This window comes from Phlebotomus argentipes, unplaced genomic scaffold, assembly GCF_947086385.1.
Source record: "Phlebotomus argentipes unplaced genomic scaffold, Phlebotomus argentipes genome assembly contig_15, whole genome shotgun sequence".
Taxonomy (NCBI): Eukaryota; Metazoa; Arthropoda; class Insecta; order Diptera; family Psychodidae; genus Phlebotomus; species Phlebotomus argentipes.
Genome location: NW_026776181.1, coordinates 16230123 through 16508063, shown reverse-complemented (window position 1 = coordinate 16508063; position 277941 = coordinate 16230123). Strand labels below are relative to the sequence as shown.

The 277941-nt window shown below is 41.8% G+C and overlaps 29 protein-coding genes across 37 annotated transcripts in view; 16 read left to right on the top strand and 13 right to left on the bottom strand.

Annotated features, from left to right (window-relative positions):
• Positions 1 to 23919, bottom strand: part of LOC132262665 (uncharacterized) — a 27876-nt gene extending 3957 nt beyond the window's left edge. Inside the window, exons 1-9 of one of the 4 annotated variants that reach the window (XM_059762000.1) lie at positions 23638 to 23919; positions 18217 to 19008; positions 16824 to 16967; positions 10775 to 11549; positions 8626 to 8727; positions 8421 to 8547; positions 8251 to 8347; positions 5492 to 5624; positions 4687 to 4889 (exon numbers count right to left, since the gene is read on the bottom strand). In XM_059762000.1, the coding sequence (XP_059617983.1) occupies positions 4687 to 4889; positions 5492 to 5624; positions 8251 to 8347; positions 8421 to 8547; positions 8626 to 8727; positions 10775 to 11549; positions 16824 to 16967; positions 18217 to 18717 (2082 nt within the window). In that variant the 5' untranslated portion in view covers positions 18718 to 19008; positions 23638 to 23919. The other 3 variants (XM_059762002.1, XM_059762003.1, XM_059762004.1) reach the window with 3 other exon arrangements.
• Positions 23920 to 41990: 18071 nt separating this feature from the next.
• Positions 41991 to 43697, top strand: LOC132261925 (protein quiver-like). Of its 2 annotated transcripts, none has more exons than XM_059760976.1 (2): positions 41991 to 42165; positions 43283 to 43697. In XM_059760976.1, exons 1-2 carry the CDS (start codon positions 42099 to 42101, stop codon positions 43633 to 43635), a joined length of 420 nt encoding a protein of 139 aa, XP_059616959.1. In that variant the 5' UTR covers positions 41991 to 42098; the 3' UTR covers positions 43636 to 43697. The 2 variants fall into 2 exon arrangements, with proteins under 2 accessions (XP_059616959.1, XP_059616960.1); XM_059760977.1 differs by lacking the exon at positions 41991 to 42165 and adding an exon at positions 42185 to 42908.
• Positions 43698 to 89805: 46108 nt separating this feature from the next.
• On the top strand, positions 89806 to 91039 carry LOC132262511 (uncharacterized). Its single transcript, XM_059761790.1, has 2 exons — positions 89806 to 90540; positions 90620 to 91039. The coding sequence occupies exons 1-2, from the start codon at positions 89806 to 89808 to the stop codon at positions 91010 to 91012; spliced, it is 1128 nt and encodes a 375-aa protein (XP_059617773.1). The 3' UTR covers positions 91013 to 91039.
• An 8821-nt stretch (positions 91040 to 99860) lies between these two features.
• On the top strand, positions 99861 to 100602 carry LOC132262297 (uncharacterized). Its single transcript, XM_059761523.1, has 3 exons — positions 99861 to 99964; positions 100043 to 100171; positions 100229 to 100602. The coding sequence occupies exons 1-3, from the start codon at positions 99910 to 99912 to the stop codon at positions 100420 to 100422; spliced, it is 378 nt and encodes a 125-aa protein (XP_059617506.1). The 5' UTR covers positions 99861 to 99909; the 3' UTR covers positions 100423 to 100602.
• Positions 100603 to 100951: 349 nt separating this feature from the next.
• LOC132262211 (uncharacterized) lies at positions 100952 to 101701 on the top strand. The gene is made up of 3 exons (XM_059761394.1): positions 100952 to 101152; positions 101226 to 101546; positions 101610 to 101701. Exons 1-2 carry the CDS (start codon positions 101092 to 101094, stop codon positions 101543 to 101545), a joined length of 381 nt encoding a protein of 126 aa, XP_059617377.1. The 5' UTR covers positions 100952 to 101091; the 3' UTR covers position 101546; positions 101610 to 101701.
• Positions 101702 to 118444: 16743 nt separating this feature from the next.
• Positions 118445 to 133778, top strand: LOC132261456 (serine/threonine-protein kinase Smg1). 3 transcript variants are annotated; one of them, XM_059760285.1, is made up of 7 exons: positions 118445 to 118587; positions 118680 to 118766; positions 118823 to 124959; positions 129486 to 129688; positions 130556 to 131909; positions 131967 to 133606; positions 133672 to 133778. In XM_059760285.1, exons 1-6 carry the CDS (start codon positions 118554 to 118556, stop codon positions 133560 to 133562), a joined length of 9411 nt encoding a protein of 3136 aa, XP_059616268.1. In that variant the 5' UTR covers positions 118445 to 118553; the 3' UTR covers positions 133563 to 133606; positions 133672 to 133778. The 3 variants fall into 3 exon arrangements, with proteins under 3 accessions (XP_059616268.1, XP_059616266.1, XP_059616265.1); XM_059760283.1 differs by having other exon boundaries at positions 129486 to 129724; positions 131970 to 133606; XM_059760282.1 differs by having other exon boundaries at positions 129486 to 129724.
• On the bottom strand, positions 125544 to 127608 carry LOC132261457 (histamine H2 receptor-like). Its single transcript, XM_059760286.1, has 3 exons — positions 127162 to 127608; positions 126563 to 126860; positions 125544 to 126501 (listed from the first exon to the last, which is right to left on the bottom strand). Exons 1-3 carry the CDS (start codon positions 127563 to 127565, stop codon positions 126037 to 126039), a joined length of 1167 nt encoding a protein of 388 aa, XP_059616269.1. The 5' UTR covers positions 127566 to 127608; the 3' UTR covers positions 125544 to 126036.
• A 348-nt stretch (positions 133779 to 134126) lies between the features above and the next one.
• On the bottom strand, positions 134127 to 135430 carry LOC132261458 (uncharacterized). Its single transcript, XM_059760287.1, has 3 exons — positions 135314 to 135430; positions 134306 to 135134; positions 134127 to 134239 (listed from the first exon to the last, which is right to left on the bottom strand). The coding sequence occupies exons 2-3, from the start codon at positions 135125 to 135127 to the stop codon at positions 134150 to 134152; spliced, it is 912 nt and encodes a 303-aa protein (XP_059616270.1). The 5' UTR covers positions 135128 to 135134; positions 135314 to 135430; the 3' UTR covers positions 134127 to 134149.
• LOC132262510 (uncharacterized) lies at positions 135236 to 136551 on the top strand. The gene is made up of 4 exons (XM_059761789.1): positions 135236 to 135241; positions 135380 to 135565; positions 135629 to 136125; positions 136191 to 136551. Exons 1-4 carry the CDS (start codon positions 135236 to 135238, stop codon positions 136549 to 136551), a joined length of 1050 nt encoding a protein of 349 aa, XP_059617772.1.
• A 394-nt stretch (positions 136552 to 136945) lies between these two features.
• On the bottom strand, positions 136946 to 138526 carry LOC132262509 (kelch-like protein 5). Its single transcript, XM_059761788.1, has 5 exons — positions 138459 to 138526; positions 137827 to 138397; positions 137395 to 137762; positions 137072 to 137326; positions 136946 to 136955 (listed from the first exon to the last, which is right to left on the bottom strand). Exons 1-5 carry the CDS (start codon positions 138524 to 138526, stop codon positions 136946 to 136948), a joined length of 1272 nt encoding a protein of 423 aa, XP_059617771.1.
• Positions 138527 to 139040: 514 nt separating this feature from the next.
• On the top strand, positions 139041 to 140390 carry LOC132262719 (uncharacterized). Its single transcript, XM_059762068.1, has 3 exons — positions 139041 to 139073; positions 139137 to 139615; positions 139670 to 140390. Exons 2-3 carry the CDS (start codon positions 139137 to 139139, stop codon positions 140016 to 140018), a joined length of 828 nt encoding a protein of 275 aa, XP_059618051.1. The 5' UTR covers positions 139041 to 139073; the 3' UTR covers positions 140019 to 140390.
• Positions 140391 to 140526: 136 nt separating this feature from the next.
• LOC132262718 (fibroin heavy chain) lies at positions 140527 to 143635 on the top strand. Of its 2 annotated transcripts, XM_059762065.1 has the most exons (6): positions 140527 to 140654; positions 140951 to 141026; positions 142128 to 142566; positions 142660 to 142731; positions 143096 to 143297; positions 143383 to 143635. In XM_059762065.1, exons 2-6 carry the CDS (start codon positions 140972 to 140974, stop codon positions 143581 to 143583), a joined length of 969 nt encoding a protein of 322 aa, XP_059618048.1. In that variant the 5' UTR covers positions 140527 to 140654; positions 140951 to 140971; the 3' UTR covers positions 143584 to 143635. The 2 variants fall into 2 exon arrangements, with proteins under 2 accessions (XP_059618048.1, XP_059618050.1); XM_059762067.1 differs by lacking the exon at positions 142660 to 142731 and having other exon boundaries at positions 140531 to 140654.
• A 915-nt stretch (positions 143636 to 144550) lies between these two features.
• Positions 144551 to 147608, top strand: LOC132262940 (uncharacterized). The gene is made up of 6 exons (XM_059762448.1): positions 144551 to 144757; positions 144846 to 144906; positions 145045 to 145212; positions 145600 to 146410; positions 146484 to 147218; positions 147398 to 147608. The coding sequence occupies exons 1-6, from the start codon at positions 144715 to 144717 to the stop codon at positions 147551 to 147553; spliced, it is 1974 nt and encodes a 657-aa protein (XP_059618431.1). The 5' UTR covers positions 144551 to 144714; the 3' UTR covers positions 147554 to 147608.
• LOC132262947 (uncharacterized) lies at positions 147606 to 148485 on the bottom strand. The gene is made up of 2 exons (XM_059762456.1): positions 148406 to 148485; positions 147606 to 148337 (listed from the first exon to the last, which is right to left on the bottom strand). Exons 1-2 carry the CDS (start codon positions 148449 to 148451, stop codon positions 147658 to 147660), a joined length of 726 nt encoding a protein of 241 aa, XP_059618439.1. The 5' UTR covers positions 148452 to 148485; the 3' UTR covers positions 147606 to 147657.
• Positions 148486 to 148864: 379 nt separating this feature from the next.
• Positions 148865 to 152806, bottom strand: LOC132261905 (protein pigeon). The gene is made up of 4 exons (XM_059760935.1): positions 152675 to 152806; positions 150747 to 152614; positions 150462 to 150685; positions 148865 to 150399 (listed from the first exon to the last, which is right to left on the bottom strand). Exons 1-4 carry the CDS (start codon positions 152736 to 152738, stop codon positions 149841 to 149843), a joined length of 2715 nt encoding a protein of 904 aa, XP_059616918.1. The 5' UTR covers positions 152739 to 152806; the 3' UTR covers positions 148865 to 149840.
• A 344-nt stretch (positions 152807 to 153150) lies between these two features.
• On the top strand, positions 153151 to 173574 carry LOC132262507 (gamma-aminobutyric acid type B receptor subunit 1). Its single transcript, XM_059761787.1, has 16 exons — positions 153151 to 153272; positions 156821 to 157178; positions 159879 to 160013; positions 161551 to 161721; positions 161789 to 162005; positions 162940 to 163105; positions 164101 to 164344; positions 164527 to 164676; positions 166270 to 166412; positions 166932 to 167055; positions 167807 to 167923; positions 168112 to 168319; positions 168561 to 168817; positions 170625 to 170762; positions 170874 to 170985; positions 172738 to 173574. Exons 1-16 carry the CDS (start codon positions 153151 to 153153, stop codon positions 172758 to 172760), a joined length of 2685 nt encoding a protein of 894 aa, XP_059617770.1. The 3' UTR covers positions 172761 to 173574.
• Positions 173575 to 178504: 4930 nt separating this feature from the next.
• On the top strand, positions 178505 to 183139 carry LOC132262946 (L-dopachrome tautomerase yellow-f2). Its single transcript, XM_059762455.1, has 4 exons — positions 178505 to 178769; positions 179984 to 180123; positions 181868 to 182562; positions 182710 to 183139. Exons 1-4 carry the CDS (start codon positions 178570 to 178572, stop codon positions 182962 to 182964), a joined length of 1290 nt encoding a protein of 429 aa, XP_059618438.1. The 5' UTR covers positions 178505 to 178569; the 3' UTR covers positions 182965 to 183139.
• On the bottom strand, positions 183121 to 183965 carry LOC132262948 (uncharacterized). Its single transcript, XM_059762457.1, has 2 exons — positions 183831 to 183965; positions 183121 to 183769 (listed from the first exon to the last, which is right to left on the bottom strand). Coding segments are annotated over exons 1-2 (546 nt in total). The 5' UTR covers positions 183832 to 183965; the 3' UTR covers positions 183121 to 183224.
• Positions 183966 to 184168: 203 nt separating this feature from the next.
• On the top strand, positions 184169 to 186114 carry LOC132262945 (pyruvate dehydrogenase [acetyl-transferring]-phosphatase 1, mitochondrial). The gene is made up of 4 exons (XM_059762453.1): positions 184169 to 184434; positions 184503 to 184691; positions 184777 to 185657; positions 185759 to 186114. Exons 1-4 carry the CDS (start codon positions 184327 to 184329, stop codon positions 185964 to 185966), a joined length of 1386 nt encoding a protein of 461 aa, XP_059618436.1. The 5' UTR covers positions 184169 to 184326; the 3' UTR covers positions 185967 to 186114.
• LOC132262944 (methyltransferase-like protein 17, mitochondrial) lies at positions 186053 to 187657 on the bottom strand. Its single transcript, XM_059762452.1, has 2 exons — positions 187531 to 187657; positions 186053 to 187476 (listed from the first exon to the last, which is right to left on the bottom strand). The coding sequence occupies exons 1-2, from the start codon at positions 187573 to 187575 to the stop codon at positions 186115 to 186117; spliced, it is 1407 nt and encodes a 468-aa protein (XP_059618435.1). The 5' UTR covers positions 187576 to 187657; the 3' UTR covers positions 186053 to 186114.
• A 32-nt stretch (positions 187658 to 187689) lies between these two features.
• LOC132262941 (serine/arginine repetitive matrix protein 2-like) lies at positions 187690 to 191331 on the top strand. Its single transcript, XM_059762449.1, has 5 exons — positions 187690 to 187831; positions 187911 to 189468; positions 189525 to 189623; positions 189769 to 190001; positions 190843 to 191331. Exons 1-5 carry the CDS (start codon positions 187823 to 187825, stop codon positions 190846 to 190848), a joined length of 1905 nt encoding a protein of 634 aa, XP_059618432.1. The 5' UTR covers positions 187690 to 187822; the 3' UTR covers positions 190849 to 191331.
• A 117-nt stretch (positions 191332 to 191448) lies between these two features.
• On the bottom strand, positions 191449 to 201114 carry LOC132262943 (uncharacterized). Of its 2 annotated transcripts, XM_059762451.1 has the most exons (5): positions 200887 to 201114; positions 197000 to 197369; positions 192885 to 193516; positions 192233 to 192698; positions 191449 to 192169 (listed from the first exon to the last, which is right to left on the bottom strand). In XM_059762451.1, the coding sequence occupies exons 2-5, from the start codon at positions 197037 to 197039 to the stop codon at positions 191838 to 191840; spliced, it is 1470 nt and encodes a 489-aa protein (XP_059618434.1). In that variant the 5' UTR covers positions 197040 to 197369; positions 200887 to 201114; the 3' UTR covers positions 191449 to 191837. The 2 variants fall into 2 exon arrangements, with proteins under 2 accessions (XP_059618434.1, XP_059618433.1); XM_059762450.1 differs by lacking the exons at positions 197000 to 197369; positions 200887 to 201114 and adding an exon at positions 195195 to 195431.
• Positions 201115 to 202684: 1570 nt separating this feature from the next.
• On the top strand, positions 202685 to 206719 carry LOC132261528 (uncharacterized). Its single transcript, XM_059760375.1, has 7 exons — positions 202685 to 202954; positions 203575 to 203759; positions 203874 to 204000; positions 204063 to 204206; positions 204804 to 206147; positions 206204 to 206395; positions 206460 to 206719. The coding sequence occupies exons 2-7, from the start codon at positions 203631 to 203633 to the stop codon at positions 206606 to 206608; spliced, it is 2085 nt and encodes a 694-aa protein (XP_059616358.1). The 5' UTR covers positions 202685 to 202954; positions 203575 to 203630; the 3' UTR covers positions 206609 to 206719.
• Positions 206720 to 207107: 388 nt separating this feature from the next.
• LOC132262506 (uncharacterized) lies at positions 207108 to 210578 on the top strand. Its single transcript, XM_059761786.1, has 4 exons — positions 207108 to 207233; positions 207471 to 207741; positions 207804 to 209216; positions 209275 to 210578. The coding sequence occupies exons 1-4, from the start codon at positions 207108 to 207110 to the stop codon at positions 209439 to 209441; spliced, it is 1977 nt and encodes a 658-aa protein (XP_059617769.1). The 3' UTR covers positions 209442 to 210578.
• Positions 210579 to 210582: 4 nt separating this feature from the next.
• On the bottom strand, positions 210583 to 213931 carry LOC132262505 (uncharacterized). The gene is made up of 4 exons (XM_059761785.1): positions 213565 to 213931; positions 211770 to 213512; positions 211269 to 211381; positions 210583 to 211208 (listed from the first exon to the last, which is right to left on the bottom strand). Exons 1-4 carry the CDS (start codon positions 213929 to 213931, stop codon positions 211131 to 211133), a joined length of 2301 nt encoding a protein of 766 aa, XP_059617768.1. The 3' UTR covers positions 210583 to 211130.
• A 9534-nt stretch (positions 213932 to 223465) lies between these two features.
• Positions 223466 to 226975, bottom strand: LOC132261448 (fatty acid hydroxylase domain-containing protein 2). Its single transcript, XM_059760271.1, has 5 exons — positions 226804 to 226975; positions 226104 to 226273; positions 225171 to 225244; positions 223902 to 224532; positions 223466 to 223843 (listed from the first exon to the last, which is right to left on the bottom strand). Exons 2-5 carry the CDS (start codon positions 226235 to 226237, stop codon positions 223687 to 223689), a joined length of 996 nt encoding a protein of 331 aa, XP_059616254.1. The 5' UTR covers positions 226238 to 226273; positions 226804 to 226975; the 3' UTR covers positions 223466 to 223686.
• Positions 226976 to 227124: 149 nt separating this feature from the next.
• Positions 227125 to 228653, bottom strand: LOC132262504 (clusterin-associated protein 1). Its single transcript, XM_059761784.1, has 5 exons — positions 228632 to 228653; positions 228357 to 228568; positions 228133 to 228300; positions 227296 to 228076; positions 227125 to 227228 (listed from the first exon to the last, which is right to left on the bottom strand). Exons 1-5 carry the CDS (start codon positions 228651 to 228653, stop codon positions 227125 to 227127), a joined length of 1287 nt encoding a protein of 428 aa, XP_059617767.1.
• Positions 228654 to 229598: 945 nt separating this feature from the next.
• On the top strand, positions 229599 to 254366 carry LOC132262575 (adenylate cyclase type 9). The gene is made up of 7 exons (XM_059761874.1): positions 229599 to 229710; positions 231512 to 231639; positions 244330 to 244587; positions 248969 to 249057; positions 249120 to 250167; positions 250308 to 250408; positions 250470 to 254366. Exons 3-7 carry the CDS (start codon positions 244349 to 244351, stop codon positions 253199 to 253201), a joined length of 4209 nt encoding a protein of 1402 aa, XP_059617857.1. The 5' UTR covers positions 229599 to 229710; positions 231512 to 231639; positions 244330 to 244348; the 3' UTR covers positions 253202 to 254366.
• A 3534-nt stretch (positions 254367 to 257900) lies between these two features.
• Positions 257901 to 258599, bottom strand: LOC132262503 (uncharacterized). The gene is made up of 2 exons (XM_059761783.1): positions 258531 to 258599; positions 257901 to 258467 (listed from the first exon to the last, which is right to left on the bottom strand). Exons 1-2 carry the CDS (start codon positions 258597 to 258599, stop codon positions 257901 to 257903), a joined length of 636 nt encoding a protein of 211 aa, XP_059617766.1.
• Positions 258600 to 277941: the final 19342 nt, after the last annotated feature.

The window sequence follows — 277941 nt, the reverse complement described above, 5'->3', positions numbered from 1 at the left end:
ATTATTTCTATTTAACAAACATATCTTCCTGAACAGTTTGGCCAGCGAAATCTTTCAAGAACTTTCTTGGAAACAGGCTCAATATCAGAGATAATCGCGGATGAAGATATCTAACACTATTTTGCCTTGTTGAATTTTTTCTTCGTGTTGAAAATGCCTCTCAGTCACCGCCAAAAACTCCTGGAAAATCCAACGCGGAGGAAAGTGGCCAGAAATTGGACGCAAGTTGGAATATTCTGCCCTAAAAACACCCTCATAGAGCAAATCTCGCACAAAAATTCACTAAATTCGTATTAAATAAACTCTTCACTTTGCCTTGCAACGCCTTCTCGTTTGTATTTCATTCCACTAATGTAAACTGCGAAAATGTAAAGTTGCAACATCAAATTGGTAGTTTTTACTAACTGGAATACGAATTCCGTATTGTTGCAACGACCAATCAGTTTTCAAGTTTTTAAGGAAGCAATATTTTTCTGTTGAGCAATTTCACTGCGTAAAACTTTCACCCTTGATTTGTACATCACTTCCGACTCATAGTATCTCCCCCTTGATCTGCAACAAAGGTGGGTGTTGTAGTTGAAGCTAGAGTCGATAATTTTGGCAGAATGGCAAGTGTAAGAAAGTTGTTATAGTTTCTCCAAGATACGATGAAGTGTGCAAGATGCTTCCTTGTTGCCTTGTTGAGATGAAAACGTGTCTTATCTCGGTTGAGGGAAAATTTTCACGAGCTGTATGTTTTTCTTCCTTCTGGTTTGAATTCTTGTGCTTTTTTTCCCCGTGTTACACAGCGCTTTTCCTCCTCAATCGCCTGCGTTGGTATCGTGCTTGAGAAGTTCACACAAAGTACCCCCAGTGAGAAAGACACCCCCGCGTGGGAGGGGTGGGGAATATTTCTGAATCCTCTTCTCCATGTTCAATCTGATTTCCCACCCTCTTCGGGTGGGTGATCTTGACAAGACTCTCATCAGAGGCATTCCAATAGACTTGCACACACAGAAGAGAGAGTCTTGTGAAAAGACTGATTTCTCCTGTGCTCTCGCTTTCCATTTCAATCGTTGTCATCGACTTTTTGTGTTCCTCACCGATGCTTTTCGCCCAATTCATACCCAGCGAGACACATTTCCCGAGGTACAGCATCAGAGAATCTCGCAGCCCATTCCAGCAGACAATCCTGGCAAAACAGACTTTTTCCCTCTGTTGCGCCGATCGCAGTGGGAAAAGTGGGCGGTGGGTGGGTTTTTGCTGCTTGAATTCATTCAATAGAGCAGAATAAACATTTGTGAAACCATAAATTCCTCAAGTGTTGTGCTTCCTTCAGCAATCAATTGGATGGTACATCGGGCAAAAATCCACCCTCCTCACCTTCTCATTCATCGCACACTGTTTGACTTGAGATATTGTTCAAGTTTGCTAATAAAGCATTTGCCCTTAGAAATTTTGCAATCTCCGCACCGTTCGCGCGCGGAGATTAAGTGGGATAACTTAACGAGCATTTCCGCCAATTGGTGCGCTGAAAAAAATCCCTCACAATTTCTCCCGTGTAACTATTTCGCACAATCGCCTTTTGAGAATTTCCATTTTTTCCTCTGTCTATGGAAAATATTCGCTGAGATAATTGAGTGTTTAATTAAACTCCCCCGCAAGAGGAGCACTTTTATCTCCTCCCTTCTGTTGGGGCAGAGAAATAAATTGTAAAGCCATCGAATCGTCGAGAGTTTAATGAGTTTTCTCATTTGATTTTAATTACGGACTGTTATTCCTTTACATCTCCCAGCCATGAGATGCCACAGTTTTTCCCCAGCTGGATTTCATGAGAGACCCTTAAGCCGACTGGAGGTGAGAGAAAAGTCAATTTTCCGGTGACACCCACAGAATTCGGTGTTGATCTAGCCTGAGCTTTCATTTGAAAGTCAATGCTTTGTGTGGCGAAAAGGTCAAAATTGAGTTGGCGAGCGGAATGTTTGTGAGACGTTTTTCCTTGGGGGCGGCGGGAGAAAAGCGAAATATTGGACATTTAGTTGATATGGAATGCGTGAATGAGACCGTCCAGGGATGAGCCGTTTGACGTGGGTTCAAATAAACAGTCGAACAAATGTTTGATGGGCTCTTGAGGATTCTATCGAACTTCCTTGATTTATTCCACCAGTCCAAGAATGGCGAGAGAGAGAGAGAGAGTCGCACATTCCTGCACATTGTTTGAAAATTCCTCAGATTTTCTCTGCTCCTTCTATTGAATTGTTTGCTCGGCGATTTTTTCTCTCCTTCCCGGATCAGTTTGAATAGCTGTGTGGGAAAATAATTCATCTTACGCTGGTTAGAAGTGGGATTTCTCTTGCCACTGTTAAGAAACCTCACGAAGCCTTTGCCAGATAAGATTTCTCTCACTTTCTCCCGCTCGCTTTCTCGCTCTGTTCTGCTGAGATGCAGTTAAGTTTCAGCATTGATCCTCTTATGGAGTGTTCTATGTGTGGAGATTACCATGGCATGTCTTTATAAATGCTTGTTATGTGTAGTGCATGGAGAACATGTGCATAAATTCTCTGTATTAACATCACTTTGATCAATCTATCAGAACAGCCAGAATGGAAAGATTTCTGCTGAAATTGAAATGATGAAGTCAATAAATGATCCACGACTATATTTAGACATTCCATCTTATTCGACAAAGCTTTCAAGTGTGTGACTTTAAGTGGATTTCTCATCTGCCATTATATTCATCAAATAGAAGAGCGCATTTTGCCGTGAATCTTTTACAGCGGCTCAATTGGAGCAAATGAGAAGAGTGAATTATTGAAGAATATTCTTTTTCTTTCCTCATTTCCCTGCTGCTGCACATTAATCTTCCTTTTCTCGCTTGGCACCGTTGGAATTTCCAATGAAATGGCAACAAGAGTGAAACAGGAGTGTAAAAAAGGGAAGAAAGTGGATAGAAAAAAAGGATAATGGAAGCAAATTGCCTGAGTCATGAAGAAAGATGAATGCAGAAAGTGTCCGAGAGTGACTTTGCTAATTATTCCCGTCCAGAAAAGTGGGCGCGATGCAGGAGAAAACTCACTTTGGAAGGGAAAGTTAAGGGGCAGAAGATAGGAAAGTAATATGCAATTTACGACGATTTCTGATCTAAGCGACCAAGAGTAAGGTGTTGGGAGTTCTTCTAGACTTGCCGCGAGGAATTTTCTCACTCAAAAACTCCAGAAGAAAGTTTCCACGTCTCGTTTTTTGTGACCACTAACGACGAAACAATTCGGTAGAGCTTAAGTTTCATTTTTAATGACGCTCCCCATCTTTTAAATGTTTATTTAATTATCTTCCATCTCACCCTATTAGTTCTGCAAGCTTCATAGTAGTGGAATTGAGTCAAAGAGAACAAAAAGCATTTCTTCAGACGCATTTTGCAAAATGAAACTTCAATGGTTTTTCCCTCTCAATTACATTGCCGCACAATTATGTCATCGATTTTCTCTCTTCTGCCAAACGTCGAAGAAGATATTTTCCGAGGCGCGATTGCTGAGGTGAAATCCACCTTGGAGACAATTTAAGTCCACCCACACACCTTTCGTGTTGTGGCGAAGGGAATTGAAGTCATTAATCAAAAGACAATCCATTTTCCACCGCGACACGTTTGCTGGGATGATTTTCTCTAGGTGAAAATTGTGCATTCAACACCGCAATCTTCATTAATCTCCACACACACACACAAACAGACAGAAAATGGGATTTCTTCAACTAGATGAGATGCAAATTATAGCGGGGAAATTTAATTTTATTTATTTCATTGCTTGTCCCCCACCTTTTTGCACGCGATCCACTCATCTTGAGATTTCGCCTGAGCCCAAAATGAAAATTAATATTCTCAAGAGGGCAATAAAATGTTTCTTCTCCGCACTTTTCTTTTCTTCACTCGCCTTTTTGCGCACTTCTAATTCTCCCCCCTCCCCGCCCGCCCGCAGAAGGCAAGAAGCAGCAGCAAAAAGAAAGGAGAGAGATTTCTCTTTTATGCAGGACATTTTGGGGATGCTTTGGGTTCTTGGGCAAGTCAGCAAATCGATTAAATTTTATTCAATATCAATATCATTTCCATGAGACGCCCTTTCTCACCCCCCTTGAGGCTGGTGGGTGGAAATTCGGCGAGGGCGAGAGCTTTTGCTCAGCATTAAATAATTTGCCCGTTAAATAATTGACGCTCCCTTTTGGCTCTTCTGGGGGGTTTTCACGTGCTCTGCAGTGGATTGAAAATTATGAACTTCATTCTACTTTGCTGGGGAATTAATTTTAGTACATTCTCATTATTATTCACTCATAGTTTCAATAAAACATGCCGTGTGTTCTTGCAAATGGGCAAGAAGACGGTATAAAATATGGTATTAGACACGATTTATGCTGCCTCTTGGGTTTTCTCTTATCCACCCTAAATGGTCGTGCAAAGTGTGCGGTTTCTTGCACAATCAATTTTGATGGACAATGGCAGGTATGTTGCTTGACTTATTGCAACATCTTTGGCTCATGATTGCCGATGGGAGACAAATTGTATCGCAACATTGTCGTCTGCGGATAATTCTTCCCTCCATCTCATCTCATTAATCGCACTGGGTGGGCCCCTGAAGGGGCCGAGGACGATGGGGAATGTCGTGAAATCCAATTTCGTGGAAGTATCCTTCTTGGCGACGAGGAAAAAGACAAACTCACCTTGCCAAAGGCTGTGAGTCCGCCGTGCTTGATGTCATGGCTGGAGTCCGCCCACGGCGTGTGGCACGTGGAGGTGAGGGTCATGTAGCGCACACCGACTGTGTAGAGGGTCCGCAGGACGCCCAGGGAGCCCCCCAGAGAGTGGCCGCCCTCCACGCCGGTCAGGGAGCATAATTGATGGTTCTTGTGCGCCTCCAGGATGTCTGTGGATGCCGTACAATAACATTAGATTGGAGTGTGTGTGTATCCCTTTTTCAAAGGCCCCGCACCACTCGCCGCCTAGGCGCAAAGTAGGAGGAATAATAATAATATCAGGCGATCTGTGAGACTGTGTCGAGACAGTGTCTGGTCAATATATTACTCGCACACTTGTGCTCTCACTCTTCATAACTTCTGCTCTACATGCTGAGCAAGACGCTGAGCTTGTTCTGCGTGTGAGTAATTGATATTTAGGACGAACATCCATTAGAGAGCGTCCTTGTTGCTGTGTGAGATAATTCATTGACTAGCCACTGTCTTCTGTTTGCACAGTGGAAATGCAGAAGGGAAAAGGCCTCTCAACTATTGGGTGGTAAATTGAGGAAAGATTTCCTGGTAAATTCACCTTCATCATCATCACAAACCTGAATAAATACATATGTGGTTAATTAATGGATAAATAGAGCTGGAGAGGAGAGGAAATTGCGGGAATTCCGGACTTTGCGTGCACATGTTTCCACATCTTCCTTATCACTTTGAGGAGCATTTCTCAGCATCCCTCTTTCGCATAATAGCGTCAAAATGTGATTCTCTGCCCCTTGCATACCTGCCACAGAAGCACACGTTGTCAACTCAGGTGAGTATCTCTCTGTCAGTCTCTTGATCACATCAATTTGCTCCAGTGTCAGCTGCACTGCATCTCTGTACTGCGCCTCGCATGGCACATAAGCAGCCCAGAACTGCAAAGAGGCGAAGAGGAGGAGCAGCATTGAGTTGGGGGGAATGAAAAGAAAATGTCCATTTCATGCTATTCAGAAGAAGGAGTGGACTTGTCCGCAGAATGAGAATGACAGGAGGAAAAAGTCATGAATAATTCCACAAACACCCATTCTCCCAAGGATACACTTAAGGGATTGGAAGAGCGAAGCTGCGAACAGAAGAAGGTCGCTGGCTGTCGGTTCGATTGCATGCGAAACACGGGGTGTTTTTCCCTCTTCCAATACACAATCCTTCTCTCTCTCTCTCTCTCTGTCGCTTTTTCCGTTCGTCCTGGAACACTGAGAGGAAAAGACAACTTGGAGCAATTGTTGTGTGGAACAAGCAAAGCTCGAGGCATTGGCGAATCAACATCAAAAGCAAAACGAGCAAAACCCACGAAATGAGTGATGAAGAAATGGGAGCGACATTCAGCCTCCCGGAAAGTCATGTTTCCCTGCTCAATGGGGTGGAATGTGTAATTCCCCAGAAATATGTACAGACACACACACACACACACAGCTTCATATACGAAGCCACAAAGGGAGCTTTCCAGATCCTCTTTTTTGCGCTTCCGGGCGACAAAATGCAGACACTTGAACTCACACGAAGCCTCGTTCATCGCGAATGAAGAATGGAGAGCTTTTCGCGCCAGGAAAGGCAAAGAGAGACGGAGGAAATATTGATGGCAAACAAAAAAATATGGAAAAACTCTCGACAGTGAAACATTCATGGCAGATTCCTTCCAGAGAGAGAGTCTTCCCAGTCAATGAGAAGCTTTTGCATTCGATCCACATATATGTGGAATAATCGCAGTGTTTTTCACACGCGAGAGAGAGAGAGAGAGGAAATCAATTAGAAGCACTGAGCGAAGGTTTATGAAATATTTAATTCTTATCTCCCTTGCGACGCTCCTTATTTGCTCATCCATCGCATCTCGTGGAATGTTAATAATTTCTCAGACAGTCTTCATATTTAATCTGGGAATGTTTGAATGTTTCTACGGCTAAAATTGCTGTACTGAGAAAAACCACAGAGACATTTAACTTGATAGCGAACAATTATCTTACGCAAGGGGAAGATAATATGGCTGAAAAATCTGTACACCACTTTCTGTGAAAATCATCGAATAATTTGAATATAACTGGAATCTAACTAGAATCTAACTGAAATTTAACCAAAAACTAACTTAAATCTAACCGAAATTTAACTGAGAGTTTTCTAATCCTGATTTTTCTAACTGAATTAGCAGAAAAATATAGTGTTTTTACGAATTTCTAATTTTAGTTGCGCTTCAATTGATATTAATTCTTTATTGGAATCTTTCTGGCTCAAAATTTTGTATTATGAAGTGAAATATTTAGGTTATGTTTGATTTTAGTATTTTTTCTTAACGCAAAAATACGGAATTATAACAATTCAGTGAAAATACTTTCAATTTAAGCGTAAGAATTTCAGCTTTAGGATTTTTTTTAGTCTTAAATCAGTCAAATAACCTAGAAAAATGAGTCAAAATTAGGATTTGAATGAAAATTAATTTCTCAATCAAAGCTGTGAACGAAATATTGCAAAAATTGAATCACTTCTACTGATTTGTACGCCACGTCCGACCATATTATCTCCCCCTTGGTCGGGATGATCATTTACACTTATCGTATATCAGTGGAATTGAGTTGCACTTTGAAATCCTTTCTGCGCATCATTTATCTCAGTGCAGGCGCGAATGTTTTATTTTCCCTAAAAGACCGACTCAATTTTTGAAATTCCATCATTTTTGCCATTCCCAAATTGCTGAGCATCTGAAAATATTTGACATATTTCATCTCTTTTGTCGCTCCAAAACGGGGTGAAAAGAATGAATTTCTCCATGAATAACTTAACTTTGGCAAAAGTATGAAGAAAGTGAGAATGAATTTAAATTCCACTGATGACATTAATATTCAATGGATTCCTCATTTTTCCACCAAACTCTTGCACCTTCTGCGTGAAAGAGTGGTCTGTCATCTGCTCTTTGCACAGCATTTTTATGATCCTCACAAATTGTGTGGGTGAAATTGATGCTCTTGCGCGGTCTATCGAACACTCAACCATCAATAAAGTTTACATATTTTGACGAGAGTGAGTGAGTTGGAGAGAGTGAGAGAGAGAAGAGAAGCTTTCTCTCCACATTCCCAACGTGATATCATATTGTGTGTAATTTATTCTGCTCTTCTGCACCTTTTCAACAAAATTTCCTCGCACACATTTTCACTCATGCACAGGACAAATGAATTCCTCTTATCAGTGTGGAAAACATAATAATGCGACAGAGGATGAAGAGTAAAATTTCATTGTCAAGTCGATTTAGTGATGCGCAAAATCACCTGTTCGTGTATTTCTAAGAATCAAGAGAGCTTTGCAATGAAAATAATCCTTCTAATTAATCCCCTGTTGTAGTTGCAATTGTAAGCTTGTGTAGAGAATTCTCATTCGCATCCCCTAAACGAGATACACTTGTCGCTGGCGCTTCTCTTTGTGAAAAACAGTGAATATTGCACGCTGATTGTGTTTCTCTGTCGCATGATAAATTGATTCAATTGAGGGGGAAAATACAGTCAGAGATAAGCTCACCTGTGCAGAGACTCGTCCTTTTCGCAATCGAGGTAGATCCGTGTGACTCCAAGTGCTCTTGGCCCAAGGCATGACATTTCGCAAGTCTTCGTCGAAGCTGCAGGAGTGAAAAGGAGCATGAAAAGTGCAAAGAATGCATGCATTTAAAGGATCTCTGAGGAGTTACTCACTGAAAGTCATTGAGTTGATTGTGCAGGAACTTCCTGATGTTCCACGGAAGATCATTATGGCCATCAATGAGAGGAACAGCTTCGAGGAGTTGCGTTGCCGCCTCGACGCGCTCCTCCAGCGGTGCGCCTGGTGAAAAGTTTGTCAGTGAGCAAAGGATGAAGGAAGAGAGTTTGCACAAGTGGGGAAGGAAATCTATCATCTCACCTGCCGTGACACGGAGGGCAAGTGGAACGGCAACCCCGGCGGCTCCGGCAATTAGCAGAATGGATGTTACGGCCAGCCAATGTCTCGAGGGAACGTCCCAGCCTGGGCGAGGGTGTGAAGAAGAAGAAGTTTTGGTGGTGAGAAGACGGGCAAATGATGGATCAAATTGTGACGGGGATAAATCTATTCTGCTCGTGAAGACACCCACTCGCATTCACTGACATGTTGGTCATGGTTTTGCTCATCTTCTCTCTCTATCGACCAATATGTGTGGTCTCCACGCCTCGAATGCGATAAATTCCATCTTCAATTTCATTGAGACACGTTCGACACTCCCCGTAAAATACGCATGAATTGTTCATCTGCGTCGCTCTGGTCCGTGATGTTTCGGAGGACTTTGCCATTGTCCTTCTCATGGGAGAAATCAAACTTCGCACTGCAAACTTTTCCCCCCTCACATCGCCCAAAGTCTTCAAGCTCTCTGGGTGCTTTCAGTGAAAATTGATGGACTCCCATCCATTGGTGGGGGCGGATTATTCTGGCGCGCGCGAGAGGAATGGTGGCTTTTCGTGTATGTGAAAATAGCCCGGAAAATCCTTCTCATTTCCTCATGAAAAATCTCCATCTACTGTGCGCCACGATGCGGGGGAAATGCGAAGAGTGCGAGGAACTTTAAAGAAGGCAAACTTTCTTATCTTACATCTTCATATATTTGTCTCTCATTTTTCTTCGCCCAATTCCCGGCTCTGTGTGGCGGACTTTTTCCATCGCACTTTGCTGTTTCGGTTTGATGATTTGTCACACCACCACCCGGAGAAAAGCGCGCGCGAGGGGTGAAATACAAGGACAGTATTTTGCTAAATTGCCCGAGAGATTTGTAGGAATTTGCAGTTGTAGCTGAAAGTTATGATAGCGATCGATACATTTTGGGGAAATCGTACAGTTGAGATTGGAACCTTTTCGCCTATTCAATCAGACTCAGCAAGTGTATGAGAGAAAATTTTAATTGATCCCTGGACGAGCGGAGCGTCAAACGCTTTGCAGAATTTCCCCACAGACCCTCGTGCGGATGACAATAAATCACGTCCTGCCGGAATCGATATGGTCGATGGCTGTGCGCCCACACCGCCTCATTTCCATTATGTCACACCTTGGCTCCCGTTCTCCGATAAGACGCCCCCTCCCCCTCCCCCTCCCGCCGCCTTGTATGATTAGTGTAATTATGTTGCTTCCCGTGGCAGATGGAGTTATTGACAATATTTGCCATGGGGAGTCAGAGACAAGTTTACCGAAACTCCTGGCATATTGTGAAATTGAAAACGCTGAACAATGAGGAGAACACTTTGGGGAAGGGGGAGGGGGGAGGGGGGGGGGAAGTGTGATAGTTAATTGTAAAGTTTTTGACAGGACACTCTGGTTGCCGGAAGAAATGCGATAGCAAACAATGCTGTGGCAAGAAGATGATATATATACTCAAGTCTCTACCAAAGGGGAGATAATACAGTCAGAAGTGGTGTACAGTTCAGCGGAAGTACTTAAGAAGTGGAAGTGATTAAAAAACTCACAAGCTTCCTTTCCTGAATCTTGCTTTTACTGACAAAGCATCCAGAATCTTTGCATTTCTTTCGAATTGTCCGAAAAAATAAACATTTTCTAGGTTATGTAACGGATTTAGTGAATATTTCGCATTCTGGCACATTAATTCTTATGCTAAAGTCAATAAGATTGCTAATCATTAGCAGAATTTAGCATTTTCATGCGATAAAACATTACTAAACACTGCAAATTGTACTGATGTCGAACATAACCTCAAAAAGAGTATTTTTGGCTTGGAAAATGTGTATTTAGACCACTTTTTCCACGATTTTGCGTCTGAATCAGTGATTTTGAGTTGAATAGATCCGATCTTATCATCCACAAAACTTCCAATTGGGGTCTTTTAAGATCTCTTAGTGAGATTTTTGAGGTTATGGTCGGAAGACACGCTCAAAAAAGCCATTTTAAGTGGATTTTTTCAGAAATTTCGCATGGATTTGCGAATTACTGTGGAAACAGTCTAGAACTTTGAAACTCTGAACGATTGTACACCGCGCTTGTGACCAGTTCTTCCCCTTGTCCTGAGAAAGCAAGTCTACCTAGGAGAACTTACGGGTTGAGCTGGTTCCTGAGCTGCTGGACGCTCGACTGGAGCACTGCCTGTGGCGCCAGGGCATCGATCCGCTGTGCTGGTGCTTCGCGAGGGTGCCTGAGCTGAGGGTGGAGGTGTAGGAGCCGCCCAGGGTGTTGGAGGTGTCCAGGAAGTGGCTGTAGGGCCGATGGTGTCCGGGCGGCAGGAGGGTGAAGTTGGTCAGGGAGTTGGAGAAGTAGCAGCCGTCGTGCGGATGTCCGAACTGGCTCAAGTTGCAGCTGCTCGAGTGTCCCTTGAGCTTGTGGTAGTTCTCGCCACTGTGCGGCCCGATCGTGTTGAACTTCGCTGGATAGTCGAGGGTGTCGAAGTTGGGTCCGCTCGGGGGTGGCTCGTGGTGGTAGAAGAACACCGTGGCGTCGTCCTTCTGGAAGCCCGACGAGTGATCGACGGAGTTCTCGTGGAAGTGCTGGCAGCCCTTCTCGCTCTCCAGTCCGCCGGGCTCGAAGGCTGGATTGTCCATGAAGCTGAGTTGGTTCGTGGACACGGACTTGGTCACCGTGGGCGCGCCGAAGTTGCAGATGTCCGGCTTGGTGGTCTTCAGCTCGTACGTGATATTGGCAGTGGCGCAGTTGAGCAGCGACACGCTGCAATCCCCGGTCTGGATGTTCTCGCCAGTGCTCGACGGAGGACTGACTGTGGTCTTGAGTGTCGCCGGATAGTGACGACTGAGCGACGGGTTTCGCCTCAGCGGCGGCGGCGGCGGAGGAATGATGTCCACGTCCGCGAAGAGAGTGTTCTGGAAAGATTCCGTGATAAGCCAAAGATGTTCATTTAGGGCAAATGAGTGCGGAGCTCTTGGATTTAGTTTCATTGGGAATGTAGTGGGAAAATCGATGAATTCGATTCCCTTTCCTTCATCCCCTCACGTCTCCTTCGAGCCTCCGCAAGACGGCATCACACAATGGCTCTCGGCCACATTTTATAGAATGTCCATTTGCTCTTATTTACCGAATGAATAGAATTGTATTTGTGCGAGAAAGCCTTTCATATCCCCCCCTCGACTGGGGCATTTTTTCCTTTCCTGTGAGCGGCCTGAGGGAGAGCTTTTCCCCCTTCCTTCGCCGATGGTGGTGGCGCAAATGGGTGGAAAAATGCCCGAGGAATGGTGAAAAGGGTCTTCGCAGTGTGAATTATGTGCGTGTTCACATGCGTTTGGAATTATAGATTGAACGTGAAGCAATAAAATCGAACCCACATAACCAAGAATAAGTCTCTGTTTCCCACTCTGGCTGGGCATTTCTGTTTCTTTTCATATTTCACTTGATCCCCCATGACACAGTGTCCTTTTCTCTCTCTCTCACCTCTTGGCACCCTTATTGCCATACATTTCCCACTAATCCACTCGGTCTCGCCAATTTCGCTTCATTTAATTCCATGTGGACACACGAATCTCCTCGGCCGTGTGACAAAATTTAATTTACTTCCACTCCTCGCCAGGACTCTCTGCTCAGAGGGCGAGAGAGAGAGGGAGAAGGCCGTGTGCTAAATCTCTCTAGACAACCACCGCCCGAAATCCTCGGCAGGCGCGCGAGCGGGTGAGAAGGATATGATATGGCTGAGTGGAGGGTAGGAAAAAATTGAGAAAGGTCACGCTTGGCAATCAAAACACGAGCCAGAATTGCAATCCCGTCTCATTTTCCCTCGCCGTCCAGCAATGACAAACGACCGGGGAGAGCTCACAATTCCATAAGGGAGGCTCTTAATGGTTGAGTTTTTGCCACCTACACATCCGGTGATTGTGCTAAACAAAATGTAAAATTTCACAGGGCGTCAGTGTGTCGCGCAGGGATTTCAGCTTTCCCTATTGTATATATATATGGCATTGCCGAGCGCTTGACCTAGAAACGGCTTTTGTCGAAAATCACAGAAACGAAAATCCCAAAACTTTCCGCATCTCAACTGCCATTTCACTTTCATCCACACAGCGAGTGACTTGAGAAAGAGGGCAGAAGTTGGGGCCAGTTGCGATGATGGTTGTAAATTTGGTGAGTTTGTAGGTGTTGTGATTCCTAAGACATTTTCCCAAAATTCGACTGTACATTGAATTTTATGGGCGATGCTTTTTGTCAGAGAGCTTTATACTTAACAAGATCGCTTTACTGCGGGGTTAAACCAAACACAACCCTGGGCCAGTCGAAGGTACGATATTTTTGCGTAACTTTGTGGCAAAACAAGCCTCGGCAGACCTTCTATTTGCTCAAGAGATTACCATCTCTCTCCTCCCTCTCGGTCACAACTCACCCCGCTCTCAGCAATTCCTCCCGATTGAAGAGGGAGTTGGGCTTGAAAGCTGCCCGATTCAAAGCATGATTGAGGTTGAGGTATGGCTCTTGAGGAGTTCTAGAGAAAGATTTTGAATTCAATGGGCCGTTAACCCTCAAATTGTTGACTCTCTTGTGGTCTCTCTGTCTCAGTCTCGCAAAGAGCTTGTCAAGGGGTAGATATTATGGTCGAAAGTGGTGTACAGCTTGAAGGGAAGTGTTTAGAGGTGAAAGTGGCAAAATACATAGAATATTTGCACTGAAAAATCTTTCATTTCAACCAAATTGAGGCATTTTCCTAATTAAATTTGCTTAAAAATCAGTTGTATTCGTTTTATTTGAGGTTATGAGATAAAATACCTCCCAAAATCATCTAATTTGTGTTCAAGATGGGATTTTTTCACTTTTCTTGGCAAAATTAAGCATTTGCGTTCGAAAAAACGGTTCGGAAACAGCTTAAAAGTCAACCATAACCTCAAAAATATCTCAGAGAATTCTCTTTGTTTAGTTATTTTTGCAATTTGTGCTCTAAATTGGCAAATTTCACCTTATTTCTTAGTAGAAACATTGTGATATTCGCCATTTTTATTCATTTCCAGGCTTGAAGTATTTTTTTAAGCAAAATTCATAACCTCACAATTTTTTTAGAATTTTTTTCACGCATTTTCTGGAGATTAAACTAGAAAATGAAGACAAAAAATGTTTATGAACAAATTCTGGGCCCTTAAATCATTTTTTACAGTCTGAAATCTGAAGCATTTGAAGAGCTTAAACTACTTGAGATGCAAAAACCCGGATTTGCTTTGTGATAAGTCAGAATTGAGTGGGAGAAAGAGATGATGGAGTGGTAAAAGCGATGGAAAATGCATTTTAAGGGTTTTAAGAAGTGTCTGGAAGTGTTGAAGATTCTTCAGAGGAATTGTGGAAGTGTTTGGAAGCCGTATTATCTCCCCCTTGTTCAGAGGGAAAGCTGCGCTTGAAAGGACTTCACTTGATGAGGTTGGGAAACGTCATCTGCATGGGCGAGATTGCTTCTCTCTCTCTCTCTCTCTATGTTTCATGTGCCACCCAGTAAGCCTTTCTTTTGCTGGAAGAGGCACAGGACAAGGACTGTGAAAGTGGTGACATCAAATGCAGCGAAATAGCGGTCAGTTTGGGCCTGATAACATCGCGCATTATTGTCCTGGACAATTGGTGGCATTGTTTGGGCGAGTGATGTGCACAATCGAGGGCAGTTTGTGAGTGATAAAGAACTTCCTGACTTCAGCATTGCCTCTATCAATTCTCCTCTTCCATGGCGGAGTGGCAGACAATTAGACAGCCGCACGAGGAAAAGCGTGGATTGTGTGGGCGGCCTAGTTTGCTGTGCACTTGCGTATATAGACTCGCAAGGAGGAACTTAATTACACATCCTATTAACGGATTCTGGAGCGAGAATGGGAAAACCGCATTCAGTGTATAATTGTACAAGAATGTCTGCCTTGGATGTGACGCAAATATTCTCTCAGATGTGATTAATTGCAGAAATATCAGTCACTCGCTCTGTATATTAAATGCAATTGATTACGCGACACTGCCAACAGGAATTCATGAGATGTTTTGTGCATAATTTTCACATTCGCATCCTTTGGCGTGGCTTTGCAATTAATAAATGCTCGTGGAAATGGTGAGAAAATGCCGCAAGAATTCACCTGTGAAGATACCTAACAGTGTGCAAGCAGTTTTGTTTTCCAATTGAAGTGGGAAATATGGAATTCTTGAGGCGATAAGAATTTTTGTGCACTTAAAGCACATCTTGAAGCACATTTTGAAGTGCGGAAAGCAATTAGGGGATCGCATTACGCATTATATGCCATATGATTCCGAATGTCTAATGGTGATATTGAGAGGAGATTATGTACATTGATTATGCATCTTGTCCAATTAAGTCCTTCGCAAACAGACGTCTCAATTTTCCCTGGGAATCCTAATTACAATCATTGAATATATGATACATTCGCACATCTTGAGGACAATCAATTCATTCAATGGATTTTTCACACATTGCGCATGAATAACTTGCAATTAGGAGCAACAATATAACAACATATTTCCCACTCTTAACACGACATCCGTGCAAGGGGTTGATAATATTGGGGATGCAGTGTCACTCACACAAAAGAAACGTTTTCTTCTTTGTGAATCTATGGTTTATTTGAGAGAAATTGAGATTTTTTAATTTTTAAATAGTAAAAAGCGAATTTTGAAGGTGAAAAGCTTTGAATTTCACTCAAACACCGATGATTATACGTAATATTCCTTTAATACTTGATCTCTAATCGGATATTTACGGTTTTACGCAAGGTTTAACGATAAAATAAGAGTGAAACTGGAAAAATTTGCTAATTTGTGCACATAAGGAAATCTCTAATAGAAAGAGTCGAGAAAAACCGTAAAGTGTCCTTTAATCGTTAATTATTCTTCCATATTCTTTAAACATAACCTCAAATTCCTCGTAATGAATAAATGAATTCCTTTTAATGATCTCCAAACTGGTTACAATAATTTTTTCAACCCTTTGAAATCTATCTTCAGACGTAAAACTGCAATCGACGAAAAAATTTATTATTTATTACAAATTGAAATATATTTTTCTCTTCTTGAGCGAAGCTTTCTTTGTAACAACAAAACGAATCGCGAAGTCATTCAAAATTGCATATTAGCAACCCCTCGAGGTTGTGTAAGTCAGAGGAGTATTTGTATGTGCAGCGAAACACTCAATTTACATACAACTCCAATTGAGAAGCTCAATCTCTCTTGGCGAATCCTCCCTCAGCAATTAAACTCCCCCACCCCAAAGTTCTTCGCTCGGGTGCAGTGTGAAAATGAGCGGGGAAAGAAAAGAACATGTGCTGCGAAGGGAAATTTGTTGCATGGATAAGTGATGTCGATATCGTGAGGAGGAGTGAGAAGTTAAAAGTTGCAAAGTGCCTCAATGAGGGTGTGTTTGAACTCGTGGGAATTCCCATTGGAAATAGACAAAGTTTTCTCATTTCTAAATTGACTTGTTTTGTGGTTTTTCCACCGCTCTTTTTCCCCACATCCTCTAATGCTCACACCTCCGGCAAGAGAGACAGAGTGAAATAAAATTGGGATAGTCCTGCTGTGGCATTTTCCTCTGCATTGAGTGTTACATTGGCTTACGTGTGTTGGCGACAGAAGTTGCCGTGGTCATAGATTTGGGATGCGGAATGCAGGAGTGAAAACTGGGTGAAAATTGCATGGAAAGTCTGTCTTCAACTCTGATGTCACTGCATGCAAAAATTCCAGCAAAACACTCGCTCTCCCAGGAGAGTGAGCATGGCAAAATTGTGCCCTCTTCATTCATTTACAGGCATTTTGCATAATTTATTGTGCCACTCTGCAGTGGCAAAAGTGTTGTTTCATGGATTGTTAGGAGGTAAATTTCGTTGAGTGCCGAAATTGACCGCACACAAAAACGATTTTAGCAGACTTTTCTCCCCAAAACAGAGCGCACAAAATTGCCTTAGATGCAAATCAATTGATGAATTACTGACTGGGAGCTTGTGGGGCTGTGCATGGCGCTGGATGGGTGCCAAGAGGGCCGCCCTGCTTGTGGCTTTGGCCGCACCATTTCACCCCCTGAGATGCGGAAGGGGTTGGGCGTGCGATTCAAAATGTGCCAAACCACATGACAATTTCAAGCCCAAATTTAGCTGTAATCCATCGAGGGGGGGCGGGAAACTCACCATCTTCCCAGTGGAGCCCAATTTGGTCTGCCGCTCTCGCTCCAGCCTCATGAGGATTTGTGCATTTTGCTCACACGTGTACGTGTGACTTTTCTTCCCGTCAACACCGTACTGGCACATGGGGCGGTCTGGATCAGGAATAATCTGCAAAGAGGGCGAGAAGATGATGAGGATGGGATTAGAAGGTACTTTCTTCCAGTTAAGGGAAGTGATTGATGGTAAGATTCTCAGCACAATTCTGGGTCTGCAAATTATTTCATGTCAAGGCTTAAGCTACTTTTCACAATTGATTACATTACATTGCAGTTATCACAAATTTGATTAGGGCTTTGAAGGGGAAAGTAATGAGTCGTTGCAACATTACAGATTTCATATTTCAGTTCGTAAAAACTACCAATTTGATAAGAATTTGATCGCTCAGAATGTCTAGGAAAATATCTTTGGAATAAAAACAGCCTTTTATGTACTTGAAAATGCTTTGGAAAATCAATTAGTTCCGTCGGAAAGCCTCTAAGGATGTCCGGAAACACATAACCTAAATCTAGTGCATTGAAATATATACAAAATGTTTTCACATGAATTTTCTGGCTCTTTTTGTCTTTACGTGATGAAAAATATGAATTGACTTCAGTCGTCAACATTTGAAACGTTTCAAGTGTTGAAAAAGATAAATTTCCAACATTAGTAAATGTTATGAATCATAATCTTGCAACGACTTTTTACGAAATGATGTTTTTTACAGTTTATTTAAAATGTTGTGAATATAATGTTGCAACGACGCCTCAAATTGCCAAATACATCAGAATTTCGATTTTTGGCAAAATATTTAAATAATTCATAGTCTAAATATTTAATTAATTGTCGTTTTCACATACTTCAATTTTAACAATGAGCCAATTTGGGTGATTCGGAAATTTTATTTAATATGTTCAAATTTATTGCAAACAGTCCAAAAATAATTAAGAATTTCAAGGAATAATCAACTAAAAAATTGGAAATTTATCTAAAAACGCTCGTGACTTTCCCTTTAAGAGTTTTTTTTTATTCCAGTTATTTGTGAAAAATTTATTTTCACCTTTAAGCTTAAAATTAACCAATCATTTTGCTTTTTCCATCGTTTTTTTTTGAACGCGCGTATTAATTAATAATGATTGAAATTATTTTTGAATAATAATCGAAGTTTGTGTTGATTTTTTTCATCATGCAATTCCAATTAGATATGCAAATTGAACCATGCAATTTAAATGGAAATTATAGATTTATTACAATATTTTTCATCAACAAATACACGCCTTAATGAGTGAATTTACATTTAAATTATGCTGATTGATCAGAATAATTGGTTTAGGCAGTTTTTAGTGTCATTAAATGCGCATTTTTGGATCGCGATTACCTCAGTTTCGGCGTCGCAGCTGCAGAGGGACTGGCTGCTGCGTCCCTTGTTGCGCCTGAGGGATCCTTGCGCGTCGGCGGGCGCGTGGTTGGGGATGCGATGGGGTTCGCTGAACTGCGGCGTGCCGGAGCGGTTGGAGTCTGAGTAGTAGATGTCGTTGGCGGCGCTGGCGTTGTTCTGGATGTCCGTGGAGTGGCGGCGATGGGGCAGGGCGGCGTCCAGGCGGCTCTCGGCCACCGCGGCGCTGCGCGAGGGCGGCAGTACGCGCGGGAAGGTTGATTGTCTGAGGGAGAGCGTGGAGGAGTCCCGCTTGGACGCGGACTGGTCGCGTCGACGCCGCCTGGAGGGCGACAGGAAGTACACCTCGCGCTTTGACGCCTTCCCGCCAGCCTTGAGCGCCTCTCTGCCTCTCGCGGGCTTCTGCTCGCGTGCGCTGTTGGATCGACTCAATTTCCCATTGCTCACACTCCACTCAAGCATTCGACGCTCGAACTCTGTCATTGTGAGTCTTATTTGCAGGACTTCCACATACTTCACACGACACACGGGATTCTCTTCTACTTTACTTCTTACGGATTAACAACACTATTTATGCCTCAACTGGCAATGTGTAACTTAATTTAATTTAATTTAGAATTGCGCTTTTATCCTTGCATCTCGATGTTACGAGAATGTACAAAATTCCACAGATTATCTCTCGCGTTTCTCACTATTAATATTATTACTCGCAGAATTACACTACATTTACTCCTATACACAATTTCGGGGATGAATGCTTCGCTGCTCGAGAATCTGCCAACGAGTTGGTACAGAAGAGTACATTAAGGGGCCGTACAAAAGGGGGAAAACATTTTTCTCAGCCAGCAAAATGGTGAAAAAAAAAACAGAGAGAAAGAGATTCAGATGAATTTCCACTTTTGTACGTTATTTCGTGCTTGACTGAAAGGAAAATCCAAGATGCAGAAATGTTCGCCATAGTGATGAAAATTTTCTCATTCATGTCACAAGTCGCTCACATTTCCCCGTGTTGTTTTTTTTTCCCCCCCATTCTGGGATTGTATAGTTTGTTGAGTGCAGGAGAAAAAAAAGGACTTCTTCTTCCGGTGTGCACTCTATGTGAAAGGCGAATTATTTGCATTATTACCCCAGTTTCGAAGGCGTCCGTGCATTCTTCGCATTGAAAGCATTTTGTTTGCAAGAGTAATTTGAAGCGAGTCAAATAGACCTTTCAATGGTAATATCTCTTCTGTGAAGATGCTTTCATTTGAGAAATTCATGGAATTTTCGTTCTTGCCTCTCCCCAAGGATACCCCAAAAGGACGACAATCGTGAAGATATGGACAGATTTTCGAATTGAAATTGCAGCGAAAATATGTCCAGATTTTTCAGACGAACGTCTCTTATTCACTCCGCCTTTGCGGAATATGAGAGTCTTTTAACTCCTCTCACATGAATGCTGATGGCATTTTCTTCTGTATTATTGCTTTCCTCCCTTTTTCCACTGAAGCGAACATGTGTTGCTTTTAATGTGGCTGCGTGTGAGTGTTTAATTTCTTCGGTGGAAAACAAGGGAAAACGATTTAGAATTGTGATATGAAAATGACACAATGGCTTATATGGGAGTGGATTTCTATTTAGAATAATGCTGCGGAGTCTTGGTGTAACAGGAAAACGCAATTTTCCTCAATGACATTTTCCACCCTCGCTTCCCAATATTGCCTCTTCGCACGCTCATCCCCCATCCGCACCCCCTCGGAAGAAAGGTGTCAAAAAGTGTGAGGGAAGATATGCGCCTTCGAAAGGTGGGAAAGGAAAAAAAAGGAGCCCGAAAATTGAGGCAATTTACTCGGGAATGCCTTTTCATGTGCATCCACTCTCCCGTGAGGATGACTTGCTTTTCCACTTGAAGGTGTAAAATATAATCCTGTGTGTGACACTTTGGCCCTCAATGGTTTGGGAGAATGAAAGTGTAAAGGTGTTCCATCTGACATTCTCATGATCATCTCCTTATTGAGTCAAATCTCAAGAGATTTCCTTCCATTCGCGTGCTTTCACTCCCCCATGAATTTCCATTGGAGGCTTTCACCCCTCAAGCATTCTCTGATGCCCTCAAGAGTGCCAAAGCACACACACAAAAAAGTCATCCTGAGATCCTTCCCTCGGAAAACGTCCAGGGATTCCTAGTCTCATTTGCCCTGTCGTGTGTGTATTTCAATTTGATCCCACTTAAAGGGAGGCCAAATAAAATATTTATAGAAAATTCCTGCGGTGTGAGTGAAAAATTCAGGACATTCGACTGAGGCAGAATGCGGTAACAATGGGACAAATACAGCCTTGTTTGCCAATTAAATGTTTTCTCTGTCGAAATTACACTTTCGGCTCAAGCTCAAAGACGCGCACAATTTGTGCAAAACAACTCAAGTCATCACACAATGTGAGATTTTGTGACTTTCTTGTGAATGTTTAATGAAATAAAAACACGGGGAAGTTTTGCTTCCCCCAAAAGTTGACTGAACTACTTTTCCCGTGCAGAATTTGATCCTTTAACTAAATGTGTTCAGTAAATTCCAATGGGAAAGTTTTACACCTTGTCAGACTATTCAATTTGTAATTATTCAAGCAATTTCAACACATTTTTCGAGATTTTTTCTTTGAGGTCTTGATTGAGAGGTCCTTCTGGTTATTCCTCTGGTCGAAAAATCACCCTAAGATCCTTGAAAGTCTTGATATTCACTTAATCAAATTTATATAATCAAACAGTTCTAAAGTCAAGATAATGAATGAAAATCGACAGGACAATTATCCTGAAGACACTCAGGATACATTTAAGCTTCATTAAGATTTCAAGACATACTTAAATGGATAAAATGCAAGTGTTGCTCAAGTGGGTTTATTTAATCAGGAGAGTCGTTTATACATAGGTTCGGTTTTAGTGTCAAAAACGGATGAAGGATTAGGCCGAATATTTTCAAACTCGGCATGATAATTGCTCATTAATAAGGGAAGATTGGTGAAAAATTTCAGATCTCTAGCTTCAAAATATGTATATATTTCATATGGAAAATAAACATTTTTGAATATTTTTATTCAAATTTTGATAATTTGTTAGTAAAAATTGATATTAAAATATTAGATTGACACTATTACGATTTCTCAAAAGTCAGCTAGTGGCTTTCCCCTTACTAAATTCTTAGGGTAATTTTTTTTTCTTTGGAAGATTAATAAATAATTTATTATGCGTGACATGAGAAAATCTTCAGTCAGGATTGTACTTTTAATTTCTTGAGTAAATTTCTTGAATAAATTTTGTGGAAAACAATGAGCCTGCCATTATCAGGATGATTATCCTGCGAGATGGGAATCACATTGAGGCGTGGTGGTGTGGAAAAAATGAGGGTGACTTTGAGCTTTGAGCCACTCTCTCGTCGTGAAAATAGCGTCACGATGGGAAATCGTGGGCGGCTCAGTTCGCTCCGCGGAGTGATTAATTTTGAATGTAACTAATTAAAATGTTAAATAAAATCCCAATCTCAATCTTTCATCTTTCGGGGCGATGCGAAAACTTTCCTTCATTTTCGTTCTCTTATCCCCACACGTAGAGGCGAGAAAGGATCCTTCTTTGAAGTTTTAATTAAATATTGATTTTCATGTGGTTTTTGCAAAATTTTCTTCTTCTTTTGCGCGCACGAGTTTCTGCCTGTCTTTCGAGCCTCCTTTTTATCCCTGCGGTTTGTGTTTTGCCTTTTCCCCCCCCAAAAACGTGTATGCTCTTTGTCATGCACACACATTTTCAATTTGTCTAATTGCGAAATTTTTGAAATAATAGACATTGCGAGATGATGAGTGAGGGTCGCGCGAGTGTGTGAAAGCATAGCGTTGGGGTTTTGGTGAAAAGTCTGTGATTTATCATCTTTTTGTGAGTGGGTGAGTGTGTGTGTGTGTGTTTTGTGAGGACGAACGAGGGAGGATGGAACTGGAGATGTATGAAAAGAAAATGACCTAAATTTCTGTATGAGTTTTCTTTTGCAGTTTGTCCATTCATTTCCATCATAAATCACTGGGCAAATTGTCCCGCGAGCACTTTTTGAAGCTCTCTCACACAGTGAGATTTTCCGTTTCAGAGAGAAAAGACTATTGGGCATTTAGACATAATGAATTTTCACTTGTATCCAACAATTCGCTCTGATTCTCTGCAGTCACCATGACTTTGGGGAAAATACGCGCTGGCATGAAATTTTCATTGAATATCTTCGCCAGACTCCCTTTCCCGGCGAAGTGTATATATGAGGGGTTGTTGTGTGAGTGAAAAGTCTCTGAATTTGTTCCAAAATTATACACTCCACCCACTTTTAATCCACCCACATGTACCCTTTTGTTGCCAAAAATTACATCATGCCTCCCGTGGAAATCCTCGCCAGCCCGGAAAGGCGGCAAAGGAAGAGTGCGGAGTCGCTGAAGAAAATCCTCTGTGGGACGATTAGGGGGTGAATAACTGAAAAGAGCGAAATTTTCGTGGAATAAATTACGGATTCTTTTGCCATTTGCACAGAATGTCGAAGACACAATTCAAACAATTGTGAATTTATATTCAAGGATTATGTTAAGCATTTAAGCAGGTAGTTTGGTGGATTAGTTCACTCCTCCTCATGAGATTTTTTCTCTCTCTATTTCCCGGGGAGGGAGAATAATAGAAGCACGAGGTCAGTTTTCTCACAATGCACAAAAGCTCAAGATTATCCATTTTCATGAGCCGCCCAGTCGGAAAGAGCGAGCTTTTGTTGCATCGAATTAGAATATATATCTGGCGATATGTAAATTCCATTTGTGGACACTGCAGTGGAATTCGGAACTATCACGCACATAAATTTCCACCGCATTCCCATTGATATGAAATTGTGGAAACACCGCAGAGAGAAAAGGTGGACTTTTTCCCACAAACATACTTTTTCTCCCAATTTATCGTATGCAATTTGTGGCAAGGACATCGCGTTGGGAATGTGAGTGTGAGAAAAGCTCAATTTCACTGGGAATCTCGTCAGAATATCAACGGTATTTAATTCCGTGTTTAAGTTAGGTGAAGTTGTTATGCTGCTTTGTTGTATTATATGCGCTCTTGTGTGGCTTTGAGCCACTCGTTTTCTGGGTTAAAGAGATGCCTTCTCGTGGTGAGTAACGAGCATTTTGCATTCGCCGCACTCAGGACAAAAAAAAAACCCGCGAGAGGGAAGTTTGCACAAGAATATATATTTACTAAATCCACCCACACAATTAGGGGCGCTCTGATGGCTTCAGGTGGGTGGGATGGTATTAAATGAAGTTTTCACTGGGTGATTTTCACAGTGTCTCCGCAGATTAATTTACTTTCCCAGAGACTTGGGCATGCGAGAATAAATGCGAGAGCAGATAATATAACACACGCACACACACTTTTTTGCTGCCTTTGCCTTCGCGATAATCCACAAGTTTCTCCTTTTCACGTCAATTTCACACTGTAGTTAATCCCTCAGTCGCTGGATACCTTTTTTCCTCTCTCACACACTTTCACCTCTGTCTCACTTCCCGGCAAACCGAGTCAATTAGCTACACGTGAACCACTTGGGAAGTCACTTGAGGGTGGCTCAGAGTGGCTGCAGAGTACTCGATGGCATGGAACAGTGCCAACCGTGAGCTGCCCGCAAAAGCATTCCAATCATCCAAACGGCCGGAGCTGAACTGACACGGCAGAGGCGTCTCTCGCACTCGCGAGCTTCCACGGGAAAGCTCCATGTGGATGCTGTGACTTTCCCCTCCAATCTCCATCCTCGTCCCGGCGGCTCTGACCCACTCTCGCCTGCCAAGGTGAATCATGGGGAAATCCTCTCTCCTTTCCCGCAGAGAGAGAGAGCGTGAGCGAGAGAGCAGAGCGGGAAAGTCCATGCGCCGTGGCGGCGGGAAAAGCCCCTCGACGTTCGATTAAACAATTTTGAAATTTCTTCATGTAAACTCCAGACACTCTCGGGTTATCATTTTCCCATCGCCACAGAGACATTTATATTCCCTGTCGAATTCTCTGGTTGCTTTTTGGGTGGAAATTGTGTGTGGCGGAATGAGAATCACCCTTATCAATAAACATACACGAGATTTAGGAGATAATTTGAACACTTACGCAATTACCGAGGACAGATTTTCATCTCTGGAATGTATTGAGTGCTCAGGTGGTATTTTAGGGGAATTTTATTGATTGTGAGAGAAGCGATATTGCAGATTATTCCCCATATCAACTCTGTCATCCCCGAATTTAAGCCATTTTCACAAGGGCATTATAACAGAAAGCTTTACATAATACTTTTACCGCAGAATAAATGAAAAATTCTATATGAAAATTCATACATTTTTTCCCAGCTGACTTTTTGCAGTTACAGAAGAAAAAAAAACACTGAAAATTCCTTTCGCTGATTACGTTGACAAAGAAGATGAATTTGATGAAATGATATCATGCAAAGGTTTTTTCAGCAATAATTCGTGGAATTCACATGGCAGAGAGTTTGTGTGACATAAGAAAAGGGTTTTTGTCACGCCAATTTTCCACCTTATTTGTGGAATTTCCACCCATTTTTCCTTTTAATATCCACTCGCCACGAATGTCTCCACGTGCGAAATTTCGAGGAGTTGAAATAATTTTATTGGCACAGCAGAAAGTCGTGTGAGGAATATTATTCTCCACTTGTGTGTGTGTGTGTATAAATAGATTTTCCCACCCTTATTGATTTCCCTTCACCATATTGCGGGGCTTTCCGTCTGTGCAACGTGGGGGAAATTCCTTGCGTGAATCGCACAATTAAATCCATGTGATTCCATAAAGTTAATGGCGTGTCATCCATAGCAGATCAATAAATTTATTTTGTTATTACGTTTATTGCCCCACGATGCTCACGTTCGAGCTTTTGGCGTCACTCATGAGCGAGCGTGGATGGCGAGGAAGTCCGGGAAAACCCACATAGTTCTTCCCTAATTGACCACATCTTTTATAATTTAATTTCCCACCACGCCGGCTGAGGTGGGTAATTTTAATCATTCGCCCTCTGGGGTGAAATTCCCGTGTCTCACGGGGTGCTTTTCCCCCTCACGCGCCCCTTCTTGACCCAATCCCTCGGCGAAGAGGAACATCCGGTATCACCTCAACCGCTAAATGTTCTTCGCCAGGTTGTTGAATCTCCTGATGAGATCCTTGACTTCTGCCACCCACTGTCGCCGTGAGGCGTGACTGTGCGACGAGGGAAAAGGGTGGAATTCTCTACACGATCCCCGGGCGTAATTAAAGGGTAGAGAAAGAGTGAAACGTCTTCAATTTATCTCCATCAATATGCAATTTGGATTGAATGGGAAAGTTGTGCTCGTCGCTTTCTCTCTCTCTCTTCGGGATTACATGATTTTCTGCGATGCATTTTAGAGATTCATGATTTTGCAAGAAGCACAATTTATTTCCCATTCGCCGAAGAGCACGTTTTGAATAATACAATTTTATTATACATTACTTGAGACGGAGAATCATTATTTTTACTTCTAACAGTTTCTAATAGAAATATTATGAGTATCATTAAGGGATCTTAAGGGATGCAAATCGCGTTGATTGAAGTAATTATCAACAGGGAAATGTTGTGCTTCAATTACTTCATTGTTGTGCGTTCAAAGGTTGTTTTGAAAACAAATAATCGCAATGCTTAAGGGAAAAATTTGTTCTTTACAACTTTGTAGGTTATGTGATTGATTTAAGAAGAAACTTTGTCACAAAATAACCTCCGAAATCAATTAATCTGTGCGTCTAAGTTGGTGTAATTTGCATTTACTGACACAATAATATTGAAATCTGATGAAAATCAAAAGTTTTGTACTGTTATAATGTGTTAATTATGCTGAGATTGATCATAACCTCTGAAATATTGTTTCAATTGATACAAAATTGTCTATTTTATTACAAATTATTATTTCTCAAAAATTCTTTTAGATATCTCAAGATAATTTTTCAGTTATGTTTTAAAATGCATCCAAAAGAGTGATTTAAAATTGAATCACATCAAAATCTACACTGGAAACTTTCAATATTTCTTAAATACTGTTTTTTTCCGTAAGTTTTCAGTGTTACACAAGTGAAAAATTGCGTCTTTTTGTGACCAGAGACTCCTAAATTTGAGGTTACGATTACACGAAAACATATGTTTTAAGCACTGCTGAAGTTCTGGAAGTGTTTGTGATGGGTTAAGTCGTTTTATCTCCTCCTTGGTTACTGTATTTAATTGTGAAGATGTGTTGCCAATGGGAAAAGTTCTCTAAACAAGAGGCTTTGGACTTCGACTGAAGTTCTATGAGGGAAGTATATTAGTGCAATTTACTCCACACAATTCACTCTGTGGTGGAGTTGAGAGTGCAAATATTGTATATCTCAACTCCACAATGATGACGAGACCACTTTTCACCGCTCTCGCACACATCCAGGGAAGTATTATTGTGGTATTTAAATGGCGAATGCGTTGAGTTGAAATTTGTTTAACAATTATGCCAAAATGTTTCCCCAATTATGTATCTCATATGCAGAATTTATTGCGCTGCTCGAAATGGCTTGAGGAATTTATTTTGTTCTTGCATTCTCCCACCCTCTCGATGGCATGGAATGCCTGTGTTAATCCATGAAACAGATTGATGTTAAACAATGCGAAACATTTTGCCTCACATGCTCACCCACAAGATTTACAACACTTCTCTCCCGGAGACTTATGGAGGGCGGAGGAAGAAATGTGACTCAAGGGGCCTCTTTTTCCCGCGCGCGCTCTCAAGACGCTCCGTTTCTTTGCCTTCGCCGGCAGTGCGTCGGGATTGTATGTAAATACGACGTCACGACAGGGGGGGAAATTGCAGAAAATGTGATTTATTTGACCTCTCGAGTGACGCCCAGAGCTTTCTGCACGGCAAATGCGGAGAGATGAATTTTAATATCGCCGCTCGTGCAACAGATTGTCTCGTCAATTTGCTGCGGAAGGGATCAGCCAGATGCCATGGAGGAATCCGTGGAGGTTGTGGGAAAAAATGGGGCATAAGTTGCTTCCCTCGCCCACTCCAAGGGCGCCCAAACTTGAGCATCAGCAGGAGAAAGTTGATTAAATTCTCCCACACACACACACACACATGCTTTCGTGGAAGCAACATTAGTTGCAAAAGGAGTTATCTAAGAAACAGTGTAGGAGGAAATAATTTAATCAAGAACGCACACAAGTGATGAAATTCAATATGAAAATGCTGATTAAATTTTCATCTATTCACGTTCTTTTTTTCCTCTCGTAATGCGAAGCAACTTTCCCTCTCTCTTTCCCTCTCAGTGGATGTAAATGAAAGTTTTCACGGCAAATATTGACTCTGGCAACTCGCACTCATTGCCCAAAGTCCCCACCGAGAGAGAATTACTCGGAGAATGCAGCTTTTTAATCAATATTTGTGTATCTATGGAGAATTTACCACTGAAAACTATATCGTCAGAGTCAATAGAGTTGCGGCACGATTTTCTTTCCTCCCCCCCAACTTTTCCCATCCACACCGCAGCGTTTGTATTTTCCAGGGCAGAAAGAACTCCGCGCTTGGCCTCCGGGAATGTAAATTTGCTTTTGGGGTTGATCAATATGAGTGGAAAACATCCCCGGCGGCCCTTGTTAAAGGTGGAAAACTCCGCGTAGAAAATTAAAAGAGGAAAGCCAAAACAAACAAGCTCGTGAACCGTTTCATTCTTGTTTTGTTTGCTGTCTTTAGTGACTTATTAAAAAAGGTTAAATCCAAATTTAATTACATTTTACGACCAAATACCGTGGGCTGATGGCATAATTTCTGGGCCTCACATTTTGGCGGTGCTCCGATTTATGGCGACCAGGGCGTTCAGCTAGCTGGACGATTAATAGAGAGCGAAAGAGAGAGTGGAAAAAGTCAAGGGGGAGATAATCTAGTCGGAAGAGGTGTGAAGATCTGTAGAAGTTTCAAGAAATGCTTCAATTTTTGATTTTCCGTTGATTATTTTACTCTCAGATATTAATTTTAAACCAAATCTTAATTTTGACCTATTTTTCTAAGTTATTGAACTGATTTAAGACAAAATAAAATCTAAAAGAAGACATTCTTTCGCTTAAATTAAAAGTATTTTGTGTATTTTCACTTTAATAGTAAAATTGCGTATTTTTATTCTACAAAATTTGTGATTTTGGAAGCTAAATTTTGACATACGATTTGTTAGGTTATGTGGAATTATTAAGGATTAAAAAAGAATTAAAAATAGAATATCTTTCGTTGAAAATGCATTGATTTTTATTTAAAAATATGAATTTGTGTATTTGCAGTTAATAAAAGTCGCGATCGTGAAATCTAAAGAGGTTTAAATCGAATATAACCTCAAATTTTGAGCTTAAAGGATTCCAATAAGGGTTTAAATATCAAAAAGCGCAGTTAAAAGCAGGAAATCCTTATGAAAATCAAAGTTATAAATAGTCAGTTAGATTTTATGTTGAGTTTCAGTTGATTTCAGTGAAAGTGTCATTAAGTGGTGTACAGATTTCAGCCATATTATCCTCCCCTCGAAAAAAATGTTGCTTATACTAGAGTGAAAGCAAGTCTGTAAATAGAATCGCACCCTTCTGTTTAATCTATGCGACTATTAATGCCGAAATAAGCGAGTGAAAGGCCAAAATAGCTACAGAATGGACACGGCGTGTCCGGGTGAGGTTTATTTCATGGAAGTAATGGCATAATCCAGAATTTATAAACATTCTGCCAAAAGCCCATTTTCTCACCATAAACCAAATTATATATGGCGATAGAGGGTGTGAGATATTGTCCTGCTCACCCTCAATTTCGTCCTTCGATGTTTCATACAATTTTCCACCCGGTTTTTCCCGGCAAACAACCGCACATCTCTTTTATTTCCTCAATCTTCATGCGGGACGCTCAACGCCCAGAGAACTCTTGCTGGGGCGCCCTGAATTTTCCAACCATTTTAATTAAATTATTAATCTCACGGGGGTCAAAGGCACCCGCCAACCAACATGAGAATCAACAGGGTATTATTAGACGCCATATATCCTGTCGGTCCCAGAAGGGATGCAACTGAGGCTCTTCCGGGTGATTTCGAGAGCTTCCACGCGGCTGAAAAGCTCCACTCTGCAACCCCCTCAAGAGAGGGTTGCACACAGTCAATTTTATTGCGGCGCGGTAGATTGTCAAGGAGAAAAGGCTCTGAGATTTACACCCTTCGGGGATGTTGGCGGGCTGCAAAGTACCAAATAACATGGGCTAAAGACGAGCATTTAGATGCAGCGATAAAAAGCCCCTCTTTTGCCCCATTTGGCCGCTGCAAATTTGTCCCTTTTGTCGCGTGCTCTCGATCAGGAGCGACGACATGAATGGTATGTATGTTGGGAGCATAAATCCCGGGAACGGGGAGAATTCATAAGCGCAATAGTTACATCTCCGTCTCGGGACGAACAATGATGCGCAGAAGGGGTGCGGGAGGGGTTGTGTAAGACGATTTAAGCGGCGGAGGGATTGTCTCACTTTTCCTGCAACTGGGGAAATTTACGAGGCGAAGACAATCTATGTGGCTCATCAGGAGCAATTTCTCACACAACATTCGCCAATGTGACACGGCGATAATTCAAATGAGCTCCTGATAATAATATCAATGCGACACCCACGAAATCCCGGTCCGCATGTCCTTGGCAGTTTTTGTTTGGGGGGGGACGCATAGAAAAGGAAACAATTGTTGAGTGAGGGCGGATGGCGCGGGGGGGTGTTTGTCAAAAAAGAATGATATATCGATGCTGTGCTGAGGCCCATGGATATAAATTACCCTTCTTGCGGTGGCAAAGTGAAAAAGGCTCTCTTCGCATCTTGCTTTCTGGAGATCGGAAGGCGGAAGGACGCGCACAGAATGTGGGTGAAGTATAATAAATTTGTGCATAAAATACACTTTCTTTTTGCCGCCTCAACATGGAGATTAACACGATAAGGAGATGTGTGCGCAAGAGAGGGGAAGGAAAAAATTTATTAATGTTCAACTTTTTACACACTCTGATTCCTATCATTTATTATCCAACGCCTGTCAATTGATCTTCTTCACTCCTTTCACATCCAACACCAAATCTCCCTCGCCCGGCATCCGCAGAGACTCAATCGACCATCACTGAGTGGAAAATGTCCCGAAAATTTCCATTGCAATTGAAGAGGAGAATTATCATTGTTGTGTGCTTTAAAGCCTCTTTTCCTCATCATTGTGCATATTAACATGAGACACTCTTTGTAAGTGATCAGGCAAACATATGCACGAGCTTTCCTCTCAGTGTTGGGCCGGGCTCATCATCCCCCGTCGCTCTGTCGAATGGCATCACGGGGAGAGAAACACAGCAATCAATAGGGGGACATTTGTATGAATCGGAAGGGCTTTTTCTCCACCCCCTTCCCTCAAACGGAAAAGACAGGCAGAGAAACAGAGTCGATTTCGGGGGTGAGCAAACAATGTAACACCACTGAGAGAATTATATGAGAGCACAACATAAAATCACGAGATTTAACTTCTTAAGTCCTTATCACATCAACTTGGGGCTGTGCGCGTGTGTTTTTCTCCAAAGCAATGGAAAACAATGAAATTTGTCCATGTGGAAGAGAGGGAATCACATTCGGATGGCAAATCCCTCTTTCACCCCTTAACTCATCGCCGGGCACCGCACGCGGGGTGGGCAGAAAGTGTGGGGCTAATTCGTGTGTCGCTTCCCTTCTCCCGGCGCTCCGCACTTCGATCCACGCGCAGAGCCTGCGATCAAGGGGGAGATAATACAGTCAGAAGTGGTGTACAACTCAGCGGAAGTCCTGAGAAGTTGAAGAGTTCAGAAACTGCTTCTTTTATTGACAAATTGTCCAGTTTCTTTTGATTTCTTGTGATTTTTCACGTTGAAATGATCATAAGAATCTTTTTTTTAGGTTATGTAACGAATAAAGGAGAGATTTAGTGAATAATTTGCATTCTAGAACATCAATTCTCATCCTGAAGTCTGAAAGATCGTCAAAAATTGCTCTTCTGAATCTTTAATGCCAAGAAACACAGAAAATTGTATTAAGATCGAACATAACCTCAAAAAGAATAATACAGATTAGGAAAATGTTTATTTAGACCACTTTCTGGACAATTTTGACTCTGAATCAGCAATTTAAGATCGATTGATGAGTGATAAGAAACAGTTTTGTGATCTAGAAAGTATTGAAAAGGAGTTTTTGACGATTTCTTAGTGATATTTTGAGGTTATGATCGGAAAAGAGACCCAAAAAAGCGTTTTTTAGTGGATTTTTACAGAAATATCGGATGGGAACGTAGGAAAATCTCGAAAGTTGTACAGATTCAAGGCATATTTTCTTCCCCTTGACTGTGATATGGATTCCCAGCCCGAGGGTGCTCTTTCTTTCGGCAATTTAGCAGCAGCAACAGCATACAAGAATGAGACAATTGAGCGTGCCTCTGGGTGACGGGCAGGAAGGAATCACACCATTAGAAAGACATTTCCGAAAGCTCTGTGCCGGAGAATTCTTCGATTTCTTGCTCGTCACACGCTTTTCCGTCTGATACGCTCGAGAGCACAGATCAGGAAGTTTTTTTTCGATTGCCTCGAAATTCGCAAATCAATAAAGGAATTACCCCCATTCGGGGGTTTTGGGCATGTCCTTGGCGAGCGCTCTTCCTGCCGCAATTGCACAACCTGGCGATGGGACTGCGATTATGGCCAAGGGCGGTGTCCGAGTGGCCTAATTGTTATTTATGGGTCGATGTTGGTGGATTTGAGTCCATCCATGATGGTGTTTGTGTGTGTGGCGCCCATGACTGGATGGATTAATGTCCTCGAGATGGTCAATGTGGTGAATATTTTGCATATTCAGCACGCTTTGGCCACCGAGACTGCGTTGGTGGTGCGCTGCAGAGCATCATTTCACGTTGAACCTGGGCCCCAAATGAAATTTGTTAAATTCCCTCAAAGCACCCAGACACACATGCAATATATTTCAGGTTGTTCTGTGGGGGTGTTGATTGACTCTGCGGTGCCCGGGCTAATGTACTCCCACGTCGCCCATTCCAGGACAACTTCTGCCCATTCAGCTCGACAGAGCCATTGATTTCCATCATTGCAGAGCTTATGCGGGTCCTCTTGGGCTTCGTGACTGCGATCATTCGTCAATGATTGCGACAATATTCATGATTTCTCCAGCAGAATTCACTTACGGACGTATCAAAGTCAGCATTTCCCAGGTTAAATGCATCCTGGAGACCGGCTCGAAGTCACAGGCATTTTGTGCTGTTTATTTCAGCACAAAAACATCATTGCATATCTCTCTAGTCAATCTGAAGAGGCCCATAATGGGGGAAAAGGTCTACATCTTCTATCAGAGGAATAATAATTCAGTGTCATATGAGATGAAGATGGCTTCTTTTTCCTCTGGAGACAACTTATGAGGGAATTCTTCTGTATGCCAAACGATTTACAGAATGTGGCGTCTATTTTGAGTCACACACATGTTGCCTTTGTGATTGATATTTTGCCTAACACAGTAAATTGACTGAAAGTCAAGAAGACAATCTCACAACACGAACCGCGCGCGGTGTGTTTTTCCACTCATCCTGGGCGGAAAAATGGCTGAATAAATTTATTTTTATACGGAAAATTATTCACACTCAGGGGGTTGTTAATATAGATTTAGAGTGTCACTTGCGTCTTCGCTTCAAAAATTCAGAGAAATCTTAGAAAATATGCTCAAAATACAGGATTCGAGAAATCTGTGCGGGATTTAGAGAAAGAATAAGACAAGAAAACAGCCTAATTGTTTCCTCAGAAGCAGTTCCAGAGGGTAAAGATTGATTTTAGAGCTTTAAGAGAATATTTTGGACCAGGTTGGAGATCATTTACAGAAGATATAAGAAAGTGAAAAAGGATTTTAGAGAAGAAGACTCAGAAAAGTATCATATTCTGAGTGGTTTTTCTCTACTCTTAGGAAGTTTTTAACGTAAAACCTTGAGTAAAACCCGAAATATACGATTAAAGACCAAGTATTTGAGCAATAAAGTATATTCATTGGTGTTTGCAGAGTTTTTTGAGCTGAGAAATTCGTCTTCTACTCTTTAAAAATGGTGTACAATAATTTTATAAATAATTCTTGAATAGATAACAAGATAAAATATCTATTTCTTCTTCGAGAACAACAGTGTGAAGCGGCACTGCTTCCCCTTATTAGCAACCCCTTGTTCACACTTTTCCCCGCGCCATCCAGGCTTCTGGCAATTTGGTATTTTTCCTCCTTATCTGATGCAGGATATATTTGTTATTGACTTCGCCCACATTCACATCCTGGACACGCTCGCGACTTCCTGGCACGAATCCCGTCCGGAGTCGGTGCTGAAGTCGCAGTTGGATAATTCAAAGGAAAATAGAACACTGATGCTTAATGAGAGCGCACTTGATTTCCACATGGTAGAATGGGTCCTTTTGAAAAGTCATCAGTTATGATTTTTCTGAGAATCCCAAACTCTGCTGAAGGCGGGTTTCCATGCCAAGAAAAACAAATCAGGAGAGTTTTTTCTTCTTCTGTCAGACACAAAAATTCGGTGCGAACAGAAGAATTGCGGAGAAAATTCTGTTGACATGGTGAACAAGAAGGAATGTAAGAAGCGAGTGGAGAAGACATAAAGTTTAAGTAAATTACTGGGTGAATATCTTAGAGAACAAGCAAGAGTACAAAGTTGAAAATTGGCGTTAGCGTCAATTTATGTTCCGTCCCTTCTTGCCAAACGAAAAGGCATGGGAAATCGTGTGAAAGTGGCCCCCCAACAGAAGGGGTGTAGCATTGTTAACCAGGAGGCAATTGTTAGTCAATAAGAAAAGTTACACTTGCCACACCCACGCAAGGAAGTTATATTCAGAAGGGAAACTTGTGCTGCTTATTGCAAAGGCACACATACAATTTAGAGAGATTTTAACTTTCAATTTCATTTCCTAACTTCATTTTCTCGCCCATGGAAAATTGTCCCCAGTGAAAGATTTCGCAGCAGCATGGAAAGCAGCCAGTGAAATTGGTACAATTTAATTCCGGCGGCAGAGAAGTGGAGGAAAAGTGGGTCATCGATGGAGGAGCGAACAAGTGTTTTGATGGGAGGCGAAACCACACTGAACAATGGCCTTAGATTCACTTTTCCTGCCCAGCTGAAACTCCGCTTAATGCATTTACACGGTGCGGAAATGCAATCCAATATGCTATTAATTGCACTTCAGCCACGATATTTTGCTTCTCCTTTCGCTCGAAAATTGATTCCGAAACTCCAATTGTAATTAATCGTTCAATCAAATTGAATTCCATCAGAACTGCTTCAATCAAGCTACTTTGAAAGTAAATTAACGCAAAACTTGGAGATTTTTTCCACTTTTTGCACTCAAATTGGACTAATTTATACTTCTTAGTAAAGTTGAGTGTTTGTGATCAAATGTTAGAGTGTCTTAATTGCGCTAAAATTGATCATAACCTCTAAAAATGTTGTTTCAAGATACAAAAATGTCTATTTTAAGAGCTGTTTTATTGATTTTCTACTCCAAAATAGCAAATTTCAGCTCATTGTTGATTTAAAACGAATTAATATTGATGGAAATCAGTTGATTTTTTATTGTCACTTCTGATTTTATTACTCTGATAAGTTTCTTTCAAGGATTCTTTCAGATATCTCAAGGTAATTTTGAGTTTATATTTCTTAAAAACTGTCAAAATGACCTGAATTTGAGGTTATGAGACTCTAGGCGGTTGGAAAAATAAGGAAAATACATGTTTTAAGCTCTGCTGAGCTTTTGAAAGTGTCTGTGATTCTCATTAGCAAATCAAGTTTAAAATTCTTTGTGAAATGATTGTGCAATTAAACTCTAAACCCCGAATCAAATAATTATTCCGGGATTAAAAGCATTTGAAAGCAATTCAAAAGCATTCAATTGCTTTGAAATATTCCAAATATTTCACCATTTGTCGAAGCCACAGCGGTAATAATTTGCATTTTCAATACTCAATGGCGTAATTGAATTGTATTGCATCGCGTGCATTGTGGTCAATATGACGCTTTTCTGTCGCTCAATTATCCAATTAATTATTACACGCCGCCTGATGGATGCTGTAATGCGAGTTAACTCGAGTGATTAATGACTCCAACGCGTATCGCCACTTAATCCATTCACAATAACCCATCTCTTGTCCACCTTCTGCTTTTTTCCTTGCGCCACAACAGCAAATTAATGAGCTCCTCAGTGGGCGGCAAAAAGTCTCGTGTCACGAGCATTTTGGTACAAAGTTTTTCCTGCAATTTTCCCCCACTGTGGCAGACGAGATAAAATAAAATGTGTCCAAAGTCTCTCTGTGCAGCAACAGTGACTAAAGCGTACAAGTTTTGCAATGCTGGGTTTATATGTAAAAATGGGAGAGGATTTCCCTCACGAACGGCACTTCTTCGACATTTTCTCAATGCCTTTTCTCAGAAAATTGCATCACACGACGGAAAAATACATCCGCTTCCTCATGGCATTGAATGAATGGAGGGAAAAATGGCTCATTCCATGGTGCGCACCAAAGGGTGGATTTCACCACCCGACCACAAGCAAATATTCCATTTTCTCACCAAGAAGAAATTTCAATTTACAACTGTATGAATTGGAAAATATTTGTGAAGGGGAAAAATTCAATTTCCTGCCGGAATATTTCCTGCACTCGCTCCAAATACAATATTCCCCCCCGCGTAATGTCATCTTATTGGATTATGAGGTCATTATATGGAAAATTATGCAATTTCTCACCGTTGAATATTGATTTAACCAATGTCGCGCTGTGCGAGAAATCGAAACGGCAAATTGGCAGACGTTATTCGCCGTTTGTGTTACACCAAAGCCACTCTTCATGTCAATCAATTTAATCCACCAGTCAACTCAGTGTGAACGATACTAACTTTCCAGACACTGGCTAAACCACCGATCGAGTGGGGGTTTAAAAGGAAGACTAATTAAAATTGACAGCAAGCTCTGCATCTCTCCAGACGCAATTGGGTTTTTGCTGTCCTTTTTCCACTGATAAACAATTACTAATTCATTAAATTACCATTTGACTGACCGTCTGCATAATTTAATGGCTGAATAATGGAGTATTTTCACCGTCCACCCCAGCTGGATTAATTCCACCCCCTCCAAAAATGGTGAGATGCAAAAGTATCGCTTTGATTGCATAACTTGCCGTATCAAATCCGGCTTAAATTTAAGCTCCATCATCCGCAATTTTAAGCTGTAAATAAATTTGCATTCTTCATACTCACCAGGAATTTCAGGAGATCGATTTCCATCTCTCAGGAACTTTGCAAAGAGAGCGAGAGAGAAAAGAAGAAGGGAAGCTTAGTTCGCCTTTCATGAAGAATTTATGCATTTCGTCGATATATTTCTGCCGCATAATTCAAATTCATATACATTGAAATCTTCCCTTTCAGGAGGATCAAAACCTCGTTTTTTCTCAGTACACTTGACCAAATCGATAAAGAGTTCTTGTGTTGAATGCGATTATCATTCTTAAGAGATGTGGGAATAGGAGAAAAGTTCGCTAAAAGCCATTAAATCACCATTCAGTTCAACAATTCAGGAAAATTTTCTCCTTCAGCAAATAACTAATTAATTTGAATTTACAAAATGGGTACTTTTGTCTCATCTTCCTTCTTTCCTCCCCAACAAAACTTGACCGAAAACTTGCAACGAAGTTGAAATTCTCTCTTTGCTTTGTGCAAAAATGAAAAATAATTTTTCACAACCCAAAATTAAATTCAATTTCACATCTCACAACTTTTCTCCACGCAAAAGCCCGCAATATCAATACTTTATCTTGAGCGATAATACAAATTGTTTTTAATTGAAAAATTATATGCTTGACTTATTTTGAATTCTTTTTGGGAAAAACAACAACAACAGAGTGAATAAACTTTACAAAATACATGCAAATGAGGGAATGTTTCATTATTTTTATATATGCTGCTACACAAATTCTTCACGGTCCGCACTTCGTGGTGCTTTTCCACGATTTCCACCTACACATATACGTGCCTAATGGGCGTGAGAGTGGCGGGGGAAATTGAAAACATCCCCATGTATTGGAATGAATTCCCGCGCAAAACCGTTTCTGCAATTAAATGTCCCGAAAAGGGTTCAATACATTTCCCATCGATTTCTCTACAGCGGCTTTCAAAGTTGTTTGTTGCATTCTAAAGCCAAATACATCATCATAGTGATGGCAATTGACACCCCAACCCCACATTGGGCACCGCTGGAAAACCACCCTCTGACTGGCAGCGAAATGCCATACATTTGGCAATATTCCCAGCAGTTTTAACTATTCAATAAATCTTTACTGCAAATCGATTGGAATTTTGAAGCGTCATTTGAGTATTAAGTCGTATTAGTTGGTGTTTTTTTTTTATCAATCAGCCTCCCATTCATATTTCAAATGGGTTTTCTCTCTTGGCCAGCCCAAAAACACATTTGTTTATGAGTTAATAAAAAAAATTCAGAGAGAGAATTTGCGGCAGAGTTTCAGTCCAAGAGACATAAAAGCCTCAAATGGCTCATGTAAAACATTCCCTCTGTGGCATGGCGGAAATATTTAGTGATAAATGAAATTATTCCCTCTGTGGACGTCGTTAACAATTTTCAATAGTTTTGTGGGATTTCTGCACAAGTACCAACCATGGTGAACATTTCGCCCAAGTTTGTGTAACTCTGCAGAGAAGAGGGCGCAATAATATTTCATTTCACCACTCTTAGATGTAGTATTATAATTTGGAGTTTCATCCCGAAAAGGGGTTGAAATACAGTCAGCAGAATATTTACAATTACCCTCTTGAGAGTCTAATGAAGTGCCGTGAAATTGGGTCTTGTCTTGCGAATAAGGAAAGGAGTTTCGCAAAGTTGCGCTGCGGCGTTTTCTTGTCTAGGCAAACTTCGAAGTAATTCATACAAAAAAAAAACATACTTTTTTTTCGGAGAAAATTTCCTCCCAGTGAATTATTCTCCAATTTTCCACCCTACTTTTATGGCTGTGCTGCTTTCGTCGACATTTTGCCAGGAGATGGAAAATTCAATTGTAAGTTTGGATTATTGGTGGAAATAAAATTAAATGTGAATGCGAGAGACATTTCCGTGTGGTGCTGATAGTTATTCCAATGAGTGTACTTTTGCCAGCGACTCTTGTGCTCACAAACAACTTAAATATGAAATATTCTCGAGTCAGCAATTTGGGGTGAAATTTTCTCATGACCGTTTCCTTCTCCAAAGACACCGTCCTGAGAGAGTTGCGGAGTTTCCCAACAATGGACCAAAAGGGGCTCACAATGCGCGGAAGAAACATTCAACAGACTCCATATGCGGAAATTACTCAGTTTTTATTAGAAATTCTGGTGGTTTTTCCATGTAATTGCAAGAGTAACACAAATGGGCGTGGCATTTGAGAGGGCGGGGCTTCTCCGGTGTCTATTATTGAAGGCAAACATTGTTCTGACAGTAAAAAAATCGTTTTGGTCAGTAAAAAAATTAGTTTGGTCAGAAAATAATTCGGCTGCATTTAATTGGTCAATAAAAATGCAGTTTGATCAGTAAAAAAATTAATTTGGTGTGTAAAAAATCATTTTGGTCACTAAAACAATTAAAAAATCATTTGAAAGGTCATTAAATTCAAATTATATTTTGTCTAAACGTAATTGTCTCGAAAATTGAAAGAAATATCGAATTTTCAGCACCAAATTTGTGCTCTTTTTAACGCTTTAATGATCGTCCTTGGGCTTGAAACCTCCCTTAAGAACTACTTTTATTGTATAGCATGTATATTTGCGCTATCCTGGAATGTCCTGAACTCACCAGTTGTTCTCCCCTCGATTGGGACACTCAAAAATTCCTGCTTCCCCAATTCCTCCCGCAATACATGCCGCAGCCGCCCATTAGGCGGAAATTTCTTGTCGATTGTGAGGGCATTTTAAGTAGATTTATGATGAGGCGCGCCTGTGGGAGTGAAAATGGCAAACAGTGTGCGTGGAAATTGCTGGGAGTTTACAATTGAATTTGGACTGCAAAGTATGTTTCAGTTGCTAAACATGCACTTGCCGGACACTTTCAACAGAGATTGCTCAGGAGTTTGGGAATATATATTAAATTGCACCTCATTTGCAGCCACTTAGATTCTCCGTCCGATGGAATTTGCCATTCTCCGCTGGGAGAAATGACGAGTGGAGGGGTTTTTTGGGGGAGGGTGGGAAAAGCTGCGACGGTCCGGGGGAAAAATCAATGACCTCGTTGGACAATTGCCAATGCTGATACAGTCCGTGGTGTGGAGGAATCCCAGCAGAGAGCCTCAATAGCACCAATTTCTGGAACATGGGCGTCTTGCAGGGAAAGCTGCTCATAAACATTTTCCGCATCACTTCGGATGGTCCTCGATGGGTGTTTTGCTTGCAATCATGGGCGCGAAAATGACTTTTTTTTCCCCTCCTTCGCATGGCGGCAGAATCTATAATTGTGAAGCACAAAGTGAGACAATGTAAAATTGCGAGAGCGAAGTTGTGTGCAATGAATTGCGAAATAATTTCAACTGAATGTGGCATTTTCTCTGGTTCAATTTCCCCAAAAGCGGGGAATAGAGGAAGCGTGGCAGAATAAATGGTTTCTGGGGAGAAGTACTCTTGGAAATTGCAGTCGGAGTATTTCCAAACATACCTAAATTACTAATATTCCCAGCCGCAGAGGAGATTTTCCCGTGAATTATGCATTGAACCACGAAAATTGCCAAGCTTTTGAGCAAGAAGGAGCACAAGGAGTTGCACACACTCCTCCGAGTCATAATGTAAATTGGGGGAAGAATGCAAGCGTTAACACAGCAAAGAGATCATTTTCAAAAGTTTAACCTACTTTTTGGTGTGGAGAAAAGTGAAATTTTTCCCAGGTATAAATTTCACCCCTCACTTTATCTCTGCCTTCTTTTCGCCAGGTGAATTTTGCCAAGAAACATCATGACTTTCTTCACAATGTCGTTTTACTTTTCTGGGGCGGAAATTTTGCATTCTGACGGCAAACTTTATATCAACGTTTTAATCACAAAAAGCATACATTTCTACTCACAACAATAAATCATTCACCGCTCACGATTTCTCATCTCCACCAACGCTTTTCAAGTGACTCAACTCAACCTGCACGGAATTGTTTATTGTTATATTGCAATTGCAAAGTGCCGTGCGATAAGGCTTAAGCCTAATCGCTGCCATTTTCCACTTTCCATTGAAGTTTCATACAGAAAAATGCAGCAAAGTCGCGAATGAATTATGAGTAATTTAAATTGTTTTTCCTCATTTTTTATCTCTTTCTCTCTGTCTGTTATCCGATATGACTGAGAACAAAAAAAAACAGCCAGAAGGCAAATTTTGTACACTCAAAACCACGGGAAATAAAGGCTCAAAAGAAAAACTTTCCTGCAACCATAGGAGAACCATAAATAATCGCGGAGCTTTTTCTCACAGACGCGCAAAACATACACACAATTTTCCCATTCATACTTCTTGACAAGGGCCAAATAGTGTGCCCTAAATCTGTACACCACTTCTTGACACTTTCTTAGCCTTTGTGCGGAATCTTCAACACTTCGGGCACTTTTGAACGCCTTTGAAAAGCATTTTAAAGACTCTTTTGACTGTTTTTTACACTCATTTCAAACTTTTATCATAATTTAATCCAGATTTTACAATCTTAAGTGGTTAAAAGCTTTGTAAATACTTAGATTTCAGATTGTAAGAACTGATTTGAAGCGTTCCAAAATTTGTTCATGGAAAATTTCCGTCTTTAGTTTCTAGTTTTGTCTTCGAAAAGTGTTTAAAAGAATTCTAACCAAATTGTGAGGTTAGAAATTCGGCTCTCATCAATTTTTTCTAAAAATTAGGAAAATATGGCGAATCTAACAATGTTTCTACTAAAAATTGAGGATGATTTAACATTTTAACACTAAGCAAAGAGATATTTTTCTAAATTGAAATGATATTTTTGAGGTTATGATTGACTTTTAGGCTTTTGCTCAATTAATATGAAGTTATTTAATTTTTTTTAATGCTCAGCTCTGCTAAAAAGAGAAATATTTCAAGATTAGGCACAATTTTGGAGATTTCGAGAGTTTTTTGATCACCAGAATCAGTTTTACATCAATCAAATAACCTAGAAAAGCAATAAAAATGATTTTTATAGGCAAAATAATTGAGAAAATGCCTAAATTTGTTGAAACGGAAGCTTTTGCTAAGCAAATTCACTTTCTGACTCTTCCTCAAGAAGCTGTACACCACTTCCGACCATAATATTCGTCCCTTGCGTGTTGATGGCTCGGAACAAAACACACACAGAAACTTGTGAAGTTATCAAATGAGGAAAAATGTGCAGAGATTTGTGTGGAGAGACGATTTTTTCGATTTCTCGCGAAGTTGAATGAATCGCGTAAGCAAGTTTGGGTTAATAATTGTGAAAATACGACGCAAAAATAACACTGGCGCAGCGCGAGAACTTGTCGGTCTGAGTCGCATGGCAATGAAAGATTTTTCTAAAAATATATCACATTATCAGGCGGCGCATATGTACATATCCACAAGTGTAAATACAGTGATTGGGCTTATCACACAACCACACACCAGCGACTTCCGACTTTTGCGCCACACACAGAGCGAGATCAATCCCCGGAGTTGAGCCTCTTCAGTGTGACACTGGCTTTGGCAATTATTGCGGCGTGTGTGGACGAGGGCAGCTGAAGAGCCACCCGAAATGTCCGCTCTTGGCGGCAATTTGCTGGCCCAATCGCTCACCATCGCCCTGCTCCTCATCACCGCGGGTAATATTTTTCTCCCAACACTATCAAGTCTCAAGTGATTTCGAGTGTGAAGTGATAATCAATGCCGCAGCGGCGGGAATACAGTGATTTGTGACGCGAGAGGTGCAGAAATATCTGTGCTTTGACTGCTTGTTACACTCGCAAAAACCACGTCAAGGGGTCAAACATTCAACTGACATATTCTGTAACTGAAGTTAACAGAATACTTCACAGCAAAAACAGCAAATATTCCGCATGACTAATTCCCTTTGTCACTATCTGGGCATATTTCTCTTGCATGTATTTTTTTTCGGTGGGGAATAAATAACACTGAATATCAACAACAAAAAAACCACGTGGAATTTCCGTATCGTCCATCGTGACCGATAAACGAATGTGTTTGTGTCGTCCAGTCCAAGGGGGAGATAATACTCCTTAAATCCCAACCTACAGAATCTTAAGACACCTCAGATTCTTCGGAACATCTTCGAAGGCACTTTTCGGTGGTTTTTAGACTCCTTCAACTGTTATCATAATTTAATTTAGGTCATTTTAAGTCAAATCTTAGATTTTAAACCTAAAGAACTGATTTTAATGCCTCAGGATTTGTTCAAAAATAATTTTTGACTTGATTTTTCAGTTTTAAAAAATTCTAAACAAATTGTGAGGTTATGAAACCGTCTTAAAAAACCTTCTTGGACTAAATTTAATACCTTTAAACCTGAAAATGAGTAAATATGGCGAATTTCATGGCTTTTTTCTAGGTAATTAGCTGAAATTCGGTTCTTTACAGCACAAACCGTGGAAAAAATTGAGGTTTTTTGAGGTTATGTTTGACTTTAAAGCATTTTTTTAACCAATATGACGTTTTTCCGAACAAAAATCCTCGTCTCGGTTGAGAAAAAGAGAAATATTCTTAGCTTAAGCATAAATTTGATCATTTTGAAGGCTATTTAAATGCCAGAATCTATCTAAAAAGACTTAATCTAATCACATAACCTAAAAAAGACCAATCAAATTGATTTTTCTAGGCAAATTTGTTGAAATAGAAGCTTTTGCAGTGCAAATATTCTATTTATTTCGCCACTTTCGTGCAGTTGTACACCACTTCTGACCGTGATATCTCTCCCTTGGGCAGGTCCAGAGACGGGCGACGCTCTCAAGTGCTACTCCTGCTCGTCGCTCAACAATGCAGCGTGCGCAGACCCGCCAAACGTGACCCAGTTGGAGGTGACAGACTGCGGCGCGCTGGTGAAGAACGCCGTGTGCTCCAAGAGGATCACCAAGACGCCGCAATTGACATTCACGGGGCGCCGATGTCTCTCGCAGGACATCTGTGACTACGCCCTGGAGCTCTCCGGCCAGGTGACGGAGGAGTGCGCCACTTGCACCACGGATCTGTGCAACGCCTCGCCTCAGCTGACCACTTGCACTGTGATTCTCCTCGGGAGCGCCCTCAGCCGCCTCCGGGCGATGCTCCCCGGGGTGTGATGCTGCCGTTTTGTACCTCTAGAGATGTGAATTAGTAAAGCGGCCAATTCGCCTGCAATCAATTTCAATTTTTCCAACCCCCTTTCCAGCATGTGGAGCTCGATTAGGGTGTCCTGGTGCCGGCAATTAGAGGCGACACACGGAAGCTCACGCAATTCCCCCTCGTCTTGTACTTGCTCTCAAATTACCGTCAAATAAATCCCCACTCCGATCGTAAATTACATGTACATTTGCTGAGAGATTTCCCGGCCAATTCTACACATGGCTGAAAATTGCGGAAGGTCAAGTGCTTCAAGAGGGACTCGAAACACTCCCAGCAACCACAAAATGCTGAGATCTCAACCTTTTTCGCTTTCTTTCGCTAACATCTTAGCCATTCGATGGATGCATTGGAAGCGAATGAAGGAAAGTCCATAAAAGTTGGACTTCTTGCTTCCTTACTAAGCTTTTATCAGAGGAAAACGATAAATTGAGCAAAATATACTTGATTGTTCTTAAATGATCAACTTAGCCTCCTATTCTACACTTCATAAAAAATCACTGAACCGGATTTTGGCCGCAGTTGTGCGTAAGAAAATAAAGAAATTGTGCAAAAGCGTTGTGCAAAGTCCAAATCAAGGCGCTGAAGGATGTAAAAGTCTTCTAGACGTTCGAAACTTATGATTTAATGTGATTATCCCAGTCAGTATTATGCTTACAACGTGGATTTAGAGCAAAATAAGCAGTGTCCTAACTTAATTTTCGCTGCTGTATGCGCAGCTTTCTCTGCATTTTGCAATATCTCAGCACAGAATTTAGATATCGTCATGATCTCAACGCCATTTGAAAGATCGTTAAATTCTAATCATTCTTTATCTTAAGGTAATTGTCTTAAAAATTGAGAGAAATATCGAATTTTAAGCACCAAAAGGAAAAATGGCCTAAATTTCGCTAATATATAGCGAAAAACAACAGGAGAATTCAGAATATTGCTAAGAACATTGAGGGAAATTGCTGTGTTCACTGCTGAAATTTTAGTTCAAATATCTTAACACTTATCATCTAAATTAACTGCTTTTCCTTGGGTTTTGTGGCTCGCTGAATCAGTTCAATAGAAACCCTAAAAATAAATTCGACGAGAAAATCCATTTAATGCCAAAAACACGAATTTCATTTCATCCACCAAAAATGTTTCACACACGACATATTATCAACATCGCATCGACATAAAAGTGCTAAAGAGCATTAAATAAAAATGCGGAGTGACTGCCAGACAACAACAAAAAAAAACACGCAAATTGTACTATTTTTATTATTTGAACACAGAGTATAAGTGAATATTTTGCCGTGGAAAAATGTGTGAACAAACATCAAACATTTTGCCTCGAGGGGGGAAAAAATTCAATTAATTGCTTCATTTTTATGCTGCCCATAAAAGCTCAGCTTCATGATTCATATTTTTTTGAACTGTTCAACAACATTCTGTCAGGTTGTTATAGTTATATTTTAATTCAATTTTATATAAAGCCTTTTTTTCCAGCATCATGCAAATAAGGTGTATAAACACTGGGAAAGTTGCTATTTTCACGCTGTAAATAACACTTTTGCCTCTTTCTGAAGTGGAAAAGCTGCGACTAAGAGAGGGAAATTAGAATGATATTCCGTGGCGAGAGAGAGAGGTGTAATCGTAAAATTAAATTATTTTCTCTGCTGCTGGGGAAGAAGGAAGAGAAGAATATGCAAATGTGGATCCTTTTTTTGGTGGGATTTCGTGGCGTTGCGTTCGAGAAGTCATGACCAAGAGCAATTTTGTCTGCTATCATCGCATATATTCATAGCCCGAGCAGCCCTCAGAGGTCCACTCTGGTTATGAGAATCGAGAGAGAGAGAGAGTCACTAAAAACTTATCATTATTTTCCACAAGTGTCTCCTTTTCCCCACACTTTTCCTTCCCAAAGACACACTTCAAAAGCCATCAAGTTAGAGTGAAAATTTATGAAATTACATTATGTCCACTGTAATCTATATTTATTTTCCTCTCACGATGTCTTCACTGCTCATAAAAGTTGTCTTCCAAAAACCACATTGAGAGCTTCGCTTTTCTTTGGCTTTTCACCCGCACTTTGAGCAATTTTCGCGCTCGCTGAATGATGACAAACACGAAATTTATGACTTTCATTTTCACTATTTCCGCACCGTTGAAGAGAAGATGTTGAATAGAGAAACTTTATGATGAAATTTCTTGGTGGCGCGGACACAAAAACACAAACACTCTTTCTCACCAATTGAATATTAAACAGTGGCTTTTTATCCACGGTGAACTTGCAGGGGAGGAAAATTGAAATTTTCAATCGTTGGCGCCATTTCTTGGCCTCTTCACTCGGGGCAAAGTCAATTTCCCCGAGTGAATCATATTTAATGATCCTTGGGTGATGATGGAAGACCTTCTCAGTCTCCCATGGCTAAATACTCTCAGCCAAACTCCACCAATCCCCCTCTGCCCTCCACCCCTCGGGCGTGAACCCCTTTTCGGAACATCCGTAATTCGATATTGTGGGCGAGGAAAACAGTGGAAGAGAGGCTGAAAGAAAATCTCATATTTCCCATTGAGGCAATGAGGCAAAATTGATGAAATTATTTCTCTATATTGATGATGAGAAGTTGTGATTAAAACTTCATCAATTACCGTATCCCCGGCAAACCCATCAATTGCCCAGCGGGGATGGAGTTTCTCCCCCGAGGGGGAAAAAGAGGAAAAGCCCGAGCGCAGGAAGTTAAAGGGCACACCAGAGAGAGAGAGAGAAAAGTTTTCCAATAACATTCCTTTCTCTAATACAATAACAAATTATTTTAATAATTACGTACATTTTCTTTCTTCTCTCCCCAGACTTTCTTGGGTATTTTGGAAAATGCTTCTCCCGGGGAAAAACTTTCTATTGTCTCGCCAAATTGCTTTCCGTCACCGATAATTTACGGCAGAAGTGGTTGCTGGATGGCAGGAATTGAGATATTATTAGTGGAAGAGGTTTTGGATCTTTCAAACTCCGCTTTTATTTCAAGCGGAAAGTCAATCACATATTTAAGTATTTATTTTTACTATGAAATTATCAGAATTTGAATAAGAGTAATAAAAAAAATTCCCTTTATTATTCTGAGTCACACATTTAAGGCCTTAAATTTTGCCTCTTGTGTTATTTGCTGTTCTGGCTCACATGTGTTAAATCATTAACACAATCTCAAGAGGTTATTTTATTGAGTGACAGATCAGAAACTGCAGAATAACTTGCAAAAATTGATGAATCTGCAATTGTGGCTCTCATTTTCAAGCAAGAACATGAAAAATATTTGCAGTAAATTCTTTTTATCACGGATTTTGCTAATTATAGACTTAAATTTTAATAATTCCGACAAATTCAAATCGCTAAAACACTGTTTTAGCGAGAATAACAAGAGCTTTTTTTCTTTATTCACTTCGAATATTAAACTTTTACATATATTTAAAGTTTCACACTCCTGTGTTTGACTGGGAATTGATCAATTAATTATAAATCTAAATATTTACTGAATATTTAAGCGAGAGACACACAAAATTTTGCCTCAAGCTGCATTCGAACGTCTAAAATTAGGAGGAAATACAATCGAAATTCCAACATGCCTTTGAAGATTAAATTGCTGCCCTCTGGCGGCAATATGTGGCGAAAATAATCAAGTATTTTTTGGTATAATCGAAAAGATTGAAAAGTCTGAAATCGCGAGTAATTTTCGCATCACTTTCCGCAAGATTTCCGGCAACGCGTGAAGCCTGAGGAAAAATCCTATAAATTACAAGTCATTCTCTACTTAATTTTCACCATTTTCACATATTTGACGACAACATATTGCCATTAAATTAACAGCCGCTAAATTTACCTCTTCTCGCGAACATTTGGTGGAAAAAATTTGTCCCCTGGAAGCCAAAATGTTATGAGCAAATCTCCTTAGCGCGATGTCTTCCTCAATTTATGTCGCCGCATCCTTAAGAGGGAGGACTTTTACGGTGACGCCAAAGGGCGATTATTAAATTTTCACCTGACTTTGTGGAGGTGTATTAAAACAGCCCTCAAAGGGTCATCAAAATGCCTCATTGAGTGCAGTGAAAGGCTCTTGAGAATTCAATTATAATTGCGTGTTTCTCATGGAAATTGAAATTATTGATTGCTGTAAGCGCTGTGAATATAATATTTTCATTTTAATATCGTTTTGCCAACCTGGAATAATGCTTATACGCTTAATTGGATGTCAACTCCCCTGTGGGAATTCTCATTGTCGATGATGATGATGTTTTATCCCCATTGTTGGGCCACAAAAAGCGCGAATTCGCCAGTAAATGAAGGCACGAATTTATTATAGAGATTTTGCGAGGGTGTTTTGTTGATGTGCTGTTAACAGAGAAACCACAAGAGAGCTGCAATTTTTGCTAAATGATGATTGGTTATAAAACTTTTCTCATACTCCATCGTCTTTTGCAAAATAATGTACTAGAACACTGTGTTCGTGTGCCAGAAGGAAAGTTTCCCTTTTTTTTTCTTCCTTCCTCACAATTCCGCATCTCAAGAGGAAGTTTTGTGTGATGATGAAAGAATTTAATCGATACATTGATCTGTGCTTTTTTTTTGCTCCACACTCAATCGAGGAAAGTTGTGCATTATATAAAAATTTGCAAAACCCCAATTTACCCTCGATTATTTACCACAATCGATAATTTCCTCTTTTTCCATGTTTTCCGCTCATTGAATTGGATGGAGAGGGAAAAAATCGCACAATATACAAAATGCACATAATTGATTGACTGAGATGCAAATTTTTTGGTTCATTTTTTTTTTGGGAAATTGCCGATGATTCTCTGTCTTTTTCCGCCAATATCGCCCATCAAATATTATTGACATGCAGTAAACAAGTGGATTTAAAATGCAATCATAGAGTTGAAGTTTGTAATTATTCGCCAAATTATGGCGCTCTGTGGGTGGCAAATATATGTATAATTGATGGGCGGTTGATTAAAAGTGAATTATCACATATGGAAATTTAGCTCTCTTGCATGCTAAAGAGAGTTACAACGAAATTAAACTAAATTAAAGTCAAAGTCGCCATTCTTCAATTGAGAAATTGCAGAAATTTCTCCTTAAACTCCGTCTTAATCGTTCTTTAATGTCAATTTCAATATTTTTCTATAATCGTCAGTTGATTTTATTGGTTAGTTATTAAAACATAAATTAAAATATGGAGAATTTATATACAAACTCACGATATCAAGTACAAAAAGTCGGTTTTAGTGTCTTTTTCTCTAAACAGATCGTAAAAAAAGCAATTTTTCCCATTTTGCCTGTTAATTTTGTTTATTATAATGATTTTATGACTAGTTTTTCTAAACAGAATTCAAAATTTAACTGATTTTCTATGTAATTTCCTTGATTTTATTCATGATTTAGAATTATTGTCAAACATTTTTGATATGAATTCAGATATCGCCATTATTTCAACGTCATTTGAAGGATTATTACATTTTAATTATTTCATGTCTTAATGAAATTGTCTCGAAAATTGAAAGAAATATCAAATTTTTAGTACCAAAAGGAAAATTTGGTAATTTTCGCTACATTTTTTTTCTATATTTGATATTTTTCACCAAATGTCCATCAATGTAGATGATTAAAAAGTGATCTAAGGATGTAAAACAATTAAAAAGACACTAAAAAAACATCCATTCAACTATCAAAAGCCGACTTTTGATAGTTTTCGAGAAACTCGTCCAATTGTTTTAACACAATGAGCTGAATTCTTGGAGACAAAAATCGTGCAAACTTGCATTGAAAGTTCAAATGTTTGGATAAGATGCAATTTCAAAGAAAAGGAGCTTAATAAGATAACGAGTGAACAATAGAAGTTTGTTAGCTTAGAAATTGTGTGTGTGTGTTTTTTTATGTTTGGAAACTTATTGAGAAGTGTTTCAAATAGAAATTTGCAAACTCTTAAGAGAACTGTTGAGAATTAAATTCAGTTTCTGGTGCAAAAAAGCAGCACTTCTCACCACAATTGCCACACATTCTCATGGTTATAAAAGAAGTGTTTTAGAGATGACGTCTAAGCGGGAAGGAGCAGTAGAAGTTTCCACTGGGCATTTCCGCGTTGGAAAATTGCTCGCCCAGGTGATTCCTTCCCAGGAGTAAAGTAAAGGGAAGAATGTGTGCTTCCTTGGCGATGGCAATCGCAGCGAGGAGATAATTTCCTGCTTCTCGCATTCTTTTCCACACACACACACACACTCACGGCGAAATCCTTTTCTTGTGGCAAGTGCAAAAAATCCGTGTCACATCTCTTGGAAGCTCTTCCCACCGTGAGAATCATCCTTTTCATCTCCTATGCCTTGTGCAAACTCTTCCACGAGATATAAAACACCTTTATCCACAATTCTATTCTTACTTCAGCACACCCAGTGACTCTATTTATTTTTTTCCCTCATATCTCTCCTTCGGCTTTCAACACCTCCTGGAGAAAAGAGGAGCAGATGAAAGTGTGCTGGGCGAAATAAGCACAGAGTTTCGCCTAGGATGAGAATCTCTGTGGAATATTTACAGTCTCAATCGACTTTTTTTTCACCATCTTACCGCGCTTTGGATGACAACACAAATGAAATTATGTTCCCAATAGCAAACAGGTGAGGCGGAGATTCGATATTGCTTATTCAGATATATCACTATTGGGCGGGAGGAGCGAAAAGGTGTGAGAAAATCCTAATTCCATTCTTCTCAATCTCACACAGGCAGCGCTGAAAAAGCATGCTTTCTATGTACATTTTCAAGTCCGGGATTATCGATTTTCCTCCCAAGCAAATCGACAAATTCCACATCCTTTGGCGCTCTTCTCCTCCGCGGGGAGAATTCAATTTTGAGGTTGACACAGGGAGACGAGAAAAAGGACACAGAAAGTCTGCTTCAATCGAATGGGAGAGAATCGAAGCCGCCAATTCAACGATCCTGATGCTTTTCGCTAAATCAGGTTACGCTTAAACTCCTCTCTCTCTCTCAACTCTCTTTCGACTCTCTCTGGTGATTTTCCCTGAGAGAATGGAAGACTTTCCCCATGCTGTCAGCCTCCCTGGCTGGAAAGTGGCAGCATTGTCGAAAATGCGGCCCAGAAAGAACCAGTTTGGCATCGACATTCGACGTGGGAAAGTGTGAGGATTTTCCCAAAAAAACTCATCAATATTCCCTAGTTTTGTAGCCACTAGAAAGAGACAGAAGAAGCTTCTTGGAAATCTTGTACAGAAAACACAGAAAAACAATTATTTGCTCATTTCCATTGAGCAGCTTTTATGATTTTCCACCCAGTCACCACTCAACTATTGAGCCTTTTGCGCCCAAATGAGCGAATGGACGAATAAATGTTAATTGATGCTGAGTGCTGTTCTGAGTACATCTGCAGAATTTTATGAGTTTCGCCCAGAGCAATGAAATACCGAAAAAAATCACCTCATTGCACTTAGCATAATCACTCACCGATAGTGTATGATTCTTGGAATTCCGCTACCTAGAAAATTGGTGCGCTCTTAATGAGCAACAAGGGGGAGATAATACAGTCAGAAGTGGTGTACAACTAAGCAGAAGTACTTAAGAAGTGGAAGTGAATTTCCTGAATCCTGCTTTTACTGACAAATCATCCAGATTCATTGGATTTCCTTCAATTTTCATGCAGAAACAATCGTAATAATTGTTTTTCTAGGTTATGTAGCGAATTAAGAACAGATTTTGTGAATATTTAGCATTCTAGCACATCAATTCTTATGCTAAAGTCGACAAAATTGCTAGTCATTGACAGAATTAAGCATTTTCATGCGATAAACACTGCTAAACACTGCAAAATGTATTAAGGTCAAACATAACCTCAAAAAAGATATTTTTGGCTTGGAAAATGTTTGTTTAGACCACCTTTTCCATGATTTTGACTGTGAATCAGCGATTTTGAGTTGAAAAGATACTTTTAATACCTAGAAATCTTCCAAATGGAGTCTTTTAAGCTCTCTTTGTGATATTTTTGAGGTTATGATCAGAAGAATAGCTCCAAAAGGCGCTTTCAAGTGGATTTTCTCAGAACTATCGCATGGAATCTTGGGAATTACTGTGGAAACAGTCTAGAAATTTGAAGGGCTGGAAGTGTTGTGAAGTAGTGTACAGATTAAGGGCATATTATCTCCCCCTTGATGAACACAGTGATGATGATCAATTGAAAATGCTCCCGTTGCGGCACCAAAACTCGCTCAGCATGATGTTTGAAACAGGAATTTCCCTCGGAGGAGGAGCCCAAACTACATTGAGCGCTTGAGAGTCTGTCATAAAGTTTGAGAAAATTGTTTCTTCTGGTATTAAATGAGTGCTTCTTTCAGCTCGCGCTCGGGTATCTCCAGTCAAAATTACTTTTTAATGTTCTAACTCGTTTACATGACTTTTCAGTTGGGTTTTTGGAGGAACAAATTAAACAATAAATCGCTACAAGTGCCACCCCCTCGAGGCAAACTCCCACCATCATCATCAAATCCGGCGATATATCTCAAATTGTGCTCTCTCTTCCTGCATCTGCGGATCTCGCTGGCAACTCAGCTTCACTGTCCAAAGTCGAATTGTGATTAAAAAGAAAAAAAAAGAAGAAGATTGGCGCCCTCGGGGTGGTTTTTCCATCTTCTCAGCTGATCTCTTAGTCACTTTATAAAGTCATTATCCCCCGCAGAATGCGCAGTTTGTCGGCCAACAACCCTCTTTTTGGCGGACACACAATACTCCATGATAATTTACAGCAGTCTGCATGGAAGAATTATTGTGGGAAATGCCACCATGAATATTCAAACTTATGCTCTCTCTCTCGTGGGCTTCCGTGCCAGATGGAGAGATACACAAGAAGTGGATCAATTTCGTCTTGAGGGAAAATTTATTAGTTTACAGAGGGCAGAAGAATCACAGCGAAAGAAAGTGTGTGTGTCTGTTTTGGGATGAAATTTTCCCACTCGCGCGCCTGATAATCCTGGGAATTTTGCCCGAGGAATTTATCAAAAGCTCGAGTGCATGTTTGGCAGGAGGTATAAAAGACGAGCTTAAACTTCTCCCCGGACGTGGAAGTTGTATGGCAGAGGAGCGGATGTCATCATCGTCATTGAAAACACTGGTGAATGTTTAATGAGTCCAATGGATAAACAGTGGCTGGGCGGAAAACACAGGAGAATAGATGGGAGAACACGACATTAAATACTTCTTCAATGTACAGCGGTTTTAAGCTCGGTGAGGATTAAAAATGCCGCCACGGAGAGAGCTTCGAAGAGGGTGATTTGCAGACCCAAGTTAAACATCATTATAAGTATCTCGTGCAATTCTCTGTGTTCAAATGCACTGACCTGAATATGTGACGCAAATAAACCATCAGATGTATCAGAACAACTCTGCACTGAGCAAATGGAACTTTTCCTCTGCAAACACCCAGAATTTGATACTCTGTGCACACGCTGTGCTGAAGTCTGATGCCATTGTCTTGATGGTAATCTGGAGAATGAGTTTTATTGCTGCTCTCGGTGAGATTGTGAACACCTTTAGTGGTGGAAAGCAATCAATAAAGCGGCGCCCAATTAATTTAAATTCCGATAAGATTTTACCCCGTTTGATGTTGATAATTTTCACCAAGCCATGATTGAGGCTGAATTGCCAATTAAAGTTAATTATTGGATCCCTTTAATTATAGCATGAGAGAGAGAGAGAGAGAGAGAGAGAGAAAGTCAATCGTTTCTTGAGGCTATATTACGGAATTGAAAGGAAAGTCAGTCAAGTGTGTGGCAAGAAATCACATCGCATTGCTCTTTGATGGAATTCTAACCCATTCAGGCATGTCTTCATGTGTATAGTCAACGATAACCAATCATCATTTTGGTCATATGCAAATTGATTCACCACAAGGGGCAGATATTACAGTCGAAAGTGGTGTACATTGCAAAAGCTTCATTATTTTGCTCAGAAAAATCAATTCGGTCACTTTTCTAGGTTATGTGATTGATTTAAGACAGATTCTGACGAATTAAAAACACTAAAAATCATCTAATTTGTGTTTTAGTTGGGATTATTTCTCTTTTTCTCAGCAAAATTGAGTATTTGCGTTCGAAAAAACTCCAGATTCATTGAGAAAGAGCCTAAAAGTCAAACATAAACTCAAAAATATCATTTTAGTACAGAAGAATGTTTCATTTCTTAGTAATTTCCTAGCTTGATTAACTTTTTAATCCAAATTCATAACTTCACAATTTAGTCAGAATTTTTTTAGGGCATTTTCTGAAGACAAAACAGATTAAAAAATGATTAAAATCGCTTTTTACAGTCTCAACTTCAAGGATTTCAATAGATTGAAATTCTTGTGACGAATAAATTTGGATTAGATTGAGAAAAGTCAGTTGAAGGAGTCAAAAAAGCGATGGAAAATGCCTTTCAAAGGCGTTCAAAAGTGTCTTAAGTGTTGAAAATTCTGCACAGAAACTGTGGAAGCACAGATTCAAGACATATTCTCTCCACCCGTGAATTGAGACACTCAGGAAAGCGTCAATGGGTTAAGTACACTACATTAATAGGGAGAAAAAGAGTCTCGACGCTTTTCCATGAATTTTCGATTCAGTGAATCATCATGAAATTAAATATGAATGCGATGATGATGAATTTCTCTCTCGGCAAACAAAGGGAAAATGCCAAAAGGCATTCCAAGGAGGCGAATCAAACCACTTTCCATATTGTCAGTGTCGCTTTGAGGGGTGAATTTTACAAGAGAGTGAAAAAAAAGTACGTGTATAAATGTCTCTTCGTATCACCAAGCCATTATTTGTTCACACATTCAGTGCGACTTTCACTTGGGAGCAGCGGAAATGATTTATCGGGAAATTTTCACTTCACGACACGCTGTCGGTCCTCAAGATATTTAAATCGCAACGTCGCGCGTCTCCGCATTTCACCATCAACTGATGGGGAACATTTTCCCCAATAAAATGCCTCCGCGTGTGAGATTGACCCAGAGGAGTCGATAATAAATTAGATTTGTATGTTGGAAAAGACAAGGAGTGCTTCAAGTTCCCCGTGAAAGACATTCTATACCATTGAGACGCACACTTAGTACAATTTCACCCACGCAGCTTCGCACATTCCGAAAGCTCCGGGGAATTACTTCAATTGGAACGCTTTCTCGCGGTCTCTCGTATCCCCAGGATTGAGTGGAGCCTCCCTTTTCCACCGAACAAAGTGATCGATTGAGCCTTCGCGATTTGAGTGTCGCGCTCACGGAGATTCAATATGTACATATGCAGATCAATATATATTGAGAGCGGAACGTGTACAATTATTTGTATTTCGCGAGAAGGCGTTTTAATTGAAGGAAGCGCCCCGCTTTTCCACGTCTAAATCACTTCCTGCCAATATTTTTCACATGAAAATTGATATCTTTGCCGCGCTCAAGGCGAAATATTTCGCCTGAAATGTTTATTTGCCATATAAAGGCTCGAGGCGCAACGCAATTTGCGGTGAAAATGACACAAGACACACATTGGGTGGAAAGAATTTCATCAATCAAAGGGAAAATTGGGTGATAAATAAACAAACGTAATTAAATATAGCATGTTTGTCGTTTGTTTCGAAGAATTTTCACGATAAATGCGCGTCTTCGTGAAGGCAGAATTTGGAATGTTCTTGGGAAAATCCAAAGGGAATAAAAGGAGTTGCTTTGTGACTTTTCTGTCCCTCGTCGAAGATGCAAATTCGACAGTTGAGTTGAAATCTATTAATGTCCTTAGACTTTGAATAAATATAATATTTGTCAAAGTTCATGAAACGTTGATTTTATTTGCAATATATTAAGTTTTTCTATATTTCAGTGAAAAATTCCACTAATTACTAATAAAATAAACTCGAACAGAGCAATTTTAGCACTTTAATGATCGATTGGAAGGTGTTTTGAGTATTTTAAGGGTGTTTTGGCAAATTCAAAGCGATATTAACGTTAAATTTTGAACTCGCTTTGCTCAAAAATCAAGTCAAAATGATAAAAACCATGTAAATGTTATGATATTTCAGCAAAACTCTCGCCACCTTTGTGGCTCTTGAAGTTTCATGAAGACTTTTGAACTTCATCCAAATCACAATGAAGTGGTAGTTTAGCAGAACATGAGAGTTTCCTTTGATGGCGGGCACTTTTTCCATCATCCAGACGTATAGACTTTTCCCCATCTCGGGCGGTGTTGAGTGTGTGTACTTTCCCTTGGAAAAATTGCCCGGGTGAGGGTAAATTGTGACCCAGTCTCGGGAAGATGGTAATCTCTTAAGCAAACAAAAGCTTTACACTCTCGTCCTTCAATTGGTGGAATCCGTTTTCGGGGGGTTTTTTGCCGTGCGGTGTTCATGGCTGGAAAATGTCGAGAACGCAAGACGAAGAGAACCCTTTTAAAACACCCCCTCAGGAGATATTGGTTTTGGTCCACTCTTCGGGCTCTCAGTGGAATCGATCGAGTCAATTTCCACCCACCACCGTCAGGGATGTGTGTGTGTGTGTGTCCTGTGTGCCCGAGAAATTCCCATGTCGGAGATGATATAAGAAAAGAAACAAATTCACAAAATGGATATGGTAGAAAAATAGATTGATGAAACCCTTCTTAGTTTTATTGTCCTTTTCACCCAGAATGGCAATGGGAATCCCTCCCATCCCCGTGGGGACTTTCGGTTTTCTCCACTGTGTCCTCTGAATAAACATAAAATAATAATTTTCATGGATTTTTCCCACATGCAATGGGCGAAATTAAATTACAGTGTTTGTCACAGAGCTTTTGCCTGTCTTTTCCACCTGCCGCAAGATTGACACGCTGATCAGGGGAAGGCGAAAAGGATCTCTAATGCCACCGTGACGAGAGGTTGTCCTCGAATGACATCAAATATAAATGTATCTCCTTTTTGCTGCTGCACAGCCATTTACTTCCCCAGGATTCCACCGAGGAAAATCCTCCCCATCCGAAGGATTGTGCTGAAGTTTCACAGAGAGAAGACAACAAAGTTCAGCCAGTTCTTTATGGTTTATGGAAAGTACAATCGACAAGCAGCCAGACTAATTTAAACTTTATGTCCCACTGTGAATTTTCCACCCACAGCAAATGAGACACTGACTCTCCAGAGAGTGATGATTTTGCATGTGTATTAAGCAAGATTCATTAGAAAGCTTTATTCTTGCCTTGATTCTTGCATAGGTAATGGCTTCATTCATTAAGAGTAATTCTAGAAGAAATACTGCAACATTTTTGCACAGAACTGATTAAAAACAAGTCTGCGAACAAGTTTTAGGAAGTTTGAATGATTTTCTGTTGATTATTTTACTTTCTCAAATGATTTCCCAAACAAATTCCAATTTTGACACATTTTTCTAGGTTATGTGACTGATTAAAGACTAAAAAAACATCTTAAAGTAGAATTTCTTGTGCCTAAATTGAAAGTATTTTTACTTTTTGGGTAGAATTGCGTATTGCGCAAACAATGATAAAATTGAATAAAATCTAATTTTAAAAGAAAATAAACTATAAAAATTTTTGATAGAAGTAAAATAGAAAATAATTAAATGATTATAATCATGAAAAATACGCAAAAGAACAATTTTAGCGGAAAAAAATCATAAAATATTGTATTAAAACGTGTTTCTTAAAATTATTAGTTAGATTTCAGTCAGTTTTGGGTTAGATTTCGGTTAGTTTGTTGTTATATTCCAGTCATTTGTAGATTTTAGTCTTGTTATAAACAATCCATGAAGTCTGAAGTCCTGAAAACTTGTCAGGATCCTCCCTTTGTTCTGAAATCCTTTGTAACTGAGGTGAACATTTTCTGTGAAATAATTACGCTGTGATGAGATAAATAGAAGAATTCAGTTAACAGGGTTTAAGAATGATAGTCTGAGGGTTGAATATCAAATTGTGCACAATGTCACTTTGTCCACTCGCAAAATGTAATTCATTACATCGCAAGGAGTTTAATTAGCGAAATGAAAGTGAAGAAACATTTGAGACATTTCCCAATCCTTAGGCGAAATTTTTGCAAGAAAATATAGCAAGTTTCATGCACGAAGGACACAACGTTAAAAAGTTGTCATATGTATTTGATAAGAAGTTTTGTGGCACGTGAGATGAAATTCAAATGATTTTCCATGGCATTTCGGGGGGCGTGGGGAGTATTTTAGCCATTTTGCAACCCTTCTCAGAAGAGGTGAGACGAAGTGAAGACATTGGGATCCATGAATGGCGAAATTGGATCCTTTTCCATTCCACATAAAAAGGGTTTTTCTCTGTATGGCTCTCAAATTGAAATCCATTTCGTTTTTCGGTGAGGACGACAGAATTATTAAGTGTAACGAAATTGCCTCAAAGGTCAATTCATTTGTCCAAATGAACCCTCCAAGAATTCGAGAGATCATCCATAAATTGATATTAAGATAAGCTCTCATTTACCTTTCCTTGTCAACATTTCTTCTTTTGTGACCAGTTTTCTCAAGGGGATTCAATCATTGCTTGATTTTTCGTTATTCATATTTAAATTGTGATTAAAACTTCTCTATCGCGCTCAAATTTCCATCTCTGTTGGCCTAGAAAGGCATAAAGTGTGAAAATGCGCTAAAAGCGTCCCCCACACCAACTTTACTGCCCTCTGGCGGTGATATGTGGTGAATATTGTGAAATATTGAAATTTTAATGAAATATCTAGAAAATCGTAATAAAATAATTCTTTTTTTCAAATATTTGCCCGAAAATATTCAAATTTTGATTGTTTTGTAAATTTATTTGGAAAAAAATCCTTTTTTGATTTTTTTATTCAAGTTTTTTATTCAAATTAATAATTAATTATTCAATTGAGACCATTTTAAGATTCTTCAAAAATTGCCTTGTGACTTGCCCCTTGATTTCTTTCATCTCTCTTGGTGAACATAAGAAATGTCCGACTGTCTGTGGATATATTTTCCATTCAGTGTGGCTTTCGTGTATGATATTCCCAGTGGAGGATTTTATGTATAACATTCACTATATGGAGTCACGTAAATGGGGTTAAATTTCAAGAAAATCCACCGAATCATTGTCTAAATGGCAGCATTTTCCATCGCATGCGCTTCCATCTTCATGTGGCACAATGATAAACATCTGTTGTTTGTTTGAGGAAAAACCACATGAGAATGTCGCCCTGCAAATACAAACTCCTCCTCCCCCTCCGCCATTATGGTCAAACGGGGTGCGCTCTTCTGGGGGTGTGTGATGGCGAAATTAGCATATGTGAGACACTCGTAATTTCCACTCATGTACAAATTGTTGCTCATATTTTTGCTCATGTCTCTGAATGATGTGAGAATAAATTTGTTAATTGGTTTGCCCGGCACGACAGAGGATGTTGCAAATGGCCAGTGAAGTTTTCACGAAAGCTTTGCAATGGTAATGAACTTTTCCGAGAGCCCTGGAAACTCATGAAAATTTTATTGCTTGCGATATTTCGCATTTGGCTCGTGAATAATTTCGCCAGTGATGGGAAATCATTCACTGGGCGAATTTTCATGTCTGCAAGTGATGACAAGGGGAAAAAAAGCATTGAAAGTCTTTTACAATCCGACGGTTGCCTCGAAAACTATCAAAATCGCAATTTTCCGTAGATCGAGTTCAAAATTTAGCGTTAAAAAAGCTGCGAAATCTGCCAAATTTACTTTAAAACTCCCAAAATGCATTCAAAATGTTTGTTATAGTGAAAATATTGCTCTGTATTTTTTATTTTGTAAATATTTTAGTTAATTTTATTGGTGTTTATTGGAATTTTTGATTAAAATATAACAAAATTAATAGAAAATCTAAAAATATTACTTTTCAAAGTCAATTTTTAACAGTCTTTGAGTCGATTTTATCGAAATCAGTTCTAAAGATCAACTTTTCCTTGATCTTTTCAAATGAAAAAAATTAAAAGATATGAGAAATATTCATTTAAAGTCTAAAAACATTTTAGAATAAGTCTGAAAATCTACAATTATTTTCTTAAAAAGCGTTTTATGCGTTTGACTGCAAATTTTGAGACATTTTTCTTATGGCGTAAACAACGAAAATCCTGCTTTTCATTCAGAAAACATGACATTTTTTTCCATTTGTGCTTTTTAGATAAATAAGATTTTTTGCAATTGTCTCGTAAGATACAAATCTCAAAAATTTTTGTACAGAAAAAAAACAAATAAAAGGCTTTTCATAGTTTTCGATTCACGCGTCGAATAATTTCTCTTAACTCAGTGGAAAAGTGTAATCTTTCAGGGATGAAATCATAACGGACAATGGGAAATGCGATGTGATAAATTTTGAAAGCATAATTTCCCACCACTTTCTGTCCATCTTCGCACGGGGTTGAATGGTCTCTGTTTTGTGGGTGGTTTGTGTGTGCGTGGCAGAATTGCATGTTGGGCGTGTTGGAAAACAATTTTGAATAAATTGCATGAAATAATTGGATTCCATTTTGATGGATGATATTTGGCGTCGTGCGTTGTCATTTTCCAAGCACCGCAGCGAGTGTTTGTTGTGAACTTTCTGCAGATTCTGGGGGTGTGAGGGTGGCATTTAAATTAAAGAGGATGCGCGCGATGGATGGCGAAGAAGGGCCACTGCCGGCGACAATTTACAAATGGACCAAATGGTGTCTCAATGGGCGGCCACTGGAGCCCTCAATTCTGCCCTCCATGGCATCCATTTCATCTGTCCTCGTCGCCTTTTTTGTCACACCACGCCAAATGGGGCTCACGAGGAGGCAAATAAATGTATAACTTTGCGTGCTTCTTCCCTCCCTGGGCGGCCAGAGTGTCTCATTTGAATTGCAAATGCCCCAAACGATTCTCATTCACATGAAGAGGGCACCCGGAGAGTGTCTTTGTCGGCCCACTCCAGCCCCACAGAGCGACGCCTGGCTGTGCAGCTTGACCTCAGAAAGCGTGATGGAGTTCCTGGTGACTCGGTGGTAAACCAATTAAGCAAATCCCCTGGAATCCCAGCAAACAATTTGCGCGAAAACTCAATAATCTCCACGCCGGCCAAAATACACGCTCAGCCACAAAGGATGGCAACAGTCGGAGTATTGCCAAGAATTTACTGCACACTCAAGCTTAATTGATCCCATGAATTTTAAAGTTATTCAATCATTCACGCCGGCCAATCTAAAAATTCACAGCCGCCTATTAAATTGCACGTGACAACACGGCAAAGCTTTACAGAGTGAAATAGGGAAATTCATGAGATTATCCCAGTGTTGAAGACCACAATTGTTGCACTATTTAGTAAATTCAAACCACATTTTGTGCACTAATGAGTCGTTGTAACTTTGCAGATTTCGTATGTCAGTTCGTAAAAGCTTGCTTAATAGTTACAAATTTCTACATAGCATCTCTACACCACTAATCCCCAAATTATAATGAATTTCTTAAGTTTCCATTCGAAAATTCTATAAGAACCGTCTTAAGACCACTTTTTTTTGCGTATTTTTCCAACTATAACCTCAAAATATCAGCAAAAGATCTTCAAAAACTCTGTTTGGAAGCTTTCTAAATCACAAAATCATCTGTTAAATTTACAAATGAGCTTAGAAATGCTAATTTAGACTCAGACTGTTCGAAAAGATGACAATTTTTGAGGTTATGTACAATATTGGCATAATTTGAGGTATTTCTTGGCTTCAAAGGAGTTCAATTCAAGAGGAAAATTATATTGTATTAACTTTCAATCCGATATTTCTGCAAAAACCCACTTTAAACCGTTTTTTTTGGGTGTCTTTTCTGACCATAACCTCAAGATGTCACTAAGAGATCTTCAAAAACTCCGTTTGGAAGTTTTCTAGATCACAAAATCGTCTCTTTTTGATGAATTTTAACTATCAAAAACCATTTCTTTGCCCCTACTTTTATTATTGCGATTTTAAGAGTGTTTTTCTGGTCATTATCCTCAACCTTGACGTAAGGAAATGTTCTTCTATGTTAGTGAAGCGTACTTTTCCGTGTTCTCTCAAAATAATCTCAAGAGACTTTCAAGAGCTTTCGACAAGGCTTTCGACAAATACCGAGAGATATTTTCAGCGCTAAGAGTTGCAGAGGCTTTGAAAAACCATTAATTTCATTGGAAAGGATTTGAAGGATGTCCAGAAAAACATAACCTCAAATTTTGTGCAAAGAGATGCAATCAAACTGTGATAATCTTTTAATTTTGACTGTCTTAATGAGATCTTATTTAATAAGATATGACAATAAAGTTGCAATGACCCCTAATTTTTCTCCAGACAAGACTGTCTGAAGTGAAGATATTATTCTAATGACCAAACCTCACGTCATTTGCATATAATTTCTGCTTGAGCCTCAAGGAATTGTTGCAAGAAGCCAAGAGTTGGAGAGGAAATGGGCGTTAGTGTGTGGCTTGAGGGCGTTTCTTGGGGAAAATTGTTTGTATAATTCATCAATTACTGTCCTTTTGTGCACAAATACCTGCACTTTGCATACAAATGCATCTGTATTAAATTGTTGCACTCAATTTCAATATTCACCGGCGCTATTTTTTGTCCCTCTATTTTATTTGAATATTCAAATGAAATTCATCAATGCGGACTTAATGATATATGCATGAGTGTTAAAGTCTAATTGGCATCGGGTTTGCAAATTAACCTAATTTGGAAGCGAAGCAAATGGCACTGAATCTCTTCAGCGATCGCATTTCGTCCTGTTTTTTCCTCTGGCACGTCATGAGAAGCTTCCAGGTCAGATGCCCTATAATTGGAGCCAGTGCTCAAGTGACAATTATGCGAGTTTTACTGTATTTTAATGACTCCGTTCTCAGGTCAATGGTGTTGTCTTTCGTGTCAGTCCACTCTCTGCGGATGCCGAGAAGCACTCAACATCTGCATAACGCTGCCAGAGTCGATGATTTACAATTTTCTGACAAAGTGATAAAAGTCAGTGGTGGGAAATTTGCATGGAAAACTATCTCTCAAAATGTCGACGAGCAAATGCAATTACACATCATGTATTTGTGAGGGGGTGGAAAAAGTGGCGAAAGCTTCTCATCACAACTTCACACATGTGGAGAAAACGAAAGAAAAATCAATTAAGAGTCTCTCAATGATTCAACAGTATTTTTTCCTCCACACTCCGCATTAATGGTGATGATTGTGAGCGTGAGGAAAGGTGAAAATCACTAATAAAATTTACACCATGACTAAAGAGAAAAAGAGAAGTGTGGAAAAGTCTTACAAATTCTGCACTTTTCCTGACTATTTTCTTTACTGTGTTTGGGTGTTTGTGTGTGGGAGTGTGTAATGTGAATTGATTGATGGTCACGTTAATGTATTGTGGAATGACTTTTCCTTCTTTTTCCACCGCCGCCGAAAGTGGAGCTGAATTTTAAGGAGATTCTTCCGAAAATCTCAGGCAATGAATAGAATAAAAAGAAAAAAAAACCACCTCAATAGGGCTAAAGGAAAATTAATGATCTTCGGCTCAGGGTGGAAATCGAATTGCGCTATGAATTGGGTGGGGGAAATTTGCTTAAAAATTTATGGATTTTATTCCACTGTAGGATTTCAATAAATTCAATCAACATATTCAATTTTGCAAAAGGTCGAAATAACGAGTGCATTTTCGAGCATCTGCAGAGAATTTTCAATTGAAACGATGCTTCACAACATGAAAGTCACATATTTACTCGAAGGGAAGAAAAAAAAAAGAAGGATAGAAAGCTCAAAGTATAAGTTGCAAGCGGGATTTCTTCTCTATGAGAATTATCATGAGGAATCTGCTTTTTCCTCCCCCCCATTTAAATGCAATTTCCATAAATTCACGTGGAAATCTTGCAAATTCTATCGTGGAATGGAGAATGCCGAACGTGAGCTTTGGAGGTGCCGAATCTCATATGCCATCTTATTAAGATCAACTCCAGCGCCTTTTTCCAGCACAGCCCACGACAAATCCCACGAGACATGGCCCAACATTTTATGCACAAGATGACATTTGCACAGTTTTTCCACTCGAGTGCCGAAAATTTACATGAAACTCAATGTGTTTGCACATTGAGAAGAAAATGTACGAATTTAAATGGCACAAGTCTCAGTTGATGCCTGCCATCGTGACTACGGGGCGCAAAGCTCACTTTTGCGTGGCATTTCGCAGTGGGAATTGAGCTTTCGCTTTATGAGCTTTTTCCCCGGGTAAATATGTGCCCACGAGTGCGTATCAAAAGCTCATCTTTCGCGGCTACTTTAGCGCGTGAAAAGACGCAAATTCCAGCACTTGCAAACCCCTCGAGAATAAACCCATATGAGAGAGAGAAGGAATCGTACATGCATTAAATTCATATTATTATTCCTTTCCATTTTCTATTTGGTCTTGCAATGGGTGCACGAGATGTGTGTGTCTCCCTTTGGATTTTTCAGCTGGAAAACCACCCCACAAAGCCCTTCCCGAGCACGCCTCGCTGTCTGTGAATAACAAGGGGTTGCTAATGTCGAAAAAGCAATGTTATTTGCTTCGAAATGCAGTCAAAATGCATCGGAGATTTGTCGATATTCGCGAATGGTTGGATTTAATTGTAATTTAGACTTTTTAAAGACACAGACAAAGCCATAATGAACGTGAATTCCGTGCAAATGCCTCAAAATTTCATGCCCTTTCTTGCAATTAAAGGAAATAAATCGGCAATAAAGATATTTCGGTGTAGAATTTACTGAAAAGCTTCAGTTAAGAGTTGAATTAAGTGTCAATTCATCAATGTTTATCCCAAATTAGTGGTTATGACGAACTTTGAATGTTTTTCCTGTGAAAAATGAGAGTTATAATGCTGAATTTTAATTTAAAAAGTCTTTCTTTGGTTATTTTTTAACATATTTCGGGCTATAATTCGGGTTCAGATGATATTCTCTAAGTGCAGATGGTTTATTTTCACGGTCAAATTCCACTTTTTCTTGATCAGGATCACGCCAGGAAGTCATAAGGACGTGAAGATGCGATATTAGTAGCTTCCCAAGCGATTTTAACAGAAAATAAGGTGAAAAATAACATTTTGGGCTTCAAAAAGAGTTCTTAGAAGGAGATTCAAAACCCAAGGATCGACATTAAAGCGTTAAAGAGAATCTTAGGAAGAATTCTATAGGAAAATGGTTAATTTCAGGCGAGGAAAAAATTATTTAGCGCGAGTTTTGACCATAAATGCGAAAATTGAGATGTTTTGTTGAATCACGAAATATTTTCTACGACGAATCGAATCAATCTGGAAATTCCCTAATAAATAGCATAATTTGCAAGATGCTGAGGCACTCAAAACCCACATTAGCAGCCCCTTGTCTGTGTATAACAATAAAGTGCAACACATTTCAAAGTGTGGTATTTCTTTCTCATTGCCATTTCGCCATGGATGCTTTTGGCATTTTCCTCAGTCGCGTGAGAGATAATTTAGTGACTTGTTAGCGGAGAATTTCAGCGCAATTAATTGACTACCAGAATTACTCTGGGCGAACGAGGAATTCGGTGTTGGGAGAAGTATTAACTGTAGCACAATTTGCATTGCGCGAATGGATGATATTAATTTGCCATATGAAAAATTGTTCCCTATTATTTGGCCAAAGTATTGAATTTTCGACAATACACAACTCCATGGCTTGGGTGAGAACAAAGCCCATAATTAACTTAAATGGGAGATAATTCATGGCGGCAACCACAAAGCCGTTGCCAATGCTCGTAGTGCTGAAATTGAAGCAATTATTGGAAATTCTCACCTCTACTTTCCACTGTCTCCTCTGTCATTACATCGATTTTCCCCACGCCGCATAATACAGTGTCACGAATAAAGAGCAAAGTTGCTTCCCATTTTCAAACACAAAGCATCAGAGATGATATTAATATGAGTGCAAAAGTTTTCCTCTGCAAACTCCACCGGAACTTGTACGTGACTCGTGATTGAATTTACTTTGATGAGACTACAATGAATTCGAGGTCTGACTATGTATTTTGCGGTTAATTCGATTCTAAACTCTAGTTCTCCACCGCATGGAGTTGTGCAAGAATAAACACATGACAAATATGAAACTAAATTATCACACCGACTTTATTTGATGACAAATTGCACAGAGCATAAAATAGTGACGACAATTATTGCACAAATCCCAGACTAAAAGCTATAATTGTTGATAGATTTATTTATTTATTTATTGTGACAGCAGAAAATTTAGTTGAAGCTCTTTGATATGAATTTAGCGCAGAAAAAGCCTTCACAATTTGTGGCTTTTGTTGATATTTCAATTCACTGGTGAGTGATATTATTAATTGAGTTGCAATTGACACTGAATAACTTCCCACAAAATTACAATGAAAGTGACACACTAAAAATCACCCCCAAAAGCGGTGGTTTTGTTCGCTAATTTCACTGATTTACCTCCTATTTTTCACCATATTTCATTGTGTTCGGGCAATTCAATGAGAAAGTTCGTTCGAATTCAAGGGGGAGATAATACAGTCAGAAGTGGTGAAAATCTCAGCAGAAGTACTGGGCAATTCTGAGTCTTAATCAGCAGTTTTAAGTCCATTGATAACTGATAAGAGACATTTTCGTATTCGAGAAATCCTTCAAATGCAGTCTTTGACGATTTATTAGTGATATTTTGAGGTTATAGTTGGAAAAATACCCAAAAAACAGCGGTTTTAAGTCGATTTTTATAGAATTATCGAATGAAAACTCAAGAGATTCATTATAATTTGGGCAATCATGTGGATTTTAGGCATATTATCTCCCCCTTGGTTTGAACTTTGGCTAAATTGATGCTGCAATTCGATTAATTGTGCTTTTATTTATTAGCACAATTTAACATTTGATGCGATATATTTATCATGCTGGCATAATTAAACATTATCACTGAGATAATAAGATAATTTTCCTTTGATGAAATTATTTGATACACTCTGAAAGCTTTGTGAGAAGCTTTTGAATTCCAATTAATGTGTGCATTGATCAAAGACTCAATCTGGATTGTACACTTAATTACATTTTTCTAATCACATTCGGAGGAAGTCTTGCAAAATTCTTAGACATTTTACAATTTCATCTCACAGCAAATTAAGTGTTGTTCTCGCTAACCAAGTTGATGAGCTGTATTAACCAAATAATTGCACATTTTATGGCTCTTTTTGGTTCACCGTACGAGAATTCTTGTTCACAGACACAGTTGGAATATTATTGTGTTTTAAGGTGACTTTAATGCTAGTTTAACTACATTTCACCGACTGCATGCGTATTCCAAGGGTGAGACAAGCTCTGAGAAAGTGCTTTCGTCTAATTAAAATGTGCGCTCTTATGCAAGGTTTTGGGGTGAAATTACTGGTTGTGACAAAGTGCTATCTGAAATTGAAATCTCGTGTTTCCATGTGGCCCAATTTTGTCCCCTAATCCCAGCTCATCTTCCCCCCCAAAAACCCATTTCTAAATTTATCAATTTACAAATTTTTATGATGGGGCGAAAGGAAACTTTTTCTCCCCTGATTTATCCTCTTTCTCTCTGCCTTTTCTTATTTATATTTCAATAGATAAAAGAGTGATTACAAATTCAAATTAAATTTCCTCAATCGATTCAATCCAATTTCGTATATTTTTTCCCCCGCAGAAACACGCTAATCCTCTTAGTAATCCTTTTGTAAATTCATCACTCGTCCTTCGTTCGGCTATTTGGGGCTCTTCAGTGGCACAATTAATTTTGTATGGACGCGGCCAAGGAAAAGCACTGAAGGTTTCCCGGGTGTGAAGTTCGGCATCGTGAATGGCTGTTAAGTGGTTTAAGGAAAAATCTTAATGGCTGTTTTGGGTGAGAAATAAAAACCACCCCCAAACGCAAACGCATGATATTTTTCCCACACAATCCGCACAACATTGTCATATAACATTTATGGGCCTTTGAAATAAGGGATGGCGAACCACATTTGGCGCAAACATAAAATTTAAGACTCGTTTGTGGATTTATTTGTGCTTTTAATTAGCTTCGAGAGACGCTTCAGGGCGAACAAAGATAAATTGGACTAATTTTTGGGCAATCATATGCATAAATTAGCTGCGATATTAGCAATTGTTCAGGAATAAATTGAGTGTGCAATTTAATGCAATTTAACGAATTTCAGCAGTTCAGTTTTGGGACAAATTAATAAGCTACAACAGCCTCGCCATTGAATGCAGTGCCTGTGATAGAAATTAAAACGCATAATTGCCTTTGCATACATAAATTGCAATAAAACAGCACACAAAAACATATTTTCAATTCACTCTGATGCAAATCTCAGGCAGGCATTTGATCATTTTGCCGCTAAAGCCATCGATTCCTGGAGCTTTCTTCGCATTTATAGATGTCTTAGTGAGAGCTTTGAGAGTTGTGATTGAGCACTTGATCAGTATATTCTTTAAAGCGCTCTGTGAATCCTTTCACTGCATGTCCTCGAACAGTTTGTAAATAAAGTAGCGAAACGGTGGGAAAAATAAATTTCCAGCATTGCTCGTATTTCACTGAGAAAAGCACAATCGCGCAGCGTTTAAGAGCTTTCCCGGGGGACTTTTTCCTCGGCGACATGCTTAGAATCATGATACATCTCAATGACTGGATGCAGTCCTGCGGGAAATCCAGAGGATCAAGCTGAAAATCTCCTGTGTCATGTTTCATTCATCTGAATTGTAAATGAGAAATTCCCTCTTTGATGTGCAGAATTATCGTGCGGTGCGTGTATGAGAGGCACGTCAATCGAAAGAGCTCAGTGACACACCGGAAACCATTGATTGTCCTTTAATTCACTTCTCATGTTTCATCCCCCCCCGTCCAGGATGAGGGGGAAGATTTTAATATAGTGCCACTAACCTTGTCTCTTTCACTCGCAAAAGCCCGCCACAATGGCGTGGGAGGGTGTTTATTTAGTTGGGAGAGAAGGGGCTGTTAAATAACATTGTCTCATCGTCTACCTTTGAAGCTCCTTCAAATCTCTCCCTCCCCCATTGTTCTCAACCCCTATTCACCTCGCCACTGTACACACAATGAAGCCCCCCAACAGACATCACCTTCATCGGCTACAGCTCTCTCTCTATCAATGCGGCGTTTGGCCGCTGAAGGGGATGAAAGTCACCCTCAAATTAATATCGATTGCAGCTGAGTGGCGGAAGTCCATCTAATTCTTCCTTTGCATGCCTCTCACTTCCGCCGCAAACTTTTCCCTCGCCCCACTCCACAGCACAAACCCTTCCTTTGTCGATGACGGAGGAAAAAAGTTGGAGCTCTTTTTTATAGACGCCCTTCGGGGTTAATTCTTAAGGGATATTTTTCTTCAGGTCTGATGACGCTTTTGGCTTGAACGCGACTTGCCTCCCAATTAGTGTGATTTATCGGAGGAAAAAGTCTTTGATCGGCTAAAGTAATTAAATTTGTGGTTTTTCTGTGTGCTGAACAGTTTGAAAGCGTCATTTGCTGTTGGCAGAATGTGTGATGAGGAAAAATTCTGGGATTTTCAAGCAAAAACTTAAATTTGTAGTTGCCTCAAGGGGGAGATAGTGCAGTCGGAAGTGGTGTACAGCTTTGCGGAAATGTTAGGAATTCAAAGAGTTGAAGTATTTCGAATATTTGCACGGCCAAAGCTTCTTTTTCAACATATTGAGGCATTTTCCAAGGAATTTTACCCAGAAAATTTATTTTATCACTTTTCTAGGTTATGTGATTGATTTAAGACAGATTTTGCTAATTAAATAATATTCAAACTCATCAAATTTGTGTTTAAAATTGGGATTATTTCTCTTTTTCTCAGCAAAATTGAGAATTTGTATTCAAAAAACCTCATATTGATTGAGAAAAATCCTTATCGTCAATCATAACCTCAAAAATGTCAAATTAACCTGACATTTCTGACAAATTTCTTCGGTTTGTGCTTAAAAGTGACAAATTAAACTTGATTATCTTGCAGAATCATTTAGATATTCGTTATATTTACTTATTTTCGAACTATAACCTCACAATCAAGTAATAAGTCAGGAAAAAGTGTAAGAAAATGCCTTTCAAAGACGTTCAGGAGTGTCTGAAGTATTGAAGATTCTGCAGAAGTGTCAATCATTGTTTTTTCTGAGTCTTTAACGCCAAGAAACACTGAAAATTATGTTGAGGTTGAATTTTAATTTGAATAATGCTTATTTGAGAAACTTTCGGGATGATTTTGATTCTGAATCAACAATTTGAAGTTCAGAATGCTTTCCAAGCGAACTTCTTTAAGCTTTCTTTGTGAAATATTGCGCTTGACTTCCGCTTGAGTTGCATTTCTCGGAAAATTATACATAGTGCAATTGCTGTGTGATAATTATACTTCTCTCAAAGTGGATTATAAGTTCGGTAAGAGAATCTATCAAGAGATCGATTGATGAATTGACGACTGAGTGATTGATAAAGCGCACCTTTTTCCGATGGCAAAGTTGTGCAGGAAAAGTCGCGTGGCGATGAGAGATTTGACATAAAAGGCCGAAGGACTGAGAAAGTGAATTTCCCCGCGTTTGGCAGCCTGTCAGGGTGGAATTGGGGCTGTGAGGTGGAAAATCTCCGTGTCGCGCTGAAGGAGCGACAAAAAATTTACATAAAACATGCAAATAATTCATCGGTGTGTTTTGTGTGGTGGCCTGGAAAGCAGTGTGGCACTTTTGTATCTGCAGATTTCAACTTTACCTCTCTCGCCCCTCGCATAAAAATATTATTACATGTGAATGTTTATGGTGAGTGTGCTTTGTGCTGAGTGGGTTCACATGCCTGCTAGACGTTAGGGGGTGGTTTGGGGGTGGTTCGAGTGGATGGGGGCGAAGGAATAACCACAAGATTGATGAGTTTCATCCGTATAATATGCTCATGCTCATATATTTCCATTGTTGATGGTGTGAGATGAAGTAAAGTGGTGAGATATTTTGCCTGTTTTTTTTTTCTTCTTCCTCACCAACTTCTTCGTCTTGCAACTTTCTTCTCCTCCATCTCGCAGTCAACAAAATGCAAAGTGTTTGGGAATAAATATGAAGCTCCCCTTGAGTGCCTCATCATTATTCTCCTTGTCTAATATCCGACGTCACTTTCCCCTCAAATCCCATTCGCTTTTCCAATGCCAGCGATCTCATGTCACCCAAATCATATCAATTCCGGGGAAAAAGGCCTCGAGAGACTCTTTAAACTGGTGCAAATTCCATCATGTTATGAGTGGAAAATCATTGAGCTTTGCACATAAACACAATATATACATTTTGCCATTTTACAGTAAAAAAAAAATCTATTTTTGATACTTTACTGCATCACAAAAAAAATTCCTTTCCCCCAATAAATTTTCCATACATCACGCGGCATTTTGTGCGGCAGAAGGTGAAATGTGTGCGAGAACACATTTGTTCGACAAGCATAAAAAGCTCCGTGCGATTTAAATAATTCCATCAGGCGATATTTTATGTGGAAAAATGAGCTTCAAATGCCTTTTTTCCAATGCTTTTCAAGCTCACACGGCGCATTTTGGAGCAAATTAAAGACCCGCAGGAGAAACAATTATGGCATTTCCCGCAAGATTAAGCCATATAGACAAACTTTTATGCCGAATTGTGCGATAACAATCCACTTATTCACTCCTGCCGGAGAGGAGAGGAAAACCCACCCCCGCCGCCGACGATGGGGGATGATGAGAGACGTGGCAGAGAAAGTTCAATAATAAAATGGCTAGCGGAAATATGTGGGGATTTATGGGTGAAATGTCTTTTTCTCCGATTCACTGAGCTTTACGCACAGTTGTGGAGTGTGTATGTCATGGGAAAATCCCAAAGAAGCAATTTTCATCCCCATATTCCGTGTCTGACGGGGCGAAAATGTGAAATTCATCGTGTTTTCTGCACAAGTCACACTTTTTTTTCCACTCCCATCAGAATCTCTTGCGCCAACTTCTGGCCCAGAAAAAAAGTATCAAAGGATGTCCGGAATATGATATGCAAATGATGATAAATCCTGTGATAGAGATTCAATTGAAAATACTCCTGATGAATTATATGGCAAGAGTCAAAGTTTTATTGCACCAAAATTTCCAGTGACTTTTCTCCCCAAATAACATTTATGTTGACTGCAGAGTTGAAAAGTCTCACTTTTCACCACCAGAAAGTCTTTTTCTTTGCCTCCCCCTTGAGAATTGATCTCCAATTTAACTTTTAGCAACTCTGGCTCTGCGACTGTTTTGGGGCGAAATAATAAGAAAGTGTACGCGTCTGGATTGGAAAATTGTATGGAAGATGAAATCGTACGATAAACTTAAATCTGTTTTTATGGAAAAATAAAATATGAACGATAAAATATCGCACACAAGCAGTCAATAATTTCTGTCTCTCCTCCAAAGTGCCGTCTTCCTTGCAATTTCCTCTGTTCTGTGCTCTAAAACGGGGTCAAATGTGTATTTACATTTTTTCCGCTTATCCTTGCGATTGATTCATTGAGCGTCGAATTTATCTTTTGATCTTGCAATGCGACGGGTGCGTTGAAAACTATGAAAAGTCAACTATAAATCGGACATTTTATTAGAGAAAATTGTCTCAAATTGCAATCAAATGTAATAAACGTCTCTTTGTGAAATAATTTGATATTTTTAGAATGATCCTAAAATGTTCTTAGACTTTATATGAATGACTTTCACTTAAAAAAATTAAAGAAAATTATTTTAGAACTTGTTTAGACAAAAAATACTCAAAAACTGTTAAAAATCGACTTTGCAAAGTAAGTTTTTCGAGTATTTCTATTATCTTTGCCATATTTTAATTAGAAATTCTAATAAATACCATTAAAAACCACTGAAATATTCACAAAATTATTTTGACAGAGCAATATTTACACTCTAACGGACGATTAGAAGATGTCTTGAGAATTTTAAAGCGAATTTAGTGAGTTTAGTAGCGATATTAACGCTAAATTTTCAACTTTTCTCTCTAAAAACATGGCAATTTTCATGGAAATTTTGCTTTTTCGTAGTTTTCTATTCACCCGACGAATGGGAAATTGTGTCAATGTGTGAAACTTCTTTTAAGTGGATATAAAACGTGATAAAATTGTGATTTTTCTCACAAATCGTCGTGTATTTCAATAAGTTTTATTTATTTGACTTCCTCTAAAGCCACTCAAGTTTATATAGAAAATTTCTCACCGTGTTCGATGCAATGGAATAAAGAATTAAGCAGTTGAAAGGTTGAAATGTACAAATGATGTTTCTCTTTCATGAATTTTTCCCCATTCGCTACTGATTTCCACATTCCATTGATTTTCCATCCGAGTAGAGGAAAAACTCGAGACTTTGGCAATGTTAATCCATTAAAAAGTGCTTCAATGTCGACTAACTGGTGAGATTCATGGACTCGAAAACATCCTCTTCAGCGTCTCTTTGGACTCATTTTCCACCTATTCAAAACACATCCTTTTAGTCAGGACGTATTTTTTGCTCCTGTAAGCCGCTTACATATTGCAAACAAGCAGCTTGTGTTGATATGAGGGATTTTCCTTTGAAAATCCATCTCACTTGTGCATTGATGAGTTTCTCAATATTGACTGAGCGCAGCTCAAATGCGCTCTTATCAAAAATCCACTGCATTATCTGCCAGTATTTGCGTAATCTTGCTAAACTTTCATCCTCTCGAGAGGGAGAATTTCCACCAAAACGACTTTCGAAGCATTTAATTGTATTGCAATCTTGAGCAAATTATCTGCTAAAGTCTCTTCTTAAGTGCACAAATTGAAGTCAGATTAATAGAATTTTCGTTCTGGAGAGTGAATTAAAAGCACCGCCACGAGTTTACTTTTCATTCTTCGTGACTTATTTCCCCAGGAAGCGTCCAATCGCTCCACATCCTGTTCCTGTGTCCCCACAGATTCACCACTCAATGGAGTCGACAGAACTTTTAGCGCTGACAGCGAGACGATCTCTCAACTCCTTTCCAACCTTGTTTTTCTCCTCTCTTGGCCTTAGACAATTTTCTTGGTGTAGAATTTTTCCCTTAAAAATATATTGTCAAAGTTAATTTCGCCAACAAGTCTGCCTCTTTCGGAGTCTCTTTTGTGTTCTGCACTAAAAGTTGAGCGAAAGAGAGAGAGAGAGAGAGCTTTGCGAAGAGCTTTCATTTAGATGAGAAGAGAGAGAATTAAATGGCCCAGAAATCCACTGTAAAGCTCTTCAATGGGGCAAATTTGTCCAAATGGAAAAGTCATTGGATGACTTTTCACAGTGAAATATTCATTCTCCGAGCGACGCAGGCAAAAAGGTGGAAATGCCGAAGGCATTATAGCGAAAAAAGGTCACCTGAAAATCATTGTTAATTCCACTTTGGGATATATTAATTCAGGATGTAGATTAATTTGTCGAGCGAGAGAGTCAAGAAATTAATTCGCCATCTAAGCATTCGAGGCGAGAGCGAATCAAACAAGAGGCTGAAATTAAATTCAATTTATAGACACTCGTCCGATGTGATTTGTGTCACTGCAACTCTTCGGGGGTGGATAAATTAAAATGGGAATAATTCATGAGGAGTCAGGCAAAGAGTTCCGTCGGTGTCACTAAATTTCATATGAATTTATCTGTTTGTGAGAATAAATTTCCACCCCCTCCCGAAAATGGACAGAAAAGCGCCGTCAACCCCCCGTTGGAGGGGAGTTGAAAAAAGGGTTTCGTCTCTGAAGTACAATTATGGGGTTTTGGAGCAATGCTTACATGTTTAATGGGATCCCACAGTGTTTTCCCTTCTGTTTCGGGATTTTGTGTCTATTCCACTCGCTGGAGCAATTAAATTTAAAAAATGACTCAAATGTCAAAAACTCAAAATGCTTCCGAGTTCAAAATTTAGATGACTTTTGAGACAATTTTGCGAAATGTTGTCGCAACCCTTGTCATCTCTTGTTTTTCCACCCCCTCGCGCTCATTTGTCTCAGACAATACGGGAAGTTATCTCAGCTCAATTCCACCGTGGTTTTTTTCCCAGTGTTGTTTCAACATTTCAAATTGAAGTGAGAATTTTGGGGGAAATTTAATAATGAAAATCCCAAACTATTTCAAACTTTCAATTCACTTTATTATGTATTTTGACATTTCCATCAGCAATTTTTCCTCTCAATATCATTTCACTCTTAAAAATCACCCTTAAACTGAACTATTGAATTTTGAATTTAAGCATAAAATTTCACATAATATTCCTGTCAAGCTCGGCATTTTATATATAGATATCTGCAATTCCAGTCCAAATTCAAACATTCCAAAAATTCCAATTCTATTATCATCGCAAAATATGCTTCCTGCTGCATTATCGCTGATGTAATTAATGCAATTAACGCCAATGTGCATTTGTAAAATGCAGATAAACACTGATGAGGATGACATTGACTAACAATGTGGCTTCATTTGCTGCCACCCTTCGCCTCTCCCCCACCCCCGCACGCCCACATTCAACATTCAACATATTGAATTTAATCACAAACATAATTTGCTGATGCTATCTTAGCAGTTTGTCAATGAGTTAATGCAATTGAATAGCATTTGCATAAGTCTGCCAGAGCGAAAATATCACTTGTTGACTCTCTTTCCCTCGCCAAGGGGGAGAAAATGTGGTCAGAAGTGGTGTACAACTCAGTAGAAGAATGAAAAAGAATTTCTCTTCACATCTTTCGAGGTTATGTTGGTAATTTAAAATAAATTTTGCCACTAAATAACCTTTAAATCCTTTTAATCTGATGAAAATCACATGTTTTCAATGTTAAATTGTGTTAATTATGCTGATATTGATCATAACCTCCAAAATATTGTTTCAATTGATACAAAATTGTCTATTTAAGGACCTGTTTAATTGATTATCTACTCTAAAGTAGGAAATTTCAGCTCATTATCGATATATAAGAGATTAAAATTTCTTTATATTGCATTTAAAAGCTTGATATCTGAAGATGATTTTTAGGTTATGTTTCATAGTGCATCTAAAAGAGTTATTAGAAATTGAAACACATCAAAATGTCTACTAAAAACTTCAAATATTTCTTAAATACTGTTTCTCTGTAAGTTTTCAGGGTAGAAAAAGGAAAAAATGAGTCAATTTTGAGCCAAAGACTCATAAATTTAGGGTTATGTTCCGAAGAAGGTGAAGAAAAAGAGGAAAACGCATGTTTTAAGCAGTGCTTTGGAAGTTGTGCCCATAGATTTTAGCCCTATCATCTCCCCCTTGTTCTCCCCGGGAATTTGCGGCCGGGGTGAGTTTTTGCGTGAAGGGGTGGTGTTTGTTTGGGGCGGCAGATCAAAGAGCGTATATTTATGGCATGTTTATTTCTTTTACCGCATCGAGAGCTTCGGCGGAGAGTCTGCGCGCTATTAGTGGTGGAAATTCTTCAGGTGCTGACTTTCCATTGTGGGTGATATTTGACCAATTTGTATTCCCAGCGAAACGTGCCACCAGAGATATGTCGACGTGATAACACACTCGCTGTAATACATTATTGATGTGAGCTGCGAGGCGAGTTGGGTGGAATTTTGCGCGATTCGGGCAAAATTGTGGCTCTCGGCGATGACGAATAATATGCACACACACACACGGAGGGTGTGCGGAAAATCAATGGGGTGGTATTTTGTGCACAATAAGCTCCCACTTAGCTATGGAGAAGGTGGGCGAGGTGAAGGATCCCAATGCCGCTCAAAATTGCCAACTTTGTCAAAGATTAATCTCACACGGCATCGTGACTCTGCTGCATATTGATGATTATGTGCTGGAAGTGTTTCGCCACTTCCTTCGAACGTGGTCTGGTATCTTCCAACTTGCCATCGGCAATATTATGCCAAGCCGCCGATGTTCTTGCAAACTTTCCCCAAAGGCAAACAGCGCGGCTGCTTCTGCATGTAATACAGGACATTCTCTCCATTCACACATCATGACGCTCAAGAAATTATGACGAGGAGAACAATTCCGCGTTGATTCTCAGCAGAGAATCACTTATGAATGGAAAGACTACTCCCTTCGACAGGAAGTCAGGCAGAATTTCCTAAACTTTCACACTGTAAGGACTGAAAGACTGACTTCAACTCAAGAGGAAATGACCAAAAATGCGTGGAGTAAGATCTTAAGAGCATTTATTGACACGCTTTAAAGCTCTCACTGAGGTTTATTTATATCGTGGAGGCTTAAATTTTTAAGCGGGATCAATTTTGATCGGCAGCGATCTTGACCGAAATTCGCCGAATCACTTGACAGATCAAAACGCACAAAATGGCGGCTCTTAAAATCACTCAATTCTTCTGCAAATCATTCATTTTCGCAATATTAACGTTAATATTTCACGCTTTTGATAAAATCTAGAGAAAATAAACAAATCTACTAACAGCGATACGCGATCCAAAACTCGATGCCTCGATATATCAATCGATTTGACGATCGGCATAAGCATAATCGATTATTTTTTGAGAAATTTTACCCAGTTTTTCATGGTTTTCAGTCTCATTGAGGACAAAATACACCCGAAAATATTCATTTATTACCTCTAAATGCTAAATTTTGCAAGAATCTTTAATTTCTCCGATAAAATGTGTCACTTTGCTACGCCATTGTTCGTGGTTTCGGAAAGAAAATCTACTTTCCTCAATTTTTCTCTAAGACAAGGGCTGGTTTGTATTTCTATTGGGATAGATGGCAAGTGTTATTGATGAGCGAACTTAATGCTGCAGAGATTTTGACTCTGATGGCTTTCTCTGTTTTTCCAAACCAGGAAGCAAGTTTTGCGTCAAGGATTTTCCAGTCAAAATTTTGATATAAATTTCAACTCTTTGATGCAATTTACCGCACTCAAAAGAGAGCCAATATTCTCTAGTTGTTTATTCTAGCGTTCCGGATAGGTTTTGATTTTTATAGGGGTTTGATCCCCTACTTCAGGCTCATCCACGGAGGAATGAACCCAGTTTTTGGCGATTCGAGGACAGGACGAAATCTGGACTAAACAGCATGAGAAAATCCACATTTTCAAAAGCTTCGTGTGATCCGAATCGTTTTCATTCTCGCTTAAAAATGAAGCCACGCACGATATAAACAGCCTCGCTGTCTTCCGCCCGGGGGAGCTTTTCCAGCTTGTCTTGTGTGGGCCTGAGACTCGTGCTGTCTCCGGCTGCTGATGAGATTGCCCGTGTCAGAGGTGAGATCCCCAACACGTGGGCGGAAAAGTCTCTGGGCAGCAGCAGCAGTGATTGTGCGGAGAGCAATAAGAGGGCCGACATAGGTGATAATGACACTTTGTGTGTTCGAATCACGTATTTCATGTCATATCGGGTGTCATTCGTCAGGAGCACGCTCTCACGGGACCGCAGAGCATTTTGGCCACGCAGTGACAAATGTTGTCGCCGAGGGGAATCGTGTGAAGGTGCTCAGATTTCATGGGAGGTCAAAAAGGTGAATGGTTGATTCGTTTAGGCGTCTTGTTGCTCATGAGGAGAGCCTTCGCCCACAATAGACACCCAGCGAAATGATGATGCCGCAAATCATGCAAATTGGCTCTTCACACCATCTCATATCGCGCTCTTTTCTCGCCTATATTGATAACAGCGAAATTATACGTCAGCGACGTGGGGATGAATGGAAAAGAATCTCAGTGTGAAACTTTTATTGCGATAAAAAATATGCGTATTCTCGCGAAGAAGAAGAAAAGCGCACATTTTTACACCTTTTCACCTTCTTCTCCAGCGCCTCGTCGCGAAGGAAATGAGACACTTTAGATACTCGAAAGTGTGCTTTCTCCAGCGTGATTTCTTGCCATTTCACCCCTCGTCGCTTAATGATGGTTTCTCATGTTGTATATATGCGAAATTAATATGGCGCGCCTTCGCCGAGGCACAATCGAATATCATAAATTAGTATGCTTATCATAAAGCGCAACCTTTTTAGTTCATTTATTGGGGGCGCCCAGAAGGTGATGGAAAGTGGAGGGTGGAAAATTGTAATTGATGACGATAATGGCGAAAGCATGGGGAGAATTGAAGCGCAATGTGATAATTTCCCACCTCCCGATGATAAAATATCCTGCGGCTCCCGCCGCAATTCGTGAAAGCACATAATGCAATAATTGTCGACAGGAGGTTGAGGACTTGGGGGTGTGTGTGTGTGTTCAATAAACGAGACGATGAAGAGATAGAGAGCTTCGCTTGCGAGGTAGATAAATTTCATGGGTAAATGACTCTATTTTCCTCACGCTTTTTTCTCCTCTCGCCCTCATCGTGGCACAGGGAGAGCTTTATCACTTCCACCCACGGGAGCTTTCGCGCCGAATTTCAATGCGTGGCGAAGCATTTGCACTTGCCAAGAGATTGCCAATTTTATCTAGCGCCGCGACGCTATTGAAATAAATAATCAGCGTGGAAGACCAATTGAATTTCACCCACGCATTCACGGCTAAAGCTCATCTGGCGAGCTGAAGGATTTCCCCTTTGTCAGACGCGGAAATTATATCGTTGAGAAGTCAAATTCATCCTCTGACAAAGCCAACAAGAAGCATCTGATCTATCCAGAGCTTCGGAGTTACAAGACACAAAAGGGGAAAGTCACTAGCCGATTCTTAACGAATCCTCCTTAATCAAATAATAAAATATCAATTTGTCCTTTGGATGTAAGAAATTAAATAGCCAAAATTTTAATAAAAATAGCCAAAAACTGATTCTTTTCCGAGTAATGTTGCAAAATAATCAAAAAATAATCATAAATTAAATATTCAACAATTGGTCACCAGATGGCAGCAAAGTTGGCGTGGGGGACGCTAGTCATATCGTATTTTTCACATAATGTTCTCTCTTTCTTTTCATGCGTTCTCACAAGGGGGAAATAATATGGTAGAAGTTTCAGGAAGTGGAAGTGTGTCAACTTATGCAATATTTTGCCGGAACTTTGTTTTCTTGATTTTGAACGTTAAAATATTAAGAAACAATGCTAAAGTCAAACATAACCTTAACTTCTAACCAAACAGTAGCGATTTCTAGTCAGAAAGATTTTAGTCATTATCTTTGAAGGAATATTTAATCTTATTTTAAGGATTAAGATCAAGAAAAATTCGTAGAAGTACAATTTCAACTAAAGAAAATTGCGAAATATTGTATAAAAACGTGAATTTTAATGTTTTCTCTCAGATTTCAGTTAGTTCTCGGTTAATTTTAGTCTTGTTTTAAACAATCCATGAAGTCTGAAGTCCTGTGAAGTTTTAACGATTATTCATGACTTCCTGGTGTGATCCTGGCTAAGAAAAAAGGACATTTGAAGTCGAAAATGAAGCTTTTCGCGTACAAAATGTCCAGATTCATCATCAGCTGATCAACTGATCAAGTTTGAGAAGAAAATTCAGCCCTTTAAGCTACTCAACATTATTATTTAGAGGCGTTTAACTCATTCATGCTTCTGTACTGCTGCCCTCTAGCGGCAATTTATGGAGAGAATATTAGGGGACTGAAGTCGTGAGTGATTTTCCCCTCGCAAATGCGAGAAGTGAGTGATTTATTTGGGAAACACAGCAATACATCGAGTTGCTGCTGAAAGTCGGATGAACATTTGGAAGGAATAAATTCCCGAATGTAAATGTAATATGCAAGAACAATGAACAGTTCTGGGCAGCAGCTAAATTCCACCTCCAGATATTGATCCGTTTGCGGAATGGACAAGGTGGATAATGAAAATGGACAAAAGGTAGTCGATGGCTCACCATAAATTTACCCACGCTGAGCTTTGCCATTGTCTGTGTGGCTGTAACAAATAGTTTCGTTCCAGTATTTATTGGGGCAACTGCAAAGATGAAGATCTCCAGGAGATTGCGAAGGAATTTTGCAACGGTGAGCGGAGTTTATTGGATGCTGTTTGCTCTGAGAGACTCCCATGGATGTTACTGTTGTCTTCTCCTTTTTCTATGGATCTCGAGCACACAAACTTTCAAATTGTATTGAAGCATTTTCATCGCATTCCTTCTCGCTCTCAACTGGGCGTCTCAAGGGGAATATATTCTTTGTGAATATATGGAGAGAAGTTTTCTCGTCTAAATCAATATAAGTTTTGTTAGCTCTCGACACAGAGTGAGCAAATTTCTCATCTGTTAAATGAAATCAGAGTCAATAAGTGTTATCGTGAATTGGATCAATGTTTGGTGATTTCTGATCCATGCACTTTTCATCCGAATGCAGATCGTGATTTGGAATTAGCATTTTCTCTCTCTCTCTCTCTTAAAATTCAATTGCTTCTCGATTTTATTTCCTTCGCATGGCAACTTTACGGCTTCATGTACAACACTTTATGCACTTTACAAGTGTGAACAAGAGGTGAATACTAAATTCCACCTGTCCGACAATTGCATTTCGCATGCTGCATTTACTCTAACACGTCGAAAAGTGCCATTGAGATTTTTATATCTGGGCAATTTTGCATAAATTCGTCAATTTTCCACTGAATTTACGCCGATAAAGTTGCACCCCAAAAAGCATATAAAATTCAGATTGGTCGCCAGGCTTCAGCAGAAACTTTTCCTAAGGCGCTATTTACCTGCTGGAAAATTAATGGTCTGCCCCAGCATCTGCATCAAAATGCAGTTTTAATGAAAAGTTTCCGCACGATAGTTGGGCAAAAGGAGTTTTATAGTGTCTTTTGGGCAAAAGTTCTCGATGGCTTCGTCTGATTAAAGACTTTTGGAGTGCTTCTGGCCAGTGGCGGCAAAAGTTAACCAATAAAATTTCCCTTGGCCCGTAAAATCCAAAACGAAAAAGCGACACAGGGCAAAATGTGCAAACCGAAATGTCATGCTCCTTTGCGATCTATCATTTTCTCTTATGATTGCAGCTTTTCACGATGAAATTGTATTTGAAGCACATTCGCTGGAGAAAATAAAACATGATATTTACTACTTGGCATTCAATGCAATCATCTCAAAAATTCCTCCACTGGCTCGTGATGGAAGCCAAGCATTGAATGCATCGGAAAGTCACGTTTGAGATGAATGACTTTTTTCGACCTGTTTCGAGGGTTTTCTCCACTTCATCTGCACTTCTTAATTTCTCTCAATTCCCAATGGGAAAATGAGACTTTTGCCATTAGTCTCGCAGTGTGCTTGACTTCGACAGAATTAATCTTTGTCCATTTGGGAAAACAAGGCAATTCCAAGGGGGAGATAATATGATCAGAAGTGGTTTTCTGTTGATTATTTTACTTTCTGAAATTAATTTTCATCCAAATCCCACAATTTCGCCATATTTTTGCAACTTTACGTTTTTCATAGCTTTTATTGGCGGACGCCTGGCGGCGCTACTGTAGAATACGAAGTACGAAATTACGACCTCTAATTTAAGATTCAATAACATCTCAAAGTAGACATTCTTGGTCCAAAACTTAAATTTTTTACTTCAGAACGTGATTTTTGAAAAAATACTAAAGTGAAACATAACCTAGAATTGTTTCTTTTTAATAAACTGTTGCAATTTTGAGTTAAAAATGAAAAAAAAGAAAAGGTGATTAAAAGCTTACCGTAAGGAAATAATAAAATATTGTATGAAAACGTGAGTTTTAGAGTTGTTAGTCAGATTTTGGTTAGTTCTTGGTTAGATTTCAGTCAGTTTTCAGTTAGATTTCGGTTAGATTCCACTTATTAGCTGATCACTACGAAGTAGTGTACAGATTTTGGCCATAATATCTCTCCCTTGGGCAATTCACATTTGGTGCACTCGTGAAATTCACTGAGCAATAAATTCAGACAAATTTTACTCCGACAATATTTCATGGTGTGCTTTTTTACACCCTCGCCAGACGCACTTGCATCAAAATACAATAATTCTCGGCGCATAAAATGCAAGACGAGGGTGAATTCATTAAATTCTCCCATAATTGGCGCAGGGCGAATAAATAAATTCCGCCACTTGTGTACAAAAATGTTCATTTTAGCGAAAAACTACACCATTCTGCGGTGTAATTCACAATCATCCGTAGCAGTTTAATCACGTGCCGCGTTTTTTTTTTGTCGCTTTCCATAGCAGCGATTTTTTTGCCAGCTGCCGTTCAACCCCGAGTTTTCCAGTGAATTACAGTGAAAACGCTTTTTGCATTGCATCCGCACGAGATTCTTCATTCGCCGCCGCACAGCATCCGAAAGTTCATCTCTGGGGTGTCCTTTTTGCCCACCCCAAATGTCGGCTCGTCTTGTGCACCCTCGTAAAAACAGTGAGCGTCAAATATTCTATGCAATTGTAATGATTTTGCATAGAAATTGCCACTTTACATCGAATACGGAGAGTGGATAGTTGAGCAAATTCATTCGTCCTTTTTGCCCTGGCATCCGAAAAAACGACGCTCGCCCATTCTCCCAGTTAATTATAAATCCTATTTTCAGCTCTGTAATCTCGACTCTCCACTCTCCGCAGCTTTTTATCGCTCATCGCCGGGCGGAGGGTGGCTCTAATGTGAATTATGACAAAGTTTCTGCATAATTCCGCCACCCCTCGCAATGCAACTCCCTCGTGGATTAAATGGGAAAATCCTGAAGGGGAGACATTGTGACATTTCAAATTATTTATTGAACGCACCGTCAGAACTTGCGGAAATAGTGGGAGAATTACACACACAATTCCTGCCCCAGCAAAACTTCCCCGCGCGCGCGATTGTATTGAAAAAGCTGCCAGAATTCAGCAAAAGCTCTCTGAACTCCAGCACGAGAATATGTGAAATAGAATCACTTGAGCTGCTGTTTACACATCGAAGAGACGGATTTTTTTCCATAAAATAGCAATTCTCCTCGATAAGTGCATTATTCAGTCGCTCGATTGCCAGCAAACTATTAGAGCGCTGTCGAACAGGCTGAGCTGAAAAAGAATTCTTGCAAGAACAATTAGGAAAAGCGCTGAACGATGCGGAAAAGTTTGAGCGAGAGTGGGAGAAATTGTGTGTCAAGAGCAGTTGACCTAGTGAATTTCAATTAAAATGTTGCAATATTAATGGTTATAGCCAATTTAAGTGAAATAGTGCGAAAAATTTCTGTTGGCAAAGCTTCCATTTTTCAACCTTGCCGTCTTTTATACAAGTGATAACTCTCACCCAAATCCTCGTCCACCCAGAAATATGAGATGCATTACGCTGTCTAAGTTTTCTTGGCATCCGCCCACAAGAATTTAGAGCATTTCTCTTCTTATTTGTTACTGCAGAAGTGGCTTTGCTCCTTTCTCTTCAGCGACTTTCCAGTTAATTGAATGATTTGCATTGAAAACAACTCACCAGGTCAGTTGATTCAAGGGTTAAGCTCTCCGGACACTTCAACTCTTTCAGCTGGGCATTAAATTTCTGCGAGAACTCGTGCCAAGGGGGAGATAATATGCCCTCAATCTGCACACAATCTTCAGCACTTCAAACACCTCTAAAAGTATTTGAAGGCATTCTTAAGACTCCTTCAAATGTTTATCGATCTGAAAAGGTTTGAATGTTCCTAGATTCATTCTAGACAAATTTTTGTTATCGGAAAATGCTTTAAAAACTTTGAAACAAATTGTGAGGTTATGAAGTTGACCTTAAAAATTATTCTTAGACTAATTTTAATCCTTGCAAACGTGAAAATGCGTAAATATGATGAATAACACAATGTTTCTACTAGAAATTGATGTTGAATTTGCCACTTTTAGGCTCACACTGAGGAAATAATCAGACAAAAAGACATTCTTCTAAATTGAAATGATATTTTTGAGGTTATGATTGACTTTTAAACTTTTTCTGAACTAATATTGAGTTATTTTGAATACAAATGCTCAATTCTGCTGAGAAATAGAGAAATAATCCCAATCTTAAACACAATTATATTATTTTGAGGGTTATTTAATCGCCAAAATCAGTCTTAAATCAATCACATAACCTAGAAAAGCAATAAAATAATTTTTTCTGGGCAAAAAAATATAGAAAATGGCCAAAATTGGTTAAACAGAGGCTTTTATAGTGCAAATAGTTGAAATATTTTATCACTTCTAATCCCAAACACTTCTGTAAAAGGTGTACACCACTTTCGACCATAATATCTGCCCCTTGATGGCCACAGTGCCAATTCAGAGAGAGACTGAAGAGTTATATTTCAACTCCAAAGGGTTTTTGCGGAGCTTTCTGAAGATTTCACATCCTCGCCTCGGAAAAAGCTTTCCACACAGAATATATTTATGTATCGCGGTTTTATGAATACTTGAGCATCTTTTTCACTTTACCACAAAATTGTCTAGTTGCGCTGCTGATCCATTCGACAGTGTGGAAAGGGCAGAGAACTCGCAGGAATCCGGCATTGTGAGTTTGTGAATGAAAGAGTGTCTGATGGAAATTCGCACCGAAACTTCCAAGTTGACGGCGGAGAAGTCATTCACCTGATGTCTGTGCATAAAGCCATGGCTGAGAATCGTTATAAAGAGGAGCTCTAAAAGACTCCCCGAAAACAATCCCATCGGTCGTCACTTCTTGGCTGTCTTTTTCACTCACTTTCTTAACGATTCCATCTTCATCATTCATCCCACCTCATGGATGCTTTCTTCCCCACTCGTTTCGGGGTGTTTTATTTATGAAATTTTTTATAGCTCTCACTGCTGCTGTTGTGTTCTTTTTTCCCTGCGAAAGCTCATGAATTTTCGTGCCAAAAATCATCTCGACAGTCTCACAAAAAGACCGTGCATTAAATCTAGAGTGGAGCAATAAAATGCTATGCAGAAATTTGCGTGCGTATTCGTGGTGTTAAAGGTGATATGCAATTTCAGACTGTTTTTCGACCAGTCGTGATGAAATTAAACAAGTGGAAATGTATGGTGAATTTGATTAGAAAGCTTTTTTTATGGTGAAAAGCTGTGCGCGCAATGTGTATTTTTTTTATTTCTCGCGTATCGTAAAATTAAGACGAATAAAATTGCCAATGGCACAGAGTGAGCTGTACAAATAAGAAGATATCGTGGAGAGGCCATAAATATTTTATTGCAACATTGCGGAAAGAGCACGGGTGGGAAATTAAGAAAGTTTTTCCCACCCAATACGTCTATCCGATTTTGTATTTTTACCCCAAGACATCATCGTGCATCTCGCGAAAGTTGTTTGTTCTGGTGCATAATGCATAAAAGAATTTGCAAAGTAATTATTTCCATGTGAAAGGAGCGAAATATGCCAGCAACAGGAGATGAAGATGTTGGGGGGGTGGAAAAAATCCTTGTATTTCAAAGTTTTTCAATCAAAACATTTCCCCATGACTTGTTCAACTTGAGTGGTTAATAGTTTCTCCATGCAACTTTTACGCCCGCAGGAGTTTTTCACCAGTAAATCCTTCGCCGTTCTGCTGGTTCATCTTAAGCAACTCTTCTCAGACTCAATTGAATGGATTGTCTTAACAAGATCAATGCAATTTCCTCGCCCTTTTTTATCTACAACACCTCCAAACTTACATCACCCATCGAATGTTGATGGAAAATCATCAAGAGTTCGCCGTCAGCGAAAAGCTGCTCAATCAATGAAAACTTTCTAGACATTCAATAATTCATAGCATTGAAGGAAATTCAATTTTCCCTGTGGAGCTTAATCAGATAATCCACCCAGAATCTTCGTATATCGAAGACAATTTATCACGCGTGCTTCTTCTTCCTCATCAAAAGCCTGGGAAAGAGAATTTAATTGAAAAACGCTTTCCACACTGCAGATGAAATTACATTCAATTTTCAGGGTGGAAAAAAAAATCTCCCACTATCAATAATAATGCAATATTAATGAGCGCTGCGAGAGCTTTCAGATTTTACAGGCAGCTGAAACTTTCACGAGGCTCTCATAAGCAATTTTGCATAATGAACTAATGAGATGTTTGAAATTCAAATAAACTTTAATCCACATCCACAATATGGAACTGCTGAGAGTTGATTTTTTTCCACTGGGAAACTTCGGCACTAAATAAATTGCGGAGCTTATTTAGAGTGAATTTAGTGTTCTCTGGCTTATTTGCCGAGAGAAAGTTTTTGGGGTTGAGCTTTTGAAGTTTTTCATGCGCACTTTCTCAATGGAAAACACATTAGAGTCCACTTTTCTTATCAATATGGGGTTTTCCTGAAGAGAGCCTCTGTTATGTAAATAATGGGCATGAAAGTGTATATAGTTTGTTTTTCGTGCGTAATAAATCTAATATTTGGAGGTCAGTGAGGAGAAATATGCGAGGTATTTTGGCACAGAAGAGCATTTATTTTTCAGCCCAGAGGCAATTTGGTACAAGCTGTGTTTCCTGTCAAGCACACTCACAATTCCTTCTCACTGCAGGTGAAACATTATTGTGATTAATTTCCATTGCAGATGAAATTTCCGTGAGAAAAGCCTTTGCAGAGAAACTCCACACAAGATATCTGCTCCGGAAGGTCTTGAACAACAAGATTGAAATGAAATGACGCTAAAATGTTCCGCAATATTTGGGGAAACTCCATGAGAAAATGTGTGAAGTTTTGTAGTTCGCTCACAGGGAAAATGCTCCAAATTGCGAAGAGTTGCTATATATTAACGTTAATGAGAAGCTTTTCGGTGAAAGCTTGTGCTATTGTTCATGCTTTGGCAGCTCAATTCATTCAACACTTCATTTGTACACATTTTCATTTGCTTTATTAAACACAAGAGGAAAATCAGAAGATGACTTTTGAGGAATCTTAATTGTCTCAGTAAAATATTTAAATAATGTTTCTTGCTTTCAAATTATCAAAATTTTAAGAGAAATAATATCAAATGATTATTTTTGTATGTAAAATTACAAAATAATTTCAAAAATATAAATTTTTGATACAATATTTTTAAAAATTTGAATTAAAATTACAAAAAATCACAAAATATTACAATATTAAAATTTGATATAAATTTTCAGAAAATTAACAAAAAAAATACAATAATCAAGTATTAAAATAATTTTTAAGATTGAATTAATCACTAAGTTAATGGTATAAAATCGAAAAATAATAAAAATATTTTTGATAAGATATTTAAAAAAAAATCTAATATGTATTTGAATGCTTTTTTAGAATATTTAATAAAAATTTCAATTTAAATAGCAAAAAAGTCACAAAATTCGCCACAAGCTTAAATCAAATATCAAATATTAAAATATATTATAATTTCAATAAAATCATGCAATAATCAAAAATATTTAAATATTTTTTAATAGTGAATAATCACTAAGTTAATGGTCTGAAATCTGAGGTTTCTTCTCAATTGATTAAATATAACTTGCCACAAATCACTCAATCATCTCTAGGGAAATTTGGAGCACATTTTTGAACAAATTTCAAATGATCAGAGATGGTTTTGTATGCTCTCAGCGTCGCTGTGCTTAATCTCTGGTCGTGTAGGAAAATGCAGAATGCAATTAAGGCGCTGATCGCAAATGCTGCAGCACGTTTTTCATTAAGACATCGCGCTCAGATATTTCTGCAATTTTTTACACCCCATTCCTTCACATACTGGGGTGAGAATTTCGGCCCACTAATCCACTTTGGCGGGGCGGGAAATTAAAAAATGTATATCATCTCAATAGAGCACACGGCGTACTGAGTGTGGCAATATGGAGAGTTCCACAGAGTGTTTTGGGAGTTAATTCAGTGTAAAATATTTATTTGTCTCCTCTGGCGAACGTGCCAAAGAAGCTGCATGCAAACACTGTGCCATGGTTAGCGCCAACATTTGTATTAGCAGGATGGTGTACATCATTTTGGACACTATCCACGGTGATAATTCGTGCAGAGGTGTGTCAGGTGCAAAATGAATGGCTGCCACGCTCTTATGCATTCGCGTGCGCATCATTGTTCTAATGAGTTGACTCACTTTTCCCTCATTTTTCATCCGCCACCCCAAAAACTAGGAGCTTATGGACGAGAATGACACACTTTTCTCCTCACGCTCGCCTGACTTTTTGGCATCAGCGCCACTCTTTCTGCCCTGAACGATGAGACTCGAGTGTCACTCACATTCCAACTAATTGATTAACAATTTTCATCCATTCTCATTTGGCAATTCCGGCTCCGCTCACGACAGTTGGGAAGCATAAAAGCTTTCACGAGTCAAAAGTGGGTGGAATGTTCTCGAGAAGAGTGCCTATCAAGGGGAAGATAGTGTGTCCTTAATCTGTACACCACTTCCTGGCACTTCTGAACGCATTTAAGAGCATTTTCGCCTGTTTCTCACACTCTTCTTCCACTTATCTCTGATTTCTGTCCTCATTTTCTAGTTTTGTCTTCGGAAAAGGCATTAAAAACTGCTTAAAATCCTACTTGAACTTATTTTAATTGTCTTGAAACCCACTCGAAACCTCTAATCATTAAATATAGCAATTTTCACAATATTTCTAGTAAACAATGCGACGTTGAATTTTCCACATTAAAGCCCAATCTGCGGAAAAACCTTAAAAAAAAGAGACATTTTTGAGGTTTTGATTGACTTTCGAGCTGTTTCTTACTTGAAATTTGGCCAATTTGAAGTTTTTCGGCACATAAATACAAATATTTCCTGTCCAAACACAAATTTGATGATTTTAAGGGTTATTTTATCATCCAGAATTTGCTTTAAATCGATCACATAACCTAGAAAAAGCAATAAAAGTGATTTTCTAAGTCAAAAAATGTTTAAAATGCTCTTTTTGTGCAAATATGACAGATATTCTAAATATTTTGCCACTTCTGACCTAAATTTATCCCCCTTGTTGTCCATCATAAGTGTCATTTCGGATGTTATATGACTTTGGTACACTAAATTCATGTTATATTCACCCTTGACAGCTGTATTTCCACTCTGTGTGATTAGTTTTCGACCAGGCGAAAATGCAAACTGAGACACGAGAAGACTTTGTGTATTTTTCCATAAAAATCCTCGTCAGACGTGATTGTTTGCATTTGCGTGGCATATAATCAATCATTAAATCAATGCTGCTTGAGAAGTCTGTCTGAGGGACATAATTTCAAGTTCATCAACAGTGTTTTATCAAGTAAATCCAACTCAGATATCTTCAGGGTTAACTTCACACAAGATAGTCAGTTGCAGTGAAGTTTTTGCGCGCAAAACATCAATTGAATAGTATTTTTCGTGTGTTTTTGTAGTGAAAAATGAGTGAAATTTCAGAGTGGTTTGTGAATGACAATATTTTTGAGGCATGCAAAGTGGAAATTCTGCCCAAAACATCCATTGAATTGAATCTGCTGAGCAAAATATGTCGATTGAAGATTATCTCGACAGATCTTCCAGAAGAGTCTGTTTACTTGTTCGTGAAGACGCTGATTGATGGCGATTTGTGTGAAGATGTTGAAGTGGAGAAAATAAGATATTGTTTTGAGCGAGAGGTCAAAGTGTATCGAGAGTTTCTCAATGACCTGCCAAAGAGCGTCGGTCGAATTTCACCGAGAATGATCGAGACTGATTGTCAGCATCGAATCGTCCTTGAGGACCTCTCGGTCTTGGGCTACAGGAGTCAAAGGAAGTTCCTCAATCTGGTGCAGAGTGAGTGCGTGTTTGAGCAAATGGCAACACTTCATGCTCTCTCTCTTCACCACTCCGTGGTTCACAGAGAGTTCACAGAGTTCAGCAATACAATCTGCGAGAGATTCACGCCAACGCTTCGTCTCATGGAGAGCTGCGCTCGAGTCTTTCTGGCCGAATTAAGGACGTGGGAGGGATTTTCTGTATATGCTGACAAAGTGGAAAACTTTCTTCCTCATTATGCTGAAGTCCTCGCCAGGGAGACGGAGGCGAATCCGCCGGGACTTGGATTCAATGTTCTCTGTCATGGAGATTTGCACATTGGGAATGTTATGATTGAGGAAAACACCCACAATATCGCAATGGTAAGTGATTCTCATGGCAATTGCCGAACCGAGAGACACTCCAGTGTCTTGTTTTTCCTCTCTCTCTCTTTCTTCCAAGGTGGACTATCAATTCAGTGCTTGGCGAAGTCCGGCTTATGACTTCTTCTCCGCCTTCAACGCACTCTGCAATGCCGAGGTGAATCTGAACTCTCGCAATCATCTTGTAAAAGTGTATCACAGGAAATTTGAGCGTACACTCAAGGATAGCGATTATCCTGGTCGAATTCCAACTCTTCTGGACATTCACGTCGAACTGCTGCGCCACGGATTCTTGGATTTCTTCAATTGGATCTACTATCTTCCACTCCTCTTGCGCTACGCTCATGACGACGAGGACTTGAAGACGAAGTTCAAGAAATCTCTTCAAGATACTGAGTACAGAATGATCGTCATGACTCTCTTGCCGTCACTGATCGATAAGGGTTTCTTGGAAGTTGATCGAGAGCAATGAGAGTTAATCATAGAGTTTCTGTAAAGTTGCCCAAAATGACAATAAAATTGGGAAATATCCCCTTATCAGCGGTGTTTTATCGCGAATCTAGTGAGAGAAAATAGCGACAGTATATGGATGATTGCCCAATTTAATCTTATCGCTGAATTTAATGGGGAATTTCGGGCATCACCGCAAATTACAATTGCTAAGAGTTCCTATTCGCGTGAAATCATTTGAAAGCTTTACACCAATTTCTCTCTCCTTTTCTCTCTAAACTCTTAAGTGATCACAAAACATGACCAGGAAAACTGCCGTAATTGTTCTCACTTTCCTCTCCTTGCTATCCTTGTGCTTATCAGTGGCTTCTCTGAATTGCTACACTTGTGCCGTTCTTGGAGAAGATTCTTCAGCCTGCAACACAGTCATGAATTGTGAAAACCACTTTCCTGAGCTTGGACCAAATTATGTGTGCACAAAAGTCGTAACAACGCGTAAGAAAGCTCTAAAATGGTAATTAAACATGGTTTTCTGATAGATTTCCACTCTTTTGCAGTAAACAATGTGACTTCGATGGAAAAGGGCTGCGGCAGAAGTGATTTCTGTGACAGAATGAAGGAGGAAAACATCATTCATGATATCTGCTTGTTGTGCAATTCCAATCGATGCAACAGTTCAACGAATCTACATGGAAATCTCACTGTCATTTCCCTGATAACTGTCTTGACACTGATATACTTGACAAAATAAATAGATTTACATGGAAACAGGTTTCGGTAAACTCAGGAAAAGAGCCGGAGGGAAAGCCAAAAGTGCTGTGTTGTGCTTTTACATGGAAAAAATACTCTTTTTACCATTTTACACGTAAAGAATGTGTAAAAATATAACCATTTTCACTGTTCAGGAATGCAAAGATGATCTGAATCGCTGTTTATTAAGGAATATGCCTTCGAAGTATGTTTAGGAAGTGTCTATGACTTTCCTAGATGTCCGAAACGCTTCTCTGACGCCTGAAATGATGCTTGAAGTGGTTTTTGCTCGCCAAAAAACCCACAAATGAAACATTGAGCGCGAAAATCGTCTTTCCTGGTTCAAAATCTGTTCAAGAATTGCTGGACGAACATTTTGCTTCCTTGCTAGAGTTCCTCGAGGGTCAATTGGCAGCAAAAACACCTCCGGAAGCACATTAAATGCGAAGAATCAACAGATTTCCGAGAGTTTTCGCAGTTGTTAACAATTTTTGACGGAATTCGGGCAGAGATCGGTAGAAATGTAAATAATTCGCCCAACACTGGAAATGTGTTATGGAAATATCAGAAAGTGTATCAATTCTGCTGCTGTGCAAACAGTCTGATAAGATTTTTCGGCTGTTTTATTGCCATGTCGCAATCGAATTGAACTCTGCCTTCGGAGAGTAAAACACTCACAAATTCTTAACGTGCAAACCTTTATTAATTAATGGCATTTTATTATAAATTATGGTGCAATGCAATAAGAATATGCATAAATGATTAAGGAAAACTCTTCCAGTTCACATTATAGAAAGACTTTTGAATAGAGAAAAGCTATTCCCAGGAAGATCACTGATGTGAAGACGCTCGCCTTGAGAACACTTGAATTGTTGCAGCGATTTCTGTTGCAAGTGTGGCAGCTGATGATCTGGTTTTGTGGCACTGGAGGACTGCTGCAGAAGTTGTTCGGATGACATCCTCTGATCGTGGCAGTTCCATTGCCTGAAAAGACGGTTTTCCTGAAACTTTCACGATTACAAAGTGTCTTTTACTTACCCTGGGAATAGACTAAAACCGAGCAAACGCCATTATTGCACTGATGCTGAGGAATTTGCGAAACATTTGGCGGATATGCACAACTCGTGCCATTTGTTCCATGGCAGAAGTAGCACGTCAAGGAAAACACTGGGAAATAGGAGAATTTTTGAGAAAAAAAAACTCACTTAAGATTTATTCTTGAGAAATCCATACCATTTGGAACTGACAGAGAGAATATTAGAAACACCAAAAGCAACTTCATATTTGCAGAGTTTTCTTCACTTTTCCACTTTGATCTGGTTGAAGGTTTGCCGGTGAGTAAAACGGAGGAGTTTCTCGCACTGACTTTAGTCTCTAGGAAAATTTCCCATAAATACCATGATAAAGTGATAAGCGAAGGGATTACAAGTGTGACCAGAAACAAACATTTGGCTAGGGTGTCATGATAAATTCCACACTCAATGATTGACGAGTTTATCACGAATCTTTTTCTGGTTAATTTTAAGAAATGATTCACTAAGACTGCGTAATTGATTAAGTGCGTCAATTGATGGTCCAATTGATTATCTCGAGTTGTTTTTTTTCTGTTCGGGGATGCCTTGATGGTCTTGATAAGCCATAGAGTTTCGCAATTCAACATCACAATCCACGCTTTCAGTGCTGAGTGATCCTTAAGTAAGATCACAGTCCCGAAGCGATTATTTAAATTGTGATTTATAAGAGAGAATTTCCTCGAGTGTGCACAGGGAATATTTTGCTTCTTTATAGCCGAGAGGGTTTCTTGTCGATGGCCCATGAACCTTTGATGGCACGAAATGAGGCAAATTTCTCTCTCTCCATGACGAAGAGGAGGAGAGAAATATAAATTGGCCACATCATGTAAACATTCATATATTGAAGTTGCCAGCCAAGGAAAAATGATTGTGAAGCATTCTGTGTTGTTGAATAGTTTATTGTTGCCATTTATCCACCAAATGGATCCTCTTTCCCGAGGCAGGCGACTCCAGAGGGGTTGGCTCCCCTGCCACCCCGCCGGCGGATCGGCCTTACGACACTTTTGCCTCTGCTTTTGATCTCTGACCACGGACAAAATAACACATCGGCCCCATCGGCCGAAATTTAACCCTCCACTTTTTCACTCCTGCGGCGAGAATGGATGGAGTGCCGGAAAACTTCCTCCGGAGTCAATTTATCAAATGGCTATGACTCCAGCCGGAGGTGAAATATGGCCAAAACACATTGAATTGCGATTCTCTGCTGACTTTCCGCACTCAATACTCCGACATAATCGCATTCACCATAACGCGCCATTATCGTTTCGATCAATTTGCACCGAATTCGCGCAAATTTAATGAACGCGCGACACCATATTGGACACTAATGATAGTGAATGAGCTCCAAACTTGCCTGGCCTCTTAATGCCATCCCACTTTGGCTGCGTGTTGAGTCAAAGGGAATAATGCACGAGAGGTTGGCAATTAGCCCTGTTCGACGATCCACCGGCAATTCAGGCTCAATATTAGCCACGAATGGCAAAATTTAATGAACTGCTCGGCTATTTTGTTTGCTGATGAAATTCGTGGTACTCAATAGATACTCGGCGAGCCATTAATTTACTTAGGCTCTCAAAGTAAACACTTTGTGTGTTTCGCATACTTCTCTCCCAAGCAAGCTTGCTAGCAAGCTTTCGAGCTTTATGATTGAGTGTAAAACATGAGAAATGTTCAATTGATTCTGCACAGAAAGAAAACTTTAGTAGGAATTTGTTAAATTTTGTCGAAAAATTTAATAAAACGTTTGACAGATTATTGTAAGTCGAATTCCCTATGCCAACCGGCAAAACACCAAGCCCTGCTCAATTGTTTTCCTGGAGAACTTGTGGTGGGAATGCTACTGCCATGGCGGCCTTCTCCTTCTGACCAGAATCTCGCTGCTAGCATTATTTGACGGCAGAGGCAGCACTGAACGAAAGACATACGTGAAGTATATTTTCACTTATTTTCCGCGAGAAACACTACATTATTTGCTGAATTATGACCCTTTTCACGATAACAATACGCTCTATTCCGCCATCTTTTCACATCTGAGCTGCCGAAGAAATAAGGCCAAATATACTAAAAATGTTGAAAATCTATGGTGGTAAATGACGGGAATAAAAGTTTATAAAAGTATGAAAAACGGTTGTTATATAATTGCAAAAATTAGGCTAGGACACATGAAATTTCGGCCAATTTTACTTTTGGTGTTAAAAATTCGATATTTCTCTCAATTTTTAAGACAATTACCTTAAGATAAAGGATGATTAGAATTTAATGGTCTTTCAAATGGCGTTGAGATTATGACGATATCTCAATTCTGGGCTAAGATATTGCAAAATGCAGAGAAAACTGCGTATACAGCAGCGAAAATTAAGTTAGGACACTGCTTATTTTGCTCTAAATCCACGTTGTAAGCATAATACTGACTGGGATAATCACATCACATCATGAGTTTGGAACGTATAGAAGACATTTACTTTGTAGGAAGCCTTGATTTGGATTTATCAACTTGCTTTTTATATGCTTTATATGCTAATTTTCTCTGTTTTTCGTAAAAATATTCGAATTTTAACGAAAAATTACCTCTTCTTACATACTTTTTGTAACTTTTCGTGAAAAAAGCAATTCACTATCATGATTAACAAAATTTCTCGCTTTTTCAACTATTTTTTTCTTTCTGTGTACTCACTTTTACCAAGAATAAGGAGGCATAATCAATTTTGGCGGGAATGTATTTTTCCCTTGGTTATCATTAAGCATTATAATAAGCAAATGATTAGAGCTGAGGTGAAGCCTCATCACTCGTGCCTCATTAATTATTTCAATTTCATTTTCTCAGGCGTCGCCAGAAAACACTCCACATGTGGCAAAGTGGATGTGATTAATTATGCCCGGGAAATCCATTCAGGAGAATTCCGCCAGCAAACTATATTATAAATGATCACAATTATCTCCTCATCAGGCTCAACGGTTGCATTCTGCAACTGCTCTGATTTTTCCTCACTCATGCTCAATTGGCCGTAAATAGCAAAGGGAAAACTCTAGTTAAACTTCAGTGAGTCATATTGCACTTAACAAGGGCAGAGTTTGAGTTAAAAATCTACTTTGTCCGCTTTTGGCGCTCAATTCACGTTGAAAGTGTACAAAAGGGATTATGTCATGTGTAATTTATTATCAAGAGTGAGTCAAAAAGTTAAATTAGTTTTACATTTAGCAAACTTTGAAGGGAAAGTTAAAATTTTTCCACTGATTTTCCATCCCATGTTTTTCCATCTCATTCAGTCATCAAGTGAGAAAATATTGTCGTTAAATTCCAATTATATTCCATCATTTAATGACACTTTATTAGCCATGAAAATTAAGTCAGCATTTTAAAATTGCTCTCTTTGTGATTTTTCCTAGAGAATTGCGTTGAAACTGGTTGAAATAGTGAAAAAAAAGTATGGAATTATTTTATGAAATATACAAATTACACAGCTTTATCTTCCTTTTCTGCATAGGAAAAAAAATCCTGCAATTTTTCCACTGTGTCTCTGTGATAAATTCAATGAATCTCACAGTGGAAGGCGGACGAAAAAGGAGCGGTTAAAATTGAATTTGCTGTAATTGCAAATTGCAATAAAATAACAAGGTGGAAAGTTTTCTGTTTAATTGAAAAGCTCCCCATAGTCAGGAAATAGAAATTCTCAGTGTGTGTGTATAAAATAGAAAAACTTTTTAATTGCATTCACAACAATATTTTACATTTACACATCTGCTTAATGGCAAACATTGTAGGTGACTGTATTAATGTGCATTATTGTGTGTGCAGAACAATTACTGCGATGAGGTTTTGTGTGCATTTTCCCGCGGACGAGAAAATATTATTCAATTACATTCATATTCAATTTAACTTCAGAAATTAACTATATTGTCAGTAAATGAGGGATTTTCGAAAGTTAACTGGATGGAATGCATTGTTTTATAACAGTGTTTTTAATGAGAATTATTACTGAATCACATTTGATTTGATAAATGAAGAATAGTTGAAGAAGCAAGGGGGAAATAGTACACTTCCAAATTTGCTTGACACTTCTAGACTATGAAGTTCTTTGTTTCCACATGAATTCCCAAAATATAATTAATTTCTTGAGTGTCTATTCAATATTTCGGCAAGACTTGATTAAAAAACGCATTTTTGGACATCTTTTCCGACCATAACCTCAAAATATCCACCAAGAAATCTATAAAAACTCAGTTTTGAAACATTCTAGATCACGAAATGAACTCAAAACTGATAATTCGAAAGCAAAATTGTCCAAAAAGCATTCTATATAAACATTTACCAAATCTAAATTACCATTTTTGAGGTTATGTTCATGTCCAATACAATTTGCTGTGTTTCTTGGCATCAAAGGTTCAGAAAAGCACTGTTTATTTCATGTAAATGCCAAATTGCGGCAATAGAATATGAATTTTCACAAAATTTGTCCCTGATACATAACATAACCTCAAAAAATGATTTTTATTATTGAGTTTGCGTGAAAATCGAAGTAATTTCAAAGAATTGGCTCAATTTGTCAGTAAAATAAGCTCTCAGGGAAGTAATACTGTAAGCTTTTGAACACTAAGTACTTCTGCTGATCTGTACACCACTTCTGACTGCATTATCTACCCCTTGTGAAGAAGAATTCAATGCAAAGCCGTGAATTGAAATGTTTTCCATGCACACTTCGTTCTCAGCTTCAGCCTCGGATTCGAAAGAGTATAATTCATTGGGTGACAACAGGGAGCCTTGCCCGCCACCCTCTGTCGATAGGGAGTGACAATGACTGAGGCAATTACACTCACGAGGGGGTCGATTTGTATTCAAAGTGGCTGACACTGCCAATAAATTACATTTATTCCACCTTCACGCATGAGCTTTCGCCCAAGAGAGCGCCGTTGCGACCCCACTTATTTTCAAGTTATTAAACAACGTGACACGCCACCGAATCGTGAAGGATTTGTCACATGACACTCCACCACATGTGGCAATATATAGGCCGAGTCCCCGGTGTGCGTGTCACTTGCGGGGGTTGGGGCGGACAGGAGAAGAGGGCGACATTAATTTTGGCAGGGAAAAAAGGAATGGCTGGAGCAAAAATGTAGGCTTAAACACCTGGATTCAATATATAAATATTAATGCAGTGACAGGGTGGGGGAAGAGTGTGGGGAATGTGCGAATCATGGTCACATTCTGTGCACTTGCGGTTGCTGCAAAAATTGCGATAAGTGCTGTTGCTATCGCTATCGCTGGCAACCACTTGACTGAAATAGTCCCATCCACGTAAACACTATAATAAATGAAGTTTAAGGAAGCCGGGATTATAGGCACACTCTTCCCAGAGCAGGCGAGGGAATGTCTCTATTTTCCTCGCAATTTCCCCATCGATTTTCCCAGGGATTTGCCATAAAAGCTCTCTCTCCCTCACATCCCCATCAGAGGCACACTTTCGAGTAACTTTCTATTTGGAATTAAAAAGTTTCGCTCCTCGCAATTTACCTGGCTGTGCTCCGGAAAGAGGGTGGCAAAAACACACCCCCATTCCGCATGATTTCGGGGGTGTGCTGGGTGGCGAGCATACACACGGCGTATGTTTGCTGTGGAGGGTGAAGAACAACAAAGTGAATCACATGTAAACTCACATGTGAAAGCCACTCATAGAGAATTGGGGTGTGCAATAATTTCTGGATGAAATGTAATTTGGGATGTGGTGTCAAGGGAGATTTCTATCATGCATAACACAGAACAAGTGTGACACATGGTGGGGAGAGCAAACACGAATAAATTTTAATTTTTAAAACTACCATCATGATACAGAGGGCACAGAGACAGTGTGCCAGAAGAGATTCGTGTGCAGCCAAAAAGGGCATCTCCAGAGTCCGGAAATCATGATGTTTGGGGGTGGCGAGATGGCATCCCTTGCAGCGAAACTGTATTTCATACTTCGCATTTCCAACGGCCAGACAGCGACAATAAATTCGTAAAATATCCGCCCTCAGACGCGATGTCGCTCTGGGCCTTTGCCATGACTGATCGAAATTCATTTCAATTCCATTCAATATATTATACAGGAAAAAAGTCAATATTTGCTGGATGTCGGAAAGTTGGAAAATCTGCAAAGAACATTGTGAAAGGGGAGAAAAAAAACAGATAATGGAATAGGAAAACTAACAAGACAGGTAGAAAATTATCTGCAGACTTTGCTTTCCCAATTTTTAATTTAAAACCATGAAAAAAATACCAGTGATGGCTGGAAATAATTTATTCAACACAGAACAAAGCATAATGTTTGCTAAATCACTGTTTTGAAATGAGTTTTGTCGGAGATTTCAAAATTTGTGTCACTCGTCGGTAATTTTTACGCCGCCAAGAAGAAAAAAGAGAAACTTCCATGAAATATCTTATCAAGACTTGACTATTGACAGTGTCAAGGGGGAGATAATATAACTAAAATCTGTCCAACACTTCAAACTTTAAAACTTTTAAATCTTCCATCCAATATTTCTGTAAAAATCCACTGAAAACCGCTTTTTGGGTATAATTTCCGAGGATAACTTCAAAAATATCACTAAGAAATCTTTATAGACTCTGTTTCATATCTTTTTATCACTTGCGAATGGCCTTGAAATTGCTGATTATGAATCAAAATCATCCAGAAACTTTCCTAAATAAGCATTTTTATGTGCAAATCAATGTTTTTGAGGTTATGTTTGAGTTCAGCATAATTTTCAGTGTTTCTTGACATCAAAGAGACAGAATAACAGTGTTTACTGAAAAGAATTGCTAAATTCTGCCAATAACTGGTCATATTTCGTGTTTCTGCATAAGAATTTATGAGCTAGAACGCGAATTATTCACTTGATTCGTTACATAACCTAAAAAAAAGAATATTGTGATTGTTTCTATGAAAAAATTTGGACAATCTGTACACCACTTCTGACTGTATTGTCTCCCCCTTGGATAGTATTTAACAATGGGCGATAAAGCCGTGTGATAAGTTCACATTTCCTGATAGATTCCTCTCGACTTCTCACTAATGTTTTCATACTTTTCACAGCAAGTGAAGTTCGACAAGTGAAACTCAATATGCAGTCTCTCAAGTCTCTGGGACTTCTTCTCATTCTCCATCCTTTCTTCAGGGGTAATTTGCAGTGGTTGTCTTTTCACTCGTCAAAGCGAGTTAATTACAGGAGAGTTTCTCTTGTCTTGTGATCTTTAGTTGACGCTCTTGAGTGCTACTCTTGCCTGCATTCCACCCCCGAAGACTGCTTCCGGCCCAAACTTAACGGGCTCAGCGTGATGACCTGTCCTTCCACCTTCACGCACTGCATAAAAATCGTGGGAAATTGTGTGAGTACAATTCCTCATGCCAAGCATCTTGTCATGTCTTAAACTTCTCCGGCAGCTTCCGATGGCGTGTGGATGACGAGAGACTGTGGACCAGCTGAAGTTTGTCAAGCAATTGAGGTCGTCAAAGACGTTACGGAGTGTCACATTTGCGATAGGAAGCTGTGCAATTCCACCTCCTTTGCAGATAGTTGCTGCTTTTTGCTCATTTTGGCACTGGTTGCAGCTCAGCTCAGGTGTTTTGTCAAGTGAATCTTGTCGATTCACTAAGACATCGACACGACTGATAAGGAGCTCACTCATTGAACACACCTTAATCTCTGTGACGATTTCCCACAAGCGAGTCTCACTCACGAGCACTGATAAGATATTGAGGGTAAACGAACAATGTTAAGCATGGCAAAATGCTGTGAAATTTAATAAAGATTTCCCAGAGAAAGAACTTTAAAGTTTCAAATCAATTTTCCATGCGGAAATCTTCAAAATGATTTGATTAACGCTGGCAGGAATACCAAAATGACTTCACTCTTCATTAAACTGACTAAATTAATAAGTAATTCATGTTCAGAATTTGTATTTAATGAATTTAAAATTTAATTTCCATTAGCCCAATTATTGTCCGGTTCCGCGAATTATGCACTATCTTTATTCACTTTAAAATTTCCATGGAAAATTGCACGGTGAATCAATATCCACGAAAATATCACTTACAGGGCTCGTTATCTAATCAGTTGAGCGAATCGGAGAGCGCGATAAGCTCTATCTCTCTTTTTCCCAATGTGAGGCATTTTCTGGCCATAGTCGAGCCCTGGCCAGAGTATTTTCCACACCAATTCGTGCGAAAGAGTGAAATATTTCATAGATTTTCCCCCTGGAGAGTGAAAATAGGTATCTCTGCTGCGTTGTGATAAATCAGGTGAAATGGCATCAAAGATAATTCTGCTGCTCCTCTCGCTGGCTGTGGCGCTGCAGTGGGAAAGAGGTGGGTGTTTTCCACGGAGGAAGTTTGTGTGCTCCTTAACCTCTGATTGGGGCTCTTGTTTGTTCTGCTCCAGTGGAGGGCATCCGGTGCTACGAGTGCTCGTCCAGCGACAACAAATACTGCGCCGATCCTCCTGACACCGGCAGTCTGCAGCCGGTGGAATGTGGCCCCGGATCGACAGTCTGCTCCAAGGAGATCCTCAATATCTTCGACAAGACCGTGGTCTCGCGATGGTGTGCCGACGAGAACTTCTGCCGGAACGTCGACGCGGGAATTGGCTCCTGTTCCCTCTGCCTCACCGATCTCTGCAACACTTCGAGCGTCCTCAAGAGCTCCTCCTTCGTCGTTGGCCTTCTGACTTTGGCAGTTGTGCGGCGGATATTTGCAGTGTGATGTAAGAAAATGAGTCATTAGCAGCGCGCTTCTCAGCTCATTTGTGCCTTCCATGCCTTTTCAGATGGTCTTTTTATATGCAAGAAATGTACAACTTTTCGTCGGGAAAGTGAAGAAGAGAGAAAAAAAAACGAGTGTAGCAAATAGAGTCGGAGAGGAAGGAAAACTTTAGCGCTTTTTTGTCTCCATTTCCCAGAAGCTAGCCTGGCTCAGGCAAATTATGAAAAGTGAGATGTTAACCCTCATTTCTTCCGTCATCTTGCGCGTCCAACAAGTATAAAAAGAACCGCGTGACATCCAAGCCATATTTCACTCTCTTTTCTGAATGTAATTTACAGCGACGGCAATTAGGATTCATTCCTGGACCTTATATGCAGAGTATATTTTCGAACACTTTGGCTTAAAGAGTGTCAGGTTGTTAGAGCGCAAAGTCATAAATTGTGGTATTTTCTCAGCGATTTTCCCGCCGATTTCCACTGATTTCCTCTCGCTTGAGAGATCCAGGAAGGTGGGTGTGAAGACTTCTGGAGATTTATATCATTCTCCTTCGGTTGCGACTCTTCCAAGATGTCCTTTTTGTCTGCACTTCATTCACACCCCTTGATAACACACTATTTCCTTTTGCTGCTCACTTTCTCCACCCCCAATTTGCGAGATACTTAAACTTTTCCTCTTGAAAATGCAAAATGTTTCATTCGAATTGCGCCTGCAATATAATTTACTGAATTATTGATTTGGATTGTCTTCCATTTGGGAGGTTTTTTTTTCTCCTTGCCTGCAAAACTTCAGTCATCTCTGTATTGACCGAGAAATGAGGAAAATCAATGCAGATAAAATTTTATGGCGACATTTCTCCCCCTGCAAAAATATTGCAAATTGAATTATTGACGAGACTTTCCTTTGCCTCACGTACAAAAGGCCGTGCTAAAGGAGTTTTTTTTCCCCTGTTGGCTGTATTTAATTGAAAATTCCGTCTGGCATGACAGAGAGTGCGAATCTCCGGAGTTTGGGAAGGAGGAAGATGAAAGAGAGCACACTTCTCGTGATATTAATTAGTAATAATTTTCCCAGCGCCCGTCATACACCTGAACAGGCGAACAAAGAATGTCTTTTGAGTGGATTCGAAGAGACTCTCGGCGCGCGTCGCCATAAATATTAAAATGTAAAATCATCCCCATTTCGCTTTCTAACATTCCACACAGTTAGACGGCATATATAGTTGTGATTTGCCAGCTCTTCTCTTTTCGGCAAACATAATTATTCATACTTCCCTGACGAGTGTTGAGGACAAAGGAGAAACAATTACATGGAGAATTCCAAATGATGGCACGATGACTAATTTGCCACCACCACCCACTCGAGACGCGGGGGGATGAAAAAAGCCACCCTCTGCGTGTGGTAAATGATGACTCTGTGCTTCTATTGTGAGCAATGAGTCTGAAATTATTAAATATTTATGATTTATATTGCGAATTAATTTTTGTGTCATCCCACCGACATATTGATGTCATTAGAGACGTCTTACAATTTTCCCATCCACTCGAATCCGTGATAAATAGTCGTGGATGACGCTTTTCTGTCGCCTTTGACCCCATCGCGTCGGAAAAGCTCCCAAAGCACAGAACAAAAGAGCGGCAAATTCAGACCATCAAGAGACCAAAATTATGCACAACCGGAATAAATCCGGGGGAAATATCAAACATTAAAGCATTTATTGTGCCGAGTTATACAATTAAATTTAAATCGGCATAGATGATTAATTCCATACGTTTCCCGCATAATTACATCCGAAAATTTCATCACACATAAACCATATTTTCCCGCCATTTCGCCATCAAAGATCTGGAAATGGCGCGGTTTAAAAAATTTCCACCCTCATTATTTGAACAAATGCACTCCAAACCACACACAATGTTCAATTGTAATGCAATTTTCCGCCCACTTCCATGATTATTTGGGGGTGATTAATAAAAAAGGCCGGCCGAGTTGCGTTACCTGCGGGGGAATAATTAATCAGGAGCAATGAGAGCGAATAATCCGTCCTTTTGCTTTGGGAAAATTCTACTCAATAGCATGTGAATATTCGCATTCCTTCGCGCACAGACGCTCGTCTAATTGATACAAATGACCAACAACGAGGAATGTGACACGAAAGAATTTCTCTCACTTGCAACACTGATGCCTTGGTTGATTATTCTTTATTTGCACGTTCATAAATTAGTCATGTTACTTTCATTTGTTCCTCCTCCGCTCCTCAACGGAGTTGACACTGAAGAAGATTTATAAGTGAGCTACGAAAGAGTCTCGCTTTCCCGAAATCAAGGGAAAATCTGGCTTCTTCGCAACTCTGTTCTGCTGTTGGGTCACTCAGATGTCTCTGGCCTCACTGTGGATGGCGAATAAATCGATACAACAAATGACAAACTGAGATTATATTGCTCGACACTGTCGGAATATCAAGTGGCTCATTTTTACCCCAAAAAAACACCCAAAGCCTGAGCAGTCACATCGCAAGCATCCTCATGAGGTGAATCTAATAAAGGAGGAGAGATGTCTCTTCATCAGCATAATTCTATAATTTTATCATTTCCCTGCCATAAGACAGAAATTTTATTAAAATAAGAAAAAAAAAAACCATCGATGCCGTTGCCTCAATGGCGCATGCAGATGAAAATTTTATTCTCACCGAATTGATATCAATTTTCCGTGCAAGGGTGCTTTTATCTCTCAACACGTGCTCCCATCAATGCACAACAGTGTTTCGACATCCAGAGAGGAATCTCCGGCTTGGAATCTCTCATGGAAATTTATTCAAAAGCTCTCTGCAAATATTTTACAGATGTCAGAATATGGTGGAATTCAAAAATGTATTACATGACTTTTCTCTCCCCCTTTTTCCTCCACAGATATTCAATTTTTTATCAACCCACACTCTGGCGTGATTGTCGTCGGGATATCAAGTCTCGGAATATGCACAGAGTTCAGTGATTTACCAAATCACTCGCAATTCTTTACATTTCCACCATGGAAAAATAGATAGAAAAGCGACAAGAGATGCTGATCAAGGGGGAGATAAAACTTCAGCAGTGTTTAAAACACGCTTTTTTCTTACTTTCCTCTCCTATTTCGATCATAACCTCAAAATTTAGGACTCTTTGACCTAAAAAGACGCCATTCTTACTTGTATAACGCTGAAAACTTACAAAGAAACTGTTTTTGAGAAATATCTGAAGTTTTCAGCGGATATTATGATGCATTTTGGATCATAACCTAAAAATTATCTTAAAATCAAAGGCAAATCTAGGGAATAACAATTTTTTAATTTAATAAGAACACAGAAAAGAGCTAAAATTTGCTATTTAATAGTAGAAATCCATCAAATATCTCTTGAAATTGACCATTCTGTATTCCACACAATATTTTTGAGGTTATGATCAATCTTAATCTCCTATAAGACTTCTAATTAATAGAGTTTAACATTGAAATCTTGTGATCTTCATCAAATATACCAACTTAGTTTCAAGAATGAATGATTTTGGAGGTTATTTAGTGACAAAATTTGTTTTAAATTATCACATAACCTAGAAAAATGTAAAGAATCATTCTTATTGCATTAATTCTTTTTGAATGTCACTTTTGAGCGCATCATATTGAAGTTATTGAAACACTTTCACTGAATAGTACACTTCTTCTAATCAAAATGTCTCCCCCTTGATGCAGACAGACGAAAACGCGGATAAATTCATTGGGAAAGTGTTCCTAGGAAATGTATGTAAAGCGGAGTCAAAAGAAGTCCCGCTCCTCCATAGCATAAGAGTTTTTCTTCTAGGGGAGGCTTTCATGCAATTTTCACATCTTCTGATTCATCAATTCGTTAAATTTTAATCTCACCAATCTGCACGCTCAAACATCTAAATGGGATCGTGTTCCATAAAGAATCCTCTCATTCTTTCTCCATCATCATCCTCGTCCCGTCAACATTAACTACACAAACACTCTCTGGCGCTTCCTCTCTCTCTCTCTCTCTTTCTCGCTCTCGCGAGAGGAAAAAGATGAGGAATGACGGAGAATCTGAAAATTGAGAATTTTCACCAAGTATGCAAACCACCGCCCAAAAGAGATATGGGCTCCTTATAAATGAAGATATTATATCATGTCGCATATTAAATTTTCTCGAGGGTGCTCTAAAACATCCACTCAAGGAATCCACCCTCGCCAGAGTGTGGTTTTTTCTTCCCCAAACATAGCTGAATATATATTTAATGTGTGAATGACAGAATTTTCCCACCCCGTCAGAAGTTTGCAGCGAAAGGTTTCGAGCAGGTTCAATACTCGCTCTTTTTTCTTCTCCAACCCCTCAATTGCCACGTGTGAATATCTGGTGGGCTCTGAAAAATTACCTCACAGGGAGTTTGAAGAGTTGCCTGTTGTGGGGTGAAATTGCGAGGGGGGGCGAAAAAAAGTTTAAAGTAATATTGAGACACTCCAGAGGCAATTGATGGCAAGTTTATCTCAAAAATACAGGTGATTTTGCGACGCTATAAAGCATTTCCATATCAGTTTGTTTGAGTTTCATCAACTTGAAGCCGAAGCGGGGGGAAATTTTCCACTCATACGAATGAGATATCCACTTTTCACACACTTTTTCAACTTTTGAATTTCCCTCTCTCTCTGAGCTAATAACGAGCGAGACACAGAAAACATTCCGCCGGTGTTTTTTTCTTTCCCAAATGCAAAATACAAGGTGTGCTTCGAAGCCTTCTCTGGCGAAGTTCATGAATAAGAATACCTTTGTTATGCAGATGATTTCACTGGTCGATACACCACCGTGGGGAGCATTTTAATTAACACACAACCCCATTTCAATGGGCGCGGAATTATCTGCGAAAAAAATCTGCTACTCTTTTGCTGGAAAGGAAAAGAATTCCACACTTTGTAATTAATGAGGCTAATAAATCCAGTCTGATTCACTTCACTTTCCATCGTGAATGGGAAAAGGAATTTTCCCTGGGAAAAGCTTCGTGCGAGGCGAAATCGTGCGGATGAAACTGAGGATGAATTCAGTGCAACTGAAGATTGCAACAAAACAAAGGGGGTTGAGGGTGAAATGCTAAGTGTATTTGCCATTATCACTGCATTCGCGGCAAATGGCGAAAGGCAGAAGAGCATCATTTTCCCAATTATGAAATATTTTTGTTGAACTATGGCATAAAATACGGGGAAACTTTGAAGTTAATACAAAGTTTCTTTCAGCTCTTTCCGCTCTTCTCTTCATCGTCCAGAGGGCAAACTTTTATGTGCTGCATTTTGAAGCTTTTCCTCCCTCTTTTTCCATTAAATTTCCTCCCTCCCACAACACACCCCATCATCAAATGTGTTGCAAATGTTGGAGAAAATTTGCATTTTATTGCATGAAATTGAAGCAAAAGCGGCGGAGGCATATTCTTATGGAGATATATTGTGAAATAAATCAATAAGGAAAAATTGATTAATAAAATTCTCTGCACAAACTTGCCTGTCGCCCAAGAATTATTTGCTCAACAGCGCGAGGCGAGGATAGAAGGAAAAAAAAGTGCCTCATTATTAATTTTGTCTGCAGGAGATAAAAGGCGAAGAGAGAGATTTTCAACAATTCATCTTGCGAAAAGTTTAACAAGGATTCTCACAGATTAAGTTAATCCTTTCATAAGAAACTCACCGAGTGTCTCAAAAGCACCCCGAGAGAGAGAGTCATGAATATGTTTTATTAGGCAAATTTAAATAAATTCCAAAGAGAGACACAATCTCTGTTCCTCCACTTATTCGCATGCAAAAGTGACACGGATTTTGAGCACAAAATAGAGTCCTTTGTAGGACAATTGTATGGTCACATCCGGCGATGTCTCCAGAAATTTAGTCTCTCTCTCTCTTGATCAAAACATGTTTTCGCAACACCTTTTCGTGCGCCGTGAAACCAATTGCTAAGTCATTGTGGGGATTTTTTGATGTTCTCTTTCCTTTTGGCAGCACTCCAAGAGACACCCCCGCGCAAAGGGGTGGTTTGTGTTGTTCGAGGGACGAAAATAAGTGTAAAGGGAGGAAACTCAATTATTCAATATGCCCATCATTACTCATTTTTGTCACGTTCTGCCTTTTGGAGCTTGCCTTTCTTCTCTCACTCGCTCTCTCTGTGGGGAAAAAGTCTTCACTCATCTTCACCACCCCATCAGACTTCTCCCCCGGGCGCACACAATATTCCATGAGACAATGAGTTGTTCCAGAGGGCGAGCGAGAAGTCTCATATGACACGAGGATGGCTTCACAAGTTGGAACTTGAGGAATATTTCTCTTTTATATGTAATTTACTTTAACACTCTCCCTCACACACATCCAAACAATCACCCTGTCATGCGGCAGGAAGAGAAATCCCCGGGAAAGGATGGAGAAAAGTGAGAAAAATTGTAGCTGATAAAGTTATTTGGTCTGGCGGGTGGGTGTCAGAAGGGGAGGGTGAGTTTTTGCGGTATGGAAGTGGGGGAGGGTGACATATGAAAGAATAAAATAGATGGTGTATTTATTTTCGTGGGGATTCAGCGTCATTTTTATTTGGATTGAGGCCAACTTAGAGCATTTTCCATGTCGACATTCCCATTGGTTTGCTTTTCAACCAAATCCTTCCAACTGGATGTTTTTCATCAGAGTAATTGATTTTTTTTTCTCTCTCTCTCTGGTGTCACCTCATTTCCATTTGCACCCGCATATCCATTGTGGCTTGTACCTTCCCGCCCAATAAACTGCTGGGGGGAAATTGAATGAAGAGAGAAACACTTCCATTTACTAGTCCTCACCACAAAAATATAATTGGACTCAATGGCATCTGCTCAATCCATATACTTTGCATTATTTTCCATATTGCCTCAATACGGCCGAGTCAATAGATTTTATTGTGATTGAAAAATATTTTCAATGATTTTTTCCTCTTCTCTATCGCCACGCATTTGTATTGACAGAGCTTTTATGCCAATACAATAATATTCATATTCGACAGGTGAAGCGAAAACTATGAAAAGACGATTTATCAGTGTTTTCGTTTTGTGTATTTTTCAAATGCCTTTTATTTGTTCTTCCTGTGCAAACATTTTGAGATTTGAATCTTATGAGACAATACCAAAAAATCTTACTTATTTAAAAAGCACAAATAGAAAAAATTGTTAGTTTTGCAAATGAAAAGTCAATTATTCATTGTTCAGAATTACCCTAAAATGTTTTTTAGACTTTGAATGAATATTTCTCATATCTTTTAATTTTTTTTTTCACTTGAAAACTTTGAAGAAAAGTTCAAGTAAAGTATGAAAAGTTGATTTCTTAGAACTTCTTTGGATAAAATCGACTCGAAGATTACTGAAAATCAACTTTGAAAAGTAATATTTTTAGATTTTCTATAAATTTGGTCATATTTTAATCAAAAATTTCAATAAATACCAATAAAATCAACTGGAATATTCACAAAATAATAAAAACCAAGCAATATTTGCACTTTAACGGCCGATTTTAAGGCGTTTTCAGGGTTTTGAAGTAAATTTGACAAATTTCGCAGCTGTTTTGAAGCTATATTTTGAACTCACTTGACTGAAAAATTGCGATTTTGGCTTTTCATAGCTTTTGATTCACCCGTCGATATAAAGCACAACTTTTTACAACATTCTCTCTCTTGCATGTGAATGCATCGAGATTTTAATCGATTTTCTCCCTCACGAGACTGCTGATGAGCTGCAATATGAGAATATTTGCCAAAAATACAATCTATCATGTGGCATTAAATATTCCTCAAGTCGAAATTGCAAAGTTTTCCCCTGTTATACCGAATTATTTACTGGGGTAAACTTGAAGCGTCGAATTTAGACAACATTGATCCACATTTGGGGGGCAAAAAACGACAAACTTTTGCCATAGAATATCCGCCCTGAAGCTCTCAGGCTTGTTCTCAGGTGCATTTCTGCGGTACTCACTCAAAACTTGAGGACAATCAACCTCTCCCAGCGTTCAATTCCAAGGATAGTTGGAGACGAGCGTGGGAATTCGATGTGAGCACGTCTGGAGATTGTTTTGGGACCTGAAATAGCCTCAATCACGAAAAGTGGATGACAATGCCATTTTTCATATGTGCTTTTCTCCATAATTTCTCATGCAGAATTTACATAAATTTGCACTTTCAATTCTCTCCCTTGGATATTGATTCAGCAAACACAATTTTGCATATAAGCGATTAATGAGAATTCCATATTGCAAATTAAATATTTTAATTGCGATTCATGAGACTCCATGTTAAGCACAATGAGACACCGTTTGTAATTCCACTGGGATGAAATCTCAACCCCTTAATTAATTGCTAATGACAAATATTGTGACTTCGGGGTGTTGTAAATATTAGCATAAATGCATCTCATCATGCGAGAAATGATGTAGTATTTTACGGCACAATTGTTGCTTATTTAATGTAAATTCTCAACACCACCCAGTGGAACTTGAGAAATCCCTCAAGGAGACAACTGGCAACATCTTTGCCCCAGTATTTATGTTTTCTCCCGAAATGCTCTCCGTCGGAATTCACACAATTTCCACTGCCTCTGGTGAAAGTTCAAAATACCTTTGGAGTTGCCTGAATACTGAATTGAGTGCTGATGTAATCTTGCGGCAGTTCTGAGACTGAGAGTTCATTTGCTCAGCCACCGCAAGGATGTCTCCACATCTTCTCCCAGTCCAAACTTGGAGCATATTGAAACGTGAAATTAGAGTTATGCTAAAATGATTAACAAACACACGCACTTGCAGCCACATTTCCTCATTGCCTGTGCGGTGAAGTATTAAAGCTCTCAGGAATTCCCATTAAGTCGCACGCAATTTAATTACTTTGGCAACTTATGCATTGCAAAAGGAATGCACTTGAGTATTCATAGCATTTCTCCGGTATTCCGCAATGGATTAATGCGAATTGCATTTCAGCATCTTCAAGACATTTTGTACGGAGGTTTCTTTGCCACAAGTTATTGGCCTAAATACTGCGGAATTTATTCACCCAATACAGTGTCGCAAGGAAACACCTTCTAGAGCTGTCCAGAGTTCCATTCATTGCGAGAAAATGCATCTTGAAGAATACATCTTGATTTCAGCAAAGTGATTCACTTACAAGAAGCAACACCGGGAGCTTCAAGAGCCACAAATCACATGAAGAAGCATGTTGAACCACAATGAGAAACCAATTTTTCCCTCATCATAAATCCTCTTGTGTTTCCCTTCTACAAATTCTCCATTTTCCCTCTCTGTCCTGCGGATCTTGAGCAACTTATATACAGTTGCAGTTCCACTTGAAGAAAGGTATCTTTTGTGTGTGAATAAATAAACTAACTCAAGTCTTACAATTCACAATGAGAGTGAGTTTTTGTCTATATTTAAAGCTCCTGTCGGTGGTGATTAGCGGCTTTATAGGATTTAAGGCGGAAAACACATACCTAAGAAATTTCGCTCCTTGAGTTTTAACAACCCTAAATTCTGCGCGTTTGCTCAGAGTGTTTGTAATTTACGATCATATTTTTCAGCTCCATGTAAGGAGTTTTACGACCCCAACTTCCGCTTGCATCAATGTTGGGGAGGAAAAGTGCACACAAAGTCTATTTTCGCCGAGGGGTTGATAATATGGATTGTGAATGTCTTCGCGATGCGAGAATTCTGTGGGAATTTAGAGAATAAGAGTGGAAAATTAGGGAGAAAAATATATTTTAGGTGTTAAATTGTCTCGTCGGGAGAAGTTTTAGGTCTGAAGATAGATTTTAAAGCGTGAGAGAATGATTTGAACCAAATTTTTGGAAATCATTTATAGATTAAATATTATTCTGTGTTAAATACAGAAATTAGGAGAAAATTATGAGCGAAAACTGTATTTTGTGGGTAGAAAAAGGAATTCGAGGTTGAGTTTAAGAAGAATATTGAACAAATTAAGGACATTTTGCAGTTTCTTCGAAAGCATTATTATTCTTGTATTCTCTTATGTTGAAAAATTATGCGGTTTTTCCAGTTTAACACTCGTTTTTATCGTAAAATCTTGGATAAAACCGTAAATATCCGATTAAAGATCAAGTAAATGTCTATTCATTAGTCTTTGCAAGCTTTCCAGCTAAAAAATTTGCTCTTTTTTAAGAATCTAAAGATTTACGAAAAAGATAACATGTTTTTGCATTTGAATTTGCATCCCCAATATTAGCAACCCCTTGATTTTCACGCTCCTCACAGGGATGTATTTTCCTACAGTTGTTTCATTGATAATATACTTGAATTCCTCTCTCTCTGAACCGCAGAAAACTGTATCAGAATGCCAATCATGCGCGTGTGACGGAGGAAAATTATTTCAGAGAAAACAATATTGAAATTCACAAGATGTTCCGCAAAAAAGGGAGGCAAAGTTTACGAAGAGAGCAGAAAGATGTGAACACGGCGGATTTCAAGTCCGAAACTCTACAGATTTCATTCTGGAATTCAATATAATCTCTTCTTTTGTGCCATTTTACGAAATCACGGATATTTCTTCTATGGAGACAGAGAGGAAAGGTGAAGGTTTTCCGGGACGTGTGTCGTAAAAATTTATTCCAAAGTCGGGACTTTTTCGCCATTGAGCACAAAGAAACAGCCCCGGGGTGGCTTTCAGGCGTTCTCTGGGACACACCTTTTGACTGTTGTTGAAATAACAATAAAAATATGGAAAAGAATCGCTCCGCTGAGCCCCAAATTCATCGCCATGCTCAAGGTTTTGGAAAAGGCGACGCGAAGAGACCTGAGAAGGAGATTTTGTGTTAATTTCCGAACACTTTCATAATGATTTTCCCTCTCGCATTGTGAGAAAGTCGTGACTTGAATGGCAGTGAAGATGGTGGGCATTTAATTGATTTAATTAAAAAGTTGAAATACTTCACAAATTGATAGCTTGCCAATTGGTGATGAATTCTCCCAGGAGACACACAAATAAAGATTCAAAACTTTTCCGCTAAATCCTTGTTAAAAAACTAATCAGGCAAATTAATCAGTGATTCCGAAGGGAAAATGTCGCACAGTCATTTAATTTTCCCGCCACACAAAACTCTCTCTCTCTCTCTCTCTCTCGCAAAAGAGTCCTTTTCCGGGTTTGGGATCATCATGCAATTTTGTGAATAACTCCCCGCGAGGAAGGATATTAATGATGAGGCGCAGTGCGAGAGATTAATGAGTTGATAAGGGAAAATCACGAATAATTACCACAAATCCAATTACTCAGCTGAAAATTTGATAAGTCGCGAGCAGAGTCTTGTGACTTGATTTCATTTCGTCTGCCCTTATCTGAATTTTCAATGGCGCGAAACTCCGCGGCGGGATTCGCGCGGGGGGACTCCAATGAAGGACATGCCCATGATGATAATTTCGCTGGTGAAGAGGCGAAAGTGCTGCAGAAGGCGGGGGCGGAAGCACGTTCAAATTTAATAAAATGAAATTGGTAAGCAATTGGCGAGCTCTTCCACCCTCACTCATGTCGCTCTCATTCACTGACTTGGGCATTTACAGGGAAATTCCTCCATTACAGCAGCGCGCCCAACATAAGCATAAATGTTTATCATCCCCCCCCACGCCCATTTCCCTAATTCACCCACAAATGGACGCGCATTGGGGGTGAAACAGAAGGGAATATAGAATGGAATTGTGTGAGGGAAACCAATAAAGAAAAACTTTGGAATAATAGAAAACTCAGCAAGTCGGTTCATTCTCTCGACATTACACGCGGATTGGAAAATTTTCCACCAGGCACAGATTTTCCACTCACGTGCAAATTGACTCGTGATGATGCCTCGGAGTGCTTTTCCCAATGGATTTTTTCTTCCTCTCCTCGTCGCTCAAGTGAAAGAATTAAGCACCCAGCTTGAGGATTTGTATCTTGGCGCTCTTCTCGTCAAATGACTGGCGCGCAGGAAAACATTCTTCAGATTGTTTCCCAGGGAAAATGCTGTGGAGAAAAGCTTACAATGTAATTTGCTTGCCAGAACACACAAGGTAAGAGAAAAGAATTTGCGTTTGTATATTTTATCGATGAAACATTCCATGGAAATTTAGAATCTCTTGTCCAGAATGTTTTTTTTTCTCAGTTTGTGTGGTGAATTGTTTAAAATAAATAGCAATAAAACCCAATGTGTAGCACAAAAGCGGTCAATTGCTCTCACATAATACAATTTCGCATTATTTACAACTAATTGAGCATCATTTCCGTGCAACGATTGCTCGCAAAATTATTTGCAACACTGAAGAGCTCTCGAAAGTCCCCAAACCACTCGACAGAGGTGATTGATAAATACTGCTCTCATGAGCAATTCCAGTGAAATGAAATCCTTTGAAAATTGCCTCAACGATTGGCTAATACCAAGGGGGAGATAAAATGGCAAAACCACGTCCTGACACTTCCACAAATTGTGTAAAAAATCCTTAACACTTCCGAGAAGGATTTGATTTGAATAACATGCTAATTTTGGCTTTATTGTCCTCACAATTATCTACAAATCAACTAAAATCTAACTAAAATCTAATTGAGAAACATTCTGGCCTTTATATTTGATATTCTCAGATCATCTTTAATGATTTTCTTCCGTCAGAGAATATGTTTTGTTTCTTAATTAAAATATTTAGCTCAAAATCGTAGCTGTTAAGTATACAAAAATTAAAGGTTATGCTTGATTTTGGCCTGTTTTTATCCATTCATCTTCCATAATTGCGATTTTCATGTAATTTAGACACACAATGTTGTTAAGAAAAGAAATAATTTCATTTTCAATGCAAGAATATTTACTTTGAGGTGTTATTTTGTCAAAAATTCAGTCACATAAGTAAATTATTCCGTTGGCAATCAAAACAATGATCCGAATTATTGCAATTAATTAATTGCAATCATATTATCTTCCCCTTGGCTAATATATTTCACTCACTAAGTCTTCCAATAACTTCATATGAATCACACTGGAAATCAAATTGGAATTTTTGCGAATATTCTCGAGAATTCTCCTTTTATATCGCCGCACAACAAAAGCCATTGAGGTGGATTTTGCCACCTCGAAACACTCTTAACTCTTCCATTGCGAATGCATGTTTCGCTGGGTGAAAATTGCTCGGCAAAGCGTAAAGACAGGCTAAATCCCATTGGCTGCGGTTTCGTCTGAAATCGATACAAATGGTAATTTTCAATAGCTGATTTTCTAACAAATTCCATTCAGCCACAGAAGCCTCAATGATTCCCACTGAGGCGCATGAATTCCCGCCAATAAGTCGACAATGAGTGAATCAATTAGAAAAGAAGGTCCACAAAGTGCTTCTTCGTGTTTCGTCTAAGGGATTTTCCTGATGTGAGAAAAGAGTCAGGGATTTTTCCAACCCCCGCCCTCGATTCGCTCCTTTTTGTCGTCCGAACAGAGCTTTTCAATTTACGAGGGATTCCTTCGTGCGAACCATTCGAAAATTCCTCCTTGTCACTCTCTTCCTTGACACGTGAGAAGCTCCACTATATATTGTTCCCATTGGGATCACTTTCCTGAGATGCCCAGCCCAATTTCCCCAAATGAAAAGTCTCATCTTCTGCCGGATTAATCTCAAATGCATGCACATTTGAAACTCTATCGTCTCAGAGCTTTTTGGGGGTGAAATCAATGGGAATTACTAATGAGAAGAAATGTGGTGAATTTGGGGAGAATTGTGGGCAGGAAAGCTACTCAGATTGATGAAGGGTTGAGAAGCGACAGAAGGGATTTTAAGTGTTGGCTGTGCGACAGTGGAAATTCTCTCAAAAGCACCCTCAAGTTCTACTCAAAGGCACACACAAGAGGTTTGCCAATTTCACTATGTATCGCATTGTGTTCATGTGCAAGGAAAATTGCTTTAATAAATCTCTGTGTGTGTGTGGGCAAGAATCTCAGGGATGCATGAGGAAGTGGTTAATTTTGCACTCTTGCATGTGAAGCTTTCTGTGAACAACAAAGCTCTTTGTTGCCCAAACCAATGCGATCAGCACGTTGATAACCAGAGACTCCTGAGCGGCAACTCATCGACACTTTGGGGCTGCTTCGGGCCACAAATAACATCTCTTAAGCTCTGGAACAAACCTGGGAGAGCTTCGCTGTGGCAATTCCCTGGCGGACATTAAATTTGCGTTAGTCGAGGCTGTGTTCTGGAGGAAAGCCCAAATCCAAATTCCACGCGAGAGTCTCGTGGAAAATTATGATTTTGCAGCTTCACAGAAGTTCCCCAGAAAGTCATTCTTCATATTGTCCGAGGCAGAGAAACTGTGCGCCTTTTGTGTGTAAATTTACCACGGAAATCCTCATTAATCCCAATTGGTTTAACCATTCGAGGGAAGGAAAATTGGTTATTAAAAATTGTTCCAGCTGTAAATCTTCTTAGACTCTTTGCACATTATTTTTCTCACCACCGAAGAGTCTAAGAATTATGCTAATTTGTAGGAAAAATCTCTCTTTTTCGTACACCGCTTCAGATAATTTTCCACCCCCTGGAAATTGTATCAGCCACAGAGAAGTTTTCACCCCAGTTTGACAGTGTATTGAATCTGGCGAAAAATTGCATAGCACAATTGAATCCTTTGCGAGCAATGGGAAATAATCTGTGGGGATGAAATCCACAACATCTCGTTTAATTACACTGTGCAACACTTTTCTGCCCTTTTTTTGAGGTGTGGATTTTCTGATTCCTTGAGTCATCAGCTTTTCAACGGTACCTTCCTTTTTTCTCTAGACCCTCAAGTTTTCCTTTTAGAGCCTATTTTCCATTTTCCCCTATTTTCACCCACTTTGCCGCACTTATGTGCTCATATCTCGCTCAATTTTCCACGGACTTTCTCAAATTAGGCTCAAACGATAGCTATTGAAATTACCTACTACTTTGTAAAACATTGTGAGTGTTTTAGATCACTCCTTGTTGGTCAAAAATGATCTTTTGTGAACCACTAGGTAAAAAATTCACCGGGTTTTTTACCACTTTTTTCTAAATATCTCCGAAACGAAGAAACTTTTATGTTGGATTATTTTTCCTATGTGTAGAGCACTTCAGGGGATGCATTTCCTCCATACATGCCGAAGTGATATTTCTTTTCTATCTGCCGGAAAAACGAGGTTTTTCCTCGACAAATTTTGCTTTTTTATGCTACGCGCACCCGCTAAAAAATTGAAAGAAGGTATATTTTGCTGTTTACGCACTCATTTAGGTAATGATAATGCTTAGATATTAAAACAAAAGAGAAAAAAGGCCAATATCTCGACTTTTTAGCTATTTTACGTGAATTTTTTGTGTTTTTTATGGACTTGTTGTCATTAAGACCAAAAAAATACGTAAAATAGCTAAAAAGTCGAGATATTGGCCTTTTTTCTCTTTTGTTTTAACATCTAAGCATTATCATTATCTAAATGAGTGCGTAAACAGCAAAATGTACCTTCTTTCAATTTTTTAGCGGGTGCGCGTAGCATAAAAAAGCAAAATTTGTCGAGGAAAAACCTCGTTTTTCCGGCAGATAGAAAAGAAATATCACTTCGGCATGTATGGAGGAAATGCATCCCCTGAAGTGCTCTACACATAGGAAAAATAATCCAACATAAAAGTTTCTTCGTTTCGGAGATATTTAGAAAAAAGTGGTAAAAAACCCGGTGAATTTTTTACCTAGTGGTTCACAAAAGATCATTTTTGACCAACAAGGAGTGATCTAAAACACTCACAATGTTTTACAAAGTAGTAGGTAATTTCAATAGCTATCGTTTGAGCCTAATTTGAGGAAAATCCGTGGAAAATTGAGCGAGATATGAGCACATAAGTGCGGCAAAGTGGGTGAAAATAGGGGAAAATGGAAAATAGGCTCTAAAAGGAAAACTTGAGGGTCTAGAGAAAAAAGGAAGGTACCGTTGAAAAGCTGATGACTCAAGGAATCAGAAAATCCACACCTCAAAAAAAGGGCAGAAAAAAGTGTCATTTTTGTTGCCTAGTGTTATTTCCCTCCTGGGGATGATTTAAACTTGCTACACTCGGCGAAATAAGTTGCCAACGAGCTATCCAGCTGAGGTGACGCTGATGCAGAAATCGCTCCAAGGAGCAAAAGTCTGTGATATGGTGAAAATCTAATTATCATGAAGGAGAGATGGAGTTAAAAGTGTGCGAAGCGGCACAATTTTAATTACTCTCTGGGTGAAATGCGCCATAGTTGGATTTTGGATCATTTGCATACTCCTATTGCACACTCATATTCACAACTCCTCCTGGCATGTAAGAAGGAAAATATATAAAATTCCCACCCATAAGAGGAATAGCGCGAAAGGGGAATGGGGGGAAATCCCATGAAACATGAATGGAGAAAAGTAATACAAATGCTCCAGACATAAAATGCAATTAATGAAATTGTATAGAGGAGCACTTTGTGTGTTTCTAATTAGAATATCTCACAAGTAAATGAGCGAGAAGGAAACTTTTCCTCGCATCAAGTTTTTAACACTGCTAACTTTATTGTTGGAAAACTCTCTGTTCACCCACTCAAGAAGATTTCTCTCTCTCTTTATTTAACTTTGCAAAATATATCGCCTCTCGTGCCCTCTTTCGCCGCCACATGGAAGTTTACATCATCCACGTAATTCTTGAACAATGTACATTCTTGCACTCGCGTGAGAACACAAAAGAAAACCACGTAAGAGGCAATTTTTCCATCGAACAATTCCTTATCAAACATCCGTTGCGCTGCAAGTGTGTTTGAATCTCCCACGTGTGTGGCCATCAGCGCCCCTCGCGGAAATTCCGTTCAGTTGCAGAGCGCTGTCAAAGTTCTGTGCGATAAGAAAAATTACACGGAGTATTTTCTCGTCGCGTTAGCCTGTTGCTCCATCACGAACGCGTGTTATTTCGGCAGTGAAGCGTGAGTACGAGCGCCGAAGGAGCTTCCGCGAGTGCAAAGTTGCGTGAATCGAATGCGAGGTAGCAAGAAATGGAGGAGAATGAAGATGGGATAGGAATGACAGGTGAGTGGCGTCGCATTGTTTACATTTTCAAGAGGCCTTCGTGGTCACTTCCCGGCCAGATTTAACCGTGATTCCTCCGGGATGCTCTCCAGGGACATCGAGTGGTGTGCGGGTGGTGAAGAGATCGAAGGTCAACCATGTGATTCTCATGGGGAAGAAGCACTCCAGTCCGGACAGATGTAAGTTGATGTTCTCGCGCTGGTCTTTTTGTCTCAACATCTTGTGGCTCTTCCAGATGGATCATCTGGCAATCTGGCGAAGACTCGCAGTGACGCGTCCTCCTTCGGCTTTCCCGAGGACATGCGGATCTCGAAGCTGCTGAATCGCCTCTGTGCCGAGCGGAGCGTCGATGGCGCTCTGGATTTGTGTGCAAAGCTGAAGGGAGTGATTGTGGATCCCACGAACAGCAACTACATCCGTCGCTCCTTCGACTCCATCCTGGAGTCCTGCCTCACCGTCCTCCTGGACGGTCCGGAGGAGTGCCAGAGTCACATGGTGGAGATTCTGGCGAAAGTTGGCATTGTGATGCGCGCAGATTTCCTCCAATTCCGCTCCGGAGTGCTGAAGAGTTTCAAGTCACACAAGAACCTGCGCGGCACAATGATGAGAGTCCTGCAGAGGACACTGGAGTTGATGAGAGAGCATGAAATTGACATCTCGAACCAGATGCCGAAACTCTTGGACACACTGAAGGATCTGCTGGAGAAGACGGACAATGTGGAGGTTTTCCTGAGTGTTTCCAGCATCATTGACACGGTGGCGGGACACTATCCCGCCCAATTCCGACTCTACTTCACTGACATCGTGGACATCCTCGTGGGATGGCATCTGGAGACGGAACAGTCGCTCAAAGTCAAGCATCACTGTGGAAAGATCCTCGAGAACTTTCGTCCCTTCTGGCTGAGAGACATGAAATTCACTGAGCGCCTCCTGGACCAGATCCTCGAGGACATCGTGCTCAACAGTGAGGAGTTGACGAAGGAATCCGCCGCCGCGGAGGACAAGCAATCTGTGGTTTTTGCCTCCTTCGTCGGAGCCTTCAACACGATCCTCAAGTGCATCGATGTGACGCGCGAAGAGTCAATTTCTGCCATTGGAGAGGAATTCCTGCACGATGGCTTCGCCAAAATCCTCTCAGTGGCCAAGGTGGCGATTCTGGAGAGTCCTGGCGAGGAAGATGTCATCCTGACGATTAATGAGAACATTGCGCTGTTCTTCGAGTGCAACAGTGCGAAATTTGACGTGTCAAAGGAAGAGATTCAGTGTCTGATTGAGATTCAACTGGAGAGGATTGAGGAATACTCGCCTGGACAATTGCTGAGTCTCATCTTTGTTGTTGTTGGCTTTGTGCGAAGCATGAAGACGAAAGTTCCCATGGAGTTTGTCGAGATGCTGCTGGAAGACACAAATCTGCTGAGAGAGAGATTCTCCAGAGATGGCAGGATTCGAGAGGCTCTCGTGAAGCTGTGGCAAGAGATTGTGGATGTGAAGAATGTGGCAATTCTGGAGAAAGTCTATTCGCACATCATCTCCGAACTGGAAACGGCGATGGAAGTGCTGAAGAGTGAATCTGGGGATTGCTTAATGACAACAGAGCGAGGAAAGTATCTTGTGATTTTCCATCTCAACAGTCTGGCTCGCTTGGCAGCCTCGTCAACTTCCATCATTGCACTTTATGCACTCCGACCGAGTCTGCTGGAGATGCTGACGACGAATCTCGCGGTCACGGATGAGATCTGGCGCCAATATCCACTGGTTCATCACGCAGTTGTGGGTCTTCTGGTCGCTCATTGCACAAACAATGGCAACTTCATTTCCTCCAGTGGATTGCTGAAGGCCAAAGTCTCTCGCATCATCAACAAAATGAGCCCTGAAGACACGTCAGAGAGTCCAACGTCGGACAACTTCGAGATGATCTTGTCCACAATGGATGTTCTCCTGGGACAGACGGAGATTCCTCGGCATGCGCTTAATCTTCTCCTGGATTGGTGTCATCAACTTGTCCTTCAAGCGTCCGCGCACAGTGAAGCACTGAAGGATAACATCACATTCTCGGGAATTCTGCAGAGTATCATTGAAATGCCCACGGAGAAGACTGATGCGGAAGTTGTGCTGAAGTGTGCAATGATTCTCAATGATCTGCTGGAGAAGTTCACAACGGTGGATCATGGAATCTTTCCGGGATTGGCTGAAGTGTGTTGCATTGAAATGTGCAGCACAAATTCGCAGATTCGTGAGATTTACTCCAACATCTTCGGGAAGATTCCTCTCAACGTGTCTCTGAGGCAAGTGAATGAGTTCACGGGGATGGCAAGGAAGTGGAATTTGCACATTCGTGAGATGCAGCAGTGGCACAAGAATCAGGCGATTGTCAGTGAGATTTGGCCGCATCACTTCAGGAAGTTCCTGGAGGACATCACCTTCAGCAATTCCATGGAGTTCTGCGACAATCTCCTCAGGGAGATGCTGAAGAGTGCGTGGACAGTGAAGCAATCGGGTGATGAGTATCAGGAAGCGGCGCTGAGTGACATTCGCTGTCTGGTGTCGTGGATTCAGTGGGAAGCGGCGCAATTCTGTGTGGCGAACAAGCTGAGGACGCCCTTTGGGAAGCCACAGGAGACATTCTTGCGCATTGAGGCGATCGTGAAGGAAGATGCCCGGATTCTGGATCTCAAGGAGTCATCAACGGTGGATGGCATTGAGACGGTGATGGCGAATCAGAGACACGCGAGGATTCTGCTCGGCTTCATGGAGGCGCTCGAGAAGGCGATTTACAGTGCGACTGAAGGCACGGCTTTTGCCCTTCCGGGACCAGAGAAGCCCGCCCGGAGTTTCTTCCACTTGAACTCCATCACGTGCAATGAGTGGTTCAATCGCATACGCACAGCTGTGGATCTCGTGGCGCTGCACTGCATGGAGCCTGAGATGGTCATTAGATACTCAGAGACGACAATTAGGAATCTCTTGGAGACAAATAGAGTGGCTGAACCGCTCTTTGAGCACACTCTCATGTCTCTTGCCTGGGCGCTGCTGCGGAATGGCGAGAGTGACTCGCTGAGTGGATTGTACACTTGGACGAAGAAGATCACGGGCAAGAGGCTGATGTGGGTGAAGATGGCAGCGGAACAGGCGGCTGGACACAGAGAAACTGCTGCTTCGGGTTATGCGGAGATTCTGGAGGCGGATCAGAAGCTAGACTTGCACATTCGGGAGTTTATAGCTGATCAGCTGGTGCAGTGTTTGCTGTGGTCAGGACAGTGGCTGAAACTGGCTGACTTCCTGGAGGCTGAAGAGGCCAGAGCGATTCCCAGAGCCACAATTCCACTAATCAACGTGACATCGGATCAAGTGCGCTGCATGATTGCCTATGACGAGGATGAGAGCAATGTTGAAGACTGTCTGTCGAATTGGGAAGTTCTCTCGGAAGACACAGAGTTCAGCAATAATTTCTCTTATCACCACATAATCTCTCTGGCTGAAAACACCATCGCCTGTGTCTTCCCGCTGGAGACAATGCTCTCGCCTGCTCTGGTGAAGATGTGCTCGAAGATCTTGCAGAATGGACTCCAGGAAGCGCTGAGAACTCGCTCTCAAGAGCACTTAAACAATCTCACAGTGTTGAATCACATTTGCCACAAGATTGCCAAGGAGGAATACTCTGTGGATTCACTGTCTGTGGACAAAACCTTCGGCTCTCTCACGCTGATGAGGATTCTCTTCTGGGCAGAATTACTCTGTGGATCGTCGAAGAAGGTTGACGATCTCAATGCGATGCTGCGACTGGACATGGTGTCAATGGCGAGGAAGGAAGGCAGTTTGCAACTGTGCAAGAGGGAATTGGAGAAGTACTACTCAAGAAGCAACTGCTTCACTTCTCTGTCTCCTGACAAGACATCTCTTGTGGATGCTTGTGAAGCGCTGATGCATCAGACAACGCTGGAGACTCCGTCGCTGTGGAGTGTGAATCTGGGCAGAGCTGTCTATGAGACCAGCAAGTGGCTGTATTGCTTCCCGGAGAAGAGGGAGTTTGCTGTTCAGTTTACAGCAGCCACGGCGCTTGGCATTCGTTCGCATCTGGCCAGTCAGAATGATTCGGAAATCAGTGAGAGAGGCTCCAGGATCTTTCTCACCATCAGCGAGTGGTTGCTGCCGGAGGATGAGAAGCATCTGGTGGACAAGAGTCCGCTGGGAAGGCTTCTGCAGGAGTTGCCGGATGTGAAGCCCTGTGCGGATTATGCTTCCAACAATCTCGTGCCGGCCGTTGATCTGGCCACGGGGAAGTTGATAGCGGCTGCGGTGAAGCAGTGTCCAGATCTGGCGAAAGCCTGGAATGCCTTCGGTGGATGGTGCTACAAGTGGGGCAGGAAGATGGTTGAGAATCGTCCGAGTAACACACTGTTCCAATCCACAGACATTGCGGGCATTGCTCAGGCCATTCCCGAAGCGTCTCAGGAGGAGATTAAGCGCGTGGTGGCGATTTTGAGTGAACATCAAGTGCCAATGGAGGTGGATGACATTGAGCCAGGCGATGGAAGTTCCACTGAACTGCTGGAGAAGCACTTGAGGAAGATCTCCAGCTTGGAGAAGATTTCGCCTGAGCAGCTGCAAGTGATCATTGGCATTTGGAGGAGAGCGCACAAGCACGTGTACGGATATTACGAGATGGCAGCCGATGCCTACTTCAAGTATCTCCAGTTGGGAACTGTTGGCAAGGTGGATGACGATGGCACGAGTTCCACCGTTGCCGCAACTCTGCGTCTGCTGAGATTGATCGTGAAGCACGCCCTGGGATTGCAAGAAGTGCTGGAAGAGGGATTGGCGTCGACTCCAACGTCACCGTGGAAAGTGATAATTCCTCAGCTCTTCTCCCGCTTGAATCACCACGAACCGTACGTGAGGCGGAGAGTGTCTGAGCTTCTGTGTCGCGTGGCTGAGGATTCGCCGCACATCATCATCTTTCCGGCTGTTGTTGGGGCGGCGCAGGGTGAGAAGAGCGAGGAGAGCAACACTCTCAGTGAGTGCTTCTATTCTCTCCTGGACACACTGTCGAGTCAAGCGGCAGACACGGTGTCTCAAGTGCAGCTGCTTGTCCGGGAACTCCGTCGGATTTGTCTGCTCTGGGATGAAATGTGTCTGGTCACAATGTCTCAGACTTATGTGGATTCCAGCAAGAAGTTCACAGAGTTGGACAAGAAAATCACTCAAGACGGCGTCACAGATGCCAATTATGGGAAGTTTGCTGAGCAATATCACCAGCTGATGAAGCCAATCGTGGTGACGATGGACAAGCTGAAGAGGGCAGTTTCGCGTGAGCCAGAAACGAAGCACGAGGCGGCTTTTCAGGAGCGATTCCTGAAGGTGATTGTGGAGTTGAGTGATCTGCTAAAGGAACCCATGCGAATGGAGACGCCTTTGATGCCGTGGCACAAGTTTAAGTCACTCTGTGGAGTTTTCCAACAGCGTGTTCAGAAGCGTTCAAACTTTGTCCTCAAGATGAGTGACATCAGTCCAACGCTGTCTGAGTTCCGGAACACAGTGATTTCAATGCCGGGCGTGGAGAATTCTGGGAAGCAACACATCTACATTCGATCCGTTGAGAATATGGTGCAAATTCTCAATACGAAGACGAAGCCGAAGAAGTTGGCTTTCTGCGGAAGTGACGGGAATAAGTACACGTACTTGTTCAAGGGACTGGAGGATTTGCATCTGGATGAGAGAATCATGCAATTCCTCTCAATTGCCAACTCAATGATGACCAGAACGATTGACTGCAATGGAAATGTGTCCTCCTATCGTGCCAGACACTATTCGGTGATTCCTCTGGGTCCACAATCGGGACTGATCAGTTGGGTGGACGGAGTGCTGCCCATCTTCTCGGTGTACAAGAAGTGGCAGCAGAGAGAGGCGTCGAAGCCGCGCAAGGATAAGGAAATCAGCCCGATTTTGCGCCCTTCTGAGCTGTTCTTCAGCAAATTGACGCCAAAGTTGCTGGAGAAGGGCATGAAAGTCACTGATGCGCGCTCCTCGTGGCCACTGGAAGTGCTGCGCGACGTCCTGACGGAGCTGTCCATGGAGACCCCACGGGATCTGCTGAGTCGGGAGTTCTGGTGCACCAGCACAACGGCGGCCGAGTGGCGACAGATTGTGCGGAACTACTCACTGTCGCTGGCCGTGATGAGTGTGATTGGGTACATCATTGGCCTGGGCGACAGGCATCTGGACAATGTGCTGGTGAATCTCAGCACCGGCGAAATTGTCCACATTGACTACAATGTGTGCTTCGAGAAGGGTAAGACGCTGCGAGTGCCAGAGAAGATTCCCTTCCGCATGACGCAGAACCTGGAGAAAGCCTTGGGCGTCACGGGAATTGAGGTGAGTCTGTATTTTCTTTCTTAAATCACAGAGTGTTTCAGAGATAAGAAGTATTTTCATGCCTAATAATTATGTGACTTATCAGTCAATGAAGAGATTGTATTGGAAATTTTTGACAAATTGGCGTGGAGAAATTAATTAGTTGTACACAATCCGCTGAAGAGCGATAACAAGAGTTAAGAGAGAAGGACAGTTTGGGAGATGATTGGTTGAGAGGCGTGTCATTTGAAATTGATTTGTACAGAATTTCCCCCCTTTTTAATCACAAATAATTTCTCAATTTGTAAGTCGAATTCCCCCGGCAAAAGACTCAGTCCTGCTCAATTGGTATCCCTGGAGAGCTTGTGGCGGGAATGCCACTGTCATGGCGGTCTTCTCCTTCTGACGAGACTCTCGCTGTTAGTATTATTTGACGGTAGAGGCAGCACTGAGGGAGGACGCGGAGAAACACGCGAGGAAGTCAGTCGTATCGTGATCGCGAAGCAGTGAAGTGCGTTGTCTGTAGGAACAGGGACGCAGCGAGATGTGACAGCAGGAGGAGTTAGCTACTTAAATGCCAACCTTCTATGGTATTTGGAACTTCACAAATAATCTCTCAATTCAACAATGATTGACCCTTTCTGAACACTGACTCATTATTTGCTGTTTCTTCAAATCAATTGCGCCTCTTGAGGAGGGGAAGAAGAAAAAATGAAAAATCTCATCATTTTGTACTTAAACTTTGTCTATATTTCGTAAGAAGAAAGAGAGAAAGAGAGAAAGAGAGAGATGGAGAGATGTTGAATGAAGAGGCAAAGTGAAGCTTCACATTGAACTCTCTCAAGCGGCACAACTTTTCACAATATATATGCGAATGCATCTTATCTATTTGGCAATGTAGCATTTAAAATATTGATTGAAAGTGTTTTTCGCATTCATCCTGCATTATGTGTGGGAGAAAGATTAAAACAGCACGTTGCGATGCTCTCTCTCTGTTGGTGTCTTGAAGAGGATGCACGCGCTGTGGCGCGAAAAATAGCCGCATCACTTCGATGATTGTGGTGGAAATTGCACCAGAAGAAGGGCGCGCGGGAATGTTCAGGAGGCGCTCGTTGAGGTGCTGAATTTGCTCAAGTGCGTCGTCATGGTGTCCGAACTCTGGGCATCGTAGCTGCTTCTGGCGCTCTTGTTGTGAATCTCAGGATCATCCTCCACTTCCTGGCGGTTGTCCGTCTTTGGCGACGCTGCAGTGACTTCCGGAGGACTTTCCTGGCCGTCGGCTGATGTTTTGCGTGATCTGTTGTGAACTGCGGTGTTGTTGTCGATTGGTGTGAAGGAGTCGGGATTTTTGCAGCGCAGAAGATTGCTGAAAGCCTTCCGGAAGTTGCGATTCTTCCACGCATAGATGAGGGGATTCATGCCGGAATTGGCCATGGCCAGTGAGAAGGCGCCTTTGTACAGTGTTGCCGAACTGTGATTCAGCATTCTGAAGATTTGCGATGTGGCGATGGCAAAATAGGGCAGCCAGCAAATGGAGAAACATCCCAGAATCAGGAGAACAACCTGAAGACAGCCAAAGATTCAGAATGAGGAAGCCAAGACATGAATAACTGAAGATTTCTACCTGAACTGACTTCCAATCCGAGGGAACTTGGTTGAGATTGGAGGCAGAGGAGCGCATTTGCTTCACTTGCTTCGAAGCCTCGCGGTAAATGCGACTGTAGACTATGAGGAGACATAGCCAGACCATTGAGAAGACAGGAGTTATGACTCCTGCCATGTACCAAGGCTTCAGGATCTCGTCGAATTCGCACTCACTCGCCGTGCTCCAGTTGTTCCAGAACAGAGGAACAGTGGCTATAAGGATGCCCAGCATCCAGCCGATGCTCAGCAGAAGCAGCGCCACTTTCTTCGTCATGTACCTGAAGAGTTGGAAGAGGTCTTATTATTACCCAATGATTGTCTGTCGTTTCAATGGCAATTTTCTCAAATGACAGCAGTAATTTATTGCCTGGGAATTCCAAGAAACGCATGCAAATACTGGCTTTTCCACTGCGTCGCTTGAATTTGCAAGAGTCGTATGTGTATTTTGGGCATTTTTGGATTATTAACATCACGAGAATCAGTGAAATTTGCTCTATTTTTCTACTTTTTGATTGAATTCTTCTCATAAATCCATCTGTTGGTCTATCAAGGCACTGATACGACCTGGTGGAAGCTCACCTGGTGTAGTGCAGAGGGTAAATGATGGCGATGTAGCGATCCACGGCGATGGCGATGAGGTTCCAGATGGACGTGCAGCAGGCGAGGATGATGAGGAAGAAGCGCAGGAGACACCAGATCTCCACCTTGCCCAGCGAGGAGCCCACGTAGAAGGCCAGGTGGTAGGGCAGGGTGAAGCCCACCACGATGTCTGAGATGGCCAGCGAGAGGACGAAGAGATTGGAGATGGCGCTCCGCAGGCGTCGGCTGAAGCGAATGGCGAGGATTGTGAGTGTGTTGCCGCAGAGAATCGTGATCACGAGGGCGCCGTCGACGATGGACCAGAAGACAAGATCACTCTTGATCTTGCTGACGCGATCGCCATAGCCATCCTCTCTGCCGGGCCTCGTCAGGACCTCATCCATTGCACACACACACACACTTGACTGTTTATGCGCGCTTTTCTCAACACACTGAATGACTAGCTTAGAGACACTCTGCTGCTCCTGGGACGGGATTTGCACGAATGACGAGTGATTGGCGGCAAAAAATTAAGCAAATCACCAATACACAGCCCATCTTCTGGCAAGATCTACGCGACACAGAGAGTGATTTTCTCACAGAATTTCCTCACGCTCGCCTCTTGGCTGGAGAGTGGCAAACATTTGCAAATACAAACAGTTTCGAGTGAATTCACATCAATCATCACTACACGGCAATTTTTGGCTCATCTTCAATTCGACAACGAGTTTCCCAAAGCTAAGATGACGAGGCGTCGGAAGAAGTTCTGAGATGTTGCACAAGAAATTTGTGGTGGTGGTCCAACTGATAAAGTTCGACCTCTGCGGCGGTAATCAAAAAGCACAGACGGAAATTTGATAGAGGCGCAAGAGAGCGTGAATTTCCACTAATTTCTATTCTCAAACTGACGCTGGTGTTTTCAAGGGGAGAAGCATCAAGTGGCAGACAGAGCTTCGCGTGGAAAGTCCGAGAGACGCACACAAACAAGCACAACAGAAGAGCTGGAGAGCGCAGGAGAGATGGAAATTGATGAGGTTTGATAAGTTTCGTGAAAAGTATCAAGCATTGGGGAATTTTCAAACTCACAACGACTGTTCAGCATGACTTTTAGTGATGAATTTATGATCATCTGTCTTAATGTTGTGCCCTTGAGAAATGCACAGAATGTTTCGCAATTTTTCCATTACACAGCAAAAAGAATTTGCTCACTTCCCACGTGAAGTGAAAAAAAGAATTGAAAGACCGTGAAATGTGTGGAAAAATACAGAAATATTGGGAAGTTCAGCAGGTGGAAAAATCATCTAAACACAACACTGCAAATGAGTTCATTTCGTTCATTTGGGAAGAATAGATAAACACACAAAATATAAGCGTTGCAGAGAGATTTTTACCATTGATTTTTCCCCATTCGAGAAGGAAGCAATTCATGCAGAGAAAGAGTGTTTGATTGGAGAAGGAAAGCAAACAGGGAAAGAGTTTTTATAGTGATTTATTATTGAATCCTCATCCACAATCGATCACACACACACACAAAGAGTGTTTCTCTGATAAATCATTTGGCGCGAAAGTAATCAGTGTGGAAGGAAAATGGTGGAAAATTAATATTAATAAATCTCTCACTCTCTGGAGCTGTTTAATAAGCATAAAGTCACCTTTATCACCGTGGCAATTGTTTCAGCTGATCGTCTTTGCTTTATCACTTTTTCGTGATTTGGCGCTCCGGAGATATCAACAGAAAAAACACCCCAGGAAGTCCGCTCAATCTTATCGCGCCCTCATCGAGTCACACAGCCGGAAAATTCAAGTATTATTGACTCCATTGGGCGCACAGAGACGAGAGAGAGAGAGACATTAAGGCGTGGAGTATAAAATACAGGCGGAATCGTCACATAACAATAATAATCAAATATAAGTGCTGCTCATTTTTCTGCGCTGTCTCTCATGCATAAATTCACCTCAAAATGTGTGACAAAATGCTATTTTAGGACTCATGTTGGGGAAATTGATATGAGTCTCACCTTATTACGTGGAATATTCAACGGAGGAAATGTCGTCCTTTCTTGGACACATAAAAGCGGGTGAAGAATTGATGGGAATGTAGTTTATTTGCTGTTTTGGGTGAATTTGCAATTGTTAAACAAGCTAAAGAGGTCAAAAACACCCTTAATTTGTGTGTATTTTAGCCTGATTTTAGAATCAATTGGGAGAATTATCTGCAGCCTCATCAACTCCATCCTTTCGTTGCTTTTTTTCCATGCTGAACTTGACACTCTTTCAGCCAATATAGCCGGAGCTATAGTAAATGTATGATGATTTTATTGCAGGGAACATTCCGATTGGCATGCGAGAATGTGCTGAAAGCTCTGAAGCGAGGCCGAGAGACACTGCTGACGCTCCTCGAGGCCTTTGTGTACGATCCCCTGGTGGACTGGGCAGTGGGTGAGGATGATGACACCACTAATGGGTATGTGGAGGCAAAGCAAACATCCAGCGGCGCGGCGCAGGAGAGGGAGATGCTAAAATTGCGGTACGAAGAAATGACAAGAAGCTGGAAGACTAATCGGTAGTGTTATTGAGCATACTAAACACCATAAATATCCCACAAAGAATTGCATGGCTTCTATCAATTAATCAAAGGGGAGATAATTGTGCTCTTAATCTGTACACCACTTCTTAACACTTCCAGCACATCCGGCTCGAAGGACCAATCTTAAGGCCGATTTACCTTAAGATGTACATTAATTCCCATGGTTTTATGCGATATTTCTGTAACAAACCACTTAAAACCGCTTTTTTGAGCGTTTTTTCTATCCATAACTTCAAAATCATCACGAAGAGAGCTTAAAAGACTCTAATTGAAAGCTTTCTAGGTGATAAAACCATCTTTTCAACTCAAAATTTGCTGATTCAGAGTCGAAATCGTGGAAAAAGTGATCTAAATAAGCATTTTCCAAGCCAAAAATACCTTTTTTGAGGTTATGTTCGACTTCAACTCAATTTGCAGTGTTTAGCAATGTTTTATCGCATGAAAATGCTGAATTCTGCCAATGATTAGCAATCTTGTCGACTTTAGCACAAGAATTGATACGCTTAAATGCGAAATATTCACAAAATCTCTCTTTAATTCCTTACATAACCTAGAAAAAAGATAATTACATTTGTTTCTGCATGAAAATCGAAGGAAATCTAAAGGATTTGGATGATTAGTCAGTTAAAGAAGCACAGAAGAAAGGAATATTGAAGGTTTTTCAACACTTTCACTTCTGAAGTACTTCCTCTGAATTGTACACCACTTCTGACTGTATTATCTCCCCCTTGAAATTAATCTCTAGCTCTCACTTGAGGACTTTTCTCTGGAAGCACACACAATTGTGGTTGTTCTTGTTTCTTAAAGGTGGGCAACTGTAGAGGTTCTGGAGGCGTTGATGGGACATGCGAAACCACTGGCGAAGGCGGCAACGAGTCGCGATGCGGCGACGGAGAAAGTGGAGACTCTTGAGGCTCACTTGAAGCTTCTCAAGACGATGTCAGAGTGTCCGAAGGAGCGCAATTGCGGTGTTCTGACGATTCCTGGTGAGAGAATGCAGCTGATGAAGAAGAGGACAGAAGTTTTTGCTGTCTTGGCGGAGATTATGGGAAATCAGGGGAATTCTGTGGCGCATCCGCGACAAATTGTGGTGATTCCGGAACAGCGAGACTTGGATTTGATCATGTGCGAATTGGATCTCAATGAGTTTGATGGGATTAGGGAGATTGCGTCGCAGGATCTGTGCAAGGAGGGAAGCACGCTGTGTCGCGAAATGAATCGCTCTTATCACGAGGAATTGAGAATTCTGCGTGATGTCTTCGAGCAGATGTCAATGTATGTGGACTTGGAGCCGTTCCTCATTGATGCTGAGATTGCCAGGAGGAGTCAGGATATCTGTTGGCAGTGTCAGAAGTTGCTGGCGGAGAATCGCAATGCCGAGGCTGGTCAGAAGGCGATGGAATTGTGGGACATTGGCGTGCCGTGCTGGAAATTCTGCTCCTCCTTGGCGTCTCACATTCAAACTGTTCAGCAATCTTCGTATGAAAGTCAGCGAATACTGAACTTCACCTTGGCAGAAATGCAGCAAAACTACACAATTTCTGACTTCAAACAGATGCAATCGTCCGTTCAGTGCAGCTTTGAGCGATCAATTCTGTACTACATTAGAAAGTCCTTGGATAGCAGTGAGGAAAATCTCCTGCTTGAGACTGTGGAAATTCAGCAGTTTGCCAACTTCCTCGAGGGTTGCAATGAGACCTTCAAGACTGGTCGTCAGAATCTCAGCGCAGTGATGGAAATTGTGAACAACATTTGGGAATGCAGTCACACGTTTGCGAAGGAAATGGTTCTGGGAATCATACAGAAGATAATCGATGATGACGCTTCTGTGCTGACGATGATTACGACAGTTTCTGCTCTGCAGCATGACAACATATCGCTGGAACAGATGATAAGTGATACGGAGAAGGAGTTGAGTTGTGAGAATCACAATTCAGGTCAGAATATTGAGAAGCACCTTCAGGAGAGCTTTGAGCAACTCGTTTGCCAATACAGGAGTGAAGAAGTCAGGACAACGGGTCAAATTCTACTCGTGCAGCTTTATGACGCCTTTCCCAGCATAGAAAATGCCTTTCAGGACATTCTGGATGGTGTGAAAGATTCTGTTGTGCTGAAGGAGTTGGAGAAAGTGGATGAAATTGCCCATGAAAAGCGTCAAATTGTGAGTATAAAAAGGATTGTTTGATGTAATTTTGTGGCTAAGTTTGCTTTTTCACAGAAGATCTTCACTGATCCGGAGACGAGAGAGATCCTTGTGAGATTGTGGTCTCTGAGGAAGCTTCAGGCAATCATTGAGCTCTTCACTTGCACGCTGCAGATTGCTTGCGCCTTCCGCAGCGCCAGTCCAGCGACTAATAACATGTGGGAACAGCTGTTCAGCTCTCATGATAAGTACATCAGCACATTTGTGTGCCAACTGCTGAAGCCCATCATTGACTACAGTCGTGGATTGATGATTGTGGGATTGCTGGAGAATTTCTCCAGCACTTGGCGACATGATTTGAGCAAGAGAAGTAGTTTGCGAGGAATTGTCGATGCCTTTGCGGACAAGGAGTGGAAGGAGAAGGCTGATTTGCGCAACAAAGACTATGAAGTGGAGAAATCGAGAGAAATGCAGACAAATCAGATGTTCTACAATTTGCAATGCAAGTATCGGATGCCATTCTACACTGAGCAGATCAGAGTGAATGGCGCCAAGGCCAGGACGCTGGAGATCATCGGCATGGCGTACGCGTGGCGTCAGAATGAGCATGAGTGCAGCACTGTTCACTCGCGCAAGGCTTTTCTGCAGAAACTGAAGTCCTCCGTGGATGCGATAAATGCCTGGGAGATTAGCATTCAGAAGATGCATCAGGAATTGATGGTGATTCATGAGAAGATGAAGAAAGTCATCGCCAACATGACAGGCACTTCCGGACACTCGGATTCTCTCTATCCAGGCATGAGAATGATGCGCAAGACTGTTGTGGAGAAGTTTCAGCGACTGTCGAAGATCGCCAGTGCGAACTACAAGGAGATTCTGGCCTATGAGGGTGGAATTGCGAAGCAGCGCGAGGGTGAAAAGGGATTTCTGGCGTTGGTGCAATTGTTGGATGAGAGACAAGATGGATTGCAGAAGAAAGTGGAGAAACTGGACAAGAATGAGAAGGCCTTCCTTGAGCTATTGCCAGTGGACAGGGAGATCAGTGAGGAGTGGCTGGAGGGGGTGAAGAAGCAGTGCGAGAGTGTCTTGATCGAGACGAGGCACAAGTTGTTCTTCTTGGAGAAGGATTTGGCAGCTAGATGGCAACTTGTTGGTCAACACGCTGACAAACTCGAATCCGTCAATGCAGACTTTGTGAGAGTGTCAACGGAAGTGCGAGGATTGCTGAAGAGCAGTCTGAAGATGGAGGGAAAGCATCAGAATGCCACGAAGGAGTATTTGACGAAGAACAAACACTTCACAACCACTTTTGACGCTTTGACAGAGAATCTCCGGCGACTGGAGAATCCACGTGAGATTCTGCAGCAGATTGAGAGTCTTCTGCAGAGCATTGATGGGATCTTCGATGGGCCGTCGGAGCTGAAGAAGTACCATCACGAGGCGATGGCGGAGAAGAGTGAGGTGAGAGTCAAGGAAGCGCATCAGAATCTGCAGAAGAGGAATGCTTATGCGGTGTCCGTGTGGCGACGCATTCGCATGAAGCTGGAGGGCAGAGATCCGGATCCCGCCAGGCGCAGCACGGTGCCGGAGCAGGTGGAGTGGATGATCAGGGAGGCGATGGATGCGGACAATCTTGCGGTGCTCTACGAAGGATGGACGCCATGGGTGTGAATGAGCGCCTGAGATGTTGGCGAAAAGGCACACAAACCTTTCTGGTGAGGAAGAAAATGTCTCCTCAGTGATATTTCCTTGCTCATCTTGCTGTTTGTCTTTCTCGCAGGGAAATCTCAAAATGTCCATCATCGCGAGCAAACCTGTCCGTGGGCGAGCCAGCGGATAAATCGTGAGCTCCAGCGACAGGGAATTTTCATGCAAACTTGCTCATTATCAAGCTTTCACCGTATTTCTATACAGCTGCCAAAACTCTGTGCAGGTCTGATGGGGTTGGTGATTTGCATGTTTAGATTCTGCGTTGCTGTGCGCCGTCAGCCAAAAGCTTAAGGAGACATTCAGAGAGCGTGCGAAAAATACAAATTTACTTCTTTTTCACTTTCAGGAGGACACAAAAAGCCTCCAGAATTCTTTCCAAGTCTAAATTCAAAGTTTTTATTGGTTTTTTTTGTTGAATGGATTCAAAAAAAGGGAGACAAAATCATGTCAAGATTAATTTAAAAAGGCGACTTAATAAATTTCTGATTTCGCATCTCCTTAGCGCAAAAGTCGTGTGTTTAACTACGAGATCTGAGGCAATAGGAGGATCAGGCGGACTCAGTGTCTTCATCTCCATCGTCAACTTCGCGTTTCGTGCTCGACGATTCTTCGGTTTCCTGTCGCGCAATCAACTTCTTCTGCAATGGGAAGGAAGGAAGTTTTCGTGTATCTAACGCCGACAGTTTCTGCGTGGGGAAACTCACCTTCCTGGCCACTCGCTTGGCGTGTCTGTCTCTGGCGATCTTGAACTGATGCACGACGTCGTGATAGTTGGTGAGCTTCTGGGCGTACTGGAAGATCTTGAAGGAGAAGATGCTGCGACGATCAGTGGATCTGGACAGAACGTACTTCGTCAGCACATCCTCCGTGATCAGCAGTCGCATCCAGTCCGTGGGGAAGGACATGATTGTGTCCCTCACTTGGCGCACCAGCGTCGGATCATTCTCAAACTCCTCGTCCATCTTCTCGAAGCGCTTCGTCGACGTGACTGGGAAGGCGTGCAGATCGCCCTTCGCGCTCTGCGTCGACATTGTCATCTTGTTGTACTTGCACGCCGTGTCGACAATGTCATCGGGCAGGATCAGGCAGCTCTCCAGCTTCGTCGCCTGATCCATGACAAAGTTCAGCTTGGCCTTCAGTGTCTTCTCGATGCCCTTGATCACCTTCATCACCTCCTGCGAGAAGTCGATGTTGTCCTTCACCAGTGTCGTCTTGCTCGTGGGCAAGTCCTCGTGGCCGTACTCGCGCAGGATCTTCAGCAGCTTCCTGGTGCTGGACACTGACAAGTTGTCCTCGATCACGAGCTTCGCCAGGCGCTGCTCCAGCGTCTTGCCTCGCACCTGCAGCTTCCCATCCTTCATGCCCGTGTACAGAGTCTCGTCCTCCTCGCTCTCCGCGTCGGAGTCGACATAGCCTTTGGGCAGCTTCAGGGAATCGTCTTCCGGCAGAACTTCGAGCGCCTCCGCCTTCAGAATCTTCCTCCTCTCGCTCTCCTTCAGCGGCGACGAGTGCGACCTTTTGCTCATGTTGGAACTGCAGAGAGAAGTTTAGGCTCGACTTAAAGCTTTGGAAATCTTCAAGAACTCTCAGATTTCAGTAAATAAGAAACTTCTTAAGAAGTTTGCAGACAAAACATGAGGGTAAACAGGAAACGCACTCATTACGAGAGAGCAACGCAATATTCAACAATCCTGTTCGATAGGAGTATTTACCTGATTCCACAGAACTCTTTCAACTATAATTACACAGATTTGCAAGGATATTTCTGCGGTTTTTAGCCAAATAAAGCGTCAGGAACTCTTCTGATGCGCGCTTGTAAACAAATTTCCAGCTGTGATTTTGACAGCGCGCGCGCCCTGCGCCACCTGCCGGAATATCAGAGAACAAATATTCACAACAAAAATATTCACAGAGCATGCAAGACGCGATCAGCTAACACAAATCTGCGAATTAAAGGCCATAAGGTAAGGATTTTGAACACTTTTCGTGCACTATTCTCATCATCTGTCCTTCCTCCTTCTCTCCAGATGGGAAAGTTCAATGAGGAACAGGTGAATATTCTGGTGTCGTTCATGACAGAGCATCCGGAGCTGCTGCAGAGGCGAGAGTTCTGTCGCATCGATAACAAGGAACGTATCGCCTTGTGGAAGGATCTGGCGGAGAGGCTGAATGGCCATGGGCCACCTCACAAGTCTGTGCTTCAGTGGAGAGGCGCGTGGGCGAAGAAGAAGTTCGAAGTGTCGCGCATGAAGAAGAGCCACAAATCGTACTTTGCCGACTATTATGCTGATCTGTACAATCTGATTACCAAGGCGAATGAGATTTACGGATCCCGCTCAGGAGGCTCTTCGGATGACGGAGAGGCGCTGGATGATGATAGTCAATCTGAGTCGCATTCGCTGCAGAAGAAACAGAGCAGCAGAAAACGCAAACGACGACGCTCGAGTCCAAAGCAAAAGAAACCAGGAAACCCAGAAACGGAAGAGGTTCTGAAGGAAGAGGAAATCGAACTTGAATATCCTGTGTGAGTATTCAGATTCCAAGCCCCATTTGTGTCACGGATTTCAAGGAATTTCTGCTTTTTTCCAGGGATATTCAATGGCTGGAGGAGCCGAAACAGTCAAGTGTCGTCAATGAAACTCTTGAAACGCAAGCAAACCACAAAAGAAGCTCTCGAAAGCTCTCCGCTTCGAGTCTCTCCTCCTCTTCAGACGATCACCACTGTGTCCAGGTGAAGCAGAGGAAATCCTGCGTATCCTGTTCGAATCAGCCGGAGCACAGCGTTGATCTCTTCTTCAAGAGTCTGTCGATGGAAGTGAAGAATGCGAATCTGACGCCTGAGAATCTCTTCACTCTGGAATGGAACGTCCTGAAGACGGTGTCGGAGAAGATCAAGGAGTTCACTGGAGGAGCCACAAGTGAAGTTCAACCGTCAGCAAAAGAACCCTGAATAAAAAGCGTTCAATTTGTCTTTATTTACAATTTATTGAGTATCAAATAATATATTTTACGTTCATCTTGTTGTTCTTGTCGTGAAAAACTGCCATCAGGTTGCATGTGTAGGATAATCTCCACTCTGGTTGATAGCCTGAGGAAATCCATTCAAACGAGCACGATTTATTATTTTCCGGATCGAATTCCTCAACATTCTGCAAGAGGATTAAAAGGGCTTCATTAATAAAAGTGAATTTATTCCCAAAATTGCACTAATCAACCGAATCAACCTTACAAAGCCTGAATTGTATCGATTTATGCACAGAATCTTCTCTCCTAGAAGAGTAGCTCCAATGCGTCCTGCACAGTGATTGAGCGACGCCACGATTTTCCACGCATTCGTCTTGGGATCATATCTTTCTACACACCGAAAAACCAAGGATTCGTCCTTTCCACCGAGAGCATAAATGTGGTTTTTGGTCGCTATCACAGCCATATCAGCTCGACGTTTCACCATGGGAGCCAAGAAGCTCCACTTCCTTGTCCACGGATCGTAGCGCTCAACAGAATTGTGGTAATTGTCGCCATTTCGTCCTCCGATCACCACCAAATCTCCTTGGAACACTACAGCTCCAGCTTCGTACCGTCGAGTACTCATCGGAGGTTCCTCTGTCCAGATTCCTTTGCCAAAGCGCTCCACACTGTTCATGTTCCTGCCGCCAATCGCATAGACAAACCCATTCAGCTCCGCGGAGCAAAATTCAGCGCGATCCGATCGCATTGGCGGAAGCCTGAAAGGAAAGGTTTTGAGCAAAACTTGTCCAATTTTCTACACTGTTTTTCTCTGCCAATAATTTACATTCTGAGATCCTTTGTTGCGAGATTCAAACAGTTCACGTTATTCCGATGTTGGGTTCCACAAGATCCACCCATGAACATTATTCCGTTGCCATTGAAAGCTATGCCACAGTTGAAGTGATTTTCATTGTTTTCCGCCACAAATGTCCACTTCTTGGTTCTGAAGCAATACGCGTCGACGACATAACGCTTTTCTCCTCCAGCGCAATCGTAGCCAACTGTGATCAACCTTCCCGCATTCCATCGACGAGGCTTCTGGCTGAGCCTCATTGCAGAACGATTCGGCCAGCGATGCCATTCCAAAGCTTGACTCACTAAATCCTTGCAATTCACACTCTCGCACAGCGGCTTCACTTTACTGATGATAAACTGCCAAGACGAAGAAAAATGGCGTCATTGAAGAACTGAGACGCACAAGAGATTCATTTCCTACCTCTGGATTGAGCCGATGAAGTCGAATGAGCCCCAAAAGAGTGGGAATGAACTTCTTCCGGTGCTTGAATTCGCCTTTAAGCCACACAAGCAATGCGTTGAAGACGTCTTCTTCTGATGACACATTGAGATCATCACAGGCCAGTAATTTGGCCAGCTGTTCAGCAGAAATCTCCACAAACTCCTGATTCTCGCACACTTTAAGGAAGTGCTGGCTAATGTAATAGCTTGATGTGATCGCAAGACCGTCACAATTGTGCAGCTCAGCAATTTCGGCGATTCCCAGGCAGTTTGAGTGATTAAGATGGCGTGTCAGGAAAGTGTCGCAATATCTCACGAGATCGTCCAGTTGGAAGCAATCTGCCGCGCTCAAGAGCGTCTTAACGGAATCCACAGAACTCTCACTCAGCTGTACTTTTCCCGTGTAGCAAAACTGCACCAGAAACTGAAGATCGGCTCCTGAAATCTCGCCAAGAGTCACTTCTTCTTCACCAGCTTCCTGGAAATTGCCCAGGAGCATTGCTGCGAAGACTTCACTGGCCGCTGACAGGACGCCCCGATGAGCTGGGATTCTATAAAGTGGTCAGGATGAGATTCTCAAGAAACCAAGACAGTCGAAAACTGAGATCTCACCTCTGCTCATCCAATCCTGCGATCAGCACCACATCGTATGGCGTCTTGTTCTCCTGATAATTCTGCATATTCTTTCATATGCGCCAATCTTGGCCTTGGGAATATCCTTGATCTCTTCTGCGTCTCTTAAAGCAAAGCTTATCAGAATATAAACTTATGAGCTTCCGATCTCACGATCCCAGTCATGTTCTTCATGAAGGTTCACACAGTAATTAGATCTTAATTACTGAGCAAACCACGTGTCCTTACGCATCCCCGGCAATACAGCTGAAGTTGGCAGCAATTCTGCTGGGATTCCCCAAAATCCCAACTGAAATTCGATTTCAAAACCTCGAAATAACGGCTAACGCTTGAAGGCATTTTGCTCTTCTTTGAACGCATCTTTGCCTTATTAATTTCCTCGATGGGAGAAATTTTCCTCTTTTCCATTTCTGAGGATTTTGAAGTTCTATTTTGTAAATTTGCGAAGTCCTGGCAAATTATCATGCCAGTAAATTTCGAACGCAAAACAGCTGTTTTTGACAGCGCATTCTTCCAGCGACCCTATCGGGAAGTCGTAAAACTACAAAAGAAGCTTTTTAGCGAAGTGTGATTTGGTCAGAAAATCGGCCAGAAGTTAGTTAATATTGAAGTTTATTAGTCAAATCTCCTCATCATTCTCTTTATTCTCCTCTCCAGATGGGGAAGTTCAACGAGGAGCAGTTGAGAACGCTGCTGGAGTTCATGACAATGAATCCGGTGATGCTGCAGAAGCGCAGTCGTTCCAACAACAAACCCCGGATGGACTTGTGGAAGGATCTGGCGGAGAAGCTGAACAGCCACGGTCCGCCGTACAAGTCTGAGATCGACTGGAGGCGCTCGTGGGCGAAGAAGAAGTTCGAGATGGCGCGCGTGAAGAAGCGTCGAGTGTCCGTTTATGCTGACTTGGACAATCTCTTGGCCAGAGCATCGGAGCTGAATGAGTCCCGGTCGGGCTGTTCGCACGAGGAGGACGACGAGTCGGACAGAGATGTGAAGCGAACTGAGGCGGATCCGCTGCTGATCAGGAAGAAGGACAGAAGAGTTGACAATCATCAGTCCGGGAGTGGACAAATGTCGAGGAGAATGAAAACGGAGCTGATGGGGAAGAAGGACGAGACATTGGATGGTAATCCCAAGTGAGTTTGCAAGCTTTGAAGTCGACGGAATGTTTGCTAATTTGAAAAATGCAGTATTTCCAGTGATATTCAATGGTTGGACGAGTCAAGCTTCACTCCAGAAGCCACAAGTCACAAGAGACGCCCTCGGAAGCCTTCCTGCTCCAGTCTCTCCTCCTCGTCGGATGGTGGGCGGAATGGGGGACAGAGGAAGAGATCGCGCGAATCGTCGCGAAAGTCTGAGGACAGCGTTGAGCTGTTCTTCAAGAGTCTGGCGCTGGAAGTGAACAAGGCGAATCTCCCGTCAGAGCATTTGTTCAATCTGGAGTGGAGCGTGCTGAAGCTGGTGTCGGAGAAGATCAAGGAGTTCACGGAAGGAGTCGCACTGGTGCAGCCGACGTCGGGAAAACCCCCGCTGAAGTGATTGGCGCGCGATGATCCAGCAGGTTTTCGACTCTTTTTCACGCAACACAGTCGCGGCCGGCGCAGCCTGAGGCGGAAAAACTGGTTTATCGCGAGATGAGCGCGCGATTTGTGACCAGCGGAGCTGTCGTGAGAATTTCGGACCCTTGATCTGTGCTGATCTCTTGCGATGCGCGATGAGAAAAAGTGTCGGAAATAGGAAATTGATGCGAGATATCGCGGCGCGAAGGAGACAGAGAAGCGCAGCATTGGGGAGAGAACAAGATAAAGCTGGAAAAAGAAGCATCGAGGGAAATTGTATTATTGATGGGGAATTTTGCAAAAGAATAAACAGTCGCGGAGAGACAAGAAAATCAGTCGAGAGAATCTGCATAACTGGAAGATTAATGTGCTGAGGAAGCGAGAAGCGATCGCTTTTTGTCTCTCTCTCTCATCAACATCTTCTTCTCTGCTCCCAGATGTTCTTCTTCGCGTCACGTTTTTTCTTCTCGGCTTTTTCAGTTCTCGCGAAGTCTCAGCGGCCGCCAGTAGTTTTATAAAGACGCCCGCGTCAGGAGATTCGTCTTATTCGCAGTCACTCAGCCGTGCTTGAGCGTCAACAGGTGCTAATCAGAGTCATCAGCTTGTCTTTCTCGAGGTATTTGAAATTCCATGGAAATTTGAGATCTCAGTGAAATTTTCGCGCACTCTTTTTGCCCTCCGCAATCGCAATTTGCATAATTCTCAAGTGGAAAAAGTTCAAGGCTTGCGCCAGTTGATGAAAAACACACTTTCGCGGTCACACATTTGCTGCAGTGACGAACGGAAAAGTGTCTGTTTGCGCCAAGAGCAAGATTCACTCTCATCCGCGCAAGCATTCAGTGTCTTCTCAACAAAGTGCGATTGCGTGTTGAAGTGAAGTGGCTTTCATCAAAACTGTTGATATCGTTTCAGAAGATCTCTTTGCGATAAAATATGAAGTGCTTCGCGGGCTTTTTCACACTCTTCATCGCTCTGCAGAGCGCTTTTGGTGAGTTTTTCTCAAGACACTCTCGAAAAGATCATGAGAATCTGATGTGATTTTTGTGTGTTTTGTGAATAAAAGAAGTGATTGGCAACTTTATCGGCGGGTGAATCGAAAATTGTGATTTTTTGGCACAAATATCGCTGCAAAATTTGCCGAATTTACATCAAAAACTCTCAAAATACCTTCTAAAAATCACTTTCTGAATTTTTTCAATTAATTTTATTAGTATTTTTTAAAATGTTGGACAGAAATATGGCAAAATTAATAGAAAAACTTTAAATATTACTTAGAAGAGTTCTAAAAATCAACTTTTTATACTTAATTTGATTTTTTTCTCATGTGAAAGATTCAGTCAAAGTCTCAGAACATTTAAGGGAAACTATGAAAATTTATAATTATTTTTCAAAGAGGCTTTTTACACGTTTGACTACAATTTGAGACAATTTTCTTAGACTAAATGTACAGCGTAATGGATTAATAGTCGACTTTTCATAGTTTACATCATAAAAATGAAATTATTTCCATTACAAATTAAAAGCTTATCAAAAATACATAAAACGTAAAGTATGAAGAATTGACTTTTCATAGTATTCGATCCATCGATATCAATCCAAAGATGTTTCTTGGCAAATGTAAAGCTTGCTTCTTATGTTATTTAATCGCAATTGCAGCTTATTTTGCACAATTCAGCAATTAATTTCATCGGCTGGAATACTTTATTCAGCGTTTTTAGCTTGTTTTCCGAACATTGCGAACACTCAAAGTAATTTTCAATAACAATTTAACATCTTAAGTATTTAAATATTCACTCTAAAGACTTTAAATAATTTTTTGTATTATCAATACAAAATTCTGTACGAAAAACCGCAAATAAAGATGCTATATTTAATCGACAACCTCAATATTTATTGAAATTGAAGAGACGGAATAGAATTCATAAAGAGACTTTTTTTCTAGACACTCAATTAGACTCAGTGTGAGCGAGTTTTTGTTAATATTATAGTTATGACTCAATATCTGCGCTTTTTCTAATCTTGTGATTACTTTTCTCGCTTTTCTCAAACACAACTTGCCGTCAATCAATTGTTAAAACATTCTCTGCAGGATATTCAGCGACTTCGGGAGCCGCGGCAGGAGCTTCGGCTGGCGCGGGATCTTTCTCATCAACCGGAGGCTCTAATTCCGCGGGAGTTTTCTCCACGGGATCCGGAAGCGTTCCTTCGAATAGCTTCAGCAACACGCCTAATGCTGGTCAATACGGCTCGCAATATCCTTATGTAGACAACAACCTGGGCTCTTCTTACGGAGGCTCCGCAGGCGGCTCAACTTTCGGAGGCTCCACAGACGGTTCTTCTTACGGAGGCGCGGCAGCCGGCGCGGCTTCTGGCGGCGCCTATGCTGGCACCGGAGCGGCTCCTTTCATTCCTCCTGTTCAGCCGCCAACAGGCCAATTTCCCGGGCAATTTCCGTCCCCGCCGTCGCAGTACGACTACCAGAATCTCTTCCTGAACTTCTGGAAGAGCCTCAGTGATAACTACGCCAAGTAAGATGCTCTGCAAAGAGTCCTTCTTAGTCTGTAAGCTCTAAAATCACGTCGCGGTGGAGGATTTTTGACACAGTTTCTTGTGCTTCTCAGTGCGGCAACAATGACTTTTGCCACTCCAGGCGCTAATGCTTTCGCCGCAGCCTCTTCAGGACCACACAATGAGTAACAATCATCTTCTCTTCTCGCACTCTTTTGCCTCTCTTGCATGAAAATTCACGGCGACTTCGCCTTGCACAACTTATAAATGTATTCATTTGAGATGATAATCAAGCGTGTGTAATTTTCCCTCTGACTCACAATCTTATCCATCACAAACACAGTATTTAACTTCCGATTATCATAAATTGTCATCACATTGATTTGTATATTTGAGTGTTTTTTTCTTCTTGCTTCTTGCGACAATCTGCTTCCTCAAATCTCTCGCAGCATTTATTTCGCCATGATTACACGAGCGGAGAATAGCCATGAATTTTGATAGAGTTTGGCGAGGAGTGATAAAAATAGAGTGTTTTGGTGTCTCTTTCAGATTGATCAATGAGCAATTGGCTCATCAGGCGGCTCTCTTCAACCAGATTAACGCCGCTGGAAGCCGCTTTGGGGCTCAGCCGGGCGTTGGAGCGTCAGGCGGTGGTGGCGGCGGATATTACGCACCCAGTTTCGCCAGCTCGAGCGCCTCTCTTGGACCACAAGGTGGCTATCAAACGGCCAACATCATTCCCGCCAATCCGGTGAGTCTTCATCGTCTTCATCCACAATTTATGCGCCAATTTCCCACCTCATCGTGCTGACTCTTGCGCGTGTGTGTTTCTGCAGAACTCTCCGAACGTGGACACGCGCTATGGCGGCGAGAACCCCGTTGTGACGACGTCAGTTGGCCAGCCAGGCTTCTACGGCGTCTCCAGCTCGAGCTTCTCCACGTCCTCTGACATCAATGGCCAGAAGAGTTCACACAGAGAAGCCCAAACGACCATCAACGACAACGGTCAAGTCACGACGTACACCGTGCGATCGTAGATTCCTTGGAATTCCTCTGCGAGAAAAAAATCCCCCTCAACATCCTGTCCAAGAACAAAGTGGAAGAAATACACGTATGAAAGAAAACCGTGATTTACAGCGCAATTCCTGGGAATTTTGTTATGAAATGCCATCAATCAGAGAACATTTTTGCTCACAATTGATTGGCGCAGTGAGAAAAAGTCCGATGATGAGAAGTGATTTTCTCACGTTTGCGACGACTTCTTTCCTCGTCTCGCTATCACATGTGATAACCCCAGAGGAGAGTAGAAAGGCGATTATGCAATTGTAGAAATGATAAAGTGCAAATAATGGAGGATTTTGATTTTGTGCAATTTGGCGGTGCTTTTTGGCGGGTGTTTCGTGAAACATGAGTGTGTGAAACATGTTTTGAAACCCGCCAAATTGTAGGCAAAAGTCATAGATTTGAACTCATTAACGAGCAAGGATTTAAGTTTTCTCATTAAATTCTTGATTTTCTTGACAGACAAATCCTCCCAAATCCCCTCCTTAAACTCACAATTGCTGTAATGAATTTTACTGCGGAGAGAAACTAAAATAGCCTTATCGTTGCCTGGCGAAAATCACTCTAAAACATGATGTAGTTATCAACTAAAATACAAGTTAACTTTGATACTTTTTCACGGGTCAAAGCTTCAAGTTTAACATTATTCGCTACTATTTCAACACGTTCAACGTCATGTGTTCTAATGTTAGGGATGCAAAGGTTCTTGAGCATCGCAATTGTTGCGTGAGTGGAAAAGAAAAACATGTTAGTATTTTTTCGAGAGATTTCCCACTTTTTGCCCACAAAGTGATTCGCGCTCGTGGCAAGAGATATTCCTCTTGGGGCTGATCGATGGAGTTGCCCATTATTCCCTCAGTATATCAACCAGTCTGTCCATGTACGAAATAGCTTATTTTTATTGATAAATGGGTCAAGGATCATCATTCCACCAGTCAATTTTATCGGGTCCACTTCTCTGTGCCAAGCACGATCGCGAGACAAGTATATTGAAAATTTTGCTATAAATTACTCTACACTTCAGTCAATTGCAGGACTTCAAAGTGCTCGGTTGGATTTTCAGCAAGTTCAGTTTTAAACAGTGAAGAGAAGAGAAGAAGTGCAAAATGAGAGTGTTGGTTTTCCTCCTCGTTCTCTGTGTCTTTCACGGTAAAGGCGGTGGAATTGTGGATTTTCCAGCATGATTTTCCAGGGAGTTTCTAATGTGTTTTCTTCATTCTTGAATGTATATATATAGAGATTTGTGCCAGACCGGAAATTCAGTGGACGGGCGGGCATTTGGATGATAAGTATGGCCCGTAAGCATAAATCATGAGTTTATGGCTTACTTTTCTTTTCCAAATTCAAACACTTCGTCACAATTGGCTTGTCGAGTTGTGAAGTAGTTGGTGGATTGCACCAGAATCCTTGTCTAACTTCCTGCCATTCCTCCGCAGTCACTTCGATCAGCACCACGAGAGCCTTTCCGCCGCCCGCAAAGGCGCCGTGGATCGCTTCTCTCAGATGGGCGTCACGGGATCCTACACGCAGGACATCGGCAGCGGCTCCTCCTTCGCCAGACAATCCAGCTACGGTGGCTCCTCGTCGTCCTCATCCTTCGGCAGGTTAGTTGAAGACTCCGCCAGCATATTTCATAATGATTGTGAAAGCTCTCTGGCGATAATCGCGCGCGCGCTTCCCGTTTTTTCACATCTCTCTCTCGAGAGAGACGAATGAAGATGATAAAAGGGGAGACAGAAGATCTTCGGCAGAGACAGAAAAAAGCCCTGAGCGATAGCTTTTGGGAAGTGAATAGTGTAAAAGCACTTTTTGTGCCCCACAAGAGAGAGATAGTGTGATTTTTTTGCAGACTCTGCTCGCGCTGTGATAATTATGAAATTCTCTAATGAAGTAATTTCATTGAGTAGAGAGAATCTCGGGCAGAGTTAATGACCCGAATTTTTGTGAGATCCGCTTTTGGGAATGAATTGTCTTTTCCTCTCCTTCTGCAGCAACAGCGGATTCTCCTCCACTGGCGATGCTGAACTCGTGGGCGGATACACTGGTGTGGGCGTCGTGAGCTATCCATCTCTCACGTCCGGAGGCTCAAGCTCCAAATTCTCCAGCAGTTCCATGCAGGAAAGTCGCTCAGCCGCTGCTCCTGTTCACGTCTACACACCCTCATCGAGCTCCTCAAGCTCCAGCTTCTCCAGTTCCAGCCAGAGCGAGAGTGTCCAGCAAGCGCAGCCCGTTGTTGTGCCAGTGTCCGGAGGCGCTGAACGCTACTCAAGTCACTCTGAGAGGATTTCCGAGGTGAAAGCCGTGCCACAGCCCGTCATTCTGCCCGTCTCTGGCGGCTCCGAGCGCTTCTCCAGTCACTCAGAGAGGATTTCCGAGGTGAAAGCCGCGCCCCAACCTGTGATCTTGCCCGTCTCTGGTGGCTCTGAGAGATTCTCAAGCCATTCTGAGAGGATTTCCGAGGTGAAAGCCGTGCCGCAGCCAGTCATCCTGCCAGTTTCTGGCGGCTCTGAGAGGTATTCCAGCAGATCCGAGAGGATTTCTGAGGTGAGTGCAGTTCCACAGCCAGTGATTCTGCCCATTTCTGGCGGCTCTGAGCGCTTCTCGAGCAGATCCGAGCGCATCCAAGAGGTAAAGTCAGTGCCACAGCCTATTATCCTACCGAGTAGTACTGGCTCTGAGCGCTTCTCCAGTCACTCTGAGAGGATTCAAGAGGTAAAGTCTGTGCCACAGCCTATTATTCTGCCGTCTAGTACAGGATCCGAGAGGTTCTCCAGCCACTCTGAGCGCATCTCGCAATCTCAGGTACGCAAAATCACCACCAAAATCCCCACAGAATCCTCCTGAGGCCCGAGTGAACCTGATGTTCTTCTTCCAGGCTCAACCCGTGGTCTATCCTGTCTACCCATCCGGAGGCTCTGAGCGCTTCTCCAGCCACCAAGAGAGATACTCCCAGAGTCAGGCTGCTCCTGTGGTGCCCATCGTCTATCCCAGCGGCGGCGCATCTTCTCGCTTCTCCAGCCACTCTGAGCGCCACTCCTCATCCAACCTTGCCGCTCCTGCTCCCGTCATCCTGCCCTCTTCCAGCTCCCGCTACTCTGCCCACTCCGAGTCGCAGAGCCAGGGATCCAGCCTGCCCACCTACTATCCCGTCTACACGCCCAGCGGCGGCTCCTCGTCCAAGTTCTCTCGCCAGGAGAGCTTCCAGCGCTCCGGCGGCGGCTACGTGCCCGTTTCCGTCGTTCCTGAGGCCTCCTCGAAGTTCGTGTCCGAGCAGAGCTCCTCCTCGTCCTCCGCCAACTCCGGCGGCGGCGCCTATGTGTATCCCACGTATCCCTACTACGCCCTGGACGGCAGCCGCGTGAGCTCTCGCTTCGGAGGCTCCTCAATCTTCGACAGCCACTCCAACCTGGGACACTACATGACCGAATCCGAGCGTCTGGCTCGCCTTCAGGCGTCCTCCGTCGGCACTGGAGCTTCCCTCTCGGGCAGCTCGACATTCGAGGGAGAGGCGTACAACGACAATCTCCTGGGCGCTTCCTCGGCCGGTCTGGGCGGATCCACGCGCTCCAAGTCGTGGGAGAGCAGCTCCAAGTGGCAGTCAGGCACTCAGGTAAATTTCGCCATCCTCCTGCCAGTCGTCTTCCTCACCATCCTCCTCGGCTTCGTCATCCTCCTGCGCAGGAGAATGGCGAAGACCGCGGAATACCACAAACCCTCCTATCTCTGCTATCATCCCGCGTACTGACAATAAAAGCCAAATGAGACTCACGAGGGTCTTTCCGTTGACAGTATGACGCCTCCGGAAGGCCCAAGACTTACGGTCTCCTCTCCACGGCTGAATCCGAGCAGCACAACGTCGATGGTAAGTCCACGGGCTTCAAGGCGGCCACAACCACCGTGGAGGATGACGGCAAGGTCAGCACCTACAGCATCCACACGCCGTGAAGTGTTGGGATGGAGAGGAAATGATGAATTCCCTTAATAAATTGCTGTCTTTTTTTACTGGAGGATTTTATTTTAGCACAAATACAAATCTGAGATCAGACAAACTAGTTGGCTTTGAATCCCCTGCCGAGCTTATCGTCCACAGAATCCTCTTTGGGGACGAAGTAGATGTTCCCGAACGGTGGCTGCTCTTCAGCACTTCTGCTGCCGAAACTCACGTCACTGTCGTAAGAATCGCCACAGCGACAGGGCTTGAAGAGTGGCTTCACGGCGACCTTCTCATTCTGCCCGATCATGTAGGGGACAAAAGGAGGCTTCAACTTCCCGTAGAGCTGACGATTGCGCGGCGGTTGAAGCGGCAGGAAGCTCCTCTCCGTTGTCCAGAAGCCCTCGTAATTGTTCGGCAGGATCAGCGGCTTCCAATCTCTGCTGTCGCCTCTGCTGTGGAATTTAGGCTCTGGCATCGCCTCTGAGTCTCTGCCCTTGAACACCGGCACATTTTCATCCTCCGCCGTGCCGCTGGACTCATTCTCCGTGCTCTTCGTGCCATTCGCCGACTCATTGATCTTCCTGGCTGGAATCTCGAAGGTGATATCCGTCCTGATGCCAATCGTCTTCTCACTCTTGCCGGGACTCACACTGATCTCCTCAGACGTCTGATCACTGGTTCTCTTGGACTTTGTTGTGTCCACAATCACGTGAACTCCGTAGAATTTTCTCTCGCCAGACTCTTCCACAGATTCCGACGCGAAGTCCAGCTTCGGCGAAACACTGCCCAGAATCACTGCAAATTGCTCTCAATATTACTCGTTTGCATGATTTAATTACAACTTGAAAAAAAAACCAACTCACCGGATTCAATGCAGAGTGATAAGATCACAAACAACACGAGCCTCATTGTTGCGCACTTCCGATCTCACTGGTGTTCTGAAAGACACTGAGAAACTGCGGAGAGCATCAGCGCTGACACATTCTTCTCAGATTCGCATCGATCTTGAGATTGTGATTCCTTTGAATCCAACTAATTGGCCACGCGCAAGGCGAAAAGTGATACACAGGAAAACGTACACCGCGCAAGTCTCTATTAAGTGCGATTTATTTTCAGTATTGATACAATTATTTGAAAATTGCAAATAAGACATAAAAAAAACTTGATATGATCCTGTAATCTAGACTAGATTTAACCCTAAGAATCGCTTTTTAAAACCAGAGGATTGCAAGACGTCCAAACGGCTTTACACTAAGTTTAAATTAATTATTACAATTATTTTTTAATTTTATTGTCAATAGGAAGAAACTCATCAGGAATTCTTCGAGACAGAGGAAAACGCAGAAAATAAGAGAGAAAATGAAGAGAAACTCCTTGAACATTTTCCATATGAAAATGATCTAGCTCATTTTCTGGAAAATATCAGCCACTATGTGAAAGGAAAATTTTCCAAAATATATCATAAATAGCCGTTGAAATCGATTTCTTGCAATTCCCTGTTGAAAATCCATTCACATTGCGAACAACTTAACATTAGAGACAATAAATCATCAAAAAATATCCTTCTTCGGCGGGTAAATGATAACATTTTCTGCACATTCTTCTTATAAATCTCAATACAATGCAATAATGGCACTGTTTGCATTCTTTGCAAACAACAAACAATAAAAACTACATCTAATTTGTGCCTTTGACTAAAGCAAAACAAAGGTAGATGCATTAAAAATGTCATAAATTAGGAACATTAATAAACATTTTGTACTACAAAATTGATATTGCACGCAAATTAATCTCTAAATTTTCCTCATCCATAATCCCAAGTAAAAAAATACGTACGATAAGTTAATGTTCAACAAAGGAATGTACACCAACTCTCACTTTTTCACCCGCCTTGGGCGCTCTCGTGCGTTCTAACGAGTTTTCAAGATTTCATTGAGATCTTCGCGTTTCACAAAAATTTAATCATCCACTTTGCGTGTCTCTATTCATTTTTGTTCCTTCTCCCTTGGCGGAGATGAAAAACAGCATCAATTGGGAGAGATCTTCTCGTCAACCCGAAGAGAATCTCATCCACACAAGCACACACTGTGGAAAATCATCTCTGGCCAAGTGGGCAAAAAGTGAGAGTTATGGCGCAAAAAGCCACGCACGGCTTCATAAATCTCCTCTGCCATTTTGGGTACATCATCGATAATTATGCAATTAAGTGACACTCGTCAGTTGGATCACTTATTCCTTCCCCAGCAGCGCACGGCCAAGGCCAGCGCGCGCGCGCTCGATTGTCTGAGCGTGAGAAAATCACTTCTCCAGCGAACTGATTGTGGCGTCAATGAGGAGATTGAAGTCGATCTCATTGAGATTCGCCTTGGCCGTGAGAAGATCCAGAAACGTGTCCAGCGGCGCAATTGTCTCCTGATCCTCCGGATAGATTCCACCGTGACGGACATTCTGCTTCAGTTGTCCATGCGAGCCACGCGGAAACACAGGAACGCCGCAGAGGATATTTGTGGCATGATCGCGAGCTCTGATCTGCAAACTGGTGGTGTGAGTCCACTTGTTGAGCAATCGTCGAGCTCGTGAGCGTGGCAGCATCGAGAGGAGGTTCAGCTTTCGCCTCAGACCCTCTGAAGAGTCGCCCAAATCCGACAGGATTGCCTTCATCACGTCAATTTGCAGCTCAAACACGTGCCGCTGGACATATTGCAGAAACATGTCATAGGAGAGAGTCCTGTAGCCCAGATAGGCGAAGAAGGAGGAGAATCCTTGTGGCAGAGGATAAGCCAGTGACTGGGCGGACAAGCAGAATCTCTCCAGAGAAGAATACAGAGCATAAAGTCGAGAAGACGAGAGAGAATCTCTGCAAAACAACAAGAAGTGAGTCAAAGATCAGATCAAAATTCATCTAGGAAGCATTCTTACATCAGAGGAAAGCCTTTGAGGGTCTCCAGATGAGGATCCACGCCCGCGAAGCGACACATGAAGCCACAGAGAGTCTTGGACATCTCGTACTGAGCAGCAGCGTACATTGAAGCCACTGTGTGGACATAAGTTGGTGCCTGATCATAAGAGTTCTTCAGCCAGCGAAAACCCACATTCTGCTTCGCTGTGTACTTGGCCAGATGAACGCTCAGCTCTCTCAAGTTCTGCCCAAATCACGGGATGTGTGAGAAACAGGAGAAAATCCCTAACATTCTGAGCACTTACCACTGATATCACGTGTTCCTGCTTACTAGCTGTGCACTCCTCGAGCTCAACGAAGGGCAGATCGGCGGATTGGCTTCTGTGCGACAGCGAAAACACGTCCGGACCCCCAATTTTGGGCCCCGCCGGACTCATGGGAGTTGTGCAGCGCGAGAGAGTCTCAGGCTGATAGCAAGCCAGTGAGAACATCAGCTTCTCCACCACCTGTTCGGGTGTGAATCTCACGGGCTCCTTGTTGTCATTCAGGCGATCCCACAGGCAAGTCCAGATGTCCGTTCTGTAGGGCGACAGTCGCTGCTGCGACGACAGGAGCATCATGTTGGTATTGTAGAGTGTCTCGTGGGAAATGCCAACGGACAAGTCGTTGACTTTGGCCTGAATGGGCTTCAAGGGATTTGACATTGTCAGCGGAAGATATCGAATCAATCCTGCCGCTTCCGGAGGCAATCCCTTCTTCACTGACGCATACGTGCCGCCAATCAGGACCTCCTTCATCAGCGACACAATGTCCAGACTCATTGGATGCTCCATCAGGATGCTGATCAGCTCCGCCACCACGTCCATGTCCACGGAATGCACGCAGAAGTAGTGCAGGATGCTCAGGCGATTGTCCAGCGACGAGTCTCCCTTGAAGGTCTCAATCAGGTGAGCCTTGGAGACGTTCATGGACACGAGATTGAGTGTGGCCGAGTCGAATGTCAGTGATCCCCACTTCACGCACGGCACGAGATGCGTCACGGGCAGTTGGACAGGCGACGGGCAGACGATGTGACAGCAGGGCTCGTGGCTCAGACCAATGTCCAGGAGATGAGCGAAGAGATCCGCCTGGAAGACCAGCAAATGGTGATCTCCGTGCAGAGCAAAAGTCGGCTTCATCAGCTTGGCTTTCTCCCAACTTATCCCCGGAACCACGCAGTGGACAACGCATCCGTGGTGCAGGATTGTGACTGAGTAGGCGAAGTGGACAGACTCCGTCTTCCCGGACTCCTCTGGCGGCTTCACCGGCATGTAGAGATAGTAGTGGCAGACGAAGAGCATCCCAATCTCATTGGACACAATCACGAGGTTGAGCGAAGAGTCGTGAATGCGCAGAGGAATTGTGTCGTCCTCGTAGATGACCTTCGTGCCAGGCTCCGTCAGTGGCAGCTTCGGCAGATTCAGCGGGATGTTCAGGACAGTTTCCATCGGGAGATCATCGTGGAACTGAAAGGCGCTCAAAGTGGGACTGAGATCCTCCTTCTCGTCGTCCTTCTCCAGCGTATTCCGCGTCTGTGGCTTGTAGTGAATGTAGTAGAGTGACTGCACCTCCGGATCCCACTGACACCACGTGAACTTCCTCAGAATCGATTCACTGCCCATTTCTTTGGTGTCGCAGAACCACTTGTCCTGCTTGAAGTCAATCCTCAGCGACGCCGTGGAGTGTCCGTCGTCGTCCGCCGATGGGATCTTCCTGATGTTCGCCGTGAACAGGAGGACGCACTCTTCGTGGATCATGACTAGAAACTTATCTCTGTACGTCTTGTCGAAGTTGTCGCGTTTCTTCCACAGGAATTGCACCATCACTTGCTTGCTGCGCTCCATGGCGAGCAGCTTGAAGGGCTTTGCCTCCTGTGTGTGGTTAATCTCCACCAGATAGGGTGAGTACATGTCCTCCTGCTTCATCGAGTACGCCAGCAGAGTCCGGGAACTGTTCACCGAAGCCTGCACGACATTTCCAGGCTCTTGGATTGTGGTGAGAATGTCGAAGGATTTGCAGTTCGGATCGAAGATTCCAATGTGACTCTGTGGCTCATCATTGCGCCTGGATATCCAGTTCACCAGCAGCGATCCGTCTCTCTCCTGGCTCAGGATTTTCCACTCCACCGCAGGATCTGAATGTCAATGTTTACATTTTTTCAAGTTGAGAAAATCAGGCAATTTCAAGGACTCACCCTTGTTTCCTTGCTGCGCAAGCAACCCACAGAGATTTGCGGCCAGATTCTCAGAGTTCAGCATGTTTGGAGTGGCGGAATCTCTGATAAATCACTGGGAAAATTCCTAAACACCTTCGCGACTTCCTTTACGCAACTTGACAATTCGTACACTGTCAAGTAAACATGAAACATTCCAGCTTTCACGTGTGCTTTTCCCATGCTTCACGCGTGCGGCATGAAACACTGGAGAAACACGGACTTTCCTCTGTGAGGAAGAAAGCTTGCGGTCGTCTTGAGAATCGGTGGAAAATTTGTATGTCGCGGGGAAGAGCGCCCCCGGAAAGGGTCTTCCTGCTTCCACTCTGTCCCATGTCGTCACTGCTCTGCGCACACTTTGCCACTCCACGCGTTCGGCACATGAAAAATGGGGGGAAACGCTGCCTTCGGGTGGCCGTTTGGGGGCGGCCGACGAGACGCCACCTGGCGGAAAGGACATGCTGGCAGCGAGACACGACCTAGAAATTCCAGTGAGGAAGGTGCTTCAGATCCGTGCGTTCTCAACCATCAATTCGCGCTCCCGTGATGAAGAGTTCAAAGTGACCCCGCGGAGCGCCCAGTGAGTGAAAGTGCGTGCGTGCGTGAATTGCGAACGTGGGGGCTCTCATGAGTGCGCGCCCCTGACGAACTCGTGGTTTTTGGGGTTGAAAAAGGGAGGACGAAGCGTGAGGAAAAATCGACAAGGGGAGCTTTTCACCAGTGCCGCAGGGTGAAGTGCTTTTTCCGACACTCCCCCGGATCCCGAAAGTGACTCCACAGTGATGGGGAGAGCGAGTTGGGGGCGACTTGCGGCCAGAAGCTCCAATTTGAATGTAATTGCAAGCTGTGTGGGGCCCCAATTCCACGGGAATCCTGTTCTCGCGATATTTTCCTGGGGACACTTTCTTGCCTCTGCGATGCCCCGGGAAATCCTCCCATCAGCACGGACTTTTACTGCTTTCGCAAGCACTTTCCTGGCTTGCGGAGGATGAAGAACGTGCGAGAGAGAGAGCCATGGCGACAGTGGGCGAACGGGTGTTGAATTGTACATAAAATGTATACCCATAGCGCCCTATATATGCCACACATCTCTATGCCACACGATATGGGGGTGTTAAACGAGGGAGTATCGACATTAAATGTCTCCCTCTCTCGTCGCCCAGCATCTCTCTCGCCAGGACATTTCTGTTTATCCAACTCTCCTCCGGCCGCCCACCCTCCCCCACCGCCCTCATGAGAAATGGTGACAATCAGAGCTCAGACACGGGGAGAAGGGATTTTCCGTCCCGCAAAAAATAACACGCCATGTTGTGAAAATTAAAATGTTGTCCCAAGGAGACACACACACACATCCTCGGCGAGAGGACACGCTAGAAATTCATCCCTTTGACCGCTTCATCAATAAACTTTGAGGAGCAGAAGGGACATTTTCACAGCTCCGAAGGCGAATCAAGGGGGAGATAATATGGCTAAACAGTGTACTCCACTTCTTGTCACTTCCACAATTTCTGTGCAGAATCACAGACACTTCCAGAACTTTGGCAGGGCGTAAAACATCTATTTTTCTTATTTTCTTCTTAATTTTGTGGAATTTTACAGATTTAAAAGTATCATAACCTCAAATTTAGATCGTAATTGTCATAAAAAACTAAATTTTTAGTTGTATTACTCTGGAGAAACTTACAAAAAAGCCGTATTAAAGAAATATTTGAAGTTTCCAGCGGATATTTTGATGTGATCTAATTTTAAATCGCTTTTTTAGATGCACTGTTGACCATAACCTAAAAATTATCTTGAAAGAAACTTATTCGGAACATTCGGAACTTTAAAAAAAAAATGGAAAATTTTATTCTTTTACAAATCGACATTGTTTTGAGAATCATTAAAACAGCTCTTAAAATAGATTATAGTCACTTAATGTTGCTTAAAGTATATTACATAACCCAGAAAAGCAATGAGATTTTTATTGAAAGAAATGGCGTAAAAATTCTCAAAGTACTGCAGTTCAATTTAATCTAATTTTTGTCTGTCTCAAGATGAGTCTTTAAGTTCCACAAAATGCTTGAACTTCCGATTGAATCGAAACTGCCACTTCAGATCATCTTATCTCCCCCTTGAGGTGAATTTGAGCCGAGAATATCGCATTCTTATTATCCCACTGAATGTCGAAAGCCAGCCATTCAGACTGCACAGGACCCACAGGACTAATGCATTCCTAATGCTGAACTCGAGGTCAGAGTTCTGTTGACGAGCTTTGCGGCTTGGAATTTCAATCCTCAGCTCAACCACAGCTTCCCGCCAAATTTAATTGCACAGGATTTTGGATGCACAGACGAAAAGAATTAAGCTCTCTTCTCTATTCCACTTCTGCAAAACATCCCCTTGAATATTAACCATCAAGTGAATAAAATGGAAAGTTCAAAGTCACACTTGTAGTGCTCTTGTTTCGGTGTTCATTACTTAATTCAATAGCACGAAAGACTCCTTAATGGCGAAAGGTACTCATGACGATAATGACTACGTGAGTTTGATTTCCTCCAGCCCTGTAATTATGGCAGACAAAAGCGTATAAGGAGAAAATGGAACGCTATAAGTCAATACTCTGCTTGAATTGTTCTTGAAAGTTGATGAATTTCCAACGCAATCTTGGCTTAAATTAGACCACGAGTGAAATTACATATGTGCCGATTAAACTCTCTCTCAATTTAGAAGTTTTGGGGGTTGGAAATTTTTATTATACTGCAGTTTCTGTGTCTCACATGATGGTAGATTTGTGCTTGTACACACTGCACAATATGGCAAATAATGGGTTAATTGAAACACTACAAATGAATAACTATAAAGAGCGTCCTATTTACCATGGAAGCTCATCAGCAATATCGGAAGCACTCCCTTGTTAGCATTTCTCCATCAACTTTCAATTTATATCAATTAATAGGTCTTCCTCCCCTTCTTTCTCTTCTGTCCCTTCCCAGATCCACCCAATCACACGCTGTGTTGCGCCCTCGGCAGCACTTTTGCCATCCTAACAATCAGCAGAATGGCGCTTTTCAAGTTTTCATAGCCAAAGGAGACAGAGAGAGAATCAGAGAGAGGGAGAGAGCTGGCGAAAGGGATGTGGGGAGGGTGAAAGTAGTGACATAAAAATAAAAATAAAACGGAAAAAATTCTCAACAGTTTTCTACCATTTCCTCATTCAAGTCGGCAATATCGCTATTCTCGTATTGATTTGAGGGACAAGATAGAAAAAGCGCGATAAAATGTTGAATTTTCCCCCGTCAATTCAATCCGCGCGTGTTGAATTTCTCATTCGAGCGCGCTTCGTTCATCGTGGCGCAGATGAAAGTAAATAAAATCATTTGTGTGCTTGTTAATCGTGATCCATAAAATCTGCCCTCGCCAAATCCAATGTTTGGTCCATCATGGGAGAGTGCGTTGGAGGAGTTTTTGCGCCACCCCCCAAAAATGCTTTTAAGCCCACGTCCATCAAAAGGCTGGTAATAGATATCATGGCAGTGAAGATGAGCGCTTTGGGGGTGAATTTGCAAACTTTCTCTCCTCGCATTTAGTGACAAAACACCGGAAGTGCGCAAGTAGTTGCTGCATTTCCCGCCCCAAAACTTGTGACTTATTCACGATTACGGTAATTGCCAGTGATAATCCGGAGTTGTATGGGAATTACTTTGAGCTTCCCTAAAAGCGAGGAAAATGCAGAAGAATATCCTGTTGTTGAATGTTAAATAAGATGCGCTCGTACACATTATCCTCTGTTGCATCCTGTCGAGGACAAGAGCCCCTCGGCGGTGGAGAGAATTTACAAAATATCCTTCTCATTGTGGGATTAAAAGGCAAATTCACTGTTGAGCTTTCTCATGTGAACTTTCTCCATCACAGAGTGTAATGTGAATTAGCTGTGAAAATATAAATCGACAGAGTTTCATCCCCCGAATGAAACTATCTGTGATTGATCAGATTGTCAACCACAATCCATTTAAATATCTGCACTCCAATCAATTGTCTCTCTCTCTCGCTCGTCCTGTTGAAATCCTTTTGAATTCACCGATGAATTGGGGTGGGCGGATTAGCCGGCTCGTCTTTCATCAATGGAAAGCTTTCCATTCCAATTAGTCCGCTGCAGAGCATGAAAGTGTCCCTACTTCAGTGCGGATTGCCGATTATCTCTCCCCCATTTTCCCGGGGATTGAATTGGGGGGTGGAAACCTGGGGAAAGGCGGCGGCTTACACTGTTGTCTCTCATCTTCAGGCTATGGTATTGGGCGTAATACTCTTCTGCACGACATTTCTGCTGCAATCCAACAATGCCACCCAACTGCACATTGGCGGAATCTTCCCGATAGCCGGCAAGGGTGGCTGGCAGGGAGGGCAGGCGTGCATGCCAGCCGCCAATTTGGCCTTGGACGATGTCAACAATAAAACTGATTTGCTGCCCGGCTTCAAGCTCATCTTGCACAGCAACGACAGCGAGGTGAGTACCTTATGTGGCGTCTTATGTGGATCGTAAAAGTGCCCGGGGATGTGACACACCATCAGCAACTTGGATTTTCACAACTCGCACCCTTTTTCGCCACTTCCCAGCGATGAAATTTATTGACAGGAAGTTGTCATCTCTTTTGCCACCCTCCCCAAAAATATATATTTCTCCGAAATGTGATTTTTCAGTCGGGAGAATTTGGATTAAGGTCAAATTGACGTGAATTCACAACAATCCATCTTCATAAGCTTCAAAGTCGGTGCACTTAAAATAAATTATCGTCATAATTAAATTGTCTGTACGGGAAAATTGAGCTATATTTCACACCTGACTTAGACATCCTTGCAACTTTATTGTTCGTAAAACTATGTTGAGAATCTATTTTCTGCAAGATATAAAGAGTTTGAAATGTTAAGAGGCAAAAAGAAATGCTGAAAAATTCACTTAAAAACCCAAGAAAATAGACGATATTGATGTTTTTCTGGTTAATTAATGCAGATTGTTGGTGGATTTATGTGTTTTCGGACATCTTTTGAGCCTTTCTGAGGAAACTTATTGATTTTCCAAACCGTTTGCAACTCTTTGCGTTGAAAATATATCTCAAATTCGCTTCAAATACGGAAAATTACGCTTCGCTGACACTGAAGAACATTTCCTTACGCCAACGTGGAGAAAAATGGATAGAAATTGAGTGGAAGTTTAAGTATTCTGCCCTAAAGACGCTCTTAAAGTCTTAATGGAAATGGTTTTTTAACAGCTGAAATTCGTAATAAATAAACTCCCAATTTCGCCTTCGTTTCGTAGCTTTCATGAACTAAAACACGAAGTTTGTAAAGTTGCAACGACACATTAATTATGCTATAGAGATAGCATGATCAGAAGTGGTGTAGAAGTCAGCAAAAGTACATATATCGGAAAGGGGATAAAATATTTGCAATAATCGACATATAATTGACTGCTGAAAGCTCTGCGGTAGTCGGAAAAGTTGTGCTATAATTGCTGATCTCTGTCCGCAATAAATCTCATCTGCTATCATTGCGGATGGTGAATTTGGGTGTGAGAATGTTGCATTCAATTTGCCACATGAGTGAACTGTGTACATCCGAGGAGATCCGCCCATTGGACAATTGACTATTTGAGCCAGTGAGTGTGAAGAAATGAGACGTGACGTGAATCTCATTTGGGTGGAATATTGGGAAATTTCATTAGGTCTTGGTGAGAGTGTGAAGGCTGTGGAATTTACATTCAGCGTCACTTTCGATCTCTTTGTCATATCTTTTCCTTGGCAAATATGCAGAGAGATGTACGTTCACGTGAGCGGCCAAGGGCAATTGTGCACGCAGTGTTGTGAGTTGAGAGACCTTCAACTGAGCCCTTCAACTCTTCGGGGTGCTGGGCAAAACATCACATCTCCCTTCGAGAATAAAGGGGGGGCGAGAGTTGCGTGACGGAGCATTGTGTGCGGAATAATTTCCTCCCTTGCAATGGACTTTGAGGAATTTAAATATATGGTGATGAATTGAGCTTTCACTCACACTTATTTAGCACTGTGTCAAGGTTGGATTTCTCCAATAAATGCGCGCTGTGTGTAAAGTATATGATGTTGATGGCATATAGAATTTTCAAGAGGAATCATCCACATATTGTTCCACTCACGCCCTCAGCATTAGCATTCAATATGGCTCAACATTAGCTCGGCAGCCTCATGAGAATACACAAATCCACCCAAAGTCACTTGCAGTGGTTGTTTGGGGGTGCGGGCGGGCGGAGACGAGTTGCCAAATTTGATGTACGCACATATGACTGTGTTGTGCAAATATGTTTGCTGTTAACTGAAAATTCACCACCGCCGCCGCCGCCGCCGTTGACACAGTTTTCTCATCGACCACACAATTACCAGGCAGCGTTGTGTTGGAGCAAACAAGAAATCACGGAGTCACAAGGGCGAAAGCATTTCGTGCTGATAGAAAAAGCACATCGCAAACTTTTTTCCCAACGAGAGAGAGAGCTGAAAGCTCGCTTTCGCACTCAGCCATCAGAGTTGAAGTGTTGGGATGCACATGAAGGAACATTGTGTGGCTTGAGGAGCGTCAAGAAGTTATCTGATAGAGCTTTGATTTGTTGTCACCAAGTGACGTCGATAAATCATGGTTTTTCCTTTGACGGGGTGGGAAATTTTTTAAAGAATTTCACAAACTCTTTCGTTGACGTTGAATTTGAATGTGGAAATTTACCAAAAAACAAGTTTTTATGTGAGAAAAGTGTGAGAAATTTCAATCCATTTCCGCAGGACTTATTTTGGAATTTTATGGAGGCTTGGAATAATATATCAAAGGGCTTCTTTTCTGCCCTGTCGCACAGGAGGGAGAAATAATATATTGTCGATAATAAATATTTTAAGAGCATGAATGGAATTTATCACTGAGTTTGTATCCCATTTATGAATTTTCGCCATAATCATTCTTCAGCTTTGGGCTTTTCATTCACAACTCTCGTCACACACAGAGTTCAAAGGGAAAGCTTAATCCGACCTTTCTGTGTGTATTTCTGGCTCACATTAGCATCTTTCTCTTCATTTGCTTGGGGGTGACGTCCGTGTGTGTGTGTGGAATATTGGGGATGTTGTGTATGATTTTACGGTACGATTCCCAAGAGGATTCACCCTTTCATCCCGCCTTTTTTCCGCCTTTGCAGTGTGAACCCGGTCTGGGAGCGAGTGTCATGTACAATCTACTGTACAATAAACCACAGAAGTTGATGCTATTGGCCGGATGCAGCACAGTGTGCACAACAGTGGCCGAGGCAGCAAAGATGTGGAACCTCATTGTGGTGAGTGGGGTCATTTCTCTAAATTCTTTTCCATCCACTCTTCCGCATTCGCATCCACACGGAGCACAGCACTCTCCTCAACCCCCCTAAACCCCATCCTCAGTCGGAACGTGTTCACTTTTCCTCATGTAGAAAGTTAAGGGAGAATAACTTGTGACACGTGTAAAGTGTTTCATGAACTATCTCAATGGATGAATTGCAATTCACTTTCATGTTATGATGTTATTTTTTTTCCGCACGTTAAAGATTAATATAAGCATTCAACCCCCCCAAAAAACACTCCTTCTTGCCTTGGCCCAGGAGAAGGAATATTTTTGGGGGTGAAAAGAAGTTGTGTCTGTGTGGCAAAAACAGCTTACGTGCTCCTCGAGAGGCCACTTTCACATTCCATTCCAACCTCCTAAATTATCCACTTTAACTTGAGTTCTGTTCTTAAATATTTAAATAATAATGATACACCATGTAATTTGTACTTCAACAAATTCCTCTTCCTCACCCGAAAGAGATCCTTTTTTTCTCTCTCGCAAACTCCTTTCTTACGGTGCCAAAACCACTCATGTGTTGTGCTGCCACAAATTCAGCCCCTCCGTCTTTTTTTTCCCTCCCTTGACGGGAAGCGGATGGAAAAGCCTCTTTTTTTTCCTTTCCACCCACATGACAATCCATCTTCGGACGCGTTTCTTATCTGGGGAGAGAGAGAGAGAGGGAAAGAGGACAGACACAGGATAATTTGGCGTATTTCACACTATAGTCGAGAAAAGATCAATACGACTGGGTGATGGATGCAAAGGTTTAAGGCGCATTTTCACTGAAATGCAAGGGGGAGATAATATGCCTTAAATCTTCCAAATTTGTCTGACACTTCTAGAACTTGAAGTTTTCAGACTGTTTCCACATTCATTCCCAAATTATAATGAATCTCTTATGTTTCCATTCGATTCGATTCGATTCGATTCGAGCATAATAATTGATGTGCTAGAATGCGAATTATTCACTAAATCTGTCCGTTATTTGTTACATAACCTAAAAAAGGTTTTTTCTAATGATTTTGCGTGAAAATCGAAGGCAATCCAAGGAATTGGCATAATTTGTCAGTATAATAGAAGCACTCGGGAATGGAATATTGTAAGTTTTTGAACACTTTCACTTCTTAAGTACTTCTGACTGTATTATCTCCCCCTTGGTGAAATGTCGAATTTTTCTTCGCGCCAGAGATGGAAATTTTAGAGAAAGAAATTGAGTGTAAAAGTGCAGCAAACCCCAATTTTCGTGTGTGTTGGCATTGAAGTTACCCTTGAATATTTGCTGGAAGAATTAATCTGACCCTCTCTGGGGCAAAGTTATTTAATCAGATTTGGTAGTCTGTTGCGATGAAAGTTTCTCCCCTGGATTCACGGAACCTTCATCATCACCTTGGCGGATTAATTGAATTTGTCCGGGTCGCAGGGACTTGAAGTCTTGGCAAAATTTAATTTATTAGAGTGCCTTTTGTGCAATTACTATGGCCTTCTAATTGCCCACAAAATCCCGCACCCAGCTCTGCTACGGAGCCTCGAGTCCTGCCCTCTCGGATCGCAGCCGCTTCCCCACACTCTTCCGGACGCATCCGTCGGCCACGGTGCACAATCCCACGCGCATCAAGCTGATGGAGAAGTTCGGGTGGTCGCGCGTTGCAATTCTGCAGCAAGCGGAGGAGGTCTTCATCTCGGTGAGACACGGCGGAAGATTGGGCGAGTGCCTGGAATACTAATGTGTGTGTGTTGCACATCTTGCAGACGGTGGAGGACTTGGAGAACCGCTGCAAGGAGGCGGGCATCGAAATCGTAACGAGACAATCATTTCTCTCAGATCCCACTGACGCCGTGCGGAACTTGAGGCGTCAGGATGCGCGGATAATCGTGGGTCTCTTCTATGTCGTGGCGGCAAGGCGTGTGCTCTGCGAAATGTACAAACAGCAGCTTTACGGACGAGCTTATGTGTGGTTTTTCATTGGTGAGTTGAAATTAATATCTCTTTAAAATGTGATTACGTGAAGTAAAGTCATTACTTGAGACTTTGGAGTGTAAGTTAAATTCTTCAATTGATTTTCCTCAAAACTTTCCCCATTATGGTGGTAAATTTTTCTCCCTCCTTTGGCCCAGGAGAGAAAGAGAGAGAGACGCTGCCATTTCCCCTCGAGCCAACAATCACAGAAGGCAAATTGAGAGTAGATGAAGATGAAGAAACTTTTTCAACCAGCAAATTGAGTCGTTTGAATGGGGATTTTAATTAAATTCCCATGAGATAATTTATTGATAATATTTTTTGACATGACATAAGATGAAGAAGGGAAGAAAAATCACTTTTCCCAATGGCTAAAGAAGCCCCTGGAGAGCATTTCCTTCCTTCCAGTTCTCTGAAGTTTCATCTTTAGGGCCATTCAATGAACATCTCTCAGGACTTTGTCAATAAAATGGCAAAAGGCACATGGGAAGTTTCATGTTGAAAATTGGAATTTTGCCTGCTGGAGAGACGCATGAATACATTTTGCATGATGGCAAAAGATGGGTGTAGGATTCTCCTGACAGTTGACTGGAAGACGAGAGAGAGAGAGAGAGAGAGAGCTGATGGAGAAGAAGTGAGTGAGAAAGTTTGCAAGACATTCTTGACGAGGAAAATGAATTGCCACAAGAAAGTTAATCTAATTCAGGGAAAATTAAGAGAACAACATTTATCTAAATGCTAGAGTCACTTCACAAGTCTCTCTATGACTCAATTTGAGAGACGCTTTCCACCCTTTTTGTCGTGTGGCTTGGGGGAAATGTCTAGCGGAGTGTTATCACAATTATTATTCATTTCATACAGTGTCAAATGGGCTGATTGTTATCCATGTATTTATGACTTGAGCAGAAAGACATTTTCCAGAAATTCACCCCCCTTTTTGCAGGTTGGTATGAGGACAATTGGTACGAGGTGAATTTGGAGAATGAGAATATATCGTGCACGAAGGAGCAAATGAAGCACGCTGCCGAGGGACATTTGACCACGGAAGCACTGATGTGGAATCAAAATAATAGGCGAACAATATCTGGCATGACATCTGACGACTTTCGGTGAGTTTCAAAAGCCCCCAAAAAGACACATCCCTTTCAGGTGTGATTTCACCAGCAATTCCAATGCATTTCCCCAGAAAGTTTTCCACCGCATGTCAGGAGCGCCAATGTAAAAGTGTTTAAAAAGTTTCTCTCAAACTTTTCACCTTGTGTGTGCAGACTTTTGTGAGAAAATGATGGGTTGACGCGATAAGCAATTTCGGCAAAGAGCTTAAAAGTCGAAAATTTTTGCAGTCAGAAACAGGAAAAGCAATGGAAAATTTTCTTTTTGCTTCCTCGTTCAATGTTGGAAAATTGATGTTTGAGCTTTAAAGTTTTTTGAAGCCGCACAGATATGAAATTGATTTTCTTTTTTTTTTGTGAACTATCAAAGAGAAGTTGAACCGCATGGATTCAAAAGATATTGATTTGCTTGGAGAATTTGCAATTATTTTTCATGATAAAAAGCAAAAAGTTCACAAGATATTCTGAGAATGGTTATACAAGAGAAAAATGGTGGAAGAATTGTATTTTTGTCGATGAAAATGTATGAAAGATTACTGGTCTAGAATTGATCCAGACTTTCTTCTCCATGGGAAAGTTCTCCCATATTTTCCTCATACCTTCTTTGCCATTTCTCTTGGTGTATTTGTTTTTCTCTGCCTTTCTCCAAGCGCGCGATTGAGTAATATTTACTCGCAACCATTGAGAGCAATATTGAGAAATCTGTAAACAATAAAATATTAAAGGAATTCCTTGCGATATTCTGTGAAAACAACCCGCAAACACTTTAAAGTGCAACAACAGAGCGAACACTTGAAGATTTTACTTCCCGTAATGAGACTTTTTCTGCAATGTTTGTTGAAATGGGTTGAATGCGTGCTGAATCCATTCTGTGATTGCACAACTTCGTCGGCGAGGGTGGTTTTTATTTTTGTACTTTTTGTGTGGGATTCGCGTGGAAAACAAGTCCTGAGGTGTTGTGTATGTTTGGCTGATTGTTTCGTTCAATACAGGTTGCGCCTCAACGAGGCACTCAAGGCCGAGGGCTATGATATCAGCCACAATAGGTTCCCCGAGGGATATCAGGAGGCTCCGCTGGCGTACGATGCCGTGTGGAGTGTCGCTTTGGCGTTCAACAAGACAATGGAGAGGCTGAAATATCGCAAGAGATCACTTAAGGACTTCACCTATACGGACAAAGAGATTGCCGATGAGATTTATGCTGCAATGAACTCAACAAAGTTCCTTGGCGTGTCGGTAGGTTGACTTCTTCGCAATTGCTCTTTGTCATAAGATGGATTTGCGGGTAATGTTCTTATCACTCCACTCTTGAGGGTGGAAAACACAGTGTGTGGGCAACAATACAAACACAATTATCAATATTTATTTGCTATCAATTTCCCACACCAACAGCAAAATGTGTTCTGTGCCTGTTTCAGGGCGAAGTGGCTTTCAGCTCGCAGGGCGACCGAATCGCCCTCACCCAAGTGGAGCAGATGATTGATGGACAGTACGTTAACTTGGGATATTACGATACGCAAGCTGATAATCTCACCTGGAGAAATATGGAACAATGGTCCGGTGGAAAGGTGAGAAAACTGTCTGCCAGCCATTAATTGCATATTTATGAGCGATAGCGCGTCTAGTGGCGAGCATAATTAGGGCATTTTTTTTGCAACTTGCGCACTGTGAAAGAATTTCAGGTGCGCATATTTTCCCTCCCAACACGGATGGTGGCAAGAATCTGTCAAGAGGAAGATGATTAAATTTACTTCTCACCTCGCGCCAAGGGGTTGCTAATATTGGGGATGCAGTGGCGCACTTGATTCAAGATGAGCAGAGAATCAGGAAAAACAGATATTTTATCTTATTCTTTCTTGGAAATCCAATTATAAAATTATTGTACACCATTTTGAAAGAGTGGAAGATGAATTTCTGTGCTGAAAAGCTTTCACACACCGCAATAAATAGACAACTTTGATAAAATACTTAATCTTCAATCGAATATTTTCGGTTTTACGTAAGGTTTTAAGTTAAAAACGTTTGTGACACATTTGTAAAAATGTTAAAATCGTAAAGAGTCTTTTAATCGTTTAGTATTAATAAATTCTTCCTAAAGTTTACTACAATTTTCACTTTACACTAATAAAATACATTTTTCTTACAAACTCTTTTTCCAATTGTTGATTTAGATTTTTTTCTTTAATTATTTACCCTTTAGTCGCTCCTATTTTCTAGGGTGTCTAAATTTTTAATGAAACTTTCTTCGAAATGACGAATCAAATCAATACTGTGGCCCCCAAAATCTATATTAGCAACCCTCTGACTCGTGCTTTAATACACATATAGTTTCTCAAATGCGGGCCACTTTTCATCTAATACATCAAGGGAGAGAGAGTGAGAGTAAATGGGAATTTTCTCGAGAAAGCACACTTCGAGAACTCCTAAAGGAAGAGCTTTAAGTCAGTGTGCATGTTAACTTGAGAGAGAGAGAGACTCTGGGGTTCTTCTAAACATGATGAGTTGAAATTCAATTAATTTATTTCGAGCACACAGAAGTATGGTTAGCATTCGTCAGTGTATTTCCAACCCAACTATTTGTGTTTACGGGCACTTTATGTTTCTCCCTTGGCAACCCTTGAAAAATAAATATTGCCCTGATGATGTGAATATTTAATGTTCCCTTGCCGCATTTCAATTGATTTGGTCAAGTTTCAAAAATTCAACGAACTGATAAATCCATTGACATGCAAAGCTCTGGGATAAAATTGTGGCTTTTCGGCGTCAATCATGGTGGCAAGTTTGTGGGGAAAAAGGTCATATAGAGTAGATGATGGATAAATTTTTAGAAATATGATTCTCACCAATTAGTGTCAATCGTGCAAAACATCCCTCACCATTTGACCTTTCACTTCGTGCCATCACACTTTTTCATGGCGCAGGAGTGGCAATTTTTTGCCAACACATGTTCATTTGTTAGCGCAAAATGGAATTTAATTGCAAAACTTTTTTTCAATATTCCATTTGTGCGCGCTCTCATGAAACTTTAATCACAGCATTGCCCTCCCATCGCCAGTGGGTTGGGAAGGTTTTTGGCCTGAGAACTTAACGTTGGATCGATGGCAATCAATTTCACTTTCTGGCCGGGGGAAAAATGTGCTCATTTTCCACACATTTCGCAGGTGCCGCAAGACAGGACGATTGTGAAAAGAGTGCTGAGGACAGTTTCGCTGCCGCTGTTCGTCTGCATGAGCACCATTTCGAGCTGTGGCATCGTCGTGGCGCTGGCGCTAATCGTATTCAACTTGTGGAATAGTCATCGGAGGTAAGACATGACTTGTAGAATGATCGTGATGACAGGCAGAAATGCATTTCCAATAGATTCCCATTTAATTTGTCACGATTGCTCAATGAAGATGACTCGTGACTAATTACATCTTGCAAGTGCTTTGATGTCAACCGTTTGCGACAACACGTCTTCTTGTGACTCCCACAGCGGGGCGACAGGGGGTGAAATTGCTCACGTCGGAGTTAAATCATTTAATATTTTACGACTCCCAAATGGGAGCACAGTGTTACAATGACAGAGCCGAAGACGGAGAGAGGCTCTCAAGTGCTTTGAGTATTAATTAGCATCGGCTTATCAGTGATTACATAAAATTTGTCGGAGATAAGGCCATCTCTCTCTCAGCGTCGAGTGCTTTGAGGTCCTCAAGTGTGGATTATTGCCTCAGCTCTGTGGTGAAGATGGCATCTCTTCCACTCTGACCACCAATTTGCCGCCCCCTTTCCACTGCGGTTTCCACCCTCAGTTAATCAATGTTGAATTTTCCATCAATTCCAGAGTGATTCAGTCCTCACATCCTGTCTGCAACACCATCATGCTCTTTGGCGTCATCACGTGCCTGGTGTCCGTGATCTTGCTGGGGATTGACGGCCGCTTCGTCGGACCAGACACGTATCCTCAGGTACAATTCATTTCTCCCACTGCACGCAGTGTTGTGCCTTTACATGGTGAAAAATGTTTTTAACACTTTCCCTCGATTGCTCTCAGGATGCCAGAAAGTGTTGCAAATAAGTCAAGAACTCATATTATGTGCTTATTGAATGACTTGAATTTCACGAATAAAAAAGCACAATATGAGCTTTTATTAGAGCGATTACAGACTTGTGGGTTACCCTCGAATCGGTGCGAATTGGGATCAATCCTCCGTGAATGAACTTGGAGTGTGTAAAGCTCAGATTAGCCATAATTCGTGGCTGAATTGGCGCTGTTCACACTCAGGAGTTATTCTTCTTTGTCGACACTAGCGACAATTTTGCCTTGTGTGCCACTCTCGGCTGTCAATTGATTTATTTCTTCTTTAATCAAAAAGCGTGAAATTTTACGATAAAATGGTGAAAATGGAAGATTTGCGGAAGAATTTAATGATTTTGAGCTCCCACGAAATCATTCGCAAGAGATCCGCCATTTTGTCCGTTTAGGAACCCCATAAATATCGGATGAACCTTCGATATATCGAGTGATTATTCACGTTTTATGGCTCAACCAACTCTCGTGGATCACCAACAAGTCTGAAATCGCTCTCACATCAACTTTAGTTATTTTCTATGGAAAAAAAATTCAATTTGTGACGAAAGGCATTTTTTACCATGTAATGAATGATGTAAAGTTTCGAAGCAATCCGGCCAACACTGTCTGTCCATAAATCTGTGCAGGTTTGTCAGGCGAGAGCGTGGCTTCTGGCGGCGGGATTCACCCTAGCATATGGCGCGATGTTCAGCAAGGTTTGGCGGGTTCACAGATTCACCACGAAAACGAAAACCGATCCGAAGGTAAGGGTGAAAAATTGTTGAGCTCATGAATCATCCATAGCCACCCCCGCAAGCGGGTGGACAGAATTTCTGATGGTAACATTAGGGAAACATGAAATGAATTTGATATCAATGCACTATGGCAGAATTCTTGCAAAACCATCTAATTTTCCGCGACATTGCCCTTGTTTTGTGGAAATGCTGCACAGAAAAAGGTGGAGCCGTGGAAGCTGTACACAATGGTGTCGGGACTGCTTTCCGTGGACCTCGTAATTATGCTTACATGGCAATTATATGATCCTCTCCAAAGGCGCTTAGAGACCTTCCCGCTGGAGGATCCAATCTCCACTAGTGACGATGTGAAAATACGCCCGGAACTTGAGCACTGCGAGAGTGAAAATAATTCCATCTGGCTCGGTATATATTTAATTAATTATACATAATATCTCTATGGTAGAAAAAATCACTCCCTCTTCTTCTCACCCCTGTCGAAATCCCGTGTAGCATTTCCCCATCATTCTTGTGATAAATTGTGCGTAAAATGAGAGGAAATCATGTGTGGGAAGCCCGACTTTTCCGGAGTTAAAGACAATATACTCTCCTGCAGACTCTTTAATGTACACTCTGTATCATTGGCATGGTTTTTCCTCCCGCACAGGCGTCATTTACGGCTTCAAGGGTCTCATCCTGGTCTTTGGCCTCTTCCTGGCGTACGAGACGCGATCGATAAAGGTGAAGCAAATCAACGACTCGCGCTACGTGGGCATGAGCATCTACAACGTGGTGGTCTTGTGCCTCATCACAGCACCTGTGGCCATGGTCATCGCCTCGCAGCAGGATGCATCGTTTGCATTTGTGGCCCTGGCCGTGATCTTCTGCTGTTTCCTCAGCATGCTCTTAATATTTGTGCCAAAGGTGAGTCTCTCTGGCCTCTTGAGTCTCTTAATTATTTGCTTTCTTCTCCCTCCTTCTCGACCCACCAGCGCCATTCCGTATCCTTTTTGTGCCGCTCGCTGGTCGATTAAAGGGGAAAATTTATTTAGGATGCGAAAATAAACATCGTACAAGAGAGCGAAAGAGAGAGAGAGCGAAAGAGAGAGAGAGCGAGAGCAATTCATTACTAAATTGCTGGTTCTTCACAAATGCTTTTTAACCTTTTTCCTATATTTAAACGCCCATATCCGTTTCTGATGGGGATTTTTCTCTCACACAGTTTATTTATTTAATGTCTTTTGCAAGTTTTCCATATCCGCCCTTCTTCCATCGGTGCTAAAAGACCTTGTTTTGCACCCTCGGAAAATCCGTCTATGAACATATAAACACAGCCAAACACTCTTCATCCATGAGAATTTTCCGTGGAAAATACGATGGAATTATGCAAGTGAGAAAGGACTTGAGGCGGGGGGGGGGGAAAGAGAGAGAAATCCACATGAAAATCTTATTAGCTACTGTATGAATAATACAACGAAACGGCTGAAAGTTCTTCACCGCACTGCAATTTTCACGATGCAATTTTGCTGGAAAATTGTGGCTAATGGGAAAGACATATTATTTGCGCAAGACAAATATTTTCTTATAATTTCATTCTGTCTGTGTGATGTAATTTATTCACATACGTATTTGGCATTCTCAACAATTATTCTAACTACTTTTGCCACATTTTCACGTGTGTGTGTGTGAAGATGAGGCCAAAACCTTCTCAATTTGATGGTAGAATATGAAATTGAATTGACTGAGGAAGTTGTAACTTGAAGATATTCTTGGAGATTCGCATTAATTATTCACTATGCATGAGAGACTTTTGGAAATTTCTCATCTTAACTATTCACAAAGCCCTAAAGTCATTTATAGTTTTTGCCATGGAAAATTTGTATTTAGTTAAATCTTAGTGAATTTGGCACTGACTTGATGCTTTGCGGTCGGTTCTTGTGATGGATGGAAATGGAATTCATCTTCTTGCCAAGTGTGTATAAACTATTGAAACACTTAGAAAAGCTTCTTGAGTTGAAGTGTTTGGCCATTGAAATACAATTGCATTCTCAACTGGTGATTGAGCTTGTCACTCACTATAGTTTTCTCAGAAGATGTTGGCATTATTCAATATGATTTCACTGGAAATCTCCCCCAGAAAACAGAGAGAGAGACACAAAAAGATTCTTTTGCATTAAACAATCACACCTCTGATGTCACATCTCGAGGAGCATTGCAGTGCTTGTGACCTCTGACCTCCATTTCATCTGCTCAATCATGCTGGGTTTCTGAGTGCTTTGGGAGTTAACGTTGGTTGTGTGTCGTCAAAGTTCACTCTTCAATTATCCCGCAATGACATTAGAATTCATTTGCTATTCTGCGCTCGGTATCGGAGATTGTTAATCATTGATTTGGGGTCAATGGAAAAGTCCTCCTGAAGCCACAAGATCCGATTTGCCACTCTGGAGCGATTTTATATCTCCCTGTGAAATTTGATACGCAACTGTGAATGTCAAAGGATGAGGAATGTGTTATTTACATGGGATTCTCTTTGTTGCAAATACTCAGGAATGCAGTGTCAAAGATTCTGTGTTGGTCATTTGCATATCAGAGAGAGAGAGAGATGAATGGCAAATGGAATGCAAATAGAGGACAATTGTTGCATGTTCAAGGATGTTTGAATATGCAGTGGTGTTTAATAAGAAGCATTGCGTGTACTTAAAGTTGTTTTGGGTGACTTTGACTCTTGCAGGTCATCGAAGTGATACGACATCCTAAGGATAAGGCCGAATCCAAATACAATCCGGATGCTGGAATCTCAAAAGAGGACGAAGAACGCTATCAGAAGCTGCTGTCGGAGAATGATGATCTGCAGAAGCTGATTGCTCAGGTGAGATTGCTCAAAAGCACACCAATGAAAGCTCAAAGAAAGCACATTTGAATTCCAAACACTTGCAATTAAAAAGAATTAATTGGAGATTGTTATTGTTATTATTTGCAGAAGGAGGAGAAGATCCGCATTCTGCGGCAACGACTCACCGAGCGAGATAGTGGCAAGGGACAAACTCAGGACATAGACACACAAGGAGGCAACTCGACCGCGATAACGCAAGGTAAGGACACCCTGGTTGTCATCCAGGCAGACCCTGCGACAAGCTCGGACTTTGATAGCGCCATCGGCGGTGGTTTCTCCACCCAGACGCGCTCCTCGCGCGCCAGTCAGTCGGACATGGATTTCTCCGAAAGCTATCTGTAAGGCTCCTCTTCCTCCGGGCTCTCTCCGCCATTACCACCTGACTATGTGTGGGGTTTGGGAACTAAGTACCTTGTGATTCTCGGCCATAAACTTATACATTGACATTGAGGATAATCGAATATGAGGAGAGGATTCAGTGATTTCCAAGAACAATGCCGTGATGATTATGGGTTTTCCTTCTTATGCCACTGGGGACCTATCGATAATGTAGATGTTCAATCTATTATTCAGCAAAACTGCCTTAGAGTCAATCGGATGGCTTAAGCATTTGGAAGGAGAGGAAGAAGAAGGAGGAGAAGCGCTGCCGCGGAGGTCTATAACTCTCTCTCACACTGATAGAGTTGTGGGTGGGCCAGAAATAGCACAATGCCACAATGAGGACACCACGTATGATTTTTATGTCTGTTTACCCCTCACAGAGACATTTTCCATTTTTATAGTTATGCTGCAGCTTTTGAATGGTGCAAAGGAAAATATTTACCCTTCCCCAGCATGATCTGAAGAGAGAAAGGGCTGTTTTTTTATGCTTGAGCATCGCTGTCACCATCACACCCCATGTGAGCTCCCCCAAAAGTTGACCCACTTTTCCCGCCAATTTAACCTCCGGTCGGGCGGGAGCTCAAGCATGAGAGCAGCAACTTTTCACCAAATTTATTTTTCACACACTCATGCTAATGAATCTGTCGATTAAGATGCAAATTAGTGTGCTGAAGGAGAGGAAGTTCTGTCTGTGTGCGTTTAACACCATTTCCCACAACGCCATGTGTCCTCTTCATGCTCTCATTTGCAAGGAAACCGATATTAAACAACCCCTTTTAATATGTTGTGTGAAAGAGGCCTTTTCAGGGGCGAGAAAGACGCGCTTAAGAGTGCACCAATTACGGAATTTCGTCTTGGCCGGGCGGCGAAGGAAGAGGAAATCGATAAAGAAAACTGTGTATTTCTGTTACAAAGGCCTACGGCGCTTTAATGAGCTTTCATAGTCTCTTATTCTCTCGTGGTGGTCGTTTTTGGCCATTGTATACGTTCTTTGGTCAAAGAATTTTAACCTTTTCCCACTCTCCAAACCCAGACTTGGGCGGAATCTTTTTGTCGTGCCCCAAGATGTGGTCGAAAAGTTTCCCGATAATGCTGAACTCCGCAGAAAGCGTTCTAAGAGCTTCTCAAAGCTCAATGTACATATGAGGATTGTCTGGAAATTTTTGGAACAAACCCAGTATGACCACAAGACCATAAAATACAATAAATATCTCCCGGTGAATTGTGGACGAGAAGAAGAAGTGGAGGAAAATGCCAAGAGTGAATGGTGGCGGTGAAAAGAGTGGAAAAAGTCTCTGATGGGCGCGCAAAGAGGGAAAGTTTTTACCAAAAAAACGGTTGACACACTTCACCATTCGGGATAAATGGAATTATTCTCACAATTTTTTTTTTGTTGATGATTTCAATCATAAAAATTCAATAACTACTCAATTTTCTTTTATGTTTCGGAGATATGATAAGGATTTTTAGTTTATGGCGTTGAAAAAAAACACGAAATTCGAATTGCTCTGTTTTTGAATCTTTTTTGGTTTTTGGTGCGGCTAATTAATCGCATTTTCTTCTATTCCAGATATTCACGATGAACACATTTGAAATTTAAGTCAATTTTAACGGTGATAATAATGTAGTTAATTTTAAATGTAAATGTAAAATGCCCTGAAAAGTGAGCGGCGTAGCGTAGAGAAAAAAGAGTAGAGACGATAGGGTTGCAATAAGTGGAAAATTTGGGCGAAGAGAGTAAATTAAAAAAAAAATACGTTGAAGGGTATTTAATTTAGTCGAATGCAAAGAAGATGAAGAAGAAAAAAACTGAGACAGTGAAGATGAGAACGAAATGGTATTAACACTTGAGAATACAAATTTACAAGAAAAAGAGAGAAAGAGAGAGAGAGAAAGAGTGCATGGAGAAAATTTAGAGGAATTCTTTGTTAATTAAGCAAATATATAGATAAGGTGGTAAGATTGCATTTTAGAGAATCCAAGTACTGCACAAGTGAAGGCCATTGAGTCACCCAAAAGCCATTTTTTCCGTGTGAATACTGTTAGCGGTGGTTTTAGGGATTTTTTCATGAAAAATTCCATCTAGTTTTACAATAATGTACCTTTGAATTCTACTTAATGCATTTTGTAAATATGTAAATCTCTAATCGTATTTGAACCGTTTTATTCATTCACGACTAAATCGTTATGACACAACGCGCGTTTTATTGTACGAAAAAAAGGGGTGTCAAATATGTCCCTCAAATTGACGTGTTTGTCTTTCTCCCTGGGTTAATTCCTTATGTTCGAGATGTTTTCATTTAAACCGCATGAGAGAGAAAATATTAATAAAGTGTGTCTGTGAGTCAGCATTTATTCTAAATATGAAAAAAAAAGTGTTCCCATCTTGGCACAGAAAAAAAATCAATTTACATGATAGAAGGCATTTCACAGCATCTCTATTGACTCAATTTGTGAAAAGAGGGGAGCTTTAAGGGGGTGAAAGGGTGTTGTATAGTATTCAAAAAGTCACAAACTGTCCTCTCATCCTCTCATCACTGTCCGCATCAACCCTGTTTTCACCCATCATATATTGTGGAAGTTTTGTCCTGAGAGAGTCGTGAGGAGTCATTTTCCGGGTGCAAATCATCTTGTTGTTGTTGTTATTATGAAATTGTTATATTGAAAATCACACAATTCATTATATTTAGCATGTAAGTGTAGCGTAGGGAGCGCGAAGAGGCAGTAATAGGCTCAATATTGATCCGAAACGGGTAAAGAGAGACCCTCTCAAGGAAGCCATGTAATGCTACAGCATGAGTCGCAAGGGAGGCTTTCGCCCCCACCCCCGCTCATTCACACCAAACGGAGCCCTAAAATGTACATAAATAGAGACAAAATTGCAGATATTTAGCTCTCCCCAACGACCTCGTTTTGCCATCTTTTGCCCTCTTGCTGCGTGCGTAAAAATAGTGCTTTTGTGGAAGCCCAAAAATCGTATTACACACTTGAGAACTGCGCGCGATTGTGTGTTGCGTGTGAAAGGAATAAAAAAAAAAACCATGAGCTTACGATGATGGAAGTTATAAATGGAAGAGAAACAAAAAAGTTCTATAAATGTGAATTCATATATGAAATAGTTAAGGTAGCAAATTTATATACATAAAAAAATATATTAGCGTGAAATATTATTGAAAATGATGGATCTGTTTTTTTTTTTTCTTTTTTCGAGCACAAATGACACATTTTAGCTCCGCTTTTTTTCACCAAAAAAAAAATCACACAGCGCAATGTGAGCAAAATGGAACGCGACGCGGGTGACAAAGACGGAAAAAAGAAGAAAATTTACACAATGAAAAATGATTTTTCATATCTCCGACTGAGTAAATTGAGTAGTAAAGTGTTGTTTCCTCATGTAATTCTTCATACAAGCCAATGAGTCGTTGCAACATTGCGGATTTCGTATTTCAATTTCGTAAAAGCTACCAATTTGGTGATGCAATTTTTCGTTTTCATAGCTTACCTTGGCGGCCGCCCGGCGGCGCTAGTGTACAGTACGAATGAAGAAGACGTTGCAAAGCGAAGTTGAGAATTTATTTAATACGAATTTCAGCTGTCAAAATGAAATTTCTTTGCGAACACTTTGAAGTTGCTGTTCTTATAATATTTTAAGGGCAAAATAGTCCAACTTGAGTCCAATTTGTGGTTATTTTCTTCCACGTAGAAGAAAGAAGTCCGGAAATACATAACCTCAATCTAGTAAAAAACACAATTATTATTTATTTCCTTGGTTTTCGTGGGACGAAATACATGAATTTCCTTCAAACATTAACATTTGAAACGTTTAAGATGTCGCAGAAGAAGAATTTCACCACTTTCGTAAATTATATGAAACGTAATCTTGCAACCTTTTTTTACAAATAATATTTTTGACAGCTCATTTAAAATAGGTTATGAGAGTAAAGTTGCAACGACGCCTAAATCGGAAAGGCAGAATTACAAGACATGACGAGAGAGAGAATGAAATAATTGTAGAGTGTATTTTCCACAGAACATGCTACACTTTTCTCTCCTCACAAAACTATAAACAGCATAAATGGTTCTCCCACTGCGACTCTATGCTCGTAATTTTCATCTCACTTGTCACACATTCAGTCACATTTGTCGTGCTTAAGGAAAATTGACGCGAAATGTGGAAATGCGATGAAAATGTGCAGCTCAAATGCGATATTCGAAAACGGTTAATCTCATGCATCACGTGACGGAATAATTCACAATTTTCCCCTCATCCACCATTCACTTTGCCCCCGAAAATTTCAAGCCACACATTTAATGCATAAATCCTTAATTGGCAGCATTCGCATTTATATTTCTGACTGTGTGTGTGTGTCTGGGAAAAAGGGAGCGCGAGAGAGAGAGAGAGAGAGCGTGAAATGATGCTCTTTCACAGCCCCTGGAGATACTTTAAAGTAGATTATAATTAGTATAGGATGGTAAAATGTGGATAAAATGCAGATATAAGACACTTTTTATGGCACACATTAAAGTTTGTAGTTCTCAAAAGTCTCGTTAAAATCATCTACTAAAAACTAGCACTTAAATTTTAAATACTGTGTCTGTCTGCCCCTGAAACCTTCCAAGGATGATTTTTGCTCTGGCTTTCAATTCGTCTGGCTTTTTAGGTGTTGATTGTTGAAACTATTAAACTGGAGCATAAAGTGCATCAGTGGCGATGACATTTTATCAATTTTTCAATTATCAATTTGTGAAAATGCTTTAATCGCGTGAATTTAGAGCACCAGATTTATGTTGTTTTATCTCTCCATTATCATCATAACATTGCAATTGCATATCGTGTATTTTTCGCACAATGCTAATTTATTCACCGCAGAAATTACTTTTTAATCCCATACAAAATCACCTCGGAAGGGTTCAATGCACTCTCATGGAAATTCACCCAAAAACACACCACGACTGACATTTATATTTGAGGAATTGTTTTGCGATGTTTTTCATCCACGTCATGTTTTCTCTCTGGAAGATCGACTGTGTATAAGAAAATATTGTAGAAATTCACATCTTGTTTATCTTTCACACCATTCCTGGGCTGATATTTTCGCGACACGGAGAATTTATAATTAGAGGAAAAAAAGAGATTCTACTCGCGAAGTGAGGAGATAAGAAAGAGTCACAGAAGAGTGGCTCTAAAGAGCGAATAAAACTCGTCTTTTAGTGGTATTTATCATGATGGAGAAATCTCCCATAGAAGAAAAATATGGTGTTAGTGTGAAAATTTATATTCGCCTCTCTTATGAACGGAAAAAAGTGCACCAGAAAAACTCCTAAGAGTCCATTCATGTGTGTCTCATTAATTGTTATCTGATATTGTTTGATGTTTCACCTTCTTTTTCTTTTCTCCTATTGCATAATGCAAAGGAGAAATGTTCGAGAGAAGTTTTCTAATAGTCGTAACAAAAGTTTATTTGTGTTGAACATGTATTTGCTGAAAAAATTGAATGTAAAAGAAATTTCCAGATAATTTTCCTTCACATTGACAATTCAAGAAAGCAAAAGAAAAAAAAAGAAGAAAAATGAGATTTAAATATAGTGAAAATGACAAGAGTAACATTTAGAATTTCTATATTGTATCTGGGTGGATTTTTGTATCTCCCAACATTTTATAAAATATATATATACATATATATTTAAATGGTATTTTCGACATTTACCCTCACGAAGTGAAAAGTGACTTGTAAATAGCAGAACAAAGACAACAACAAAAAAAAAACCAGAAATATCTAAATTGCTAAATGTTAAAACACTACTAAGCATTAAAGTGGAGAAAAAAGAAGGAGAAGAAGATGAAGAAAACTAGCTGATAAGAGAATGCAGTGGAAGAAGAAAACCAAGTGTTATGTTATTATTGAAATCAGATGAAAGTAAACGAAAGAATGAAAAATAAAATCATTCAGTGAACTTTTAATTCACTCCATTGACCCAAAAACCATCTGCAGACCAAGAAAATCATCAACAATAGCTTCACATTGTGACTCGATAAACTGTTCGCTTTGGTATTTAATCGCGCAAAAGTGACGAAGAACATCTGCAAATTGCAAATTGCTGCTCCATTCTCGCGCGTCAATTGCAGACTCGTTTTGCAATGTTGGGAGTTTCTCTCTGGAACTGAGAGGAAATTTCCATTCTCAACTTGATTTTCATTTGATGACGCCCCCAATGAGTTTTTTCACCTCTGCTCACAACTGGAGGCTGTTTCGGGCTTTCTGGCAAGAAGGCACAGCGCAAAAAAGTAGTTTTTCAGGTCACAACAATCCAAGAAGTTCACTGAGTCGTGGGTTTTTTGAGAACGGTTGACGCGATTTTGGACTTTTTAGCGATAAAGCAGCAATTTTTCAGACAAATTCTGTGCTTCTTTACAGTTTGGTGGCAGAACATTCAGAAATTCTACATTCAATGATGACCCAAAAAAGAGGCATTGGAAAGCCCAAGGGGGAGATAATACAGTCATAAGTGGTGTACAGCTAAGGCAGAAGTACTTAAGGAGTGGATGTGTCGAAAAACCTGTGAAGAATCTCTGAATTTCCTTCGTTTTCACTCAGAAACAAACATAATAATGCTTTTTTCTAGGTTATGTAACAAATTAAGGACAGATTTAGTGAATATTTCACATTCTAGCACATAAAATCTACTAGTCTTTGGCAGAATTAAGCATTTGCAAACAATTAACAGAGCTTTTTTGTCCTTTAATACCAAAAAACACAACAAAATTGAGCTAATATTAATCATTTGGAATTAGAAAATTTCCATTTTTACTCATTGGCAAATCATAAGAGGTGTTTTTATGATCTGAAAATCTTTCAAACTGAATTTTTAAAGCTTTTTTGGTGATATTTTTGAGGTTGGGATCGAAAAAGATGTTCAAAAACAGCGGTTTTTAGTCGATCTTTATAGAAATATCCAATGAAAGCTTTAAAGATTCATTATAAGTTGGGGAATTAATGTGGAAACAGTCTGAAAACTTCATGTTCTAGAATAACATCTTCCCCTTGGGAAATCCACTCTTTCTCATCGCTTTGGGAGCGTCTCTGGGTGACCCAAAAAGGTCGCCTGTCACCCGAAATCCCCGTCCAATTGTCTGATTTATATAATCTGAGCGTCTCCGTGGCTGAATTGAGCGATCACCTTGGGGAGAGGCGAATGATGGCACGGAATTGTGCAAGATCACACCGACAACCGGTCTTTGCGATCCGATACCTGGCGCTGCCCCTACTCTCAGCCGCGATCGCTGGGCTCTCAGAGCTCCGGACGCCAGTCGCCGATGACAAAACCACGGCTCGCCTTGACCAGAACAGCCGTGCGCGCAGCTCCAAAGTGTTGTTGATCAGAGAGTCCGGATCGTGAAGTCATGCAGTTGTGCTGGAAGTTGTGTGCAATCCTGGGCCTCCTGGCCACCCTGGCCAGCGCCAGGCTGGAGGAGGTGTTCCGGTGGAAGGAGATGGAGTACGAGTGGCCGAACGGAGTGGTGCCGAAGGACTACAATGGTCGGCACAATCTGCCGCTTGGCCTGGACGTGTGGCGAAACAAGCTCTTCATCACGGTGCCGCGGTAAGTTAACACATGCGGTGGTTTTGTGAGAAATATTTGAGGAATTCCACCTGTTCTCAGACCATGTAAACACCATCAATCGCATAACTTAAAGTCGAAGGCAGAGAATATTAAATATTGAATGATGTGGAACACATAGAATTACTTCCCAGGTCATCGTCTTTTGGGGGCTGCTTTAAAGAGATTCAGCAAATCTTTTCTCACGATTTAATTTAATCTTATGTGTTGCGCTTCCATAATTTTCAATTCAAGTGCAAATGAGAAGAGATAATTTACAAAAATACAGCAACAAATCACTCTTTTTTCATTCACCTCTGGTTACAAAGTGAGAAAATGTTGCCTTTTTTCGGCTGTTTTTCATCCATTAATTGAAAGATGCTGAAGAATTTACTAGTTTTTGCTTTCTTAATATTTTCTTGTGCCATCAATTAATTACTCCACAGCAATTACATAAATTATCGAGGCGGTCTTTAATGCAAACATCATCATTGACCTTCGTGAATTACATGCTTCACGTTATTCATGTTGAGTCTATTGATTGAATAATCAGATGCCTCGCATAGCTTATCATGTGTGGAGTTTTTGAAAATTATGCGATTGTAAACTCAAATTGGAATGGCAAAATCGCTGTAATTAATTTACATGTTTGGCACTCATCCTGGGCGTTTTCCCATCACAATCAGCGGCACTCAACAGTCCACGTAATTGCTCAACATTGAGATGCACTAATTGGAAATATTTCCACTCATTTGCCTCGTGCAATTTTATAAATATCATACAAATAATTGTGGATATTCTGGTCAACAGTGACACAGTGCAGGGACGCGAAGAGCATGGCAAAAAGCATCGGTTGAATTGAATTTATGCCATGGCCCTCGCGAATTGACGCCTCTCTCCCGATGTTTGGCATAATTTTTTCCACAAAAAAAAAGAAGCTTAATTGAGCATTTCACAATGGCCGGAGTTTGTCAATTCCCTGCTCTGGCACTGGGCGGAATTATCAATCACAACTGCGCGCGGGTCTTTTCGCGCGCATAAAAGACCGGAAAGATATGGAACATGGATTGCAAAATTCAGCACATCATCACCAGAGAATTAATCCGCGAATTTCCCCAAAAATATAATTCGTCACACTTCACATTTGCATGCACGCGACGTTCTCACCTAACGATCTCTCATTCTTCTCTCTTCGTCCCGCTGGAAAACCCCAAAAGCTGGAGAGATGGCGTGGCTTCCTCGCTCAACTACATCGACCTGAACAGTGGCGTGAGTTCCGGGAAATTGCGTCCGTATCCAAATTGGGAGGCGAACACACTACCTGTTGATCATGAACCTTCAGCAACCACCGAAGGGCGTGAGTATAATTCTCCTGAGACAAAACCCAAAGACATGCAACAACTTCCGAGCACTGGCAGACCTTCTGCCCCGAACTTGCACTCCAATATTGCCCACAACACGAAGCTGTTCAATGAGAATCTGTTGGAGCTCTTGAAATGCCTGAATTTACCGAGAAATTCACATCATAAAGCCACACTGTTAAATATTTTTACCACACTTCAGGAGAAATGAAATGACTTTTGAGGCCAAAATCCAGAATTGAATGGCAAAATACAGCGTCAGGGGTGAAAAATTAAATTAATTCCATTATATTTTTCCGCAAATTGACACATTTGCAAATTATTTTACATAAATCAGCCGACAATTTAAAGTTTGTTTGATGAAAAGCTTCCCATGAAGGGGGAAATAATATGGCTAAAATCTGTACTTCATAAATCTTTCCAATCGCCTAAAGTATCATAACCTCAAATTTAGGAGTTTTTGTCCCAAAAACAAGCAATTTTTCCTTTTTTACCCTAAAAAAACTGATAGAAAAACAGTATTATAGAAATATTTGAAGTTTCCAGCGGATATTTTGATATAATTTAATTTTAAATTTCTCTTTAAAATGCATTTTAGAACATAACCTAGAAATTACCTCCAGATATCTGAAAGAATGCTTAAAAGAAACTTATTCGGGATCGATAATGAGCAGAAATTTTCTATTTAAAATTAAAAAATCAACCAAACAGCGCTTAAAATAGACAATTTTGTATCCTGAAATAGTATTTTAGAGGTTATGATCAATCTTAGCACAATTAACACAGTTTTAAACTAAATACTTGTGATTAACAACAGATTTAATTATTATTGTTCTAGTAAATGCTGAAAATACTAGTTTAGGCGCTGGAATGAATGATTTTGGAGATTATTTAGTGGCAAAATTTGTCTTAAATTTATAAAATAACCTAGAAAAATGTAAAGAACGATTCTTTTTCTCCAATTATTGCGTTATTTCCTTTAAAAAAAAATGACTTTCGAACGCATCATATTGAAAATATTGAAACACTTCCACTGAGTTGTACACCACTTCTCACCATAATATCTCCCCCTTGTCATTTTTTACAACAATCACAACTTTTTGAATTTTCAGATAAGTTTTAAAAAACTATCTTTGAAGAATCTAAGACAAACTTGTAAAATTATCAAGATTATGCGTTAAAAAATGATAATTTTATACCAAATACTCTACAAAAATATCTCTTTAAGAGAATTTTAAAACAAGTCTTGAATACTTTGATTTTTCTACCGCAATATCTTATATTACACATAAATCATATATCAGTGATGTTGATTTTCTTAATTACTTGTGACTTTTATTATTATTATTATCTCTGTTTTCATCGACTCACTTATTATTTATGGAGTTTCCCAGAAAGATTGAAAGCGAGCGCGTGGGTTTTAAACATCCAGCTGACAAGAGTAATAAATATTACTATTTTTACACGTGAAAAGCGGTGAGTGCGAAACCGGTGGAAAGATCATTGATTCTGGGGATTTCCTCGCGACAAGCGGAGCAACATAATGAGATTGAGGAGATTTCCGATTCAATTCTGGAGGTGTTTCACTGGGGAATTTCGCATGAGCTGTTTGATCTCCAGAGATGCGATTGAGATAAGATTGTGATGTGGATAAGATGGGCGTGAGATGCACGTGCTTATTACATTTGCCCTTATTAGATAAGTTTTTTGTAATTAGTGTAATTAATGGGTGTTTTCCAGCGCCGCGCGATCGACTGGCGGCCGCATCGCTGCCCAAGGACGTGGAATCTTATCCAGTGAGGAATGATTCCATCATCTCCACGTTCAGGATTCGCGTGGACGAGTGCGACAGATTGTGGGTGGTTGACACGGGATTGGCAGACATTCTGGGCTCTCCCAAACAATTCTCCCCACCGGCGATTGTCATCTTCGACCTGAACACCGACGAGTTGATCAGGAGGTTCGAAATTCCCAGCGCCAGCATCGACGATGACTCCTTCTTCGCCAACGTGATTGTGGACGCGGACAAGACGGACTGCGGCAACAGCTTCGCCTATCTTCCCGATCTCGGCGCCTATGCCGTGATAGTTTACTCCTTCAATGAGAACAGATCGTGGCGCGTGAAGCACAATTACTTCCACTTCGATCCTCTACAGGGCGACTACAACGTGGCCGGCGTGAACTTCCAGTGGACTGACGGGGTGTTCGGGATGGCTGTGGGCAAGCCGCTGCCAGACGGAAGTCGCACGGTGTATTTCCACGCGCTGTCCAGCACCAAGGAGTTCGCCGTGTCCAACAGAGTGCTCCAGAACGAGTCTTACGCCACCGGAGACAGTCACTACCATGACTTTAAACTCCTGGGCGATCGCGGGCAGAACAGCCAGTCCACGGCGGAGTTCTACGACCCAGACACCGAAGTCATCTTCTACACACAAGTGAGTATTTCTCTGGAAAGCGTCGGAAGCTCCGCCCCCTCGAATGCCACGCCCATTTGCATTTCATTGACAAAGAAGCTTCTTATCTAATCTCTCAATTATTCAGGCACAATTTCAAACATTTTACTTAACAATGAATGATTGCAGGTCAACAGAGACGCTATTGGATGTTGGAACACCAACAGAGCGTTCAATCCGGACAATCAAGGCCTCGTGGACTCGGACTCTGAGGCTCTGGTCTTCCCCAATGACCTGAAAGTGGATCCCAGTGGCACTCTTTGGGTGCTCTCTGACCGCATGCCCGCCTTCATCTACAAGCAACTCGATCCGCAGCAGCACAACTTCAGGATCCTCAGGGGAAATACCAAGCAGCTGATCCAGGGAACTCCTTGCGATCCCTGAAGTGTTGGGCAAACAAGTTAAGTACATTTTACTGTCCTGGACAGTTTATGGGTAGAAAATCATTGTTTCTCTAAAAGGAATTTACTTTATCACACCTTGATAATGTCTAGGGAAGTCTTAAGACAAAAACTCTACATGAATTTTAAATACAATAAATCAAAAAGAGAGAGAAAAAGCCTTTTATTTGCCACAAGTCGATGCCAAACACACAATTAAAACGATTAAAACTGTTAAAATCGAATGTAATACACAAAACACGGTTAACTTGGTCTGGGTTTGCTCATCTGCGGATCCTTCATCTGGACGTCCGTCGAGGTGGCGGTGAGGAAGTTCTCGAACAGGATGCTGGAGATCTTGGACATTGTGGTGAAGCGCGAGGACTCGTTCATCCGACGCAGCATCGTCACGACGAACTGCCCGAAGAGCTCCACCTCGGACGGATTCACCCTGACGCCGTCCATGAGGCCCTTCTCGTAGGCACTCCTGTTCGCCATCACTTCCGCCTTCGTCTCAATTGGCACCCGGCTGAGCTCCTCGAGCGTGATCTCGGGCGTCGGCGGCCTCAAGTTCACGTACTCCTCGAAATCCTGCACGTACTTGTTGTACGACGCGTCAGGCGGTTTGATATTGCTGTGCTCGAGATCGTCCAGGTAGTTCCTCAGGCCCAGGATGTTCTTCAGGCGCTCGTCGTTGGAATTATCACTGCCCTCGGCGTTTGATTCCTCTTTCGGTTCTGCGTCCGTCTCCGGAGCCAAATGCTGCAGCTCTTCTGGCAGTTTGTGCTTGAAGCTCTTCTTGGGGAACACTACAGGAGGCAAGAAAGTGTGATTAGTTCTGGGATAAGGAGAGATTTTCCGTGAAATTACTTGCATTCAGAAGAGGAGAGATCACGAATGGACTGATGAGTTGCAGTGATTTGAATAAACTGGAGGATTCAACACTCAATCTTTGTCTCTTCCCAAGGGATAACAGTTATGGGAGGCTTATCAAATCACAGAGAAGAACAATTACTCAATACTTGGCCATGATGTGTACTAAAATCTTCCCTCCTCGACCGTTTCTCTTCAAACCTTATCACTCCAGCGCCCGTGTTCGCCACCAGGTGCCGCGCGCGGGCGACCTTGCGAGCGCTCGCGCGATTGTCGCAGAGTGAAGTGACACCCTTCGTCGCGAACACGCGTGAAAACGTAAATATAAATAATTTGGCGTGATTTGCGCCTCCTCCATGGGCACCATTGACCTGAGAATGTGAAAATCCTGCGTGTCATCTTCCCCTGTTGCGGTGCTGTGTTGTAAAACGTGCGGAGGCGCAGAACTTCTCGGCTGAATTGCGTGTGATATTTCGCGGGGTCACGCCGGTGGATGGCGACCTTTGTGCGGAGATTGCGTGATTTCGGCGCTGTGGACAGATCTTTCTGGGCACACTGGCGCAAGTACCGCTCTGAGATACCCAAACTATCGCCCCACGATGTAGTGACAGCGCCGCGAAGTGGCGAAACGGGCTGTTTTTCTCACACAATCCAACGTCTTCTTTGCAGGTGAACTTGATACTGCGCGCAAATGAGTTCACGAAGGAACTGTCCGGAGGCCCGGTTCGGTACTTTGACTCGAATCAGCTGGCGTCCAACAGTCCCCTGGAGGATGCCCGGACAGAGGCGAGCTGTCTGTACACTTCGGGACTCCTCGTGGGGGTTTTCGACGGACACGGCGGCTCTGCTTGCGCCCAAGTGAGCGAAAGATTAGAGATAAGATATCGCGACGATTCACGTGAGACTGGAATTTCCGACATTCTTCTTCTACTCCCTGTTTCAGGTGTCCTCCAAGAGAATCTTGAGATACATCGCCGCCAGTCTCATCGCGCCCACGGAGCTGCAGAAGCACATGGCCAGGGATGCGAAGAGCTATTCCTTTCTGCAGTGCCACAACGATCGGCTGGAGTTCGTGCCCGAGATCAGAGACATCTACGAGGAGAGCTTCAGTCGCTTCGCCCAGGATCTGATCGCCACGAACGCCAGGACGTCCGTGGAGGACGTGATGGAGCGCGCCGTGATGCGCCTGGACGAGGACATGTCGCGGGAGGCGATTGAGCACACGAGCGTGCGGACTGTGGCTGTCGCGATGTCTGGCTCTGTGGCGTGCGTGGCTCACGTGGACGGATGCCATCTGCACGTGGCCGGGACTGGAGACTGCGGCGCCGTTCTGGGCTCCGTGAATGACACCACAGGCCAGTGGACGGCGCGGAAGCTCACGAACGAGCACAATGCCCAGAACGTGGGCGAAGTGCGGCGCATCCTGGCCGAGCATCCGGCCAGCGAGAGAGACACCGTGATCAGAGTGGATCGGCTGCTGGGCCAGCTGGCTCCGCTGCGCGCCCTCGGCGACTTCCGCTACAAGTGGCCGCGGGACACGCTGCAGAGCGTCGCGGCGCCGCACTACGGCAGCGGCGCCGTGCCGCCGCACTACCACACGCCGCCTTACCTCACCGCGCAGCCGGAGATCAAGTACCACCGGCTGGAGCCGCGCGACAAGTTCCTCGTGCTGGCCACGGACGGCCTGTGGGACGTCCTGACGCCGCTGCAGGTCGTGCGCCTCGTGGGCGAGCACATGAACGGCAAGACCTTCCTGCAGCCCCTCGAGCTGCCCGGCCGCGACATCCGCCTCGGCGAGCTGTCGCAAATGCTGGCGCACCGAAGGTGAGTGGCTCTCGAGATGGCACTCGAGATCAAATCCACACTCAATCGACAGAGATTTAGCCAGATTTAGATTAGATTGAAGACTAAGTGTGATTTTGCAGGACGGGAATACCAAAGAAGCCGACGGACAAGAACTCAGCCACTCACTTGATCCGCAACGCCCTGGGCGGAACTGACTACGGCATCGAGCACTCCAAGATATCCCACATCCTGTCGCTGCCGCCGGACGTGGTGCGCCTGTTCAGGGACGACATCACCGTCACTGTCGTCTACTTCGATCCTGAGTACCTCCAGAGCACTCTCGTGTGATTAGCCGCGCTGCCCGGTTCACTAGTCGTTTGATGGGTGTGCTTAGAGCACTTCTTGTAAATACTTCGCTAGCTTCTAGACTAGGATTTCTTATGGGAAGAACTACAGTGTTATTTATTCTCCGCCGTGTAATAAAGCATCGAATGAATCACTCTTTATCTCTCACTTCCTCCTCCGGCCGTTGCGAGCTGTCCTCTTGGCTCTCTGCAGCTTCTGGCTCTGGATTGACGATGTTGATGGGCAGACGATCGCCCCAGTTGCTCTTCTTCGCGCAATAGTAAGTCATCTTCCCCTGCTTGGCGGCTGTGAAGATGATCTCCTGCAGATTCCCTTCTTTCGTGCACATCCGGCAGATCGCGTGCTTCTTCCGCACCAGCACAGGCCGAACGATCCTGGGCCAGGAGTCCTCTGTCTGCGACAGATCTCGTGGCTTCTTGCGCAGCACAACGTAGCTGTAAGTCTCATTTTGTATCCGATTTTTCTCCATGGCCGCCAAATTCTCGTACTTCACCTCGAAATTGCACGGCGTTCCGTCGTCAGCCACTCTCCGCGGGCAGACGAATTCGTGCGGACAGGGCGAGTGGACGTGACAGTTGTCAGGATCGATCCGCAGCAGGAAGTCTCTCGCTTCGGTGATGAGCGTGAAGCCCGCCTTGGTTCCTCTCTCCACGATCACCATGTAGTGCTCGCACTTCGTCCAGAGCGTCTTCAGCGCCATCAGACGCGCATCCTTGGACGCCAGCTCGAACAGTGTGTACGCACAGATCACGAGATCGTAGGTATTTGTGGCGGAAGCGGGCAAGAACTGCCGGAAGAAGTAATTTCTCACCATCGGCTCTCTGTCAGGATTGCCCTGGCGCAGGATCAGCTCCGCCAGGTCATTCATATCCGCCGAGGTGTCCACCATGAAGTACTCGAAGATATTCTTCTTCGGCCAGACGTCAATCGTGGCCCAGAGAGCGCTTCCCACTCCCGATCCGAAGTCAAAGTAACTTCTTGGGCAGAAATTCGCGTCTCTGTCGCGAATCTCCGTCAAAATCTTCACCATGGCCGCATATTCCGCCGGACTTCTGCCCAGGAGATACTGCAGGGACTTGTATGTGTCGTACTGGATGCTCTTCCAGGAGTAAATCTCCTGTCGAAGACGAGTCTGCACCTTCGAGAACAGCGTGTTGTTGGCTTTGTGTCTCTCCGTCTCTGTCATCTCGGCGAAATTGAACTTGTGCTTGGCAATGAGCAAATCCCGGAACTTCTCCTGCTTCGCCTTGATCTCTGCCGCTGTTGGTGGCGGATGTCTGCTCCAGAGATACTTGTTCAGCGCCTGAGCGTCATTGCGAATGGAGGCGATCGGGAAGTCCTGTGTAACTTTGGGTATTGTCCTCTCGAGAAACTCTGGCATCTTCACAGTCTTCACTTTAATGACTCCGGGATGCTTTCTGGGCTTGAATTCCACCGTCTCCAGCGCCTTGGCCACATTCTCCTCCAGATCAACTGACACTTTTGTGCCGAACTGCAAAGAGAAACTCCTGAATTCCACACGGGAAAAGCCACTCTGGTGTCCTACCTTGGCGGTGCGCCTGAGAAAGAGCGGCGTGAAAGGGAATTTCATGGTAAAAAGTAGATGAGGAAATTCTGCCGAAAAATCACAGGCCGCAAATGCAAAACAAACACATGGCGTTTGACAGTTGCTCAGTTTCTTCGATTGGCCGCTGTTGGCAGCCTTGCGCCAATGTCAATCCGCCATCTTTTACAGTGGCTTTTTTCTTCGAGAATTTCTTCAAGTTTTTGTGACGGGTTTTCACAACGAAATCCCACGTATTTTCTATCCATTTATAGTGCATTGTGTCCCCCAAATCATGAGAAGGGTGAGTAGAGTGTAGTTTTGGTGACATTTCAACTGGAAGTGCGTGAAAAGTGACGGTGAAAATTTCCTTCTGTTGACAGAGAATGTCGTATGATGATGACGAAGATATCGATGCTCTGCGTCTGGCGGCTCTGCAGAGTCTCAACCACACCCGGAAGCCCATCTCAAATCCCATACAAGTGGTGGAGTCCGTGGTGCCGCACCACAAGCTGCGATTCGAGGAGGAGATCTTCAACCGAACGCACCCTGGAGGCCATCCGGAAGCCACTTTCTGCCCAGCCGAGAAGATCAGCGTGTTCAGTGCCTCCGGAACGACCAACGGGCAGTGGCACTCGCCTGCTGAACAGTACGTGCCGCCGTACGTGGCCCCCGGAGCGCCCACAGATGTGCAGCTGTCGCCGCGGAGCGCGGCTTTTGTACAGCAAAACACGTCGATTTTGCGTCGTCGGAAGGGCGACAAGTCGCCCAGCGTCACCCCGCCGCTGTACACCGCCCAGGCGGGTCCCTGGGACCCTGTATCGCCCGTATTCTCCTTCCGCTCGCGCACGCCTTCGCCTCCGTCGCCCAAGCGCTTCTACTCGCGCTCGCCCATTCGCCGGGAGCGCTCCATCTCGCGCTCTCCTCCTCCTGCGGCTGACATCTACCGGCTGCGCCGACGGACGAGATCCAGAAGCCCGCTGGCGAGACGTCAGTCGCCCAGATTCGCAGGACGCAGTCGGAATTCCTCTCCGCGGCCGGTGAGATCGCGAAGACAATCGCCGAGAGGAAGTCCTCCGCTGAGGGCCGCCAGGAAGCCCTCGAGAAGTCCCGTGAGAGTGCTGCGGCATCGCTCGCAATCGCCGCCGGCGTCCAAGCGGACCAAATCGCCGCTGGTGCGGAAACCGCGGAGGCCCAGAGAGGCTCCGGCGGCCAGGAGACGATCACCGGACAGACACGTCGGTGGGAAGTACAAGAACGACAGGAGGCCGAGAAATCCTCCTCGAGAAGTGAAGGAGGAGAAGAAGGCAGCTTCGCCCAGGCCGAGGCGACGCTCAAGGAGTCGAACTCCGCAGGGAGACGCGAAAGTGGCTGAGAAGAAGGCCGAGGAGCAGAAGCTTGAGGTGGAGAGCAGCGGTGATAAGGTTCCGGAGGAGAAGGAGAGGAATCCACCCTCAAGTGGCGAGGAGAAGGAGGAAGTTGAGGATGCGAGTGAGGGAGAAAATGGGGCGGATGAGATTGATCTGTTCGCATCGGAGGAGTCTGAGTCTGAGAATGAGGGACGCTTCAAGTCCAGCAGCAGCAAGAATGAGCGTCCGACGCAGGCGACTGTGTCCTTCTCGAAGCTGGTGACAGAGCCTGTGGCGAGTTTGACGGAACTCAAGGAGTTGCCGGCACTCTCGAGTGTCGCCAGTGCGCCGCGAGAGCGCAGCGACAGGCGGCCGGAGAGGAGTGGCCGGGAGTACAATCGCAGCCACCGGAAGCGCGGCAGGGATCGCAGGAATCCGCGAAGGGAGAGAGACTCAAAGTCCGGAGGCGGAAAGGATGCCGACAAGGATTCCAGATCGAAGTCCAGCACGAGAAATCACGGAGAATCCAACATGAAAATGTTCAAGTCAACATTTCAGGCTGTCGTTGTGAATGACGCGAAGAAGCCATCAGGTGAGTGGATTTATTGGTGGGAGTTTTGATGGTTTCTCAAGTGGAAGTCTTTGCAGATTCCTCTTCTGGTGATGCTTTCAGCGAAAAGGTAGTCAAAGATGTGGACAAAAGGAAGGTTATCCAAATCAAGAGGCCAATATTCAGGGAGACGAAAGGTAAATGCTTTTTCTGTCACTTCAGTGCTTTCTTTGGCATTGTTTTTAACCACTCAAGGTGCTTCAGAATGACAATTTGAGTCTTTTCTGCTGTTAATTGTGCTTTTTTGTTGCATTTTTGATGATATTCTGACCGTCTTTGCAGATAAATCCGAGGCGGATGTGCAGCCAAATGGTCAGACGACGCTGGGAATTGGCGAGGGAAAGGTGAAGAAGTCGATCCACTTGCGCCTGGGCGGCTATGCGACGCCAAACGGAGAGCCGTCGTCATCGCTGAGCAGCGTCCTCGCGACGACGTCGTCCAAGTCCATCAAGAGCAGCAGCAGCAGCAGCAGCAGCTTGGCGAGTGTGAAGAAGTCCTGGAAGACGTCAGAGAAGGTATCAATGAAATATTGCCTAATGATTCTTTCTAGTATTTCCTAAGCAAGTCTCAAGCGCACACAAACAACTCAGCCAAGGGTGAGAGAGAGAGAGGGAGAGATCACTCAAGGAGATCCCACTTTTCCGGTTTTCTCCTCCCTTTTGCCACTGTGTGACCTTCCTTAGTTTTTTTCTTTTTTCGTCCTCTTTATGATTTTTCTTTTTTGCTGTGTCTTGAAGATTCTATAGTCAAATTGAGTGTTTTTTCCTTTCCTTGTTGTTCCACTTAGAATTTTTTATAGTTTATAAGAGACTTTTAATTGTAAGTAGATTTTGAGTCGTAGGATGATCTTTTTCATGAGGAATTCTTTAGGGAAATCATGTGTAAAGAGACTCCAAAAGTGATGAAAAACAGGTACAAAAAGCAAAATATGATGTTGTGATAAATTAAATTGATACCAAAAAATATGCTAATTGATGAGAGACTGTAAATGACTTTTTTTTTTTACTAGGGCCAATTAATTGTAAAAGATTGAGTGATAAACTTGATATATAAAGTTGATTGTATGAGAAAAAATTTATATACTTTTCTAACTCTTGTAAAATTGTTAGATAAAAAAGAGAGAGAAAAAATGGTATTTTTTGTAAAGATTCTTAGGCTTAAGTGTAAAAAAAAACATCATTTGGATGAAGAAGTGCTGTTGTAAAGAATTGCAATGTAGATGATAAGGGAATGCCTAAGAGGAGAATTCTCGTGAGAGAAAGAGAGAGAGAGAGAGAGCGACATTCTCTCGAAAATCTGTGACTAACGGCCGGAGGAAATTGATTTTTATTCTTCTTGGATCAATTCTATTGTCAGGTATAGAGAGAGAGACAGAGAGAATGAACAAAAAGCTATCAAGCTTGAAGCCGAAGGAGGACAAAGACCACAAGACACACACACACTCTCATCGGCTTTCTTGCTAATCTGACTCGCGATCATCAAAGGGATCATCGGAACACACTGGATTTTGTCTCTGCAAGAAGTTACCTGAGGACTAATCGACCAAGAGGGATATTCGGCTGACTCTGATTTTGCCTGCTCGGATGGACAAATTCTCCGTGCTTCACGAGTGTGACAACGCATGTCCTGCACGCCCAACATTGTCTCCTCACTCACGCTGAACGTCCGCCAGACGCTGTCGACGGAATTATTGCCATTATAAGTCAGCATCACACGCAACTCTACTTTTCTTTCTCTGTTCAAACAAAAAAAAATCAATGTATTTTGTATATAATGTGAACTTTTCAACAACAAAAAAAACAAAGATGTACGGCAAAATGTAAAAATAAAAAGATAAAATTTTAATGCTTGTTTTCAACTTGGTTTTCAAGATTATCAGCATTTTTGGACGAAGAATCTTTGGATCAATATGGGAAGTCAATGAAAAGATACTGATTGAAGGGTATAAAGTGTGGCCAGAGTATCCCGATTAATATCCCTGGAGATCTTGTGGCGGGAATGCCACTGTCATGGCGGTCTTCTCCTTCTGACGAGATTCTCGCTGCTAGCATTATTTGACGGTAGAGGCAGCACTGAGGGTGACGCGGAGAAATGAATCTGAGGTGTCTTAATTTAACATCGGCTGTTAAATTCAATCAAATTCGTTCTGTTTCTCCATCTTTGCACTCGATTGTTCCTTATCCTTCTCTTCCTTTAATTTTGTCTTGAAATTCCAATTTGTTAAGTTTTCTCACAATTCTGATTTATTTTCACTACATTCTCTTTCAAAAAAATGCCTATTAAATACAAGAATGTCGCGTTGTCACTCGTCTAAGTACGGAGAGGGAGAGAGAGAGAGAGCTGTGCCGAGCCTACTTGGGCGTCGGCGCCATCTTTCGGCTGAAATACTTCCATGCAAATTCTATCGTCCACGCCGCGCAGCACGTCATGATGCAGAGTGTCTGCGCGTGGATGCAGATCGGATAGCTGTCCGTCATGTCGCGGATGACGCCAATGAGTGGCCCCAGAGCCACCACGAAGATCGCCTTGCCCACCATGTGCCAGCCGAAGGCAGCTGGCAGCTTGTCCAGCGTGCAGTATTCGGAGACCGTGAGCGTGAAGTTGCTCAGCGCGGCGCCCCTGAAGAAGCCCGAGATGGAGAGCCACACGATCAGCTCAGTCCAGCCAGTCTGCTCGGCAATGACTGCAAAGATTACCAACTGTAAAGCTTCCTTCTTCCTGGAGGATTGATTTGCAAGGAACTCACTTGATCGCGTGATGCCCACGAAGAATATGGCCACCATGAAGACGTGCCGCTTCGGGATGATGAGCTTGTCGCAAATTGGCGGCAGGATGACGCGCGCCAGGATGTCCGTGATGGCTGTGACGGACAAGCAGAAGGCCACGTCGGCTTTGGGATAGCCGAGATTGGCGAGGAAGAAGGGCGTGACCATCTTGAAGTTCATCTCGGCCACGTAGAAGATCGACAGGCCGAACAGGATGTTGAGATAGATGCGATCGCGCAGGATGTCCAGATCCATGATGGACGAGAAGCGCTTCCAGAAGCTCTGCTTCTTCGGCTTCAGCATCTGCAGCCCAATCTCAGACTGAATCGTGTTGATTGAGCCAATCTTGGTGGGCTTCGTGAAGGAGTTGAGCGATGACATTCCCACGTGAGTCTTCACGCGCCGAATTACTTCATAGTCAATATCTTCATTGTCATCGTCGCCAGTCTGGAGAGCAATTTGCACAGTGATATATTTATAGTTAGAGTATAAAAAGCCTCCATTTTCTTCCACGCATGTGAAATACAGAAGCTTCATTCACTTCTCATCAGCAAATATTTGCCTTTTCCGGGGGAATAAGAACGCGCGATCTTGTGAGAAACTCGTGATGAAATGGACTGATTCTCTACTTACATTGACGTGGATCTGCAGATAGCTGCCGGCGAAGTCGAGGTGTGAGAGATTAGAGATCACAGATTGCTTCCGCTTGCGGATTTCCATGGTCATCTCCTCATTGGACATGATCCTTGGGAAGGTGGGTCGCTTCACCATGCCGTTGCCGCTGCTCAGCGTCGTGCTCATGGCCATCTCCGAGAAGTTCTTCTTCATCCCATTCACCACGCCCAATCGGCTGATCTTCCTCACTCTCTCCTCGCCCATGTCGTGTGCCGGGAATCTCTTGTTGTCGTACAGGAGCGTCGTGATCTCTGGCATCTCGTCCTCGTCGTCCTCCTGGATGGGCTGGATGGGCTTCACGGTGTCCGGCATGGGCACCATCTCGATGTCCACCTCCTCCTCCTTCAGATGCCACTTCGCCGGCTGCAGCAGCGTGGCGCCCACGACGGCGTGCAGCGCCAGGCCGGACAGCAGCAGAACGGCGCCGCGGAAGCCGAACGTCTCCAGGAGGATTCGCACCAGCTGCGGCATTATCAGCATGCCCAGCGCCGTGCCGGCCATCGAGAGTCCCACAGCCTGTCCGCGGCGCTTCTTGAAGTAGTGATTCAGCGCCACGAAGGCCGCCGAAGTGGCCAAACCAACGCCAATGCCTGGAAATCAATTTGCAGCTGAATTAATAACTCCCATTCCAAGAAATGTGGGTCAAGAGGTCCAAACAGATAAGACGATAGCAAGTCTTTAAGCTCTGCTAGACTCAATTTTAACTGCCAAATATCAAAGCATTGTCACGAGTGTCACGCTCGTCACGCGTGAATGAAAAATTAAGCTCTTCTTCACTCTTGTTTTTTTTCAATATAATTCCATTGGGAGCAGCAATTAAAGGTTGCAACAAGGGCACATTTACAGTGTGATAACGCTGATAAAAGTCTCTTATTGTATCATAAATTCATTAAATACTCCGCAACACTTGTATAATGTCTTGTGGAGAATATATCTTGTCAATTAACATCCAATAAAACTATCGAATTGTAAATTAGCACAATTTCGTTGCGCAAGAATGAACTCATTGTCACGATCAGTGGAAAGTAATTTGCTCTATCGCTTATTTGTGGGTGTTTATGGAATAGAATTAGTGTCTTTTTGGTGTCAATAGACATTAAGTCACTGAAAGTGGGGAGAGAATCAAGGGGGAGACAATATGCCCTAAATCTGTACATCACTTTTGAACACTTCCAAATTTGCCTGACACTTTAATATTCAAATTATAATGAATTTCTTAAGTTTCTATTCGATATTTCGGTAAGAATCGACTTAAGAACGCATTTTTGGACATTTTTTACAAACATAACCTCAAAATATCAATTAAAAGATTTTCAAAAACATAATTTGGAAGCTTTCAAGATCACAAAATTAACTCAAAACTGTTGATTCTGAGTCAAAATTGCCCAAAAAGCTTTCAAAATGAACATTTTTCAAGTCTAAATGAATATTTTTGAGGTTATGTTTGATCTCAATACAATTGGTCCTGTTTCTTGGCGTCTAAGGCTCAGAAAAGCTCTGTTTATTGCATGTAAACGGCGTGAGCGTAAGAATTGATATGCTAGAATTCGAATAATTCACAAAACCTGTCCGTAAATCGTTACATAACCTAGAAAATGACTTTTATTATTGATTTTTGCGTGAAAATCGAAGGAAATCCAAAGAATTGGCTTAATTTGTCAGTAAATTAAGCACTTATGAAAGGAATATTAAAGGTTTTTCAACACTTCCAATTCTTAAGTACTTCCGCTGAGCTGTACACCACTTCTGACTGTGTTATCTCCCCCTTGGTGAGAACAATTGCAGCAAATATGAATTAATAATAATAGACGACAATAGAAAGGCAGGTGGAGTGAAGTTCACGAGAAATCGCGAGTGTCACACAAAAGGAACCTGATAAACTGCGACTATCTCTGCAGGTTATTGATTGGACACTTTATCAGCGGCCGCGAAGTTCTATCAGTGAAAAAAACCTCCCACGAGTTCAAGGGAACATTCTGCAATCCTCGAGGTTTTCGCATTGCGCATGCAAATGGAAGAAGTGCCGATGAAAGAGCATGTCAATGGCCAATGCAATCACGTGAAGCCCATACTAATTGATCAAACTTAATTGTATCCAACTGGAGATCACGTGGAAATCATGATCACATGAGGCATTCTCGTTTTTCAGCATCGCGCATAATTGTCTCCCCATGAATCGCGATGATTCCGCGAATTTATGCCAGAAACGAGATCTTTCAGCGATCTTTGGTCTTTTCGCGCACAAGCTTTGACGATATTCAGACTCACCGTTGATGACGCTGTACGTGGCCAGGATGTGTGGCATGCTGGAGGCCAGGGAGGTGAGAGCGAGTCCCAGGGCGCACAGCAGAGATCCCGCCATGGCGACCTTCCTGTAGGAGAACTCCTTGAGCAAGGGACCCACGAAGAGCCCGGAGAAGTTCATCATGACGTCCAGGGCGCTCATGATGATGGCAGCGCCTGTTGTGCCCACATTCAGATCCCTCAGCAGATCACCGAAGAGCAGCCCAAAAGAGGGCTCGATGGATCTCGTGGCCAGCTTGGGAAAGAGAGCGCGTCCCAAGGAGACATTCATTAAATCTCAATTCACACATCAAGTGACTGAAACAAACAGTTTGTTTGCACGAATAATTGTGAGGACCGTGAGGAAATTTCCTAGAGAAATGGCCAGTTTATTTTTAACTCCACCACGCCGAGACGTGTTCGAGTGCTGGAAATTTTTTACGGCCAACACAAAAATGTGATTTACGATGAAAACACTTCAAGATCATGATCGTCAGCTCATCTCAGAAATGCGCTTCCAATTTGATCGCATGTGAGGCCAAAATGCGGGTGAATTTATTTTGTCAAAGCGACTTTTTGTATACACAAATCGACAGTCTAAGAATATATTTGAGAGATGAGAAGAAAAACTCTCAACACTTTGATAGAAATCTCTCAGAGTGTTTATTGCAAACGCTGAAATTCCGTCTGGGAGATGAAAATTGGAAAATATTTTTAGGCGGCAATATTTCTCGACAGACTTTTAATGCCACGCCGATTCCCATGAAATTTCCGGCAGTAAAATATTCAATTAAATTGTCGTGTGTCTGGGGAATAATTGAATATGACGGGAATGATATTTGCAAGATCATGCGGCGTTTGTGCTTGAGAATGTTACACGACATTTGCAATAAAAATGCATCTTAGAGAAATTATACAGCAATTGAAGCTTAAGCAAGTGTTTAACTGCGACAAGGGGAAGATATTATAGTCACAACTGATGATTTCCAGACACTTCCACAGAATCTGTGCAGAATATTTATCACTTCAGACACTTCTGAACGCCTTAAAAGGTATTTTCCATCGGTTTTCAGACATCTTTGAACAGTTTCTTATCTTTTTTTCCATTTTAAGAGGTTTAAGCTCTGCAAATGCTTAGATTTTAGGTTGTAAAAACTGATCTTAACGTCTTAAAAATTGTGAGATAGTGAATAATGGAGTTGAATGGGCTTAATTTGCCACTTTAAAGCATCGACCGCGGAAAAACCTTCGCAAAGAAATGTTCTTCTTGGTTGAAGTGATATTTTTGAGGTTATGATTGAATTTAAAGCTTTTTGAACTAATTTTAAACACAAAAACTTAAATATACCAAGAAAAAGACAAATTTTTCGAGTTTAAACATACATTTTATGATTTTAGGAGTCTATTTTATTATTAGAATCTGTTAGAAATCAATCACATAACCTATAAAAGCAATAAAATCAATTTTCCAAAGTAAAATATTTATAAAATGCCGCAATTTGTTGAAATAATTGAAAATGAAGCTTTTCCAATGCAAATATTCAAAATATTCTGCTACTTCCAATTCCCAAAACTTCCTCAACAGCTGTACACCACTTCTGACCATAATATCTGCCCCTTGATCTCTAAACAATACAGATTTCAGCCATATTGTCTTCCCCTTGTAGCTGAGAATGCTTCAGATCTGCAGCATTTTGATCGAGACTTTGGTGTTATCTGGAAAAATCTCACTCACTGGAGCTCAACTCTGTCCCGATCGAAGGGCAGACGATGGAGAAATTCACACTTACATTGACGAGACTCACTCCGAACGTCGCCACCCAGCCCCATCCTCCGTCCGGGGCGACTTTGCGGGCGGCGCGCATTTTCTCCAGCTCTCCAGTCTTGTCCATCGCGCACAGAGAATCACAGAAACCGCAAAACTACCTAATTAAAGTGCACCGCATTCGATGCCTATGTGGAAAATCACTTTACAGTCACTTTAAGCACTTTTTCTTCTTCTATGGCAGAGTCGCTGGGCATCAGGAATCCTTCGTCAGCATCGCACTTTGGCGCTCTGTGGGCGATTCCAGGGAGAAAATCTCACTGTGCTGACGCTTTCTAGCCACTGAACACTGTCGTGGCGCAAGTGGAAGTCGCTGCGGTGCCAGAAGATCCATTCTGCAATGGCAAAACAGAGACGAGCGTTAGACTTTCGCAAAATTTCTCAACCAGATGCAAGCGAACGAGCACGAGTCTCGCGATAGTCATGTGAGGCGCTCGCGATTCGTCAGCTGATTCACGAGACTCTCGGCATCTCTTCTGGCGCACAGCGGAAAAACCAGAAAAGTCTGTATTTGCTCGCAAAACTTCTTCTCTTTTATCACAATGAGTGTGGCTAAAAATAATGGCGTGTGCTCCTGACCATCAACAATTCCACATACAAAATTCATTTGCCTCTCAAAACGCTGAGAGATCAAGAGCGGACTTTTGACTCATCAATTTCTTCAAATTAGCACAAACATTTAAGAAAAAAGCCCATTGATCTCTCGCGACTGCAAAATTGTCTATTTGTTGAGTTGATTAATTTGCTAGCGGAAAGTTTTCAGTTCATCATGTGGATAATTATGAGAAACTGCGGTGAATTGACGCCTTTTTGAGTGCTTTTTAAGGCGTTTAAATGATCTGTAAGTGCTGAAATATTTCCACATTTCATGAAATTCACGATTCCACAGCGCCGAATTCACCAAAAAGTCTTTCACAGTTCAATTGGTGACTCCGGGAGTGTTGTTTTCCGTCACATTCATGAGGGTTTTGCCTCTGTGTGCATCGCAGAGGAACAACGAAATACAGGGGAAAAAAATCATTGTCACATTTTCATGGTTCAACGAACAAAGAATGGGGGCTTTTTTCCTCCTTCCAGCCACGATCAATTTCTCAGTCGCTGTGCATTGGCAGAAAGTGAGCAATTGAAGTCACGAGATTGATCGCGCGCGGAGATCAATTGAAATTGTGCGCGGAGAGGCATCAATAGATGTGGAAGCTCAATTGCGCTTGGGTGATGCAATTGAGTGAAAAGTAATTGCACTTTCTAAAAAAAAACACACACACTGCAGATGAATGTATAACATGTTGATAATCTTTGAGTTTCCGTCTTGATTAAAATTTATTACCAACTGTCGCGCGGTGGGGGTAAAAACAATATGATTCACTTTTGCTTTCATTCGACAATTTGTCCGCGCCTTTTTGAATGATTCAAAGGAAAAATGCGAGTATAAATGTGAGGCCAGATAAAACCAGTGCCGAGATGATCTTCCCTCTCTGGCAGAGTCAATTTGTGTGGCTGGCGGAAGGCGTGCGCCACAAAGCTGCTGTTTGTTCGGCGATAAGACATTTGCAAACAAGTGAAAAAAAGGAGGCCGTAAATTCCCTTCCAACGCGAGAGAGGCACCAAGGGGCAGATATTCTGGTGCACAGCTTTGAAAGAAGTGTTTGGAATCGAAAATGGCAAAATATGAAGAATCTTTGCATTGCAAAAGCTCTCATTTCATGAAAATGAGGGATTTTTTACATTGTTTTGCCTAGAAAAATCAATTTGATCGCTGTTTTTTTAGGTTATGAAGATAAAATAACCCTCAAAATCATCTAATTTCTGTTTAAGCTGTGAATTTTTCTCTTTCAGCTTAAAAGTCAGTTTTTAAAAGACAGCTTAAAAGTCAACAATAACCTCAAAAATGTCTCAGAAAATTCTCTTTTTTAGGTTATTTTCACAGTTTGTACTCTAAAAAGGAAGATTCAACTTCATTATTTAATGGAAACATTGTGATATTTGCTACATTTGCTCATTTCCAGGTTTAAAGCCCTGTTTCAGTCGAATTCATAACCTCACAATTTGGTCAAAATTATTTTCGAGCTTTTTCTGAAGATTAAACTAGAAAATCAAGACGGAAAGTCAGATATCAATAAGAGAAGCGATTGAAGGAGTCGACAAAGGGATGAAAAACGCCTCAAAAGTGTCTGAAGCACAGATTCAAGGCACATTATCTCCCCCTTGAGAGGAATTTCAACGGTCAATTTTTGCATCAATTTCATCAATCGCGCAAACACGTGGAATCTTTCTGCAGCGCACAAGAGCGAAAGAATTCGCTTGAGGGTGAAAGCTATTCAATAAACACACTTTTTATCCATCGTCCCAGCAAATGAAAGTTTCCACAGTGAAGATTATCTGCTGGCCAGGCCGGCAAAAAGAAGCCTTCACGTGACGCGATGGTGATTCTCTGGGCGTAAATTTCATTCTCCGACTGATCATCTGATCCAGTGATATTAATAATATTTATATTAAAACATTCACGAAGCGCGCATTTTTTCTCTCTTTTTCGCCCTCAAACGCAATTCGACCAATCTTATCTGAGTGTTTATTTTTTTTTCTTGCACAGTCCTAACGAGAATTGTGTATGATTCAAAATTGTAAGAAATTCACTGTAATCAGCAACATTCTTCAGTGGCAATCAAACACAGCAATTGGCGTTTGCCGTGAAAGGAATGAAGAAAAGGTGAGAAAATCTCTCTGGAAATCACGATGGGCAGAAGTAGAACAATAAACTCATGAGGTGTGGAGAAGAGATAAGATCACGAGAGCCGATCTTTTGGAACACTGTAAAGCCACTTGTTGAGCCTCCAAAGCGCTCGAGTGCGGAGTTTATTGCGGCTCTCCAGAATTCGCGAAATCAAGCATTCACTTCGCCGATAATCACACTGCAACGTCAATAAGACGAATAATGCATTGTTGATTTAGTCCGTTTATTTGAATTCTCAAATTGACGCTAATTTCGCCCGCTTTTGCACGCGCGCACGCGAACGTTGACCGAATAACCTTGTCGATCGGCAGAAAATGATCACACACAACATTTCTCTTTTTGCCTGTCAATTAGAATAAGAATTCCTCTATTCTTCACCACCTGAGCCGCGCGCACTTGTAACCGGAAGCTTATTGTGAATAATAAAATAAATAGAATTGCTACAAATACACAATTTATATGTGAAATTTTTAATTGTAAAAATAGTCTTGTTAAATTTACTCAGCATTTCCGTCATTTCGCAATGAAATATATATCGACGAAAGAAGAGACTTGAGAATGCCAGTGAGGAAATCAGCTGTTGGGCACGTGCTTCTTGGGAGAAATGCGTGTGATGTCATGAGTTGGAACTGGTTGTACACACAATTGAGACCCGGGAGAAGCGCGATCGACCAATACCCCGATTTATCAGACACTCACACACATTTTCCCACTTCTTTTCTTCTTATCTTGCCAAGCGATTGACATGGCTTTTTTTCACTCGGTTTTTTTTTGTCACCGAAAATGCGTTCCAAACTCTTGAGAAGGAGAGAGAAAAATGCGTGATTCGCGCACTTAAGGATTTGGTTTTCTGATGCAATCCAGCGGGAAGTTTTTGGTGCTTCGCCGACTGGATATTCATTTTGGAAGCCAACAAGAGACTCTCGATCGCGAAGAAGCGGCCAAAGCAATTTTATGATCGGCGCGCGGCTGTTTGTGTGCGTTTTCGTGGAATAAAGTGAACTCAATTCCTAAATTCTATTTGAGTCTTTCATCGACCAGGCAATTTCATTCTTTGCGCCTTTTTTTTGCCCTCTAACACACTTCCAAAAGGAATTTAATGGGATCTTCGTCACACTCACCAAATGGCTCAGAGGCAGTGAAGAGGTCTCTTTGTTGCCGTGCAACTCACGCAAACCATTCGAGTTTTATCGCGCGAACCCAAGAAATGATTCAACAAAATCACAGTTTCGGAGATTCACACTCTTTTCTGGCGAAAATTCCCCAAAATGTAAGGAGGCACCTTCTCAGATTTTCAACTGGGGAATTGCAATTGCCAGAGGAAGTCAAGCAGCGTTTTCACTGGAACCTTTGCCGCGCGATACTGATCCGATCCAAATGCTCGAGCCGAGTCGAGGCGCTGAAAATGAATATCTATCGCGGCTGCACACAATGGAAAAGTCAGCTCAACACAGAGCCAACGAGCTCTATGGCCACCAACACGATGAAAGGGGCGACTTGTGGAAAATTTACACGATTTATACAGTTTCAGAGGAACGTCGAGGGGCCCAAAACACCGGGAAGCGCACCTCAATCTCACGTGCTGCCAGCAGAAACACCTGGAATCGCAACCGCAAAGAGGGACAGACACTGGAATGCTCTTTTCGCCGAGCCTGTGAGCATTTTAGGGATGAAATTCGACGGGTGAGTCGCAAATAAGATAGAAAATGAGGAAAAAAGTCAATTTCCAAGAATGCGAGTTGAAAATTTAGCGTTTATAAAGCTGCGAAATTTGCCAAATTCAATTCAAAATCCCTCAAAATGCATTAAAAAATATTTCAGTTGATTTTATTGGTATTTATTGGAATTTTTGACTGAATTTTATACAAAAAAGACGATTTTATCCAAACAAGTTCTAAAAATCAACTTTTCACAATTTTCATTGGCTTTTCTTTAACATTTTCAAGTAAAAAACCTAAAAGATGTGAGAAATATTCACTTAAAATCTTAGATCATTTTAGGATACAATCTCAAATGGCATTTGAGGTGTTTGACTGCAATTTTAAGACAGTTTTTCTAAGAAGAAACTGTTCATAATTTATCATAAAATGCATTGAGAATTATGTTGAAATACGGCGAACTATTTTTCACACATAATCTCAACTGTTTAATTAAGGAACGTTAAACAAGTTCTGGCAAAAACATTTTGATTGCCTAACAAATTAGTATAATTCACATTATTCTTGTTAATTTGATGATGAAGAACAAATAAGAATAGTAATAAATTGTTTTTCTTCCTCTATTTTATCACTGGAAAATTTCTCTCACTTAACAACATGCTAAACAGTTTGATCTCAGGCAAAGGAGAAGTACTTAAAACCTTCTTCTTTTTTGGTGTTATTCAACTCCAAGAAGTGAAAAGAATTGGCGCAAAAACACTTCCAATGCGAAGATCAATTTCGCCTGCCTTTAGGCGCTTCGCATTTGCCATACTTCCAATGACACACATTTTTCAAATCTTCACGTCTTCATATCTCCTTCAGACAATGCGTAGACGCAATAAAAGCAATTAATCCGTCACAAGTTCATGTGTGATAAGATATCAGCACTCGATAAGCAATCCATCGTGGGCGGAGGCAACATAATTATGCTGTCTGTTGACGCTGAGCACCTGGAAAAGTACCACAACAGCGCAATATTGTCAGCCAAGGAATCCCTCCTCATGACTAAGAGCGCGTCTGAGGTGTCTAAGGTCAGCTATTATTGTAGTTTTCCACAGTGTCGCATTATTTTCGGCCAGCGCGAAAATGCCCAGTCGTGAGAAAATGTGAATGTGTTGGCGGAAAAAAATACACTGATTGTCTTTATTGCTCTGTATAACATTGTATATATCCAGCAGATAAGAACTTTTCAAAGCGCGAATCTTATAATTGAGCTGCTTCGAGAGGCACTCAATTAGTTCAGCACAGTTCGTCACGAGGGGAAGCACGCGCTGGTCCCGTCTATTATCGCATTTTTTCCTCTCACAATCTCTGGTCAAACTGATATTCTAAATAGCTCGCGCTCCTCAACTGTGAAAGTGTTAATGAAATGCTGTAAATCAACGTGCATGATCGCGATCGATAAGCCGTGTTCAGTGAGTGAATTTTCCAGTGATAAGATTGCAAGTGAAAAGGCTGACAGACTCGCTGAAGTCATAACAGTTTTATGGTAAATGTTTCCAGAAAGAAATAAATAAATATATTTAAATGTGTGAAGCAAGAATGTTGGAAGATCACTTAGAGGAAAAATCGTTGCACGATTTGTTGCGTCGAAGACCAATTTGTGAAGCCCCATTAAATCTAATGGATCTTTAATATTCAATTCAAGCTAATCACAGAGTTGTGGTTAAAGGAAAAAAAAAACCGACTTCCAAGTAGAACTTTCCAATTGTTCTCACGTTTTTCGAGTGACTCAAGATCATGCAACACTGGCGATGTGAATGCTGGAGGAAAAGGACAAATTCTCCAATGAAATGTCACTGGGGAATGTTTTCCGCTATCAGTTCTAGATTAACTCCCGCTAAAGTGTGTTATTGAGTTTTTCTAGGCGCTTTGAGTGTCTAATAAAGTTAAGAGTGTCTTATTGTTGAGTCATAAATCATTTTTCAGCAATTATATCACGCCTGAAAGAGATGCCAATTTACGCGCATGGCTTAATTGCACCTCTCGTGATTGCGAAGTGTCGTCTGCAGAGTTTTATCACCACACGTTTCACAAGCTCAGAATCCTCAGAATGATCTTCTGTTGACGATTGATCTCCGCTAAAAATCCTCCCTGTGATCTTTGCAGTGCGCGCGCTCGTCAAAATAAACACTTCCATGTGACATCAAAGACGCGCAGAAATCATGGAGACGATCAAGAAGAATGATCAAAAGGCGAAGAAGAAGATCAACAGATCGCAGCTGGGGCCGAACTTTGTTCCAGCCGACGGCGGCTGGGGATGGATTGTGGCAATTGCAGCGGGATTCTCAAATGTAAAGTGTAAACATTCGTGACCTCTGCTGTGCTATCGCGGATTTTCGCGAACACTACACAGAGGTCACTTGACTCCCCATCTCAACTGATAAGGATTCTAAATCTGGTTTCAGCTGTGCGCCCTTCCCGTCCTCCAGCAATTTGGGCTGCTGTTCAGGGAACGCATGTCGGCACTCGAGATCAGCAGCTCGCAGATCACGACGATCATCAACATGAATCAGTGCCTGACGTCGTGTATCGGTGAGTGTCTCTCTCTCCCATCTCGGCGGACTTATCTTGGACTATCTCTCTTTCGTCACCAGGTCTGGCCAATGGGCCTCTCTTCCGGCGCTTTACCTACCGCCAAGTGGCCTATGGCGCGGCACTTGTGATCGTGACGGGCCTCATTCTCACGTCACTCGCGGACTCCTTTATCACATACCTCTTCACGTTCTCAGTGCTCTACGGTGAGTAGCGCTCCAAATGATCCCTAAATTCAATCTTCTCCCCTTCCCAGCGAGCCAAAATAGCTAAGAATAAGGAGTTAATTGAGCTAAGAAGTGCTGAGATTACTGAGCTAAAATTAGAGCAGCACAAAATGTGCTGAGCCGAAGTATTCAGCGATCGCAGCGGATGATCGGCGTCAGCTAATTTTTCATCAATTTTCTTAGCATTCTTCAGAATTTCCCGAATTTTGAGCTTTTTTCTGATAAAAATTAAGCAGGAAAACAAGAAGTCCAACTTTCATGGACTTCCCTTCATTTTTGAAGGGATTTGCAAGGTGCTCTTTATACAATTCACTTGAGTGTTGTAATCGCGAAGTATATTATTGAAATGGCATGGTTTTACTTAATGCGACATCTATGCATTTAAGTGCGCATCACTACTTTGACTGGTTGCCGCTACGTTCGCTAGTGGATCAACCCAATGGCTCCAATTTGAGCGGAATTTAGCACAAAAATCAACTAAATAAAGCGCAACTTTTAAGATTTAGTATTTTGTGCTCTCTGGATCCAATCATGCCTTCTCAAAAGATTTGCAAATACCCTTTTTTCTCTCTCCAGGACTCGGCACTGGCGTGTCAATGTCAGCCAATGCGCTCGCGCTCAACACGTACTTCAGGGAGAAGCGTCGCATGGCCACCAGCTTCTCCTGGACAGTGACTGCCCTGGGGCCCATCGTCTTGCCGCACTTGATCACGTACACCCTCGATGAGTATGGGATTCAAGGTTCCGTATTGATATTTGCGGGCATCGCTTGCCACACATTTGCAACTGCGTCCATTTTTCAGCCTGCGCAGTGGCACAGTCGCACGCCCGGCGGCGACCAGGAAAATTTGCTCCAGAAGACCGCCAAGGATGCCAATGAGGAGTGCGCGTATTGCAAGAGTCTCAAGGCGAGACAGAACGGAGGATTTCCCTACTTGTACAACTCCGACGATCCCAATGTCACGGGATACGAGATCACGGATCCGGGAACGCCAATGTTGGCTCTGGCCAATGACGGATGGTATTCCGGATCGGGCATGAGATCGGCTTATGGCTCGAAGTGGTCGCTGACGTCGCAGAAGACGGGAAAATTGGATGTGGAGTCCAAGAAGACCTCAGCCAAAGCCTCTACACAAAATCTCGTGCTCTCCAGTCGACCTTCTTATGTGAATCTTGGTGAAATGGCCGGAAGACGCGATCGTCGACCCACGAAGCCCATGATTGAGGAGGTTGAGGTGGAGGATTGTCCGAGTCACAAAGCTCCGCAGGATTTGTCGGAAATGGAGAAATCCACAATTCCTCCAACTCCAGCTGTTTTCCTCCAACTGCCAACGTCTGAGGAAGCGAAGTACATTCGAGACAACTACAGTCTTCGATCTCTGAGGAATCCACCTGAATTCGATCGTCGCCGGAAGTCCAACACTTTCAGTGTGGAAAAGGAGGTGCTGAAGGAAGCCTCCCGGCGTCTTGAGATCTATCTGAATGACGGCAGGAAGAAGAGCGCAGGCGGAGACAAGTGCACCTGCGAGAAGGGCATCAAGACGCCAAACAACAGCCTGAAAGATGAACCGATGGAGTGCAATGACAAGGATGAGGAGGAGATTGACGAGAAGAAGTTCACACTTATGCAGAAGATTGTGATTTTCTTCGATCTGGACTTACTCAAAGACTTCACTTATGTCAATCTCATGGTTGGCATCACAGTGGCTAATTTCGCGGAGATCAACTTTAGCATCCTTACGCCGTTTATCCTGGGAGACTTTGGCTACAGCAAGAAGGAGACGGCCTTGCTGATGTCCTTGCTGGCTGGAATGGACATCGGAGTGAGATTCTTCATCCCATTCGTGGCGGGAAGAATTGGATGGGACAACAAGACTTTCTTCCTCTTTGGAGTCCTGGGAATGGCCATGGGAAGAGTAGGTGAGTTGAGAGAAGGACATGAGTTGAGCGGACATAATTTCTCCACTTTTTACTAGTCTTGGCGCATTTTCAATCCTTCTGGATTGTTGTGGCGGTTTTCTGCTGCATTGGACTGGGAAAAGGACTCAGGACTGTCTTCATGGCGCTCGTATTACCAAGCTACGTTCCTCTGGATCGACTTCCTGCCGCCACAGGACTGCAACTGCTGTTCGCAGGGATATTTTACTTCGCCGTCGGACCATTAGTCGGTAAGATCTTTAACAATTCTTCACACTTTCTCAGAAATTGTCAATGAATTTCCTGGATTCACAGGTTTGATAAGGGACGCCACTGACTTCCCCACAACTCTTCACTGCCTCAATGTCGCCACGTACTTAACAGCACTGTCCTGGGGATTCGAGAAGTACCTGCAATGGCGCCGGGAGAGACTCAAGAAGCGCCAACTCGAGAGTGATAGTTAGGATATTTCTCGCGGTCTGTGATCACTGGAAAAGACTTGTAGGAAAAGAGTGGACATTCTGTGAGATAGTTTTAAGTCTGTAGATGTGCAATAAAATCTTAATGCGTTTCTGTCGTCACGCACGTGTTTTCTTAATGGTGATGCAGCAAATATTTCAATGACAATTCGCGCGATGCGACAACCCACAGAAAATGCAATTAACTTCCCCTTCCAGTATTTGATAGTTTGTGGGTGAAGAAGTGGCAAACAGAGATTCGATTTCCACACACTCACGATTCACCCATTCACTGATAAATTTATCAGCTTTTTTCGGGTTCCCTGGGCAGCAGTGATAGCACACCGGAGGCTCTATCGCGCGTTTAATCATAGAAAATCTATCGAGAAGTCAACTCGCACTGTGATTAAGTCAGCACCTGACCTGATCGTTCTCCTGGTGTAAAATGCGTGATTTCTGTACTCCCTGAAGCTCTTCCTTGTGTGTTTCTTCTCTGGTGGATAGAATGGGCGTGAGGGAGCAAGTGATAGTGGAAGAGGCGGAAGAGTCCGTCGAGAAGGAGGAGATCAAGAAGATTCCTCCCGATGGCGGTTGGGGATTCGTGGTGGTCATTGCGTACGGACTGGCGAATGTGAGTAAATAGAGTGACCCAATTACTAATCGAAAAATTCCAATAAAGCCCTTGACCTCCAGCGCGATATAAATCCTCCTGACAATTGACGAATTGTCTTTCATTTATCTACGATAACTCCTTATCGTTCCTCCCTCGGCGGTATCTCGATCGATTGCAATGTGGCTCAAGCGCGAGATTATCGCACATTGCAAGATAAAGTGAGCGCCAGAAAGTGATTTGTTGCTCCTCACGCAGGGCATTGTGATTCCGGTGCTGCAGAGCTTCGGCCTGATCTACAATGATCAGTTCAAGGCGATGCAGCTGACCGCAACCGACTCAGCCCTGATCGTCAATGTGGCGTCCGCGGTGGGAATGGGCATGGGCCTCTTCAATGGGCCACTGCTGCGGATTTATGGCTACAGGAAAGTGAGCGTGGCGTCTGGAGTATTCTTCTCCGTTGGACTCATTCTCACCTCGTGGGCCTCAACTTTCACTCACTTCATCATCACCTACAGTATTCTAACAGGTAAAGAGAGACAGAGACTCAATGACTTCACTGTGATTCCCCGCGAAATCTTCCTTTTTCAGCCATCGGCTTCGGGATGGCCACTTCGGGATTCTCCCTCGCGCTCAACTCGTACTTCGTGGCGCGGAGGAATAAGGCTGTGGGCATCGCGATCACCCTCACAGGCCTCGGGCCGATATTGTTTCCTCAGCTGGTGTCACTGCTCCTTGCCAATTATGGCGTTCAGGGAACTGTTCTGATCATCGGCGCTGTCTCTCTCCACATCGTCTTGGCGGGATTGCTTCTGCAGCCCATCGAATGGCACATGATTGAGGGGAAATCCACTCACAGTCGTCCTGAAGAGAAGGAGAAAATCCCCAGAGAAATAGAAATGCAGGAGCGTCCAAGAATGGCTGCAACATCAGACAGTCTGCCAAGAAAGACTCCGGAAAAGATAGAAGAACTCTGGGAATTCCCATCGGACGATGAGCAAATGTACCTGGAGTATCCCTACAGAAGGATCTCCATTGATCACAATGCAGACACGCAAAGTATTTACGGCTTTGAAGTCATTCCCATGAAGATCGACTGCACATTGTGCTCGCGAAGTCCTGGCGTTCCTCCGGTGAGGAAATGCGCCACTTTCACCGATCTCGAGCGTGTGAGGAGCGACATGGGAAGTCCTCCGCCGTCTCCTGGACCACTCAGTGCCATTCCCAAGAAGCGCTGGTTCGAAACCGGCTCCCTGGACACGGTGAATCTCGGCAGTTCCGTGAAGATATTCGACGAGAAGTTCCACGAGTTGAAAGATCCGCGCCGGAGTCATCCTGGCAGTCGCCGGAGCAGCTTCATGAAGATGTCAGGTGTGACAGAGGAGGAGGAACAAGAGGGGCTGGTGAATGGGAAGGGACAAGGGACGAAGCAGCCACTGAACAGATCCATGAGCACTGAGAGCTACTATGCAAATCTGCCCGTCCGGAAGCCAGCGAAGAAAGTCTTCCGGCAGTATTTGCGTCGCGTGGTGAAGTTCTTCGATCTGGATCTGCTCAAGGATCCCATCTATGTCAATCTGATGCTGGGCATGTCCGTGGCAATCTTCGCAGAACTCAACTTCTCCCTCTTCACACCCTTCATTCTGGCCGACATGGACTTCAACACTGACCAGATCGCCGCTGTTATGACTCTGCTGGGCATCGCCGATCTCGTCTTCCGCTTCCTGGCGCCCTTCATCGGGGACTACTTCCATCAGTCCGCGCGACGAATGTACGTTTACAGCCTCGTGTTGCTGATCATCGGACGGTCAATGGTTCCCTTCGCACACACGTACTTCTGGATGCTGGGCGTTGGCTTCTTCCTGGGCGTGGCCAAGGGCGTGCGATCGGTCTACATGAGCCTGGTCATTCCCAGTTACATCAGCATCGAGAGATTGGCCTCAGCGTCGGGCATTCAGATGGTGACAAATGGCATTCTCCTGCTCACATTCGGACCTTTGATGGGTGAGTCACTTCGCAGACAATCTCTCAATTGGCTTCTCACTGCTTCCCATCCTTTCAGGCATCATCAGAGACGTTTCCGGGAGCTACGTTCACTGCATCATCTTCATCAATCTCGTGACCGCCACAACGCTAATCATGTGGGCAATTGAGATGATCTACCTTAAACACCGCAAAACGCCCGCCTCAGCGGCCTCCAATTCCAGCCAGAAGAATGGGAAGCAATAAGTCTTCCGACGTAGATTTGATGGCACACAAACTACTCCTCACAATGGCCATGGGAGACAACATTATTTCCCAAGTGTGGCGGCAAGAAAATTCTCAGTGAATTTCTCCGCGGCGAGAAAGTCAAGCGAAAAAGTGACTTATGAAAATCAATGAAAGCCCAACAATGCCAAAGAAGAGTCTTGTGTGCGTAGTAAAGTAAGTCAGGAAAATTGATTTATTTCCCATCACAATAATCTCTCTCTTTCTCTCTTTCTTGTGCCTGATTGAGTGATTTGCCAGTGGCTTCTTTTTCTTAAATGGTTTTGCTGTGTGCGATGATGTTGGGAAGAGTGATGATGATCATGAGAGAAATAAAGGTGTATTTTTAATTGCTGAGTTACACATTTTTCTTGTTATTATTGTCTTTCCTCCTTCGTCAATTATATACCTCTTTACACACATTGTCTTAAATGCCGCGCACTTAAATTATACTGCGCCATCGCGCGTTCCTCTTTTCTCCATCGAAATTGCATTTTATATGTACAAACACACATCAAATTCAATTGGAAAATGATCTCCGCAAGAAGATATACACAAAGTAATGCTCTCGCGCGGGATTATTCAATTTGAGAGAAATTGAAATAAACATATACACATGATTGTGGGAAGTTTTTGCCCAGGTGAGAGACAGTGTCGCGCACGCACTGAGGAAAATTACACTCTCTTTCCTCGCTGTGCCCGAAACAAAGACTGCGCGAAATCATCAACTTCAGTCGGGCTCAGATGCTTATGGTTTGAGCAAAATGAGGAATGTGCGAATGTTATGCTTTACAAAAGTTAATGAAGACGCGCATTGTTGCTTGTCGCCATCATGTTGCAGTGTACTTTGAGACTGAGATTATCCTAAAGTATTATTTTACTCTTATTCTACACATTAACAATAATCACCTCCTTTTCTGCCGCCTCTCGAATTAACTTATTGCCAAGGGAGAGATAATATGCCCTAAATCTGTACACCACTTCTGAACACTTCCACTTCCATGCGATATTTCCGCAAGAATCGACTTAAGAACGCATTTTTGGACATCTTTTCCGACCATAACCTCAAAAGTATCTAAAAGATCTTCAAAAACTCTGTTTCGAAGCATTCTAGATCACAAAATGAACTTAAAACTGCTGATTCAGAGTCAAAATTGTCTAAAATGCTTTTTAAAAGAACATTTTCCAAATTTAAATGACTATTTTTGAGGTTATGTTCCTATTTCAATACAATTTGCAGTGTTTCTTGTGTAATAAATATTGTAAATGCTTTTTGGTGATTTTTCTATATTGAGCAAAAGAATTGATGTGCTAGAATGCGAATTATTCACTAAATCTGTCCTTGATTCGTTACATAACCTAGAAAAAAGATTTTTCTGATGGATTCTGCGTGAAAATCGAAGGAAATCCAAAGAATTGGCGCAATTTGTCAGTAAAATAAGCACTCACGAAAGAAAAAATTGTAAGCTTTTGAACACTTCCACTTCTTAAGCACTTCTGCTGATCTGTACACCACTTCTGACTGTATTATCTCCCCCTTGCTTATTACTTATAGAAAGATTGTTCCATATTTTCCTATCAAGTTCATATTGCAAGAATTTTTTGTCACTTTTATCAGTCTCCCAATTATTTTTCTCTTTCACTCTCTTTATATCAATTGTCTTCTGGGCTCTATCGAGCGTCTCTCCTGTCCAGGATGTTCTCTGTGAACTTCTTCCTGCTCGGCGATGGTGTGATTATTGTGATTTTCTGCAAGAATTTGCGGAACTTAGAAGTCATCAACTGATCCTCATCACATCGATCACTCACCCTCGAGGACACTTCGTCCTGCTCCTCTGAAGACACATTCACGAACGGCGAATCGGCCAATTTGCCAAACAACTCGGGCACGTACGGCGTCGGCTGACTCTGAAGACTATTAACTGGTTTTTTGAAGAGAGAGAGAAAAGAGGCGATCAATTAACAGTGAGAAAATACACCTCATTTTATTGAGTGAAATTCTATGCAAGTTTTGCTCCCAACAATCGCCCAAGGCACTTCGATGGATTTTCACCCGAAAACAGACTCACGGATTAAGGCCTCTTTCTACTCGGAACGATCTATTGAAGGCATTCACACGATCGACATTCGAAAGAGCGGTGATTAAGCCAAATAGCCTCTTATCTCAATCGCGATATCGGATTTTTCTTTCATGAGTCTCATGCTGAGAAGGGCTAAAGATCTACTCTACTCAGTGCAGGTGAACAGAAGTGCTGGCAAAAGCCTCTGAACCTGATTGCGAGAGCGTCAATCCCAAGATGTAGGACGTACTTCCTGCTGATGAGGCGCCGGGCGTCGGCCGGCTGCCCAGATTGAAGCGCGGCGACTTGAAGCCCGCCGGCTCCTGGCGCGCCGGCTGCGGCGTCACCACGTAGATCTTCTCCTGCGTGAGCGGAGAGATGGCCACCTTGAGATGTCCCCACAGCGGCGGATTGATCTCCGTCTTGTAGTCCTCGTCGTGCTGCACCTCGTTGTCCTCGATGGCCTCCGTGGCTTGCCTGATGACCTCATCCGCCGAGCTCTCGTCAGACTGCGGGAGCTCGTAAGAGGTCGCGTCGTAGTCCAGGGTGGTTTCCAGGGTGGTGGTCTGGTAGTACAGCTCGTCCATCGATGGCGTTGTGAGATACTCATCGGGGATCTTCTTCGATGGCGCCAGGAGGGAGATTGTGCTGGCCTTGTGAGGCTCAGCGGCGAATTCCTGCTCCGTCCAGTCGTCAATGTTCTTCTGCAGAGTCACCAGATCGAAGGGCAGTGGCGAGATCTTTGCCACGTCTTTCTCATTCCTCAGCAGCTCGCGAATGTTAATTGTGGGCTTCACGATTCTGCTGAGGAAGCGCGTGGTTTTGTGCGAGGGCGTCTGAGTGGCTGTGATGTACTGCGTCTCCTCCTCGGCATGGAACTCCTGGCCATTGTGGGCATTGGACCACTTGCTGAAGTCCCGCAGCGAGGGAATCTTGATTTCACCCTCTCGGATGAAGTCATCAGCCGTTTTGAAGGGTTGAGGGTGGTTATTGGACGTGTAGGGAATGATGATCTGGATCTGCTTCGGCCTCTTCGTGATCAGATTGATACTGTCCACAGGCAGTGGCGGCGGAGGAGGCTCCAGACCAGATTTGGCCCCGCTCGCCTCAACCGAGGACGACGTTGGCCTCAGAGGTTCTCTGTACGGAGAGAATGTCGTCCATGGAGTGGTTGTGGGCAGCCAGGGAGTGTGATCTGGCCTCTGCGACACCCTCAAATCGCTGGGATCTCGCGTGAAGGGCTTCGGAGGATTCCCACTCTTGATGGCATGGAATATGGGCGAGTCCAGGAGATTCTTCGGCGTATCTCGGTCCTTCTTCAACGGGATTCTCTTCCCACTCTCCGAGGCAGCTTGAATCACAGCCCGCACATCGTCTTCGGTGAAATTGAAGGTCTCCGGCGGCGCCACAACCACTGTTTCCCGCGTGTCCAGGAAGTTGTCGTAGTTGTCAAAGTTGTCCTGCTGCACGGTGATGTTGTGAGAGGAAGCTGCTGTGTAGCTGTCCGTGCTCTCTTCGTGATCCACGATAATCGGCTGGGAGATGTACTTCTGGTTCGAGGGCGCCACCAACTCAACAATCGGCGAGCTGACTTCCACAACCTCCGGAGGAATTGTGGTGAGAATCGCAGGTTGTACAGACTGGACCGGCTGAACCATGGGATTCGGGAAGCTGACAGAAGATGTGAACTGCACCAGCGGAATGCTCTTGATGATCTCGAAGTCCGTCTGCAGATCGTTGTAGTGCTCCTTGGAGACAAGTCTCTGTCCTGGAGACATTGTGGGCGCGAATGTCTCAACCTGCGACTGAGGATCGAAGCTTGTGGTGGGATCTGCTCCAGTTGGGAACCTCGCAGCTGGGCGAGGGTAGTGATATCCTCCGGTGTTCTGTGCAGGAGGAAGATACAGTCTGTTCCCACCAGGATTGTTGGGCTTCTCCACATTTGTCCCAATGATGATGTTGGTGATCTTGGCGGCTCCTGTGCCATCTGTAACTGCAGATTGCCAGGATTAGCATTCGAAGTGAGAAAGAGAAAAGGAGCTTACCTTTGCCGGATGAGAATGGTTTGTAGTCGTAGAGAGGCGGAATGGGCGTGACGCTCAAGTTAGGCACTGGAATGGGCACCAGCTGGTGCTGCCTCTGGTCCTGTATGGGCAGGAGCTGACGCGGAGGCAGGTACTCGGGACTCGTGACTCCTGCCACCGCTGGAGGAGGCGTGAACCTAGGATCGGCCTGCAAATTCACTTGCTGCGACCACACCGGAGCCACCGGAGCCTGCTGCTTGGCCGGCGGCAGATAGGCGTTCTGCAGGGGCGCCGGATGGTAGTTGTAGGGCGCCTGCTGCTGCTCCTGCACCTTGTCCGGCCGGTTCACCGGGATCTCGGCGCCATTGTACATTGGCACCCATGGCATTTTGTTGCACGGGAAGTACTCAGGCCCGCTCACCGGCTGCTGCTGTACTTGGGGCGCGTGCGAGAGCGCGGGGAGCGCGTGAGAGTGCGCGGGAACCGTGTAGGAGTTCACCGGATAAGCGGTCTGCACGGAGGCGTCCGAGGAGACTTGCGAGGATCGCTCGGTGTTGCGATACTTCGCGGGAGGAACCTGAGTCTGCACTGGCTGGGGCGCCAGGGGGCGTTTGGTGTAGCCGAAGCCGAAGAAGCTGGCGATGCGCTGCAGGAAGGACGGCTCAATCTGGCGCTGTGGCAGCTGGCCAGGTGCAAAGTGGCCGGGAATCTGCAGTGGCGGCGGCTGGAGGTTGTCTGGCGGGCCGGGAGCGTATCGCGGGGACGATGCTGTGTCTGGTGCTGGAGTTCCGGCTGCCAGTGCGACTGACAGTGCGCCCAGAAAGACCAGACTCGTTGCCACATGCCTCCAATTGATAAGCTGCAGAGGAGAAAGAAAGGCCTATAAATCACACCGACTAAGATAAATCACTGAATTAATTTCCAGATGGCTTGAAGAAATCACCAAAGCCACTTCTTGGAAGAGAAATTGTCACACACCCATAAATTGATACAATTCAACAATATAATCTTGAGACATTTTCGCTCAATTCTATGTGCGTTTTTCCCGCCAAAATTCCACATCTCTCGCGGCATTTCCGCCACTTATCGATGATGCGGCTAATTGGTAATTTTGCCCGCTGATATCGTAAATAAAAGTGATATTCCACAGCAGACGCTATGTGTATGGAAAACAGCCTCGGATGTAGGAGACTAGGTCGCAAAGAGAGTCTCGCGAGTGTGAGAAATTCCCGAGCAAACACCACAACATACAATGTCTTGATACAGTCGATGGGGAAATATTGTTTCATTGAGTCGAGGAGAGATCATTGAATTCATTTAACTCTTCTCACTCGCGAGGAATTATTTATTAATTTCCTCCCGCTCTTCAGAAGCACTCTCACAATTGGAGAGAAGCATGAAATTCCCAATTTTTCTGATCGTTCACGAGAGAATTCAACAGAATCTCTTCGATCTGAAGAGATTCACCGGCAAGTCTTCAAGAGCACACAACCAACCTTGACTGTGATCTTGGAGGCATTTTAATTTCACTCTCACACTCATTCTGGCGCGTCCACAAGAAGTGTTAAGTGCCAAGGCAATCTCCGGAGAATGGAGATGCGATTCGTTCTGGAACGAAGACCTCCAGCGGCGACTTCCCATGCGAAATCACATCACAAAACCAGAGCAAAAGCCCCGCGAGAGATGCTCAAGAGAATGACTCAATTGCCAGTCTTGTTGAATACAATGGAAAGTGTAATTGGGAGTGTCGGTGGATATCATACAATCCACGGATGAATCAGAGAGGATTTATCGAATCTCCGTGGGTATTTTGGTGCGAAAAAAAAACACCAATTTGTCCATCAATCAAGAGCCACCATAATAGTGAGACTTTTGGACTGGTTTATTGGAGGAAAGTTTAAGATTATTTTGGTAATAGACAAGAGAGATAGTGTCGCGAAATGACATTTTTATGGAAATTACTTTCGCCACTCCAATTGAGGCTTTTCGGAGGATTTTTCCCCTCAAAAAAGAACGTGCGGTAAAAGCTTGCTTATATAGCCAATTGAACGGAATCATGTAAATACTTCACACACTCATGGCTAAATTCATAAAGTATTAAAAATCAATTTCCGATCAGCCACACTAAACGATTTCATAACCAATTTTGATAATTAGGCACAGAGTGTTATCAAATCCACGATGGAAAGCGGAAGAGCGCGCGCTTCCACAGAGATTGGACAATTGTGAGCATAAAATTGATGTCAAAGAGCTTCTCCTCAGGCCAGTTATCATGCATAAATCTCATTGTCCCTCAACTATAATTCATAAATTAGCCTCACTGAGTGGCACAAAATTTCACGAGCGTGCGGAAAAAGACGACATTTTTAGGATGTTATAAATAAGATCACGATAAACACCATTTTTTTTTCAGAGACAATATTCCCATCATTATGCAAATGACGCACCTCTTCGCTGGCTTAACACCTCTTGGCAAAGTGGAAGGAGGATTATTGGTTTTTCAGGCTGTGTTGATCAAGTGAAGATTCACCGAAGGAAAGCGAAATGAGATGGAATAAATTAATAAATCGTGTATAAAATTGACATGAGCTACAGGTGAGAGATTTGCATACACCTTTTTCCACATCGCGCAATGGCTTTTCTTGCGCGTGGCTTTCGCTCGCGATTAATTACAATTTATGGACATCCAATTGGTGGTGAACAATTAATCAGTGCGGGTTTTTTTTTGTCTTTCTTCGATTGCTGAGTGAATTTGTCGCGGTTTCATCAAATACTGTTTGCCCTTCTCACAGTCAATCTTATCTTTTCTTTGGCATTTTCACCCAATTATGAGGAGAAGGAATGATGTGTGATGTGGCGGAAATGCTGTTATTGTTTTTACTGCAAACACACTCACACCTCAGAATCTTCAATATATGGGAATTCAATGAGTGAAATTTTCTCGTGAAGTCTTTTTCTAACATCAAACACACCTTCCACGGCGCGCGCAATTCCGAGCGTCTTGGCGTGGTAAAAAAAAAAAGAAGACTACAAAATTGCCAGTTGGTGGATTTGCAAGAGAGGCCAGGAAAAGCGAGAATCATCTTTTTAACCTTGTTTTGTCGGCCGCGTGCAATTTCATGTGATAATTTTTGATTTGATGTTTGATTAATGAGAAAATCCCATTCAAAGCGTGTGTGTGTGGACTTATTTCTCAAAGCAATGGATGGCAAACAGAATGTTTCTCTTAATTTAATTGTTCAATTGAACGTGCGGCCGGAGCAAGAAGTCGATTGGTATTTGATTAACAGCGCGATTCTTCTAATCGACACTCAATCAATCAAGCCACTGTGGACTTGTAGGCTGTGCTGGTCGAGAGAAAAGTAATCAATCTCCGAGAAATTCATCACAAAAGGCCTTCATTGTTGAAGAAAACTCATTAGATATTTCAATTTTGTCTCACTCCAATTTTTCATGCTAATCAACTTGGGCGCGTGTGTAAATTGAAAATGCCCAAAATTACAAATCCTCCCTCAGAAAAATTTCACATCAGCCCGGCCGGAACGCGGGTCAAGCATCATCTCGCGCGGGTTTTGGATCAATTGGGAGCAGATTTAATGAGCAATTGACTTACAATTTTTCATGAGATCCGGCAAGAGTGTCTCCGGAGATACAAATTCTGGTCCTCTTGTGTGAGAGATCAAATTAAAGTGAATTTTATTGCAAGTTCGCGATGAAAGTCTCTCTCTTTCTCTCTCTCCTAAAAGTTGTAATTAAATTGAACACGGATTTTCGTATGGAGAGTCAAATTTGTGTGAAGAATTCAGTGAACGTGACATTTCAACAAACTGGATACAATTTCTTTTACTGCTTCTGGCTTTTCTTCAACTGTTGCACAAAAAAAATTGTGCGCCGATTTAATATGATATTGGCGCGAGTTGTGAGCTTATCATTTGGCTGCCTTTTTTGGCCAAGATTGTGTGACTTGTTAGGCTGGCTGAAGTGAAATTAATGTGATGCATTGGTGGCTCTTCTTCTTCTTGGAGATTTCTCCTTCAGTCGCTAGACAAAGACGCCGAGAGACAGTGTGATGCACCTGATTTTATAATACAATAATTTTCACATGGCGCAAACAATGAGATACAAGTAAATTTAATGGTGTTTTAGGGTCTCTTCTTCTTCTTCTCTCGCTCTTGGGAGGAAATCGCGGACGTTGGGAGAAATTTTGGACACTCCTAATCGTCCTCATGGCGCATCCTGTGACTCCTAATTGCCTTCGTGTGCCACGAAAATGACATTTTCAACAGGTGGCGGAGGAAAAGTGCGCCGCTGGGAGAAAGAACTTTCTCAATCGATGCGGAGTATTTATGAATTTAATTATATTTGCCCAGAAGAGAAGCCAAAGACACGCACTTTTCGAGCCACCAACATATCAGCGAAGACGACGAAGATAATCTGATCCAATCAACGAGAAATCGAATTAATTTCACCGGCATTTACATAAATATGTGCATCAGCGCTAAAATTGTCTCTTTCTCAGCGCGAGAGAGTGAAAAGTGGATCAAAGTTGGAGGACATACCATTGTATATATAGTTTTGTTTTGCTATGTTTATTCCTAAAAGATGCTGCTTTGCTCCTTCTTCGCGCTGGCCTTCTTGCACTGTTCTCACTGTTCACCCAATCACTCTCTGCCTCATCACGAGATCATCACACATTGTCAAGTTGATCCTTTGCTTAATCCTGATGCGAGGATTGTCCTGAGCTCCTCTCTCTCGCTCGCACTCACTTTACCATTGTTGGTTGGCAATCGAGTTAGATTTTTGAAATCCCAACGACTTAAAGCGATCTTTTCGCACCTTTTTGCTGAAGAAAATCACAGAAAAAAAAACACTCGAAAATTGCACGAAACGCCTCAATTGAGCCACTCACGGACAGACAGTGAAAGAGTGGACCGACGCGACCGACACACGACGCAGAAGTAAAATGATGAGAAGACTTTTATCGCTTTATACCTCACTGACCCATTTCCAATCCACTTCTACTCTTCTTTGAGACGGCGAAGTTCGTGCGTCGATCGCTGCCTCATGGCAACTGCACGATGCCATCGAGACAGGGCTAATATGGCCATTTTTTCCCGACACTCGCGCTAAACTTCACTTTTTTCCTCCACTAACTTTTCCCTCTGTCATTTACTTTCTCACCTGGAGATTTACGGCCGCGGCGGGCTGAGGAATTGTGGCCCCCGTGGAATGCGTTCTGCCGCGAGGAGTGCGCGACAACAGACAATTTATGCATGGAACAATGACCAACAAATAGATGATTGTTTAGGAAAAGATCACCCTGAGAATTGTCCCATGCCGAGAGATGTCTTGTTCGACGAAATTACCGGGAATAAATTAAAATCACATCTAAAGTCATTTGGAGACTCTCAGCAGTTTTCTGTGGAAGGAATTCTCTCTCTCGAGAGAGAGATTTACCGAGAAGTCTTCGCGCTTGCTTAAGATACTCAAAGAATTGATTCAGTCCATCAACTATCTCTGGCACTGAAGAGAATGCTTAAAGGGACAGCAAGGGGGATATTAAGTCAATCTAAGGCATAAAGCTTCTTATATTGTAGGTTTGAAATACGTTAATTTCATAGGCCAAAAAGTATTTCTTCCTCTCTGAATTGTACATCACTTTCCCACTGTATAATATCTCCCCCTTGAGGGACAGAAGATCGGGTTCTTTAATAGAAATTCAACATTAATTAAACAATTGATTCTGTCTTCATTTGCCTTCCAACGCATCCTAAGGTGAAGTGCTTTTACGACGTAAGATTTCGCTCTCAACATCTGCTTATAAATCATCCCCTCAATCCCTCATCTTCAGTCAAGTCTTCAGTCCACTTGAGAGCTCACAACTTGGCTCACAATCGTCTAATTGATTGAATAACAGAAGAAGAGGTCTCCGCTTGATTGCTCGGCCAGACAATCCAATAAATTGAGAGGGATCTCAGATTCTTTCCCATCATCCTTCGCGTGATTTCCTTGGGGCATTGGCAGGTGGACAAAAAACGTCCCTCGCCCAGGTAGAATTGATGAAGAGTGACGGTGAGATTACGCCAGGGTGTGTTATTGTTCGTGAAGCGGCTTTCGGTTTCATCGCGGGCAAAGTGAGGCAAAAACCGCACTCAATCCGGAAAGATTGAGCGAAGACGTGGAGGAAATCAATAAATATTTCACACATAATAATGCACTGGTTGTACAACGACGAATATCAATGAAGAATTCACATTGCATCATCTTCATCAGGGGCGCATCGATGTGGAGATTTGTCTGGGAAGGAAGTGGGGCAGAAGTGATCTGAGCGCTTCCAGACAGAAAATACACGAGAAGATAAATCGAGGGCTGAGAAGGGAGGAATCTCAGCGCGCATCGAAAGGGATGAGGATAATGAGAAGGGAGTCGTCAATCAACTTTCCACGCCGCGGACGCACCCTTTGATGTTTCCTGATCGCGTCAAGGCTTCCCTGGGAAGAACTGTGGAATGCGTTGTGGCGTTTTCTCAGCTCTCAAGCGCGCTCAGTCATGCCTCGGAAATATTCATTATTCTCTCTAATGGATTTGCTTTGCGGGTGCCATTGAGCGAGATGAGATGTTTGTGGGTGGAAAAAAAGGAAAAGTCTGTCACGTTGTGCTGCCCCAAGAGATCACTTCAATTTTCGCCGAGGCCACAAACATACAAAATAGAAACGTGCCAAATTGCAGCTCATTGTAGATTCACTGTGTGTAGTCGCGCCGAGAGTCTGGGCAGGAGAAAAGAGAAGCCCAAGATGTACGTGCTGAATCTCCAGAGAGACGCCAAACAATGATCAGTGTTTCACTGGGACACTTCCCATCGAGCTTCCACTCTTTTGCGACTCTGTTTGGCACTCTTGACGATGCTAATGACAAGATCTCTGCCGCTGTTACGAGATGTCTTGGAGATCCACTGCACAGATGATGCGCGACTGACCCTCTTTCTCACCAACCCAATGTGCCTTTGCTGTGGAAAATACACATGCAGAAGAAATGGCTGAAATATGTGCGAATTTTTAATGAAAATATTGCCGCGATTGAGTCATTAATCTCAGCGGGATTGCTTTGATGGCAGAGAGAACCCTTCCTCGCGTGACATGATGGGGAATTTCTTGATCTTCAGATGACAAGAAGTGGTGTTTTCTCTTTCGCATCAATATGAGTTATTAGCAACATTTTCGCTGGAGAGATGCTAAAATTTTCAGTGGAATCACAAGATTTAAAGCATTGTAAATCCTCATTTGTTCAAATAGATAAAATAAATATTTAATCCCGGCATGATGTGAAAGATAATTAGACTTTCTACTAAATATCCAAAAAGAGATTTCATTTGTAATGAAATCAAATTTATAAATATGTTTATTCAGTGACTAAAAATTTATTTTGTCAGATACAAAATGATGAGCAATTTCAAGCTGAAAAAAAGAGTTGCAAAATAATGCGGATATTAAACAATTTTATGGGAGAAACGTCGTGTGTTGGCCTCTAAGAATCTTCCACCATAAATTGATCCACTTTTTCTCCACTGAAACATTCATGATGTATACTCACAGCCTTGGCATTGAGAGAAAAATGTGACTCATTGAATAAGAGATGAAGAAGCGCATGGAATTTGGATCAAAAAGTATCCAAAAGGTAAATTGCTCCAAATGATACTGATTTACATTCCTTCTCTATGGCTTTTCGGCAAAAAAAAACACTTTTGAATTATATCAGGCGCAGAAATGAGAGCTCTGATAAATGACTTTGTGAGTAAAAATATATTTCATCCATAAGTGGTTGGAAAATGAGGAATAAATTTCGCCGGGAAGACTTTCTATAATCCCAACTTTGTGGCTCGAGGGATTTTTTCGGGCTATTTTTCAGTGACTTTGATGGATTTTCAGATGAAATTCGGGATGACGTAAGGCCAAAACAGAGTCTTTTCACGTACAAAATTGCAATTTGAACGACAAAATGACCATTAAAAGTTTCTCAAAGCAATTTCCTATTTTGAATACAAATTAGGCGGTATTATTCAATATTATTTACTTGACAAAATTTATGAGATATTAGCAAACAAATTGCAATTTGCCCAGAATATTTATTGCACTCTGACAGAGCTTTGGGGCAAAAATTGCACACAGGAAAAGCTCCATGATATTATTGTGTGGGATTATATAATGGCAAAGACGCGCACGTCTTCATCAGATGTCCCTCAAATATACTCTGATCGTCACAATTGGCTGATTTCTTTGACTCACTTTCACTGCAGGTCACAATCTTGCCAAACTTCTGGATGCATCGCGAGTGAGGAATTCGCAATGAGGCAAATGAAGTGTTCCTGTGCATATTCTTAGCTCAGTTCAATTACAATTCAAAACCACTGCACGACATTCTCATCACGATTCGTGCGATATCTTCCAACAATGTGCCAGAGAAATACCCAAGGGGCGGATAATATGGTTGGAAGAGGTGTACACTTCTTCGGAAAGTGTTGGGAAGTGTTTTAAAATTCAATTTAATTTCCCAAATTTGAGAAATTCATTCCATTTTTCATGGTTTTCTCGCGCTCTTCTCCGCATCACCCTCAGTGCTGCCTCTACCGTCAAATAATGCCAACAGCGAGAATCTCGTCAGAAGGAGAAGGACGCCATGACAGTGGTATTTCCGCCGTGTTTTGCTGGTTGATATAAGGAATTTGACTTACAGTTCTTTCTTTTAGCGACTCGGATATGATTTGAGGCTCTAATTTGACAAAATATTGCAAAGAAATATGTATTGTTAAGGCAAAATTTCCAGAATTTGACTTGAACGACCGTTGCAAACATAATCTCTACGATATCTCATCGATTTCCGTATAAAATAGACATATTGCAAGATTCTTAACACTTAAAAACAGATTTTCCTTTTCATAATCTACGAAAGAGACGAAAATAAGTGTTTGTAGTGTCAGAAATCAATCATACGAACTTGGAGGTGTTTGGAAGTGGTGTACACATTTCAGACAAATTATCTCCGCCTTGGAAATACCGAGAACTGCGGCGGAGAAAAGTGCCATTCGCAGATTTGCAAATGCCTTGAAGGTCTCGCGAGGCGTATTCGCCATCTGTGTAAGTCTTTCACTGGAGCAACAGCGAGTGGAAAAACTGCGCAAGAAGAATCTCTAATGGAGGCGAAATTAATTGATGGTGGCGAATGGAAATTCACCGCGAGATTTTACTGCCAATCCAATTTCTTAGGCTCATTTGGTATTCAACAAAGGGGGATTTCGGCGTGCACTTGGCCGTGTTGAGGTCTCAATGTGACAGAGAAAAAGTGCTTTTTTTCGGTGTGGAGAAAGGACAGCAAATTACACCTGTTTAGCGCAGTGCTGAAAAGGTGTGATTTGAGACGATGAAAGAGATTTATAGTGCGTAGATTTTGGGGCTATTCGACACTCTCGCAGATCGTCGAGATAGAGTTGGAAGAAATTGTCACTGTGGGTGTTCTTCTCGGCAGGTTTCAGAGGAATTCCAGTCTCTCTTTGTGCCTTCTTGCGAAAGTTTGATAACTTCGTCTCACATTCGGGAAAAGTTCAATGGAAATGTAATTAATTTTCCCCACCCAAAAATTCTGTCAAAGTGTAACAAACATTGCAGAATTCTTCGAACTCTGAAAATGAAAATTTCGCACAAATATTCTCTGTTATTACTTTCTCTCTGGTGTTTATTATTCTTCAACTTACCTTTCTTTATTTACTTCCTAAAAATATCCATGCAACATTCAGGCGTTTTCTGTCTCGAACAGCAAAATTTTCGCCTGAAAATAGCTGAAATAAAACTCTTCATCAAGTTTGAAAATCAACAGAAAATACAGTGGCGAAAACTTGAATAGAATCACCTCAGCAAAATAAAAGTCACAATTAAGCTCTCACATTTAAACGCACCAAATTTATTCATCGTGCATCGAAAAAAAAAGCCCCACAAGCGAAAGAAACGTTTAAAGACTTTTTGGGTGTCGCGTGACCAGTATAAGAATGTGTCGTTCGTCCCTATGTTTTCTTCCTCTCCTGTATAATCTTCTAGCTATCACAATATTTACTTAATCACAAGAAATCTCTGTGTCATTTTCTGCGTTGTCTGATTACATGGACTTCTTGGGTGAATCCGGGAAAGCCTCGCGTGGCGGCGTGAAGCTCAGCATCATGATGTGCCTGGCGTAGGCTTTGGTGTGTCGGAAGAGAGAATCTGTGCCGTGCAGACGATCCAGGACGCCCAGGACGCCGAAGCAGTTGTTGAATCTGCAAGAGAGACGGCAAATTGAGACACTGAAGAGTGCTGGAAGGTGTGTGAAAGTACTTGAGATGGTGGAAGTCGTGAGCTTCCGGGCTCGGAAAGAAGGGCAAATGGTAGCCGGAGTGAGCATTGAGGGTGGACAGGATGGCCAGGGAGAACCAGAGCCAGGCCGTGGCCACGTGGCTGCCCATGATCAGCACGCCCAGGAAGGGCGGCAGCAGATTGCTGAAGACGTGCTCGATCGGATGGCAATAGACTGCCGTGACGGAGATTGGTGCTGTCCACTCGTGATGCTGCTTGTGGATGAACTTGTAGATGTGCTTGCTGTGCAGCAGCCGATGGGAGTAGTAGAAGCCAATCTCCTCCACCAGGATGCACACGGCCAACTCCAGCAGCACCCAGTGGAACGTGGGCAGCTCGCGATTGGGCACAATTCCCCTGAACGTCATCACCTTGTACGCCAGGAGATTCATCGGAATGCCCACCACGAACTGGTTGATCAGCACCGTCACGATGACTTCCATGAGTCTCTTCCTGTCCACGGGCTCGTTCGTGCCCGGCTGGATCTTGTAGCGCCGCAGCACGGCCGGCTTGTTCGTCAAGTCCATGATGGTGTACAGGCCGCCGAAGAACCAGTAGACGAAGATCGTGAGCGCCGTGCTGCCCACGACCCACAGCGTGAAGTCATCCTCGCCTGCGAACAGCAAATTCACTATCAGCGGGCCAATGCGAGGGCAAAACGCCACTCGGATGGGGAGAGCTTTATCAGTGTTAAGTGTCACGCTCTTGTGCCAATTACCGCGCAAAAATCAATAGCCAGCAATTAATCCTCAGCACATTGGCAGAGGCGCTGAGAAATCACACACTTAATCATTCAAATTAATCTGTTGTCGACTAAGGAAAAAAGCGCAATCATTTTGTACTTTGATCCCCCATAGAATGTGCGAAAAAAGAAGCAAAGAAGAAGAGGTCAAGTAGTCTCAAGAGATTCATGATATTATGGTCTAAAATTACATGTTTGTTTGATAACTTTTGTGATATGAATATTTCCTCTTATGTTTGTCGAGGTTTTTCCCCCAAATTCGCCACATTTAACTTTCATTCACTATGACTTTGACCTTCTTAACTGAAATTCGGATTGCAATGCGTGTAATTTGAGCTTCTGGAGCTTTTCCGAGTGATCTTTGCACACCTTCAATTCCCAGTCAATTAACTTTGCTCACAAACACACACGAAAGACACTCTGCGATCGGTAAGAAGGTGTGTGTGCGTGTTATGAAAGAGCTTTAATAAAGTGTGGCAAGAAACAAACATCAAACTTTCAATATTTACCTGTTATGTCGAGGAATTTGTCCCACTGCGATTGCCAGAAGTCTCCAGAGGCGCCCCAGAAGCGCTGAAGATGCCTTGCGGGTAAATCAAAGGGTTCAGGAAAGATTGACTTGGACATTCTGTGTGCTTAAGAGTCTTTTCTAACGGTATGAATGGCACTTTAAACTACGTGGCTTGAGTTGATGAGTACTTTTCTGCGCAGATTTCAAGAATTCTCAGCTTAGACGTTGTCCTTATCTCAATATCCACCGCGTTATCGAATCCCTTTTTACATTATAACAATTTGCAAGCCACAATTATGATGATAACAACTGAAAAACCACGAGATCGCGAGCTGAGAATCTTGCTCGATCGCCGATCATCACGCAACTAAACAAGCAAGAATGGCTTTGTGACTGAGCTGCTATTTGTCTCTTCTTTATACTGTATAAGCGAAGGAGAATATAACACTCTCTGTTTGATTCACTGTGCATTTGAGAGGCGATCTCTCGCGTGTCTCCGCACACATTCGCGCAAACACTGAGTGTACAAATCATCTGTGGAGATGTTAATTAAGCGGCAATTGAAGCGTCGATTTGCGATATGGAACTCCGCGGACAAATGTGGTTGTGATTCATGCCTTTCTGGGCTCTCATTTTCCTCCTTTGTTGCACCAATTTGTTGTCATTCTTTCAGTGTGAATCGCGTGAATTGACTGGGATTAAAACCACTCTCAGTCTGAGGACACATGCACTGCTGAAGCAAATTCTGAGACTCAAGTTCGGAAGTAAGAATTTAGGCTGACGACACGCGATTTTTCATCAAGTTTCTTTGCATACATAATCACAAATGAATTTCTTAATGCTGTGAATTTTAATTGAGGAAAATTTCCACGCAACTGACGCGCAATTCATTGATAAATTGACTCGTGTGGGGAAAATGGTTTAAACTCACCAAGTGAGGGTGTTTCGAAAGGCTGCAAATCCCACGAGAAGCGAGCTCAGGATGAAGAGGACACTGTAGAGGGATGAAAGGACGTTTGGCCTTTGGATCGCCAAGGAATTTCCAGCCGAATTCTGTCGCTCCATTTCAGCGAGATTTTCTCAATTTCCTCAATTTTATATCTGGCAATAAAAAGAGCCACAATTAATGTGGTGAAAAGAACAGTCTTCATCTGGGCGCAAAACACTCAATGTGAACCTCTTATCACATCTCAATTGAGGGGGGATTTAAGTGAGAGATTAGCTAATTCCCAAGAGTGTACGATAATGGAGCAAACAAAAGCCATCGTGAGGTGAATAATCGATGGCAATAGCATGTTGAAATAATGGAATTGCAGGTAAAAATCAATTTAATTGACTACATTTCTCTGTACTTTTCCACTTCCTCGCACTGAATTATTCACTTCAGACACACATTAAGGGTTGCTGCAGAGAACATGAATATTTAAAACATAGCATTCAAGTGGGTGGGAAAGATTCTCATTGACAAACGTGTCGAATTCCCTTTGGGGAATAAATATTTTGTGCAGGATTTTCTACAATGCGTTTAAAGAAAGAGACCCTGAAAACCGCATTGATTTTCCATCAAAATCCACCCTGACCGGACGATACAACTATATTGCCACTGGAAAGTTGAGAACAATGCCACTCACCTCTTTACTAGACAATATCCTTCACTGGGAATTTTCACTCTTTTCACTAGACAAACTGCCGCGAGAGTTTTGGACTTGGAGCTTTTCTGTTTAACTTTATACCGACACTGTTCTGCGTCGCATTTTCTTGGGTTTCTCTTCGCGTCGCGGTATCAAAATATTTGTGGGCAGCGCACAAATGCCAACGTTGCGATAAGAAAGTCCGTCTGTGGATGTGAAAGGGGAAGAAAAAGGTGGAAAGTGGAAAATACTCAATGCTCATGCGTTGCTTTGAAATTTGAGTGACCATCGAAACGTTTTATTGGAATATCTCAAATGTCCTCAAAAGTCTTCATCGCTCTGATCCTGACGGACACTCTTGGCTCCTTCTCTCGCCAGATTAGCCAGACTGTCGCTGTCGTCATCGTCTGATGGGATTTCGTCGCCTATTCAAAAGAAATATCAAGAATAAACCTCACAATTCCCCAAAACTCTCCGTTTAAGCAATCTCACCATCGAAATCCTGCATGTCCAGTTCACTATCCGTGTCATCGGATCCTAGGGAACTGTCGAAGCGATTCTCCCTGGCTGTTGTGCCGCCCATCGCTCCAATCACTCTCCTTTCGCCGCGATTCATGGCGCCAGTTCGGATCCTCAATCGATTCGCTGACTGCTTCCTGGCCACAATTTCCGGCTCCTTTCGGGCCGTTTCGTCTCTCCCCTTCGCCACGTCGTCCTTCAGGCGCATCATGTTGTCCTCCTCCTCGTCATCACTGTCCAGCAGTCCTTCGGGCAGAACTGTCATTGAGTTCTCCGCGGCATTTCTCTGCTGAGGAGACTCCAAAGCGGCCTCAATGCTGGAATCTCTGTTGCCCAGGGAATTCTTGAGCGCATCAACAGAGCGATGGCGCGTCAAGTAGATGTCAAACAGTCCATTCAACTCCTCCTCGAGCTTCTCAAATTCCTCCAGATAAGATGGGCGCACTTTCTGCAGCGCCAGCAGTCTCTGCCTGCTCCTGTCCAGCTCCTGTTGCTTCCGCTGCAGGCGAGAGTTGAGATTCGTCACTTCCTCGCGCGATTGCTCCAAATAGGACTTTGCTGACTGCACTTTGCCCTGCATACTCGCGAAGGAGGACACCAAAGCATGCTCAACACTGGACAGTTCCATTGGGCGATTGGCCTGATGCTCTCTGGTCTCCTTGTTGAGTGGCTCCTTGCCTAGCAGATCATACAGCGAAGCTCCTCTGTTCGTCAGCTCAGTCGAGAGTTCTCGCACTCGTCGCAGATCTTCAATCTACAAGATATTGTGGGTTAAATTGCTGGCAAAAGATGGTTTAGATTACAATTTACCTTGTCTGATAAGTCAATTTCATTGGCACTCTTCACTTCATCTTCCTGAGCTTTAACATCATTCGGCGCGTGGATGAGAACTGAGGTAATCTTGAGCAGTTCCTTAGCTGAAGCCACAGAACTTGCATAGAGTTTCCTGGGATTGACTTTAATCCCAGCCTTTGTAATCTGAAAAATCCAACCAATTTACCCAGGAATCTGCGGAGGAAAGTGTGTTTGCTTACAAAGAATTCCGAAGCTGCTCGGATGAGAAGAACTCTTTCAGCTTCAGTTTCTGTTCCACCAAGAAGAATTGTTCCTGGTTCCAGTCTTGCTGCCAACCAATTGAGCACGCTGGCGACAATCTTGAAGCTCGAAGCACTTCCGTAGGGCGTGTAGAGGGCCGACATGGGGAAGAAGTCTGGATAGCCCAGGAGCTTCAGGTGCTCTGTGAGGTCTAAAAGACACAAAAACACTTAGAAAATATCCAGAAAATTCCCTTTCTTCCCTCCAAAATCACCTCTTACGTCGTTGAAAGTCATTTTTCCAGAAAAGACTGATATTTGTTGATAGTTGAGTTGCCTGGGAAACAACCAAATACTGCCGCAGGAGTTCACAAAGTTCTTTCACATTCGCTCTTTTTACATCCTTTTTCAACTCCTGCAGAGTGAAAGTAAATTTTTCACACCTCAATATAGGAAAAGAAGTGGAAAATATGAACCTGATCATTTGCCAGAGGAAGTGAAACATGGTGTGAGAGCAAGAGTGATTAGGGATGTAATTTAGGGGTTGCAATTAAGTGCTATTAGAGTGAGATTAGACCATTAGTTATAGTGATTTTTATACCACACGTGTTTCATTGACAAATTGCCTGACTCTCAAGGCGTTTCCTTTTAGTGGTTTTATTAATAAATTGTGCGCCTATTTTCATCCATTAATGACGAGGATTTTCCAGGTAAAAGTTGAAAAAAAAATGCAATCAATGAATTTCCCATTCATCAATGTCACAGGCGGGAAAAAGGGGTGGGGGTTTTACTACACCTGCAAAATTACACGTCAAACAAGGATATTTATTAAAAATATTTGCATAGCGAAGCAGAAGCCAATGCACGCATAATTTACCTACAAACTCGCGGCAGAAGGGAAAATATTCCCCTCGCGGTGTGCTAAGTATTAACACTGCGCAGTTGGCAATCTTGTGGGGGATTCAAAATCGAAATAACTGATGGAATTCGAGTGGATTTCTTGCGAAAATCATGATAAGGAAATGGTTTTCAGCAAATTATTGTATGAATTGGGAGTTGTTATTGCTTTTTACATCGCTTTTGACGGTAATTGTCGACAATCAGTGGGTGTTTTGTGTGCAGAGGTGTTCAAAATGTGTTTGTGAGTGTTTGTGTTTTCACCACAAGTCGTCCGCATTTAGTACAAGTGTGGTGAGAACGTGAGATCATCTGTCAGACCATGTCATATGACAGTTTGCTAAAACTCAGCCTCTGCAAAGTGCTTTAGTATAGTTTTGCTGTGATAAGAGAAAACATTGTGTTAGTCTGCTGGAGCACTATTTTAAAGCATGGAATTATAAGTAATTAAGATAAAGTGGGTATCAATAAAAAAGTAATTTATTCCATCCACAGCCTCACAAGGCATTCCATTTCTTTTCCCCCGAAAAGAAAACTATCGCATTAGTTTTTTGGCCTGCAATTGGATAGTTTCAATCGCACTTCTTACCAATTAATATCACAGAGTGCGAGTGCCGTGTGGCTGATCTTTTTTGAAATTCATAAATTTTGATAATACCAACACACGTTCGCGCTGAAAGTGTCGTGGCGATTGTGTGGATTTTCCGCGGAAAATAACGATTTTTGAACTGTTGGCAGTGAAGAAGGTGGTCGACAGTGTTTTGTTGTCTCCATATATCATCAATATTTTGCCATGTCTTTTCGAATGTTTTGTGTGTACAAAAAAGAAGAAGAAAAGAGTCTCAACAATAAACTCGCGCGCGACTGCAGACTTAAAAACTTAGACTTGACCATGAAAATTTATATTTTTTTTCTCCCTCTCTCGCGCGCCACGATTTTCACGCCGAGCACAGCGTGGAATTTCCTTTCGAGGGGAGGGGGGAAACAACTGAGAAAAAAGTGTGGCTGAGGGACAACTTTTACGCATTGTACATATCCTTAAAGTTTAACCACCGACAGCAACTTTCGCCCCTCTTTAAAATGTAATTTTCTGCACATGTCGAGGAAATTCTCGCTGGTTTTTTTTTGCCTCTTCTTCTGCTCCACCACCGCCAAACCACCCCGCGCGCGACCTCCACTTTCATCAACCGCATATAAAGAGGAAAATAAGAGAAGTTTGTGTCTGAAGCGCGCGGCGGTGCTTTTGTCGTGAATGGTAGAATTTTTGCCCTGAAGCCGACAGAGAGATACAGAAGAGCGAAAGGAAACCCTACACGCAACTTTTATTTTTATCCACGCTCATTTCCAGTATTATTTACATGTTGTAATTAAAAAGCTGAGGGTGAAATTGGAGCACATGCCTTTTTGATGGTACTCCCACAATTTGTGGCCTCAAAACTTAAGGGGTTGCGCGACTTGGGAAACCACACACACAACAATGAGTAAATTGATCTCCCAAGTGAAATTCAACCTGAATTCTTTAACCATCGCGCGCGTCCTTTCAATTAGTCTAGAGTGCGAATGTGTTTTCCGTGGTAAATTGTGGCGCCAATTCTCCTCCCTTTCAGCAGAAACATCACTTAACCTTATTTCGTGTCAAAATTCTGATTAATTGCTCCGCAACTCTGGGCATGAATCGCAATTATACTGTATAGAAAATTCACTTCCTCAGCAGCAGCAGCAGCTGAGGAGGGAAAATGGACATATTCATGGCACACTGAGAGAAAAATGCCTGGGATTTTCTTCAGGTGAAGTACGGTGAATTGGGTCAAGCAAGGCGTGGGTCAAGGAGCAATTCCCAGCCTTTGTAATTTATGCCATTGACCTTCTGGAGCTGTTTCGGGTCATTTATGGAAATCCAAATGGAAATTCACGTCAATTCTTTCAGCCAAATATGAATTATTTTCCAATAAATAATTACTTTCAATTCATTTCACTTTGCCAAAGTGCTTTTCTTTCCTCTCAGTGAGTTTTTCCCCCTTAAATTAGCTCAATTACTCCTGAAGCACAACAAGCGATTTTCTTTCGCGAAACCACCGAAAAAAAATTGCAAATGTGAAGCAATTTTGGAGAGTTTGTAAGAAAAAAGAATCGGTATCGCTATCTCGGTGAACTCTTGAGAAATTTTATCAACCACAGGGAAACTCTTCCGTCGCCTCAATTGTGTATATATTCCATTACATCAGGTTTATCAGGTTTATTGTTGTGTGTACTTTCAGGTGGAGCTGTGCGAAAAGTTAGAACACGCGAGGAACTCCTAAAGCAGCAAAGTGTCGCGACAATTTTGACGGTGCGGAAAATATGGAATAGACAGAGAGAGAGAGAGAGAGTGAAATTCGCGGTGAAGGTAAGACGCGGAAAAGAGCATTGATGGTGGGGAAAAAAAAAGATGTTGTTGCGCCTTGGCGCGCTTTGTCCGATTAAAGCCTGAGCAAAGCGCGCCCAAAAACGCGACGAATCGTGTGTGAAATCTAATTTTATCTGCGATGGTCGGTGCAAATAAATGGCAACTATTGTCTTATCGTTGGGGAGAATGTGATTGCAAGAGTCTTGAAGAAATCGTACAGTGATAAGAGCTTGTCGTCAGATATTACTGTTTTACTTTTTTATGTCATGTTTGTGGATTCAGGGGTAAATAACTACTGAATTTCACATGCTTCTGCACCCGCACACTTGTCACCCGAGCACAGATGATGAGAGTCGGGCTCTTGAGGCGCTCGAGTGTCGCCACTTCAGCGCTCTTGAGTTCTTTGCTTGGCTTATTTGCACAATTATTTACCCCAAAAGAAAGGAGAGTGACTTCTTTCTCACCCAAGATATGGGCAATTTCAGGCGACGATTCAGAGATTTTCTCAATTCTCTCCCGCCCGCTGTGAAACCCTTCGTGCAGCCAAGGGGGAGATAATACAGTCAGAAGTGGTGTACAGATCAGCAGAAGTACTTAAGAAGTGAAAGTGTTCAAAAGCTTTACAATATTCCTTTCCTGAGAGCTTAATTTACTGATTAATTAAACAGATTCTTTGGATTTCCTCCGATTTTCACGCAAAAATCAATAATAAAAATCTTTTTTTGAGGTTATGTAACGAATTACGGACAGGTTTTGTGAATAATTCGTATTCAATTGGGGAAATTAGACGTTCACATGTAATAAACAGTGCTTTTCTGAACATTTGATGCCAAGAAACACTGCAAATTGTGTTAAGTTTGAACATAACCTCAAAAATAGTCATATAGAATTGAAAAATGTTTCTTTATAAAGCTTTTTAGTCAATTTTGACTCTCAATCAGTTTTGAGTTCATTTTGTGATCTAGAATGTTTCAAAACGGAGTTTTTGAAGATCTTTAATGGATATTTTGAGGTTATGGTCGGAAAAAATGCCAAATAAGCATTATTAAGTCGATTTTCATAGAAATTTTGAATGGAAACTTTAGAAATTCAATCAAATTTAAGCCTAAAAAGTGTCTGGCAAACTCAGAAGTGTTTGGAAGTGGTGTACAGATTGATGGCATATTGTCTCCCCCTTGCGTGCAGGTCATTGTGATTATCAATAGACAACTCGTGGCTCTCATAATGTTTTATTGCACGGAGAAAATTGCTGCAAAGTGCTCCACTTTTATCCCACAATCTTGCCATTTATTCGCGATATTTTTTTGTCTGTTTTCTTGCACCACCAGAAGCTACAATATCATTAACCTTTCACGAATTTTTATGGATTATCCCAAGTACAAGTGTCTCTTCGGGTGGTTTTAACATTCACTGTTCTGAAATGGCATTCGGAGCAGCTTTTCTGCTGCAAATCTTCTGCCATGCAGTGTAAAAGCCACTCAGTTATTGCAGATTAATCTTGCTCATGTCGACAAGATCAAGTGAAACTAGAGTAATTTCCAATTATCTTGTGTTATGTCTTACAATAATTTTGATTAATTGAACCTACCAGAATATGAAGAATCAATTTCAATGCTGGCAATGCAATTTTCTCAAAACATGTTTACTTGACTTCTCAAGTGGACAAATATTAAATGCGCGCGTGAAAGGGAATTTTCTCTAATCTCAGTCACACAGAACGCGCGAGTTTAGGGCCAAGGCGATTTTCTGTTCTTGTGCTGAAGAGAGAGAGAAAAAAACATTCTGTGTGGAAAAATCACAAGCGACAATAAAAAGTCGGTGGAAAATCGAGCAATGTATTAATGGAAAAATTCATGTAAACACAAACAATGATAAAGTGTGAAAAACTAATAAAATTTACGGGTTTTTTCTCGGTCTATAAACCTACTTCCAATATTGAGATGTGAGATTAAAATCTCTATATATGGAAATATTCAAATGTTTGAGATGAACTTAACACACACACACACACGTGCGCGTGAATGGATGATCCAATATTTAGACACTGTGATAATTTCTCAGACTGATAACGCGCGATTTTTCAAGTGACTCTAAACGAATGTATCACAAAATAGACGCATTCTGAAGATTGCGAAACTCCTTATCGATTTTTTGAATCACTTGTGATCATCTCATGGGCAGAGAGAGAGAGAGATAGAAAGAAGAAAAAAGCCCCGAAGAGCGCAACTATCGTGAGTAAGATTGATCTGTTGGAAAAGGTTCACGTTCAAGATCACTTTTGTCTCAACTCGCGCGCGCGAGTCAACATCGAGGAAATAATTAAGCCGCCAGTAATGACTTGTGATGCATTATTGAGCTCCATCCATTGCAATGAGCGCTGAAGAAGATGAAGAGCATTCTCATTGAGTGTGTCAGGAGTATTTGAGATAAATGCTCAAGACGTTTATTGCATTTTTATTTCCACACGAAACTCTCCTCTATCATCATTAAACTTCCCCGCCAGATGATGATCGGAGGACTTTTTTGCCGTCTTCTCTCTCGTGTGGCGGAAGTGACTTCATCTATGATGTCAAAGCTCAGCGGAAAACCTTATCGCGTGAGGGCCTTTTTTGCTCGCATTCTCCAAGCCCATCGTCTACTAATCAAGCCTCTTCTGACGTCATGGCATTCGTCATTGGTGTGCAAGACGAAAGAGAGAAAAAAAGCTCAGTCTATAAATTAATGATGAATTTTATATTGAGCACATAAACATTAAGTCACAATGGCGGGGGAAAAATCGGCTCCGCTGTCGATGCTAAAGTTCAACATTTGCGATGAATTTATGAAATTAGTGGAAGAAATGAGTTAAACTTTTAATAAACACCCATGAAAATGTGGGTGGGCTTTTGGGATGTTTTCTTGCGGGCGGGGAAAAACAATCTTTTGATCGGGAGATGAGAAATTTTCGCACAAGGTGAAAATTGCTCAGACACACATTTCTCTTAATGATATACAGTTGGAAGAACAGAGAGGGAAATTTATATGGGATGTTTTTCAGTGCAGTGAGAAATTTTTGATTCTCTTTCATCTCGTTGCGCTGCCGTGATTAATTAAGGCTCCCCCGGCTCGAGGTCTCCCCTTCGGCAAAACAGTTGGACTCAAACTAATTGGCAATTGAAGTTTGACAAAGTATGGCTCAGTTGATCTATGTCTGTACTGCCGACGCTTGCCAGAGAGTTCACAGATATTGCAAGCGGAAAACGCTCGCTTTGAACATCAACTGTGACCACAGAGGCTTTTGAATTTATCAAGGGGGAGATAATATGCCTCAAATTTGCCTCACGCTTCTAGAACACGAAATTTGTGGTCTGTTTCCACATTAATTCCCATATTATAATAAATCTCTTAAGTTTCCATTCGATATTTCTATAAGAATCGACATAAAATCGCTATTTTTGGCCATCTTTTCCGACCATAACCTCAAAATACCACCAAAAAATCATCAAATACTCCGTTTAGAAGTTTACTAGATCGCAAAATTATCGCAACGATCATAATTGTCCAGATAGTTGTATAATTGGGCATTTTCCAAATCCAAGTGACTAGTTTTGAGGTTATGTACAATTTTAGCAGAATTAGCGGTATTTCTTGGCATCAAAGGTGTTCAATTCAAGGGGAAGATTATGTTGTATTGAGTTTCTGTCCGATATTTGTGTAAGAATTCACTTTAAACCGCTTTTTGGGTGTCTTTTCTGACCATAACCTAAAAATGTCACTAACAGATCTTCAAAATTTGCCAAATGATACTAAAATTACTAATTCTCAGCCAATTTTGACCAGAAGGTTTTCTAAATGGACATTTTTCAAGTCCAAGTGACTATTTTTGAGGTTATGTTCAATCTTAGTACAATTCATAGCATTTTTGGCATCAAAGAATCAAAAGGGCACTGTTTATTGCTTGCAAATGCTTAATTCTGCCAAAGACTAGCAGAATTTATGTACTAGAATGCGAATTATTCACTAAATCTATCCTTGATTCTTTACATAACCTAGAAAAAGGTTATTATTTTTGTTTCTGCGTGAAAATCGAAGGAAATCCAAAGAATCTGGGTGATTTATCAGTAAAAACAGGATTCAGGAAATTCACCTCCACTTCTTAAGTACATCTGCCTTAGCTTTGCACCACTTCTTACTGTATTATCTCCCCCTTGAAATTTATTGCACATCTGACACAAGAAATTATATTAATACCGCAAATAGTGTGGGTAAAACCGAGTTTAAACACACCATAATTATCGTCCAAAGGTTAAATAGGAATATTTTATTGCAAGTTGATGTGAGAAAATTTAATGATTTTCACGAGAATCACACAAGATTGCAGCATTGCTAAGCCTTTTCGCAGAAGTTGGATTTTTTTTCCCTCCAAGTGCAGAAATAAAATTAATAATTATAAAATTGAGAGAGTGGATGAATAAATTTTTATAGTTCGCCACATAAGTAAATGGCAGCGCGGAGACACACTGCCATTTACAGTGCTAATAAGTTGCAATGCTCGGTCACATATTACCATAAATTCTTCCATCGACATTTTCACGTGGAAAAATCATCAATAATTCATGGTGAGAAGGGACATGGAAATTGGATGGAACGAAATTTGTCATACACTCCCTGTCACATCATCAAATATTAATTATTCAAGCAATTTTATCACCCACCCAAAACAATTTAGTCAGAGGCTTTCGGGGGGGGAGGCCCCAGAGGGGCTCCGGGGGGACGAGGGTGTGGGTGGAGGTGGAAAAAAAAGCTGCCGGGCCATATGTTGAGTGAGTAAATTAACAAATTACCCGAACAATGAGAGTGAAAAATCACTATTTGAACAGCGCGCGCCAACGAGACGTTTTTAATATCAATACGATTTCGTTGTCGTGTGGTTTGAAAACCTCTCCATTAAAGTGTCTCTCAGCATCGCATATTACAAAATTCATTAACTTTTTTTCCCCTCCTTGTCCCCTCTTGGCAATCTCTTGGCCTAATGAAACTGGTTCTCAATAAGGTACAATTTACTGCATTAATAGAATACTTTCTTCCCATAGCGCCCAGAGTGAGTGATAAGAATTAATTGTCTCCCTCTCCTTGCCATTCCCGCCATCCCAGAGAGATATATATATCGAATCGATTTGTGCGGAGAGCTTTCGATGAGATCTGTTGACGAAGAGCACGTGTGAGATGAGCATTTTCTGCTCTTCAATCAATAAACAATTTCACACGATGGAAATACAGCCATACTCTGCAGATTTCCAAACGCCGCTTATGAGTTTGAGGGCAAAAAAATGATGATAAAGTGCTTCAATATCTGCCATTCTCGAGCTAAACATTTTCACAGTGTTGGAATATACTCTTTGTTTTTCCTCAGCACTCTCGCCGTGCTGTATTTTCTCAAGTCAGCGACAGACGAACAGTGCCCAGTGCAATTATTATGCCAAGTCTCGTCTCTCCTGGCTTTTAGATGCTAAATATTCTCTCTCTCTGTGTGTCTGCATTAGGAATTCATGGTGGACATTTGCTGGGGATTAATTAAGTGAAATGTGCAATTGCAATAATGCTCGTGCCAGAAGCAAATGGCCCTGACTATATTGTCCTGGATTTTCTCAGGGACGCGCGCGCTCACCCACCATTTTCCCACCCTCCATCGCCGAGGGTTTTCTTTTCCTCCTGAAAAATTCTCAAGAGCCATTTCGCCAAGCCTTTCTCCGTTTCATTTCTCCCGCGGGGGCTCGAATGGCAATTTTCTTTGGGCGCTCTGTTTTTTTTTCTGTTGATTGAGTAAACATTTTAGAGGTGGAATATTGAGTTCTTGAGATTGACTGTACAATATTTTGGATCACCATTGGAGAATGTATTCTCATTGGGAAGTCGCTCAGCGAGAGGCCAAATGATAAATGTTTCCACAAATATTTACTACAATGTGATTTACATATTTTCTGTCTCTGGAACACCCTCGTCGGGGTCTTTTTAATCTTCCACCATTGCTTCCTCGTTGGCACCAACACGCGGAAGCGGCACGCGGAGGAGAAATTTGCACTGGAGCAAATTTCCCGGAAATTTTCCTGGGTGGAGGGCGTGAAGGGTGGGCAAATTATATATGCAGAAATAATACATACATATTCCTCCAAATGGTAGTGAATGTGATTTAATGACAGACTGGTATTTGCATTAGGAATCAAATAAATTATGCACCGCTGAGACGTTGAGGGCGTCAAGTGGAAAATTCATTTGGATAATTCATTTTTTCTCCACGCCAAACCATTTCTTTCTCATCTGCTGCTGTTGAAACTCAAGTTGGCGACACAATACTTAGTTTTGTTGTCACTTGAGACAATTTACTTTAATGTAGTTTTAAGTACAACATGTCTGCTTCAATTTCGACACAGAAGCTCCACGTCTTTAAAGTACGTAGTTGGAGAATTTACTATTCACAGAGTGTGTGAGAAAGCATTCCCAATGAGCGTGTGATAAGAGCAATTGCAAGGTTGACACGATTGCAGGGAAGAAAGCCTGATCGAAGGGGCTGATAATTGAGGTGATAAGAAGAAAACTTAAAGCTGCAGCCAAGGGATGAACATCTCGTGTGTTCAGCAGGAGACAGACACGAATATTCCTCCAAATTCAACTTCTTATACACTTAGGATTAAACTAGAAATGCTGCAGAAGCTCCGCCCTCTTAAATGCCACGCCCACTTATATTTTACTCTTGCAATTCCATTAGTTTCAGTATTCCGTGAAGTGATTTCTCCGCCAAAGCTTCCAGAAATTGAAGAAGAATATCAATTTTCAAGTTCTCCAAAGCCTTGTGCGTATTTTTAACAGTTTCCACTTGAGAATTTTCAAGTAATTTCAATTTGGAGTCCACAATCTGTAAGCTGGGCGCTTTGTTTGCCCCTTGACTTTTAAGAAAATGCGAGCACATTTTCCAGATTACTCTATGAATACTCGCTGAATAGTCCATTTTCTGGCTTAATTCAGACGAGCTGATAAGCCTCGGTGTTGTGAGCTTTGAGAATGGCACGAAAATTCCCTCTCAAAAGCTCAACAGTGAAGTGAGAGCGAGTGAAAGAAATTGGAGAAAAAGCGTGCGGCATTTGTGATTGCAAAAAGTTCCTCTCGAAGCGTTTTTCAGAGTCAATGGACACGGAGAAGTCTCAATTTCGTGCTTTTTTGAGAAGGTCTTTCCCACCCACCCACTTTAGGAGCTCCCATAGAGAGAATTTGTGTAGTTTGTCTGTCTCTCTGTGGCACAAATTTCGTTATACGTGTACTTTTATGGTCGCCAGCAAGCAAATTAGTTTGATTTCATTGAACGTGACTCTATTTTGAGGCGAATGTCGGAGAAGAATTGAGATTCCATCAAGATATTTTCTCACAGAGTTTTTCGCGTGCGCGTGTGTGTGTGTTTGTGGAAAAGCACACGCGAAAGTCATATCAGAAAGATGTTATATTGCAGAATTTTCTCCATTCCACCCTTTTTCTTCTCTCGGTGGTTTCTGCCAAGGCAAAATTTTCACAGTGAGACACTCTCGTTTCCAGAGAAACCCACAAAGTGGTGGAAAATAAATCTATCAAATGTGTGCCTTTTGACATTCTTGCATGGAAAATTTCGCAGAAAATTCATAACGAATTTGCAACAATCTCTGGGAATTTGCGCGAACACAGAGTGTATTGATTACCATCGCAATTTCACTCACAACATTAGTGACCCGCTGTCACCCCGATTGAGGCATTCCCGCGTGACCTCATGACCCGTCTGGATTGCGAAAGTTCAGCTGAACGTCGCCCACAACGCCACTTATAATTATTAACCTATACATCATTCCCCACATATTTCTCAAAGTTACAGCTCGATTGACAAAAGTGGCACAGATTTAGAAAGATAATTTCACAGCCTACAACTCTCTAGAACACGCCAAAGTTGTCAAATGGACGAAAGCACTATTTTACGATGGATCTTCCATACTAATGGCGCTTTGTAAAAGGACACTCAATCTAAGAGCGATTACAGACTTGCAGATTACCCTCAAATCGGCGTGAATTGTGATCAATCCTCCGTGGATAAGCTTGGAGTGTGTAAAGATCGAATCAGCGATAAGTTGTGGTTGATCTGCACCTTTACACACTCAAATATGGATCAGACATAATTCGTGGCTGAACTGGCGCTGTTCACACTCAGGAGTTATTCTTCTTTGTCGACACTAGCGACAACTTTGCTTCGTGCTCCTTTCTCAGCTGTCAATTGATTTGTTTATTTTACCGAAAAGCGTGAAATTTTACGATAAAATTACGAAAATGGAAGATTTACGGAAGAATTTAAAGCTTTTGAGATCTTATTCGCAAGAGATCCGCCATTTTATCCGTTTTGATCTGTCAAATGAGCGCGCTGCCGTCGAGAATCCCATAAATATCGTTTGAACCTTCGATATATCAATGGATCAGTCGTGTTTTGTGGCTCAACCAACTCTCGTGGATCACCAGCGAGTCTGTAATCACTCTAAGTCTAAAATGGCTGGATTTTTGCCCATTTTTGCAAGTATTTTCACATATTTTCTGCACGATAAATTGGAGGAGATTTTATTTGCCATGTTGTGTGGAGTGATGCGATGAATTGGCGACTTTTGTCAATATGATTGGCGCAGTCAATAATGAAATAGGTGCTAATTGAACTACACACGCATTAATTAAAAAGTTTGTACCTATTCACTGGGGTAGAACAATAAATAATGAAATATTCACTGGACCGTTGAATTGGGGTCTCGTGTGGGAAAATTACTTTTCCCCAGGACATGCTTTAAGCGCACAGTGAATGCCCAGCATTTTCCCACAATAGCGACTGAGAGAGAGAGAGCTTTTTGCAGAAAGCACAACAGTGGACTTGTGCGGAGAGGGCAAAATATGAGTGGGAAAACAAATGTAACAAATTGAATTCCACTCTAAATTATCTATCCTTTTGCCCATTCTCCAGGATAAGAGAGAAAGGGAGAGGGAGAAGGAGTTTCTTTCATCCACAATTTGTACCGGCGACAGACTATCGATTGAAAGAGATCCTTTCACCCACACTTTCCCTCTCTCTCTCTCTCTGTTAGTTTTTCTCAGGGAAAAACCCCCCCTCTCGAAACACCCTCGAGAAAGTTTTCACGTCTCTTTTTCTTGGTCTCCTCCACGCGCCACCCGAAATGTGGAATCTCTTGACAACTTGTTCTCTATGACATGTTTTCGCAGAAACATTTTTTCCCCACATCCGCACACACACTTCCGCCCCGAGGCGATAGTGCGACCATAAATTTAAATGTCTAACCACACAGTAAAAATATAAAAAGGATGTAAGGAAAGCCTCCTCGGCAGCCTGTGAGCTTGCATGAGGGCAAAGTGGGATGTAGCTCGGCTTTCATTTGCTAATGAATCGCCATGGAAATTCCAGGGGAGTGCTTTTGAGCTGTCTGTCATGCTGACAAATCTGCTGGGAGCATCGCCGTGTCCTCAATTGGCCTCTCGTGTGAATTCACTCGGTGAAATGATTAATTTTCTACCGCTGGAGAACTTGGCGAAAACACCCTTCAGCTGTTGTTGCATCCAATTATTCGGACAATCAACTCCTGTCATGCCAATGGGATTGTCACACTGCTAACCGTTTTTGACCACTGTCGTCAGGACGACATAAAGGACCACATTTGCTGCTGACGTCAGCCTGTGGGATGCCCTAAACTGCCTGGCTGTTGAAAGGTTAAGGGAGCGCATAAGAAGTGTGTATTGGTGTCAAAATTTGGGGCGAAAATAGAAGAGTGCTGAAAGAAATTGTGACGAAATAATACAGAAAAAGAGTGGGTGTAATAAATATTTCATGCCGGAGAAGAAGGAAAAAATCAAGGGACAAATAACAAGACGATTTTTGAGGAAACTCAATGTTCTCTAATAAAATAACCATTTATTTGAGTAAAATAATCAAAAAATGATTATTTTCCCAAGTGAAATTTAAAGAATTATTTAAATTCTGAATAGAATAATAAAAAAACTGATTTTTTCCCGAGTGAAATTACAAAAAAAAACCCAAAATTATAAAATTCTGAATTTAATAATCAAAAAAAAATTATTTTTTTCAAGTAAATTAACAAAAAAAAATTAAAACAATCAAATTCTGAATTGAATAATTAAAAAAATTATTGTTTCCATTCAATGAATCAGAATATTCCGAATATTCACAATTATATTCGAATTTTGATTAAATTTTTAGAAAAAATCAAAAATAATCAGAATTTGTATGAAATAATCAATTTTTTATCAAATATTCAAAAGATAATTAAAAAATAATCCGAATTTTGTATGAAATAACTAGAATTTGAGTAATAATCACAAATAATCATTAAAAAAATGAGTGAATAATCATAAATTTAATGGCCTCAACTTGCGAGTGACTTTCCCCTTGGAAAAACCGACTCCTTTTGCTCCTTTGTGGAAAGTTAATACTCTGTGGGATGAAACTGGGATGAAATAATGCATTGTGAACTTGTGCTTGAGCAGAGATTTCATACCTTTGTTGAGCTCAATTCTAGTTCTCGGTAATTGAGAGACTTTGAAGAGAGCTTAAGTGCAGCCTTCAGAGGGTTTTATCTGCAACTTTTTTTAAATCTTCAGCTCTCCATATTTGCTCTTCTCAGTGTCGTAATTGCTCAACTCATTAAATTTCCATTTATCAATTTTGGGCTGAATAGCGACGGAGGGAAAGCGGTCAAAGTCCCTCAAAATAGTTTGTCGGAGGCATCTTAATTTGCCTCCTCGGCGCTCAATTGAAGAGGGTTAAACAATGCGAATTGAATTAAGAGGAATAAACCCAAAAATTAATTGGCTCATCCGCAATTGCTGGGCGAAAAGAGTAAAGCGACAATTCATGCTGATCATCAAGCTAACAAGCGCGAATTCTTACGTCCACATGCAGTTTTTTTTTCTCTCTCCTCCGCCGAATCCGCGGACATTTGCATGGGAAGCACAGACAGGTTCTAATTATGCCCTGCGAGAGTGACTCCTGGCTTTTGGGCGTCTCGAGGGTGGCTGGGATGTTTGATTTGCTCCTTGTCTGTATTTAGTGAACATACAGTGCCAATGTGTATGCTTAAGCCAAACTTCATCGGATGACGCTGTGAACTTCAAGGGGAAGATAGTATGGCTGAAATCTGTACACCATTTCCTCACACTTTCACAAAATGTCTTGAAGAATCCTTGACACTTCACAGGGACTTCAGACATCACGGGATCAACCAATAACTAACTGAAATCTAACCTAAATCCAAGTAAAAAATTTGAAATTTATGATTTTCAGTTTATTCTAACCATGTTTGCAGTCAAAAATGGTTTTATTTTGATGATTTTCTGATTTTAACCGCACTTTATGATATAAATTCCCAATTTTAATCTTTGTGGATCAAATTATGGTGTTATGAAGTGAGAATTTGAGGTTATGTTTATCAAAACTTATAGAATTGCGATTTTTAATGAGTAAAAATGCGCAATTCTTACTAATAAAAGAAAATATTGTTGCTTCAATGCAAAAATGTTTATTTTAAACTCTTCTTTAGTCTTTAATAAGTCACATAACCTAGAAAATATGTCAAAATTAGGATTTTGATAAGAATTAATTTCTGAAAGTTGAATAATTAATTGAAAAACAAAGTGTTGAGAGAGAAGCAATCCACTTCCTCAAACTTCTACAGCTCTGTACACCACTTCTGGCCATATTCTCTCCCCCTTGGATGAACTTGCCGTTTGGCAGTCTCTCTCGCTCTCCGCACAAATCTCTTCGCTGGATGGCTTTTTTTTATTCCTCCATCTCGCCATTTATTAAATATACGCTCTCGGTGTCTTTAGCATCTCTGAAAATGGTTATGAGATGTGACTGTTTTTGGTTAGTTCAACTTTTCAATTTTAATTGCTCCATCGCGCTGGTGACTCACAACGACAAATCTACATGTTTTTTTTACCTCTGATTTCGCGCGCTCAGCCGACGACGAGAGTCTCCAGATGAAGCGGAACATTTGCACGACTGTTTTCTGAGGTGAATCCATAAATTTATTCCATCGCAAATACGCGCACAGTTCGTCTGGTGTACGCAAATTGTATCTGTCATGCTGAATTTGGACGACAACCACTAACAGGTGGTTGGGAACATCCCCCTGTTTTGTGACATTGCAAATCATGCTTATACGCAAATGCGGTTTACGCTACAACTATCTTGAGTGTTTTATTGTTGTGCCCCATCTTCGGGGCGGTCGTAAAATATTTGTGAAAACCTCATCGATTTTTACGACGCTGTGGCTACAAATTTGCCAGCATTCTTCTCTCTCATCTCCCACATCTCAATGAGGAGAGAGAGAGAGTTTACTAACCCTCGCCCAACCACACTCGATCAATCTCTCAGGCGTGAGTAAAATTTGAGACTCTGCCGTTCATGGGATGAATCAGTAGAATGGCAAATACGAAATCGGCGAAAATGAGCAATTTCCCAATAGTGCGTGCGTGTGTGTGTGTAGATATTTTTAGCTCACCCTTCTTGGTGTCCATATCAATGGCAAAAACGAGGAAAAGAAAGAGAGTTGATAGCGAGTCCGTAATCTTATCAAACGCCGAGACTCGCCATGCCATCATCTCATACCTTTTCCGCCTTCTTTGCAGTTGCCCGTGATCCGCAGTCATGCCATCGCTGGGCGACAGTCAGCACAACTCCGCCGAGGAGATCCAGATCGGCCTGGCGCCCTACATCCAGCACTACCTGGCGCAGACGGGCAGGCGGCACTCCTGCTGCAGCGTCATGCTGCCCGTGGCCTTCGAGAGGGCGGCGCCCAAGGCGTGGTGGGACCCCAAGTTCGACTCCGCCATCCTCGAGGGCCAGTACCAGTCCAGCGTCTTTCCGCAGCTCCGGCTCAGATTTCGGTATGTTTTTTTTTGTGAAAGCCAAGAATTAGACTGAGGCGTTTAACGTGGAAGTCAAAGTGTCTGATTCGGAAGTTCTTTTGTGTTTTGATATTCTTCTGAAATTTGATTCCCACAATTGAGTTTTCTATGCCAACCAAAATTCAGTGATACAATTGGCAATAAATTTGCAACTTTATTAGTGGAGTTTTCCATCGATATTCCCATAAAAATGATAAAAAATCTAATATTGAATCACCTGATCGGCTTAAATTCACTCTTTAGCTCAAAATTGCTAATTTACGATGAAGGAAATCACCGTAAATCTCAAGATTGAGTGTCTTTTGACACTTTAGCTTCTGAAAGCGTCTCTAAAGTGTTGCTAATGTCGGATACTTTTAAATTAGATACTTTTAAAGAAACAGACAAAGCCAACGAAGCGCTGATATTTCAGTGTAAAATATACCGAAATGTGTATAAATATAAATGTAAGAGTTGAATTAAGTGTCAATTCAACAATTTTTACCCCAAATTAGTGATTATGATGGGCTTAGAATGTTTTTCCTGCGAAAAATGAGAGTTATATTGTTGAATTTCAATTGAAAAAGCCTTTTCTTGGTTAATATTCAATATATTTCGGGCTATAATTCGAGTTTTGATGATATTCTCTAAGTGCAAATGGTTTATTTTCGCGCTCAAATTCCTCTCTTTCTTGGTCAGGATCACGCCAGGAAGCCGAAAAGTGTGCAAATGTGTGAAAAAGGAAAGGAAAAGGATACAAAAATGCGATATTAGTGGCTTTCTAAACGAGTATAGTAAAAAACAAGGTGAAAAATGACATTTTGGGCCTTAAAAAGAACTTTTAGGAGCAGATTCAAAGCCCAAGGATGGAAATTAAAGTGTTAAAGAGAATATTAGAAAGGATTCTATAGGAAAATGGATAAATTCAGGTGTGGAAAAATTTTTTTAGCAGGGATTTTAGTTTAGCAACAATTGCGATGAGAAAAGAAAATCGAATTAATCTGAAAATTCCCGAATAAATTGCTTCAATTGCAAGATTTTGTGGCACTCAAACCCTAAATTAGCAGCCCCTGGAGTTTTCTGGAATTAAAGTGAGAAATTGAAGGTGTAGAAAGGAATATTGCATAATATTTTCCCCTTTGTCTGAACCCTTGTCTGAGCAATTCACCTCGTTTTGGGGTGGCGCGCTTTATCAGATGACTTGACAAACGCCGGGCCAAGAAATTCCCGACACTCTGTCATCGATACCACTTGCTGGGCATGCGATACTGTCTGGCGAGTCGATACAGTGGACAGAGGAAGTTCAGAAGCCACCGAAAAACACACAATTTATTGGCCAGAGACAATATTTTGTAAGATCTTTGTGCGCTTCTTCAATTCAGCAAGATAAAAGTCCCATTGAAAGCGTATTTCTCAGAATGTGAGAAAGTTCAAGAACATTTTCATCCCCAATTTTTGTCAACATTTGAGATTATCTTCACTGTGGTCGTGATGTCTCTATACTTATCGCTGTGACTGTGGTCGAAACAACAACAACAACAGAAAAAAAAGCCGAAGTCGCGAAAGTTGTGATAAAAAGTGTCACCCAATGTCGGACTTATTTGTCTTAACATCGCCTTCTTCGAGTCTTTGGACCGTTTTTTTTATCACTGGAACAGAATCTTGCGGCTAACATTATAAATATCACAATCTTGCCGGTTCTATTAATAAATATTTATTCTAATAATAATTTCCTCTCCATTCTCTTCTCCGTATTTATAGGCTCTCATGAATTCCACGAAAACATATTGATTGTATTCATCGTTGCGAAGATGGATGATTTTCATCTGCTTCGGTAATTTTCACAATTTTTCTCCGCATTATTGCGATGAAAAGTAATTTCCTGGGCGCACAGTTTTTGCCTCCTTTTTCTTGCCGAATCACGTGGGGGCTGCAAAAAAAGGGGTCCCTTTTTCGCGTGTTTGTGGGAGTTTTGCTCGCGATGTTTCGAGTGGTTTTTGTTTATTTTGCACGTCCAAAAGTGCAAAAGAATCTCATCTTTGGCGCTGTTTGTGTGTGTATTTGTGTGCCTCTCAAACTCTGTAAACACGCGGATTTTGGGTGATTTCTTGGCCCGATTATTGCTATTATTGCTCACTAATATTATGAATGGATTCTCTAATGGCTAGATCAGCCCAAATCGTGATTTCTTCATTTTGTGGCGCCCATGGAGAAACGGGTGTTTCGTGTGGAGCATTTTGCGTGTTTTCACCGCTCATCGAATCTTTCTTGATTCCCTCACATAATCATTCTGGGCGCAAAATGTGTCTAAAGATAAACCCAGACTGTGGCGTGTTGTGCTTTTCCCGGAGATTCTCTATCGACACGCAGCCAGAGAGAGAGAGATTCACGTGGAAAAACAGGAGCACTTTGCTCCGCCACTTGTCCTGCCCAATTTTTCCTCTCACCATCGCAATAATTGCACAATTATACGCTCATTATCACGTTTTGGGAATATTTACATCTCTCAGCCAAGAGGATCATCTCGCGGCATTCAGTCTTCTCTCAAAGTCAAGATTAAACACTTGAGCCAATTTTCATGTGAATGGGAAGAAGATGTGCGCGAAGTTTATTTCGAGAGAGACACAAGAAGTTCGATGTGAGATTAGGAATCTTCTTGAAATTTAATTATTTCTGAGCAGACGCCAAAGACCATTAAAATCAGATTGAATGCATAAAAAGACATTTATCAGAAATTTTCACCCTTGAAGTCGCGTCGCTCGCGGGGAGAAAATCCCTCAAACAATGCGTATCGGAATTTCCTATACAACATCAAATTCCCTGAAGAACATTGAGACGCGCACTCGAGAGAGAGAAGAAAAAGGAACTTTAGCCATGCAAATTGTTCCATTTGAAAGTCAAATAGGCGCGCATTTTTCTCTCCGCGCCAAAAGCCTGGCAGACAATTTGAAATTCGACAAAAATCCAATTCCTTTTGATGAATCATTGAATTCGCATGTTTTCAAGCGACACTTCAGGGCACTTTACAGCCTCTCTTCCGCGTATTTTAACTGCACGCGGCGTTTAATAGTCGCTTCATTACGTTGATTGATAAATTATGAGGCGAACTATAAAAGTCCAGCGCACGACATTTTGCGGATATCCTCCATCGAGATGGATTAAGTCAATTTGCGATGGATTTGTGAGATTTGCTGAGCACAAGATGCCCTTCCGAAGATTGTTTGAGGTCCTTGTGAGAGTTTATGGACAAGGAATTGACGATGTCTCTGCGTTGATTGTATCCTTGGATGGCTTCCAGGATTTACTTGATGGCAGGCGCAATTGAAAGCCAAGAGGCTTCTTAATCTATTTATGCGTCTGGTTTTAAGACAATTTATGGCCTCTTAACAAGTATAAAATATCGTGCTTGAATTTAGGCCAATTTTCCTTTTGGTGCTAAAAATTCGATATTTCCTTCAATTTTCGAGACAATTTGATTCAGACATGAAATAATTAGAATTTAATAATCTGTCAAATGGCATTGAGATCATGGCGATATCTCAATTCTATGCTGAGATATTGAAAAATGCAGAAAAAGCTGCGTATACAGCAGCGAAAATTAAGTTAGGACACTGCCTATTTTGCTCTAAATCCACATTAAATCATGGGTTTGGAATGCCTAGATGACATTTACATTATAAAGCGCATTGAATTGGACTTGTTACATTGCTTTTTGTGTGTTTTTAGCTACCGTTTAACGCTTTTGTACCATTTCTTCCGCATAACTGCGGCCCAAATCCTGTTCACAGATTTTTTATAAAGTAAAATCAGTAATTTATTGTTGATGCATGGTAAGAAATTGGTTCTAATTGCGTTTACACTGATTTTCTGGACATTATAATAAGAAAAGGAAGATTGGTCTAAATTTCATAGGTGTCCTAAGCTAATTTTCGCTACTGTATTCATGAAATTTCTACTACTTTTTGCGGTGTTTGATAAAATTCTGCACAAGAGACAGATTTAAGCAATATTATCTCCTCCTTGCTAATTTCTTAAGCTCTCCACTTGCGAGGCTTTTCAATGGGAAACTCTTCCTGCGACACGCTGGAAAACTGCGTTGTTTTCTTGCAACGCACTCAAGCGGAAACTCAACCCGAATCATGATATAAATCATGTTCAGCAGCCTGAGACACGCCGAAAGTTTTCAATATTTCTGCGACGGGGAGTCAATCAAGCCCGTCAGCGTGTTTGATTTGGAGAGGACCAGAGAGATGCCTGGCATTTCCCATGAAGATTATCTAATATGCGCGTCACTCCCCACGCCAACAGTCCTCGCCGCCCACGCGCGCCGAAGGAGTGGAATTCCGATATAATCCACGCTCTCTCATTGGAATCCTTTCAGATTCGCCCTCCTGTACATCCTCCTCTGCTCAGTGGTCTGGATGATTTACTTTCTGACTGTCGCAAAGCTGAATTCCCTCGTATCAATAGGTAAGACTGGGTTTCTCTCCTTCCCGCCGCGATAAACTAAGAGGATTTTCCCCCGCTCGCAGCCTTCGGACTGTGCATTGTGCTGTGCCTGGTCACCGTCTGGCTCACGTACTCCAAGTTCTACGAGCACAGAGCCCACGCGGTGACGCTGTGCGTGGCCTGCAGCATCTGTCTGCTGTCGCTGCTCTTCGTCAGTCTGTCCGGGAGGAGCTTCTCCGCCCTGGGACACTTCGCCACCTGCATCGAGGTCATCCTGCTGATCTACACGCTCATGCCGCTGCCGCTGTGGCAGTGCGTCTCCATCTCCGTGCTCTACTCGCTCCTCTTCGAGGCGCTACACTTCATCTTCCAGAACTTCTACTACGCCGGCGACTCGCAGGAGGACGACTCCAGCACGCCCTATCGCGTGATTGTGGTGCGCTGCCTCCTGCACCTGTGCGTGCACATGGTGGGTCTGCATGTGCTGGTGATGAACGTGGTGCGGATGCGCTGCACATTCATGAAGGTGGGCCAGAACCTCCTCATCCGGCGCCAGCTGGAGATGGAGAAGCAGCTGAAGGAGAAGATGATCCATTCCGTGATGCCGCCCAAGGTGGCGGACATGCTCATGAAGGAAGGCTCCACGATGGAGTCTGGGCAGGATCCGAAGCGCTCCTATTCACTCCATCCGCGCCTCTCGAACGACGTCAAGTCGCTGTTCAGGCCCTTCCACATGCACTCCATGGACAACGTGAGCATCCTGTTTGCCGACATCGTGGGCTTCACCAAGATGTCCACCACGAAGACTGCCGAGCAGCTGGTGGAGATTCTCAATGATCTCTTTGAGCGCTTCGACGAGCTCTGCATGCTCAACGGCTGCGAGAAGATCTCCACGCTGGGCGACTGCTACTACTGCGTGTCCGGATGTCCGGAACCGCGGGCAGATCACGCGATGTGCTGCGTGGAGATGGGCCTGGGCATGATCCAGGCGGTGAGGATTTTCGACGCGCAGAAGAACGAGGGCGTGAAGATGAGAGTGGGCGTGCACACGGGATCCGTGCTCTGTGGCATCGTCGGCACCAGGAGGGTGAAGTTCGATGTGTGGAGCAATGATGTCACCTTGGCCAACCGGTGAGTGTCTCTCTCTCTCTCTCTCATATTTGCAGCAAAAATTCCCACAATAAGTGGATATAAATAGTTGTGGAGACAAAACTCTGCATTCAGCGAGTCTGACCATGGAATTTGCATAACAATTTCCTCATACTCGGCAGGATGGAGTCGACTGGAACGCCTGAGCAAGTGCACATTTCCGAGGAGACGCGGAAATTCCTGGGCGACGGCTACATTCTCAAGGAGGGCGACGAGGTGTTCGGTGAGTGTGAGGCGCGCGCGTCCTCAGTGAATTGCGTGACTCTCTCTGGCGCTCTTTCCAGGTCATCGCACGTACTTCGTGGTGGGCAAGAAGTGCATCTCCATGGACGCCAGCCGGAGCGAAGTGGACGTCTCCAAGGCGGGTGCGTGTCAGCTGCTGATTCCGCAGTTTGATGGCTTCACTAATGGGGTTCAGCTGTCGCGCAGCGTCACCAACTTGTCCTCAATCCAGCCCACAGTGCCACCAGCCTCGCCCATCGGGGTGACATCCACCTCGCTGACGCCCAGTCCCATTCTGTCCACGCGCCCCAGGCTGGCCTCCCTGAGTCGCGTGACCAAGTACCTCACGGGCGCCAATCACGCACCCATCGACGTGTCCAACCGGCTGAGCAGCCAGCGCGCCGGCGAGGCCGCGGCGCCCACCATCATTGTCACGACCAAGTCGCTGCCGGGCAGCCTGGACTCCGACCAGGAAGACTCCTGCTGCCGCGGCTCCCACCGCAAGACTGACGAGCGCAAGTACTCGGCCAAGCTGCGCGGCTGGCGAGTGCCGCGCTTCCTCAGGAAGACTGACGACTTCCCGCCCGACTGTGATAGCGCCAAGAAGGCCGACCCGCCGCTCTGCGCCGACCAGAACGGCTACCAGCAGGTGCCCGTGGTGGTGGAGACGCCGGCGCCCGCCATGAACACGCTGGAGCTGCCGCGGGGCCCCACCAACTGCTCCCCCAGCCAGTGCTCCATGTTCGACGACATCATCGACGTGCGCTCCTACATCTCGCACTCACGCAGCGACATCTCGCCCTTCGGCCGCTCCGGCAGCTACAGATCGCAGTGCGGGAGATCGCCACAGGCCGCCGGCGGCGAGGTCACGCCGGCCGGGCGCTCGCGGAGCTCCACGATGGCGCCCATCGCGGTGAGTCTGCAGCAGAGGAACTGCTCAAGCCCGTGGATCGAGGTGCTCAGCATGTGTCCTTCGGCGCACAGCCGCAAGGACTCTGGCATCAAGAGCAACTCCCGGCGCTCCAGCATCCACCACGTGAACGGCGTGCAGCCCGCCCTGGGAGCGTCTGCGCAGCGCGTGTCCGGATACTTCACCAGCTCGCAGTCCAGCCTCGCCGAGACGCCGAACGTCGTCAACGACGCGCCCTATGTCGATCCCCTGGCGGCGTGTCTGCAGCAGCTGCGGAAGCAGTCGGATCTGCAGCTGATCCGCTGCGTGAAGGAGAACGCCAAGTCACAGAGGAGCTACCTGGTGAAGCCGCCAGTGTCCAATGTGACGCTCTTCTTCAGATCCTGGCAGATGGAGAGGGAGTTCCGCAGCAAGGCGCATCGCTTTGGGCAGGAGAACCAGGGCGAAGGTCCGCCCACTCTGGCCACGCCGCGCTACAACACCTACATAGACTTGCTGGTGAGTGTGTTCATCTTCCTCACCATCTCCCTGTCGCTCTTCCTGCTCGTGCCAATCACCATGAGCATCGGCTACCAAGTGTGGGTGGCGCTGTTCGCCGTCTTCTGTGGCATCCAGTTCCTGGCAGTCTTCATTTGCTCCAAGCAGATGATCAGGCTGTCCAGAGGACACACCAAGTCGGATTCCTGCATCGACAGGCTCTTCGATTCCGTGTCCAATTGGTATCCTTGGCACATTTGCGGCTCAATCCTCATGTCTCTTCCTGTCATCTCAATCTTCCTCAATCTCACCACTCTCGACGTGGACACTCTCACGCCCTACGAGTTCCACTACGGCCTGCTGCTCTTCATCTGCGTCATCCACTACTGCAACTTCACCCAGCTCAATTGCTGGCTGCGGAACTCTCTGGCTCTCCTGGCGGCGGTGGCATTCATCGGGATCACCATCTACCAGTGGCACGCGTTCGTGCAGCTCCAGAGCCAAGAGATTCCCTTCGGCACGCACGTTCTCAACGTCACCAATCCGTCAGCGAATTACCTTCACGAGGAGATCCGCCTCCTGACATTCTACCAAATCGAGATCTACATCGATCTCATTCTCCTGCTCTTCTTGGTGTGCTTCCTCAATCGCGAGTACGAGATCGGCTACCGGCTGACGTTCTACGGCAGCGCCGTGGCGAATCAGGACAAGATCCGCGTGCAGCACATGAAGAATCAGGCCGACATGCTGCTCCACAACATCATTCCCAAGCACGTGGCGGAGCAGCTGAAGAACACGGCCAAGTATTCTGAGAACTACCACGATGTCGGCATCATCTTCGCCAGCATCGTGAACTTCAACGAGATGTACGACGAGTCGTATCTGGGCGGGAAGGAGTATCTGCGCGTGCTGAACGAGCTGATTGGGGACTTCGATGAGCTCCTGTCGCGCCCGGAGTTCCAGTGCGTGGAGAAGATCAAGTCCATCGGCAGCACCTTCATGGCGGCCAGCGGACTGGATCCGTCCACGCGTGGTGACAATCAGCAGCACCTGCATGCGCTGATTGAGTTCTCCTGTGCCATGCAGGGCGTCGTGGATGCCTTCAACAAGGACCTGCTGGAGTTCAACCTCATCCTGCGCATCGGTTTCAACATTGGCGACGTGACGGCCGGCGTGATCGGCACCAGCAAGCTGTACTACGACATCTGGGGTGACGCCGTGAACGTGGCCAGTCGCATGGACTCCACGGGCGTGGCGGGCAGGATCCAGGTGGGCAAGGAGTGCCTGCCCCACCTGGAGGCGGCGTACGACTTCGAGCCGCGCGGCAGTGTGTACGTGAAGGGGAAGGACAACATGGAAGTGTACCTTCTCAAGGGCAAGAAGTCGTTTCCCCACGGCGAATCCTGAGGCTGAAGTGTGGAAGCAGCTTCCGGAATATAGTGCATCGAATGCTCAGGCAGAGCTTTTCTGCCTGCTTTCTCCGCCACCCCCCCGGAAAGAGCGAGAAAAGCTCTCAAGGGAGCAAAAAACGCGGCCCTTTTTCGTGATGTTTCAAAAGAAATTAATATTAAAAAAAAAAAAGTTGTTGTCAATTTGTTGTCCTCATAAATATATTTAAAAAGAAAAAAAAAGTATTGTTTTCCCAAGAGAAAAATTGTGAGATTTTACCGATATTGCGCAAAATTATTTTAATTTGTACATAAAACATTATTAGTATGTAGCATTTTTGTAAATTGAAAGCTCATGTTTTATCATTTTGCCAGAGATTGTAACTTTATTGGATACAAAAGCATTGTGTAAAGGAGAGAAAGGAAGAACATTCTCTCTCTCTCTTTCTCTCTCTCCATAAATCTTGGTAGTTCTTTTGTGTGTGAGAAGACAAACAGGAAAACTGTCTCGTGTAATTTCCCCAAAACTTGTAACTACAATTTGCCCCCAAAAAAAACATGAATGGAAGCTTTAACAAGATGAAAAAGAAAGCATCTTTTTATACAGTCTCCAGACGGACTAATAACAGTAAAGCCCAAATAATTGCTTCAAATAGTCATAAAGTAGCGAAGGAAGAATAGTTCTTTTTCCTCCTGTAAAATCTGATGCTCAAAACATTTGCTGCTCCAGAGCATTTTGTCAAGCACAATGAATTCTTCAGTCTCCATAGAGATTTGCACAGATTAATTAAGGTTTTTTTTAATTGTTCCTCCTCTTCAGCGTTTCTCTGAGAACCAATTTAAGACATAAATTATGTGATTTCTTTTTTGAGGCAAAAGAAAAATAATGCTTAAAACTCTCACACAAGATAATCCCATAAGTAATTGTACTGTTTTTTTCCAAAATGATAAATCAAAGGTTTTTTTGCTGAAAAATGCAAAAGCTTTTCATCATCAATTCGCTCCTTTTTCTTTTCAATAGATATTCACAAAATCAGACAACACTCAATCTTCAAAAACTTGACTGTATTGAGACATAAATGGAACTAAAACTATTTTCTATTGACTTAAACTATAGTAGAATTTGTATCAAAATGTAGAGAAAAAAATAATTAATTATTAAATATTTTATGTATTTGTTTAAACGGCGTTTTTATGCATTTTTCGGTTATTTTTCGGCTTATTTTCCAGTTCAATTCAAAGGGAAGAGAATCTTGTGGCAAACTTCAGTCGAATGCGTGGAAGAAGGAAAAGAATTTCCCGCCAATTTTCTCAATCATCTGCGCATGAGTGAAACTGGATAGAATCACCCTGTGTTTGGATAATATTTCCCCTCTTCCTGACTCACTATCCAAACTCGTCGGCATTCGTGCAGTCGGAATTAAATCCTCCGCAGCATCGCATAAAGTTGACAATGGAAAGGATATCGGAAATGGACTTCAATGTCGAACGATGAGGAGGAAAGCGAGAAAGAGGCTTTAATAAAATTGTGCAAAAAGGGAGATTTTAATTGAAATTCACCTCTTTGTAAACTCAATGGAACACCAACTGATGGGAATTCCTTTGTCCACGAAGGACACTCTTCAATATAAAGTTCCTTTCATGGAAATTTTCTATCTCGCCTGTGAATTCTGTCTGAAAAGTTTTTTTTTAAGCGCTCAAAACTCAGCAAAAAGCGACAGGATAAAAGGGAAATTGTTATCTAGTCAATTGGCAATACGTGAAAGTCTCTTTCTCTCTCTCAACTCAAGCATCAGTTCAGCAAATCAATTTATAGCGAAAGTTACTTATCTTTCTCTTCCTTCCGCATTTAATTACATTATTTTCATCCTATTGAATTTCCGATAAAGCATTTATTTATACATTTATGCCAATAGGGAATTATTGACACATACATTTTCCATTGTCTGTTCCTCCTTTTCTTCTGGGTCTTCTATTGGCAATTATTGGGACTTTTATTATCCTTCAGGGCGAAGCCGCCTCTCGGCTGGATAAGTGGCGGGGATTTCAGTGACGAAGGACGAAAGCTGTGTGTTGTTCAGTGCAGAAGAAAGCCATTTAATTCTCAAGTAATCCCATTCACTTAATCCTACACGAAGGATCAGAGGAAAAATACAGATAATTGATTTTTATGTTTCTCGATTAATTGGAAAGGCAGATGAGAGTTGAGGCGGCGCTTAATGAAAATTTGCTTTCGACAGTTCAAATATATAGTGAAAATCATTATTAAATTTCCACCCCGTTCGGTCTCAAAATTTGATTTTCCCTTCCATCAGCACATTTTCCTCTATGTTCACAGAATAAGCAAATCTCTAAACATATTTCATGCTGAGCAAAATGTTTCATTCATCATTTCCTTCTCCCCCCAAAAGGCGCGCAGCGAAAGGAGCTTTTCTGGGTGGCGACAAGACAGTGAAACCAAGTGAATTTATTGAATTTTCAAAAAGGGGGTGGAAGAAAAGTTTCTTCCATGAAACAATCACCATCGTGGCATTTCAGGCAATATATTTTAAATGATATTCATAAACTTGCTCAGCTTTTCGCCTCGTTGCAACTTTACGTCTTCATAGCTTATATTTGCGGCCGTTCGGCGGCGCTAGTGTAAACTACAAATGAAATACGAACGAGAAGGCGTTGCAAGGCAAAGACAGAGTTTATTTAATACGAATTTAAGCTGTCAGAAAGTCATTTTATTGCGAGATTTTCTCTTTGAGGGTATTTTAAGGGCGGAATATTCCAACTTCCCCCCATTTGAATGTTTTCAACGCAAAGAATGTGTTCAACAGGAGAAAATAGTGAATCTCAGTGACAAAACACCTTCATCCACGACTGTCCTGGACATTGGGCGTGTTTCCAATAGGATTCTTGAAGGATTCTGCTAGTCAGAATGTCCAGGAAGATATCTTTATTAAATAGAATAAATATATAGCTCTTCATGTACTCGAAAATGTGTTGGGAAACTAATTATTCTCCATGGAAAACGTCGAAATGACGTCCGGAAATGTACACAAATGGTCAGAAAAATCCAATAAACATGTGATTATTTACATAAAATCATCATTATTGTCTGTTTCCTTAATTTTCACGTGATTTTGAAACATTTCAGGCTTCGCAGAAGATAAATTCACCGCATTCGTATAATATACTAATCGCAATCTTGCAGCGCCTTTTAGCAAAATCACCACATGGCAACTGAAAGTTGCCACGAGGTCTTTGTTAAGTTTATTAACATCTTTGGCTCGTTAAATCAATTTTTAATTACCATCCAACTTGTGTTTTGTGCATCAACTGGCAAGACAGCCCAGAATCACTGTCGCAATGTGTGTTAGACAATGGAAACCATGGAAAAACTGGGCTTTGTCAAGAGCATGTTTGGAGAAGGGAGAGAAAAAAATTGAATGGGGTTGAATGACAAGATAAATCTCTTGAATACAATCATGTGCATTCGCCATGAATAGCACGGGAAATTCTGCATTTTATTCACTCTCTCTCTCTCTCTCTCTCGCCCTTCTCCCAGGCAAAAAGCCAACATAACATCCTCCACTCCATGGCAGAGTGCTGCCCCGACTTATTTGCAGACAGCAAGGGGATTTGTGCACATTAAATGAATGCAATGCTGCAACAATGAGACACAGTGAAGCGCAACAAAATGTGCGAAGCACATTTCTCTAATTTGGAAGTTTGTCTGCCGAGCTTCCTCTCGTGCTTTCATTAAGCACCCAAACTATGGCCAAATTCCCCTCGAGTGCTCATAAATTCCCCTTGCTTCAAACTACAAAGAAAAGTGCACACTTTATGCTTTTCGGCCCATTGGTAAATATTACAATAATTCCTCTCTTCTCGAGGGTTGTTCAATTTGGGGAAAAAGTGGTTTCAATTCTTTCAATTTCCTAATAGTTCATTCCATAATCCATTCCTGAAATACTCCCTCCCATTACTAATTCGAACTTGTGTTTTCGTAAGCGTCTTAGACAGAAAAACTTACACAAGAAGTTATCACAAGATCGTGAAATCGCGGGTTCGATTCTCCTGCAGTTTTATTCTTTTCACCACTCTTTTTCGTGTATTTTCCTTCACTTTATCGCTTTTTATCAGCATTTTTCCCTCAATCTTCGCGCAAAACTCTTTTCTGGCACTCAGAATTGCTTTTTTCTCAGAGTGAGAGAAAATTTATGACTTTAACATTCTTTTTAACGTTTTAATGTCAATTCTTGGGCTCGAAACCTCTCTTAAGAACTCCTTTTTCAAGCCCAGAATGTATTTTTCCACAATACTCGTTTGAAAAGCTGCTAATATTGCATTTTTGCGTCCTTTTCCTTCGCACATTTGCGTTCATGAGTTCAAATCCAGCTCGCGGCATGTCTTTTTTCACATATTTTCCTGTTTTACACTTTTTTTCATACTACAATTAAACCAATTCGGTAATTTGAGGTAGTTTAAACGTCTTCCAATAAATAATTATTCATCACAAATCCCGCAAAATGTGATTTGAGAAGCAGAAGAAATTAATTCGCTCACAAAAGCACGTTCTTGTGAGCGATTAATAAATAAGAGCGATGTAAATGCTTTAATTTTCCATCACACATTCTGCGTATTCCAAAGGATTTTCATTTTTATTTGCATCCATTTCTGGATATTCTTTGATATTCCTCACTTGAGCAGCCCTCGTCGCTTCCCTTTTAGCTCCACTCAATGTCTGAGGCTGGCTTTCGGGTCAGCACGATGAAAATTTCAATCTTTATGAAGTCCTTCCCATCCGCACTGTTATTCATCTCAATATCAATGCGATAGTCACCTGTTGGCAAGCCCGGAGGGAAGTGAGACACATCAAAGACGTAGTCTTTGACGTAGTAGAGCGTATCCTGTGGAAAATAGGCATCATTTAGCCATAAATACATCGGAATATTCAAGTGAAGCAGCTTTACTTTGACCATTGGACAACCCTCAGCCAGATTAGAGCCCTTGTTCAGCGTTTTCCATATTATACTGATGACTGGCGCCGGTTTTCCCTCCTTGATGAGCCCACAAAAATCCTCCCTGACATCGATGAGGAATTTCCGGTACACAACAAAGCGCTTATAGAATGTTATCCTGATTATGGGATCCACCAAATCGTAGTGCGGAGTCACGTTTATCTGAATGTACGTCGTTGAGCGATTTTTCAAATTCACCGTGCAAGAATTATCAATGTAGTTCTCAATGAGTTCCGTGCACTGAATTCTCTTGACCACCAAATCGTACAGCGACTGCAAAGGGAAATTATCTACAGACATCAGCGCAATTGATGCACACTCTTGATTTATACTTACCAGTGTTGCGGCTGAGCCAAAGAGCAGAGCCGCCAATGAGGTAAAAATGACCACACGTTTGAGAGTCATTACAGCAAATGAAAAGCTTTTAATTTTCACTGATGTCAAGTTGCTCACAAATGTGGCGAATCACAGAGTGGAAAATCAGATAAAACTTGTGCCAAAAACATGGTATTTTGTAAGTAATTTGCGAGATATCTATCTTTATGATAATACTAAATCGTCTCTCCCTTTAGTTGAGCTCATTTTCCAGTATTTAACGTTGAAGTGAGCAAAATTATACAGATGTTAGAGCACAAGTCGAATCACTGTCGCGATTTGAAGAGGTGCAGAAGGCAGAAAAAGTGTTCAAATATCTAAGAAATATTCGTTGTCTCAAAGATTTTTCAAAGAAAGAAAGAAATTTTCAATTAATTCTTAATTTTCACATATTATTCAAAATTCTGTGATTTGTTAGAAACGAAAAAGGGTTTAAAATAGAAATTCTTGCATACTGAAAGTGAAATTATTTCCCATTTATTGGTACAGTTGAGCATTTTTTCTCATTCTAATTTGAGATTCTGAGATCTGAGTCAGAAAAATTGTATTTAAGAATAAAAATTTACTATCAACAGTTCAATTAAAATGATCAAAAGAAGACTATCTATGTCTTCTTACATTGAAAAATCTGAAAATCAGAGTTATAAAACTTTCAGTTAGATTGTAGTTAGATTTCGGTTAGTTTTTAGTTAGATATTGTTTAAATATCGGTTAGATTTTGGATTTTAGTTAGATTTCGGTTAAATTTATGATATATTTCGGTTAGTTTTTTTTGTTAAATTTCAGTTAGTTATCAGTGAAATTTCAGTTTGATTTCGGTGAGATAATGAGAGTGAAGCAGTTTAAACTGCGACCACTGTTACACCTCTGGGAAAATATTGCTGATGCCGGTTTGGCAGTCTGAGAACCATATAAGGCACACGTGAGATTTATAGCCGGCAAATAAGTATCTCCTTCCACGCGACGCTCTGAGAAGGATCAAAGTTTGTGGGCGGGAAATTATCAGCGCGAGAGACACTCCAGCAGCCCGTGGTTGATAAGGATGATGGCACACACACACGAGGCTCAGAGTGTGTGGGCGAAATGGCATTTAATTAACTTCGTCCTATAAACGTCGAATGGCACTTTAAAATCTAATTTAGGAGACTCAATTGTAAACAACACACACACACCTAACATGCTGATGTACTGCTTGTTTGTCGCAAACTTCCTGCCATGCGAGAGACTCTCTATTCATTAGGCAAGAGAGGGAATATGCCTTCTGCCTCATTGCTCCATTGATTGCCAGATTTTTGCCACCGCTTTGCAATAATTTCACCCATTCGACTAACGATATTTCGCATTTTCTCGCAATTAGCGTGTGGAAAAGCCGGAGCTTGAGAGACGCGCGAAAGGGTGTGGCTGTTAAAAAGTCCACATGCTGAGAGCTTTTTCCTGATGTGAAGAGCTTTCAATTCACTGGGAGAGATTTTCATGTATTGTTTCACTGCTGGATGTCTTTTGAGATGCAAATTGCTGGAAAATCACAACGCAGTCAATTGGTTTGGCAATTTTCCAGTTGAAACAGCGCGCGTGAATATTGATGAAGCTCCTGACGGACTAAAAAAAATGTCCTGCAATGTTTTTCCACTGCACTTTTTTTTTTGTGCAAATGTGAAATTGCTAGTGTAGAAGGAGAAAGTTTGATTGAAAAATCATTCAAATTTTTCATTCCATTCACGAGAATTTAATTTTTCCCCAATTCGCCCTTCTTTGGCGGCCCGAAAGTTGTGATTTTATCACCCCCCAAACACGGCTTGGCAAATATTTTTCCATAATTATTTAGATGAGACTCCGAAATGGGCGAAAGTGTGAGGATTTAATTTGCAAAAATGTGGTGTGGATTAAAATGTGACCTCAGGCGTAAATACTCTAGCCAACGGTTGAAATGGAATTTAGGACTTTTCTCCTGATTTTTTCCCCAACACGCATCCAATCCTGGGTTATAAATTCTGACTCAACAAAAGTATAACTTCATATCCTGTTAATTTACATTTCCCCCGAGCCTTTTTTTTGTCTTTTTTTTCAGCTGCGACAAAGCAATAGAATAATTCATGAAAACATTTGCGTATGAATATCAGTGGAGAATGAATGATTTAGTGGCCATAGAATGAAATTTTCCCGTTTTTCCTCTTGCCAGCAAATTCACCCTCAATGAGTGACAATGATGCGAATCTCCAATTCGCCAATTCTTTGGCAGAAAACAAACTTTCGCCCCGACAAGCGCCATAAATATGAAAAGATAGTCAAAGTTTTGAGGAATATCTCGCTTTTCTCTCCACGCTGTGCTTGGTGGAAAAAGATTCCTCAGACGAGAAAGTTTCTCTTCAAAAATCGAAAAAGTTGAAATAAGGAAGAACGTTAGTTCTAATCTCGATTAACTCAACGATGGTTGGAAAGTGTTGGAAGCAGTTTTGTGCGCCACAAGAGCGAAAAAGCGTTGTGAAGAACAAGGGGGAGATAATATGGTCAGAAGTAGTGTACAGATGAATAGAAGGTTAAGGAAGTGGAAGTGCTTTAATTGATATAATATTTGCCTCACAGTTTTAATTTTTTGGTCACTATTCTGTTCTCAGAAATGAATTTTTATCTAAATTTTAATTTTGACATATTTTTCTAGGTTATGTGACTGATTTAAGACTAAATAACATTTTAAAGAAGAAATTCTTGCATCTAAATTGAAAGTATTTTCACTTTATTGATAGATTTGAGTATTTTTATTCAATGAAAATAGTGATTTTAGGAGAAAAAACGCTAAAATGAAATATAACCTCAATGTTTCAATAAATTGTTGCAATTTTGAGTTAAAAATGATTAAAAAGAAAAAAAATTAAAGGAATATGATCAAGAAAGATACGAAAAATGTGAGATTTAGAGTTGTCAGTTAGATTTGAATTAGTTTTCGGTTAGATTTCAGTCAGTTTCTAGTTAAATTCCGGTCATTCGTAGATTTTAGTCTTGTTTTTGTACACAAACCATGAAGTCTGAAGTCCTGCGATGTGTTAGAGATTCTTCGCAAATTATCTACCCCTTGGGGAGAGAAGAATGAAAGCATTCAAAGAAGATATCGCACATGATTTGGCATGAACAAAGTGTGACCATTTTTGCAGAATCCGCGACTATATTTTTCCCTCTGGTTTCAACGTTAGATTGAAAAATCGAAAGACGCGGAAGTTTGTTGAAAATATGTATTTGGATCACGTCTTCCCATCGAATCTCTCAATTCAATTTCAATGTGTCATGATATGTATTTTGCACAAGATGCTCTACATAAGAGATGAAGTGACGAATATATCATATTTGTTTCAATTTATTAACATTAAATGTGAAAAAATGCTGCTAATATCAAACATCACTTCAGTTGGCACAAAATCAAGTTTTTTTTCCCCCCATTAATATTCACGAACATTTCTGTTTAATATCAATTTCATGCGAAAAAAAGTACATTTACCTGTCGGTATTAATAAATATATTTCCCCGGGAAACTTGTCATGCGGTTCGTTAAAAAATTTCCATAAAAGTTCAAAACTGTCCCCAAACTCTGTGTCGCTTAATGAATAAATACAGCCCATAATAATAATTGATTTTCCCCGTCAAAAGGCACGTCTCACAGCTTGTTGGGGAGGAAAAAGTGGATGGAAAAATGTAATAAACTCCCTTATAAATCTCTTTGAGCTCTTCTCGTTTCCCCACTCGTTTGAATATTGACTATAAATACATATACATGCTGTATTATGTACGTATGCATGGGCAAAAGCTCTCCCAACAATGTTATTCTTGTGAAATATTTCATCTCCATCGCGCGCGCGAAGATGATGAAATTCGAATCATTTGAGAAATGTCGACTGGGAGTTTTTGACATTGTGAATTCACATGTGAAAATTCTGCTTATTTCGCTGCGAAAAAAAAATAAGATACATTTCTCCGTTTGACGGGGGAAAAAAGGAAAGAATTTCCGCATTTCCGGGGGTGGTTTTATTGGGGATTTTACTAATTTTTTCTTCCACTCCCTCCCCCACAAGAGGTGGGAGGGAATGAAATTGTCTTGAGAATTAAATTGTCTCGTCTTTTCTCACAGAGGCACTTTCTGCCTCCAATATCTTGAGAAGATGAGAAGATATTTTAAAATTCATGTCGACTCTGGACTGAGGAATTTCCTTCATATATATATTCTCCTATAGGGAAAATATCCCCTCGTCATAGATATGGTGAGGAGGTTTCTGAAGAGATAAAATCAATGTCAATTCGTAGGCAAAGTAGAGAGCAGAAGGAATGCCCAAAATGTGACAAACTCTCCTCAGCAGCAGCAGCCAATGTGGCCAGAAAAGTGAGACATTAAAGAGCATTAAAGCCTGTCGGGCAGTGAAGATTGCCATGCTGATGGCAGAAAGAAAGTTTGATTAAGTCATTCGAGAGGTTAGGGGTCATTGGAGTGTGTTTCAGGGTCATTTGTGCAAACAAGTAAAAGTTGGGTAATGAGACCATTAAGGCAAAAGTGGGGAGGCCGAGTCGAAGTGGAAGAACAACAAAAGAAATTCCTCCAGAACATTTCTGAGACGGAGTGAATGGGGATTCAAATGCCCCCTCGAGGGATAAAAGATACAGTGCGAGAAGTGAAAGTTCACTTAAACTCTGCGAGCTTTCATTAAATTTTGATTAATGGTAAGATGAGGGGGTGAAAAAGGGTTAATTTTAGCTGTGAGTCCGATTGTTTAACCATAAATTCAACGTGGTGCAGAACGCTGAAGGGAGAGGAGATTTCTGGGTGTGTGCGAAAATGAATAGAATTTGGGGCCAAAGGGTGGCTGAAAAATCACCAAATTGCAATTCTTCAGCTTGGCAGAGAGCCAGAAAGAGAGGGCTTTGTCAATTCTGACCGAAAGTACAATCCAGAGAAGTGCTGAAGACGTTCCCACCAAATTTCTAGATGGTGGCAATAAACATTAGAAAGGATATAGAAGCAGTTGTATTTTTCTTTTCCTCTGTCAATCCACCCATTAATTCCACACCCCCAAACACAGGAAAAGACGGACGCCAAAGGAGCAGCATTAGAATCAATTCCTGCGTACATCAAACGTCGAAATGTCTCAGCAACTCACAGAGGCAAAGAGCTGCCAAACTGTACACTTTCCACAATGAATTGCTCGTGCCTTGGAAAATTCATTCATTTGCCGGGCGATACTGAATATTTTGTGGGTCTCACATGGTGAATTTCTTCACTGGCAGATCATTGTGCTTGAGAACAAGCAATTGTGTAACTTTTCTTCGCCACCCCGTCTGTGATTTATGGGAAATACGTTTTCGATGAAAGAAAAGAGGACAATTCTGAGCTTTCCTCCAGGCGAATTGGACTGCCAGATTTTCCTCTCTTGCCACACATATTCACCGTTTTCTCAACTTCAACAGCCTAAAGCTCGGAGGTATTAAAGCTTGACCGAAAGTCTTCAATTTTTCAGTGGAAATTCCTACACTTTTAGCACAAGCGACTGATGGGAAAATTCCTGGGAGTTTTCTCGTGCACACCTAGCAACTGTAATGGCACTTTTTGCCCCCCCTCAACAGAAGAAGTTCTCGCAACATTTTCCCGAAGCCATAAGAAGGGGTAATATGAGGTGAAAAATGTAAAAGCTTACCTGCAGATAATTGAATTGGATAAAGTAAATATCACTGTCCATGGCAAACTTTTTTCATTGAATTCTGTCGTGCAGAAAAATCTACTTCACCTTCAGAAATTCTTTCCAAACATCTGAGAGCTTTCTTTATGAAATATTCTCCTGCATTATCTCCATATCAAGGTGTCATATAAGTTGAAGAGAGACATCAAGAATTGCTGTAGCTTTTTGCCATCATCTTTTCACTTCCTCCGACTAAATTTAATAACACTATATTTGCTCAGGATCACGTCGCTATTGCGACGCCACGAGGAAAAAGGATATAAAATCATCAAAATGCAATTGAGATATGGTTACGAGGGAAACGCTGAGTATCTCCTCAAGGATGAGGAACGAGAATGAGATTTTAATGAAAAAGTGCGTAAAACTCTATGAGTTTTAATGCTCACCATAAGCTCGAGGGAAAAGCTCCATAATCAAGGAGTGAAACTTCCAAGAGCAGAGAAGTCATGAAAATGAAACACAGAGTATAAATGGTTATGAAGAAAGTTTGCGAAATGATGTGAATTTCCGTCGCCGCCAGCCAAAATCCCACACGAGAATATATTGATTTTATTCAAATTACATCTTTTGACATGTGTTTCTTATGTGAAAGTATAGAAAACTCCACATTCCAAATGGTAATTCTGGGCAATAAAATTCTATGGGATATTCTTTCAGTCATAAAATTCATGCTGTTTCCTTCTTTCTGGCCAGACGAATCAATTAGCTTTTCCTCTTTCCCAAAGACTTGAATATCAAGCTTGAGAATATGCATCAAATCCAAAGCCAACAAAGTAATTAAAATGTCTTTATCCCCACATGAAGTGAAATCACCCATGATAAAGTTTCGGCAGTATTTTCACTTCTTGTTCAAGAGTATTTTCAGATTTCGACGTTATAATTTATTCTGTTTCCCAACATGAGAGAAGTTTTGTATCGTTAAGAGAAACGAGAGAAATTAATAACCCACAAACCACGTCGAAAATGCATCAATTTTAAAGCTTTGGAGTGAATTTCTCACTAAGACTGGAGAAAAGACTTTGATAAACAAGATATTTGACTAAAATATTTTACTGCTGATCACTCAAAAGCCTCAACTTCCCCAAAATTGACTGAAAAGTAGATTATTTCGTCTGTCTGCTCGTTCATCCGTAACTTTATACAACCGTCGCTAAGGGTGCTAAAGTCGAAAAAACCATTTTCAAAACCTTAAAGTTGTATAACTCGAAAACTAGACAATGTTTTTTCTTTAAATTTCAGTATGTTATAGCTGAAATCATGACCTTTCCAACGAATTGTTACTTACATGAATTGAAATTATAGGAGCGGAGTTATGGAGGGTCAAAGTTCACACCCTTACCGGCTTTTATCTCCTGATTGATTTAATTTTGAACGCCTATATCACGGCAATTAGACAATGTATTCGGATAAAATTTGAGTATAATATAGTCCTGATCAGGACGTCTCCAAAAATAGGTTATAACTCCCACAAATGATGTCTCTAATTCTGAAAAATACAGGAGAATAAAGGCTGGATTTTGCCTCAAATCGAGTTTGCCACAACTCCTCTTCGTCTTCCTGAGCTTTACAATATCTTCAGTTCACTTTGTTTTTCCTCACGTATTCAAATTCCTTTCGATATACTCAACAAAAATCCCGCCTTGCTTCGCCACTCCCGAAAGAGAAAATAGGCAATCATTGCAAAACAAGATCAATGAATACATTTTCAATTGTGTTGGCCCAAACAAAAGACGATGTGAAGGATGAAAAGAACAATTTAAGGGGATTTGGTGGTGAGTGGAGGAGATATTCTAAGAAAGTGAATTGAAAATCTCTCCCACCAGTCTTTTGCGCCCAAGCTTTCTCGCCTTTGTAGCGACGATTCCTCAAAACATTGGCAAGTAACAATTTGCTTTCACGGACCTCGATGGGGGAAAATTGACCCTTGGCATCGCATGGGAAACTTGAGAATTGTTTCGAGTGGTGAATTTGCGAGAATTTAATAAACCCCAGAATAGTTCAAGAGCTCACGATGGAATTAAATTAAATCCCGGGAATTCTGAGGCTATAAATCCATATGAAAGCTCACCTCATCACCATAGCGATGCTAAAGCCGTCGAAAGCTCGTCTATTCGTAACTTACCTCTGCCAAATTTATATCTACTAATCCCACCCCCCAATATTGCCCGAAATAAACCTCTCGAGAAGCGAGTGAGGACACGAAATGGTGTGGATTTTTGGGGTATAAAGAGCTAATTTGCAAATTGATTTGAAAGTATAATGCTTCACTTATTCTTTTGCCACTGAAGCACTCTTGGCTGTAGCGCTATATCGCGAATAATTCATTACCTGAAATGAGTTAAAATAGAGGAAAGGTAAACTCTGGGGGTAAAATCTTTACACGAGGAATTATTTGCTATTGTTGAGGATTATAAAGGAAACTCTTCTGCTGATGCTCGGCAATTGAGGCAAAGCTGAAGCATAATCTCTTGAGCGTCAGAGTGGAGCATTTAAACTATAAATTTAACCACAAAATAGTCTTCTCCATTCCTATTTCCCTGGCAGTTTTTCTTTTGCCTCGCCACGGGGGAGAAAATATTCATCTAATTTTCTGATTCAGTGAATTTTTACTGGGCGAAGCATCTTCAGAAGAGAGACGATTTTATGTCCACTCAGACTGTAAATGTGGTATAAAGAGGTGAACTTTCAGAAGACCAGCTAAGAAATTGGACAACTTCAAGGGGTAAAAAAAAATCGATTTACAGGTTTGCAAAGAGACGTAAAGGGTGAAAAAGATGGAAGAGATTAGCTGCCAAGAAACCTTGCACAAGTTCTTCGACGCCTTTTTACCAGCTTCAATCAATTGTATTTTGCACAAATGCTTGACATCCTCAATAAACTTGTCTCACGTCTACACAAAATTAATGACTTTTCTACACAGAAAGGCGAGGCTTTTTGGGGTCTTTTTAGACTACAATTTCATAAAAATCTGGCGCGATATCGAAGCAAAGAACTATTTCGCCGTTTTTCCCAATAAAAAATAGATATTTTATATTGTTATTTCCTCAGAATTTCATTATAAAATTATTGTACATAATTTTGAAAGAGTGGAAGATAAATTTCTGTGCTGGAAAGCTTGAAAACTCCACAATAAATAGACAACATTGCTTAAATACTTAATCTTCAATCGGATATTTACGGTTTTATGCAAGGTTTTGCGGTAAAAACGATTGTAACACTAGAAAAACTTCCTAACTTTGACAAAAATGAGAATCTGCAAACAAAATCTAAAACCGTAAAGAGTCCTTTAATCGTTCAGTATTAATAAGTTCATTTTAAAATTCGCCAAAATTTTCTTTTTACACCAAAAAAATACATTTTTCATACAACATCTCCGTCAATTTACTATATTTAATATAAAAATGAACGTCAAACTGATCTAAAATATTCTCTTAATTATTTCTTCACTTTTTCTTTAAATTCCGTACATAATTCTCGGCTTCGTCATTGTGGTAATATTTTTTAAGACGTCTGAATTTTGAATGAAACTTTCTTCAAAATGACGAAACACAAATCGCGATGCAACAAAGACACAAGATGCTGTGATATTCAAAATCTATATTAGCAACCCTTTGCTTGCGATATTGAGTTTCCACCCCCTAAAGTGACTAATCAGAATTGGCCTGTCCGAAGCACTTCCGCAACTCTTCTCGCCGGAAAACTGTTGACACAGCGCGCTTTCAGCCCAATTGTCTCTCCCAAAAATATAGAAAAACTTATATGTCCAGTGGAAAATCCGAGCTCAGTGCAAATTGGTGATAAAATGTAGTTTCATGGCGTATTGACAAATGAAAGATTATGTCAATATAGAAAGAATCCCCGAGACAGAATCAATATTTATTGAGAGCAAAAGTGTCAGAAGCACAGCGGACAGTCGAGATTTATCCCCTTTTATGTCGCTTGCGTGGGCGGGAAAAATCACAAGTCCACAAATTCTTCCTCACACTTCATGGCCGGAGAGTTACCAATATTTGGCTCCACGAGCAGCGCATTTTCATTACTCAGCCCGTGGTGAATTTTCATGGCTTTTTCCCGCCAATAAATCTCTTCCCGCACAGTGAAGAGAGCACAAGAGAGAGCTTTAGGAGAGGGAATTTCGGCAGCCAAACACTTCTCAACCACTTCAGCAAATGCTTAATTTCTTATCCCACATCGTCGTGTGTCTCTTGCCAAGAGGAAAATTTAGAGACTTGAGAGGAATTCAGCTTTTTACGATCATTTCATGTCACTTCATTCGGGCAATGAAGAGAAATAACTCTCGCCACAATATGTTATCCATTGATTGTTGTAAGAATACATTGTTTGGAGCAACAAATCTACCTCAAATTTCCCCCTAATGGCCCAAGGGGGAGATAATAGAGTCAGAAGTGGTGTACAACTCAGTGGAAGTGTTCAAAAATCTACAATATTTCCTTTCTGAGTACTTCTTTCATTGACAAATTGTCCCTTTTCTTTGGATTTCTTTTGGTTTTTACGTTGAATCAATCACAATAACCATTTTTATAGGTTATGTAACGAATCAAGGATAGTTTTAATCAACAATTTGCAATTCTAGCATATCAATTCTTTTCTTCAAGTCGGAGAGATCGTTTGTTGCGTATTTTGAACTTTTGATGCCAAAAAAACTCTGTAAATTGTGTTAAAGTGCAACATAACCTCAAAAAGATTAGGGTGAACTTGAAAAATGTTGATTTTGAAAACATTCTGCACGATTTTGACTCTGAATCAGCAATTTTAAGTTCATTATCAAATTATGAGAGCTGATTTTGTGATCTAGAAAGCTTTCAAAATGAGTTTTTTAAGAACTTTTAGTGATATTTTTGAGGTTATGGTCGGAAAAGATTACAAATTTCATGGTCTAGAAGTGTCAGGCAACTTTGGAGGTGTTCCAGAAGTGGTGTACAGATTTAAGGCATATTATCTCCCCCTTGTTTGAGGCCTTGAATTGGGAAATTGCGGAATGCGGGTGGAAATGCCTCTCGGCCAGCGACATTTTGGTGAGCTATAATGCTGACAAGAGTCCTTGCAAGCGATTCCCTTTTGTCCCTATTCACAGAGGCACAGAATGGCTTGTTGTCAGATTCAATTAAAATGACTTTCCTAGTCTCGCCTGTGGGAGATAAAATACTAGGCAGTTCATTGACCACCGCACACACGAGTGGCAATTCGGTTTGCAATGTTGTGAACTCATTCCAGCTGCGCTCTCATGTTTCGCCATCGCACAAAATACGTAATCCCGAGCTTTTCGCAGACAAAACCTCCGCCTCTTGTTTTCAGCCTCAAGTGAGAGAGAGAGAGAGACTTTTGCGCCCAGAAATGACTAATCTCCACTTCCCGAGGAGCCAAACCCAAAAGTCCAAAAATCCACCCCCCAAAGCATTTACATAACATGCCACTCTTAGGTCGCCACGATAATGCCTGATGAGGATCAAGGGGGAGATAATATGGCTACAATCAGTACACCACTTCCTGACACTCTCAAAATTAGTATGAAAAGTCCTTAACACTTCCAGAACATTAGCACTGCTTAAAATTTGCGTTTTCCTTATTTTCTTCCCAATAACCTCAATTTTAGAAAGTCTTTGTCCCCAGAAAGTCGCTTTTATTTTACTTTAATGACCCTGAAAACTTAGAGAGAAACAGTATTTTAGAAATATTTGAAGTTTTCTTTGGATATTTTGATGTGATTTAATTTTTAATCACTCTTTTAAAACATAACCTAGAAATTATCTTGAGATGTCGAAAAGAATTCTTGAAAGAAACTTGTTCGGAACGTTTTAAAGGCAATACAAATCAACAATGAGCTGAAATTTGCTATTTTACATTAGAAAATCAATCAAGAAGCTCTTGAAATTGTCAATATTTTAAAGGTTATGATCAATTTTAGCAGAATTAACACGGTTTCAAATTTAAAACTTCTGATATTCATCAAATTTCATTATTATCCCAACAAGTAAATACGAATTGTCCCGGTTTATGTGCAAAACTTGATGATTTTGATGGTTATTTAGTGACAAAGTTTGTCTTAAATTCATAACATAACCTAGAAAGATGTGAAAAACAATTTTTTCTCTAATTATAATATTATTTCGTTTTGAAAGTGACTTTTGAACGCATCCTATTGATGATATTCAAGCATTTTCCACCTCCAAATACTTCCACTTCTGACTATAATATCTCCCCCTTGTTGTGCAGTCGTAGTGAAATATGCTCGACGACGGAGATGAACTAAGAGCAAAGTGGAGGATCTCTCGTGACGCCCATTCTTTCATCTCTGAGAGCCCCAAAGGCGCACACTTCACAGTCAGACATATCCTCAGTTCAGCCTATTTATTGGCAAAGTTCGCCCTCTGCAAAACTTTCACTTCAAACCCTCCAACGCGTCTAATTGAATCCACACTTGACTTGTGAATTTATTCCACCAGCAAATCCCCGGGATTTGTTCACACAAAACCGCCACAGACGTGTTGTCAAATGGCGGAAATTGTATCCTTTCCACAATTGGAGAAAAATCAATGTTGATTTAGCTTGTCAGTCATGAAGAAAAATTAAATAATATCATGGACGGCACTCGCTTTGCTCCAATGCAAATGTTATTTCACTGACATGGAAGAGGAGTAAATTCACAGAGTGTATTCATTCCAGAGGATGAAATCCACCCAAGAAGTCATAAAAGCAATTTCTCTGCTGCTCTTCAACAAGGCGGAAGTTATCGCAAAACAATTGTACGTTATAGAGAAAAATTTTCATAAAGAAAAATGAGTAATTAAATTATTCACAGTTTTATGAGCAAAATTCTTTTTATCCAATATTGAAAATACTCTTCTGCTCTTTCTGAAAATCAAAAAGGGAGATAATATAGTCAGAAGTTGTGTACATTTCTTTCCTAAGAGCTTATTTTACTGACTTGTCATCCAGTTTCTTTCAATTTCTCTTTGAATTGTGCAAAGAAACAATCCTTTTCTAGGTTATGTGACGAAACACGGACGGATTTACTGAATATGTCGCATTTTAGCAGTTCAATTCTTATGCTAAAGCCTCCAAGACTGCTAGTATTTGGTAGAATTAATCATTTGAAAGCGATAAACATTGCTATTCTGTATTTTTTATGCCCAAAAACACTGCAAACATTTCTAAGATGAAATATAACCTCAAAAATAGCCATTTTGACTTGGAAAACGTTTCTTTAAAATACTTTCTGGACAATTTTGACTGTGAATTAGCAATTTTGAGTTCATTGGCAAACAATAAAAAATAATTTTATCATTTGGAAAGCTTCCAATTGAAGTCTTAATGAAATTTTTGAAGTTATGGTCGGATAAGACGCTGAAAAAAGCTGTTTTAAGTGGCTTTTACAGAAAAATCGGATAAGAACTAAAGAGATTTGAAATGCTGGAAATGTTAAGAAGTGATGTACAGATTAGGATCACATTATCTCCCCCTTTGAGTGCAATGTTTATCCTCTTTTTTATTATTTTATATGCATGGAAACTCGTAACCGAGATAGCGAAATATTACCAGCAAAAATCACTGTCTCAACATTGTAGACACGGATATAAAAGTCGACGCTTTACGATGCCTTTTATGATGTATATTTCCCGAGAGAAGATAACTGATAACTTAGATAAATTTTCAATTAAACTGTTTGAAATTGAGGAAAATGTTTGACGAGCGTCAACTTGTGAAATTCCCACAAAAGTGGAGCCAAATGTGTTTCTTCGGAGGAGCTTTAATTGGATTCTTTTAGAAATAACTCGCTCAAGACAATCATAAATCTCACATTTCTCAACACAATTAGGAACTCTTGGGGAAAGTTTAAAGTATTCACTCTGTTATAATTGAGTTGTTGAGAGATTCTCCGCCTCTTGTATGCAATTTCCTGGGAGTCTTATGTTCCTCGGATGGTCGTTTGGACGGAATTTAATTGGTCATGGATTGAATGTGGGCGAACAGCATCGTAATTGGAATCTTCATTAGAGCTCCAAGAGAGTTTTGCAGCAATATCTTCTCACATCGTCCCAGATTCTCCACAAATGACAGAAAGCTCTCAAATTTTATCAAATGCACGAAGTTATTTGTTGACCAGCCACATGAATAGTTATATGGGATAAAAAATATGAGCTTCAATGGATAGCATTTCCCCCATACATTTGGCATTCATCCAATCAACCTCAAACCCGTCTGAGAATTCCGGCTCTTTCTTTAGACATGCACAAAATCGTCTGAGCCATCGTGTCTCCGCTCTTTACCGCCGTCATGCTACACTTTGCAGTGTTTCTGCAGAAGTTTTTTATCGACAACGGAGAGCTTTGTCTCACTTTGCACAGATATTTTCCTTCTTGCTTCTCTTTGCTTTCTAAGGAATCTCCTTGCAAAATCTCTCCTCGAAAAACAATCTTCTCAGTTGCGGTGTTTTAGAGCATCTCAAAGAAGAAGAAAAAACACCAATTCAGAGAACTTCAAATATAGCAAAAGCTTCTGGGAAAATACACATTGATATTCTTCTAAAGCTCGCCACTCAAAATATCCACCTTTCAGTGATAATTTCATCCCCAGGAAGCTTTCGTGGAAATTCTAGGTAAATAAGAAGCGTCTATTGACGCGTCTTTTCAAGTGAAATAAGATGGAAAAAAGGAACACAAATTTTCCTTTATTGATTTATGTCAAAATATAATGAATATATCTCCCATACATCTTGTTTTTTTTTATATTTATCTCTCATTTTTCGGATCTCTTTGCTGGGGAATTTGATAGGAATTTTTGACGACCGCACAGAAATGGGGAGGAAAAAAAAACGTCGTGGCAATAAAATATTTTTCATTCTCATGCCACCGGGAAAAGTCGTAGGGAAGCAATTGAAAGGATATGCCGAAGGAGTCGTAAAATTTCACCATATTTTATGTGACACACGCATTATTTATCTCTTTCTCTCTCTGTGAAAATGTTCTGAATGCATAAAATTTTGTACAATTCGTCGAGTTGGTGAATAAAGTTATTTTGAATTATGTTGAGCATAGATCTTGCTCTCTTTTTTAATTCTACAGCATTTCCAATTTATATTTATATTGGTGCGCCAGACTTTTTCCGGCAAAATGGCAATTCTCGAGCAATTTTATGATGCTGATGGAAAGTTTGCCACACACCACAAGTTGCTGGAAATATATTTATTGTAACAGTGTGTATTTTGTTACTTCGCTGTCGATTTCCTCAATTGCAAAATATTCCCCTCGGGGGGATTTTTCAGCCCTGAAACTGGGTAGCAAATTTATTGAGTGTGTATAAATCAATGAATATTGGAAAATCCTTTTGTAAGGGATTTCATCGGGCTAAATATGTCTCTTTTCGAGAGTCCCATCGTAAAGATTACATCCCTCACCTTCGTCTCCGCCTTCGTGGCAGCGAAAGGAAACTGCAGAGCCATGAATCAGAGGATCTGAAGACAGAGCGAAGTCGTTTGTGAAGACTTCCACTCATATTTTCCTTGAACGGAGTCTTTTCATATGCTTTTCGCTCGTGGTGAGAACAGTGAAGAAATCCCATCCTTCAGTTCTCCATCGTTGTCTGTATCTTGTGCTGGGCGAGAACATAAACACATAAATTTCCCATTCAACAACCCCTCCATGATATGCTAAAAGTCTCTCGCTCTCTCTCTCTCAGGGTGCAAAATGTACGGCTGTGCTGGAGAATGGAGGAAGAAATATGCAGGAATTTGCAGAATATTTCATCACACTGATTTCCACTGAGAGCGAAGGTGCAAAAGATGAAACAAATATGTATTTTAAATTTAATATTCACCGTCGTCGACATCGTCTTTCTCTTCAATCTCCCCACGTGTTTATCCAATGCATTTTCAACCTCCTTTCCGTAGGAAAAATTCCACCATATTTTCCCTTCGTGCGTTTCCCACGAATATATATATTGTATTTACACATGGCTGAACACCATCTAGCGTGATTTCTTTGCCACTTCTTCCAAGTTTGATCCATATTATTGCATTTTCCATGAAAAGTCATGAGCGGAATTATGATTAAATTTCAATAGTCAAATCTCAACTGTGGCAAAGTTCACCAACATGAACTTCCACGCCCTATCGATCACAGAACTTTCGACACGGAGGAAGTAATCTTGAGATGGAAAGTACATTCGCGGGAAGTTCATATTCTATTAAGAGAGTCTACTTGAAAATTATTTGCGCGAGATCAGGAAATCATGCACAATTCCCCTATTTAGCCTGTAATTCTTTATCTTCAATTTGTCTTCTCTGTCCAGAGGCTTAATCCTGCAAATAACATCCATAATCACACTTCTTATCTCCCCAAAATCACCTCACAGCGATTTTCTGCGCCATTTCCGTGATTTTCTCGCGCGCGCGGTGTTCGTTTTTTTTTATGGTGATGAAGGGAGTTTTATATGCCCGCGATATCAGATTTCTTGCAAGATTAAACTTTATTGAAAATACATGAGAGAGATTTTCAGTATCACCTCGCATTACATCAAAGCTCTTGTTTTTCTATTTCGCTGAATTGGCGCGTGTGTCGCAAAAAAATATGCCAACACGCACAACTTTGTGTCTCTTTTGAGCTATTGAATTTCAAGGCGGCTTATTTATGTAGCTCTGCAGCAGTGGAGGGAAAAAAAAGCCTGTATTATGTAGTGAAATATGTAAATTTTCCCGCTTTTTCGCATAACATTCCCTCCATCACCATATCTCGCACGATAATCTGCAAATGGTCTGCTATATGAGCTTTCTGACTACATTAAACTACAACACACTACGACGCGCCCCGCCCAGAAAAAGCCCGCCGCCCCGGAAGCCAGTGGGTGGCAGGAAAGTTTGGCCTTTATCATGGGGATATTGTATCCTTTTTTGATATCCTCTCCCGTCCCGCCAGCGCCGCTGCAGCAAACATTTTCCCTCTGTGAACATGGTTGAAACAATTCAATTAATTTCCCATGTGTGGAGCGCAGGACTAGGGATTCTATTAAGTAAATTACAATTAAAATAAAAGCCCCCCAACTCTTATATTAAAAGTTTAAATAGCAATTTAGATGTTTTGCCAGCAGCTCAAGAGTCGGACTTTTCCCTCAAAGTCATTTATTTTGATTAAATCATCTCGCTATACAATTTCCTCCCCCCTTTTTTCCACTGTGAATGAATTTGAAAACTTCCAAATTAGTGACAAATTTCCATGCAAAATTTTCACAAAGATTCTTCTCATTTTTCACCCAATTAGCGGCACCGACTTTAAGGTCTTCAAATATTTGCTGAGACGAGAAAATTTCAAACTCGACATCCTTTTTTGGCTGAGTTTATCTTTTCCCCTCGAAGATTGTTATTACAAACTTTCAACTTCATCTTCGTTGCGGTGTTGATGTAGATATTTTGCCATGTAATTTCATCCAAAAATCAATCAATCATGAAACATAACACGCAAATTACTTCAACACATTTGCCCAGCAAATAATATACCTCAGGCGTAATTAATTAAAATGCCGGGCAAAATGAATTTTTCATCAAACAAAGTTCTGTGGAAAATTGAGCTTTTTTCTGCATAGGCATTAAAAGTTTATAATAAATTGACATGGTGTTTTGTGCGAGAGTGATTTTATTTCACACTCCAGAGAGAGAAAGAAGGAGAAAAGAGAGTAGTTTTCACCTTGTTTTTATGTATGTTTCCCGGGTAAGGAAATATTTCACCAGGTGGGAGTATTTTCCATTCTTTAGAGGGTGTAAATAAGACAAAAGTTGATCGATATCTCATAAACATTTTCCTCCATGGCAAGAAGAGAAAAGAATGGTCGACTGGGGATGTACTTAAGGAAGCATTTTACGCATTTCGCAGGTGAATAAATAACAGACTATACAAGGATTCAGCATTGTTGGAGGCTCAATTCTCGAGGACTCACTTCACCACACACACAGTATCCCTTCCGCTCCCTGAAAATGCCGGCCTTTATGGCACGGCAAAAAGGGTTCATCCTCGGAGTTTGTAAAACAAAAAGATATTGTGAAAACTGCGCTTCAACGAGCGAAAGGGATATTTATATGCATACAAAACTCAGTGTTGGCGCAGGGGTTGATTTTCATGAAAACACTTCACATATGTAAGGTATTCCTGTGTCGAAAGTTTCGGTCGTTACCACGCTTGCTCGTGCTTCACCTCTTCTCACTCCTCCGTGGCGTCTCCTTGCCCAGAGATGCATTTCCCAATGCACAGGATCCGTGCGCCAGGATGGAGATGAAACGACGGATCAGAGTAGATTCGGGCTGAATCAGCAACACTATAGATAACAGATGAGCTTTCCCTTAGGGGCAGATATTATGGTCTCAAGTGGTGTACAACTTCACGGAAGTGTTTGGAATTGGAAGTGGTGAAATATTTCAAAAATTTAGACTCCAAAAGCATCTTTTACTATTATTTTTCCTAGAAAAAATCAATTTTATTGCCTTTTCTAGGTTATGTAATTGATTTAAAGCAGATTCTGGTGTTCAAAAAGCCTTTTAAAATCATCTGAATGGTATTTAATCTGGGAATATTTCTCTTTTTCTTGCCACAATTGGACTTTTCTACCCGAAAAACTTCAGATTAGTTAAATTTCGAAAGATAAAAATAGCTTTAAAGTCAAACATAACCTCAAAAATGTCATTTTAGCCTAGATTAATGACTCTTTGCTTAGAACCTAGTAGAAACACTGTGATATTCTCTGAATTTACTCATTTTCACGTCTGAAAGGATTTAATTTGGTCCAAGAAAGTTTTAAAGTTGGTTTTCATAACCTCACAATTTGAGAAGAAGTTTTTCTTGGTGTTTTTCGAAGACAAAACTAGGAAAGCAAGACAGAGACTGTTCATGGGCAAATCGTGAGACATTTAGACAATCTTAAGTCCAAGAATTTGAAGAGTTTAAACTTCTTTAGACGGAAAAACAACGAAATGAGTGTGAGAAATAGTTAAAAGAGTTTAAAAAATTGTCTTTAGATGCATTCAGAAGTGTCTAAAAGTGTTAGAGATTCTGCACAGAGGCTGAAGAAGTGTCAAGAAGTGATCCTGTTTATCTCTAATCTGCAATGTGCATTAAATTTGGATTCTACATAGCCGTATTATTCGTCTAGAAACGAACCGTGTGGTGAACATGAAAGTTGTCTCTGAAAATGTCTCTTGACATTAAAGCCTTTTAACGAGAATATTTTATTTCCATGCAACACATAAACATTTATTTCCATTATTTATTCACAAATGTCACATTTCAGCTCAACTTCTCCCATTTCTCATCCTTTTCTCTGCAACTAAAACTTGTGCAAACTTGTAGTGTCTCCCCGAGGAAAGGTGGAAAGAACGTGAATTGGCACTTTAAGACGTGGCGAAAACTTTAATAAGAAAACCAGGGTGAGAGAGAGGGAGAAAGGGGGGAGAAAGTTTACCGGATGGGAGGAAAGAAATTCGTCAAAGTGCCAAAAATAATCGATGTGTTTTTCAAATGAGATCGATGATGAATTGCGTGTGTTTGGCGAATAATTCAACAGTGTTTTCCACGGCATTTTCGATGGTGGTGATGAGACGGGCGTGTTTCCTGGAACCCCAGAGAAAATGTTTTTATCACGAAGAAGACACACTCAAG

What these genes read in the sequence shown, in the direction of transcription:
- LOC132261925 (XM_059760976.1), top strand. Translation starts at nt 42,099, where the DNA reads ATGTCCGCTCTTGGCGGCAATTTGCTGGCCCAATCGCTCACCATCGCC. An exon ending in CCTGCTCCTCATCACCGCGG is followed by an intron (nt 42,166 to 43,282) that starts GTAATATTTTTC and finishes TCCCTTGGGCAG; the next exon opens with GTCCAGAGACGGGCGACGCT.
- LOC132262511 (XM_059761790.1), top strand. Translation starts at nt 89,806, where the DNA reads ATGAGTGAAATTTCAGAGTGGTTTGTGAATGACAATATTTTTGAGGCA. An exon ending in ACACCCACAATATCGCAATG is followed by an intron (nt 90,541 to 90,619) that starts GTAAGTGATTCT and finishes CTTTCTTCCAAG; the next exon opens with GTGGACTATCAATTCAGTGC.
- LOC132262297 (XM_059761523.1), top strand. Translation starts at nt 99,910, where the DNA reads ATGCAGTCTCTCAAGTCTCTGGGACTTCTTCTCATTCTCCATCCTTTC. An exon ending in TCTCCATCCTTTCTTCAGGG is followed by an intron (nt 99,965 to 100,042) that starts GTAATTTGCAGT and finishes TGTGATCTTTAG; the next exon opens with TTGACGCTCTTGAGTGCTAC. An exon ending in CATAAAAATCGTGGGAAATT is followed by an intron (nt 100,172 to 100,228) that starts GTGTGAGTACAA and finishes CTTCTCCGGCAG; the next exon opens with CTTCCGATGGCGTGTGGATG.
- LOC132262211 (XM_059761394.1), top strand. Translation starts at nt 101,092, where the DNA reads ATGGCATCAAAGATAATTCTGCTGCTCCTCTCGCTGGCTGTGGCGCTG. An exon ending in GGCGCTGCAGTGGGAAAGAG is followed by an intron (nt 101,153 to 101,225) that starts GTGGGTGTTTTC and finishes GTTCTGCTCCAG; the next exon opens with TGGAGGGCATCCGGTGCTAC.
- LOC132261456 (XM_059760282.1), top strand. Translation starts at nt 118,554, where the DNA reads ATGGAGGAGAATGAAGATGGGATAGGAATGACAG. An exon ending in GCACTCCAGTCCGGACAGAT is followed by an intron (nt 118,767 to 118,822) that starts GTAAGTTGATGT and finishes TGGCTCTTCCAG; the next exon opens with ATGGATCATCTGGCAATCTG. An exon ending in AGAAGCTGGAAGACTAATCG is followed by an intron (nt 129,725 to 130,555) that starts GTAGTGTTATTG and finishes TGTTTCTTAAAG; the next exon opens with GTGGGCAACTGTAGAGGTTC.
- LOC132261457 (XM_059760286.1), bottom strand. Translation starts at nt 127,565, where the DNA reads ATGGATGAGGTCCTGACGAGGCCCGGCAGAGAGGATGGCTATGGCGAT. An exon ending in TACCCTCTGCACTACACCAG is followed by an intron (nt 126,861 to 127,161) that starts GTGAGCTTCCAC and finishes CCAACTCTTCAG; the next exon opens with GTACATGACGAAGAAAGTGG. An exon ending in CGGATTGGAAGTCAGTTCAG is followed by an intron (nt 126,502 to 126,562) that starts GTAGAAATCTTC and finishes GGCTGTCTTCAG; the next exon opens with GTTGTTCTCCTGATTCTGGG.
- LOC132261458 (XM_059760287.1), bottom strand. Translation starts at nt 135,127, where the DNA reads ATGAGCAAAAGGTCGCACTCGTCGCCGCTGAAGGAGAGCGAGAGGAGG. An exon ending in CCAAGCGAGTGGCCAGGAAG is followed by an intron (nt 134,240 to 134,305) that starts GTGAGTTTCCCC and finishes TTCCCATTGCAG; the next exon opens with AAGAAGTTGATTGCGCGACA.
- LOC132262510 (XM_059761789.1), top strand. An exon ending in TGCGAATTAAAGGCCATAAG is followed by an intron (nt 135,566 to 135,628) that starts GTAAGGATTTTG and finishes CCTTCTCTCCAG; the next exon opens with ATGGGAAAGTTCAATGAGGA. An exon ending in ATCGAACTTGAATATCCTGT is followed by an intron (nt 136,126 to 136,190) that starts GTGAGTATTCAG and finishes GCTTTTTTCCAG; the next exon opens with GGATATTCAATGGCTGGAGG.
- LOC132262509 (XM_059761788.1), bottom strand. Translation starts at nt 138,526, where the DNA reads ATGCAGAATTATCAGGAGAACAAGACGCCATACGATGTGGTGCTGATC. An exon ending in TTCATCGGCTCAATCCAGAG is followed by an intron (nt 137,763 to 137,826) that starts GTAGGAAATGAA and finishes TCGTCTTGGCAG; the next exon opens with TTTATCATCAGTAAAGTGAA. An exon ending in GCAACAAAGGATCTCAGAAT is followed by an intron (nt 137,327 to 137,394) that starts GTAAATTATTGG and finishes CTTTCCTTTCAG; the next exon opens with GCTTCCGCCAATGCGATCGG.
- LOC132262719 (XM_059762068.1), top strand. Translation starts at nt 139,137, where the DNA reads ATGGGGAAGTTCAACGAGGAGCAGTTGAGAACGCTGCTGGAGTTCATG. An exon ending in ACATTGGATGGTAATCCCAA is followed by an intron (nt 139,616 to 139,669) that starts GTGAGTTTGCAA and finishes TGAAAAATGCAG; the next exon opens with TATTTCCAGTGATATTCAAT.
- LOC132262718 (XM_059762065.1), top strand. Translation starts at nt 140,972, where the DNA reads ATGAAGTGCTTCGCGGGCTTTTTCACACTCTTCATCGCTCTGCAGAGC. An exon ending in TCTTCAGGACCACACAATGA is followed by an intron (nt 142,732 to 143,095) that starts GTAACAATCATC and finishes TGTCTCTTTCAG; the next exon opens with ATTGATCAATGAGCAATTGG. An exon ending in ACATCATTCCCGCCAATCCG is followed by an intron (nt 143,298 to 143,382) that starts GTGAGTCTTCAT and finishes GTGTTTCTGCAG; the next exon opens with AACTCTCCGAACGTGGACAC.
- LOC132262940 (XM_059762448.1), top strand. Translation starts at nt 144,715, where the DNA reads ATGAGAGTGTTGGTTTTCCTCCTCGTTCTCTGTGTCTTTCACG. An exon ending in TTGGATGATAAGTATGGCCC is followed by an intron (nt 144,907 to 145,044) that starts GTAAGCATAAAT and finishes ATTCCTCCGCAG; the next exon opens with TCACTTCGATCAGCACCACG. An exon ending in TCGTCCTCATCCTTCGGCAG is followed by an intron (nt 145,213 to 145,599) that starts GTTAGTTGAAGA and finishes CTCCTTCTGCAG; the next exon opens with CAACAGCGGATTCTCCTCCA.
- LOC132262947 (XM_059762456.1), bottom strand. Translation starts at nt 148,451, where the DNA reads ATGAGGCTCGTGTTGTTTGTGATCTTATCACTCTGCATTGAATCCG. An exon ending in ATCACTCTGCATTGAATCCG is followed by an intron (nt 148,338 to 148,405) that starts GTGAGTTGGTTT and finishes AGCAATTTGCAG; the next exon opens with TGATTCTGGGCAGTGTTTCG.
- LOC132261905 (XM_059760935.1), bottom strand. Translation starts at nt 152,738, where the DNA reads ATGCTGAACTCTGAGAATCTGGCCGCAAATCTCTGTGGGTTGCTTGCG. An exon ending in TGCGCAGCAAGGAAACAAGG is followed by an intron (nt 152,615 to 152,674) that starts GTGAGTCCTTGA and finishes ATTGACATTCAG; the next exon opens with ATCCTGCGGTGGAGTGGAAA. An exon ending in CTCAAAGGCTTTCCTCTGAT is followed by an intron (nt 150,400 to 150,461) that starts GTAAGAATGCTT and finishes GTTGTTTTGCAG; the next exon opens with AGATTCTCTCTCGTCTTCTC.
- LOC132262507 (XM_059761787.1), top strand. Translation starts at nt 153,151, where the DNA reads ATGCTGGCAGCGAGACACGACCTAGAAATTCCAGTGAGGAAGGTGCTT. An exon ending in CAAAGTTCCTTGGCGTGTCG is followed by an intron (nt 164,345 to 164,526) that starts GTAGGTTGACTT and finishes TGCCTGTTTCAG; the next exon opens with GGCGAAGTGGCTTTCAGCTC. An exon ending in AACAATGGTCCGGTGGAAAG is followed by an intron (nt 164,677 to 166,269) that starts GTGAGAAAACTG and finishes CACATTTCGCAG; the next exon opens with GTGCCGCAAGACAGGACGAT.
- LOC132262946 (XM_059762455.1), top strand. Translation starts at nt 178,570, where the DNA reads ATGCAGTTGTGCTGGAAGTTGTGTGCAATCCTGGGCCTCCTGGCCACC. An exon ending in TTCAGCAACCACCGAAGGGC is followed by an intron (nt 180,124 to 181,867) that starts GTGAGTATAATT and finishes GGTGTTTTCCAG; the next exon opens with CGCCGCGCGATCGACTGGCG. An exon ending in AAGTCATCTTCTACACACAA is followed by an intron (nt 182,563 to 182,709) that starts GTGAGTATTTCT and finishes GAATGATTGCAG; the next exon opens with GTCAACAGAGACGCTATTGG.
- LOC132262945 (XM_059762453.1), top strand. Translation starts at nt 184,327, where the DNA reads ATGGCGACCTTTGTGCGGAGATTGCGTGATTTCGGCGCTGTGGACAGA. An exon ending in CCAAACTATCGCCCCACGAT is followed by an intron (nt 184,435 to 184,502) that starts GTAGTGACAGCG and finishes TCTTCTTTGCAG; the next exon opens with GTGAACTTGATACTGCGCGC. An exon ending in CAAATGCTGGCGCACCGAAG is followed by an intron (nt 185,658 to 185,758) that starts GTGAGTGGCTCT and finishes GTGATTTTGCAG; the next exon opens with GACGGGAATACCAAAGAAGC.
- LOC132262944 (XM_059762452.1), bottom strand. Translation starts at nt 187,575, where the DNA reads ATGAAATTCCCTTTCACGCCGCTCTTTCTCAGGCGCACCGCCAAG. An exon ending in TTCTCAGGCGCACCGCCAAG is followed by an intron (nt 187,477 to 187,530) that starts GTAGGACACCAG and finishes TTCTCTTTGCAG; the next exon opens with TTCGGCACAAAAGTGTCAGT.
- LOC132262941 (XM_059762449.1), top strand. An exon ending in TGACGCGAAGAAGCCATCAG is followed by an intron (nt 189,469 to 189,524) that starts GTGAGTGGATTT and finishes AAGTCTTTGCAG; the next exon opens with ATTCCTCTTCTGGTGATGCT. An exon ending in AATATTCAGGGAGACGAAAG is followed by an intron (nt 189,624 to 189,768) that starts GTAAATGCTTTT and finishes CCGTCTTTGCAG; the next exon opens with ATAAATCCGAGGCGGATGTG.
- LOC132262943 (XM_059762450.1), bottom strand. Translation starts at nt 195,372, where the DNA reads ATGAGCGCCCTGGACGTCATGATGAACTTCTCCGGGCTCTTCGTGGGT. An exon ending in CACGTACAGCGTCATCAACG is followed by an intron (nt 193,517 to 195,194) that starts GTGAGTCTGAAT and finishes ATTGATTTCCAG; the next exon opens with GCATTGGCGTTGGTTTGGCC. An exon ending in ATCTGCAGATCCACGTCAAT is followed by an intron (nt 192,699 to 192,884) that starts GTAAGTAGAGAA and finishes ATTGCTCTCCAG; the next exon opens with ACTGGCGACGATGACAATGA.
- LOC132261528 (XM_059760375.1), top strand. Translation starts at nt 203,631, where the DNA reads ATGGAGACGATCAAGAAGAATGATCAAAAGGCGAAGAAGAAGATCAAC. An exon ending in AATGGCCATGGGAAGAGTAG is followed by an intron (nt 206,148 to 206,203) that starts GTGAGTTGAGAG and finishes ACTTTTTACTAG; the next exon opens with TCTTGGCGCATTTTCAATCC. An exon ending in CGCCGTCGGACCATTAGTCG is followed by an intron (nt 206,396 to 206,459) that starts GTAAGATCTTTA and finishes CTGGATTCACAG; the next exon opens with GTTTGATAAGGGACGCCACT.
- LOC132262506 (XM_059761786.1), top strand. Translation starts at nt 207,108, where the DNA reads ATGGGCGTGAGGGAGCAAGTGATAGTGGAAGAGGCGGAAGAGTCCGTC. An exon ending in CACCTACAGTATTCTAACAG is followed by an intron (nt 207,742 to 207,803) that starts GTAAAGAGAGAC and finishes TTCCTTTTTCAG; the next exon opens with CCATCGGCTTCGGGATGGCC. An exon ending in CACATTCGGACCTTTGATGG is followed by an intron (nt 209,217 to 209,274) that starts GTGAGTCACTTC and finishes CCATCCTTTCAG; the next exon opens with GCATCATCAGAGACGTTTCC.
- LOC132262505 (XM_059761785.1), bottom strand. Translation starts at nt 213,931, where the DNA reads ATGCCATGGGTGCCAATGTACAATGGCGCCGAGATCCCGGTGAACCGG. An exon ending in CGGCGCCTCATCAGCAGGAA is followed by an intron (nt 211,382 to 211,769) that starts GTACGTCCTACA and finishes TCAAAAAACCAG; the next exon opens with TTAATAGTCTTCAGAGTCAG. An exon ending in AGGACGAAGTGTCCTCGAGG is followed by an intron (nt 211,209 to 211,268) that starts GTGAGTGATCGA and finishes AAATTCTTGCAG; the next exon opens with AAAATCACAATAATCACACC.
- LOC132261448 (XM_059760271.1), bottom strand. Translation starts at nt 226,237, where the DNA reads ATGGAGCGACAGAATTCGGCTGGAAATTCCTTGGCGATCCAAAGGCCA. An exon ending in TTTCGAAACACCCTCACTTG is followed by an intron (nt 225,245 to 226,103) that starts GTGAGTTTAAAC and finishes TTTACCCGCAAG; the next exon opens with GCATCTTCAGCGCTTCTGGG. An exon ending in CACGACTTCCACCATCTCAA is followed by an intron (nt 223,844 to 223,901) that starts GTACTTTCACAC and finishes TCTCTCTTGCAG; the next exon opens with ATTCAACAACTGCTTCGGCG.
- LOC132262504 (XM_059761784.1), bottom strand. Translation starts at nt 228,653, where the DNA reads ATGACTTTCAACGACGTAAGAG. An exon ending in GACTTTCAACGACGTAAGAG is followed by an intron (nt 228,569 to 228,631) that starts GTGATTTTGGAG and finishes TGTGTCTTTTAG; the next exon opens with ACCTCACAGAGCACCTGAAG. An exon ending in AAATTGACTTATCAGACAAG is followed by an intron (nt 228,077 to 228,132) that starts GTAAATTGTAAT and finishes AATATCTTGTAG; the next exon opens with ATTGAAGATCTGCGACGAGT.
- LOC132262575 (XM_059761874.1), top strand. Translation starts at nt 244,349, where the DNA reads ATGCCATCGCTGGGCGACAGTCAGCACAACTCCGCCGAGGAGATCCAG. An exon ending in GATGTCACCTTGGCCAACCG is followed by an intron (nt 250,168 to 250,307) that starts GTGAGTGTCTCT and finishes CATACTCGGCAG; the next exon opens with GATGGAGTCGACTGGAACGC. An exon ending in GGAGGGCGACGAGGTGTTCG is followed by an intron (nt 250,409 to 250,469) that starts GTGAGTGTGAGG and finishes CGCTCTTTCCAG; the next exon opens with GTCATCGCACGTACTTCGTG.
- LOC132262503 (XM_059761783.1), bottom strand. Translation starts at nt 258,599, where the DNA reads ATGACTCTCAAACGTGTGGTCATTTTTACCTCATTGGCGGCTCTGCTC. An exon ending in TTGGCTCAGCCGCAACACTG is followed by an intron (nt 258,468 to 258,530) that starts GTAAGTATAAAT and finishes TTCCCTTTGCAG; the next exon opens with TCGCTGTACGATTTGGTGGT.